Source organism: Falco peregrinus, chromosome 5 (genome assembly GCF_023634155.1).
Source record: "Falco peregrinus isolate bFalPer1 chromosome 5, bFalPer1.pri, whole genome shotgun sequence".
NCBI classification, from domain to species: domain Eukaryota; kingdom Metazoa; phylum Chordata; class Aves; order Falconiformes; family Falconidae; genus Falco; species Falco peregrinus.
Genome location: NC_073725.1, coordinates 67,193,973 through 67,474,112, shown reverse-complemented (window position 1 = coordinate 67,474,112; position 280,140 = coordinate 67,193,973). Strand labels below are relative to the sequence as shown.

General features: G+C 50.1%; 11 protein-coding genes across 36 annotated transcripts in view; 5 read left to right on the top strand and 6 right to left on the bottom strand.

Moving 5' to 3' along the window:
• Positions 1–9,657, bottom strand: part of MOB3A (MOB kinase activator 3A) — a 14,807-nt gene extending 5,150 nt beyond the window's left edge. Inside the window, exon 1 of one of the 6 annotated variants that reach the window (XM_055805602.1) lies at positions 9,525–9,657. The gene's annotated coding sequence lies outside the window, so the exon portion shown is untranslated. Of the gene's footprint in view, positions 1,206–1,863; positions 2,027–3,181; positions 3,740–9,524 lie in introns of those variants that run through there. The other 5 variants (XM_013301942.3, XM_027791556.2, XM_055805606.1 and 2 more) reach the window with 5 other exon arrangements.
• Positions 9,658–10,635: 978 nt separating this feature from the next.
• Positions 10,636–57,624, bottom strand: AP3D1 (adaptor related protein complex 3 subunit delta 1). 4 transcript variants are annotated; one of them, XM_055805248.1, is made up of 33 exons: positions 57,284–57,624; positions 42,962–43,057; positions 42,181–42,261; positions 40,156–40,236; positions 38,147–38,254; positions 37,665–37,794; positions 36,172–36,311; positions 35,814–35,887; positions 33,897–33,946; positions 32,202–32,251; positions 31,730–31,778; positions 30,792–30,937; positions 29,114–29,262; positions 28,791–29,021; positions 27,172–27,403; positions 26,526–26,671; positions 26,245–26,386; positions 25,238–25,309; positions 24,202–24,277; positions 23,192–23,391; positions 22,423–22,496; positions 21,159–21,182; positions 19,862–20,066; positions 19,054–19,116; positions 18,333–18,431; positions 17,676–17,825; positions 17,493–17,540; positions 16,913–17,102; positions 15,735–15,823; positions 14,598–14,683; positions 14,037–14,158; positions 13,210–13,289; positions 10,636–12,822 (listed from the first exon to the last, which is right to left on the bottom strand). In XM_055805248.1, the coding sequence occupies exons 1-33, from the start codon at positions 57,377–57,379 to the stop codon at positions 12,727–12,729; spliced, it is 3,675 nt and encodes a 1,224-aa protein (XP_055661223.1). In that variant the 5' UTR covers positions 57,380–57,624; the 3' UTR covers positions 10,636–12,726. The 4 variants fall into 4 exon arrangements, with proteins under 4 accessions (XP_055661223.1, XP_055661224.1, XP_055661226.1 ...); XM_055805249.1 differs by lacking the exon at positions 21,159–21,182 and having other exon boundaries at positions 57,284–57,623; XM_055805251.1 differs by lacking the exons at positions 42,181–42,261; positions 42,962–43,057; positions 57,284–57,624 and having other exon boundaries at positions 38,147–38,184; positions 40,156–40,222.
• Positions 57,625–71,175: 13,551 nt separating this feature from the next.
• DOT1L (DOT1 like histone lysine methyltransferase) lies at positions 71,176–147,827 on the top strand. 10 transcript variants are annotated; one of them, XM_055804710.1, is made up of 29 exons: positions 71,176–71,598; positions 88,517–88,560; positions 91,043–91,117; positions 93,380–93,443; positions 95,015–95,243; positions 98,610–98,704; positions 101,490–101,552; positions 109,567–109,622; positions 112,318–112,397; positions 113,712–113,780; positions 116,405–116,511; positions 117,441–117,482; positions 118,966–119,049; positions 119,783–120,017; positions 120,471–120,584; positions 122,083–122,174; positions 125,073–125,174; positions 125,777–125,914; positions 126,550–126,675; positions 127,469–127,950; positions 128,221–128,344; positions 129,176–129,322; positions 130,665–130,791; positions 132,212–132,825; positions 133,545–133,750; positions 134,533–134,597; positions 135,085–136,053; positions 137,210–137,834; positions 139,991–147,827. In XM_055804710.1, the coding sequence occupies exons 1-28, from the start codon at positions 71,518–71,520 to the stop codon at positions 137,797–137,799; spliced, it is 5,220 nt and encodes a 1,739-aa protein (XP_055660685.1). In that variant the 5' UTR covers positions 71,176–71,517; the 3' UTR covers positions 137,800–137,834; positions 139,991–147,827. The 10 variants fall into 10 exon arrangements, with proteins under 10 accessions (XP_055660685.1, XP_055660689.1, XP_055660687.1 ...); XM_055804714.1 differs by having other exon boundaries at positions 132,596–132,825; positions 137,210–147,827; XM_055804712.1 differs by having other exon boundaries at positions 133,629–133,750; positions 137,210–147,827.
• Positions 147,828–148,396: 569 nt separating this feature from the next.
• PLEKHJ1 (pleckstrin homology domain containing J1) lies at positions 148,397–165,354 on the bottom strand. 2 transcript variants are annotated; one of them, XM_055804725.1, is made up of 6 exons: positions 165,193–165,354; positions 155,430–155,497; positions 153,673–153,739; positions 152,078–152,168; positions 151,817–151,910; positions 148,397–151,190 (listed from the first exon to the last, which is right to left on the bottom strand). In XM_055804725.1, the coding sequence occupies exons 1-6, from the start codon at positions 165,284–165,286 to the stop codon at positions 151,125–151,127; spliced, it is 480 nt and encodes a 159-aa protein (XP_055660700.1). In that variant the 5' UTR covers positions 165,287–165,354; the 3' UTR covers positions 148,397–151,124. The 2 variants fall into 2 exon arrangements, with proteins under 2 accessions (XP_055660700.1, XP_055660701.1); XM_055804726.1 differs by having other exon boundaries at positions 151,817–151,880; positions 165,193–165,351.
• A 1-nt stretch (position 165,355) lies between these two features.
• Positions 165,356–171,819, top strand: SF3A2 (splicing factor 3a subunit 2). Its single transcript, XM_055804724.1, has 9 exons — positions 165,356–165,448; positions 166,588–166,758; positions 167,259–167,330; positions 167,655–167,701; positions 168,384–168,493; positions 169,640–169,689; positions 169,997–170,137; positions 170,632–170,700; positions 171,335–171,819. The coding sequence occupies exons 2-9, from the start codon at positions 166,633–166,635 to the stop codon at positions 171,665–171,667; spliced, it is 948 nt and encodes a 315-aa protein (XP_055660699.1). The 5' UTR covers positions 165,356–165,448; positions 166,588–166,632; the 3' UTR covers positions 171,668–171,819.
• A 147-nt stretch (positions 171,820–171,966) lies between these two features.
• Positions 171,967–178,706, top strand: AMH (anti-Mullerian hormone). The gene is made up of 7 exons (XM_005240779.3): positions 171,967–173,344; positions 173,700–173,831; positions 174,009–174,690; positions 175,704–175,879; positions 176,554–176,677; positions 176,817–177,006; positions 177,155–178,706. Exons 3-7 carry the CDS (start codon positions 174,084–174,086, stop codon positions 178,068–178,070), a joined length of 2,013 nt encoding a protein of 670 aa, XP_005240836.2. The 5' UTR covers positions 171,967–173,344; positions 173,700–173,831; positions 174,009–174,083; the 3' UTR covers positions 178,071–178,706.
• Positions 178,707–178,762: 56 nt separating this feature from the next.
• Positions 178,763–213,283, bottom strand: LOC106112709 (submandibular gland secretory Glx-rich protein CA-like). 8 transcript variants are annotated; one of them, XM_027791595.2, is made up of 8 exons: positions 213,182–213,283; positions 211,663–211,877; positions 182,746–182,792; positions 181,729–181,891; positions 181,051–181,203; positions 180,905–180,967; positions 180,583–180,770; positions 178,763–180,453 (listed from the first exon to the last, which is right to left on the bottom strand). In XM_027791595.2, the coding sequence occupies exons 4-8, from the start codon at positions 181,823–181,825 to the stop codon at positions 179,953–179,955; spliced, it is 1,002 nt and encodes a 333-aa protein (XP_027647396.1). In that variant the 5' UTR covers positions 181,826–181,891; positions 182,746–182,792; positions 211,663–211,877; positions 213,182–213,283; the 3' UTR covers positions 178,763–179,952. The 8 variants fall into 8 exon arrangements, with proteins under 8 accessions (XP_027647396.1, XP_055660696.1, XP_055660695.1 ...); XM_055804721.1 differs by lacking the exon at positions 213,182–213,283 and adding an exon at positions 212,351–213,053 and having other exon boundaries at positions 181,729–181,916; XM_055804720.1 differs by lacking the exon at positions 213,182–213,283 and adding an exon at positions 212,351–213,053.
• A 307-nt stretch (positions 213,284–213,590) lies between these two features.
• Positions 213,591–217,876, top strand: OAZ1 (ornithine decarboxylase antizyme 1). The gene is given in 5 exon segments (NM_001289860.1): positions 213,591–213,779; positions 216,189–216,334; positions 216,465–216,637; positions 217,151–217,236; positions 217,362–217,876. Coding segments are annotated over 5 exon segments (651 nt in total). The 5' UTR covers positions 213,591–213,663; the 3' UTR covers positions 217,493–217,876.
• Positions 217,877–220,670: 2,794 nt separating this feature from the next.
• PEAK3 (PEAK family member 3) lies at positions 220,671–224,968 on the bottom strand. Its single transcript, XM_027791488.2, has 4 exons — positions 224,615–224,968; positions 223,763–223,878; positions 222,837–223,504; positions 220,671–222,253 (listed from the first exon to the last, which is right to left on the bottom strand). The coding sequence occupies exons 1-4, from the start codon at positions 224,887–224,889 to the stop codon at positions 221,252–221,254; spliced, it is 2,061 nt and encodes a 686-aa protein (XP_027647289.2). The 5' UTR covers positions 224,890–224,968; the 3' UTR covers positions 220,671–221,251.
• Positions 224,969–228,553: 3,585 nt separating this feature from the next.
• On the bottom strand, positions 228,554–253,050 carry LINGO3 (leucine rich repeat and Ig domain containing 3). Its single transcript, XM_055806768.1, has 3 exons — positions 251,886–253,050; positions 242,259–242,362; positions 228,554–232,299 (listed from the first exon to the last, which is right to left on the bottom strand). Exon 3 carries the CDS (start codon positions 232,263–232,265, stop codon positions 230,448–230,450), a length of 1,818 nt encoding a protein of 605 aa, XP_055662743.1. The 5' UTR covers positions 232,266–232,299; positions 242,259–242,362; positions 251,886–253,050; the 3' UTR covers positions 228,554–230,447.
• Positions 253,051–274,587: 21,537 nt separating this feature from the next.
• On the top strand, positions 274,588–275,888 carry LOC101910768 (C2 calcium-dependent domain-containing protein 4C-like). The gene has a single exon (XM_027791618.2). It carries the CDS (start codon positions 274,709–274,711, stop codon positions 275,558–275,560), a length of 852 nt encoding a protein of 283 aa, XP_027647419.1. The 5' UTR covers positions 274,588–274,708; the 3' UTR covers positions 275,561–275,888.
• The last annotated feature ends 4,252 nt before the right edge of the window (positions 275,889–280,140 follow it).

The window sequence follows — 280,140 nt, the reverse complement described above, 5'->3', positions numbered from 1 at the left end:
AAACAAGCCTACCTAAAAGGTAAGGTCACGCCAACCTACAACGCAGCTCAGCTCTGTTGCCAGACATACTCCAACAAAACGGCCATTCGAGCAGAAGCCGCATGCGCTGCCGCGGTGCTAAAGACAGGACACAAAAGGGCAGAGGGGAACAAGAAAAAGAAGAAGTCGTCGCAGCTCAGGCAACCAGAAAAGAGAATTATCCTGAAATAACAGCAGCTCTCAGAGCAGCCACAGCCTCATCTGCAGGTGCAGACAGACCATAAACATATTTTTCATTTCAATTTAGCTCACTTCAAGCTGAAGGCTGGCTGAAAGCTGGAAGACCAGCGAAAGCTTGCCTTCCTCTTCCAGTCTGAGAAGAATTAGCTCCAAGAGGGTGAGACACAAGTTCAGATCTGAAAGGATGCTGACGAGAAACACAGTTCTGTTTATCTGTAGCTAATTATACCTCCTTTGTTCCCACATCCATCCCCTCGTATAATTTGTGTCAAGCTGCTCTCTGATGGAAGCTTAAGGCAGAAAGCTATGTGTACCAAAAATATTATTTTACACGTGCCGGACAGAGAAATAAATAAGGCATCAGAAATTAACTAAAGCTGATGCCTTACCCAACCTGGCAAATAAAGAGCTTCCATAATGCTGTAAGCAAGGAAACAAATCCCTTTCACCTAGCAAAAATCACTTAGATTTATATGAAGCCATAGCGTTGTTCCAACAGGTAAATGGCAACCTCAAAACGCTGGCATGAAAATCCCAAATTCAAGGTCAAGACTACCTTTGCCGCAATTCAGCCCATCTCTAACAGATGCTGCATAGTGCTAATCAGCATTTCTTCTCTGGAGAAAGATTAAAAAGATTTAAACTAAGGCTTCTTGTTTTCTTATTTAATTACAGCAAGGAAGAAAACCCAAACCACTTCAGTTGGCCCCGCCAAGAACAGGCTCAACGTTTCCTAGCACTGCTCTTCCTGCGGGAACGGGTTCAGTAACCTCTGCTGTGCAGGAGCCGAGAGATCCAAACTCCTGTTGCAACCTGGGCCACGACATAGGCTGGGAGAAACTGAAAAAGCATTTTAATGGGGCTCAGCGAGATCCACTCTGGGCTGCAAGGTGAATTCACCGCACGCACACTTTTGCTGTGCACACCACTGCCAGAACAGCTGCTGTGACCCCCTACGCTACTGTGTGAGAGTCAATTAAGAAGACATAAAAAAGAAGAGAAAGAAGACGACCCCCCAAAAGAAACGTGTCCTTAGGAGGCGTTTGATCACACCACAGACGTGGTTAGAGGAAGTAGCAAACAGCGCGGAGGAACATCTGAGCGCAAGCCGGCAGTGTGGTTGGTGTGCTGTGTCACAGCCCCACCACATCCTGCGGCACAGTGCCCAGGCAGGAGCCCTCGCAGGCTGCGCCCACCCTGCCGCGGTGCCGTGGCGGAGCCAAAGCAGGACAAGCCTCCAAGGAACCAACAATGTGGACAGCAGGTGCTGATCTGCAGCTATTTCCAGCAGGAAATCACTCCCCGAGAAGCACTTGCACGCCATGATTTCCCTATGCTGGAGATGGAGAAACGTCCTTTCAAACAAACAAGCTGTAAAGACGCACGAGCATCGCCCTCCACAGAGCTCCCCGGAGGAACGGCAGCATCCTCAGCACGGTGCAACTTTGTTCGTGCTTATTTGCCATCAGATCTGTCTGATGGCACCTGTGCTGGCCCCCACACACCATGCTGGCCCCGACGGCAGGCGGGCACTGTCCCTCCTGCTGGGCGAGGGTGCAGGCTGCAGAGGATGGGGTAAAACCACAGGGAAAACCCCAAACATCCCTGGGGCTTGGCCACGCACACCAAGAAGCAAACACCAACCATTTACCAGAAGAAATTGTCCTCTGAGTGGGGCGGAGAGATTTTTGATATGGTTTATTTGGTACCAAGGTGGTGTTCATCCTACAAACAACTTCCTCTTCCTAAGGAGACATCATGCATGAGACCTGGGGAGCTCAACGTGGCACCAATTGTCTCTCCTCAGACGACTCAGCACCTGTCTGAAGGCATTAGCAAAATGAGTAGCTAAGACTTCAAAAGGATGCAGCCTATTTAATTACAGTCTTTGACCTAAAAGAAACACTTAGCTCTAGGAGAAGTTAAAAAAAAAAAAAAAAGAAAAAAAAAAGGCACAAAACCCAAAAGCATCCCTGACATTGCTTGAAGATGGTATCACGCATACAACACCTACTTCCACAGGCAGGAGTCACAGCTCGGGCAGCGCTACGACACTGCCTTTGCAGGGAAGAGAAAGGAAAGGTTAGGAACGCTCAGGATATGGGACACGCAAAGCACCTGAATTGTATTTGCAAGCTTCAAAGATGAAGAAAAACAGCATAATCCTCCGCAAACAAACCTGCAGTACATTTTGTTTACCCCTCCTTTCCAGCCAGCCAAGATTACAGCGTACGTCACTGGTGCTCCGAGAGGACCTTGGCCACCCCTGCGAGATCACACAGCCGCCGCAGAAAGCCCCACGCTGTGGCAGGCTGGCTGGAGCACAAACAGACCTTCAGCTTCCCCGCTATTCCCAAGGACATGAGGGGCGCGGCTCGGAATTACGCCGGTTAAGGAGACAACTTGCCTGCCCAGCCAGGGGCGTCAAGGCCTGGCTCTCCCTTCCCCAAAGCTCCTTTTCTCCCCTTCCTCCCCGCTCTCGCAGCTCCAGTCCTCACACGGATTTCTGCTGGCGGAGCCCGGCGCAGGGCTATTCCCCTCCCCTCAGCGGCGATGGCAGCTCCCGCAGCGCTGCCTTACTCTAATCCCGGGCTCTGGGTAGAGGCAGCCCAGGCGGTCGCTTCCCCGTCCCTTGGTTACTTCTACACGCAGCTCAGAGCAGGGATGAAGATAGAAGAGATGATCACCTCCTCCAAAACACCTGGGAAGTGCCCCCCCTCGCAGCCTGCCGCAGCCGTCCCAAGGTTTCCCAGGAGCAAGCGGCTGCCGCCCAACGCTGCCCGCTCTGCAGAGCCAGAACAGCTTGAGAGCCTCTTCCCGGAGCCCCCGACTGCTCTGCCAGCATCTGCCCTGAGCAACACCCAGTGCTCCCCCGCCACTAACACCCTGCAGGGGCTAAACAACAGCTAGGAGGGGGGAAAAATAAAAAATCAAGCAAGCCAGCATGTCAGCAAGCTCCTACCTGCGTTTCTAGCCTCGGCAGATTATCCTTGCAACGGCTCAGCCCGTCTCTGCAACTTCTACGAGTGCCTGTAGGCACTGAGGCAAAGAGCTTCCTTTTTCAAAGGAGGGGAGGGGGTAGAAAAAGTCCCGTTTCATGCGCGGCTGCAATCCGAAGGCTCCCGCAGGCTGGGGAGGGGTCAGACACGCGGCCACTTCCCTCGCAGTGACCCCAGCACTGGGGCGGCTCACATCCTGCTGCCTCGCTGGTAAGAAAACCCTTAAGCAAACCCCAGTGAGCAATGCGTTTCTCAAAATGATAGATTTCTCTCGTTCCCCTTTCGAGAAGCCACGCCACTGTCCTGCGAGACGATACCAATATGGTATTGCTGCTCAGCCTTCACATCCAGTCCGCTGAAAGCTCCTTCTGCAGCTGCTTATAATTGCAGCCCTTTGGTGACAAGCCTGTGCTGGTCACCCCGTCCCCGCGGAAAGGAGAAGGGAGCAATGAGCCACCGCCTTCCTCCCAGTGAGCCGGGTGCAGTGTCCTGACCAGCCGTGCCCTCACTCAGGCCAGAGTTCCCAGTACAGGACACAAAGCCCCCCCCCCCAAACCATTTTGATAAAGCAGCCACAATGTATCAGATGCTCTGAGCATTTCAAGTAAAAACCGAATTTACAGAACACGCCTAAGAAGCAAAGTGGCTTCAAAACAACTTAAAAAAGCAAAGATGGATGCACAGGCACATTTTTTCCATAGTTTTCCCCCGCTCCTTTCACAAATACCTTCCCACGGCCATTCTGCACTAGCTCAGTTTCTCGGTACAAGACGATCCTGGTTTTCTACAATCAAAGGAGAGATTTTAATATGGATCAGACCAATTACAGGAAGCAGGGCTGGACTGGCGCTGGTTTCTGTGCCTCTGGAGCCAGCCTGGCAACAACCAGACAGCTCACCTTCATGGGCTGAGGCTCTCGACTGCTCTTTTGAATTGTTTTATGACATGAGAAACAAAAGGTCTGTCCCCACGCTTACCTCAGCCAGGGTAGGGCACGCGAGGAGCATGCGGGGTGGAGGAGGAGGAGGAGGAGGAGGAGGGCCAAGCGCGGCCGCAGCAGGCACGCCGGGCCATTCATAACCCGGCGAGACGGCACTTCCACGTCAGCCGGCTTCCTGTCTGGCACCCAGTCCGGCCCGTGGAGCTGCCAATGTTTTCCCAAAAGTGAATCATTCCCCTCTATGAGCTCCGTCGTGGTGTTTCTATCTTTTCCTCCTGCGAGATGGCTCCAGGCTGCTGCACGAGGCAAGCTCCGCGGCAGCTCGGCATCACCCTCCGCACTGCCTTGCCTTGTTTTCCCCTCCACACTTGCTCCTGGCAGCTGAAGCTGCTCCAAAGTTAAAGATGGAGCAGAGAGTTCGTTCTGCTGCTCTGCGGGACAATATCCACATTTTTCTTTTGGAAACCGCTTGAGCAGCAGCCTTAGCAACAAACTTAACAGAGCCATTCAGAAACGCACATTTGAAATGTCGAATTCCCAAGGTTTAGGCCAACAAAGAGCCCTTTATATTTCACCACAAAGTCAATTTTAAGAAAGTCCTGCTGGTCACCAGCCACCCCCCCACCCCCCGGAATTTAAATCTGCTGCACAATTTGGCTATTTCCAAGCAAAGAACTGTACAGGCACCGCATCTCTCCAGCACCTCCTGCAAGGAGGCTTGCTCAGGAGCGGGACGTGCCTCTAAGCCATGCAAAGGCAGAGCGTGTCTGCATCGCTATATGCTTAAGAGGAGGAAACAGTATAATAAAAGACTAAAAATAGTTATACTGGGCTTTGTTACCTTCCCCCCCGCTAAAAAAGCTATGCATTCAGACCACTTGTAAAGTCAGGCTAGTTTCTACAATAAAGGGAAGAGCCCAGTTAAATTAAGCCACAGCTGGGTTACCAGCCCCAGCGGATCTGAGCGCGGCCGCCCTGGCAGAGCCCATCGCCTGCTGCTGCTCCTGCCGGATTGAAACGCCGCCCCACTGAGCGGAGAGCCCGGCTCACCCAGCGGCAAGAGGCACCCCTCAACCAGCACGAGCAGGACGGAGGAGCTCTGCTCTGGCAGTTTACTGCTCTGCTCTGAGCTCAGGATTTAGATCCAGACCACACAGCGGTGACAGGAGGGACGTGATGGGTTTCGTGTGATGGAGCTGGTGCTGCAGGTGGACACTGGGGGGAGGCAGGTGAGGGAGTGAGCGCCAACGGGGCTGGGTAACCCTTTCTGGCTGGGCAGAGGGAGGGCCCGATCCCTTCAAACTTTGCAGGCAGGAAGACAATTTCCAGCATGGGTTGACTCCCCCCCCAAGCCTTCCAGGCATCCTCCCCACCTCCACAGAGGGTGGAAAAGCCACATGAGAAAGTAACTGTTGTAAAAGGTCACCGCTTCTACTTTCCCTTCCCTGAAAAGGGAAGCTCAGACAGGAGATGCTGTAATTCAAAAATCTTCATTTGAAAGCCTAGAAATGACTGCAGGACAGCAGGGACAGCTAGTCCTGAGCTTACAGATTTAGGGCCAATTTTCTTGCCTCTTACGTGACATCTGCACCTATTGCAATGTCAGAGCTGCAGCTCTCTTGGATGGTTTCCACAGATTGCGCTCACGCATCCACGCCGGAATGACGGCTGCATGTGGAGGCAGAGCTAATCTGCTGCAGGCTTTGCAGACGCTGCATTAAGCTGACAAGCTGGGTCACGACTCCAGGAGACAGGTTAACTGCACAGACAAATATTTCTAGGATAAACCACAGGCAGTGACGCCGCGCTAAGAGAGGCCCTCTCTTTTCGAGGTGTCAAGGGCTGTATTTTGCAGCCTGCTTCTTTGGGAAGACCCTTTGCTGTCCCCCAGCCTGGCTTTGCCCCCCACCACAGGACTCGGAAGGGGAAGTGAGGTATTTATCGAGCCCAGGCTGTGAGCTACACGTTTCTTCCTGCTGTTGCAGGCTCCACATTATTGTCCTCACTGGGCAGGGATATTTTTGAGCCAACAGCAGTTTCATCTACACTAATTTTGGGATCTGCCTCCACCCAAGGAAAAGGTAACAGCGGCTGGGAGATGAATTTTGCCTCAGGCTGACAGAATGACTACAGCAAGAGGCATGATTTTAACAGTGTGGCTAGGGGTTTGAGATCACAGGACGTGCCGGAGCTATGAGCTCCTTCACCCACGGACTGAGCCGGAGCACGAGCTGGCCACACGGACAACCTTTCTCATGGCAGGGCTAATCCCACCGACAAACACCCCTTCTCCCCACGTTCATGTTATGCTTTCAGAAGAAAGGCAGTATTTTTTTTCACTGAAAGCAGATGCCCACGAGGCCTGCTCTTCCCCTCTATGAGGAGATACGGCAGTAATCCGGCATGTCTCCAGGCAAGGAATAAGCCCACTGATGTGGGGCTAGAGGTCACTTCAAGACTAACCACATCATAAGACCTCCTGCCACACAGTGAGAGGAAAAAAGGGGGGAAGAAACCAAAAAGGGCCCACAAGCAGCCCCAGGAGAAGCCTGCAGTTAAGGTGAAGGAAAAAAATTACAGTGCCTTTCAGAGCAGCCATGGGCCTGACTCAGCTCCTGCTTGAAACTAAAACATGTTTTGGATGGCTCTAGCTCATCTGCTGTTCTACAGGCTCCCTCGGAGCCAGCGCAGAGGCACGCGGCCACAGCCGCCATTCACCCAAACCCAGCTGGGACCCGGGAAATCCAGCACCGCGGCCCCCGAGCCGGCGAGGGCAAGCACCAAGCGCGGCCAGCCACGGCAGGACGATTCCACTGTGGCACAGCCCTGCCCTGGCAGCACGTGGGAATGTCCGGCAGCGTCACTGCTTTTGCCTCTTCTCAAACTGACTCGAGAACAAAGCCAAGCACCTAGGGACTTCATCCAGACTTTGCTGGAGGAAGTCAAAGCTGCTGCAGCGCAATGGATTTTTATTGTGTTGCCTTTATATACTTGCAAAAGTGGGTTTTTTTCTGGCCTTTGCTGCCTCTTTCCTTCCCCTCTCTCCCTGTCTGCTTCAGGTACCTGGAGCAACAATTCTCCCATTTCATCAGAAGCAGAACAGCACTTTTGGTGCAAGACCAGCTCCAGAGGGAAACAAGTAGCAGACCAAGACAGGAGTCTCTGACAACTCAGCCTCCCAGGGGCATCTGGAAAAGGTAGGATAAAGATGCAGCCTAAGGTGCACTCTTTATTGAAAGCATTAGCTGGATATTACGTATTTCTAAAGATAAGCTGCTAAACCCCCAGCAAAGCTGGTTATGGATCCACTTACAGCAGCATTTATGGCTCAAGTATCATAAAATACCTTCCTGTCTCATAAGAAATTAAAACTCACAAGTTGAAGGCAATTCTTTTCCCAAATCTGAACACCGTGCACAGATCTGGTTAGGTTTTGCAATCTCCCTTCTCTGACCCCACAAGTTTTTGCTGCTGACAAGGGAAACATTTTTCCTTTGTGCACCGTGGCCATAGCAATCACTGGCCCATGCACAGAGAAGCACGAGTTACAAAACACGGCACACATCAGTACAGTCCAGCCTCTACAAACGGGACTAAATTGCACCATTTCAGTTCGGGTGCTACTTCACATCCCGTCAGTGGAAGAGCCATGTTGGAGCCAAATGTGGACACGGAAGCATCTGGCAAACAGCTCCCACACCAGAGGACTGTTGTAGTCATGAAGCAGGACTTTGCGCAAGATGCTGAGTACGCTTCGAGCTCCCTGAGCCCCAGCCAAGCAGACAGGAGCGCCCGTTTCCATTTCTGATGATAGCACAGTTGACTGCACAACCCCAAGTAACGTGTCCAAAAGAGCATCCCAGATCCTGAAAGGTGAGCCAGGCACAGAGAACCAGCTCCCTGCTTGGCACCTGGGCTCAGCTCCTCAGTGTAAACTGAGAACACCAGTTTTTGCTACCACACCACCAAGCTGGCATGAACTCCCAGCACTCCTCCCTTTCTGGGGAATTTTGAAAGGTTACAGGCTCGCCCTCCTGTCCAACTTCACAAGAGCATGACTAAGACAGAAAGTGAATCTAAGATACAGAATACACAGTCCAAGAAACTACAATAGATAAACACAGAGCTGGATGCGAGCCTAAAGCCTGGAAAGAAAGCGGAGTGCAAGGACAAAGCCCTGGGGACTGTGATAAACAGGTGGCTGGGGAAATTTCACACCTCCTAGCAAAAATCTCCCTGTGCCCTGCTGCTTGCCAGAAGACTTCCAGACCAGAAAGGGATTTTAAACAAAGAAAGGGTAGAAATCGAGACAACGTGGCCACTCTTCAGTTCCAAGCACTAGGAGAAGGGGGATCTTGCTTTTCACTAGCACTAAAGTCTATGACACAGACTGTCCAAGCATCTGTCTCGCAGGCTGGACAACTTCAAATCCCTCCCTCCCCTCTCAGGAGGGCTTCCCGCCCTTCCCTCTTTGTTCTTCTCACACACAGCAAGTTTGCTTTGAAGGAGCCAAGATTATTGCGCTGCGGATCACAGCAGAGGCAGCTACTGTAAGATTAACATTCCTGGCTCATAGCAAGAGACAGAAGCAGGGCAAGCGTTCGCTTTCAAGCATCACAAGCTGTCCCTCATGACAGCAGAGCTGCAGCTCACCACGATCAGAAAAAAACTGAGGAATTCCTCATTCCCCCCCAAGCACTTAAGAGATTGAGGAGTTTGAACTTCAGGACTATGCCTTCACCTAAAATAGAAACGTTTATTAGCACAGGTAGAGAAGGATGAGGGAAAAGAGGCGGGACACAACACATGAGTATCCAAGGCTGTAACTTCACAGTTACTCCGCAAAGCCCTCGCTCTCTGCGCTGGTTTTTTAACTCATTTCTGAGCCGCCAGCAGGTCCCACCGCCCGGCCCCTGCTGAGGGGAGTCACGGCCGGGCAGGGCCCCCCCCCCCAGGCCAAGCCAAGGCAGGCTGAGCTGGGCCAAGCCAAGCCGGGCCGAGCCGGGCCCCCCGGGGGCCTCAGGGCCGGGGCGCCGCTGGGGCTGCGCGGAGGCGCCGGTCCTGCCCGGCCTCTTTCAGCAGCGCCGAGGCCGGCGGGGCCCAGCGCAACAGGCCGCTGGCTGCGACCCCCGCCCGGGGAGGCCCTGCCCGCCGCGGGGCCGGGCCGATGCGCTGGGCTGGGGACCCGGCCCGGCCGCCCCCCGAGACCCCGCGGCTGAGGGACAGCGCGGCCCCCCCCCCGGCAGCCCCCCCGCCAGGCCCCGCGCAGCCCCTTCCACAGGCCCCTCCGAGCGCCCCGCTCCCCTCAGCCCCCCCTTCTCCTCCGAGCCCCCTCGCTCCCCTCCGAGCCCCCCCCCTCCCCGCACCTGGCCGGTCGCCGCTGGCCCGTGGCTGCGCGGAAGCGTTGCCCCTCGTGCGGCCGCAGCACTCCGCCCCCCGCCCGCCCCGCGGAACGTGGCGGTGGCCCCGCTCGGCGCGCGGCGGCCGGCACTACTTCCTCTTAAAGGGGCCGCTCGCCCGCCGGCTCCTCCCGCTGGCGGTCCCGGGGGGACGGGCCGCACCGGCGGGGCCCAGGCCCCGCAGCCAGGGAGACGACTATTTCCTTTTCTTTTTCTTTTTATTCTCCTTATTTCCTTTAATGTCCCTTTATTATTTCGTTTTTCCGCTTTATTATTTCCTTTTACCCCTTAGGCCCTTTTACCCCACCCGCCCATTTATTTTTTTGTTTCCTTTTACCCTCCCCCCGCCCATTTACTTCCTTTTATCCCCTCCCCCCTTATTTCCAACCTTAACCCCCCCACTACCGCTACCGTGCTCCCCTCGCACACTGTGGTGCCAGCCCAGAGGAAGAGACAGAACAGCTCGTTCCTGTCCTTCACTTTCCAGACATCTCAACACCATTAAAAACTTCCGAGTGCTTAAATTTTAGCCCCAGCTGCGACCCAAACCAACAGAACTCATGCAGCTTTGTCCAAGATCGCCTGAATATTCCCCCCCCCCCCCCCGCAACGTTTTATCTAGTGCCAACTCCTTGCCACGGTGCCTTCCAGAAGCACGCTAAAACGTGCCAGCCTGCCCGGTTATTCCCAGTGTTGGTGCCTGTAAAAGTACCAAGGTGGTTTAAAACAGGAGATGAAGAACAGCATCACTGCTGTCTCCCTCACTGCAGGGTCCTTTTCTGCTCGTGTCCTTCGTGCCTTAGCACTGCTGCCGCTGACTGCGGGTATGCGATCACCCCCCGATACGCACAGTGGGGAGAGCACAGTGGCAGGATTCACGGGCCCCAGCTGATAACCCCCCCGCCCCCCCCACCCGGCAGCGGCATGAGAAAGGACTTCTTACCTCCTCTGCAGCTTCTGGAAGGAGCTTCTCGTACCTCCCCTAAAGACACGAGCAGTCAGGACTGTGGTAAATCCACGTCACGTTTCCAGGTCCATACAAACTGGAAGGGACTGACTCTTCACAAAGCCAAAAATATAACTTTGTTTTGAAAGTTTATTGGATCATCTTGACACAAAATCATTACAGCAGCTTGTGGTATGTTGTTTTCTTTTTTGTTGTTGTTGTTTTAAGGGAATGTTGATAGCAAATAAATTTGCGAATGTAACACATCATACAATTTCAAAATTCTAGAATCACTGCACAGGATTCTGTAAGAGAAGACTCTACATGCTAAAGTGACAGTTTTCATCCATGAATTAAAAAAAAAAAAAGGAACACTAATTGAGGAACATCATCCTTTAAGACAATTTTAATATGTTCAGTTTCTAATATACAAACTGGCTAACCAAGGGAGGTTGACCAATACCAAATCCTACCGCTCCACCTGCGGTGAAGCTTGCTGCAAGCCAATTCCCGCAGCGCGCAAGTGCGGTCACTTATGAAGCTGGTCCTAGCGATGACATCAGAGCAGAGCCTTTGCAAAAATACCTTAACATGGGAAGAGTGTAAAGAGCACAACACACGCTTAAAGTACAGGACGTTCACCCAAAGGAGAAGATCAACGCTTTATCCTGTCTCTGCGTGATGTTTTAGCTCCACTCTGGAGCACTGCTGACGCCCATCGGAGCAGCGACAGCGCTGGAGAAGAACAGACCAACCCGACTCCTCCCTGGGGACCCTTCTGGTACCAGCAACTGGCAGGTCTTGACCTGTGCCTCAAAGCAAAACCGTTCAAGTGTGTTCTCAGCTTGCCGGGTATGGAACAGAAAGTAAAAGAACTGGGGGGAAGAAAAAAAGAAAAGAAAAAAAAAAGCAAGCAAGAGATCTTGGAGGACATCAGCTAAGCACCTCTGTAAAGGACACAATGACATCCCTTTCCCGTCAGCGATTCCACCGGATTCCTCTAGTGCAGAACGGGCTTTGCTTGGTAGACCCTCCCCTTCTTCCCTCTAAAGCAACCTGCTCGCTACAGACGCAGGGCTGCAGACGCCCACCACCCCCTCCCTCCTGCCACCCCCCAGGGCGAGCTCTGCCGCAGGGACCCGGTTCCACTTGGGCTGCTCAACCTGCAGCCACCGCTGCCAGGGCAGGGCCATGGACACGAGGAGGACGACGGAGCCAGCACCACACCTCTGACTTCACAGCACAGAGGGAGGGAGCAGGGCTGCTGCAAACTGGTGTGAGCACAAGGGATTACACACATGGGCACTCTAAGCTGGTAGTGGTCAACCTCCGCTGGTGAGCAAAATGATAACAGAAGCAGGAACAGACCCCTTTGGATTTCCAGTTTCTTGCTACACCCTAACTTTTCAGGAATGTGAAATTGAAGTGGACTCATAAAACACATCAGCAGAGACTGCTCAAAGGGGAGAGGCATGAGAGACTCCATTTGCAGGGGTGGTCAACAGGAGCAGAGAACCACACAGTAACACTTCCAGCCTGTTTCATGCGTTCGCTCTACTCTTTCAGCTGTCACTAAATGAAGGTTAAGGCTCAAGGCAACTACTATAAACAGAAACTCCAACATCCCAGTTCTCACAGGGCTCATTTGGATTAGCTCAAGGAGATGGAGGATGTTTATATGGTGATCAAAATAGATCTTGAGATAATAATAATAATAATAAATCATATTAAAAAAAAAAAAAGAGGCCTTCAGGTCCAGCACCAGCCTCTGCTAGAAATATACATCAACTACAGCAGCCCTGAAGACATATTCCATGGCTAAGGATCAAGTCAACCTTCCCTGGCAAGAAGCACAAGCAACAGACTCTGTGCTACTGTTGATAAAATTCTGCTTAGTCCACCGTCCCACGCAGATGGCAAGGTTTATGGGATCTCCATGAGCTGCTGAATAAATAGCGCCCCTCCCTCCCTCCCTCCTCCAGTCATGTCACCAGGATCTCTTTGGGCTAGAAAGGGTTAACACCACAGTTTGTAAAAAGTTTTGGAAATAAAAAGGTAACATACAGCCTTAAAATGTCTAAACTGCCAACAATGGTGGAGTTAACTGAAAAGCACGTGCCCCAGGATAGTACATGCGTACGAGGGAGAAACTTAACACTTGGGTCTGCTCATCTTTACACATTAGGTGTGTTTCTTGTAGTTGGAATATTTTGTAAGGAATATTCAGCACTTGGACAATGTCTCTTTCATCTCATCCAACAAGTTGCTAAGCAGGGTGGAATCATTACATTTCCCATCTATGGATACAGAGTTCTCTCCCTTGGAAAGAAAAAGAAAAAAAAAAAAAAAAAGAAAAGAAATCCATTAGTCTTTTCTAAGCAGGGACAATTTTACCCCCAGACAAGTTCAGGGACTGGAAACAGGCGGTGGAGCCTGCACAGGAGCGAAGCAGGCTCTGCCGAGAGGTCACTCTGGGGAAGCCACCAGTGCTGCTGCTACCCACCCAGTATGCACTGGGCAACAGAAAGCCCATGGCGAGGTACAAGCTGCGTAGTAGCACAGCGAAAACTGCTAGATGGGCCGGGTGAATTCAGCTACCCATGGTGCCCCTGGGTGACTTAGACAGGAATACTTCCCTCTTTCTGTTAAGACAGAAAGTGCTGCAGATTTACCTTCTTTCAGGTCAGAGTGTTACAATGCTCTCACCTTTTTTACCAGTAGGCAGACGTGATGGCCTTGGATAGAACGACTGTACATTGATGCACACGAATCAACGCGTTCCACAACTATAAAGAAAGAAGGAGTTTTCACTTAATGGGCCTGGTTTTAATGTAAGGTTTGCTTCCTGTGAAGAGGAACCACTGCTTTGCCTGGCCTCAAGGAAGAGAAGCTTCTACTGAGTGAGGGGAGGAGGAAGTCAGGGTCAGGATGATATATGTGCCTGGCTCCTATCTGGGACATTTTGCAATAATGGAGGTTAGTCATTCGTCTTTTAAGCAAGCTGCAAAGGTTTTGTGGCAAAAATGCTGATCAGAATGTAATCTCTTCCCCAGAAATACTTTCAGTGAGACACCATCTAACACACACACCAAAGCATGATGAAACAGCCATTTGTTTTGCTTCATCCAGTACCTCTGTTTTAATAAGTCCAAACTTGAATAGCTCAGGCTCTCCCTTACTGAAACAAAGCACTGGGAAAAGAGGGAGGCTGAAGCACTGAAGATCTAACACACCCTCCAGAGAACAGTCGCAGCCCTAGCCATAAGCAAGCTGCTCTCATGATACCTGCCTCGTGCCTCGCTGGACCGGAAGAAAGCCACAGGGACAGGGAGAACTCATTTTGAAGAACACCGCATGCTCTGAGAATACCAGCATACTACAAAACTGGAAAAAACTCCTCTCCCAAATTTATTTGATCTGGGTATCACCTGCTTCTGTCATCGCTGAGGCCACAGAGCATTGCACTTGCCAAGCACAGCAGAAATTTTAGAATACGGAATTTTGCAGAAGGTTCTGGATCGAGGAAGACTCACCTGAAAAATGATGATGAAAACAGATCTTTGCCAGTAGATGTTGGAAAGAAATGCTAATTCCGTCTATTTTAATAGAACTCATGTGCAGATCTCCAGACTCTAGGAGCTTGGCAAAAGCATCACTGCAAAACAGGAAGGAAAACAAACACTCATACTAGAAATTCAAGGGAAATCTGCTACATTAGCCCCATGCAGACCTTGAAACATCTCAGGATGCAGAAGTCTAAGTAATACCAAGCTCTAGGAAAATGGGTTTACAGCAAATATAGGAAGCACACTCCACTGGAGTACCCTACGACCTCAACCAGAGCTACTTCCACACAACCTCCACCAGCCTACATACAGGGCGTATAGCTTCTTCTCCAGAATCACTTGAAATAAGTTGATGGACATATTTTAACAGTCAAACGTTACACAAGATAACTGAGCCATAACCAAAGCAATCACAAGCAGCCAAAATCAAAAGCATGCTGCATATCTTGCAGAGACGGCCTGCAGCCAAAGCTCAGCTTCACATGGGTGGCAAAAGCACCGATGTTGTGCTCCCTAGATGGCACTTACCTATAGCAAGGCGTCGTGATCAAGTATGAAGCGCAACTGAAGTGCAATTTGAAATCTAGTTTTTCATGGGTTGAACCTTCATCATTCTGCAACAGGTCAAAGGAAAGGAGATGAATGGGAGCCCTGAGGCAGCAAGAGGAGGCACCACCCCCACCTACCAAACAGGCACCAATGAAGAGCTTTAGGGCTTGATTCCCTTCGATGTACCCTGGCTGGGCCTGAAGAATCAGCCCCGAACAGCCATCACGCTACAACATCAGGCCACTTAAGAGAAAAGATTTGGGCAGCCATGCTGATACGTACACCTAGAGCAGTTAAGGGACACAACTGGAGGGACTGAGCTGCATTTTTTGTTGCATTCTGCTGAAAAATACTGAGCAGACTGAATTTAAACTAACACCTAGAGATGTGCCTTTACAGTTCACTATTTCCCAAGGAAAATAATAACCTTGTATCTCCCAGATTTCTTAGGTACTGAAAATAGAACTAGTATACTATTTTGAAGAAACCCTTAAAATAAGAGATAATGGCTGACTCAGAAGTAGCCACAACTGTCTCCATTTACTTCCTTCAAGCTATTCACGCAGCTCCTTCATTAGTAATTTTACTGAAATAAGATCAGAAACCCTATAGTCTTATACAGGCAAATAGTTTTAATTAAACAATGCCTTCAGCTAACCTTACTCTTGTTCTGGATTTCCATCCTTATTAACTGTATCTAATTCTTATCACTGTTTTCCCAGCCTTGTATCAGGTAGCAGTGTCCAACTGATCTTTGGATAACTGAGATCAAAACGAACAGCCTCTGGGTTGCATCTCTCACTAGTTGGTTGACCTCCTCTCCCCAGCAGATGCACCACTGCAGTGATTTTATAGCTGACAATGTGGCATATGTTTCAGGCTGCATTGCTCACACACTGCCAGGAATGACAATTTAGGACATGCTTATGCAGTATTCTAGACAGTCTTTGCACAAGATGTCATGTAAAAATACTTCTCACGTCACGGGATGGGCTGGTGCAGCAAAGATGAAATGATGCCTTCAAAAAAGCTCTAAAGCAGTGCTTTCCACCCAAGTCAAGCTCCCTTACGCGGTTCTCCAAAGGAAGCAGAAACAGAGTTTAAAGCTGCACTTACTTTGACTATAAAGGACAGTGTTCCTTTTAACTTCTGAGCCATAACAATACTCTGAAGTGTAAACACAAACTGGGCTTCATTAGAGATTCCTAGCATGAGGAGAGGAGAGGGAGAAGTCAGGTCAGAAAATGGTTTCCATACGCAACTAATGGTTAGAATAAACTGATCAGTAGCAGCTAAGCTTGAAACTTTCCATGTAGTTGGAAGAGAGTTATATGCACAATTCCTGTTGTGAATTAACTGTGTTACAGCACTTAGCTCTCGGGTCTCTGAAAAGCAGCAGTGATAGCTGGCATTTGGTAGAGGTTATTGAGTGAGCAAGCGCCTGGGCGAAGTATGTGACAGTGGCAATAAATTTATACTGTTTGTTCAACTGGAAAAATATACAGCTTTCCAAGTAGTTTTCAGACTAATTCAAATTCCATTTCTGTGTTTTTCTTTTACTATACAAGTCTGTCTCAAGAACTGCCTTATACAGAACAACAACAAAAAAAAGATCCACTGCTTTTTGTGGGGGATCAAAATGCACCCTGAAGCCACTAAATCCCAGAAGACTTCTGTGAGCTGTTTCAGTATTCAAATTAACTCTTTGGCAAAGGAAGTGAAATTCAAAGAAGTTCAGCGATTTGACTGTACTATTGTACTATGTATGAAGTCATCATCCTCCATCTCTGTGTCTAATATTTCTTAAGGGCTCAGCTCCCCATCCAAATAAGCACATACTTATCACAAACCTTCACTGCACATGGCTTCTGCCGTTAAAACAGTGGAACAATAGCTCGAGAATAAATCCGGAGTGGATGCTAATGGTCCACAAACCTATAACTTTGTTTCGTTTAAATATCATAGCAAACTCCTCATGAATTTTGGATTCCTGTCGTTGGCCTTGGTAGCACGTTCAAAGGTGTGCCAGCCTGCAGTCACCTGAAAAAGGAACCTCGGACATGCAGACTCCCAGCCCTACGTTACTGGCTTTGCTCTTGCTGTACAGAACCACCTGTGCTTATAGCCATACTGTAAGAAGGCTTATCCTCTCCAGGGAATTGTGTGAAAGCCCAGGCAGAAGGACATGTCTTTCTGGAAAACAGCAAGGAGCAAGAAGTTCAAAGAATTCTTTCCACAGGAGGGCAGTGCAGGACTAGACATACTCCAAGAACCCTGTGCAAAGCTGCGCATACCAGGGGGTAGCTGGAAGGGTACAGGTATCCCATCATGTACTGATGATCCTTCTGGTCGGAGCATTTTAGTGTTGAGAGAGTCCAGGACATTTAATTCCATGCTCTTAAGGAAGCTAGTGCTTTTGTTTTCAAAGATAACAGAGACAGTAACTTGACTATCGTTCTGCAGGTTTCCTTGAATATCGTATGTCTGCAAACGAAGAAAAAAAAATATACATCACAGGAAAGATTCAGGAACTTCAAACAGCAGACCCCCAGAACAGAACACAGCATCAGAAAAACGCAAGCTTTAAAAGGAAAGTAATTCAGTACAACTGCAGGACAACGAAAAGCAGGGTGATGATCAGCTCCACAGTAATGCTAAGCAGTGGGAAAATCAACAGCTTAAAAACTTGTTAAGCGGGACATCCAGAGGAATGCAAGTGGAACTTTGTTATATTCCTCCTTCCTGGGATTTAAACAGTTCTTCTATTAAGTGTTGTCTACTTCAAGTCACTATACTATCCCCAGGGTATCCCCTCTTTTCTTAGAGAACACAAAACCAGAAGAGACAACTGGATTTGAATGTCAAAAAACTCACCGTTTTAATGTATGAATTTTCAGCAAGGAGGCGGTAACTGGACATAGGCTGAAAGACAAGAAAGAAATCACAGTCACAGTATAATGAGTTTCTCTGAAAAGAGTTGACTTTCTCCTTCCTCCCAGAAGAGTTTAGCTCCTGCCTTTTCTCCAAGGCAAGGGCTGTCAGTGCACAGCTACTCACTGGTAGTGGTTCATCATCTAGTGTTCCATTCTGCACAGACTCTGTCGTCTCCTCCTCACTGTGATGACTCTTCTTTTTGGCTTTCTTTTTGTCCTTTGATTTCTCTTCTTTCTCCTTCTTGTGCTTTTTCTTCTTATGTTTGGAGGATTTCTAACAAGAACAAGAAACAACAAACCCTTAAAGAAACCCTGTATTTGCAGCCATTACATCATGACCTCTCTACCAATCTTTCAACTCTGGACTCTCCCTCTGTGCAGCCTTCTGGCCTGAACCAAGTTTCCCTCTGCTGCAGGAACCTGAAACAGAGTTCCCATTCCTTAAACCCCAACCATCATTCTGTGCCGAGTCCCAGTAAACCCTTGCTCCCCACTCGGGTGACACCACCTTAACCCAAAGCAGCCCGGGATCAGCAGAAGGACAAATTTCTTCAACTGTTTGGAAGCTCAACTTTAAAACTGCTTCCCGAGCCTTGGCTCAAAGAACAACCAAACCTCTTCCTATGAAGGTCCTCCTCATGATAACATTCTACTGCTGCCTATTTGCAGGTGGTCACTATACTGAACAGGATGCTGGTTGTGATTCCTGTGTGCTTCTTTTTAAGGAATACGAGACACAAGGAGAATATGGCTAAGGGCAGCAGCAACTTAAACCACTTACCTTCCCTTCATCCTCCTCCTCCTCCTCTCGCTCCTCCCTTTCTTCCTTTTTTACCTCTTGAGGTTCAGCCCCAACAGCAGCACCCACTTCAGGCTCACTCTGAGCAGATTAACAGAAGAATTATGACAGTAATTGAATGCAGCTGAAACAACTGAATCCCACACCAAAAGAGATCTTAAGATGACACTCGGCCTCACACCAACTCTTATTTCAGAAATTGCATTAGACTAACATGGCAACAAACCTTCCATCTTATGCCTCTGAAACCCAGCAAATATGATCACCTGAGGACAAGACTCAAAATACTTCCTCCAAGGAATCCATCCCTTTATATTCCCCATCTCTTCCTCTGAAGTCTCCCATCAAAATTCATGAGACTCCTTCAGACTGTGTCTCTCATGTCTATTAATATTGCTAGTGTCTAGCTCACACTAGGAAATAAAACCATACAACAATATTAAACTCCACCAATAATATTAAAATCCACCAAGCCTGTAGCTGCATCTGTATTTCTATCCATTGATCTGCACAGCAGAATGAGCTTGAAACCTCCCACTACAGTGTCTGTAAACTGGGGAGATAAAATGTCATCGCTTCATAGCAATAAGTGGAGGAGACAAAGCCTATCTTCCCATCCCTCCTGCAGCATGACAAAGCACTCTGATCACAGCTAAGATGCAATCATCTGAAAAAGTTTCCTGCGATGTGCTAAGATGTCTACCTGTGGCTGGGTAGTGGAAGCAGGTGGTGGAGCAGTGGAGAGCCAGAAATCCAAGTCTTCCTCCTGAATTTCAACAGAAAACAACCAATTATCTTTGTTTTGATAGCATTTTTTTTTTTTAAAAAAAATCAATTAAACTCAAGTTTTCATGGAAATGCACTGCTCCAGAATGCTTATATGCAGATGCTGCAATACATTTAGGAGCAAATAGCTTGGGAAGCTTAACTTTAGCCTTCAAGCACACTTCCAAATCTGGACACAGCTGACAGTAACTGCAAAGTACCCTGCGTATCACAGTATCTACAGGCATTCAAAGCATCATCACAGCACACTGGCTGCATCTTAGGGGAAAAGTGCATCTCTGCAGAGTGGTTAACAAGAAGGATACTTCAAGTCTTCAGAGTAACTGACAACTAACATCAGGTTTTGTAACCGGAAGATTCTGAAGTACATAGGGGACAGGATGTAGAACAGAAGTGAGTTCCAGGTATCTTGCTAAAGAGTTCCCAATTTTAAGGGCAGACAAAATATCAATAAACTCAGCTTCCAAATTAGATCTGGAGGCTCTGCTGTGTAGGCTGCAGTAAGCTGAATTCTGCTATCTTATGAGGCTAAGTAAATGTTATTTTTATTAACATAAATCTTAAAATATCTGCTCTTACTGTTGTAAAAATTTAAGGAAATAAAGGTTGAAAACATCCAGCTGTTTGAATTGTCAAATGTGACTGTTCCCAAGCAACAAACAACACAAGAACAAATATGGCCCATAACAGCAGTTTCTAAAATAATGCAAGCCTTGGAGAATTACCTGTTTTTCTTCTTCCTCCTCTACTACCTTTTTCTCTTTCTCTTTCTTCTTTCCTTTCTCTCTCTCTTTCTCTTTGTGTTTCTTTTCCTTCTTTTTGGTTTTTTTGCTCTTCTTCTCTGCTAGGGGAGCTTCTGAGTCTGGTGACTTCTGGGTCTCAACATTTCTGTGCCTCTGCACTGGCAGCTTCTCACTGTCTGCTAAGGGTCTTAAAAATAAAGAGACCATTACCCTTCTGCAAACAGTCTCCCTCAGCTCAGATTATCTACTGGAGGACCAAGACAAAGTATGCTTTGTTTTTAAAGAGTTTGGCTCCAAAAGTCTTAAATCAGCACATGCTTCTGTACCTGAAGTTTATTTATTTAACTGCAGACACTGCCCTGCAGATTAGAAGTTAACAGAAACAATCTGAAAGTGACTTAAGAGCCAAGCTCTTGCTGACACCTAATCACTCTTAAAAGTGGTAACTACAGACCTGCAGGCTGAGTAAAACCTACAGAACATACCCCACTTCCAAAGAAACCACTCCCAAAAAGCAAAGACATGAAACAGTGGGAAGCATTTGCAACAGTGCGGGAATTCCAGCAGTGGAATGGTAGCGTGGCTCAAACAACAGCCCTTGAAGGGGGTGGGTTTTGTTACTGATGAACAGATCACTCCAACTGAAGTGCTTATTTTGAGCAATAAACTGTTTCATTTTGGAAGTTTATGCTATGAATCTGTACTCTACCATTACATTCAAAAATGTGTTTTATTATGGGTACCTATTTCCCTAAAGCATGGGTAGTTCAGATTTACACTGTATCCCAAATCCATTACTTGGGGAAAAAAAAACTCACCAGACATTTCTCCATGCTTGTCAAACTCTGTCCAGAAATCAGTAAGAAGTTCACCAATTGCCTCCTTTGCTATTTCTACAGCTTTTACTTGATATTAATTTTTATGTTTGAGCAGCAAGCACCGGTTTAGGAAAATTTCTAAAGGTCTCGCCCACCTTAATTATTTTGCTTACATTGCATGAAGAACCCACCCCAATTAATTTTATTACTTTGAAACACGCACTCTAAGGGCAGCATGGACCCTGTCTGTTTGAACAGTGAACAGATCTCATCTTTAAGCTATTTCACATATACCTGTACAGGAAAAGGGACTGGTGTTGAAAGTCAGTGGGGAAATAAAACCCACACAAATCTGAGGGTCAGTGATTTCAGCAGTTTCACCACCCTTCAAGTATTCATGCTGTCCACTGGTGTCAACCGACCTGACAGAGAAGGTCACCCACTAAGCAATGTACTCTTACCTGGAAGGCTTCCCTGAAACCAGACTGCATGTGAGCGTGACACAGACATAGCAGTGCAAGCACAGAAAGAAAAAGAGAGGACAGAGACATGAGAAACCGTGACAGGAGAACACACTGACTCATATGAAATGGAAAGAGAATGGATGGAAACAAAACAAAAGTCCAAAGATGCCTCCTGAAGCACAGCATTCCAAAACTGCTCCGTTCAGTTTGTTCTACGCTGTTGAGGCTTGTGATGCAAATACAAGGTCTACAGTCAGAAATTAATTTCCTTTTATATATTTGCCCCCTGCAGACTCAGAGAGATGTAACCAGCTCATGAAAAAAGGAAGTTTTTTCAGAAACTGTGCATTTTTTTTAAATGCTACATCACTTCTTTGCAAGGTCCTGAGGGACCAAAGCCCTACAGATTTGAGAATTAAAAAGAATGTCAAGACTTTAAAGCTGAGTACCAGAAAGAGAGAGATACTATGCATGCACACGTGCCTGCACAGCCTTCAAAACTTTACAGGATGCATCCATGGACTATAAATCAGCAATTATTTTTAGCAAGTTGATTTTGTAAAACAGCAACTAAAATAAATAATAAAATCTTTATATGCAATACTTAACAGCCCACTGCTAATTATCGCATGGCACGCAGGGATTCAGAGTCTGCTGCACTGCAGCCTTGGGGTCCAGTACTGTAAATTACTCCAGTAGCTGAACAGGGACCAGGCTCTGGTCTAAGTTACAATATGCAGTTCACTCAATCACGCTGGAACAATGTTTTTCAACAGTGGAACCACACTGAATGCCTACAGAGCAATGGGGATGCGACGAACGGGCTGTCACCAGCCAAATGGTTGCAACGCAGAGCATACAGGCTTGCCACGTGTACAGAGGTTCTGAGAAGAATGCAGGTGAATGCAGGTCGCACTCAGTGCCAATGCCAGTTAGACCAGAGAGATACCGGTACACCCAAGAGCTCAGACTAACTCAGATCTGACCCCAGCTACACTGCCTGGGTTTTCACGCTCATTCAGCCACACCAGCTGATTCCCTTGGCCCTCCCCAGCCCCCTCCTACTTCAGTAGCTTTGCTTTTATCATCTGTGCTGCAGTGGGAACCCAAACCTGGATGATCATCCAAGGTTACATCCAAGACATGGCAAGAGACATTAAGTCTTTTCACCTAATGGACTGTAGATAGTGCCTTTGCCAGACCTGCCCTCATGCATTCTGGTTAGCAATTAAGTAAATTCACATACAAAACCGTCACTTACTTATCCAGATCTATATCAAGTGCCTTATATGGATCATTGGGATCTTTGTCATCTTCGTCACTGGGCAAAGCATTCTGCAGGAGAGATAATGAGACCATCCACTGAAGCAGCAAACCACAGGCAATTCCAAAACTACACCTTTACATCACCCAACCCCGTTTAAGATCGTTAACCCTGGAACAGGCCAGCTTGCAGTCAGGCACAGTAAGTTATGGGAACAATGCATTTTAATGCAGCATCTAGTTACAAGATTAATTCAGAACAGAAAGCCATTCTTCAAAAACTGCAGGATCTGAATTGCTGCTGTTCGGTTTTGATTAAAGGGAATTTTGGGAACAAATACAGATTACATCATTAGCATGTGCAATTAATTACGATCAGCTGCAAACCTGCTGACTAGACAGCAAGTTAATGTCAAAGTGAAGCAGTTAATGTCAAAATGAAGTGACTATTTGGACAGTGTTAGTTTTATAGCAGAGATGCATATTGTTTGTGTTGTTGGCTTTGTTATTGTTTTGTTTGTTGGGTTTTTTTAATAGCTTCAGTGGCAATTTTGTGCACAAAAAGACAATAATTTCTCCCCTGCAAAGAACTGCCTAGGACCATCTCAATCAGTCGTTTCTTGAACAGCTTTGCAAGAAATCAGAGCTCTTAAACTGCAGCAGTACAGACTGGCTGGCAATTTTTGGGGAAAAAAAAAAAAATTGCTCAAAAGCAGCACACAGATAAACCTCACAACAGAAACCCCCCACCAAACAAAGCAACTGACCTCTGGCATCTCTTCTGTGATGATATCGACATGGTGAGCTGGAGCAATATCCTCCTCACTCTCTGTGTGCAAAGAGTTATGACGATGATGTTTACCTCTTTTCTCCTTTTTCTGTTTTTTCTTTTTCTTGTCTTTCTCCAGTTTCTGTTTATGTCTTCGCTCTTCTTCCAGTTTAACATACTGGTCAGACATAGGCATTCCTGCAGAAGAAGCCAAACTGCTTTCAGGCTACAGTCCACGTGGACACTGATCACTGAAGCAGGCTGTTCGGAGTGAACCTTGCTTCCACCTTCCCAGAATTAGAAGGCTCAACACCTCTGTGCTTCCATCTGATCACACATACAGCCCCTCCAGCACCAGTTTTACTATCACCCTCCATCTCGCCAGAGATAGGACAGAGGTCTGTCCTGCTCCCTGATTCTTGTCCACATTAACTGGATTACAAAGAGCATCTAAACGTTGATATTTTGAGCAGAACCGGTGCCACTGCCGTACCAATGCTGACAACTTCCCATGCTTTCTGAAAAAACTGTTATCTAAGCCTCAAATATCTGCACTTAGAACGCATCACTCGCAACGTACCACGCATCAACAACAGCTTTTCAGGGCAGTATCAAACAACTCATTATACAATTACCTTTTTCTATTTGAAACAAGTTACTAAAATAGTACCTCTACCATTAGACTCAATGTCTCCTGATCACCTTCATCAGCCCTTTAAGACATTCCCAAGGTGACTTACCTACACAGAACAGTGGTTAGTTTACGTGTTACAGACTAGGCTGCACAATATACTTGAATCACAGAATTAAATCTAATACTGTCTTGAGAGGCACTGCACTTGGACTGCCAACTACTACAGTCAAACACATGTAAGTTCAGGAGATAAATATTTAAGAGTCTAATGGAAGTATGCTCCTTGCCCTTAAAAACCTCAGGAGGGATTCCCAAGGAGGAATAATTATTTTTGTCTAACTGAATTTCTGTAATTAAAGAGTAGTTGCACTTACCTGGAACTTTTAAGGGGACAGAAAGGTCAATTTGGACCACAGGTATATGTTCCACACCTGGAGTGTCTTGGTACCGCTGGGAAAATGAAAGTTTGTTACGTTCTAAGCATTGCCAGATACAGATCTATATAAACAGACACATTTCAAGACATCAAGCAGTTTAATCCCTTAAGTGAACATTTTAAAAGATGGGAATGGAATAGCTCAGTACTAAATCCTGTGTGGTAGCAGAGTGCATTTTTAAGCCAGCTGATAACAGTTATAAAAGATCCTACTTTCAGCTCCACTTTTTTAAACCCTACTACTGCCCTAAAGAAGGCTTGTTGCAACAATCTGAAGAATCTTTTTGCTTGTGTTTTATTGCTAGTAACTTGCCACTTCAAGACAAATTTTTGAGGTTTGAGTTGAGGAAAATGGGGCAGTCCTTAGGATATACTGGGAATAAAGCAGATTCTTTTCCTGAAAAAGGTGTTAAGAAGAGACCACGGTGACCTTTTGATTCATAAAACACACTGCATGTTCAGGAGGAGCATGTTCAAGGTTCACTCCCCTCTTCATTGTTCTTAATGAAGTGCCTGGCAATCTGAACCCATCCATCACCCAGAGCTGGGACAAACCACCCGCACAGGCAGTGAATTTGTGACACAAGGGCAGAGAGAAGTGTTTCTGTAGAGCTTTTAGAGAATCTTTACTGAAATACAAATACTGAGCTTTCCATAACAAGTTAATCCAGACCGTTCCAAACTACTGTGTCATGGGAGCTGTGACAGCTACCACTTCCTTATTTCTAAACTGGCGGTCCACCAGACTCACAGAATGCTGGCTGCTCTGGTGATATCACATCACTTGTGAATTTCTCAACACGAGCAAGACTTTTAAAGACAGTTGTAGGTAGCCACTGCAGCCAGCACACTGATCAGAACTGCAGTGGCAATAATCAGAAAGTCCCAGAGGGAAGCTGCAGCTCTGACAATCAGCGATCCTTTACAAAATTATATTAGAGGCCAGCAAGATATTTTAATGCAGGATCACTCACCTTCTGTGGGGAGGGAGAGCTTTTAATATAAAATGGGTTGTTCGCCTGTTCTTGTTTCCGGGCTTCTCGACGCTAAGAGGCAAAGAGCGTTTGTTGTTAGAATGTTTGTTTATAAGCAAAGAGAGAAAAAAAGGCATCAAAGTGCAAAATGCAAACTCCCTAAATTTTTGGAACAATACATAACTATTGCAAAAAGGCTACAGCACAGTAGTTTGCAAAAGATAAACCAGTTTTGAGTTAGAAGACATACTAGGATATAACTACAAGTACTGTTACTACTAATATTCGTTAGAACAACCCTTCTTTGCTTTTTAATTGTAGACTAGACAGGGTAACTTCCCAAAGACCAGATTTTGATGGCAATCCAAATGTTTCTATTTTCATTTTTGTGAACAGAGGAAGAAGTGAAGATATCAGTCAATAAAAAGTTTTCTTTATGAAAACAAAAAGGTCAGAAGCAAGAAAGGTGATATCGCTACTGCAAACAGTCACATTAGAGTAGTTCACAGAAGCTGCTGAAATCCATGAGCAAAGATGCTTCTTTTTCTGCTAATACAGAGCACACACAGTAACAGAAGTACACCCATGGAAGTGGCATGTAAAAATCCAAATAATTGCAGAGCCCAGCATAAGTGTCCTTCCTCCAGACCCTATACTTTGAAGCGGACTGCACCAGACACCACATAGTTTATAGGTCAGATTTTTACAAGAGCTCCAAACTCCTAACAAGGGCTGGTTTTTATACGATCTTGCTTCCATTCGGACAAGATAGCCAAGCTGGGCTTCCAAGAGAACTTTGTACCAGATGCATGCCATAATGTCTAAGAAATATACCTGTATTCAAATACATGTATTTTGTTCACATCAAATCATCAGATTTCCAGAGCTGTAGAGAGCTGGTGGCTCCCTGGCTATATGGAGAATCCACAACAGCTCCAACTGCTTTAGTAGCACTTTTAACATTACTAGTGAATTATGGAGGGAAAAGCATTTTAACATTCACTCACTCTGGCCAGTTCCTCTTCATCTATTTCTGGCTGTCTATGTCTGGAATGCCTTTGCTCCTCATCATGAAAAATTGTTTTGGGCTTTTCATCTTCAGACTCACTGTCTGAGGGAGGTTCATTGATCCAGGCATCAAGGTCCAAGCTGGTAAGAATTGCAGCAAACACACACACTGTAATGCTTGGGGTACTAACTCAAGCTGTGTTTCTCATCATACACTTAGCTTTATTATTTAAGAGTTTAAAAGTTTAAATAAGCCTTTGGGAGAGAGAAGGAACCTTACCCCTCTGGAACTGGTACTTTCTTCTGTGCTTTAGGAGCCACAGGGTTCAGCTCACCAGCAAACAGGGCTATTACTTCCTCAGCTACAGGTACTTCTTTTATTTGTAGCTTCTGAATGTATTTTATTAGCTGCAAGATGCAAGAAGCCTAAAAACAAATGCAGAAGTAATTTCAGCAGAATTAATATTTTAACAAACTGAACCAAAAAATCAACTGCAGTGAAAGTCAGCAGAAGATGACTGTTCTACTCCATTTAAGGGAATTACGAGAAGTAACATGAACTGCAGGTTTAGAGCAAATAAAAAAATATATCCATGTTAACACTCTCTTCTAGCTGTGTCCTTTTTTTGTCCTTAAGTGCTTGCATAATTTTAAAATTAAATAGTTTTGAGTGAAATTCTTGCAAGCAGTCTTCAGGGGCTGTATTGAACTGGAATAAGATCTGGGCTCTAACATAAAGTGTCACAACTCTTCCAACTCCAGTTCTAGAGCTTCTCTTTCACCAAGTTACACAAAGTACAGAATAAACGCACCGCTCCATTGATAATAGCGACTTACATAAAATGTGCATGTCTACAGAAAATTACATATATGCTCCAATACAGATGAGAGAATATAAGATAAATTACAAAGTAGTATTTTCTTACCCTCTCCTGAACTTCTAGATCTGCACTCTGTACAAACTGAGGCAAACGCTCAATCATCAGCTGCGTAATTTCCTGAGCTGCTTCCTTTTCCCCAGACTGCTCTTTCTGCTGGAGGATGGATGCGTAGAGCTTCACCATATTCTGGACATAAACCGCCTGGATGTGGCCTGGTAAAGTTGTAACTTTAGGCCTCAACATTGCTTCTAAAGTTTGGTTTGCTTCCTCGAGGTGTCTACAAACACAGAGCGAACAGACGAAAGACAGCAATTGAGAAATTTCAACATTTCAGTCTTCAGGGAGATTTCTTCAAAAACCTCGGTTGCAGTTCAAAACACTACAGAAAGACAGGACAGACTACAAATACATAATCATTTGTCCTCTGTGTATTTTCCCACTCCACATTACAGTAGTAACATGGCACAGAAGAATTTAGAGCTTTATCTTTTTACAGAAGGGGAGGGACGTCTCAGTTTCCACCTTTCCGTGTTCAGCATTCTCTCCATTAAGTAAGCACTGCACTTTTCAGTGCTAACTCCATCGACAGTCTGGATCTAGCAGCCCAACTACCTTCCTGCCATTCTGTATTTCACCACTCACATCAATGAAGTTCTGTTTCCAACCATTTACTGAACAAAATCTGGTAGGCAATGCTTAATGCACAGAAAAGAATGCAGATCATAGCACTTGTTTTAATAAATCTCATGCTCTTATTCAAAACTCTCTGCTCACAACTAAATGGAAGATGTACAAAAAAAAGTTACTGGCTCATTACAAATGGAAAGCTAAAGTTCTTTCAAAGTAAAAATGTGATCAAACTGAAAAAGGAAAGTATGTTCTCTTGCTTCTTAATCTAGTTTTCTTTGCAGAACATTTTTTAATTAGATGAAGACCTGAGCCGTAGCAATGTTCCCTAAAAATATCACACCTACTATGTGAATTTAAACTGGAACCAGTGTTCAGAGTGGTAATTACAAGGAGATACCAAACCAGATGATAAAAGGATACTACAGCATCATGGTCTGTCCAACTCACCAAAATGAAAGCTAGGTAAGCATGTGTATCTGTGCACATGGCCAGGAGATAAAACCATCTATTTAAGCTAGATGACAATGTTGGCACAAGAACATTGAAAATTGTGCTACTGTGGGTACAGAGAAATTTTGAGCAAAAAATAAGACTTTCTAATTCTCAGGAAGATTAGGTTCTGCAAAAACCTTTCAACAAGGGCAAAACAGGGAGAAGAGCAAAAACCAATTCAGTGATCAGACATTTTCCCTAATATCTAAGTGGGGTTAGAGGTTAATCATTAAGGAGATCCTTCAATGGCTTAAGATCTTAGAGCTCATACCCACAACCATGCCTTCCTGCACGAGCAGGCAGGACTAGGGAGACAAGAAAAAAAGACCAGATATAAGACCAGATTTTCAAAATGAAGTATCTGTTTTGGCTAGAAACAGCTGAGGAGTCTATGGGGTGAGGGAGCAGGAAAGAAGCAATCATTTTGTTAGCTTTGGGCGCATACCCTGGACTATCCTTCTCTCAAAAATACGTTTCAGTGACTGGAATCTTTGTCCAAAAGAAGCGGCTCAAAGCGCGCCAGGCTTTCTGTTTGCACTTACTCAGAGAACTCCCCACATATCCAAGCAGCAGCATAAAGCACCTCACAGATCCCATTTCTCTGGGTGTTGCTGGCTATGAGATGAGCATTGTCCAGAAGCATGGCCATTTGAGAAACTGCAAATTTACGAATAGCTTTAACTCTGATAGCTACATCTAACATCTGAGCTGCTATAAGATGCCCGTGCCGCGTGCCTTCCAATCGGGTCAGCTCCACCAAGATGCTTATGTACCTACAAAAAGTGAAAGGGATGCAATTTTATCAGCAGACAGTCATGCATTACCATTACTGATGATTTCAAAGTTGACACATAAAACCACTGACCATTCAAAGTTTGTGATATATTGATAATTGGACTGACTACAGATATCTATGATTTTGGTCAGCAGCTCATCCCGGTATGTTGTCCCTTCTGCTTTATCCACATGAATCATCAGTTTCTTCACTATCTCCATCAAGTTCTTCTTCGATACCTGTTAAAGAAGTTATTGAAGGGCTGAATCACAACTAAGCCATTTCCCATACTGTCAAGTCCTTCTAACGCCGTTAAAGCAGCCGCTAGTTCTTTGACAGACCCATGTCACATGTTAAGTGAGAAATCACAACCACCTCTAAGCCTCAACTTTGGTCACAATCTGAAAAATAACCTATTTTTCTTTTCGATGTTTTTATTAAAGCAAAAGGCAGCACAAATAAACAAAACCATGCTGTGTGAGAGCTGAGAATCAGAACTACTAGCAGCAACATCAAAATCCAGGAGAAAATTAATCTTCTGCCAGATTTAACAGTTTAAAACATTTTTGCTTTTAAACTAAAACAAATTTGAGAGCCATTAATATCCAATGGAATATTAGCATTTCAAAACATAACTGTATTAACTTGCTCTGGAAACTTACTTGTCTAAATAAAACAACCAAAATATTTAGTAAATATAGTTGTTGTGACTGGCTGCTTCCAGCTATGCTCTCCCAATAGGCATATGTTAGAGATATCACTAACAAAAAATGTAGGATACATTCCAGCAAAATGGCAGACTCCCTGTCCTAGGTTATCTTTTGACTAAACACGTAACAAGCAAAATTTAACCTACAGGAACTAAGAACAAACTCCAGTTCTCTTTGCAACAACATTAAAACCACTGTCCTCAAAGGTTATTGAAGTTATTCTCATCTCCTGAGTACCACCAGACAAGAGGTGTCCCTTCTTACTTTGCGCTTTCTCCTTCAGAATAGGAAGCCGTGACACACATCTATCACAAGCCCTTTGCGCACTGGAGAAGGGGCGGCACAGACTCTTGAGTGAAAGGCACTTGACTACAGAAGTCACAACCACAGCCCTTTCAGAGAACAAATGTTATCCCTCCAAGGTTGCTCCTGCAGTCGATGTATGTTTTATGAACCGCCCCGTGCAGCTGCAGCACACACGAGAGCAAACAGAATGAGATTCTGTACGCGTCGTTAAAAGGCATGACAGAATTTACCACGATGGGCAGATTTGAAGATTAAAGCTGCCTTCTCCTGCTGTTTCAGAGTGCTCCGGACTGTTTCCCAGATCGCACGACTTATGCCAACCTGAGCTACAGTGTGCTGCAACATGGACTGCAATCTAGAACAGCACAGACCCATCCCAGTATGCTGATGGTCTGCTTTGCACCCAGTCAGTCCGCTTCATACCTAGCTCAAGGACAGGAGGAGCAGCTAAGGCTTCGGCATTAGAAAAGTAGCCGTCTGGGTGTCTCCCACTGCCTCAACTCAGAAACTCCTTCCAGTCTGAATCAAAAATTAAACCCCTCTCATGCCGTGCCGGACGTTTTACTTGCCATGTCAGAAAAAATATGGGAGTTACTACCACAAGACTGCTGGGGAGAGGGGAAGTGAAAGTTCCTTGTTTTTCTTAAACATCAGCCTCCTAAAGTGTCACAGGGGCTGGAGAGAAAAGGAAATACTTATATTCTATAAGTATTCTTATACTCGTAATATAAAAAAATACACAAAAAACATACCATGCCATACAGGAGATCCAAAGCTCTGAGTCGGATAGACTCATCTTTGTCATCCAAACATTGGAGAATGAGATCCTTGTGAGACTGAACTGACTTCGGATGCGTTTTTAGGATTTTGGACATAGCTAACAGCCCCAAGTATTTCACTGTGAAAGACAAAATAAAACTTCTTTCCAAATATAGAAACACCGTTTTGCGTTGAGCATGACATCTCAATACCAAATGCTTCTACTGAAACCAACTTTAATAAACTTTAATAAAAATCCGTGATGAGGAAAAGCAGTTTTGAGAAACAGTGCATCACAAATTAGTCTTTAATTTTATAATCCCATATGCAAGCACATAATTACATATATAATCTTCATCCCGGTCTTCCCGCACCTCAAGTTTTATCACTGTTTTTAAAATATGTATTTAATATATAGAAACTATGGGTTTTGAGAACAGGCATCCTAGAATGAACTTTAAAAGCGCTGCAGATTGGTGTATTAAGTAGGAGCCCTGTTCTCAACGGGAAAACAAAAAAAAAGACAGTAGGAAAAAGGGCTGCACAAAAAAGGATTTCTCTGTGCTCCTTGTAAGTATTCCTGCATTTCACTATTATGCTTACACTGCCAAACACTCCTCACTACTTTCCAAGCAGCAAGTTTATAAAAAAAGAAAATCCAAACCATGGAAAGAGAGCTGGTTTAGATTTAAATAGCACAAACAGCAGTAATAGTTAATCTCATTTGGTTTTAAAAAAACTCATTATAAAGAAGGGCTCACTATCAAGAATTATTTCCATGTTTGAAATCCCAGCAACTGTTTACAACATACCAGGCGCTACAATACTGAACAAGCTGTCTGGAGAAACAGCTCACTCCTCTAGGACTGCTGCAATTTCTCCCCAGTGGTTGATTGCTAAAAGCTTCCATGAAGACAAGCAACATACTTACAGTTCTGGTCAGAATCTTCTATCAATATCCTTAACTTCTGAACACAAAGCTGGAAAAAAAGACCACATCATGCTTATTACTAGCCTTAAGTCTTAATTAAAATAACTCTTCATAAAGTTTACTCAATACACAAGGAAACGTTCTGACCAAGCCCCCGGACCTCTAGGTAAGAGGGTCTTGTTGCATTAACAGATTTCAAAACAAAAGGAACCTCTGTATGACTGTATTGATAGCAGCAGTTGAATAAGGGAGTTAGGAAAAGTAAGTAAGAAGAATCTGCATTTTAGAGCAAAGGAAACGAGAATTTACATAGGAAATGCTTCAGTCTGAAGGATTCCACCTGACTGAGAGCATCTCGGGGAGCTATTGCTTTAACTTTTGGCAGAGGAACACTATCCAACTTCTCCATGGCACTTGGTATTACACAGTAGAGCAGAACAAATAACCCCCCTCCCAAACCCCAGTGTGGTACCTGGATGCTAGCGCTGTGATTAGGCATCCCAGAGGACAAAGAGATCAAAACTGAAATACACAAGCACAAATTTCAGTTTGTATTTCTGTGTTCTGAATGAATGCAACAACACAATACCTAAAGGTCAACAGCTAGCTCAGCTCACAAGGAAAGAAGCCAGTTTATTTTGTCGTTTGCTTGGACTTCTCAGGGGTCTAGGGGGATGAGAGAAGGTTGTGACACAAACTATAGTTTCATATACTTTAACACTAGCAGGGCAGGGAAAAAAAAGGTGTAGAAGCAGGAACTGCTGCAACAGCCAGGTAAAAGCTGGTTTTCATTACACTTTGTTCTCACTGAGGTTTACTTTACTGATACCGTCTAGCAGTCAAGACTAAGTATGTCATCAGCTACTGCATAACCGAGTTTTTAAGTGTGCACTTCCCTAATGTGATGAGATGCAGCAATAGATCCTGGAGTTTAATGTAATTAGACTGCAGCTTTAATCAAGCCAGCTAGAGACTCGAGGCACAAATCAGGCCCCATTGTTGATGATATCGGACATTTGTAAAGCTGGCAGCACGCAGCCCCACAGCAGAAAAGGTGGTGTTATCTTGTTAACTGCTGCTGCCACAGAGCATGCCCATGTCAACACCAGCTCCGACCGAGCCAGTCACGCATGCTGACCTCAGGCACTAGTAAATACAGCGGCATTTTGCTCCCCATGACCCTGCAGAGCTACGCCTCAGAGGTGGTGTGGTGGATGCTACCATTCCAGGTCATGCGAAGAGCTGGCAGGGGCAAGGTGCTGCTCTAACGCAGGCACGCAGCTCCACATTTCATTTTCCGAGTTTGAGTTTTACATTACAGTCCCTGAGGTGTCCCGGATGTCTGAATTTCCCTTTGACCCACAGAATTATCCTATTTTATCTCAGTGAAGCACACTCTGAGCCGCAACAGAATTAACCACCATGTTATCCCCTTCCCCTACCATCATAATGTCACCTCACATGTCCCCGAAGGAACAAAGGAATATAAATGAGTGACAGATCACCCTTTCCTCTTTGAATTGACCCAGTACAGTAAGTTGCTGCGCCACTATCCAACCTACTCACAACAGACAGGCTTGTGGCCAAACTGTGGATGTCAATAGCCCTCTGCTTCCACACTACGATAGGAAAAGTGCCAAGTCTCAGCTGGGATACTGTTATCCCTTTTTGCCTTTGTTTCTCTCTCCACCCCCGTTATGGAGTTCACTTCCCTTCCCCAGAAACTGAAACTGTAAATCAATGATTCCAATTAACTCCTTTAAGGAATTACACCAAGCTTTTAAGCTGTGAAATTGCAGAATTAAAAAATAACTGTTCCTTCATCACATAAGAAAATTTTGTCAGAGTTTTCACAAGGCATCAGTCTTTTTTAAATTCTATTGCTGCTTGTATATTTTGTAGTTCTAGCAGCACTGAGGAGCTTGCATATAAATAATCACTTACTGTTCATACGCTGTTTCAGCCTTTAGCAAATGACATAGCTGTAGTAACTTAGCCTCACCGACTGACAAAGGCTTTCGGTTACAGTTACACAGTAACATAAATCAAAGTTTGTCAGTTGACTGACTTCAGTTATAAAACACATTAAGTTAGAAAAGGGTTTGCTGATGGTGTTAATTGATGACAAAGTTCATTTTTTTTCTAGGTTACAAATTTCAGTTCTCACCTGCTATTACTGTGTTCACACATTCATATAAGAGAGACATGGCTGAGGTGCTGAAACAGAAATCAAGTATTTTAAATAAGGAATGAAAGCGGCACATTTTGAAGAGTTGTCAGCAGTATGTTGGAGCTAGTTAACACCTTTAATTACACAAGAAATTGCCAGTATTCTGTTCCATATACCTTCAAACTAGATGACATTAGTCTCACTTAAAAACTGCTGGGGGGATGAAGGACTACTGAATGTTTTAAAAAAAATATTCTCTGAGAAGCAGCAAGCAACAGCATTGTAACGCAAGGAAGGAGGGAGGAAGCAGTTACTCAAACCCTCCGTACCAGTTACAGAGCACTGAAGCAATCTTGTCCAAGGATCAAATTAAATCCTCTGCTGAAGGTCTAAATATCACGCTAAGGCAGGGAGATGGAGAACTTCAAGTCTCTCACTCTCTCCAAAGGGAACGAGTCACACGCAAACAGCAGACTCTTCTAGCATGCAGGGACACACTTGCTCATCCCTAAGTGAGCAACCCATTTTCAGTGTCTTGATTTCCCCAGAACTTAAATTCAAGACAACTTTTGCCAGTTGGAACACATATACAGTGCAATGCTGAGGATTTCAAAGGTATTTACAAATCCTGATCTACACAAGAGGGAAACACAGCAAACCTCACAAGTAACAAAGGAGCAGACTCCAGAAGCAAGGTCTGCAAAGGTAACGAGCAAACAACTCCAGAGGCAGCAAGAGCAAACAATTCTGGAGGCAGCAGTCAGAAGCGATACCGTGAAGGTCACTCGGCGCACTGTATATGTGACACTAGCACGCTCACAACCGAGACAATAATTTTTGCTCCCTATGCACTTCGTGGCGGATGGCAGAGTGCTCGGCCTTATCCCTAAGTGATACGAGATCCAAAATGACTGAATGGAGACCAAACAGAACAGGATTAAGGCCCCACAAAGAATAAAATGAATGATTAATGTGGAAGCTGGGGAGAGGAGGTAGTGCCAGGACTGAAGACATACTGTCCATCTTCCTGCTTTTTCTGGCTAAGTACTGTTTCTGGTGAATTTGCATCTATTGGTCACTGCTGCAAAAACTCGCTTTCGGTATCTAGAAGCAAGGCTGCTGGCTGGTCTGCTCTGAACCAGCCTTAAAGCTATACTAGTAGGATGGACAGAAATTTTTGGCTAAAGCTGCTCTCATAGCTACACTGATATATGTTCCCATCTATCTTCTTGCTCTGCCACATGAAAAGAAACAAACCTTTCAATTTAACAACTCATGCACAAAATCACACTTCTCGTAACTGGGAAAACACATGGATTCTCTTCCAAGACATTTACTTTCTGATTTCAGTTCAGAATTAGATCCAAAGTAACACTACAAACCAGCTTTAACAAGGGACAAAGAAGTATCTTCAAATTTATCTGATCTGTATTTAGGATGTATATTAAAGGAACCTCTTCCAAAACATGTCTGGGCTGACAAAGGCATGAGAAAAAACATTAATATACTCCTTGTCATGCTGCTTTGGTGGGTCAGGCATTTCTAAAAAAGTGGAACAAATGGGTGTAGGTGAACGGATACACAGCTCAGCCTTTTTAAAATCAATTTTAATATGTTCTCCATAGTAACCTCTGGCTCAAAATGAAGTGAAAGGAAAGCAAATTGCTCCAATTTTAGTGCGTGCTTTGAAGAAATTCATGACGACAGCCAAACACCCCAAGAATTTCCTTTAAGGTATTTTACCTCTGTCAAGTTTTTTAAAAATAGTCCTGATATGATTATCTTTTGATACTCTAAACAAATAGATCGAGACTCAAGAAAGAGTTCAGAAATGCATCAACAGACTTAGCTACTGATCTACCCAACAGGCCCTTCACCACTCCTAAATGAAGAAAGTAGCATTTACATACATACCTATGGATGAGGTTCGTCAGGGGCTCAATCAATTTCTTTCCCAGCCTAGGTTCTAATGGAGTAAGAGCACCAAACTGTTAAAAAAAAAGTGCAGGGAAGAAAGTGATTTAATAAGTGCTTTCAAACAGTATGAAAATGTGATTTAAATTGCAGCTTATTATATTTAAGTGAAGCTATATTAAAATATTTTTCTCTTTTTGTATATGTTCACAAATATTAGAAGATATTCCTGGTTTCTTTTTGTTTGGATTTAATGGTAACTATACCTCCAAGCAAGAAATCTATTTTCACACCCAAGGTAATTTCATGAGAATGCTAATCCTGTAAATATAGAATGTATGTAAACAAGAATACCTACCAATTTTATAATTTTAATAAGAACCCAATTATTGGTTGATGACGTCATCAACTTGAAAAAGAGTGGAGCAAGGGAAAGGTAGTTTTTGGGATTGCGTCGAGCCAGCTCACAAATAACATTTACTGCAGCAGACTGCACACCTGGGAAAAAGTGGGAAAAGCAGAAATCTCATCAATGCCTTAATTGTAACCAAAGTTTCTGGTGCAGAACCCCCAGAACAAAAGCAGCTCAAGATCCAGACTTGTGTGTCCAAGAGGAATGGTTCAGCCTCATTACCAACCATGAGGTAGTGAACCAAACACAAGAATGCAAAAACAAACCAAGAAAGGATTTTATTTAGTTTTGGCTATTTCCTAATATATCAGCAAGCTGGGTATCTGTTTTGGGTCCAGTATTAGAAAGAACAGACCACTGCCAGCCTCCTCCCTCCTCTACTGTGGGTAGCTTGTCTGCGGGACGCAGACAACTTTATAATCAACAATCCTGCCCACCCTGGAGCTCCCAAACACTCTTGCTTCTTCAAAATGTATTATTTAGACATGCTTAAATACAAGACAAAAACAATCCTTAAACAATCTGACTGGTAAAGTTCATTCCCTTCTAACTGCTCTAAATTGATTGTTCTCAATTTGAAATCTTTTAATCTAGATAGTCTGGGTTTTCTAGCAGACAGCAGTCCTTTTCTCCATAAAGCACAACAGATAAGTTATTTCTTAGTTTGCAGGTAAGGGGTGTGTCTGTTTTGCTGTCGTTAAAAACATTGTCCCTGGAAGATGCATCTTAAATTTCTATACCAAAGTAGCCCACTACATGCAATTAAATTTCTCGTTCTACACAGACACACATAAATCAGCTGGATATCACAGAATTGCATCACGCACAGAACTCTTGAAACACACGTACAGCGTTTTGGTGCAGTGAAGGAAGACCAGCACCTTCTTGGAAGACCAAGTATTAGTGTGAATATGATACAGAGCAAATGCAAATTTCCTGTGCTGCAGTTCAATTGCACTGACAGTACTGAAGGGCCCCAAGAGCAGCCTGGGCTCACAGTTTAAATGTAAAAAAAATAAATAGACTAAGCAATGTGAAAAATCCACAGCAAGCCAATAGCTGCAGCTTTGTAAAAAGAGCACGGGAAACAATAACAACCAAACCCCAAATCCTGAAATCAAGAGAAATATTTTCAACAGCCAAATTAAGCAAGCAAACAAACCAGGAATCATTAAGTAGCTTTGTCCCATTAAGGTTTAAGCCACTGATGAAGTTTCAATATCTTTCTGTTACAAGAAAGAACTGGACATTTTCAAGAATGTATTTCTAATACGACAACACCTGTTAAAACTCTCATACAGTCATCTACCTATTAAACAGGCGAATCAGTACCCAAACCACGATTACAGCATTCTTCATGTATTCTCATCTCCACAAGCTCTAAAAGCATGCATACCTAGACGTTTTGGAGCAGAAGAAATTTACCAAAATCCACTCACCAGGATCTGGATCTTCAAGTTTCTCTTTAAGGCGAGGAAATGCAGGACGGAGGGACTCTGGGTATTTCAAAAAAACTTTGTACATGATTAACACTGCCTTCTTCCTGATATAAGGCTTTGTATGTGACATCTGTTAAGGAAACAATTGCAACAGCCTCTCAGCAAATCTGTTTCCAGAGTTCTTCTCAAGGTCCTTATGCCCACACTAGCGCCTCAAAATTTCTTTCTGGGAGACTCAAGTACTTTTTGAAAACTCAGTGTTGAGGGGAGGAGAGTAAAATACTGTCTCATTCATCACTAAAACTAACAGAAATATTCAAGGTAATCCTCTTGAGCCAACTAAGGTCTGTCACAGCTCCCCAGAGAACCCACAAGAACAAAGCATCACGTAACAGTTCTAAATTCAATAGATGTTTACCAGATTTGAATAATTTAATATTCTTTAGTTACAGGGAAAAGTGATTTCAATCTTATCAACTCACCAGTGTCATGATGTCATTTGCCAAGTCCCTGGCAAGATCTGGAGTAACAAAACAGGACAAGCCAGTCAGTGCAACTCCAGTATCATATTGGTTAGGGCTACTCAGATCCTAAAAAAGGAGAAACAGGCTCAAAAATTTAAGATCACACAGGATGTTGAGAAACAATTTTTTCAGAGCAGTTTTATTCACAATACATATGAAGCACAGCTTCTACTTCATGGGTATATTCCTATCAACTATTAACAGGAATGTCCTCCAACACCTGCTAAAATACAGCTAGCCTGGGGTTTAATGGACATGAGGAATCGTAATAGAACAACAGATGGATGATTGCAACATGAAAGCAATTAAAGATACCATACCTTGGTGCTATTTTAGGAACAGCAAACAATTTTTTAAAACTCCTAACATGATCACAAACACGTTTAAAGTCCTAAAAAACTTGTATTAAATACTAACCCTGCTAAGTCAAAGCCCAGCTGTCACCAACTCCACTAGGAACAGGTCCTCTTGTCAAGTGCTTAACAGCAGCCTTGCTTAACCTCTCTGTTACAGAAATGAGATTACTTCCCTTCCACGCTGCTGGCAGCACCGTAACTTTCAGTTCATAGAGACATAACACAAGCTAGGGTGTAGTATATATTTTACTGGCCAGGTTCCCTTGGTCTTACTTGTAGTCAGCATTCTACATAGTCCTACACAGTCTTTCCAGCATTTCTAAGCTTCAGACTCTTAACAATATCAATATTTGTATCTGGGTATGTTCAAGTATAATTATAAAACCAGACATTATTGAATACAGAGCATCACAGATCATGCCTTAACTGCAGTTATCAGGAAACAAAAATACGAAGGCAACTGCACAGAGCATTCCCACATGAACTACCAGAATTAATCATCCAGATTCACATGTACACGGAGGCTGCTTCAGTAGAGCTAAACATAGTCAGGCCTTCAGGGTTCTGTGCCATTTGCATCTCATTTCAAACCCTTTTGCAGGTGGTAGGAAATCAGATTCTACTTCAAGAATCTACTTCTTCAGCAGCAACAAAACTGCAATTCATTCTGGCTGTAATGTATTTTGAGAACTGATAACCCCTTAAAATACAAAGCTGCTAGATCAACAAAACATGGAAAGGCATAAATAAAGATGCTTTTAAATAAAAAGCACAAAAAGGAAGGAGTAGCCTAGTAAGTGACTGAAATTCAGTATAATAAAGTCTCCATAATACAGAAAATGGAGGGACATTTTAAAAAATATGCACTTATCAGAGCAGAATAAAGGGAATATGAGATAAAGGGAAAAGCACTAATTCTTTAGGAAAAATGTTGGATAACATCCAACTGATCTTTTTTAAGTCAAAGATATTTTAGCTATCTAGATGGTAAAAATGTAGGCACATCTTGTACTGGATCAGTCAAGTTTTAAAGCATTGACACTTCAAAAAATTAAACCAGAACTTTAAAAATAGGAAAATAATGCTGCAATCCAGTAACTCTGAAAAAAATTCAGTGATAAAGCTCTATGAAAATGAATACAACACACTTCGGTCCATTAATACAGCACATAACTTTACATATACCCTTCACCATTTTTACACGTAATTCTACTAAAGTAGTGAAAAGCCTGATCTGTTATTACCAGAAGAAACCAGGCCCTTACAAATAGATTCTGTGGAGCCAGGTGACTGCTCATTTTCCCTCAAGACTGGGGACATGTTTCTTTACCCATTACATTCTCATAAGAGCTGCCTAAGAGACTAGTAATATTAGCAAAGGTTATTGTGGTCACTATTCACTGTATTGAATAAACACAGATAGCTGGTATGAGGCAGCAGAGTATTTCATTAACCCCTCAGCTTGTGGAATGAGAGTAGACTGTAAACCAAGTAAATAGACTTCTGCTTAAACACCCTTACATTCCTCAAAGAAATATTTCATATGGATTTGAAAATACAAGTAGGGAGATGGTGCAAGAAAAAAATTAAGAACTGAAGCAAAAAGTTTACCTTTCGGATCTGATTAGTAGTCAACATAATTACATCAGTCCCTTCATGAAAGCATTGAGAGGCAGCTAGGTAACCAATTCTCTGTAAAAAGGCAAGGAGAAACCCAAAATTTATTTTTAAGTAAATTTAGGCAATGTTTAGATGAACGACAACTGGTAGCTTTATAAGAAACATTAAAAAGATGAACAATTAGGCAAGAGGTTCGCACAACAGAAGAGGCATGACAGGGTTCTTTAGCAAAGGGGGTTTATATCAGGAAAGAAGAATCATCTCAGACAAGTAACATTTCTAGTGGTAGCACAGCTATCTTAAGGGTAGTAAAACTAGCTTCACCTTTTAGTGATCCATTTCTGGGTTTTAGCATCCACCACTTGGTGGATGAGGGAAAGGCTGCGGATGTTGTCTGTCTGGATCTTGGCAAAGCCTCTGACACAATGTCCCACAGCATCTCCTGGAGAACTGCACTGCTCATGGCTCGGCCAGGCGCGCTCTGTGCTGGGTAAAATGCCGACTGGCTGGTCTGAGCGCAGAGTGGTAGTAAATGGAGTTACACCCAGCTGGCGGCCGGGCACACGCAGTGCTCCCCAGGGCGCAGTGCTGGGGCCAGCTCTGTTTAATACCTTCACTAGTGATCCAGAAGACGGGATCGAGTGGGAGTGGTGATCTGTTTGAGGGCAGGAGGCTCTACAGAGGGGTCTGGGCAGGCTGGACCCATGGGCCAAGGCCAAGTGTATGAGGTTCAACAAGTCCCAGTGCTGGCACTTGGGTCACACCAGCCCCAGGCAGTGCTACAGCCCTGGGAAGGGGTGATGGGAAGCTCCGTGGTAGGAAAGGGCCAGGGGGGGCCTGGTCAACAGCCGGCTGAACGTGAGCCAGCATGTGCCCATGTGACCAAGGCGGCCAACAGCATCCTGGCTTGTATCCCAAACAGTGTGGCCAGGACTGGGGCAGTGATCGCCCCACTGTGCTCAGTGCTGGTGAGGCTGACCTCAAACCCTGCGTGCAACTTTAAGCCACCCACTTCCAGAGGGACGTGGGGGTGCTGGTGTGTGTCCAGAGACGGGCAACAGGACTGGGGAAGGGGCTGGAGAACCAGGGTTACGAGGAGCGGCTGGAGGAACTGGGGTTCTTCAACCTGGAGGAGGCTCAAGGGAAACCTTCTCACTCTCTACAACTGCCTGAAAGGAGGTTGTAGTGAGATGGGGGGGGGGGGGTGGTGTGTCAGTCTCTTCTCCCAGATAACTAGTGAGAAGACGAGAGGACAAGAGGAAACAGCCTCACGTTGTGCTGGGGTAGGCTTAGATTGGATATTAGGAAAAATTTCTTCACTGAAAGGGTTATTGAGCATTGGAACAGGCTGCCCAGGGATCACCATCCCTGGAGGTATTTAAAAAAAACCACACAGACACAGTGCTTAGGGCCATGGTTTAGTGGTGGACTTAGCAGTCCTGGGTTAACGGTTGAACTTGATCTCAAAAGCTCTTTTCCAACCGAAATAATTCTATGATACTCTACTCTGTTAGAATGTATAGATTGAATGATCACAAAGATGTAGAAATAAGGTAGGACTGCCAGTAGAAGAAATGGAGAGTATTAAATTTATTTTGTCTGTGTTGACTCCCGACTTTCAGGTACTAAAGCCTGATGTGGGAACTATACCTTACAAAAGAACATTCCACCCTTTCTGGTGAAAAAGTTCTGTAACACAGAGCATAAAAAAAACCTTTCAAGAGAAATTACAAAGCTATTACAAAATAAAATATGCCCACTACTAGGAAACCTAGGTGTTCTTCACAAAAAAATACCCTGTTTTTCCACAAAAGATATCTGACTGCTATTGTCAAACATCTGGTAGAAAAAGCCTGTATTAGCAGGCCAAGTATTACCCATTTACTAGCAACAAATGGGGTCTACTTCCCTTCCGTATTGAAAAAAGCAATCCAAAAAATGATGTATGAATGCATTCGTTAAATACAGTAACGACACAGCTTGGCTAGTACAGTTGTAGTTACACAGAGAACTCACTTTGAATGTAAACTTCGATGCACTCATGACTTCAATAATATTGAAAGCAGCCCAACTGATGTCGTAGCCCAGCATCTGTAACTGTGAGCAGAGAAGCCAAGATAAACAAACTGCTGAAATAAACAGACTCAAGAAAATAGGTCAAGATAACTCACAAAACCAAACACGTAACAAGAGTCAAAAAACAATGCTATAGGACATCTCAAGTTTATGAGCAATGTTACATTCCACACTACCTGCAGTAAGTGAAAGAAATCTCAAAATTCCACCAGAAGCAAGTTTTAAATAGTCTGCATTAATTCCAGGTAATACATATGCAGTTACATAAGCTTCGTTGTGAGGAGTTTTTTCCCTGGATTTTTTTTAATAAGGCCAGACCAGAACCATTATTATTAAAGTAATTCTTCAATACTATTTCTATCCCTCTCCTCCTCCTCCACCACACAAAGAGAAACAATCACCAGTTTCAAGTGCTCATGCAACTATGTGATAAGAAACAATCCAGTAGAAAACAACTTTTTTTTTAGCTTGGATTAATTTAAATCAGATTAGCTTCCTGACTTATCTCAATAAAATAAAACTGTGCCAATACTAGCACCAGCATAACGAACAGAATGGGAATACGCAGCCTCTGACATCAGACCCACGTGGGAGCATTTTTACCTGCAGCTTGCTCTTACAATAGTCTCAGAAAAGCAGGCATTCAGACTGAAAATTAGCTCCAAGTCAGCAAGAAATAAAAAAAGTATGTGATTACATCATACCCCAGCAAGGCACTTACGTATGTAAGTTTGCAGACTGCATTTGCTTTCACTGCAATGTTATCCTGCTTTAGCTCCTGCTTGATCTCATCGATGCACTGGGAGATGTATTTTGCCTGAGGAAAACAAACAAACAAACAAAAATTTGTGCTCCTTTACCGGTTTTGTAGATTTCTAGCATGTTAGTGGGGGGAAGCAGCAGAACTCATCATTTGCAAGCACCAAACCTCTCACACATGCACTCTATTCAGGGAAGCGTTTAATTCTGCCAAAACTATTAATTAACAAGAAATATTACAATTCTATTACACTGAGATGTTTCCTCAGTGGCTTCTCTTCTCCTCCCTCTCCCTCACAATGACACTGCTCAGTCCAGAGCTCTAGTTTCCAAGATTTGTGGAAAAAAGTTGTTCAATGGAGATTATGTGCCTAGGGGTCTGAACAGAACCTGAGCTCCATCCACCATTAGTAGGACCTGTACCAACAGGACAAGGGGTAATGGTTTTAAATTAAAAGAGGGGAGATTTCGGTTAGGCATGAGGGAGATATTCTTCACTGTGAGGGGGGTGAGGCACTGGCACAGGCTGCCCAGAGCAGCTGTGGGTGCCCCATCCCTGGCAGTGTTCAGGGCCAGGCTGGACGGGGCTCTGAGCAACCCGTGCTGGTGGGAGGGGGCCCTGCCCATGGCAGGCGGCTGGAACTAGACGGTCTTTAAGGTCCCTTCCAACCCAAACGGTTCTGTGACTCCTAGAACATATACTAGTCACCTCAATGGGAAGTCAGAGATCATAACGCATCTAGAAAAAACTGTGTCAAATGCTATTAATAGCCCACAAATGTATGGTGACTGATGAAAATACTACAAGTTACTCTTCTTCTGGGCACGCTCCGTGTGCCTACAACAGTCCTCACGCCTGAAGGGACACAGCACAAGTCACATACGGGATACACACACTTCTGCCTGTATCCCTTGCCATCCAACTCCACCAAGGCAAGGACAGCCCCTCCCTGGCTGAATTTTGCCATTTACACATTTTGATAAGCCACAGTTATTTGTATGAATTTCTCAGTAATTCAGAAAGCCAAATGTCACAATGTTTACATTTAAATAGTGGCCCTTCATTTCTTTCCAAACAATCACATCTGTGCTTGTAGGAGGGATGTGGCAAATGCATGATTTAAAAATATCTGTATAGATTTTAGTTTATACATAGGGTTCACTGAGAGTTCTTTCAGTTCACAATTAATTACAATTTAAGTACTGAAGCTATCTGCTACAGAAATCATGAAAATTTAAATGCAGAGAAATAATCTGTCTTTAGAAAGCCATACATACACCAGGGCATTTCATATTCCATATAAATAAATCAACTGCCAGAGGAACCAGGTCAGAAACAGATTACCTATTTTCAACGTAAAATCCTTCCTGAATACCATTACCTTCCACCAAAAAGATATTTTCAACACATAAGTTTACTGGTTTGCCTTTAATTACCATCTCTCCTCTTCAGACTAAATTTTGTGTATTATCAAACCATTATTTGGTCTTTTACAAATGTTCTACAGCAATACTCATGCTTCAAGTCATAAAAGTTTGCTGCTAGAAGAAGAGAATGTTATTTTTTATAAATAGCAGGTGACAATAAAAAGCAATTGTACAAGGTCTGTAGTGCAAAGAGCCACTGCAGTGATCCAGGTGAGGAAATGTAGCAACTCAATTTTAAAGCAGGGACTTCATACTCCAAGCAGCAGTCATATATTAACAATTTACACTGCTATCATACATAGTTTAGCGATACCAGAATTAGAATCCACCATCAGGATGCACAGTGAATACACACAATTCAGAGGAGCAGAAGCTTTACTGGTCTAACAGCTTCTATAGAAGCAGAAAAATTTGTGTCTTTCCTCTCCAACTTTGCACTTAAAGGGATAAAACCAGCTCCTCCATGGCACTGGTAAGCTCAGGTGGAATCGCATTTGCTATTGGAACTTCTACTAAAAGTCCATGTTGACCCTCACGGAGGTCCTGTGTGACCCATTCCCGCAGCCTCCTGAGCTCCCTCAGACAGCAGCCCTGCTCTCCAGAGTAACAGAACTCAGAAGGTCTGATGGAAGAAATTTATGGCAAATGAATTTACTTGAAGAAATTTAAGACCTTCCTAAATGCCTGTATTTGGGACAGAAATACTATCTTTGCAGTGGGAATTTTCATGTTAAGGGAGGGCATGCTAAACACCAAGCCACCCTTTCCTTTACAGAGATACCCATCTGTCCTCCTGGATACAGGCACGTGGATCACATCTGCCTGGAGATAGCATTGTCCCCAAACGCTTAAAAATGACATAGAGTCCAGATGACTCCTCCCTGGAAGCAGAACATTCAGGATTCTAAAACCCTTTGCCTGAGGAGTGATTCTGGTCCAGACAAATCCCACAGCAGTTTAAACCCTTGAGTATAAACAACGACAAAAAAAAAAAAAAAAAAGAGACTTCTGACAGTAGGAAATAAATACTTGATCAGAGATGACGAAAGAATGAAAGAACAACGTATACAACACGCAACTGAGCTACAAATACATTGTACCTAGCTTTGAATATTTTATGCACACATAGGAGCATGCTGGAACAGTGTCACACAATCCTTCATGTGTGTATCTTATTGCCACATCTTGGTCAGCAAGGTCAGCACTGGTTCTCAGTGCAGGATACCAACACGCCGGGCCTCAGACGTTATGTCCCTAACCAGAAAGACACATTATTGTCATTTCCCACAGCATCTATCCCCAACTATTTAAATATTAGCTTAAGCTTCCTGGCAACTTTTTGGGAGTTGAACGCAAACCACTGTATGACCAGGGTGTGTGTGGAAAGGTCAATAATGCACAGCCCGGGGCAGCTGAAGACAGGCTCCCAGGTCGCTAGCCACACTGGATGGCCCCAGCAGCCTACAGGCCAGCCCCTGCCCATCAGTTAGCCCACCACAAAGAGCAAATCCTGGAAAAGTGTATTACAGAACTCAGAATGAGATCTGAAACTGAAGTATGGGATTGTGAAGAGCGGAAAGAAGTCCTTCCGAAGTAGCTGCACTTCAAACACTAAAAGACTACAAGGCATGAAAAGACCCTATATATAGAAAGCTTTAAAGGATCAGCAGGTATTAACTACTTGTTAATCTCTGCAGAGTAGCACCGTCATGAATGAGCAATATGAAGAAAACTGATCTAGTCGGTCTCCCCCTTAAATCTGAAATCCAACCACCACACCCTAGCCAGATTCCCTGCCACATTTAATGTCTACATAAATAGGAAGGAACCAAACAGGCGTGTGCGGACCTTCAGGGAAGCTCTTCCCTGGTCTGGCGAGTGGAATCGCTGACCTCAGCAAAGCACCGGACCGCAGGCTGCACCAAAGCTGACCAACACCCCCAGGCCCCACACCGCGGCCTGCAAGCTGTTCAACGGAGTCAGGCTACGTGGTCAAAGGATGAACCACCACTTGATGCAATGAAGAAAAAAACCACAGTCACTGAGCATGGCCTAGGTATTTGCAGGGGGAAAAAACCCAAATGCAGTTACATACCAACACAGGACAAAATCCGAGTATCTTTCCCAGCATTGATTCACTAATAGTTTTTGCACAAATCCTTCTAATATAGCCATTTGCCAGTGTGGTAATTAAAAATAAATACTTCCCAGAATGTAACTGGCTCTATTTTCCTTAAATGCTTTTGAGATCCCACGAAGAAAGGAAAGCAAATAGAAAATACTTCAGCGTTCATTTATGCTCACAGTATTCATTATAACATCAACATATTTCTTAACTACTGACTTCTTACAAATTCTGCAACAGTCTCATTTGAAGTCTTCCCGGGATGCTACTCCACAGCTGACACATTTTGGCCAGTCAACTGAGGAGCACTTTTAAGTCACAATATTTACAGACCTTTGGACATTCCCAGCCAGGCTGCTTTGAGCAAGCAAGGCAATTACAAGGCTGCCTTTCACTCCTGGTGTAGTGGAGAACAAGCAGAGGCATTAAGTGAAAGAACACCCTCAGAATGATGGCAATCCAGGCAAAGCTGCGAGCCTGCAGTCAAAAGCTGAAGGGCATATGATAACACAGGGAAAAGAGCTGAGAGGGGCTCTTTTATTCCTGCTAGGCTACCAAGTGGGAAAGGAGCCTTTCCCAACTCCGTGGAAAAGGCTCCTTAATGAAATGCTATTGCAACCACTTGGGCGATTGTTTTCTCTCACATATCCCTCAGAAGGAGGAAGATTACAGAAACACACTCAGAGCAGCGCAGCTAAAACCCAAGTAAAGCATGCAGATGTTAGCAGTAATTACTCAACAAATCTGTGAATACAGCACAGAGTCGTAACTGCCATTTCTTAATGTATTCCGAACAGATGCAGTAAGCATTTTATATCCATTAACAAAACACACAAGCTAATTTTTAAAATAAGCCCAAATTCCTCAAGGATTCCAAGACCTCACCTAGAAAATATGTGCGTTTAAACGAGTGCGACTGGCTAAAATAAGAATGAAGTTATCACAAATCAAAGACACGATCCCTTTGAAAAGGAGGGAGGGAGAAGGGAAAAGCCAAATGTCAGTTTATAGGATTTTTCATCTCCCTAACCATATTCCTTGAATTAACTTTGAAAAACACTAAAACTTTATTCCAAGCTCCAGCCAAAACAGAACTTGGGGTTTGCTGACTATTTCAGAGATGTTCACAAAAGACTAGTATTTTTTCTAAGCAGTATGTGAACAAAATTGAAAAATCACTAATCTAACCGAACAATTACATTCCTAGGAAATGTGACTCTCTATGCTGTATTTTCATCGGTTGATGAGAAGACACTAATAATCAGAATGGGTATCACTGCAGAACCTTTACATTTCATCGCAAAAGCTATTAATTTCCAACAGCCTTAAATAAGCTGTACTCTTATCTCAAACATATACCATCTTCAGAAACAAAAAGAAGGCAAACCCATATTCTTACCACTTAGGGTTACAGTCCAGCAAACCAAATGCAGCGGAATCCTTCACCAAAGTCCTTGTCAGGATCCAGCCTCAACCCACCAGATCTGCTGCAGCTGATCTGAGATTGAAACCTGTCACTTACTGCAACAGCAAAGTGCTTCCCACCCAGATGAAAAAGCAAAACGTCAGCGGACACTAGTCCCTGTTTCTCCTGCAATTTCAGAGTTAAATACAGTGTTTTAAGGAAAGGGTGATTAACAGCAAACACCACAAGGAGCAAGACAGGATCCGACAAAAATGCATTAACTACACCACTCTAAAACAGGAAAAGTTTGGAATAAACATAAAAATAAATCACTGAAATAAACACAAAATATGACATTTCTTTCCTTTTAAGCACTGTAGGATTTATCTTTTTCTGTAGGACTTTGAGACAAACTCCATGAAATCACATTGATCACAAGCACATGGCAATCTCACATGAGATTAAGATGCCCACGGTGCTCCAACTTCCAGAAAACCAGCAACAATGGCCCCTACCTTCTTCTTTTTTAATAATCTTAAGAAATACTACCGGTGGGATGCAAGCCGTGTGACATGACCACCATGCTTAACACAAGAGGCAGTTACATCAAAGACACTCTGTTGGAGGCAAAGCAACTTCCAAATTTGTGCTTCAAACAGAAGATGCTGTTACAAGCACAGTGCAGATCAGCTGCCACCTCCTACCTTAGGAAGGAGGATGGAAAGAAATATGTATCACTTGCCAGGCTTCTATCAAAACCCCCAAAAGCGGTACTTCCCTTCAACATACACCACTGAACTACTCAAATGGAATTTATACACCTGTAACTGACTACAGTACCTGGAACACAAGCATCGTACCATGACAGCACAGCATAAATGAACTGAGGTAACAGCCAAGAGCATAAAAAAGCAAAACGTGCTGCTTTCCACTCACTTGGACACGGTAGCAGAGATAAGTATATTAGATGTTATCTTCTGTCATACAGAACTAAAAATATTATATTATTTAAATGCTGTAGAAAAAACTATTTGAGATAAGCAACAGGATCCTTTGTTAGGATTACTCCACGGCTGGACAGAAAGAATTCCAACGTACACGCTCCCACATGGTATCTATCTCACAGCTAACTTCACTAAAACCATACATAAGCATGTAACAGAGTATAAGCAGCAACTGAGAAACTGCACAGCATTTAAGCAGGTTTGCAGCAGCCAAAATGAAACTATGCAGAGGGTAGTCAGATGTAATAAAGAGCTCAGAAAACATGTTACAACTTGAAAGGCATTTCCAGAAAGCCAAGCTTATCTTTCACTCAGCTGTTGATAAACAGTATTGCTATACGTGCTTTAACATGTCTGTCTTTGCCTTTGCTACCTAGCTTTCCAGGGATTTATTTGCTCATTGTGTAGGTAGCCTTAAGTTCCTAGATCAATGTATGCTTCCTAGATTAATGTACGGCTCGCATCGGTGATAAACACTGGAGGCATGAAGGTGAACCTTTGCCATTTCATTTGCAGTAGTCTTCTCCTATATTATTTATTATAAACATGATACATTATCCACTACCCCCTTGTCTATTACAACCAAAATGAGACAGCAAGACTCCTTGGCCAAACAACACCGATGGAGGAATGTGAAAAGTCAATTTACACTTTTTTCTTTTCTTTACGTTTACTGAAGTTATACATGCCAACTGACATTTTGCATGATGTGTCCATCTGTCCTAAACTGATTCATGAATAGATAAAAACCTCTGAACCTTATTTTCAAAATTCAGAGAGATGCTATGCAAGTAGTGTACACCTACCAGTTTCACAGGAGATACTAAATGACCCCAAACAAACCACCACAGCACCATAAGGAGCTGCAGAACACCACATATGATCTTCTGAACAGGTATGTAATACAGAAGGGTTGGATTTCAGAAAAGAAACAACACGCAGAGTTGCAGCTGCTCATCCGAAGTGACTCCAAGCGAGACCCAGGCAAACACATGCACGCAGACACGCTGAGCACTGCAGTGCCAGCAGCTTCTCTGCAAGCACCAGGGTGTTCTGGAGGCTCCCATGGAGAGCGCCTTTTCCATGGCTTACCCAAAGAAAACTGAAGTATTTCACACAAAAGAGCACGTACACAGGAAGCTGGAGCACAGCTGTGCAAGCCATCCTGGAACACCTCCGCAGGCGGGCTAGGCTGAGATGCCAACAATTAAGTTATTAGCAAAACCCACAACAGCCCAGCACAGATCGGAGTAAGCAAGTATCATCAGCAAGGGTCTAGAGATGGCCCTTAATATCTCCAGTCTGATCAGTCCCTTAAATATACATGTCTCCAGCCTGATCACAAGTACTGTTAATTCAATTGCACAGCAATTAAACAATCCTCAGGGGCCTGTACTGTCTAAATCACACCTGAGCAGACAACTTTTAAGACCAGAGAGATGTGTCAGATAAAAGTGCTTGTCCCTGCAAGTACAAGATGTACTCAAACTTTTATTTTTACATTACTATGCAAAAAGCTATACGAGTACTTTTACAGTAATTTTTTCAATTCACTGGTTCCAGACATATTTCCGTGCATAGTATCAGGCTTTGGTAAAGACAGGCTTCGTTACAAGCACGTGTTTTGTTGTATGCATAGGAAAGAGTCACTCCCTTCCAAGGAACTAAAGGAACGATTATTTCTGAGACACAGCTGACTGGAAATAGTTCAGAGGGAAACATCACAATAAAGATGCTTAATGATGTATTAATACTATATAAAAATCTAACACTGAATATATAACAAAGGTGTAACACTGATTTATGCAAAACTATGAGTGCTTTTCAGTTACAGAAAGGTAAGTAGGGCAATGAAGAAAAAGATGGTTCATGGCCATCGCTGACTTAAATTCAGTACAAAATATTTGTGAAATTAAAAGTAAGTTTGTTCTATTACTCCCTGCTGTACAGTCACACCACTCACTCTAAACAAACTTGTATTTCTCAAGGCTGAAGCACAGTGACACTGCGACAGTTCTAAATAATACATTTTATGCAGCCTGAATTTGCCATAAACATTGAGCCCACTGGAAGAAAGTTTCAAGACATCCACTTCGACTCCTACTTACCTTTAAACACCTTCTAACATATGAATCTCGGTGAAAGCTATCAGGTTTGAACATCTAGATCACAAAAGAAATAACAGTAAGAACAAAAGAGCTAACAGAAAAACCAGCACTCAACTAAGTGGTCTACAAACTCTGTTGGATCAGCCTACTGACCAGGGAACTGAGGAGCTAAGCCAGTATCAACCAAACATTTTTCCATGCCCAGGAACATTTCAGTATTCAACAGACTTGCAAATATTTCAGTTACTTTGAAGTAACTGGTGGTTGAGTGCTTCTTATTTAAAAAAAAATTAAATAAAAAAAAAAAAATCACTCAACCACCTTTATGAGCTACTAACACTACCACTAACCATGTTGTTTTCTGCACCTCCTGCCTTACTCAAATATCTTTATATTTCCTGCCACCTGGATTTAAGCAGACTCCCCTTTAGAATTATGAAGCATTTCTATTTTTCAGCATGAATGATCAGGTTTTTTTAATAACCTAAGGAACACAAACGCTTCTTTGTAACTGGTCCCATGACTCAGTCTTCCTGATGTATGTCGTTCAATGCTTCCCTCGCTGCTCTTCACGTCACACCAGAAATGGGACACACTACCACAGAACTCTAAGTGAAAAACCTAAAGGTACTCTGTACACCAAATATATTCACTAGTCCACATCGTAGAGGATGAGGTTTTTCAGTCACTTTTGTGGACACTGATGACGTCAGAGGAAATCACAAAAGGCCCCATTTTCTGCGCTGGGACAAAGATCTGCATCAAAAAGCATCAAACAGACAATCCTCTGAAGACGACCACAGTACAGAAACGTAGTCAGGATCTTTATTCTACCCTGATTTTTCTGGCCACTCTTCCACTGGCCTTGCAAAAGGCGTGGTGTATGGGCCACTGCGTTTCTTAGGACAAGGTCCTAGAAAGCTCTTCCTCTCCCCTGGACCTGCCTAGACAGAATTTGTGCTCACACGTCTGAAAAAGTGATCTGTCTGGCGCACTTCAAACCTGCAGAAGAGATGGCTACAAAATTATCTGGACTGGGAACAAAGGTATTAGCCCCACTTATGCCACAGTCAATTAAGTAATATTTAACACAGGAGAAAGCAAGAAGCTAATGAAAGGCAGCACTAATGCAAAGCCTCAGCTGCTCTCTACTTGTAATCACAAGGCAGCCCACATCTTGGCTTCTGTTCCAAGGCTCCAGGCCCTTTATTTTCCGTGACACAGCAGGTAAGGCAGGGACACTGTTACAGCCGGCCTTGCCACCTCAAAGGCCAGCACTAATCTGCTTTTTAACTGATTGGTGCGAGGTCCCTATCCAACCCTCTTTTGTGTATTGTTTCTATTTCTGTCTTTTCCAGTGATTCACACGCTCAAAGAATTAACAATAGCAACTCTAGATCCACTTGAAAGTGGGTGGAATAATGAGCTCCCTTCAAAGATATTAACACACATATGACAAGCAGTAACCGATCGAGCATCAGTGACTGAAAGAGCTGTCTGTCATCAATGAACTGCACGCTGCCTTTTAGTTGGGCTGTTTTCTCAGTCTCGGGCACTAATAAGCTTTTTAGCATTCCTCAGAATTCCCCTGTTAGGTTCCATCCCGTACCCTTTACCTTTAGATACTACCACTGCGATAGTGGCTAGGTGCCAAGCTGTCAGAAGACCACAGCATTAGACCGTCTTCAGCCTCGTTCACCAACTGCACTCAAAAAGACTTTTGTGATGTTAAAAGATTGCTCAAAACTCTTTATCCCACCATTTCATCTGAAAACACATCAGAGAAGTAGCTGGAAGTATGCAGCCCAGCGCAGCAGCCCTTTATTTAGTGGAAAAGGGTTTTTTTATGATGCAGACCCACTGTCCTCAGGTAACAGTCACTAAGAAGTGAGAACGTGCTGCCGGTTTGGTAAGCCCAGTCTCTGAGCAGTGAAATACATATTTCACAGCACAGACACTCAACACACCTCTCATTTCACATTGTATTATCAACTGAAATTAATTAACCAGAAAGATTGCTCCTTTCGCTCTTCCAACTTGCTTCTGTACAAAACTTTTAAAATGTAAACCAGCAATGAGATATTTATCTCCAAGCACTACACGCAAGAAAATTTGGATTTTTTTTTTAATACATTTTTTCCTCAAAGTATTGATTACCAAAACCATGAAGCGCTAATCCTGGCACACAAGCAGCAGATTCTCTGAACGAAGAGGGAGGCAATTTTCTCAAGTCATGAGAGAAGTGCACAGACAATCTGTGCAGGATTTTTTTTTTTTTTTAACCCCTTTGCCCTCCTTAAGTGTCCTCCAGTAAACCAAAGGCACTTGAAACACAGAGGGCTATGGTCTGAACAGGACAAAGCACCACTCATTTAACATCTCTGTTTCTGTTATTTTATCATTTCAGTTTTATAAAGGAACCTCTCACCATAGCATGACACAGTAGTTTCCTTGTTGAGAACAACAAACTTTCTTAACTGCAAATACAAGACACTGCGCAAAAGCCAAATACCATCAAAGGATTATCCCTTCCTTTTATTTCAGATTCAGGAGAATATCCCTAAACAGAATTAATTTCTCACTTTGGAATATCTCGGAAAAAAATCCATTACACTTCTAACCGGCTATGGTACCAGTCATTCCCCTCCCGAGCGTGCTGTGTAGCAGATCCATAAAAAGTAGGCACAAAGTGGGGGAAGTTATTCCATAGGGTACAAACCCACCTAGTAACAGGTGAAAGACTCATCACTTATTATCCAAAAGATTTATTTTCCAAGTGAAAGAGAGAAAACAAGGTATTAAAAGTAGAGGTCAGAAGAGAACGCAATAGGATCAACTCTTTCTTGCAGGTTTGGCTTTCCCTCAGACTTCCAACTGGGAAACACCACAGGGTTTAAGGCACCTGTACAGAGCGTTGCAAAGTAAACACAACATGTCAAACCAGGAAAAGATCTAATGCTGTTACACTACCTCATTCCTTCCACACCGTGTTTACTTTGCAGAAGAATGGTGCAGCTCCAATCTGCCCCAGAAGACTGGAAAATGGAGGGAATATGTCTACACAGAAAAATGACTGTTAACCAACTCCTATCCCTTACCGCTCATCCTTACAGAAGGCTGTTGCTTCAGTTTCAGCATTTTAAATGCAAAACAAACAGGTCAGCTTTGGATATAGACCAGAAACTAAAATGAAAATGACCTCTGACAGGTAATTAAGCCCTCTGCAGGAAGAATGTGAGCTAAAGTGCAAGGCAGCCTCCAGTACTCTCTCAGTTCTTCTTGTGAGGCGGAGGACACTTAAAATTTATCGGTAAAGAGCTGTGATGCTCCATTTACTTCACAACAAGCCTTTGGGGTATGCACTTAAGCGTCCCAGCAGTACAGGATGAACACGTGACCATCAAGCAAGAACGCAGGTCTGTCAGAATGCTGTATCGAGAAACCCACGTCTGAACCAAGGTGACAACCACTTGGCGCATCCTGCACTACAAACACCCTCCACGCGTCAGTGAAATACCAGATACACTCCTTGTGATGGTACCTGCGTAGGAATTGGAAATGAATAAATCTTACTACCTACCAGGAGAGCTGCCCAGGAAGATGAGGGACAAAGGATGGCACAATTTCAATGTGATTAAATTCCAAAAGACAAGAACCAACACACACAACAGAAATTAAACTTTTGCAAAAAGCTTAACTAAATCAGATGTCAAAGCAATAATCATGCCTTTACTTCTTTCTATCTCATTTTTATGTAACAACCACAGTACCTCCTCTCTAGAGCCACCTCTTCCGTAGAGTGACTCCTGTTGAGCTGAGATCAACAGCTAACATCCTTGCCACCAAAGCACACTGCCGTTTGTTTTAAACAAATCTGCACTTCTGAACAGGGCAGGGCGTGTGTCTTAATTTTAAGCACTTATCTTGAGACACACAAATATTGGTTGAACAACTACATTCAGTATTGAGGCAACATTTAATAGATACAATGAACAATGGCAGCACTGTAGGAAAAGGCGGAAGAAATGCTGCAGCTACTTCCTCTAAAATACCATTCTGATTTTGTAACATCACCTGAAAATTAGCAAACGTCCACAACCATTGCCTGGGAAGTACTGAATTCACAGCAGAAGGTTTACAACCCTCTTCAGCTAGCTCAGCTAGAAAAAAGCAACACTCCAGTGCTGTCTGCAGCCACTCTGTGTAATTAAGCAAAATCTTTGAAGGATTCCGAAGTAGCCTGCGTTACAGAGGGCACACATTTCATCAGTGCAACATCTACTGATCAGCTGAAGACGTCCTGAAGTTCAGGTTTTAATTTCTGCTGTGCATGTGAGGACATAAAAATTTCAAGACTTGTATTTCAAACCAAAGAGCTACCCTAGTTTAAATTACTACCGTGCTACTGTCCAACTACTGCAGCTGACATCAGCCTCTTTCTTACAGTTACAGGCAACACATTTCCTTTGACCTCAGTGAATCCTAGAGAGTGCGTATACCCGTCTAACAACTTCCTTCAAATACACAGAGCCCTACAATATTGTCTGAGAAGTACTTTTTCCTAATTCCAAAGGACATAAAAGCCACTGCATTTTAACTAGTTCTTGTCACAAACTGAGAACAAACTGGGTACGGCTTATGATGCACAGGAACATGTTAATCCTGACTGCATAACAGCATCTGTGCTCTTTATGAAGTCCTGGAAAAGGAGCTATTTGTCACGAAATTATTTTAGAAATGAGAACAGTACATTCAACCCTCCTCAAAGACAACTGGTGCCACAAAGGCCTGGACCAGCCTGGACCTTCATCAGAGGGATCCTCAGAGGTCTGACAGCTTGATGAAGCATTTTCTGTCCTATGCACAAAAGAATAAAGCATATTTACTGAAAGCAGCATAACATACAAACTGGGCCTAAGCATGCTATGGGGAAGTGCTCCACAGAAACTCTGTTCACCTGTTTCAGCTTTGAGTACAACGCATCAAGCGTGCACATAAACACGCTGTTTCTGCTTTTCCATGTAGTTTCCCCCGTTTTGCAGGGCACTGCACACTTTATAGTAGGACTATCTTCCTCTGTCACCAAATCAATACCCATAAATTTAACATATACTAAAACAAAAACATAAGTTTCCCAGGTATCATCACTACCAAATAACGCCTTGCCCTGTGCACTACAGGCTTAAAAACCATTGGAACATTCAAGTGGTTTGGAGGTTGTGTTTTGCGTTTCAGTCCAACAGCACCAGGAATGAAGACCATAGCCTTCCAAATTCAGTATTCCATTTAGTTCCATGCTTACAACTTTTTCAGATACTTTTCATAGCTGATACCATTTGGATATTGTACTTGTATGAAGACCCATGGTAGTCTGCAAATACTTTTAGCCTGTCACTAACTCCACAGCAACTCACGGATATCCCAGCAAAGCAAAACTGTTAAGACCGTTCATGAGAAAGCTCCCACAGCCATGACTACTTACTTGAAGATGAACATAAATGATATCCTTAGTGTTTGTTACTTCCCAATTAACAAGTGACACCTCAATGTGGAAAGTCTCACATAACATGTTCTTGATGACTAATTATTTCACCTATACTAATTTCCCAATCACGTGCTTCTAATACAAGGGAGAGTTAACGGGCCAACACTTCCAACTGCTTTCTGGCTACAAGACATCTGTAACAATGAAAATACATTTTAGTGAGAAGATGTACAACATGAATAACTGAAAAGCTGAATTGTGCCTGGGGTTTCCCGTGTATCAGCTTCACGATGGAGTACAGTCCACTACAGCACTTGACCCTAGCAGCACCACAGGGCGGAATCCCAGTTGGATGTGTATGTATGTACGCGTCTCGGGGATACGGCCACCACATAACACACTAAATGCCGGTATCAGGCGTGACCCTCCCTCAGCCTCCTTTGCAGCTCCTGCTCCCCGGTGCCTTCTCGCACGGTCCTTCCCCCCAGCCCACACCCCGGCATCATCTTCCTCGTTCTGAGTCCTGCTTCCACCTCCCCCAGCGCAACACCCCCTCTCCCGGGGGACCGAGCCCCCGGCTGCTCCGGGCCCGGCGCAGCCCCGCGGAGGGCAGCCCCCACCGCCGGGCGGCCCGGGTGACAGCCCATGGGAGGGCTGAGGCGAGGCAGCCCCGGGCGGCGGGCCCGGGGGAGGCGGCAGCCCCTCGGCGGGGGGGCCGGGGCCGCTCACCTCGTCCTCCTTGTGGTTGCGGATCCCGCGCACCAGGTCCTGCAGGTTCTTGTCAAACATGCGGTCGATGCTGCCCTTCACCATCTTCAGCGCCATGGCGGCGGCGGGCCGCGGGGCCTGCGCTCGGGGCTGAGGGGCCGGGCCCAGCCGGGGGGGCCGCCGCGGCTCCTACTGCCGCTACGGGTGAGACCAGCGGGCCCGGGCCGCTCACATGCCGGGTGGGGGGCAGGGGGCGCGGGCGGTGCCGACCCGCGGCGGGGCACGGAGCGAGCGGCAGGTAGGGGCGGCCCGGCGGCCGCAAGCCCCAGCTCCGGGCTGCGCTCGGCCTCCCAGCGCCTGACAAAATGGCGGCCGGTCAGCTGAGGGCCCGGCCCCGCCCCCGCCCGCTACACCACGCCCCCGCGCCCGCCCCCGCCGCGCCCGGCCGGCCCCGGCCCCGCCCCGCCTTCCGCGGCCCCGCCCCTCCCACGCTAAACCCACTACGCACGGCCGCGTCACAGGCTGCCCCCGACCCCGCCCCCGAGTTCCCGCCCACCCGCTTGGCCCCGCCCCCGGGAGCGCTCCCGCTGGTCCCACGTGGCGGGGGGAGAGCGGGCCCACGCCTAGGACGGGGGTCCCTCCGTGGGATTCGGGTCACTTTGTGGGGCTGGGGTGTGGGACTGGGGTCCCTTGGGTCCCCTTCGTGGGGCTGGGGTCCGTCCATGGGCCTGGGGTCTGTCCGTGGGACTCAGGTCCTCTTTGTGGGGCTGGGGTCCCTCTGTGGGACTCGGGTCCCTTGGGTCCCCTTCGTGGGGCTGGGGTCCATCTATGGGCCTGGGGTCTGTCTGTGGGACTTGGGTCCCCTTGTGGGGCTGGGGTCCCTCTGTGGGACTTGAGTCCCTTGGGTCCGCTTCATGGGGCTGGGGTCTGTCCGTGGGGCTGGGGTCCCTCTGTGGGACTCGGGGTCCCTTGGGTCGCCCTGTGGGGCTGGGGTCCTCCCACGGGGCCGGGTGCCGTGGGGCCCTGGTGGGCTGGCAGAGCTCCAGCCGCAGCTCACAGGTGTCATCACTGGCTGCACAGCCAGCAGGGCCCAGTTCTGGCAGTGCCCTGTTGGGGACGCAGCCCCCAGGCACCCACTGCAGCCACCCCATGCGGAGCGAGCACCAGCCTCCACAGCCACTTGCAGCCACTGACACTCATGGGGACCTGGGTGGCCTCATGGACAGAGTCACCCGCTTCCCCAGGTGACAAGTGCCCGTGCCCAGCACCTGTGTCAGCCCAGGTGCGTCTGCCGGGGGGTGCCGTCCCGCAGGGGTGGCTGTGCCATGGAACAGGAGAGAGAAAAGGAAACGTGGAGGGGCTGCTTCCCCACCGTTCCCACCCCACCTTCGCCTCCTGAGCAGGATTCCAGCAGCTGGGAAAGGAGAGGAACAAACAGGCACTTGGGATGAGACGGAGATGTGACCTTGCCAAGAGCTGCTCGGGATTTTGAGCCGCTTCATAGCCGGGGGAAGGAGCAGGGTTTCCGTTTGCTTCCCATGCCTTCCCCTTTGGTCCCTGCCTGTGGATCCGACTCCCAGCTCCTTTTTGGGCCCTGGCAGAAGGGAGCCAGAGGGGTTGTTGTTGTAGCCAGAAATAGCTGTGCACATCCACCCTGGAGCCTCAGGTTTCCTTTTTTCAGGGAAAAAGTCAAAGGGTGAGAGTTCTGTTTGCAGGAGTCCTCACAGGATGGATGGCATCCAGGTACCCCCAGTCTTCATCGGATGGATGGCATCCAGGTACCCCGGAGTCCTCATCGGATGGATGGCATCCAGGTACCCCCAGTCTTCACCGGATGGATGGCATCCCAGTACCTTGGCTGAGGTGGTGGGTTGTGCCCACCCATGCTGCCACCGTCCCCCAGCACTGCCCCCCTGCGCCAGTGCTGCTTCCCAAGGGGCTCCACCAAAAACCTCCCCAAAAGCCCCGGTGGCCACCCAGCTCATTTCCCAGCCGGAGCCCAGGCCTGCACGCTGCCACACTGTCGTCACGCTGTCACACCGCACGCCCATGGGACAGGGCTGGCTGCGGGAGCGTGGGCTGGGGGGCACAGCAGCGTGGTGAGCTGCTCAGCGCCATGCATGCACCCAGCGCCACAGCAGCACCTCCGAGCAGACTGCTGGGAACCGAGAGTGTGGGGAATGTCACCTACAGATGAATTTCAGCTCAGGACTTGATCCCTCTGGACTGAGTTTCCAAGGTTTTCTCCTCCTGGGGTGGCCTGACTTGTTTCAGCCTTAAAGATTTGGGGTAATGACTTTATCACTCTTCTTCCTCCAAATCCTTATGATCACCCTTAATTAAGAGCACGGCTCTGACCCTAATCATTGCCATTGGTAATACCTCAAGCCCTTAAAATTCCTATCTTGTCTCATGGCTTTTGCAGCTCAGCTTTATTATTTTTTTTTTTAAATAAATAACGCCACCTCCTGTTATTGCTGTTACAATTTCACAGGCAGCTTTCTCAGGGAAGGAACTTTCCTGCTCGATGCTGTGCCTCCGAGCATCCCTAAGGGATGCTGTGCCATGGGAGAGCTCCAGCCACAGGCTACCCAGTCCTGGTGTCCGTCATGGGGAAGCACCAGTTTGGCCCATTGCATCCCAGGTGGAGCTGGGCTGAGCTGCCTCTTCAGGGCCCGATCCTGTTTTTCCCCCAAAGGCAGCACTCCCCTGCCCCGGGGCTCCGAGTGCTCCGTGGGTTTTGCTGCTCAGGCTCCATCCCAGTGATACATAATGAGGTTTGGCTTGTGTTATATTAATTGCTATTTCTGTGTAAACTGAAGGGGAAAGAAACGTGACATCGGAGCTGTACAGCCTCCAAGGGCAAAAGTAGGATTTGCTGCAAAAGTTGTACTCAGGCTGGGCTCCAGCAACCGCTGCGGTGCGAGGGGACCTCAGGACCATGATTACTGGACTGGCCAGGCCCAGCAGCACCAGTCCCAGGGCCATGTCCCTCTGCCGTCCTGTCCCTGGATAAGGGGCAGACTCAAGCTGGGCTCGTTGGGTGCCCAGCCAAGGTCCAGGGGTGCTGGGTCTCATGATGCCACTGCCCTGTGGCATGTCCCTGCCCCTCACTGCTGGCCCAGGCACAAGCAGGGCAATGGGTGGTGGAGCTGGGGTGATGGGTGCCCATGCTGGGGTGCATGTGCTAGCATGCCTGTTAGGGTGACCGTGCTGTGGTACCCATATTGGGGCTCCCCATGTTGGGGTGCCCGTGATGAGATGCTCATGACAGGATACCTGTGACACTGTGCCCGTGTTCAGGTGACTTTTCTGGGGTGCTCCATGCCAGGGTCCCATATTGGGGTGCCCCATGTTGAGGTGTCCTTGAGGGGATGCCCGTAATGGGGTGAGTGCACCAGATGGCCACACTGGGGTGCCCATGTCGGGGTGCCTGTGCTGGAGCACCCATACCAGGGTGCCCCACGTTACGGTCCCCATGCTGAGGTGCGTGTGACAGTGTGCCCGTTTTGGGATGCCCACACTGGAGTGCCACATGCCAGGGTGCCCATATGGGGGTGCCCTGTCTTGGGGGTGCCCTTGCTGGGATGCCTGTGCCAGGGCACCCATATTGAGGTGTCCGTGTCAGGGTGCCCTGTGCCGGGGTGCTCATTTTGGGGTGCCCATGCTGGGGTGCCTCATGCCTGGGTGTCCTGTCTTGGGATTCCCATAGCAGGGTGCCCATAGTGGGGTGCCCGTGTCAGGGTGCCCTGTGCTGGGGTGCCCGTGGCCAGGTGCCTGTGTTGCTCTGGCCTGGCCGGCAGCCCCCGACCGGCACTGCCCGCCCTGCCGCCCCTGCCCGCGCTGCCCGCCCTGCCGGCGCTACCCGCGCTGCCCGCCCTGCCGCCCCTGCCCGCGCTGCCCGCCCTGCCGCCCCTGCCGGCGCTACCCGCGCTGCCCGCCCTGCCGGCGCTGCCCGCCCTGCTGCCCCTGCCCGCGCTGCCCGCGCTGCCCGCGTTGCCTCCTGCTCGGTCCCCGCGAGATGGCGCCGGCGGCCCGGGAGAGCCGTGGGGGGGACAGCGGGACCCGCCGCGGGTGGGGGTCCCGAGTGGTGTGCCCCTTGTCGGGGGGCTGGCCGTGACCCGCATTTGGGGGATGGGTGCCCCGCGTTTGGGTGGAGGTGATGGATGCCCCGTGTTTAGGGGATGGGTGCCCCGCGTTTGGGTGGAGGTGATGGGTGCCCTGTGTTCAGATGGAGGTGATGGGTGCCCTGTGTTCAGATGGGGGTGATGGGTGCCCCATGTTTGGGTGGGGGTGATGGGTGCCCCATGTTTGGATGGGGGTGATGGGTGCCCCGCGTTTGGGTGGAGGTGATGGATGCCCCGTGTTTAGGGGATGGGTGCCCCGCGTTTGGGTGGGGGTGATGGGTGCCCTGTGTTCAGATGGAGGTGATGGGTGCCCCATGTTTGGATGGGGGTGATGGGTGCCCCGCGTTTGGGTGGAGGTGATGGATGCCCCGTGTTTAGGGGATGGGTGCCCCGCGTTTGGGTGGGGGTGATGGGTGCCCTGTGTTCAGATGGAGGTGATGGGTGCCCCATGTTTGGGTGGGGGTGATGGGTGCCCCGTGTTTGGGTGGGGGTGATGGGTGCCCCATGTTTGGATGGGGGTGATGGGTGCCCCACGTTTGGGTGGAGGTGATGAGTGCCCCGCGTTTGGGTGAGGGTGATGGGTGCCCCATGTTTGGATGGGGGTGATGGGTGCCCCATGTTTCGGTGGGGGTGATGGGTGCCCCATGTTTGAGTGGGGGTGATGGGTGCCACACGTTTGGGTGGGGGTGATGGGTGCCCCGTGTTTGAGTGGGGGTGATGGGTGCCACACGTTTGGGTGGGGGTGATGGGTGCCCTGTGTTTGAGTGGGGGTGATGGGTGCCACACGTTTGGGTGGGCGTGATGGGTGCCCCGTGTTTGGGTGGAGGTGATGGGTGCCCCATGTTGGATGGGGGTGATGGGTGCCCCATGTTTGGGTCACCCACGCTAGGGTGTGGGTGATGGGTGCCCTGGCTGGGTGACGGGTGAGCTGTGGGGCGGGGGCAGCTGGTGTCCCCAGGGGCCAGGCACGGAGCGGGGCACCCAGCCAGCTGGCACTGTGGGGACAAGGGACCCATTCAGGCGGCTGCGTGTGCCATGGCTGCTGTGGCCCCGCAGTGGGCGGCTGGGCTCTGGCACCCTGCTGCACGTGCAGCCGGCACAGCCCCTTGCCCCGACTCTGCCAGCACCTCTGTCCCCCACCCAGTCCCCCCTGGAACAGGGACACAGCCGCACGTGCAGGGACGGTGCCATCCTGGAGCAGGGATGGATCCCAAGGATTAAATACCGCGGCCTCATGCCCCAAAATGCCCCATTTAATTGGTTGCTTGGAATTGGTTGCAAACACTGCCAGGCTGGATTGGGCCGGCCCAGTGAGCTGGGGGTTTGGGGAGCCCCTGGAAAACTGGGTGCTGCGTCCTCCCCATGCACCCAATGGAGCCAGGGTGCTGCAGGCTGGCTGCCCACTGCAGCACGGGCAGGGGGGCTGGGGGCTGCCCAGCCAAGGGGTGCACTGGGGCCAAAAGCTGCCCAACTGCTGAGCCAGCGGCAAGCTGGGAGCCCCAGTGGTGGGGACAGACTGGTGTGGGCTGTGGGTCCCTGTGGGGTCACGGCAGAGGGTCCCCACGCGGACCCCGTGGCCCTGGGAGCTCTCTAGCAGCGTGGCATCTGCTAATGCACGGCGAGGCCATGGCGCCGGGCGATTCAGGTGCCGGCAGAGCCTAAAAGGATGAAATTGGGGCTGGTTTTCCGTGGCACAGCACAGAAAGCTGGCAGGGTTGGGGGGGAGCCGGGGGGAACCCCAGCTCCAGGCTGTGCAGGGGGGTTGGAGCTCAGCACCCCTCGAGCAAACCCTGCTCCAGCCCCATCCCACCCGGCACCCAGGCAGAGCTGGGCTTTCCCGCAGCAATTCAGCAAGTGGCATAGAGCGGGTGCCTGCGTGCCCTCAGGAGGTGCCTGGTCCCCAGATTCTGGGGGGGCTGTGTGTGACGGGGAGCCCTGGGCTCAGAGTGGAGGTGAGAGCCCCCGTTTTGTGCCTGCACATTGCTCCCTGCAGAGGGAAGCCCCTCTGGGGGTTTAACTCCAGGACCTCTGGCTGGGTTGATCCACCACCGGTGTGGGGCAGCAGCCCCCGGGGCCACTCTTGCCCCCCCAGTTTGGCTCCTGGCTGGGCCCAGGTGCCACCACGTGGTGATTGACTCACCAGCACATGGGCACCCACACAGCCCACGAGCACGGAGCAGTTGGTGGGCGCAGGGGGAGTTTCCTCCTCCCCATCCTCTGCCCGTCCATCCCAGCGTGGTGGTGATCCCCGTGGGAGTGGGATGTGCGGGGCAAAGCCCTTCATCATAGCACCACCCCCTGCCCCACACAGCAGAAGGGGGAAAGCTTCAGGGTGGCTGCAGCCCAAGGTGACAGTGACTGGGGGGGGCTGGCAAGGGCATGGGGTTCACTTGCAGCCAGGGTGGTGCACAGGGAAGGGCAGGAGGGGACAGGCTCAGCGATGCCCTGGTGCAAGCATAGGGTTGGTGTTTGCTGAGTGGGGGGAGAGCTGGGAGGGGGTCATGTCCAGTCAGCACCAGTGTTTTTCCCCCAGCTGGTACTGGTTCACGACGGGGGACCTCCCGGCCGGCTGTGCAACCCTCTGTACCCCCTGAGAACCCCCTGGGCTGAAAGGTGCAGCCGCAGCACCCATGGGGGTAGGCAGTGGGTGCCCGCCAGCCCCAGCAGTGGGGGCGCTGGGGACAGGCAGCAGAGCCCATGTGGGATGTGCAGCTATTGGAGCAAGGGGGACACAGCCCTCTGGGCGCCGCACACCTGGCCACACTGGGGATGTCATCACTCTGGGCTTGTTCCAGTGGAAACATCCCTGTCAACCTTGGTGGGGTGTGGGTCCAGCCCAGGGGGGCTGAGCAAAGCCGGCAATTTGGCCAGCATCAGCTACGGTGAGTCTGGGATGCTGGCTCCTCACGTGCGGCACTGCCATCCCTCGGCAAGGGCAGCTCCAGCGGTGGCAGCCGTGTCTCACTGGGGAGAAAAGCCCCCCCAAACTGGGCTCAGACAGACCAGTTTCCAGGACCAGACTGGGGACATTCACAACCACGAAGGGCTCTGTCCTCCCCACACCTCTGCTGGCACCAGTGCGGCTGCGGCATCTCTCGTCTATCCCGGTCCCCAGTGTTAATGCAGCTTCTGCATCCTGAGAGGAAACTGTTGCATCATTTTGTTGTTGTGGCAACTGCAGCCGGAGCATCCCCGGAGAGATTTGGCCCAGGGAGCTGTCAGGACAGATGGAAAGGACAGATGCTGCTCCATCATGTGGAAGGGAACTCCCCATCACGCTGCAGGATTGACCCCTGGAAATAAAAATGGGGCTTGGAAAATGGCACGTGGGCCATTTTGCGAGGAGGGGAAGGGAAGCTCTGCAGGGCTGGGCTTGTGTTCGCATTGTCAAACGTCCTGCCCTGTTTCACGGGGCGGTTGGAAGGCTGACAGGGGACCAAGACATGCAATTCCAGCTGGGGTTAAACAGCTTAACTGCTCCTTAACTGCTCCACGAACCGAGCTGTTCGACAGGAGCCATTTGAAGAGCCTGACTTTTATTGGTCCTACCACGAAACAGTGAACAGAGCTTGGCTGTGGTCCAGGCTCAGGGGGAGAGGAGGAAAAACCACACACCACCAAGGGCACCAGTAACCCTGTCACAGGGGAGCCCAGATCAGGAATAAAGAGAAAGATGTGGGCAGCCAGGATGAGGGGAGACTTTTGCAGGGATGGGGGTGTCAGAGTGGGGAGCGGGTGTCAGAGGAAGGAGCTGAGCCTGCCCCCTGGGGCTGTGGACCACCAGCATCTTGCCCTGCTGTTACAGGGGCAAAAGCCCAGGGCTCCAGCTGGAATATTTAATCTGATGGGAACAGACTTGCCCGCATTAACCCGCCTCATCATCCAACTTGTTATTGTCAACTAAATCAGGTCAATACCCAAGATGAGATGTCGCTGGAAAGGGAACTTTCCGGAGGAAGCCATATGCACCTCGAGCCCCTGAGCCCACCCAGGCCCCCACCCCATGGCCAAGCCCCACCCCATGTCACCCACGAAGGTCAATGCACCCAGGAGCATGGTGGGGTGTCCCGCGGGGAGCTGATCCTGCAGCCCCAAGGGGAATAACACCAGTGTGGGAAGGAGCTCAGGAGGTGCCTTTGCACCAGGCTTGTGCAGGGCGTGCTCGGAGCATCGCTTGTGCAAGATGTTGTTGGTGCATCGATGCCCTCCCTGTGTCCCCCCCATGCCCGCAGGAGCCAGGCAGAAGCACGGCCGTGGTCTGGGGGCTGCGCAGCACTTCCCCGTTCCTCCCTCAGTCAAACCCAGTTTGCTTGGTGGTGGCAAAAAAATTTACTTAGTTCTGAATTGCAGCGGCACGGAGCCGGGAGGTGCAGGCAGTGGCGGGGGATGCAGCGGGGGCAGCCCACCCAGGGGGAGACAGGTACCGCTCCCCCTGCAAACCTCTGCACTGGCCAAACGCAGCAGCCGCCGATGCCGACGCTGGTCTCATGGCACTGGAGTGGGTGATGCTGGTGGTCACTGCCTGGTACCCCCAAAAAATCAGTGGTCTGTGGAGCCCTGGAAGCACCTGGGGGTCCTGCTACAGTGCAGAGCCGCGCCGTGGGCAAGCATGGGGCAAGTGGGCAGAGGAGACCCAAAAAAGCCAAATTTTGGGGCTGTCGGAGGGGGCAGAGCAGCCGCCACCTCTTGGGGGCCAGTTCAGCTCACTGCGCCGGCAGCAACCAAGCCATGGCTGTGCTCACTTCCCTCGCCTCGTCTGGATGGAAAACTTGGCGAGATTGGTGCAAGAAGGATCTCCGGGGTAGGGCAGGCATCACCTGCCAGAAGACCCCAGCGCTGGCGCTGAGCTGGATCCGTCCAGGAAACGTTGTCATTGTCCCTTCCATCACTCCCCATTAGTAGCCCAGGAGCCCACTTGGGCCACACAAGGACTGTGACGACAAACTGATTAAAGACCAACCTAACGAACTCAAAGAGAATTCTTTAAGCGGAGCCTGCTGTGCCTCGGAGAGCTCCTGCCATGTCTATTTATTTAAATTTAATGGAAGTTTTGTGGTACGCTAATTAAATATGAATTGATTATTTAAGAGGCAGTCAGAGCAGTTTAAGCACTGCTGACTTGATGATTTTAGTGTTTTCTTTAGAAAAACATTCCTTGTTATGTAGCTTTCTGCACGTACGGACATTTAAGGAGGAAAAGAGGGATACAAAGGGAAGAGCAGCCGAGCTGGGACCTGGATGCGCTCCTGGATGAGGGAGCAGCAGCAGGGACAGGAGTGGGGACATGTCCCAGGGCGAGGTCGGCGGCGCAGGGCTCTGCACCCACCTCTACCCAACAGTGGCTCGTCTCGGTGGAGGACAGCGACCTGTTGAAAAGCACAGATGTTAGACCATGCACAGAACACCTCGCCAGGAAATATCCCGCTCCAGCACGCAGCGCTGCCGGGATACGTTTCAGGCACGGTGCATCCCCCACCTGCCCACGCAGCGCCACCAGGGCGACAGGAGCAGGAGCATGGCGCCTGTGACCCAGGCCATGATGCTGCTTTTCAGCCCAAATATTGGGCGTCTCCGTGCGTTGTCAAGGCGGAGGGAGCGGGATCCCGAAGGACTCGGCAAAAGCCCACTGGGCTCTGGTGGCCTTGCCTGGCCCCAGAGTTGTAGCCCAGCACAGGGGGAGAGATGTCGTTACAGCAGAGCAGGGACACCGTGGGCTGGTGCGGACCCTGGCACCGTGGCAGGTGGCCCCCCAGCCTCCCCAGCACGTTTGCAGCTGACCCACATCCTCTCCATCAGGGGAAAAGGGAGATGAGATTAGTACGTGGGGGGCAACAGCCAGGAGAGACAGATGGCAAAAGCATCCTGCCCCGCGCCGTGTTTACCGATCCTGGGCTGAGAAAGCGAGAACTTGAGCGGGGTGTCCCCAGCCCCCCGCTTCCAGCACAACTTCCACCGCTGCTTTGGTGGGGAAAGGCCGGCTCCTTCCAGAAGCTGTCGGCAGGACGCGGGAGCCGAGCTCAGGCTCAGCAATGCCGGCCCAGGCTGCGAGCGCTGCCTTGGGATGCTCTGGACCCACAGGGAACTCATCCCCAGCAGACGCGGGATGCTCCTGTCCCACCAGGATGCTCATCCCCAGCAGATGCAGGATATTCCTGTCCCACAGGGATGCTCATCCCCAGCAGACGTGGGATGCTCCTGTCCCACCAGGATGCTCATCCCCAGCAGATGCAGGATATTCCTGTCCCACAGGGATGCTCATCCCCAGCAGATGCGGGATGCTCCTGTCCCATCAGAATGCTCCTCCCTGGCAAATGTGGGATGCTCCTGTCCCACAGGGATGCTCATCATCGGCAGATGTGGGATGCTCCTGTCCCATCAGGATGCTCATCCCCAGCAGATGCAGGATGCTCCTGTCCTGCAGGGATGCTCATCCCCAGCAGACATGGGCTTGCTGCTGCTTTTCCAGCCCTCAAATGGAAACCCGCATGTGGCATGCAATCCCCCCGCTCCAGTGGGCGTGGGGTGGGAGCGGGGTGCAGTGAGGCTGTTGGTGCTGCAGTGGCGTTGGGTGCTCTTCCCTCAGAACCACCTGCCACCAAGCTGAGGGCTGGAGAGCCCCGAGGCACTGGGCACTGCACCCATGTGCCACAGCCTGAAAAATCACCTGCTGGGATGGCAGCGGCTGCTTTTGAGGGCTCCCAGATGACCCGGGGGTGCAGGTGCTTCACCTGCCGGAGCTCTGAGCCCACCACCCCACTGGAAACACTCCTGCCCCCGCACCAGGGCTGAGACTGGCAGCTGTGGTTGGCTCCAACTGCTGCGACGCAGCGATGATGGCAGCTCCTGCGGTCCTGCTGAGACCTTCGGCACGGAGCCTGCCCCTTCTTGGGGGGATCATGCCCGTGTGCACCACCAGGACCCTGGGGCGCCGCAGGTGGGCACACACCCTGCCAGGAGCCGGTGTCACCACCGAGGGTGGCTGAGTCAGTGGTGGGCGTCGGGGTGCACCGTCCCTTTGCCAAGGTGCCAGCGTGGGGCGAGGTGACCCCGGTGTCGCCGGTGGGTGGGAATCCTGCGTCGGCCACCGCGGCTGCACCTGCCGGGGTCCCCAGTGCCGCAGCTGGTTTGGGGGAGCTGCGGCAACGCTTCTTCCGGCTGGGATTTTCTTGTCCCCACAAGCGGAGGAGCCCCAGCAGCAGGAGGCCCCCATGTCCCACCCCACCATGGGGCTGTGTCCCTGTCATGCGTGGGGATGGGGCACCGGGGCTCTGCCTATAGCTGGAGGGGGGCAGCGCCTGCACCCCAGAGCAGGGTGGCAGGGCACCCAGATGTCCCTGCACCCCACCCAGGTGTCCCTGCAACCCAGGACAGGGTGGCAGGGCACCCAGGTGTCCCCAAACCCCAGAGCAGGGTGGCAGGGCACCCAGATGTCCCTACACCCCACCCAGGTGTCCCTGCAACCCAGGACAGGGTGGCAGGGCACCCAGGTGTCCCCAAACCCCAGAGCAGGGTGGCAGGGCACCCAGATGTCCCCGCAACCCACTCAGGTGTCCCCGCAACCCAGGACGGGGTGGCAGGGCACCCAGGTGTCCCCACACCCCACCCAGGTGTCCCTGCACCTCAGGGCACCCACAGGTCCCCAAACAAGGGACATCAGCACCCACAGACCGCACCGGCAGGGGAAGCTCTGGCCTGACGTTATCGCTCAGCTTTTATCGCCCAGCTGCGGACACAGCTGGGCACCTACAGAGATGCCAGGGGACATCATGGCCTCCTCGCACAGTCCTGCTACCGGGTTACGCTGGGTTGTAAGGCTGTAGTTGCCTTAGGGAGCAGCAGCTGCCGGGCCCCCTATCGCTGCTCTCTGCGCCTCCGTTTGTGGGCGATGGACCCTGGTGCCCCGGCCCCGCCAAAAGATGCACCGATTGACACGCGGGTGCTGCCCTGGTGCGAGGCTGCGGGCTGGGGGTCCCCATCCCCCACTGAAGCTCCTACCTGGAGCCACATGGAGCCCCTCGGGTGCCCCCGGTTGAGTCACACGCGTCTTGTGAAAAGCTCATGCTGTCACTTGTGCGAAGACTTTGCACCAGCAGCCACGCGGCACATGGGCATGTTCTGTTGCTTTAGTGACCTCGATGTTGCACGGGGCGCGCCAGCCTTGCACGGCCACCCAAGCGCTGTGTGCCAGCCTCGTGCCATTGCATGGGGCACACCAGCCTTGCACAATCCTTCGAATTCAGTGCGTCAGCCTTGCACCCTCACATGGGCTGCTCCAGCTTTGCATGGTCACCCAAACACTGCATGCCAGCCTTGTGCCGTCACGGGGAGGGTTCCAGCCTTGCACTGTCACATGGCGCTCCAGGCTTGCACGGCCACCGGAGCACTGCGTGTAACGCTTGCACTGTCACATGGGGAGCTCCAGCCTTGCATAGCTGTGTGAGTGCTGTGTGTGACCCTTGCACTGTCACACGGAGTGGTCCAGCCTTGCACGGCTGCATGAGTGCAGTGTGCAAGCCTTGCACTGTCACACGGGGCATTGCGGCCTTGCACGCCCACCCGAGCGCTGTGTTCCATGGAGTGTTGCAGCTTTGCACACGCACCTGAGCACAGCATGCAAGCCTTGCACTATCACATGGAGTGTTCCAGCCTTGCACTGTCACACTCACGTGGGTGTTTTACCCTTGCACAGCCGCCTGAGCATGGTGTGCAAGCCTTGCCCTATCACATGGGGAGCTCCAGCCTCACACTGTCACACTCACACAGGTGTTCCAGCCATGCACTATCACACATATGTTCCAGCCGTGCACTATCACACGCATGTTCCAGCCGTGCACTATCACACAGGGTGTTCCAGCCTTGCATGGCCACCTGAGCACAGCATGCAAGCCTTGCACCATCACAGGGGGAAGCTCCAGCCTTGCTTGCACTGTCACACTCACACGGGTGTTCCAGCCGTGCACTATCACATGGGGTGTTCCAGCGTTGCATGGCCACCTGAGCATGTGGTGCAAGCCTTGCACTATCACACGGGTGTTCCAGCCGTGCACTATCACATGGGGTGTTCCAGCGTTGCATGGCCACCTGAGCATGTGGTGCAAGCCTTGCACTATCACATGGGTGTTCCAGCCGTGCACTATCACACTCACACATGTGTTCCAGCCGTGCACTATCACACTCACATGTGTGTTCCAGCTATGCACTATCACACGTGTGTTCCAGCCATGCACTATCACACGTGTGTTCCAGCCGTGCACTATCACACTCACACGTGTGTTCCAGCTATGCACTATCACACGTGTGTTCCAGCCGTGCACTATCACACTCACACGTGTGTTCCAGCCGTGCACTATCACACGTGTGTTCCAGCCGTGCACTATCACACTCACACGTGTGTTCCAGCCGTGCACTATCACACTCACATGTGTGTTCCAGCTATGCACTATCACACGGGTGTTCCAGCCATGCACTGTCACCTCCCCGTCACACACACGCGTGGCCCCGCAGCCCGGCCGTGCTACGCGTGTGCAACGTGCTGGCCTCGCCCCGTCGCGCCCCCGGGGGTTTCCAACCGGTGCCCGACCGCAGCGCCCCAGCCCCGCGCGCGCCCCCGCCGCGCGTGACACCACGCGCGCCCCCCCCCCGCGCGGGGGCGCGCGGGTGTCACGCGCGGCGGGGGCGCGCGCGTGGGCGGGAGCGCGCGCGGGGAGGGCAGCTGAGGACAGGGGGGAGGGAGCGTGAGGCCGCGCCCCCCCCTCCCCGCCCCCCCCTTCCCTCCCTCCCCTCCCCGCGTCTGGCGCGTCGGTCGGGCCCGGCCCGGCCCGGCCCCGGCGCCTCATTGTGCTTTGCCTCACGCCGGCCCAAGATGGCGGCGGCGCCGGAGAGCCCCGCGAGCCGCTAACGACAATAGAGGGAGGCTGAGGGGGAACGGGCGCCCCCGCCGGTACCGGCCTCCCCTCCCCGCCGCTCCCCCCCCCTCCTCCTCCTCCCCTTCCTCCCTCCCTCCCCGTACCGCCGCCTCACCTCGCACACGCCCCCCGGCCGGGCCCGGCCGCCACACCCCACCCCGGCCGGCCCCTCTAGCATGGTGCGGGGCCGCCGCCGCCTCCTCCTCCTCCTCCGGCTGCCGACATGGGCGAGAGGCTGGAGCTGCGGCTGAAGTCGCCCGTGGGAGCCGAGCCCGCCGTCTACCCCTGGCCGCTGCCCGTCTACGTGAGTATGGCCCCGGCCCCGGCACCTGCCCTGTCAGCGCCGCCCGGGCCCGGCCACCCGCGGCGGCCCCCAGCCCCTTCCCCCCCTCAGCGCTCCCTGTCACTTGTTAATCAATCTGTTAATGCGTCCCCTTCCCGGCAGCGGGAGTAATTGGCGTTATTTCCCCGGGAACGGGAGTAATTGGCGTTATTTCCCCGGGAGCGCTGGCCGGGCTGGAGCCCCCCCGGAGCGGCGGGTGGAGGGTGAGGGGCTGCCCGGCCCGGGGCGCCGCCGCCGCTCTCCTGCAACTCAAATCCCCAATTTCTTTTTATAATTGGTTGACTAAACCGAAGGGCGGGGAGGAGGAGGACTGGTTAATGAAAAGTTTTCGTCTTTTCCTCAGCTGGTGTAACTGGTTAATAACCAGGGCTGCTTCCAGCGGGGTGGCGAGGAGGGGGCTCCCGGGATGGTAAACATCGCCCCCATCACCCACGGCTGCGGGTGGTCGGGGGGGCACCCCCCCCCCCCCCTCGTGATATGTGGAAATAATCAAGAGAAGCGTTAATTGCGGGGAGGTTAATTGAGTGTCGGTGCTGCTGCTGCCGCCTCCCTCCAACGGGTGCCCTTGGAGCTTCTCTTTTATTTCGGCTGAACAAGAATTCAAGTCAGGTTTGTCAGTTGATGGCAGCCGTAATCCGCATGCTTCCCCAGAAAATGTCACTTGTCCCCGCTCGGTGACACGAGCCGCCGTTTTTCTCCAACTTGCCTGACTTTTTTTCCTGCCTCTCCCGAGCCCCGGGTGGGAGATGTGTGACCTTGATAACAATGTCCATGTGCCAATGGGCGAAAATCTCACGAGAGGCGAAAGGCGTCGGAGGTTTTGCCTTGGTGTTTTTCTAACGCCTGCAGGGTTTGTACCAGCCCTTGGACGATTTTCCACTCTTAACTGTTGGTAGCACCTCTGAGAGCAGTTCGTGAAAGGAAAAAAAAAAATCTCTCTGTTTTACTTGGCCTGGGTGCTGTTGATGATCCCTTGTGTTTCAGGCTTTGCTCTTGTACGTGTGCTGCTGCGCGGGGAGAACATGCTGGGACACACAGGCTGGGGCGGCTGATATTGTTGCTCGCTTGGCAATCGTGACGCGCTTGTGTGTGAATGATTAGAAATATATTGCTTGTGGCAGGGGAGATGGCTGCGTGTTCGTATCTCCTGCCTGCCTTTCGGTGCTGTTGCTTTATCTATGGTTTCCCAAACATCCTCCATGTATACTGGCGTGCTGTTTTCATCGGCTGCTCCCGGAGCTGGAGCCTCCAGCACACGCTGGTTAATGCAGCCTTTCCTGTTTGGGCAGCTCTGTCATTCGTGTCTGTGTGTGTTCGCGGGCGCGGGCTCTGCTTAAATTGACAGAAACTGAAAGTATAACGATGTCCAGTTCGGTTTTCTTCGTGTGGCCAATTATTAACTTGCATCTCCGAGCAGGTTGCGTGAAGCATAGGTTAAAGATTACATAGGTTAGGGATTAATCTGGAATGAAGGAATGGTTTTATGTAGATTCATAAAACTTCCTACAGGCTTAACAAATAACCCTCCTCAAACTGTAACCTCAAACACCCCCACCCCGCCTTAAAACGTGTGTTTCAGTGCTGCTTTTTGCAGCATGGGAAGTAAGGGTTTAGTTAATTTAGGAGAACCTGGGCAGCCGCTTGTGAAGATGGCACGGTACATAGAATTTCTTTCCCAGTGAATGAGAAGTACAACGGGCCGGGATGCTTATCCACATGTGCTATGTGCATGTGTTAAGGAAAACTGTACATCCTGCTGTTAAACCGGCCTCTTTGTGTTGCAAATTTTTCCACAGTAATACAGAAGCGGATGGGTCATCTGGAGCCAATCAATATTCTGTCCTGCAGTTTTGGTGGAAAGATCACGCCGCGTATTAGAGAAGCGTGCGACTGCGAGCGTGGGCATGCAGGCACACACACGCACGCCGCTTGCGGCTCTGGCCTTTGCAGCAGCGGATGAACTCTGGAGCTTTAGAAATAAATCCTTCTCTCTGTACACGGCAGCGTTTGGCCTGCTAACATTGTACTTTGCTGAACTGTAGACTTTCTTTCCCTCGTTGGCTCAGCCTTGAGTTGGCAGCAGGGTATATGTACCGTTGTGGTTTCAGAGCTCAGCTCTGTTTGACGTAAGCAGAACATTTCTTAGTTTCACCACTCTTTCTGCTGCTTGGTTCCTAGGAAGCAAGGTGGGATACCTGGAGGGGGGGGGTGGCGGGGGGAAACCACTTCAAGTAGTTTTATTTAGCAGCATTCTCGGTGCTTCCTGTTGTATGCCGTGAGATATATTTTCCAAAGGGAGCTGGAGAGAAAGGGGAGGGGAGGCTTGCAGTCCTCGCTAATTATTTTTGTGGAGAGCGCCAGGAACGGCAGGGAATCATCTTTCCCAACATTAGAGGCCGAGTGGTATTGTAGACCTGCTGCTTGATGAGCACTGCTGCGTGATGTAACCCTGCATTGAGTAACTTGGCTATTTTTGTGCTCTTACTACATCTTAAATTAGCGGCATCGGTATTGCTGTGTAAAAGGCTAAGGGTCTAATCTCTCGTATTAATGGATGCCTGGATTAATAACGCATCTATTTACTGCAGGAACGCTGCTTATTTCATGTATAATAGGAAAAGTGGGGTCTCCTCAGACTGCTGAGTTTGCATAATAGCTCAGCTGACAAACTGGTGCTTGTTGGGATGCTAAAAGAGCCTGGGAGGGTGATGTGAAACATGTATTTCCCTACCAGTCTAATTAGGGCCGTGGGAGGAGAGAGCATTGGTGTTGCAGATACAGCCTCCCACTGGCTTACATACAAAACTGAAAGTATGACTCTTTCCCCCGCCTTCTGCTTTTCTCAAAGGAAAGGCCACGGTTTCCTAATGAATACATGGTGAGCAGTTCTGTCCGTAGCACACTGTGATGAGTAAGTTGAATAGTGCATGGTGAGTAATCTCTCCTCATGACTCACAAAATATTTTCTGATGTTGACCTCTGTTTTTATGAGTGCCCTGCTTAATCAGAGCTGAAGTGAGTTTATTCTTTTGTATGCTGCTTAGCTCCTTGACTCCCACATACCTGCCCCATTTTTTTGTTTGCGTTAGGTTGTCAGAGACCAGTGATACTGCGTTAAAAATTTTGATTTTTGGTATCGGGTGAGGTACGGGCCTGGATAAAGGAAATGCGTAATGTGCTCAGATGGGCGAGGAGCAGTTAATGGATCTAGGTCGTCTTAAATAGGCTAATGCTGACAGGGGATGGCATTTGTAGTCATCCTTCAGGTATTGATGTGCACGACTTGGTACTCATTACTTAGATCTGATGGATACAAGGGCTGAAGTCCCCTTGTAGTTCTAAGACTTGCAGATATTTAGGCTTATTCCAGAGAACTGTCTTTTAAATTGGTTCACTCTCTTGTCTCTGGCTTTTACTATAGTTAAATCTGAATATTTATTAGGTTTAACGGTGGAGTTTTTTCATATCGTGATAAGCTCTGCTTAATCTGTGAGGTGTCTGAGGTTGCACTTTGAACTCCTCTTGACAACAGTTCCTGCTTAAGGAGTCCCAGCCTACGGGGGGGTGTGTGTGTGTAAAAAGGTGTCTGGGGTGGAGTTTTTGTTGTTGTTCTGTTTTGTTTTTATATTGTGTTTTTGGTTTTTTGCTGTGTTTTGTGGGTTTTTTGTTTGTTTGTTTGTTTTTTTTTTATCTGCATCAGTTCCACAGTCTGGTCTGGTTCTGCTGATGTATCTCTGGGACCAGCGAGGGTTTGCTTGCACAGGGAACTGAGCAACAGGAGGCTTCAGAGCTGCTGAAGCTAATTGTCACCAAAATTGATGTTTGCTGAACTGCACCCTATTGCAAATGTATGTGTTTGTGAATGTGGAAGAGCCTGTTTTCTGGTACTGTGTGCATCAGTAAGGGAAGACTGTGGTTCATTTATCTCCTCCTTTAGGCTTGCCCTGAACGGGTCTGCAGCGTGATCACAGTGTCAGTGCTGACAAAGGGGGAACGGGGAGGCACAGCCAGGTGATGAGAGAGGGGAGGTGACACGGGTGTTGGCTTTGAGTGGCTGATGCTGGTGTGGCACCCTGTCCTTCACCCAGCTGGCTGCAAATGACTCACTGCCTGTCATGTTAAATAGTGTGCACATCCTTTCAAGTTTCAGAATTGGGCATCTGCTTGTCTTGCCTTGCTCTTTTCGTGTGGTAGGCCTTCCTGTTGTTTGCCTGCTGAATAGCATTTCCCCAAAAGACAACTGCAAACCCTTGTGTGAGTCAGGTTTGTGTGTGTTGTGTTCCCCCATTCCCTGGTTGACTCGTTAGGCATTTGTGTTGTGATAGTGCCTGGGAATCGTCCTGCAGCCCTGGCTGCTGACGGGCAAGCTGCTGTGGATCCCAGTAAGGTTACGCTCTGGGTCTTTTACCAGTTTTGATCCTGTGTTCCAGCCTGGAAATCTCAGGCCCTAGACCCAGTCCCAGGAGGGGACAGTCCTGGCTGTGCCGTTGTGCACATCTTACCAGGGTGCGGTACCTCTGCTGTGCGCTGCTGAAGCTTAAGCCTCCAAATTAGCAACAGTGACAATAAGTCTGGTTTGAATAATTCATTGATTTGTCTGTGTTCCTCCTCTTTGCTGCTGACTTTCCACTCAGCTGTAATGGCAAAAAATTCTCGTTGGCTAATTGGGTGTTGTCAGAGCATCGCCCTGCAGCTGTAGGAGAGGTGTGTGTGTGCCTGCTACCGAGGAGTGATGGGATACAAGCTTGATAATACTGGACTTTGTACAGGTGGAAGGGAGCAGGGTGTGAGTGTGTGTGTGTGGTGTGGGGTTGTTTTGTTTTCTTTCTGGTTTTTTTTTTTTTTTCACCCCCTCCCTCCACCAGTCCATACAGCTGATACCATTCTGTCACTAAAGGAATGTGCTGCACACAAAAAGCTCAAGGGCAGGCAGTGATAATGAAAATCACAGCCCAGCAGGGAGTGTCACCTTTGAAATTAAAGATCAGCGGTAGAGATGAATAACAAACCTTGTTTAAGAATTTAGTGCCTTTTTCTGTGTGTGTCACTCAGCGTTACTGGGAATAGTTTTTCTGATGACTAGCTTTGACTTCTCAGACAGTGTGAGGTAGGTGTGGGAGCCGTCGCTGAAGCTGAGTGCCATGGCACGGAACGGTAAGATCCATTTAGGAAGAAACTGGACCTAAACTGGTCTCTGCTGTGTTGCGCCTACCCTGTTGGAGCTGCAGGCCACTGCTGAGGGGTGGTCCCCTGCCTCCTTTCATCAGCCACTTGCTCTCGCTGTTTCCCCTGCACGGATCCAGCCCTGCCCTTACTACAGGCTCCATTACACTCTGGCGGGATGAGCTGATGGAAAGCAGTTCCACGTTTTGCACTTGCGTGTGGTTTTTCCCTTGGATGGATCCGTGCTGGAGGGAGAAGGTAGGGTGCCGGAGCGAGAGCATGGTGAAGCTGCCCCATCAGCTGCTGCCTGCAGTTCCAGGCGTGGTGGCAGACCCTCTGCTGTGCTGCAGTGGAGCTGTGTGTGGGGCGGCTCTGTGAACTGGATCGCTGAAAATATCTGGGCTGGAAAAAAATGTTCCAGTGTTTTCACAGCCGCCCTGATCTGTAATCTGACTCATGCTGCCTTCCCAGGGCAGCGGTGCTGGTACAAAGGAGGGGGTGGTGAGCAGGGGAAACTGTTGAGCTGACTTTGCCAGGCAAAACCTCCTCACACCCTGAGTAAGCGCCCAGAAATTCGGCAGTGGTGGCAGAGGTTAGGGGATTTTCTCTGATTTAAGAGATGCTGTCGATGCAGCTTGTTGGGAAATGTTTGTGGGGGATGACTAATTGCTTATAGAAACTTCTCTAGTAAAGAACAGGTTTGAAAACTTCAGCAGACTTCCGATTTCTCAACACCTCTGTACCCTCCCCAGTTCTAAACCGACATGGAGTGGGGAAGAGTGAATAGTGTACAACTGGGAAATAATTGACTTGGTAATTTCAAAAGTACTTGGGTTTCTCTACTGCCCAGCAAAAAAACAGAAGCAACGACAGAGTTGGCACAGTTACATCATTTTTTCTGTGCTTTTCTGCTCACACAAATGCCAAAGGAAGCCCAGCTATGTGCTGTTGGGAGGTGAGGTGGCCTCACAAGGTGAGGAAGACCATAACTGTACAGCGTTTAATTGTGCAGCACGTGGTTATTACAGAATAGCAGTTTTCTTCTGGGCTTTACCCTTTGAAGTATAACTTGCTACGAGTGACAATTGGTACTTGTTCAGTTTTCAGACTGGCTTTTGTTCAAAGCTCTGACCCATTGGATGCAATGTAAATCATGAGTTCAGTTAACTTACACTTTTTTCCTTAGTATTTCTGTATGAAAAGTGAAAGTTGTCTCTTACAGTGCATCTTAAGACCGCAGTAGTCTTTATTTTTCATATCACTGAATTATCTGAAAGGTAACACTTGAAAGACAGAGTAGCTGTTCAGGATTTCTTGCCCTCCCCCCAACTTCTATCAGCAGATGAGTGTGGATTAATGTTCCTGTTCTAGCCAAAGTTCCAAACTAGGATAATTCAAATTTATCTACCTAAAATTCACCCATCAGTTACAGTCGGACACAGTATTGAAAGCTTTTAGTGTGCCAAGGGAAATCCGTGCCACCACATGCAACTCCAACTCTTGTCCTTCATGGCAGCCTTAATATATATGGAGATGATTATCCTTTCAAGCCTCAGATATGTGACTGAATTGTGTTTCTCCTGGGAATTTAGGCAAAATATCTTACCTCTTGGTATGCAAGATTTATGGGAAATTTAATCACCCTTCTCCCCAGACATCCATATGTCTACTTTTGTACTCTTCCTTCTTTCTTTTTCCCCTTTCATACTGCCTTGCTGCCTTTTTTTTTTTTTCTTCCTGCTTTCAGTTAACCTTTGAGTGCCTGACTAAAGCTTTTTACTGTAATGATCAAGACAAGGACCGGAGGTGGGGTGCTTTTTGGTCCCTTACAGTGTATTTATCACAGATTGATAATAATAAAGTTTCTCAACATATTTAAAATATTTTCGCTTAATTTATTTTCTCCTTCCTAACAGAACGATCCAGATCCACAGAAGCAGGACAAGTTTGTATTAGGAATTGTGAACAAAATATATGTACTTTTGTAGTAATTATTAAAGATAAGACAAAACTAAGAGGAGCAAGAAAGAAAACTGAATATAGGAAGATATTGGCCACATGCTGCTATAGATGTCAAATTGAGTAGGTACTATTTTTAGAGCATAGGAAGAGGGTGAGTATATTTTACAGCAGGAAATGATGGCTTCATAGATATGAACAGATCTATGAATAACAAGAAAGTTCCTGTTCTGAGTATTTTGTTTTGTCTCATTTCATGAGTGAATGAGAGTTTCCTAAAAATCTGCACTGAAAGAACTTTTCAGTGTTGGATTAAAAGTTGGAGGGACAACTGAAAACAGACTTAGGGAGCATTGGGAACTTTAAAAAAACCGAGGCACTGTGGAAAATTCTGAATAGCTTTCTTAGTAAAAATTAATGGATTTTAATACCGCTTCTGCAGTTGAGAAACTTTCTGATATTTTTTGTGTAGCACCAAAGGGCAGTTTCCTGAGGTTTTGGTGTCAATTTGCCGTTTACTTCTTCGAGCTCAGCAATATTATTAGTGTTTGACTTGTGAAATTCTAAAAAGCTTGAGCTTTCAAGACGGCTTTTTCTTTCCCCGGCTGGATTTCCACAGGGTTGCAGGTGATTCCCTCTTGTTTGCATATCTGTTGGCAACAAAGCCCTTCGGTACTTGAGCTACGAGGTGCTCCAGCACAGGGTGGCCGCTGACCCTGGGAAGCTGCGGATTGGGGTCTGCCTGGGTCCGGCCGCTGCTTGTTAGAACAAACAGTCATTTGCAACACACTGTAGGGTTGTTCACAGGTCTTTAAAATGGAAGCTTTTAGAAATGGTTGGCCCTTGGAATTTCATGTGTACTGTTCAGAGGCTGCACTGGATGTGGCTCGTAGCACTGCTCTGCAGCACAAGTCGAAGCTTATGGGGGGGAAAACTGTAACCATTCATATTTTTCTTCTGTACCTCACAAAGCATCTTTCTTTAGGCGCTCAGTAGGCTTCAGAAAGATTACAGGGTTTTATTGCTAACTTCTGTTCTGTAGAATATTTATGCTTGTTAAGTAGGAGCAAAATTTCTGAGCTGTCCAAGGCTGAATTATCTTTACAGAATGTAAAGGGGTTGCTTAAGATGTTGCTTTCTCACCCAGGATGCCCTTGGCCTGCCAGTTTTCCTTGCAGGAGGTGGGGATCAGCAAGTGCTGACCCAAGGGCCAGGGTGTGCCACGAGCTTCCAGCACCCACCAGGGCTGCAGGAAAGCTGTGGGCTTGGGAAGGATACGGTCGTCAATTTCAGCAACAGCGATTTTAGGACCAGCTATTCGTTTCTAGCAGCAGCAACCCTTTGCATAGGTTTCACATAAAGGTTTGTTTCTGGCGGCGTGGATGTGTATGGCTGTTTTCTTTTCTGCTTCCCCCCACCTCTCCAGTTAGTGCTAGTGGAAGGGTTATTTCTTCATTAATGGTTAGGTGACAGTTTGAAACTGGTATCTCTGCAGGCAGAAATAACTCTTCCCATCTCTGTCCACTTGCTGTTGCGTCTAAGCTGCCCTTACCCTTACTACGCTGTGGTGAGCTGATCTGGTTGAAAGATAATTACACCAAAATACCGAAAATGTTTGGTTTTAGCTTGGGCCTCCCCTGACTTGGCCATGTGCGCACACACAGACACCACTGGCCCAAAGCGAGAAGCAGCTCTCAGGGAAGCGGTGGCAAGGCAGGTGGCTGCATTGGCTTAAACTGGGTGAAATGATGGTAGGGCCGCCTGCCTTGTTGATTCGAGTGAAAGCCCAGTAGTCCGCTCTGTCCCAGAAAAAGCAAACACTGGACTCTTTTGCATGTACACATAGTGCTGCTTCAGCCACTGGGATCGCTACGGCATCCGCATGCTCCCTCCAGCTGTCGTACTGTGGGAGCAGTTTATAATTGCCTAAAACTTAACTGAAAGGGCAATAGGATATACCAATGCAAGGCACCGGTTTACCAACATAATTGTATTCCCCTATGTATTCCAATACAGACATTTTGGATATATTTTTTTTTTTTTTAACTAGTCTGTCTGTTTGCATAATAGAACTATTACTTACTAATGTCGGGGCTGTGTCTGCTTTGCACAGACTAAAGCCAGTAGGTCATCCTCCTGTAACTGTCCCATGTGGATGTTGCCTTAGATGCTCCAGCAGAGTGATTGCATGTTAATATATTTATACAGACCCTCCTACACACTATCATGGGAACCGTTCCCTCTTGCATTTGTGCAGTGTCCGTAGCAACAGTTGGAATCACTGTGTGGAAAGGCAAAACGGTTTGATTGTGGTTTAGGCAGCCAAGTGAAAGTGCGAGTCCCTGTTGCAACCAGATCTACAACTGTCTTGTCTAGAAGTTCTGGATCACCTGTACTCATGCTTTATAAGGATTACCTGGAGCAATTTGGATCATCTTCTTTAATGCCTAGTTCCTTTGTTAACTCAGTAATTGAGTATATTTTGGATCTTGGACCACACTTTTTTTTTTTCTTTAAAAATCCTTATGTAGTTGTTAAGGAGGCTATAATGCTCTCCGTGTTTTCCATTTAGTTTTGTGTGACAGTAAACTTAATAGCTACTGAAACTACATCAGCCTTGTCTGCTCACTTGCGTTGTGGGAGATGGGTTTCAAAATGCAGCCTTGGTAGCTCTTGCTTCCCCTGCTGCTTCTCTGAGGCTGGGAGGAAAACAACAGACAAGCTGTCCTCTGCAGATCTCTTTTTATACGTGCTAATATATATGTATATTTGTGAATGTCCTTATACTTTCTTGATGAATGGAACGACAGTAATCGGGTGCTTCAAAGAAGACTTGGTCCTCATCTCACCTGCAAAGCACAAATTTTCTTACCTTGTTGCTGTGGAAGCTGAATGACACAGTCTTGATTTGGGGTAATATTAAATGAAGTCTAGCTGTACAATATATGAAATATTGCACAGCGCAGGCTTTCCCTTTTCCTTACCCAAAGTGTCACTAGCATTTGAGCGTGAGGCAAAGACGTTAAAATGCGAGGTGATTGAAGGCACTAGCTGGCAGGGCTGCAGAGCCAGAGATCTTTCCTCTCGTGCAGCTGGCCCGCAGGCAACTCTTTGCTGCTGTAGCAGCTGGAAGCACTTTGCTTTTGGCTTTTCATAGGCTCTTGTCAACCGCTCTTTGCAGGTGTATTGAATATGGAGGTGCTCTGGACAAAGAAGCTTTACTGGTGAATCTTTCTAGACAAGGTGTAAATTAAGTTAAACCCTGGGGGAAGAGGAGCGCAAATTTGTGACAGGCTGAAGGCAGTGGTTTTGAGGGCATCCGTGTGCCATGCAGAATGCTGGATGCTTTCCTGGTTCCTGTGGGGATGCTGCAGCTGCAGTAGCTCACATTGCCTTTCTTGGTGTCTAGAGAAATGCTTATCATCCTCCACAGATGGAGGAAACCTAGGGGACATTAAAGAGGCACTTGTCCCACTAGCCTTGTGCAAGATTGATTAGCTTTTCCTAATCCATCTTTTTGATCTCTGCTAACCATCTTGTCTCCAGCTGTAACATCATCTCCTCTGGATTTATGGACCACTGCCTGGGGAGAGAGCTGCCACTACAGGCAACCAAGCTGTTCTTTAAAACCAGGGGCTAGTGAGACTGACCTCTTTTTGTTTTGCGAGTTAAGCAGATCACGTGTTGATCAGAATTCCGTAACTCAAAATGACTTCTGTTGGTGTTTAGTACTTGGGAGCCGGTGTTACTTAGTGGAAGTACTGGAAGTAGAATGGTATCTAAAGACAATCGCTAAGAGGTATATGAGTGTTGCCATTGATTTATTTGTAACCATCTTGTTTCGGGTTTTGTTTTCTTTTAATTGTTTGGATTCATTAGGTGGACAGCGAAAGGCTTGTAGGAAAAATCTTCCTCCTCCTTCACAAATGCTTGGCTGCAGCTTGTTTGCACATTTCTGAAGAGCTGCTTTGGCCATCCAGGCTGTTTTTGGGGGCGTAAATGTGGTCTAACTAAACTGGCTTTGCAAAGGTAAGAACTGCTTTTGCTGTGGGACAGTTTAGTCTCAGGCAGTCAAAGCTATGCATAAAAATGTTCCTATCTATGAGGAGCAGATAAGGAGTCTTGGAGTTCTGCGTATGGTGCTTTGAGAGCTACTGGTTGAAGGCGCACGAGCTGTATTTCTGTTTTCGAGATCCCATCCAGATTTTCAAATCGTTTGTTCTCCTCTCAGGTTTGCAGGCTTGGGCTTTTTTGCTACCTTTAGTGTGTAGCACTGTGCAGACTGATCGGATCTCACAAGGATCCTGCTCTGCGTGGGAGGAAATGAAGTTTAGTGTTCCCCCCTGAGCCCCAACTTACACTTATCCCCGAGGAGAAGCATAGTTTCATAAGAAGGACCTAAATTTAAGAGGGTGTAGATTTGGAAGGGCACTAGGGTGTTGTTCCTTGCTTCAGGCAATGATGGCAGACCAATTTAATTGAACATGTTCTTTGTGTTTGAGGAAGAAACATATGTTTAAATGTATTGCTTTAGGTTAGAGATTCACTTTAGAGTATGAATTGTTGCACTGTGAGATAACTAGTCCTGCACAAACACACCTGAGAGGATACAGTACTGGAATACAGAATTATATCAAAATAATGCCATTCAGATATCCTAAGGGATGTTAACTTGAAAGGATCATGTAACCAAAACAGCCACACCTGGTGGAAGGGTGTGCAGTGCTTTGTGTTCAGGGTGCATCCCAAGCCTTTCTAATGGCTAGCTTGTGGCAAAAATGTAACAAAGAGTAATTTTCACTTTACCTTGCTCATGCAGAGTGTTCCACCAAAACTTCTGATTCAGCCATTTTTATTCAAAATTTGGTGCTTTGTAGACCAAAGTTATGTATAGATAACTGAAATGAGTCTGGTACTGTTCACATGCATAGTATGAATGGGGCTCCTTTCGTTTTCTGACGTAGGTGTTAAGAGTGATAGCTGTGAGTATTACTGAGAACTTACAAGTTCTGGTCCTATTGATTTTTTTTTTGTTTGTTGGTTTTGTTTTTTTTTTTTTTTAAATTTGGGTTAACAAACAAAGAGTATTTGACTGTAGAAAATGCTTGCATGAAAATACATGTTGGGAAAGAGCTTTTGGGCACCGTCTTGTTTGGCCTTTAAAACCACATTATAGGGCTTCTGATATTTGTGAGATACACATCCGAGAATATGAGATACACATACAAAATGCCTTTTGTACGGAGAGGGCTGGCTGACTCGAGCTCTGAAGCACGCAGAAGTGTTCATTATCCCCCCCTGCCCCCCACCACCAGAGAGCTGAGCCTAAACTGCAGGAAAAGTTCCTAACTGAGAACCCTCGGGGTGGGAAACTTTTGGAGAAGAGGTGAAGGGAAAGATCAGCCTCTTAAAAATTGCCCTACAGCCTAATTTCCGTGTCCTAAAGGGCAGAACTGCTAATGCAGCTTGTTGATTTCTGTAGGAGGACTCAGCTGGGCATGGTGTGTGAGCAGGAGTCGTGCGTGCCGGTAGGGCTTCTGGGCACTAGTGTACTAAAAGTAATAGCAGTGGGTGTGTTTCTGGCTTCAAACTCCTTAACTCTTGTGATTAGAGTTGTAGTAACATGTGGATGGAGAAATCTGTTGTAAGAATCGGAACTGTGAAGCTGTTCAGTTTTGCTGGCTGAGACTGTTCTCCGCTGTTTTCCATAGAAAATTGGATTCTCTTACAAGTGACTTTTGAAAAAGTGTCTGCTTTCTTTCCATTATTTTTCCAATGAAATGTCTTGGCAAAAAGTATTGAATTTTCTCTGGGAGCTCACATTTCAATTTTAAATTGAACATTTAGGTTGAAAATAAGAAGTCTTTACTGTAAAGTTCAGCTGGAGAGAATTGACTGCAATAACTAACTTTTAATGTGTGTTTAGTTTTTTTCTTTATTATAAACTTGTTATGAATAGCTTTGGGCATTCCCAATAATTACTATAGGCTGCAACTTTTTACTTTAAATACTTAGTGCATAGACCACAATAAAGAGATAAGGTCTTGTCTCATGAAATAGCTTCCATTTATGTGGCTCAAGATTCCAAGGGCCTCTCAAACTACATAAATACAAAGAACATTGCAGAAGTACAGCCAGGCCAATGAGCAGCACGTAGTATGCTTCCCATCAGCGTGTAGGGGAAGACAGAGGGAGAACAGCTTGGATAGAGTCAGAGGATGAATGGAACTTCTCTTCGTGACAGAGGGTACGGTGGTATCATCTCGTGACTGCAAACAGAGCAGATATGCTTCTTGAGACTCGTCCAAAAGGCTTCTGCACAGTGTATTTCAGGGTTGATAGCCAAGTCTGTCTGTAGGAGGCTCTTTACCAGGATATTTTACTGACAAAGCACTGCGAGGACGGATGCAGATGCACATAAAGCTGTGCTCTCACAGATGACTCTCTGCCAAAGTCAAACATGACGTGCTCGTACAACGCGCCTGCACGAGAGGTGTAGCTGGCATGCTGGTGTTGGTTATGGGTCACTGCAGCCTGAACAAATTAAAATAAAAACAAAAACAAACCAAACCACCAAAACCCACCCCCCAGCCCAACCCATGGCTGTATTGGAGAAGCTTCAGGCCATCCTTGAGCGTGTTTTGCCTGGTGGCCGAGGTGGGTGTGAGGTTTGTCCGGCTGCGGTGGTTGCAGCACAGCCAGCGGGAGCTGCTGCCAGTCCCTCCTCGGTTTCAGTGTTCAGCCACTGGGGCTGTAGAAGAGTTTGGGTTCAAGCTGCTGCACCGAGCTCATTTGTGCGCCTGGCCAAAACCAGTGCCTCTGCTGGAAAGGGTGATGGGCAGAGGTGATGCTGGTTGGAGTGGGATTGGTGGGTTTGGTGAGGTTTCTGTTCAGCCTGCCTTTTGAGTTGCTGAAGACTCCCTTACTTATCACTGTCGGAAACAGTTGCACGAATACAGATGTGATGGCTGGTACTGTTTAATGTCTATTCTTAATGAACTTTACAACTGTAATGCTGAAATGGGACTGAAAGTTTCTTTGAAGAAGGAGAAACTGCTTTGGATGCCCTTTAGCTCTTCCCCCCCCCGCTTCCCTCCGCTGTTTTCCATGGCTGTCCCTGCTTTGAAGAAATGTTAGGTGATCATCCCTGATCTTGTTTGCAAGACTTGCATGAGATCTTGGGAGCTTGTCTGCTTGGACCATATGTCTATAACATATACGTTGGTTATAGAGTATAGTAAACTTGGGAAGTGTTCCAATGCTAGAAGTTTAGCGGCAGTAAATATGGAACTGTTTTCAACTTCATTATTTCTAGATAATGACACAAACTAAACTCAGGAAAGGCCCCATCTGGCTGGAGTTCCCACATGAGGTTGTGTTAGTAAAACCACTCACTTAAATTGGGTGATCTGTAGTTGTAGATGTGCATTGTGTTGTGTTTTTTTTTTTTTTTAAATTTATTTTTCACTTTTTAATCCAAGACAAAGGAATCTGTTAATTAAGCAATTTTGGTAATTCATGGGGAGGTTCATGAACACCTATAGGACAAGGGGTTTCTCCATGTATTCTGCGACCACTGAAACTGTCTAAAACCATCAATGAAGAAAATAACTTCTTCAGAGAAAACGGTTATGCTAGAATAAGCATGAATTCACTTTTCCGGTGTAATGTGCTTATGTTGATAAAGCATATTCTTACTATACAGGAACACAGTTTACTGGGAATGCTAGATCAGCCCAGAGGGTTTCTGCTGTGATAATTCTGCGCGTAGTGAAACATGAAAATTTATAGGGGATGTTTATGGATGAGCTGACTGTCTTGCATTGTTTTTATACTTTGCAGATAAGAAATGAAAAGAAAGTAAAGTCCTCCTCCTGTATGCTTCTTCTATATGGGCACGGAGAGTCAGGAACAGATTTCAGTTCAGTTGCTTCCCTGTTTTCTAGGCGAAGGTTTGTCAACAGAATGACTTACCTGACATCTCTGAACTTAAATGGGGTGACTGGTTATGGGTGCTGTTGGTTTCTATTGGACTGGGGCTGTCCCAGTCCTGGCCCAGCGTGACCTCCCAAGGACTGGAGGCAGCCCAGCCCCAGATCTGTTCCGCGTGGCTCGCCGTGTTCGGGGCGTTTGTGGAGCATCGGCATGTTGTTATGAAACATGACCAAGGTAACACTCAGCTTCTAGGACACAGTGTATTCGATCCCAAATGTCCTGACTACTTTTGTTGGCTGTTTTCTCTTTTTGATACTGTCAGCTGGCATGTTTTGTTTTTCTTTGATTAGTCTCTCGTGTGATTCCTAGCTCTGGGGTTAACTTTTTGCATTCTGAAAACAAAAGCTTTTCCTAGTAAAATAGGAAGTGTTGCTTCATACTCTTAATGTAACAGACTTCAGAAATGTTTGCCTCTCTACCACTCTGTCATGAGACTTTTATCCAGGTATCTGAAGGGCTGTGTGCAGTTTTCTTGAAATGAGAACTTCTACAAGATTGGCTTATCCTATGTGTATAAACTGGTCGTACATGGGGAAATCTGTTTCCTTATGCAAATACAAAAGCTGTGATACTGATAGAAAAGGCTTCTGTTTGACTTAATATTATGTCCTTCCATGTCTTGAAGAAATAATTCCAGCTGTTTTCTGTCATCTGTCCATTAGTGTTTCTCTTCTTGCGTTCCCTTCCTTCCCCTGCCTCTAATCTCTGCTTTCTGTTGCCTGTCCCTACCCTTTGCTATAGAATTTCCCTCTGGTAACTCTATAGAAGTGACATTTCTGCAGCAGAAGACAAGGGAAATTATTTGGGAGTGAGTGAGCCTTTACACTTTTAACTCTGGAAGATCCTTAGATACTAGACTCCTAATTAAAAGGTCAAAGCCACTTCAAGAAACAAATGTCTAAATATAACCTCAACTTTGTGGAGATGGACTCTGGTAACGAAGGCTTCGCAGGATGGATACAACAATATAGATAGGAACTCCTGTAATTTCCCTAAAACAGAATTTTTTGTAGCATAGTGCATATACATGCAGCTCCAGGGGCTTTATTAGCATGAATTTGGAATGGCTTGCTAAACTCAGTACTGCTTCTGTTGCTCCTGAGAAAACTCCCAAATTAAAGTCAACAAACATCTGTGCCTTACAGTCTAGTGTGTACGTGCAATGCACAAGTTTTAATGTGTTTTGTGCATGTGTGTTTTATTTTTCAGTTCACTAAGAGGTCGGCATATTCAGGCTGTCTCTTTTTTTTTTTTTTTTTCTGTGCGCTGTGAGGTTTTTTTCTTTTACGCTGATACCCACTCCTACTGTTTATTTGATGCTTTATTTTAGAAAGCTATTCACTGGGCTAGGATCTTGCTGCCCATATGGAGCTGTGAGCCTGGACCAGATGCGAGGTGGATGAAATCAGCTGTTCATTGTGGAACTTGCAGTTGAGTTCAACTGCATACCAATAATCCTCAAGGGTATCAGCTACACAATTCCTGACTTCAGGAAATGACAAAGAAATAACTAGAATGACAGTTCCTTCATGTAAATCTTCTGCTAGTTCATAGCAACTTGCAAAATGTATTTCCTTAAGCCTTATTTTTTTCTTTGAGGGCTCATTTTGATGGGTTTAATGGCCTGAGTGGCAGTCAAAGACTCCTTTCCTGGTATGCTTGCCACCTACATTCTTAAAAAGATGATGATTCCTGAAATCTTCTGACAAACAGTACACCTGATGTCTCTCTGAAAACATCTCTTCTTTTCTTTTTATTTCAGGACAAACACCATGATGCTGCTCATGAAATTATTGAGACAATTCGGTAAGTGTTCAATGCAGATATGGCTAGACCTGTGTCTTGAGATGTCTTGAGACAAGATGCAAAGGAGTGCAGAAGTTACAATTATAATTCAGCAGCTCTAAATTATTTTTGAGCTGAATTGATACTGCTGCAATGCAAATCTCCCTGTCAAACAGACTTTGTTTTAACTTGCCATAGTCTATTCCCTTTTGAACAGAATTAAAAATAAGTAGTGAAACTCAGTTTCAGTGCTTATGGCAGCCTGTATTCGATCTTTAAAAAAAGCAAGGTTTAGTAAATATCATTGGCATGATGTATAAAGTTCTGATCTTGCATATCCTCTTCCCCACCCTCTCCCTTTCCCCCTGTTGTCATGTTGCAGCATTGCTAGCATTTGCATTATTTGGGAACGATGTCCCTATTGGCGTTCCTCTTAATTCTGACCAATGTGGGGAAAATGGGAGGATAAAGGTGAAAGACAGGTATGGAGAGTAGGAAGCCTGAGCACTTCCCAGCACAGGCAGTGGTTATGACATGGCTGGCCGTTATTTCAGCAGGCTTAGGAGGTGTCTTGCTGCAGAACAACTTTTATTAAATGCTAACACAAATTCCTCAAACACCTGAGGGACGTTAATGTGTTATCCGCATTAGATTGTTTAAAAGCTGTTCTTGTTAACTGTTTTAGATCCTTACCGTACGGGCTTCCCTTGTCTGAGGGCTGTATCTGCAGCGGGTTGTAAAGGCTGGGTGGTGCAGATACAGGCGAGGTTCAGAGAGTGATGTTTTGCCTGCAGAGCCACCTGTGCTTTGGTCAGTCACATACAGCCTTGGAAAAGGCAGTGAGCCTCGTCTGCTCCCAGCATGAGCGTGACAGCTAAGTGCTTGCGTGGTGGTGTTGATAGTATCACTTTTATGCACATGAAATCATAGTATTTTCCCATGGTCTGTGGTCGAGAGAATGTGTAATGGGGCTAGAGCTGAGAATTTTTCTTCTGAAGAAGTGTCTAACTACAAAACCTTGACACAGGGTGCTTTGCCATCACTACTTCCAGTTCACTTGTACCGCTGTTAATAAGATCTGGTGCCTTGGGAGCTTGTGGCATCGTTAGTCAGTGTGATTATTGAGAAGACCCTTTCTAAAGGGATTTAAACAGATGTGGTGCTGGAAGTGATTGCTGGAGTCATTGGTGCTAGGGCTTTCTGTGCTGTGCTAGCTGAAGGCAAGGGGAAAACTGGGTTAGAAAGTAGTTGAGCCCCAAGTAATATTTCACAACCATGTTTTAAGCAAGATTGCAGTGAATGCAGTGTGTTAGAAGGCTTTTGTGCCTGCCTTGTGCAAAGTAACCGCAATGTGGTTATGGAAGTGGTGGGTAAAAGAATGCAAAGAAGTATTTATCTCTTCAAGCCAGTGATAGACAGCTTTTGACTGCCCATTCCTGAAATTTAAGAGAAAAAATTATTTAGATCAGAGCCCTAACCTTTTTAGGGAGACAGGAGATATTAGTCAGAAGAGTCAGCCTTAGATGTAGAAGTTCTGTCCTTTTTTACTTGCCTGTATATTTATTTGGTAAGTGTGAATCTCACAAAAGGAACCAGACTTGCTGGATCTCTATAGTCATTATTATTCTTTTTCCCCCCCCCCACAATTTTAACATTGAAGCACACATCAAGGTGCACAAAGAAGAAACTGTGCTGTTAATACTGGAATTCATCTTATGACATGCTCTGAGGTTATTTGTGGTGATAGTGCTTTCCCATTTTAATGCTTTTGGAGGAAAGTGTGTGCAAAGCTTATGTGGCTTTTAAGCTGTCTTTGAAAGGAAATAATCTTCCAGTGTTCCAAGAGCAAAGATCTCTTCTGTGAGATGTCATCATCAGACGTGTGGCAAGTGGGTGCGCGCTTTCCATTTGTAGTGGCAAGAACATACAGGGCTTTGTTAACTCAGTATGTAAAAGGAATCTTTTATCAAAATAACTTTTGAAAATCTGGTTTGGCTTGGGTCATGTAAAGTGTAAGAGCAGTTTAGAGCACTACACAGAGGAGAATATCCTTGGGGTGAGTGGTTGGTGGCATTGTTTTGGGGTGATGTAGGAAGTGTCTTATCCATATTCAGCTTTGTCAAACCTTGTTATGGTATCAGCATTCTTTTGAAATATTGCACTTCTGCATTACATTTTATGTTAGATTAGCATCAGCCATGGCTTTGAGTATTGTTAGATGCATTGAATACATTTATCACCTTGTTTTGAAGTTGTGCCATTTCAAGAGCTTTATACTACTGCCAATGTCTATGGGCACCTTGCTGTTTATTCAATACAAATGTGAGCTATTGCAGCTTTCCAATTAGCATTTTGTGGTGTCTGCCTTACTCCTAACAATACTGTGATCTTTCAGGTCTGCTGCAGTATTCTGTCTTAACATATAGCTATGCCAGTCTAGAATTGAGACAGGCTACCTTACTATACTTAATTGAAGGCGTTTTTATTTCTTTTCTTGTTCCAGATGGGTCTGTGAAGAAATTCCAGATCTCAAGCTTGCTATGGAAAACTACGTTTTAATTGACTATGATACAAAAAGGTGAGAGGAACATTTTTTTTCCCACCAGGAGGACAGGCCAGCACAGTTTATAGTGAATTAGTTTGTAACTGGTTATTCTTAGACATCATGAACTGAAGTTTTCTTTTAGAACTGGCTTCAGACTCTGTGGAGTTATTTTGGTAGGAAATGTGTAACAGCAATATTGGCAAAGGCTGTTGGATTAAGGACATAATTGGAAACTCCACACAGCAGAAAGTTGAGCTCTGCTGTACGTTGGTATTACTCATTCTGAAACAATGATCGGTATCTGCGCTGTTGGACTGTGTCCAGTGTTAGGAATCTGAATGACACTGAGGTTTCTGGTTTTGTAGTAGCTAAGAATTCCTGTTTAGAAAGTGGCATGCCAAAGCTGTCCGCCAGTGCCATGTTCTCTGCCTGCCGTGCCTGTAGGAGGTTAACCTGCCCCATCCCTCCTCTGGTTAGGATTCGGTGCAAGTGGGATGCTGTTTGGGTGAGGGGCTAAATTAAAAGGCAAGCTATTCATCCTGGTCTTCTGAGCAGTTAGAAGTCATTTTAAGATGCTTGTGGTTACATGTGCATATCTATTCCATGAGTAGCTTAAAATGAACGTATAGTACGTGGCATTCACCTTGAGGCTGGGAGAGGCAGATTCCAACCTGCGGTGTATCTGTGGAGAGGTCGGTGGATGTGCATTGACTTGGCTATACTGAGACTGGAAAAAGAGATGACCCTCAAGCTGCAGTTTACAAAAAACTCTTTGGTTGCTTTCATGGGAAAGACTGAATTGGTTCAAGTCCACAGCATGACAAAACTTTCAGAAGGAGGTTACAGATGCAACTACATCGCTGTAATTAATCACAGGCTATTGTCCTGAGCACCAGATCTGCTCAATCATGATCTGCTTTATTATGATCTGCTTAAGGTATTTCTTCCTCCTGTCTTAATTTTAGTTGTTCCATTGCAAGATGTGTTGGTTCCTCTTTTCCCCCTGACAGATTCAAAAGGAGAAGTCAGGGTTGAGCATCCCTTGTCATCAAATCCATTAATTTGGATTTGTGGATTACTTCCAGCGACTGTAATGCTGTAACTTTTTTAGTTCTGGCACTCTCCCTGGGCACGTTTACCTGAGGAGCATCAGTGTGGTCAGCAGCAACACCAAATAAAAAGAGAAACCCATCTGTTCCCAAAAGTCACACCTCACTTACCTTTCTGCAGCCTCTCAAGGAAGTAATAAATCTGTAACTTTGGTAATGATTTTACTCTTTTTGCTTCCCGTGAAAAACATTGTTGGAAAAATTACTTGTGGCAAATAGACTGAGACATGGATGTGAATGAAAAGCAGCAGATTATAGTAGTGCACAGGCTGTGCAGACAGAAACCCATTTCAGCCTCTTGCTTTGTCTTAATGTGGACATGAGCATGGGCAGATGAAAGCTTGAAGTGGAAGTCAGCAGTACTCCTCTGAGGTGTCCTAGCCAGCACAGTGGTAACGAAGATCACAAGAGACTGAAGAGCCACTTTCTTCTGATGTACCCCAGCCCCCCCCCCTCCCCCCCCCCCCCCTTCTGGATTTGGGAATGGCCATGATTTAATTATCTTACTCCTGTAGCTCCTTACTGGGGTTTTTTTGCTGCTGCTTTGTGGGTCTGATTATGTAACGGATGATATTCCTAGTAATATCTTTTCTTCCCTGGCCTGAGATGAATTTATTTAATCCTCTCAGCTTCTGTCACTAAGGCAGCTGCCTGAATTGACTGTAATCCCAGCCCAGCCCATAAAGCAATCAGTGTGCTTTTCTGATGGGTGAAATTTTAGATTGTATCCTGGGTCTGTCTGCATTTTCAGTTCCAGGGTTAATTTCTAGAAAAGTATCTACTTGTCTCAGGACCAATGATCATGGAGGGATGAGGGGACAAAGGAGAAAAAGTTACAGATGTTTTAAATTTCTGTGCAGCTGAGAATATGGAAAAGAAATAATAGACTATGAGAATACAAAACTTTGTAATAAGTCATACTTCGAGTTCAGCTCTTTTCCCATTAATTAAAGAAAGTAATACTATTTGACATATACTCCTGGTCTACTGGGGAGGTTTTTTTTAAAGGAAACTGTTACAGAGTCCTAAGGCTGTGTATATAACCACGTGTTCTGCAAGAAACAGCCCCGAACTGGCCACCTACTTACAGTATGTATGATGACAAAAAAAGCACAAGGTTGTACCTGCAAACCTGCGTTTGAGCTCTCTGAATTTAACTGACCCTGCGTTCTTTCTCCCCGCGTAGCTTTGAAAGCATGCAGAGGCTTTGTGACAAGTACAACCGAGCCATTGATAGCATTCATCAGTTGGTATGTATTTACCTTTGTTACCCACCGTCACATTTAGCTGGTTCGAATTCACGTGTAACAGACAATATCCCGAAAGCGGTGACTGACTTAATGCTGGATGGTAGGTTAGTCAAGTTAGCCTGCTGTTAGTCTAGTTGTACCATCAGCATTTAGCACTTCCATTCTTTGGGGGATTTAAGTCTGATATTAAACCTTATTTCCTTGATCACACCCAGGCAGTCAAGGAGTTAGTATTGGTGGAGGGACATTCTTGTAGGAAGAAAAGAAAAATTATGTGTTTTCCCCCCTAACTGCAGATTTGTAAGCTATTACTCTTTAGTGTGCACTTCTGGCACCATTATTTTGGCACTTTGAAATAGCTGAGTTACCTTTAGGGGAAAGCATGTAGATGTTTCACGGGGATTTATCATATAGATTTACTTTTGCATGGGGAAATCTATGGCTTATGGGTACTTAAATAATCCATATGAACTCTCCCGTGTATTGTGGAAGTGATCCATGGCTTAGGAATTTCCTTGCTTGCCACTCGCTTCAGCCACTCTGTTCTGCAGGATCACTCTGGCAAAACTAGAATGTAATGTCTTTTCAGACGAATTTAACAAGCTTTTTTGGTTTTCTTACCCCTTATAAAAGGTTGAGCTAGAGGAAACAAAACATGAACAATGAATTAATGTTACTGTTTGGTTTAATGTTGAAGGTATAGCTGGATTTTTTTTCTCTGCTGTGCTTGTGGGAAGTATTTCAAGTGTGCAGTGTTAAGACAACAATACTTTTTTTGCCAGGCTTCCCTTCTCTTTGTGTGTTTACAACTCCCTAAAACTTGTGCTTGTTTGGATTCGGGTGTCCTGGTGTGTATGTTGGTTAATAGCTAAGAATTTGAAGCTATTCAGCATTTGCAGTTGCTGTCTGAAATGGCAAATGTGATTGATTTCATTTTCTTCTTGCCATCTGAATCTCAAACAGAGAAGTGTTCGGGAGGGATTGTGGAATTGTCGTTTTTTGGTTTGTTTTTATCAAAGGGAGAGATGGGCATTTTTAAAACTTAACAACTTTTATGTTTAGGACAGGGTTTTTCTGATGAAGAAAGGAAACTTGATTTTCATCTCTTTCCTGCCACTCCCTGTTTGAGTACATATGATCCCTCCCATCCTACGGTTCCTGAAAGAAAATGAAACTGCTCTTGACTGTACAGTCCACAACAGTTCAGTGGCGATCACTAAACAAAAAATGAGTGAAAAATTTTTTACAGCTACTCCAGCTCTATTCGGTATTCAGCTTTACATTGCCTATTCATTTTTACATCTCTTTAATTTCCCCTTTACCGCTTATTTCCAGCAGACACATTTGCAATTACCTATTCGTTGAGGTGGGAAAAAGGGTAGGGTGTTGTGTGATTTCTTTAGTGGTGTTCACTGTTTTTATCTTTGCAGAGCACCTGCAGACCAGCTTGTGAGAGAGGGGATGGGAGGGCATTTCTCTCATTTCTACGTTACGCCAGTGCAGCCTGGGTTTGGTGACGTTTCCTTGTCCTCACCGTGGGTTCATACCTTCTTCCTGCTCTTTACCTTTAGTGGAAGGGAACCACGCAGCCGATGAAACTGAACACTCGTCCCTCCAACGGGCTCCTCCGGCACATCCTGCAGCAAGTCTACAACCACTCGGTGACTGATCCAGAGAAACTCAACAACTATGAGCCCTTTTCCCCAGAGGTTTACGGAGAAACTTCCTTTGACTTAGTGGCCCAAATGATAGATGAAATTAAAATGACAGAGGATGATTTGTTTGTTGACTTGGGCAGTGGTAAGTGACTAGTAACTGAAGTGGGTTTTGTTTTTCCCTTTTTGCTTGCTGTTTTTCCCTTTCTTTAAAGAAACAAACAAACTGAAATTCATATTTGGAAAGTGAACTGGGGTGAAGGATTGTTCCAGGATAAGCACCTTTTCTAGATAATCCCCAGTGATGCCCTTGCTTTTTATGACAAGATTAAATAGGCCCAAACGGACATTCTAGATGTTCTTCCCTGTGGTGTTAGTGAAATGTTGGTCGACAAATGCAATAAACCGGTGTGACAGAAAACTTGGTTTCTGTTGCTGTTGGTGGATACGTTTGTAAAGAAGAAACTATTAAAAATGTTGCTTGAAAGGTAACAATAGCAGTTCCATTTCTAAGGATTCATCTGTTTTCAGTGGATTCAGTTTATGTCCTTCATATGTTAAAATGAGGTTTCTTGACCCTTCCCATGCCAGCGTGAAGCACTCGGTGGGGAATCTGAAAATTAAGCAGTTTTTTCCCTCTGACATACTCTTCTGTGTGTCAAAAAAGACTGTTGTTAGCTTTAACAGCTGCCTTGTGAGACCCCACAACATCTAGCTTACAGCCTACAACTGATCTCGTGAACAGGTTAGAATTTTAAAAGGAAATATATGTTTCTAGTTCGTAAAGAAACCAGAGATGACTCAAACACATGTGGAAGAGATATACTAAGAAGATGATGTTCTTTTTGTTGCTAAAATCTGGTACAGAGCAGGAAAGAAGTAATAAGAATTTTCCCTTTTACTGGATGGTTGTAAAGTTTTAAATGAAGTATGTTTTGGTTTTGTTGCTTGTATGATACAGGACTTCTGAGAAAACAATATTTCAAAATACATTCAGTTGGTAAACCCGAAATACATTTTGAATTTAAATACAGCAGGACTGCCATCCCCTGCAAAACTTAATACATCTTCAGTCAGGGAATTATTATTTTTTTTAACCCCCCTGCCTCCGTCGGTGGGACCTATGTCTGAAATTTCCTGTTTCAGTGACTTATGTTCAGATGAGACATTTGGAAAGACATCAGACCTGACAAACTATTTTCCATCTGGAAGAAAAAAATTGCCATAGATGCTTGCAATTGTTTGTTCAGGAAGGTTGAGAAAGATCATATCTGAAGTCCTGTAGGGCTGCTAATCATGTAACAAGCTCAAATATTAGACACTTTTACCTGCTATCGTCAGAAATAAAATCAGGTTTTTATTGCTAACTTCTCCACTTTATACTGCTGGTCAAGCTCCAAGATTAAAAACTCAGTCTGAAAAGCTTGTATGAAAGGAACGGTTTGAATTCAGAAGCCTTTGGCTTCTAGTGTTTGGAGTGCTGAAACAAAACCAGGAGTTAGTTGTTGAGTTTGTACTTCATTCTTTTTTGTACTTCATTCAATTTTTGTAAATTGTAATCAATGCGGTATCGCATGCAGTATAAATGAAAACGCTGTCATAGCATATTAGTTTTATCAGTAAATGTGATGCCTTTCCAATAACGATGTGCATCTGGCAGAGGCTGACAGCAGGGCTAAACCCCCCACTGGGGTGCTGGGGCTGTTCTTGTTAGTTTGTGTGAGATGCCAGGGATGAATATGTGGCTCATTGCAGGAGGAATTTGTGGAGGTATGCATCATCGTTAGGCAAACTGCAATTACAGTGCAGTTAAGTTCTTGCAAAGAGAAAAGGCAAAGACAGACAAGATTAACAACTTCTTACGCTGTATCGTATGCTATCTGACAATGCAGTGTGTTCTTCATTGTCCCTTTAGTCTTTGTCCTCCTTGCTCTTCAGAAATAAGAAACAGCAGAACAGTTCTGCCTCACATCTTTGGTTGTCCAGGTTCTCCCCCTGCATAAATTTGTACATCCTTACCTGCATGCGTATGAAATATGCATACGTGTGCAAAATGCGAGTTGGTGAAAAGACCAAAAAGCAACCAAAAAAACCCTGTCAGCACTAGAGTTCTCGTTGTGCCTGACAACATGATAGTGGTAATGGTTTAAATGCAGGAGTTCCACCCCTGCAATTACCAGTGCCGCTGGCCGCCGGCAGCCAGCGGCACGGAAAACAGCAGTATGTTTTCTGTTTCTGAAATGGGCTCTCCTCTTAGATCCACTCTTGTTTCCCATATGGTCATCTGCAGAGTGATGAAGTGCATGGGTGAGACAAGAACCCATTTTGTGTTAGTCAGAGACAAAAAGCGATGTATCAACGTCCTGTGGATGAATATTGGATGTTTGAAGAAAACCTTAATTAACTGCTTTAACAAATGTGGAATGGTACTGCTTTATGGTGGGTAAAATGCGGGTTGCCCATACAGAGAGAAATCTAATGAGTGGTTTTTTGTCATTTTAGCATAAGCTGGGGTGGGGGCACAGGGAATGTGTTCAGGCGAGGTGTAGGAAAAAAAGTAGCTGGTTACTGTTGGTAGCATCTATGCAGGTAGAGTTTGGAGTGATGGGAATCATGCATTTTGAAGTAAGACTCAGTCTTGCCAGCGTAGTGGTTGCTCCTGAAATTTTGAGTGTTGAACCCTATAATATTTTCTAACGTAGTATTCTAAAGTAGCTCGTATATGAATAAGCTTTACATCTTCTCAGACTTTGTGCTGCATTTCATGGTGAAAACCAGTATAAATATTGCTAGACTATAACCAGTCTTTAAATTAATGGCGTAGGTGTGTGACCAACAAGTATTTATTTTGGGATGTGGTAGGGGTTGTCTTAACTGTTCATTTACTTAATTAGGTAGTGATTTACAATGTAAAACCTGTAGGTTTGCAGGAATGCTTATACAGTTTTAAAAAAATTATAACGCAGCTATTCTGAAACCTGTGTGAATTTGTGGAAATGAGCCTGTAGGATTTAATAAAGTAGCCTTTAATAATTTTCAATACAAACATTGTGGTAAATGTTGTAGTTGTATGCTCTTGTCATAAAGAGCGCGGTGTATTGAAAAATGTAAACCTCAGAGCCACAATGCTAGAAATACTTTGCTGTAAGAAAAGTGAAATTGTGCTGCTTACTTTCTAGTTGGGATGTAAACCCTTTTTACTGAAAAACAGGTTCTTGGTATTGCACATCTGGTCGGGAAGTGGGACTTCAGTAATGCACGTTGCCTTGAATCTGCTTTTCAGCTGAGAGACAGGCAGGTTCGTACGGGAACTGTCAGACGCAGCTGTGGGGTGACATTGTACCCTGAACCCTAGTCCCACGGATTACCTGATTATTTTTTTTTTTTTTCCTGCTGCCCTTTGCTCTGAAAGCTCTTATCTCCCTTTGCAGTGGTTTTCTACTGAAACTTGTCCTCAGGTTTGTTAGTTTGGTTTTGGTTTTTTTCTTTTCTTTTTTTTTTTTCCCTGCAGGTGTGGGTCAGGTGGTGCTTCAAGTGGCTGCAGCCACAAACTGCAAACATCACTACGGTGTGGAGAAAGCTGATATTCCAGCCAAATATGCTGAGGTGAGGTATTTTGGTGGTGTGGGTGTTTTTGGTTTTTTTTTTTTTTTTGGAGTTGTGGAGTTGTGTGCATATGCCTTATTTGAAGGCTCACTAAGTGGTTCAGGATTCCTGTTAAGTGCTGTACAGGAAAAAAAAGTAGAGTTTCAGCCCTCGCTGATTTTGCTTCTCAGGTCAGTGAGACCTAGAGCAGGGCATGCTTGGGGAAAGGAGTCTGGCTGGACATTTGCTAGCAGTGCTCACAGGGTGCACAGGAGCATTGGCATGGTTCTGAAGTGGTGTCAGGACTAGGAGATGTAATGCTGTTTTAGCATAATGGCATAGGAGCTGCTCAAAGGGAAGCAGTGTAAGCTTCTCCTGGACACCTGCGATCGTTCAGTGTCTGAAATGGCTCCGATACAGGGCTTCCAGAGACCACAGCGTTCAGCAAGTCTAGGAATGAATTCACCAAACAAACCTTCTTAAAGATTTTAAAGGCTGTGTTTCTGCTTATGGTAGTGATGCCCCTTTTTAATGTTCTAGAGTTGAAGTTCAGCTTAGTTATTAAACTGTTACCCAACACGGGCCTCGTCAATTAGCCTGTATCTGGTTAATAAGTGCTTAGCAGGCACCTAAATGAAGTCTTATTGTAAGAAAACCATAGTGTTTAGTCAGACAGTTTTCTCTGCACTTCTAATGCTGTGCCAATGGGGAGACACAAAGATAATCAGTTCCAAGACAAACCTGGAAGGCAATTGAGCTGCAAGCAAACAATAGAGGTTAGTCATGCCTTACCATAAGAAGTTTACTTTCTTCAGTAGTCTGAACAGAAACTTACCCTCCATATTGCTAAAACAAGCTGACTCAGTTTGTACGGGCTAGAAAATTATACCTTATGAAGGGAGGGGAAGAGAAAAAAATCCTTGATCCTCCTTTTCAGTGGTGTGGGCAAAAATGCGTAAACACAGTGGCAAAGAGAATCAGACAAGGATCTAAAAATCCTATTTTGTTTTTCCTGCCATGACCCAGTGGAAATTTCCAACTGGAGTACTCTTTGCAGTCCCTCTGCGTGAGCATTCTGGTCTTGTTAGGTAGTCACTTGCAAGGTCTGGACTCTTGTCTGTGTTTACTGGTAAACTTAAAGATCGGTGTTAAAGAGGGAAAGTTAAATTCTCACTTTCACTAATACCCCTCTATGTCATTGTGCAAACACAAGGTTATAGTGAAAATGATTAGGGAAAAAAAAAAAGTTACCCACAAATTGAGTATTAAGAGCACATGGGGTACCTTCAGTTTCAGAAGTACACCAGTATTTCATAGTTTCAGAAGTACACCAGTATTTCATAAGTTATTTCATTATTACTGGACGAACAAAATATACTGTGTTATTCTTCTGGTTACAGACAATGTCCTGTCAGATTTAACAACTCAGCAGCTGCTGCAGTGTCAGAACATGTGAAGCTGCCTGTGCACAGCTAATCTGCCTTGTGCTGTGTGTAGTGGACCAGTTTTCCTCCCCATCTCTGACAAACATTTGTGGAAGGGATTGGATTAAGTTTCTAGTTAAGATTGGCTGTGGCAACACATCTCTGGTTACTATGATAATTAATGCAGATGACTTTGAAAAGCCTCAGCTGAGGAGGAAGAACGTTATGGATTTTTAGTGAAGTTGTCTTAAAAAAATATTAAAATGTAAGTTCACACAGTGTATGAAAATAGTGAAGATTTTTGTGAGTTATCCTACTGAGTTCTGGAGTGCTTTAGAAACATAAAGAATTTTAGAACACATCTGTCAACACACACTGTTTTATTGACCAACTGATGGAGGTGTTCACCATCTCCAAGCTGTCAGTGAAGCCAGAATTCCTGCTATGCTGCTCTCCCTTATCTCCTCTGCCTGCTACCTCCAAATTTGGGCCCTCCCGTAGGTGGAGTCAAGTCCTAAAGCTCAGGAGTTTTTGTTTTTGTTTTGTTTGGGTTTTTTTCTGGTCTTCCGAGACACTTGAGTTTCATTTTCAAATGTATTGAATAGGTGTAGCTGGACCCTCACTGCCACTCTGATGACCTGTGCTAAACACGGTCAGTTTATACAGATGGGGACAAGATTTTGTGACTCTGGAGGTGCATATTTGTAAGGCACGAAGCTATCTGGATGTATGGGGGTTTTGGTTCCTTTCTCCTGTATTTGGGCAATGGAAAACTAGTGCCAGCGACCTGGTTGGGTAGCAGCAGGCCTTCCCTCCTCCGCAGCCCCAGGCTGTTTAGATGTGCTTTGACCCATTCTCCCTGGTTGCTCCAGTAGCTGTGACGCTCCTTCCATTCGCTGTTGCAGTGCCTTGCATGTTGCTTTCTGCTTTCTCGTTCACCCTGGCAGACCTGTCTTTATCCTGTTTGTTCCTTTGCTATCTGGGCTTAGACTGGGCTGCATTCAGTGCCTCCTACTTGCTGTGGGATTATGTACCACAACACAGTAGCTACTTAAGGTTGCACCATTTTTAGTGCTGAGCAGTGTCAGCTCAGATTGCCTTGCTTATAACATGTAACTTTGATGAAAAGTGTGGGGAGAATAAGATGCCAGCTTTGACTTGGCCCTGATGAAGCAAAGTTGTTTTTATTTTTTAAAGGAAACTAAACTACATACAGTAGTTGTCTGTCTGCCTATCCTTTGAGTGTTAATGGCAAAAAATGCCAGACCCACCAAACAAAGGTCTTGGGGATCCACAAACAGAGCTGCATCTTCTTTTACTGCGGTGTAACTGGTAACACGAGAAATCCTAATCGGTGGTTTTGTTTTTCCTCCCTTTTCTAGACGATGGACAGAGAGTTCAGAAAGTGGATGAAATGGTATGGGAAAAAACATGCAGAATACACAGTGAGTGAAATTCAGCTGAAAAACTTTATGGTCCATGCTGATGTACAGAATTTGCAAAGTCCTCCTCAGCCTTTCACCAGCCAAGCAGCAGTATGAGTCATATCTGCTTCCTGGCTTTTATCTTGATCCCGAGGATGGTGTTCTCAAAGACATCCTCCCAGGCTTGTCTCTGACTTGCTTGATGTGATATGGCATTACTGGGAGTACTTTCAGGTCTTTTCAGAAGCTCTTGGAAGATATATTCTTCTAAAATGTTCTAATTTTAACTGGGGCTGCCATGTGTCTTAAATTTTGTATGTTTGTATTAAATATCCCCCCCCGTCCCGCCTGGTGTGGAGGTTCTGCTGTGTAGACTATTGAAAATGGCAGCTCCTTCCTGGGTTTCTGAAATCTCCTGCTAGAAACAAAAGCTGAAGCTTTGATTCTACAGGCAGGTGAAGGTGTGCTCTCCTGGGACAGGTGGTGGGAGGGGATGGGATGGCAGGGGTTTCAAGGATGGGATGGCAGGGGTTTCAACGCGGGAGCGTGGGGCTGAAGTTCTGGATGAATACCAGCACTGTGAGATTAGAGCAGAAAACTCCAGGACCAATTAACAGGATAGATGGCTTGTAGTTGGAGGTGTGAGGGGTGGGTTGTGGGCTCAGGGAGGATGGAGGGTGGTTAGTTCTGATTTGGAAAGGATTTGAGTTAGGTGCTGTGAGGGTGGAGGCAGAGCAGGAGGAGTAAATGGGTCCTTACAGAGGATCTCTCTGCTTGTGGCTAGGGACACATGGTGAAATAGCTTTCCCCTTCCTCCAAATGTTACTTAATCATTGTGGATATTTTCCACTGTAATGGTAGTGTGAAGCATGTGCAGAGTCGTGCACTGCCTTGTCATTCCTTCCCCTTTTCCTTTTCTCCCCCCTCTTAAATGTCATTAAGAAAATCTGCTCCCCAGTTCATCACTTTCTAATGAGGAAATGTACGTAGTCATAGTACAATAGGAACCCACTGGGAGTTTTGAAAATACATGCTTTTATGCTTCTCCTACCACCTTCCTATGGTCAGGGAAGAGGCTGGATGGATCAAGGTTCTTCCTTAATTGCCCAGAGAAGCTGGGTGACACTTTCCTGCTCAGAAGTCACAGCTAGCAACGTGTACCGCGGTTGAAGTGCCAGCAAGTAGTTGAGGAACTACTTCTTCATTTTCCTTTTGTACAGAACCATTATCGCTGTGTTACTGGAATGGTTTGCACCACATGGCTTTCAGCATTCCAGCAGTGTGGGATCAAATGGCAGGTCGTAGATGGCCAGGCGTTGTTTCCCAATTTTCTGTGTCTGCTGAGATCCCCAGTGCTCTTTAGAGGGCTTATCTTGTAAGGAAGGTTGCTACAACCATCCCTTTGGGAAGCAGGCGGGATAAGGTGATAGTGCCACCTGCCTCTGCACTTTCTTCCTGAAATGCCTTTACTGTATAGCGTGATTTTCTTCAGAGGGATGCTGGGCCTGCTGTGGGACTAGTTTGTAGGAGGATTGATATCAGGCTGCTAACTCTTTCCTGCTGTGGAAACACTGTGAATGCTTTACTTTTCATGAAGTGGCCATATGGCATTTTTCCATTGTGTCACCCAGCTGGCATTACATGAAAGGAATTGTTACTGAAGATACTCTGCTTGCGAGCTGTGTAATTTAAAGAATAGGATAGGAACTTGGACTAAAATATTGAAAGCATATTGATTGCCGTAGGCAGCGAGCATTTCCATATTGTGCATTCCAAGTGACAGAGTCTGGTACTATACTGAAACAAAGCTACTTATTTTTTCCTAGGTTCTTTGGCTTTTGCAACTGTTTTCTGAAAAGTGTTTAGAGTAACATTTCTCTTGAACATACAGTCTGCTTTTCTGAGAAGAGCTGAACACTTACAGCACTTCTTAAGGAAAGTTTCCTATCACCTTGTGGTAGTGATGCTTGATGATAGATTTTGGTCTTTCACATGTAGAAACACAGGGCAGATTTTATTTAGAATTTATTGCTTCATCAAACATCCTAGGCTTTTGCCAAACAGTATATTTTTCTTTAGTAACTCCTTAGCATCTTCTAAGGTGACTATTGTTAAACAGAGCAAACATGTCTCATAATACAGCTAGAAGACACTGGAAGGCATGGAATTAAAAACCTGGGATCTTTATCTGTCTGGAAAACAACTTTGTCCCTGCAGAATGCTTAGTGGGATCCCAAAATTCCAAATGTTGAAGTCAAATAAGCACAAATCGAAATGGTCTGTCATCAGCAGAGCTTAACTTGTGGATTCCACTCTAATGTTTTAGGCAGTCAGATGAAAAATAAATATTTTGAGAAGAATAAAGTGTTGGAGGAGGGAAGCTTGGCAGAAGTTCAGTGGGGACAAGTCTTGGATCACACCTGCAGCTTTGTCTGAATAATGTGGACGGTGGTTTTGACTTCATGCACATAACAGCTGCCTTGCTGTAAAAGTAAAAATTGTGGTACATAAGGCAGCAATAAATCCTGGAGTTGAGCCTGCAGGGTTGTGGGTGGTGCGTGTGTTTTTTAACAGCCAAGAGCCTAGTACAATTATAGGTTTCCAACAGAAATGGGTTTTTGATTTCTCACTGAAAAGTGATCTGCCGGTGAAGTCTTGTCTTGTAGCTAGCACTGTTTTGGTGAGGCAGCAGTTGATTGCCCTTAACAGCTCTGCAACAAGCTCAGCAGCTTGGACACATGAATTCTGCTGAGCAAGGTTCTGAGACAACATTTAAAACAAATCCTGATCATCCAGGTGTATTTCCATTCGATTTTGTCCACAATCATAGAAAAAAAGTCTCTTTTGAGAAATGGTTCCATACAAAATATGCAGTCACATATATGCACATTTTTTCAGTAAAACAAAACATCATTGTGTAGTCACCTGCAGGTGATAATTGCATATTAAACTTCTCCAGTAGCTAGTGACACAGAGTCCTGAGGCACGTTGGGTGCCTGAGGCTTCTGCAGAGCTACAGCTGCAGAATGGGTCGTTGCTGCAGCTGCAGAGTGGGAAGATCATTTTGGGGCATGAGAGGAGTGGGAGAAAGGTTGCTCACCATAGGTTGGCTTGTAAGTCTCCTGATCTCCAGCTGTTGTAGGTAATCGTATCTCATAATCCTGTTAAATGAACAGAGTTTCATTTTAAATGAGCTGTTCAATCTCATGAGTCTAATTGGAAAAAAAATTCCCCCAAACCCAAAAGAGTAACAGTTTCTGATAAGAATATTCCTTAGTTCTTATATTCAACTGATAATATTTCAACTTGACATCAATATTTACATCCCTGTGCTATGGTTGTATGGTGGTTGATGTCTAATTCCTGACCAGTTAGGGATAATCATGTTCTTTGCAGGTCTTCTCTTCTGCATCCAGAGGGAACGCATTATACTGCTAGGGCTTTTTTTATCATCATCAGCTGCTTCAGCTTGTTGAGCTAGAATGTCCCACTTCCAACACATCTCACTTTGTTTCAACTCCTTTTATCTTCTTTTTTTCTCTTCCCATGGAACTGAGGAGTTTCCAAGATTAGCCTTACCCCATTCTTTTCAAGAAAACTGTTGTCTGAAGGAAACAGGAGACTTTTCGAAGGTCATTAGGCCGAGATAATTAGAGAGTCTTTCTTGGGGAATTTCTGCACATGTGCAGCCATCGAATTAAAAAGTGATATTGCAATTAAGAGGCAGATGGGTTTTCATGGTTTCTAACTGTAAATATCCTCATGTGGCCTCCAAAATGGGAGCCATCTCCAGGTATCTAGGGCACAGTGCTGCCATTGCCATGTCACGGAAAGTGCTTTGGTGTTCCTCCCGGGGTACCCTTGAAGAAAGTTTTCAGTGTGTTCTCAGTGCCTTCCACCTCTTGTACGCTCCTGCTAGGGGAAGGCGTTCTTCTAGTCGTAGGTTAGAGTAGGTCTCAGCAAGCGGAGCTGGAGGTAGCTGCAGTTGCATGTTGGGCTTTTGCACAAGGCCAGGATTTGGTTTGGTTTTGCTTACTCAGGGTTGTCATAACAGAATACCTCCCCCTGTTCCACAGAAGCTTGTTTTAGTGGTAGGTGGAAATCATCTACAGGTCTTCAAAATAAGGCAGGAGAACACAGGTCAGCGTTGCTAAAGGCTGGGATTTTGGCTGGATGGACATCGGTGGCACGTGTGCTGTCTGCTCGGAGGAAACCCCAGTAGCTTCTAATTGCTGAGGATGCTCTTGTGGTTCAGCTCCGTGGATCAGCGGTGATTTTTGTTGTGCATTAATCAGGGGGAGCCTGGTGTCTGTAAGCTCACAGGCTTGTCTCTGATTGAGTTTGGGGTGCCCCCTCTGGCCTGTTTTCCTGGAAATCTCAGTTCTGAGCAAAAGCAGAGGGATTTGTGTAGGAGTTTCGTTGTCTCTTGTTGCCTGATACCAGCTGCTGGTTTGTGGGGATAACTGACATCACCGGTATTTAAAAACTTCCATTGCTGAACAGTGCCCTGCTGCTGAGGAGAGGGCAGGATATCTATTTGTCCCAGATAATTTCGAATGCCCTATTTCAGCGGGAAGCTTGATGTTTTGGTATTTGAAAAGCCCTCCAAATGTCCCCTGTGGCTTTGAAATGATGCCACATTTTGGAGGTTTGGATTCGTGCCTCTAGTTATTTTTGAAAAGAACAGGAACCTAAAAATAACCATGTGTACTTTTCCAGGCAGAAATGACTGGTTTTTGTGAGCCAAGTGTTTGCATGGAGGCTGCTGGAATGAGGCGTATTCTGCGTGTGAATTTATGGGTTAGTGTAGCCGGTCAAACAGAGCGTTACCAGAGAGACTCCCAGCCCGGCGCTGGGGCGAGAATGGAGCCCTCCTCTGCGCTGGAGGGGCTTGACCTTCATCAACTGTTGCTCTGCTACGTGACGAATGCACGGTGCTGGAGTTGTACCTCTTGTTGCTTCCCCCTGGGCGGTGACCTGCTGGTTTGCTTCGACTTACAGGAAGAGTTAGAGGAATCAGATGCCGTTGAGCGTTATTTCTGCAGTCTCCGTAGAGCAAATTTATCTGTTTGAAAAACCTGAATAAAAAAAACCTGTTTTGGCTTCTAAATTTAGAAACAATGCAGGCTGGCAGCTCTCTGAAGCGGATTTCACTGAGCTAATTATTCTTTTAGATAAAGCAGGGCTCCTGCATTGTCTAATCAGATGAAAATATCTGCATTACAGATGGTCCCTTCCATTCATTATTCACTAAGGAGATTAAGTTTCGAAGGGAGAGGAGGACCGGGATGGGGGTGGGGACACTGGTGGGAAGAGATTGAGTGCATCCCCATCGCTGTCACCGCTGCTTTGCATGGGTGTGCCACCTTCTCCCTGCGTGGCCATAATGGACCAGTTTCTTCTGGTTTAGCTACTGCAGCCCTTGGCCAGGAGTGAGTGAGCTGGAGTTTCCTTACCAGTTCTTGTTTTGCTCTCAAAATTACTGTAAACCACAGAGTTGCCTGGGATTTTGGGGGGGATTTTGTTGGATTCCAGTTGTCAGTTGATGGGGAAGGCTCTGCTTTCCTCCATTCAGGCCATCATGTATTGATTACTGCTCCCCACGTAGAGTAGGCAAAGAAACTGGGTGTCAGGAGCAGTCAATTAAATACCTCTTGTACTTTGTTTTGCATGTAGCAGACCACTGTTCCAGGAGTCACTGTCTTGCTTCCAGAGAGGAAAAAACCCCCCAATTTTCTCCCAGCCACAGTTGACCATCTGGTTATTTCTATACTCCAGTATTTTTCCTGGTGAGATTTTCCCCTCAACTATTGGCTAAGTATGAGCTAGGGTAGCATTACGGTACAAAAATAGATGGGCTTAAACAGGGCTGTGGTTCGTTTGAATGTAACATGGCTAGATCTTGCCAAAGTAGATGGGGGGGCGAGGGGGGAAAAGGTGTTCAGCCTCCATGGGTTGTATTAGTTTAAAGCATGGAGATTTTGGATTTAACTGCGTTCTTCCTGACCACATGGGCAGGACAAACATATAGTGTAACTGGATCCAAATAAAGTAGAACAGCCATTTAGGTTAGATTTCAAGACCTTTATATGAAGCTTAGTATTTGAAAATAGTTTCATGTTACACTGGTTCTTTGTTCTCTTGTTAGACCGTGGCTTTATAATCATGCTTCCTTATTTTTCAAATGTTTTTCTTTCTCCCGTTAGTGTATGAAAACCTTGTGTGGACATTAAACCATGTGGTGTGGAGGACTGCAATATAGAAGCTAACTTGCAAAAGTTGTTGTAAAATAAATATAGTTGCCTTGCATGTGGGTTTTCTTCTCCTGTGTCTTGGTTACTCAACGTGAAACTATTTAAAGAACAGATAAGACTTTGAGACAAAATTATGTATTAAAAATAATCTAGAAATGGTCTCCATTTTACAAATAGGGCAAACAGAACTCAAAAAAATTGTTTCCATATATGAGGCGAGAGGAAGTCAGTACTCCTTAGGACTATTCTGATGTCTCATTGAGTTTCTGCTTTAGGTTTTGAAAATACCTACTAGTATGTTGTTAGGTTGGATCTCTCTGAGTTCACGCTCCAACATCCAGTTTGTTTTTACTCTAATGGGGATATCAAAACGTGCATCCCTTCCCAGTAGGTGTGAGAATACAGGTAGTAATTCTGCTTTAAAATCTTATTTCAGCCTAGCTGTTTGGCAGAACAGAGAATTCTGACTTAACTTCAGTTATTCTAACCTGCTGTTTTCAGCACGTTTAGTTTCTAACACTTCAGAATCTTTGCCAAGTTCTTGATCTCTTGCCCGAGAACCCTCAAATGTTCACTTTTCCCACCCGTCTTGTGTGTAGCAGCAGGGCATTTGGACTTCTTTTCCCCAATTCCTTTCCGCCTGAGAAGCAAACCCAGTCCTGCTGGCAGCTGTGGCTTTGTCCTTCCCGGCGGCTCAGACAGGTTTGCCTCTGGGCTGCTCTGCTGAGAGGAGAAAGCTGCAGTGGAAAACACCAGGCTCTGGTGCTTCATGGAGACAGGGATCCTGGCTCAGCTAGCGAGGCTTGAGAGTAGCTCGAGTGTGTCTGCATTGCAGTGCCGGCACTTCTGTTTGAGTTGTCACTAAATGAGAATAAGTGCTGGCATGTGCAACGCTCGCTTCTTTCCGTGCGATGCAGTATATGCAGAGAAAGGATACTAAGCAGTCACTGTCGTTGCTTTGATGTTCCTGAGGTTCTGATATAAGCCATCATCTTTCTTGCTTGTTCAAAGTGCGTCGTCATCATTAATTATACAGCTGCATATTATTTTTTTTCTTGCTTCCTCTTATCGTCCTCCCCCAACTCTTCTTCTGCCTTACTTGTGGCACAGCGAAACAGCATGGCCCGTAGATTCCCCTCTCATTTCAAAAGCACAACTGAGAAAACATTGCTGGGTGTTAGTTGTGTAGCTGGGACTGGCTGTGGTTTCATCAGAAAGGTACTTTATAAGTCACTGAAGTCATAACAAATTATTTTCAAATAAGCCCTTTATGTTACTTGAAAGTGTTAGAAGCATTCCAGTTTTATATTTAAAAATCAGATGCATGCCTGTCTGGTGCAACAAGAGCCTGAGTTATGACCCTGTGCTGAGTGTCCTTGCTCCGGTTCCCCCCGAAGCAGGGCAGTCAGCAGGGGCTCAAGGGGGGTTTGCTGATAGCTGCTGGTCGGGGTGCTGCACAGCATTGCTGGCTCCTCTGTGGAGCACAGTCTTCAGAGGGCAGTGGTGAAAGCTGGAGACCCTTCCCCACTGCCCCTGGGGCAGGAGAGCAGCTGCGGGTGGGAGCAGCGAGGGAGGCACCGTGGGGAGCCGAGGAGCAGCTGGGTGCTTGGTCCCCTCGGTGTTCCCAAAGGAATTTGCTTGGCCTTACCCGCAGCAGCATCCCTGGGCTGGTGCAGCATGCTTGGCCTTGGCCAGGGGAAAAGGGATACGGAGCAGCAAGGAACAATGTTAACCCATCTCTGTGTGTGTGGTTTTTTTTGTGTTCTTTGTCTTTTTTTAAGCTGGAAAGAGGTGACTTCCTCTCAGAAGAATGGAGAGAGAGAATTGCAAACACAAGGTACAGTACAGCGATTGAATGCTGCTTTATGAACTGGATGTTTGGGAGTTTGTATAATGGAAATTGGGCGGCTGGCCAGCTTTTTATATAGAATTTCCATAGCAAATACCAAAAGTCGATCTGCCAACTTTTATACTGGCCTCTTTAGATCCTGTTTTCTGACTAGAGGAATGGGTTTAAATGCACGTCCCATGATATTCCATACAGGGGTGTATCCAAGATAAATTCTGGTTATACAGAGCAGTATAAACCTCTGTTTTGCATATCCTCGTAGTTCGTGTCAGTGATTCTAGCAAAACATAGTTATCTTGGCTATTGGTACACACAGCTAGGCTCACTTTCCATTTAAAAAAAAAAAAAGCAAAAGGCCCAAGTGAGTCTGTTCCAACTTAAATTGGGAATTAATTTAAGCTGATTGTCTTGAAGACTTATTTCTGTGAAGATCTGTACAGAGGGTTAGACTCCTTTCTGATGGTAGCAAAAAGGGAGTAAATTTCTGAAAAGCAATAGGATATTGTTCTGTATTTTTAAAGGCTTTGCAGTCTTTCAGCCTTATGGACGGAAGAAAAAGTCTTTGTTTTTATGACCTTGTTGGGGAATGGGAGGCAGTTGCCAAAGAGGGCTCTCTGAAAGTCTTCAGCGTTATAGCAATTTATGAATTGTTTCCAAGACACTGTTTTAAGAGTAATCCATCAAGAAGGCATCTGCCAGGCTGATGATTTTTGTATTATTATGTACCTCAGTTAAAACTTCTGGAGGCGCCGTTTAATTTGTGGACAGACTTGTCCCACCTTGCAGCGTGGTGGGGCTTAGCTTTGTTGCTTGCTATTCCAAATGCAGGCTCCTCTGCTGTCTGTGCAGCCTTTCCTGGAACAATTTTATATATATATATTTATATATATATAATTTTTAGCTGAGGTTCATCTAAATGCGTGCAGAAATGCTGGTAGATGTTTATTTTGTGTGGTATGCAGCTAACTGCATGCCTACAGATCTACAGCCACCTTGCTCTCTGATACAGAAATCCAAAAACCAGTAGCTTTTTGCTCGCAACTGTTAGGTGTTTGTGTTTGTTCCGAGTGTGCCAACTGTTCAGCGTCTGCTCTGTCTAATGAGGCTGCAGATTGTCTGATGAATTTGCACTGGAGCCATCCAGCCTTAGGGAGTAAGTTGAAGTGCCCCCTTCCCGTGAGCATGGAAGCTCTGAAGGGAAGGGTGCGTTTGTACCACGGCACGGTCCTACGTGGTTGAGCGCTGCCGTGTGAGCAAGCTGTGCGGCACACGGTATAGTATTCCTGTAGTAACTGTACTTGTGGCTTAGCAATACGTGCTGAACAGAGGGCTGAACTCAAGGTGGGCTCGGGGCTCCTGTGCTTTTGTCATGTGCATATAAAATATTGTGCCAGAATGAACACTAAAAAAAATACAATCTGGCAAGCTCTGTCTTTTTCCCTTCCTTTCCTGGATGTTTTCTAGTCCCATTAATATGCTTGGCTGTTTTGCAGGGCCTCTTTTTTGGCACACGGAGGGAAGGAGGAGGAAGAAAACCCTGCTAGCCTTACTTGCCAGGCAGGGTTTCCCAAATTTCCAAGAGCAAGGCGTAGCAAGAGTAACTTTTTTTTTTTCTCTTGGTGTATAAACATTTTTTTCATCCGTAGTTTTTAATAGCTTTGGCTGCTGCTCTTAAACTCAGTGTCCTTGTTGAACACGTTTCGTGCGTGCAGGCACTAGGAGGGGAGTTTTCAAACACATCTCTTGCAAAGAAATCAGTTCTTCGTGTTGAAACAATATGCCAGAAAGGCTTTCGCAGTTCATCAGTGCATGGTGCTTGACAGCTTCCAAGAGATGTTGAGGACTCTTGTTGCAAGCTGGTAGGAGACAGGCACCAGGGACAAGGACAAGCCTATCCTCTTAAAAATAAAAGGATGATGGTTTTTTTTAATCTGTGACGTGTTACGTTTTTCCCAAACATTTTTATCATTTGTGTGATTCAATCTACGTGCAGGTTTCTTTGTTTCTATGTGACTGGGTTTTTTTCAGGAACAACTCCTCCCTCACTGGGTTTCCTAACCCAAAAAGAAAGATGCAGCTCCTCTGTTGTGGGTTGGGATGAAGCGCTGGGTCTAGGTCAGGGAGAACATGCTGAGAGATGTCAAGTGTCTTTTTGCATTACAGGGGAATTTAGAGCTAGAAGAGAAAATATATTTTGATATTTTGCTCTGGTATCTTAAAAGCATGTGAAGAAGTGATGGGGTGAAATGTGCCTTGTGTTGGGAGTATTGCTTTTCATGTGTGGATTAACTACTGTGTGTTGGTAGTTACTGTGTTGGTGTTTGACCTCACCATGGCAGAGATGTGAAAACATTTTGTGCATTGTTTTTATGTTGGAACTTACAGTACAAAACTCAGCTGGATGCTAGGAGGAGCTGTTGGAGGAGGGTGCCTTTAAATTTTTTTAAACATGTAATTTTGCAGGCAGTGTCCCTGAATGTGAAAGGTAAGGTCCTGCTTTGTGGCACTGTGCAAGAAGAAAGGGTTTTGTTGGGTGGATGTCACTGAACAGTGGGGGACGAGCAGCATTTTTCAGTTTCATAAGTGGCAGTAAAGGCTTTATGGGACTGTGATCGTGGGGGGGTAGCTGTGCTGGGGTGCCGTTTGCCTGTCCCTGTTCATTAACTAGACCATTATCTTGCAGTGTTATTTTTGTGAATAATTTTGCCTTTGGTCCTGAGGTGGATCACCAACTGAAGGAGCGATTTGCAAACATGAAGGAAGGTAACAAATCGAACTCAAAACCTTTTTCCATTGGTGTCCTGCTTACTGTGGGAGCTGGTGGTGGCAAGGGCTTAGTGACAGCCGTCAGAAGCCAGGTTGGTGGGTTTCGTTCTGTGCCTTGCGGGCAAGCATCTGCACCACAGTGGTTATTCCTTGGAATTTTTGCCTCCCGTCTTAATATCTCTAACCTACCTGATTACTCAGAGGTAGCTCTGCGTGTACAGACTCTCTGCAGAGCTCTGTAGGGGGGGAAAGAACTGCCGGTCCTTCCTTACCTGTGACTGGAACCAACAAAGCATGCAATGGCCAAGACTGCAAAGCTTCCTGGTGGCCTCAGCATGGCTTTGGATATCCAGTTGCTGTAACTGGATTCTGTTACTGGCTTCTCCTAGTTAAAGTTGTCATGTTTAATACTGGGTATTAACGAGTAAGTATTAAAAAGGGGACACTGTCACTGGGTGTCGTGTGTGCTTCTTGAGAAGTCGCGTTGCAGACACCAGTGACCAGGCATGCCCAGTGACCCCTCTGTGGCCGTTACGTTGCCCGAGGGGCCTTTTTTCTTTCCTCTTAACCTCTTGGATAAGTAACAATTTTATTTGGTTATAGTAGAAATTACAAAAATAATATTTTTTGAAAGAAAAATGTGTGGCATGAACAAAGAAGCTGTGGCTTCCCATGGTACAGCTTTGTGCTGAAGTAAATAATGTGACTTCTGGGCTCTGTTGCAAACTGTAAAATCCCCAAACCTAAGCTCTTGTCTGTAATTTTAGTGGGTTTTTTTTAAAACTTTTGCTTCACGGTGGCTTGAGAGAAGTGGGGAAGGTTCAAGAGCGTTTTACAAACCCGAGAAACCTTAGTTCTCTTCCCAGAAGGTGCTGAGGCTCCTGAATGACCGCCAATAGCTGCGAAGTGGAGATTATCAGTCTTTTGTTTAAAAGGGCTTTGGGGGCTTGTGTATAAAAGCACTAACTAGGAGTGAGATAGCTGTGCTTCTAATTGGAATGTCTGTAAATTGCCACTGAGAATTAATGTGCTTTTTTTCTTTTTTTTTTAAAGTATTTTTAAGATCTGTCATTTTAAAGTGATCCTTGAGGTGTCACCTCATAGCTACCTAGCAGGACTTAATATATTGACTTTTTTGGGTGCTGTCAGAATGAGCATTAAGTAATTTTTTTTTTAGTGATAGACAAGTGATAGTTTTATTAGGGCTGCTCTAGGGCTCTGTACTGGGTTATATTTAATAAATAGTCAAATAGTCATTACTGGAAGAAACGGTGGTAGCTGACACTGCTTTTTCTTTTTTTCTTTTGCCAGGTGGGAGAATTGTGTCCTCAAAACCTTTTGCACCTCTAAATTTTAGAATTAACAGTCGAAACTTGAGTGGTATGATTGCCCTTTTTATTGTTCGTTACAATTATGGTGTATTCATTACTCAAACATGTCTGTAGTGCGTTTTTGTTGCTCTTTAAAGAGTTGTGTAAGTAAGTGAAAAATGCTGTTGTACTATTATAGCATACATGCCAAACCCAAACAAATACATAAAAAAAAGGAAACAAAAAAAAAAAAAACAAACTAAAAACCCCATGCGGTGCTGGAACAAACAGACACTTTTTTTATGGGGTTTATCCTGCTATGTTTAGATGTCTATAATGTCAATGTTTACCTGGCTGGGCATCTTTTATAGTTGAAGAGAAATAAGGTGTTGCAAGGGCGTGATTCATTTCTTTAACTACAAAGAGCTGCAGTGACTAACATGCGTGCAAGTTCCTTACACCACGGCTGTCTAAATCTGGCCAGGTAAATCCCACCAGTCATGATCTGTAAGGCTTGGAAGCTGAAATGTTCAACTTTGAAAACTTTTTTTTCTGTACTGTAAATTGATCAAACAGACCTATCCCATAAACGCCCAGTTGCTGTGTCTGTTTCATTGCCAACAAAGTTTTGTGTTTTTCTTCTCTGCTGAACATAGTAGACATGCTATTTGCCAGTGCTGGCCTTTGCAAGTGTGTGAACTACACTTTAATGAGGTCTTGGGATTACTAACACCCCATGCTCTTGGTTTTTCTTCTGACCTTTTTTCAATTCCTTTTTTTTCCCCAGTTTTTATTGTTGAAATTTTTCAAGCAAAAGATCAACCCAGGCCGGGTTTTACATGTATTTACTGTGTCTAGTGCAAAACATTCCCTAAATTTAAAAAACGCCTTATTCCGCTCCTTGTGCAAACATGGCAAGTAACACACTGAGTAACAAATCTCAAGCTGCGTTTTCTGTTTTTGGCCTGACACGCATGGTAAACTGCTTTTCAAGAATAGTATTTTCAAGACTGTCAATAAGGCATTTCACTGAAATAGTGCCATTGTGGGTTATTTTTACGAAGCTTGAATTGCTGTGAATGTCCTGTGCCTGGGACAGCCAAAATGCCCTTTTCCTTCCTGTGTGATACTCTGTTCTGTGGCATATGATGGTTTGGAACCTTATTAACGGTCAGGTCCTGGCTTGCCAGTCCTTTGTAGACGTGTACTTAAAAATAAAAGGAAAAAAAAAAAAGACAGAATGGTACTCCTGGAAATCCTCAAACCTCCAGGGAGCTGACATCGGTCTGTCAGTTTGCTAGTAAGACAAAGAGCGCCTAAGTAAAGCCTACTACCTCTTGTACAGCACACTACAACCAGATGAAATATAAGAAGGCACTTCTGAGGTTTCAGTTAGGAGACCTGCCGACATAAATAAATTTTTTTTGGTCTCTCAAGGCTTTTCTTTCCTGGCCTCTGACCATTTTGTGATCTCTTTGCGAGGTTTGGGAGACTGCAGTTATTGAAGATGTGGTGGGGAGGCAGAGGGGCCAACGTTTTCTTATTATTTTTTCACTTAATAAAAGCCTCGAGTATGACTATCATTTGAGCCGGTTCTTTATCCTATTTCAGCTTTCACCCCAGTGTGGATTCACTGGGAATGTTTTCTAGAATGCTGAAATTTTATATATCCACTGTTATTTAATGTTGATGATAAAATTATATAGAGATAGCTCATTAAGATTTGGGTGAATGAGATTGCTTAGTGTAAAAATAGATAATAGCCTCCACTAATAGGAGACTCATACAGGGATTCAGGTAAGAGGTCCTGCAAAGAAATTACCTTTGTAGGCTACAAACAGCGATGGAAAATCGTGGGAGTAAATTTTAGGTCTTAATCCCATTCTGTGACCACACTGTGTTTGGGAAATCCCAGTATCAAATGAACATGGATGGGCTGTGCCAGGCCTGGGGCTGGTTCCAGTCTTAATGGGCTGCTCTAAGTGACACTTCCACAGTTAGTAGTTCCATCTGGAAAAAGAAATGGAAATGTGGTAAGAGTTGGGACAAACCAAAACAAGTATTAAAATGTGGTTAAAATAGCGGTTGAAGTTGCTGGATCCTAAACTGGCTTCTTGACTCTTCTGGGTAATTTTCTATTTAATTAGAAGCGTGCTGTAATTTTTTCTGCAGTCATGCCACTCAGTGCTCAGCAGCTATGGAAATGCTTAGACACATCCCATACCTATTAATTTTAGGGAACAAAACAAATAAAGGCAAGAAAGCAAATAGAAAACATGTTTGTCCCCATTCCAAATATAGTGCAGTTACAGTTTACATGGGTCGGGTCTAATGATGTTCTGTTACTGGTTCCGTTTAATTAAATCCTGCCTGTTACTGCAGATGGGTTCCTTGTAGGTTCCACAGGAAGGTTCTGTTTGTTGAAAGCTTGCACTAGCACATGATTTTATTCTCAGATGGCTATCTCTGAAGAAATGAAGGGTAGATCTTCCAAATGTATTAAGTTTTCTGTAGGATGCATGTAGCAAGAGAATAAGAAGTTATTTTTTAAACTCGCTGCATTGCTTTCTTCTAGGACATTGCTATCTGAATCACAAGTGATCTTTTTGTTTTGAATGTGCTTTTACTGTTGCCTAGCTAGTTTCAGCTGAGCTGAGTGAGCTTTGGTTCCCTAACTTGACTTTCTTCCTTTAGATATTGGCACTATAATGAGAGTTGTGGAGCTATCACCACTGAAAGGGTCTGTGTCATGGACCGGGAAACCAGTTTCTTACTACCTGCATACTATTGACCGAACCATAGTGAGTATAAATACGGGGCAGCAGATCTCTGCCTGCTCTGCCTGCGCTGAAGTCAACACGCCAGCTTCAGTTCGTTGTTCTGGGGAGTCGTTCTCGTATTCCTTAGGTGTTTACAGACCTAAAGCATGCCTAACTGGAAGGGTATAATTGTGGACGCTACTGTCGTAGCTCGTTAATTTGTTGAAGGTGCACAGACTCACAAGTGTAATTCCTTCTGATGCCTCAGCATATGTAGCTGTGCGGAACGGTGGTCTTGTGCTGCCGCTGCCACACTGAGTAGAGGCTCTGTGCGTCTTGAATTCTTCACTTTGCGTTGTGGTGTACAGACCATTCCATTCTGTCGTATTCAAGCTGTAAATCTCAATTTTAGTTAAATTTTCAGTTGCTGGAGAATCAGCCAAAGCTCCATAACAGTGCTGGTGCATTTGCTGGTTTTTTGTTTGGTATTTTTTTTGATTAAAGAAAACAGAAACAACCCTGTAGAAACATAAACTTTTGTGGAGGGAGTGTTTGTTCCCACACTGAGTTTTTTACGATATGGTAGTAAAACTATTTTTATTTTTCTTAGTCTGCTGCAGTCTAATAATGCTTTTGTTAAAGAATATGCTAGAGTGCAGGGAAGTATTTTGGTGGAGTACAAGAATGAAGTAGCTTCATGAAAAATGTTTTGCTGCGTGGGGATATATGACACAAAGCATTAAAGCAGGGATAGGCAGTGGTGAAGATGAGAAAACCTTGTTGAGGCTTGGATTATGTCCTGCTATACAACGTGTCTTTGTTGCTAAAAAGAATGACTTCTTAATGTAGCTTATCAGAAGAAAACCAGTCAGAATTTCTGCAGTTCTGCATTTGTCGTAAGCTAATATTTTGTTCTTATGTATTTGTCTGTCATGACTTTGAAAATGACTATCTCATCTTTCTGTTTTCAGCTTGAAAACTATTTTTCTAGTCTCAAAAATCCAAAACTCAGGGTAAGTTTCAGTCATTTTCTGTAGAAAACTCAATGGAGCAGCCACTGTGAGGAATGTAGTTGCTTGTTAAAGATGTACAGAACTGATAGAAAATCAGATTTTCTTGATAAGCAAGGAATGTGGACATGGAGCTAATTTAAGTGAAGCATCGTGTGCCATCAAGCACTAATACAATCATGTTCAAGGCTTTCTAATAGAGAATTAATGGGGCAGCCCCAAGGTGGTTTTGCCTTGCACTGGAGGTCTATAAAGAGCTATTCCTTCATTAAAGAACTGAAGTTAAAGAATGGAAATGATAGTTTGAATCCGTCCCAGTGTTCAGCTGCATGAAAATGAAGCTGAGGAGTGCTCTGAGATGTTACTTTTGGGACATGCTATTTGAGACATAGAATGTGTTGTCAGTTGCTGCAGTCTGTGCTGTTACATGTAGAAGTAAAATGCCAGCGGATTTTTGAGACTGTGCTGGGCTGTATTAATCTGAAATTACCAATGGGGCTGGTTATTCCCAGTAAGAGAATTAAGTGAGGCCACTTAATTTAAAACTTCAGGTGAACGTTTGTCTTCAGGCTGACTTGCTTAGTAAATGTTGCAAACAGACTAATGGTAGCTTTGAGATCGGGTAATTTCAGGCTGCTGAATTCAAACTTGGGAGAAAAAAAAGACTTCTCAGAGTCCAAAAAAAAAAAAAAAAGCAAGCAGGGTGGCATGCATGTACTTATGAACTTCCCTGATTTTAATGGTGAGGCTATTTAAATCTGCCATTTACATGGTCTAGTCGATAACTTGCTTAAATTGAAGAGGTGTTGGAATTTTTATGCAAATTAAACCTCACCTGGAAGGTACAAGAAGGGCTTTGAGGGAGCTCTTTGAAATTTCCTGTCTTTGCTGTCTAGTAGAAAATCAAGCTTAAAAGTTGCTGCTTTTGTCTTTTATCGTCTCCTCTACAGACTTGGCTAAAGTTGAATTAGACGATGATTAATGGCTTTGCCATTTCAAGTCACGTAAGATTTTAAAGTGATGTAGCAACACGTGAAATGCTAGGGATATAGGTAAAGCTATTGAAATATTTAATAATAATTTAAAAAAAAAAAAAACAAACAAGCAAAACCCAAAACCTGTAACACCAGTGTGTGATCTGGAGGGTGGGATTGGGAGGGGCAGAATAAGGGAAAAGGTTGGGGCTTAATCTCCTTTGCCCTGTGGCTGCGTTTCTGAAACTTATTATAGTATAATATAGTATAATATAGTGCAGAAGGGGGGCATGCACTTATTTGCCTTTTCCCACTGAATGTTGCCTGAGGCAGGGTAAGTTTTTTCCCTTGCTGGTAACAAAAGCTGGTTTTTTTCTTTTTTAATTAGGCATTGTATGATAAGAGCACTTACACCTAGCTCTTGTGGAGGACTAAGCTGGGAAATGCAGTGGTCTGTCTTAAAAAGTGGTAAATATGAACAAATTACTAAGTCTTTTAAAACATTTATCTAGGAGGAACAAGAGGCAGCTAGACGTCGTCAACAAAGAGAAAACAAGAGCAACACAACTACTCCAACGAAGGTTCAAGAAAACAAGGTGAACACCCTGCATTTTTGTAGAGTAAATGCATTTTCTCTTCATCTGTGCATAAACTCGTAGTCTGTGTCAGCAACAGCCTGATTTTGTGGGGAGACTGACTGCGTGTGTGTTCTGAACATGTGAACTGGTGTAGCTGTTGCTGTGGACAAAAATGCTATGGAGTGACTTAATAAAAGCTATGCTTGGGAATTGCACCGCTCATTCTGCAAAAAAGGTGTTGCAAGATGAATAGACTAGTTGGCTGTCCACCCTTGCTCACCTTCAGCACCAGCTTGCAGCGCTTACCCTGAGTCATATCCCATGGATACGGGACTGGAGTTCAAAGTGTGCTGAGTCTCTTTTGGGAAGACTCATTTCCTTTCTCGTTCCGTTGTATAATACTGTTAGAAATTCAGTGACGGTTTATGCACAAAAATGTGAAGTATTGAATATACTTTGACTTTTAAATGAAAATCAGTTGAAGAATATAGTCAGTACAGGGTGAATAGTCAGCTTTTCTTAGACAACAGTTAAAACTTTCCTTTTCTGTAATAAGTCCAGAAAAGAATGAGCACAACTCCTCGGGTGTTGGGTCTTACCCCAAGCAAGTCTGCTTCACTGGCAAGTTATTTTACTGCAATGCATCAGTTTCCTTTCAAAATTATTAAAGTTATTAATGCTTGCTTAAAAGGAATGCTGTATATGCAGGTAGAATTGACTAAAGAGGTCTCGGCTTTTCAAAATCTATTAGGATTCTGGTGCTGAAGAAGAAAAGGCTGCGGCAAATTCTGTTAAAAAGCCATCTCCCTCCAAAGCACGGAAGAAAAAGCTAAGTAAAAAAGGAAGAAAAATGGCAGGCAGGAAACGAGGACGTCCCAAGAAAATGAACACTGCAAACACAGAGCGCAAGACCAAGAAGAACCAAACCGCACTAGAACTTCTGCACGCTCAAACTGTTTCACAGACATCTTCATCCTCTCCTCAGGGTGAGTTCAGGGCTGGCAGTGGAAGAGGCCACCCCCTGCCGCAGGAGCCTAGAGAAGTATGTGAGGCTGTGAGTGCGTGCTTGGAGGTTGTCTTTCCTTCATTGCTAGGTTCAGTTTGGTTTTGTGTCCGAACTTCTCCCTTGCCTCCAAAGCAAAGCTGCCCGTGAGCCGGTGGGGTGCTTCTGCGAGGAGGTGGTGGCTGTATCTGGCTGTAGGTACTTGGTGAGAAGCTGGAGCTGAGCTGTGGCTCGTAGCTTGTCTCTGCTGCTGCTGTCCTGAGGATAAGTTGCAGATGCCCTTCCAAACTATTTGTTGCAGTGTTGTTAATCTAGCAAAGTCACCGGATCTCGCATTGTGAATGACAGGCTTTCCAATGGCAAAGCTGCTAGACTTGCTAGAAACAATGACTTTCGTAATCTGAAAGGTTTTTTTTTTTTTCCCGTCTCTCTTTAGATGCATACAAGTCACCTCATAGTCCATATTACCAACTACCTCCTAAAGTGCAACGGCATTCATCGAACCAGCTACTGGTGACACCTACCCCACCTGCACTACAGAAGCTGCTAGGTAAGGCTGTAACGTTGTGCCTGTACTTGTCCTGGGAACCTCTCCCTGGAGGTTTCTGAACATGTGGTAAATCCAAGGGCTACAAATAGCCAGCAGCTGCGGAAAGCTGTGTATTGAACAGGAGGGGGGGTAGCTTCTTCCTCATCTTCTCCCACCTGCCCCACTTCTGTTGGCATCACCACAAGGTCTCTTCTGTTGCTTGCTGCTGAAGTTGATGTCTCAGTCTGCATTTGTTTTTTGACATTGTTTCAGCTCTTTGGAAATAAGGAAAGGACAAAAGGAAATAAGCTTGGGTGTAGCAGGAATCCAAAGTAACTTTGAATGGGAATGGCTAGTCAGAAATAACTCTCTTTTAAATTAAGACATTCTCTTATTCTTAAATGATGGAATCTTGAGGAACACCACTCCATTTTCTCTGCAAAACTTAGAGCAAAGTAAATGAGATGCTGTCTTGAGTTTTTGAGATCGCAGAGGCAGTGTCATTGGAAAATACGGTCCGTGTGCAAGGCATGATTTAAGGAAGAACTTGGAGGGTGTTTTTTTGGGTCTTCTGGTTCCCCCCCTCTGCTACCCCAAGCTGTTTCTGGCCTTTGGCATTGGGCATGAGCCAGTCTGAGATCATCTGGGAATCTGATGGAACGTTCCTCTCTATGCAGAGACCGAGGGCACCTGTGGTGCCCTTAACTCCTGCTCTCTTGCTGTGGTATCTTACAGTTGGGACTGATTTCTTACTGGAGAGAAAGAGAGAGAAAAAGAGTAATTTAGAGTGACATTTTGTGTCGGGTGGGGTTGTGGGGGGAGCGGAGAGAATGCCACTTGTCTGGAGTCAGCCCTGCTGCAAAGCTCTGTACTGTGTACCATCTGTTAAACGTTTTGGCTGCCTGTGATTGCAGCAGACTGGACTTAAGCATGGGGTTGGCTTTGTGGTGAAAGGGCCCCAGCGGTGAGGGCTGGGGAGAAGGCAGGTTCATTCTGCCATAGGAGACGGGAGATGGAAGCAAGTGCTTCTTGGAGGGTGGAGTAAATGTGGGTGTAGAGCCTGTTGTCGCTCTGTATGGAGGTGGTAGGAGTACAGCAAGCCCTGTCTTGTGAGCTGGGAGGATGAGCGCTCTGAGCTTGGGGCTGGGTTTGGCTGTTACAGCTAATCTCTTTTATTATTTCTACTTACAGTGCATTAAAAGCTGTTCAACTCTTCTTTCATCATGCAAACACACCATTAGCACCCATCCTCTTCCTCTGTGTGTTTGAATGTGTTGTCATGACTTCCATTGGGGTACCTATTATAAGCAGCTAATGGATCCAAAAGTTCAGCTTGCATCAGAAGATGGGTTTTCAGCATGCTCTAAATTGATCTTTAATGGCTTGGTCTGACTTACAGTCCAAATAAAAAGCAAGAGTGGGCAAAGTGGGGAGAGGTGTCAAGGGAGCAAATTGGGATAAATAGGGGCATTGCACTTACTCTCGCTTGAAATGTATCATCTCCTTATTTATTTTGCAGACTCTTTTAAGATCCAGTACATGCAGTTCATGGCATACATGAAAACTCCTCAGTATAAAGCAAGTCTGCAACAGTTACTGGAGCAGGAGAAGGTAGGTCTCACTTTTAATGTTTCTAAACAAAATTGCCAGAGTACCAGGTACCTTCTGTGTGGGAGGAAAATGCTGGAGATGGGCATTGTGTACACGTGACACCAGTGCTGCATCAGGTCACTTACAGAGACTCTACCAGAGTAATGTTTAGGCTGAATGCTAACTCGGTCGGTCTTTGTGTGCTTAAATTTCCAATCTGCAAACTGGGAGAGATGCACCTCCTCTCTTCTCTCTGGTGCCCTTCCACCTAATAAGACTTACTTCAATATTTCTGTTTTTTTCCTCTATTTTCACATGAAGCTGCGTGTACCTGTGCAGGAAGCTGGTCTCTTGAACCTTGTCCTTTTCTCCCATTTGGGATTGGCAGCTCCTTTTCTTCTCTGTATGTCTCATGGGTCACAGGAGCAAGAGGGTGGTGGTCGATGTCGCCAGCAGTACGCACTGCCTGAACACGTTCCTGCCCTCTGCTTAGCGGGCTGCCCTGCGTGGATGCATCCTGTGAGCTGCTAGTCAAACTGCTCTTAGATAATTAAATTGGGCTTGATCTAGCTAAAGATTGTAGCAGCTTCGGATGAGGACTGTCTTGAAAAACACTTGTTCCTTGGAGCTGAATTTTCTGGGTTTTGACATCTATTCTTTTCTCGGGGTAGGAAAGCCTAAATGAATTGAGTACTGTAGCATGAAGGCGGCTCATTAAACTTGTAACAAATTGAAGTTTGGGATTAAAAAACCCAAATTGTCATGACTGACTTAGGAGATAAATGAACGGAATCACAGAATGGTTTGGATTGGAAGGGACCTTAAAGATCATCTAGTTCCAACCCCCCTGCCATGGGCAGCGACACATGAATTGATAATCTAATGATGGGAAAAGTGTAAATTTTCCAAGTCGTGGGTTGAAATACATGGAAAGGTGAAGAAAATCCTGCAGCTGTGAAGTGTGGCATTTTTCTCTGCTATGGAGCCATCTCCCCAGCAGAGGGAGGAGATTTACTGGCTAAACACCTTTTCTTCTTGTATTGCTTTACCTCAGTTATGACTAATTTAATTGGTTTGTAAATCAGCCCAGATGAGAGAGACTGTGCCTGCTACTTCCATGGAGGAGCCCTTTCTCATAGAGCTCAACAGTAATCTTTAACTTTTGCCCAGTTCCAGCTTTTGGTAGCCCCTGTGGAAGCTTGCCTTTGCTCTGTGGCCTTTGTGAAGGTGTCAGCATAAAGCCATAGCGTTGGTTTCTGCAATTCTCCATCCCAGGAACTGTTTCTCCAGTCAAGAGGGGCTAACTTGTGCCCCCCTGTTCGTTACTGAGAAGTGGTTGATGCTGATGTGGTGCTCACGAAACCTTTTTTTCTGTGGTTGTTTCAGTTTGTTTTCACAGTCAAACAGCACTTTGAAATTTCAGCTTCTGTAAGCAGCATATTTTTCTGCTTGTTCTGTACTTGTCAGGAAAGTCAGCGTAAAGCTAACTTACCTCCTTGCCCAGAAAACAGCCCGAGAAATGATAGTGTGCAAGTGTTGTGCTGTACACTGGAAGTCGACATGGAGAGTGTGGAAAAGTAATCACTTCGTGTTGGTGTCTGACAGCTGTTTCATACTTTAAGACATTAAAATGAGGAATTCAGTATGAAAATATTTTTTTCAATGGAGCGATACACAGGGAGTGTGGCAGATTAAACTTCACAAAGGCAGAAGCAGAACTTTGCTGGATGAGGTGCTGTTGTGTAGTCTGTTTAGTATCTCCCTCTTACATGAGGTTTTTAAAGTACAAGAAGAATGTTTTTGCTGTATGATTTTAAAATAAACAAGATGCTGTGAGCTGCTAGTTCACCGGGTTGCCCTTAGATGGAGCTGTCAGTTCCTTCACTGCCTGTAAAGGCTGAATGAAATGACTGATGTTGAAAGCATAAATGACTTTTTCAGCATCACCTATGGCAGTCCGTTCAGCATTGCAGTGACTCCACTGTTTTCCCGAGTCCTTGGCATGAGAGGCAACAAGAACTGTATGCGAGGTCGTGTTTCTCACAAATGTGGAACTTGCCAGCACTGCTGCTTCCCTCCTTGGAAGATCAAGGTGCTTTTCACCCTTGTGTCCTCTACTTCTTCTTGGAGCGATGGCTCCGTTTCTGCACAATTCCAATTTGGCCTCCGCAGCAGAAGTTGGAGCAAAGTGTAATCTCCAGAGCTTGCTTTTCTGGCTGCACTTGTCTTTCAATTGGGAACTGCTTAAATGAGACAGTTTAGCCAGCCCCGTCCTTGCCCTTTGCGGCTCACACGGTACCCAGCCATGGAATGAGTAAGCAAGTATCTAGTTAAGGAATGTTATGGGCAGGAAATATTCTGGGAGTGGAAGGGTTGGGTGGCACGCTGAAGTGATGTTGGCACTGCAAGTACAAGTGGTTTGGCTTGCTTATGACTTTCTTCCTACCTCCCCCACAGCGTATTTTCATTTTCTGCATGTATTCCATGAGTATTGTGTAGGAAAACTCTGAATTGGGTCTCTGGAGATTTAGATTCTGTTCCCAGTTTAGTAACAGTTTTCATACAGATAATCTTTTCCAGTTCCATTTCTGCTCTGTAGGATGTGATTATTACTACTTCTTTACAATGCACTGGGAGAATAAAAATTAATTTTGAAGATTGTCCTGATTATATTTTTCTATGTAGGAGAAAAAACTACTTCAAAGCACTTTTCAGCTTTCCTAACTTCACCAAGTGTTAAACACTGGCAAAGAGAGGCTCACAAAAGTCTGAGAGAGCGCTAGATTAGTTCATACTTACATGCTCTGAGCTCAGATTCATTCCCAACTTGCTGTACAAACTAGGTGTAAATGTCCTACTGAGCTGGACCATGCTGCAGTTGGTGCTAAAAGTGTATTTTCTCACTCTTCCCTCTTCCAGGAAAAGAATGCTCAGTTACTGGGGACAGCACAGCAGTTATTCACCCACTGCCAGGCACAGAAAGAGGAAATCAAACGTCTTTTTCAGCAGAAACTTGATGAGGTAGCCCTGATCTGATGCAAGTGGATGTGGATGCTTGTTAATCATCTGCATGCAAACATTTTTGATAAAAATAAGTAAGACCAGAGAATAGTCTCAGGTCTTCAGCCTCAATTTTGCAGCAGATCATGCTAAATAATGTGGAATCTGTATCACTCTTTGGTTATGTTTTATCTTCATTGTTGAAATTGTTGTGTGCCACTCTGTATCCAAGGGAAGGGGGTGACAGACCACAGACACTGTGGTATTTCAGTAAAGGATGCATCCCCTGCTGGTTGAACAAACTCTGTGTTGCCAATGCAAATTCAAAAGCACAGAAGGAAATGTGGTGGCTCTTTACAAAAATAGTGTTCTTTTGGCTGGCAAGAAACTAAATGCCAGTTTTAAAGTTGAATTACTGGAACAGCAGCTTCAAGTGAGGTACTTTTGTCCTTCGTTGTTATCCCCTGGCAATGACAGAGTGCCTTGGAGAATGCTGCGGGAGTTGCTGTGAGCTGTATAAACTCTGTGGATCTCCTCGATGTCATTTTTGAATGTGACAGTTGTCGGGAATTAAGCTGTCAAGACCTTACTGAAGGATCTCTTTCCTTCTCTTCATCTTGTAGTTGGGAGTTAAAGCTCTAACATACAACGACCTGATTCAGGCTCAGAAGGAAATCTCTGCTCACAATCAACAACTGAAAGAACAGACGAAACAGCTGGAGAAGGATAACAGTGAACTCAGGAACCAGAGCTTGCAGCTGGTGTGTGCAGTGCTTGTGTCTGAGTAGCAGGGTGATGCTGCCCTTGATGTAAGGAGGATGGGTCATAAGCCAAGGGCTGCCCCTCTCCAAGGTGTCTTAATGAAAAGTCATCCAGGTGCTGTAGCTTCTCTGTAACGGAGATGAATGATGAGGGAAGGAACACAGGTGGTCCCTTTTCTCAGTGACCTTTATTTTACCTCTAACCAAATGTGACAGTTGGCTCTGGCCTCAGCTGTGTCCCCTGAACAGCTTGGCACCTGTGTACGCACTTGTTGCTGAACCTGGATCTTGCTGGCCAAGAAGTTTGCCCAGTGCTTGCTTTGGGTGGCCCTAAGGCTTCTGGGGTTTGTCTTGGTAGCTCAAACTGTTCAGGGGCAAATCTGGATGTGGAGCAGGTTAGGGAGGGTGGGTGATAACACCCTTTTCAGAAAGAGCCAGGCCACATCCTGCCACACTATGTAGGGACCACAGGACCATTTTGGTGGCATTTGCCTTAAGCTGAGAGGAGTTTTCAGTGGGCTAAGAAGCTTCTTGCATATATCCAGTCGAAAGATGCCTGGCTTTCAGCTTGCACCTTGGGTGGTGTGAAGTGGCGAGAGTTGTCTTGTGATCTTGTTTGTCTCGTGCCTTTGCAGCTTAAGGCACGGTGTGAGGAACTGAAGCTGGACTGGTCAACGTTGTCACTGGAGAACTTACTGAAAGAGAAGCAGGCGTTGAAGAATCAGATTTCTGAGAAACAAAAGCACTGTTTGGAATTGCAGGTAGAGAGCAAAAAGCAAATCTAGAGTCACCAACTTGGGATAGCTTTTGGGCCAGTTAAGGGTATTTGGCTGAATATGATGTTAAAGGTTAAGCTAGGTGGCAGTTTTCTTCTGCCCCCTTCCCCCCCCCCCCCCCCCCCCCCCCGAGATTAATCTTTTGATTAGAGGATTTTAGTAAACTTGAAGAATAAGGATGTGGATAACTTTTAAAGGAAGCAAATGCTGTGACCTGATTCCTTGGTAATGCTGTGGAAGAAGGAATCGTGGTTTATTGTTAATTTATTTAAAAAGCATGACCTGATGAAAAGTCCTGCTTCTTTGCATGTGTGCTCTGATGTTCTGGCTGATTCAGGGATCAGTACCCACAGAACGTCACTTACCATAGCGAAAACAAATTAAACTGCTGTGTCTGAAGAACTTTTATTTTCCTGTGAGATTAGCCCTAGAGCTAATACAGCCTTTTGCTGGATACTTTGACATGGGGCGACTGTTTCCTTCAAAGACTGGAGGTATCAAGTGACTCCATACTCTCTATATAAGTTGGAGACACTTTATGTTTGCTTTCAAGATCTGAGTAGTGCTTTCTGAGAGTCCCAGAGCCATTCCCCTTACCTGTGCCTTTTGGTCTCAAGCTCAGAGCAGCATGTTGAAATTTGTTTCTCATATTTTGGGTCAACTGTTCTGCGTTGTTCCCAGAGATGGGGCCACTTTTACTAAGAATCCTATAGAGGCAAAACTTAATAATGTGGTAGAATTGTTAATAGTCTTTAATCATTGTCCTCTTCATTTAAAGATCAGCATTGTGGAACTTGAGAAGAGTCAAAGACAGCAGGAGCTCATGCAGCTGAAGTCGTACACGCCATCTGATGAATCACTGTCAGTACAACTCCACAATAAAAACCACCTGAGCCGTGATCCTGAGGCTGACCACGGCAGGTTCCAGCTGGAGCTGGAATGCTCCAAGTTTCCTATGCCCCACATCAATGGCATGAGCCCTGAACTGTCCATGAACGGCCATGCGACTCCCTATGAAATTCATAACACCTTTAGCAGGTCGTCTTCCAAGCAGAACACGCCTCAGTACACGACCTCTCATTTGGACCAAGAAATAGTTCCGTGTACCCCAAACCACAGCAGCAGACAGAAGGCAGACAAGCTGACGAGCTTGTCCCTACCTGATTATACCCGGTTTTCCCCAGCGAAAATAGCACTAAGGAGACACTTGAATCAAGACCATGGAGTCAATGGAAAAGCAACAACTAATGAGATACAGAGGTGAGAGCGATCCTTTCCTGGGATGGGAAAGGAGGGGTAATTGCTTCTTTTAATGACGGTGGTTTATTTGGATTGTGGAAAAACATCCAAACATCCAACGTTTAGAAGTGGAGGTTTATACGCTTCTAAATGTTTTGTTGTAAGAACATCATAAGTGCCACCTGACTGAGTAAATAAGGCGATACGGCACCTTCCATTGGGCACAGGAATTCCTTGCAAGGGAGAAGTCATCAGCTTTTCTGTTCTAACGATCGTACGTCTCTGTTCCAGAGCTGACCACGTCAAAGAGAATGGCCTTACATATCCAAGCCCTGGTATTTCAAATGGCATAAAGCTGAGTCCTCAGGAAACTCGGCCCTCTTCCCCAGCGGCCTTACCAGTTGCAGGCGAGAAGGTAAGAGGTTTGCTGGCGCTCAAGCGCAGAGATGTTAACACCTGGTAGAACAAAGAAGAAGTTGTTCAAACTAGGGAATGCAAGCATGCTCCTTTTTATGCTCAGCATGGCATGGAAAATAACAGAAAATACAGTAGGTGTGACACAATAAAAAGATGCTGGCTAGAGGAAGAGAATACTGTGCTCATGACAGACGTGCCTACCTCTGCGTTACTGGTTTGCATATGAACAGTGCCAGTGATGTAGTAGGACTTCTTTTTGATCTGGTGTGTGTCTGCTTGAACCTGAAAAGTAGACTTTTCCATTGTTAATAAAAACAACAAAAAATTGTCCACGTAATTGGTCCAGCCATGAATCACATTGGGCTCATTTTAGAGCAAGGAGGTGCCCTCCGAGAGGAAGTTACCATGGAAATATTTCTGGCTACTTTATCTTTTGTGTACAGAGGGCCTCCAGGTATGAGTTCTTTCAAATGGGTGCTTTTCACAGAGCTCTGACAAAGACACTAGGAAATGGACTTGTCTAAGTTATCCTTTTCCTTATGCCTGGGGCCAGCAGTAGCTTTAATATACATATTTCTATGCTGTTGGATGCTGTTGTCCCAGTAGACTGGTGCTGGTAACAAAAGTTGCTCCATGCATGCCCTGTCTGTGCTGTATAGTCATCACTCTTAATTGTGTAATTCTTAAAAAAAAAAAAAAAAAAAAAAAAAAAAGTGCAGGGGGGAAGGGTTGGGGAAAACAAATATAGATGAGCAGGTTACTGTTAGTTTAAAAAGTCTTGTCAGTAATAGCATGCGGTTAAGAACATTACTTTGTTTCACCTTTGCAGGTTTTGAGAGAGAGAACCTCTGTGAGTAATGGAGAAACTATCACCAGCCTACCTATCAGTATTCCTCTCAGCACAGTGCAGCCCAATAAACTCCCTGTTAGTATCCCTCTGGCCAGCGTAGTCCTACCTAGCCGTGTTGAGAAGGTGGTGAGTAAGGGATTGTCAACACTTTCCATCCCTAACTAAAATCACACCGGGCAGTAACGGGGTGCTGTGCACCAGAATCCTTCCTGGGCTGCTAATCTTGAATGTCTGATGCTTTGGGGGAGGCTGCTGTTGGGGTGCATCTTCTTGGCTCTTAGTCATTCTGTAGATTTTTCCTCGCGTGGCTGGGGGGTGGTGGTATTTCAGCCAGGAAGGAAAGTACATGCCTCGAGATACTACTAGTCTTAAATGTCTGGGTGGAAAGGATGCAGAGTCTGAGAGTTTGTAGTAGTGAAAACTCACAGGTGTCAGTTTGGTCTAGCCCCTGCCTTCTTGCATGACCCTGGGAGACAGATTCTTCTGCCTCAGTTCGGTGATCTCCAAATTGTCTTGTCTTATAACATATCTGTGTAGGATGAACTTGAACAGCACCTCGAGGCCGTAATGCCTAATGTGCAAGGGACTGCTCTGCAGCATCAGAGAACTGGAGAACTTCTGGGGCCATCTCTTTTTGAAATCCTGATAAGACCGTGCCACTCAGTGGCAGAGGAGTTCAAAAAAGCCTGGTCCAGACAGAAGTGTTACACTAGAGAACTGAGAAGCATTTGCCGCTTTCCCATGAGAGCTGTGAATTCAGAACCTGTCCACAGGTTCTTGCCTTACAATCCCTATTTGGAAAGCTGGAGTTGTTTCATAGTATGGAATCTACTATCTTTTTCCAGCTGAAGGCTTCTAGTTGTAGCAGAACTACAGCCTGCACAGCTCTGAGCAGAAGTTGTACGTCCTGGGAGGAGAGAGAACGCTAGCTCTGGGCAGCATCTCTCCCTTCAACACGCCGTTTATTCAGGCTGCCATTGCATGATTGTTTTGCCTGCTTTAGGAAAACACCACTCGTTGATTGTACCCTCAGTGTACCAGGGAACATAGCCTAATGTGTTTCACATACAGTTTGGGTTGTTTTGGGGGAATTTCATGCGCACAGCCTTGGGGGCACAATACAACCATTTGTTTCCTTTCTGGCTGCCTATGAAATAGTGGACCGAGGCACTCATTCTGACAGCAGTGCTGTCCTGAGTCTAAACTTGCTGGGCCGGTGAGCCTGTTCTCCCTCTATCTGCCTGGTATCTGTTGTAAGCTAGATACTATTGCAGTATAATTAATAACGGTATTTATTTTTGTCCTGTAACGTGCTGTTCTGCATTTCTCTCAAAACAAGCAAAATCTAGGACACTTAGGTAGTAGAGCCCCTTTCCTTGGTAGATCTACCAACGCATGTGAATTGTCTTTAACCTGGTGACTTCTGAGTATGCTTCCTGTACTAAAATGCCTGTTTCTCTCCCCCCAGAGAAGCACACCTAGCCCAGTTCATCAGAGTAGAGACTCATCGACACTTGAAAAGCAGATTGGTGCTAGCTCTCATAATGGCGTAAGCAATGCTGCTGGAAACAAGCCACTGGCTTTGGCTACCTCAGGTAACAGCCTCACCTACGCGCAGGTGTGCTGTCTTGTCGTGACAGCATCCCCCAGGGCATGCGTCGGAGTTTTCGGAGTGCTACAGGCCATTTGGGCAGTAGGGCACCAGATAAATGTACCTTTTGTAACAAGAGCAGAGAGTCACGGAGGATGTTGCTTAGAGATAGTACGTGCCTGCGGCTTGGCTGCGTTCTGACATAAAAGTATTGGTTTGGGGTGCCTTTACCTGAACGGCAGCACCTCGTAGTGTAAATAAATAATTGCTTTTGTAAATTCTTCCATGTGGATGAAGAGATTCCTCCCTTGACAATGTGGCAAACCAGCAAAGTGTTGCATAGCTATGCTATGCGCTGATGATCTAGCTTTAGAAGTTTTATTTTACAGGGCGGTGGAATTTTTGTAATAGCAAAATAAATTTCTTAATGCAGGGTCACAGTGGTGCCTCATGAGCAGTTGTAAAGGCACAAGTATCCGGGTAGGAAGAAAGGTCAAACAGGAGAGGATAAGGGATACCTTTAAGTGCAGGCATTGCTTCTGAACTCATCTGTTGAAGTCATGGCCTTTTGCTGTTCAGGATATGGAAATGTTGTGGATCAGGAAAGGTAGGCTTTAGCATACAGAAGCTATTCTACAGCTGATCCCTCATCAGAGAGTGCGTTTGTTCTGAATGTTCACCATCTCGAGGGGCTTGTGTTGTTCCTAGCATCTGTTTTGCAAAGAAGGGCTTGGCTGCAGTTTTCTGTAAAACCAATGAAGTATTTAAAAAAAAGAACTTGTTATAAACAGTATCAAGTTCCCTTCTACCCCTTTCAGTTAGACAGCCCAGAGACAAGCCATACTAGAGCACTAAACCCATTGATGATGCACCATGACAAAGATTTGATTCCCTTTCCAAGCTTCCTCCTGTGTGATGTTCTTCTGCCACAGTTTCTTTGAAGGTCCCCTGTCACTTTCAAAGCCACAGCCTTTTGTTTGATGTTGAGAAGGAGGATGGCAAAGTCCCTGCTTTCTGGGGGAAGGAAACAGACTGAATTTGGCCATCTGTTTCCTTGACAGTAGGAAGGAGTCGAGAGTAGAGGAGCCCTGATTTCAAAAAGGCATAATGGTTCAAAAGAAACTTAGCTGGCATTCCATTTAAAAACTGGGTAGACCATAGAATGTCTCCATATGACACATGCATTTTCCTGAACTGGCAAGAGAGTAGTGAAAGTTGTTAACTCCTCACTGAAACCCTGGGCACAGAGCGCCACGTCCTCAACTGCACTGTGTAAAAAGCAGCTGTGCAGTTTCCTCCGCAGTACATGGCCACCAGCTGAGCTAACGCAGGTAGAGCTGAAACCACTCCCAGTCATCCCAGAAATCTAGCACTGTGAACTATCACTCAGCAGAAGCAATGATGTATACTTTCCCTTTCAACAGGTTTTTCTTACTCTTCTGGCTCCGTGGCAGTCAATGGAAATCTTACAAACAGCCCAGCCCATCTTAACCATAGTGTTGATCAGGCAGCTCTGGACGACTCTGGGAGTCTGTTTAACTCAGTAGGGTCTCGGAGTTCCACTCCACAACATCCTTTGCTAATGATGCAGTCAAGGAACTCTGGGCAAAACTCCCCTGCTCACCAGCACTCCACAAGCCCCAGGTTAAATGGCACATCCCAGAGCCTGGTAGGGGTATTGCAATATGCAGATGCTCAGAAGATGTTTGCCGAAGGAACAAAGGGGGATCTTCAGTCTGATGCAGCGTTTTCAGATCCTGAGAACGAGGCCAAGAGAAGAATCATCTTTACAATCTCTCCTAATACAGGACATGTAAAACAATCCCCTTCCAACAAGCACAGTCCTCTGCCCATGAGCGCTCGGCTGGACTGTGGCCAAGCACACGCGCAGGATGGGAAGAAGCGAGGCCGGCGGAAGAGATCCTCCACTGGGATTCTCAGCGGGAACTCCGGGGTCTCCCCTAAACGCAAATCCTTACCTACTGTGTCTGGACTCTTTACGCAACCATCAGGTTCACCGCTCAATATCAACTCCATGGTAAGGGCAAAAATGAAGAGCTCGAGCAAGAGAGAAGGGCCTGGGAAAGCTCTTTGCATTAGAAATAAGCTTCAACTGCTCTGTTCTTTAATGTACTTGCAGGCTGTTACAGGGCTAGTAGCTACAATTGGTGTGAAGACCCTTTGTGAAAATGGCCCCTCTGGGAGGCGAAAGAGTTGCTGGGAAGGTGGTGAACTATTTCTGTATAGGTGGAACCTCTTCAAAGAGTTCTTTGCTGACAGAGCATTAAAAATTAAAAAGAATCTCTTCCCTTATGACAAAGAGCTTGTTTCTCCAGTGAAGTTGATTTTTAGGCTGTAGGTTAAATATTTTGAAAATAGTTTAAACTAAGATTGACTAAATAGCGTAAGAGTGCCAGAAGCATATGGCATTCTTGCATAATTAAGCCAGCTATAGAAGTTGTGTTCATGTGATCCTGCAGTGGCAGTTTGGAAAGAAATGCAGTTATCCCATGTCTTTGTTTCTGCGTTTAAACGTAAAATCAAAGAATGAAAATGAGGTATTTTTCCAAGGTATATTTAGGTTTTCACCCCAGGTTGTAATGCAGGATGGTGCGGTATAATAGCAGCGCTAAACAAGCAGCTGTGGGCATATCCTAAAGCTGAGCGGGTTAAGCCTGCTTTTAATACCCTTAACAAGATGCCTTGTTTCTAAAGGGATACTCTCATCTGTAACTGCTTTCTTTCCTTCTTGCCCAGGTCAATAACATTAACCAGCCTTTAGAAATAACAGCCATTTCCTCTCCTGAAAACTCCCTGAAGAACTCTCCTGTTCCTTACCAGGACAATGACCAGCCCCCGGTACTGAAAAAGGAAAAGCCCCTCATTCAGAGCAATGGCGTTCATTACTCTCCTCTAACATCAGATGAAGAGCAGGGATCCGAAGATGAGCACAATAGCAGCAGGTGAATACACAGGCACAGGTTTCAGGATGAGATTTCTGAGAGCTGATAACGCTGCTCTAGACTGGAGAGGTGTGTTAAGCTGCCTTTGTTCCCTTTGCCTTGGGACCGATGCCATTATGCCAAGCCTCTTACACAGCTGAAATTGTGAATAGAGAAGGTATTTAGGAAATAGTACTTGAATGTGTTGCTGTGTTTGCAAGGCTGACAGAGCCTGGCCTCTGAAAGAATTAGTGCAGATTTTTTTTTTTTTTTTTTGGGTGATGCGTTGTAGGAGTGCTGAGACTGTGTGTGCAATACTAACTAGGAATCAGTCTCCGCTCACTCCCAGTTTCATCTTGATTCAGAATTCTTCCCTTCCTGCCCCAAACTATTGATGTGTTGCTGTGAAAACTGAGTACTCGCCACCCCTTGCCTGCCTGTGGGGTGCAATTTTTTTTTCTTGTTTAAGGTGCTGGAAAAGCAACCACCATAGACACGTGAGCAACAGCAACCACTATAGACACGTGAGCAACAGCCTACTTGTTGCTTTTCTTTCACAACAACAAAGTCCTCTGAACGTGCGCTCATCTTGGCAAAGAGCAGTAATTCCATAATAGCTTCTACTTAAAGTTGTGGATTTTTTTTTAATGCTTTTAAGTGTCTTTAGTAACATACAGCTGTCTAGCTGATTTGCCTTAATATACTCTAGCCACCTGTTAAGACGTGAACAGAATAGGTTGTGATGGCAAATGTGCAACAAAAGATCTGCGATGAGTGTTACAGCCTTTTTATTTTCCCACTAGAATTGAGAGGAAAATTGCAACGATATCATTGGAAAGCAAATCTCCACAGAAGACTGTTGAAAATGGTAGGTGTGAGGAATGTTAATTATTTGTTGTGATGGTTGGAGTTGGGGAGTGGGTGTCTGCTGCTGACTGAAGCTGTTAGTAGGAGGCTTTTCTCTGCTCCTGTCCTGCTGAGCAGAGTGCACTTCTGCCAGGTCCTTCAATAATCAGAATTAAGACAGGTGTCCAATAATTAAGAATATTGGGTCAGTTCTTTCTGTAATCACAGGTCACCAAAGATCTGACCTGTCTTTTTGCTCACTCAAGGTTTGGGGAGGGATCTGCAGTACAAAGACTGAGGAAAAAGTAGATCAGCATTGTCAAACTTTTTCAGAGCAGTAAACTGAATTTTAAGGACTTCTAGGCGATTTCACCAATATTTCTGCCTTTGGATCAAACCCAAAATTACAGACTGATAAATTGTGGGTGTTGAAAGAGAAACCCCTGTTCTTAATGCGCAGATTCAGTGACTGCTGTTTTTTAACATTTATAAATTTTCTTCCAAACTAGGTGGCAGCTTATCTGGGAGGAAACAAGCACAAAGCAACGAAAACATGAACAGCAGTAAATGGAAATCAACTTTTTCACCAATCTCTGACATCAACCTGACCAAAACTACAGACAGTCCCTTGCAGTCGGTTTCATCTCTGAGCCAGAATTCGCTGTTTGCCTTCAGGCCGTCCTCCGAGGACAGCCTTGCCATCGATGCCAAGATGACGGCACATGCGAGGAAAAGCATTGCCCTGCCCTCGGCGGGGGCGGATGGGCTCAGCCCTGGTACGAACGCCGCCAACGGGTTCGCGTACAACGGCGGGCTGTCGGCTGACATCGGTTTACACGGCTTTATCGATGGTGCTTCCCTTCCACATAAGGCTTCGGACGTGGCGGCTTCCAACTGCTCGCTGGGTTTCCAGTCACAGCGAAGCAAAGAGGTGGGGGTATCGGAAACAAATCCCTTTTTGAACAAGAGGCAGCTCGAAGGCCTCGGCGGCACGAAAGAAGACTTAAATCGGTCAGGGGTGAAAGGCAAAGAGATCAGCGACATAAGCATTCGTACTGGGGGATCTTCAGAAAAAAACTCTTTGCAGCATAACGGAAAGGTCGGCAAAGGAAGGGACCGAGATGTGGAGTTTAAAAATGGCCACAACCTTTTCATTTCTGCTGCTGTTCCGTCTGGTGGCCTTCTGAATGGTAAAAGCCTTTCTACTGCTGTTTCTTCAGCAGGCAACCCAGCATCTTCTGTTCAGACGCACCATCCTTTCCTAAACACTTTGACCACTGGATCGCAGTTCCCCCTTGGCCCCATGGCCTTGCAAGCAAACCTCAACTCGGTGACAAATTCCTCAGTATTGCAGTCCTTATTTAATTCAATGCCAGCTGCTGCCAGTCTGGTCCACGTGTCATCCGCTGCAACCAGACTGACTAATTCTCACACTATGGGGAACTTCTCTCCTGGGGTTACAGGTGGAACAGTTGGAGGTAGGCAGAACTCTTTCTCTGGTATAAGACAGGGCCTAAAGGAAAGTCTGACGCTGCCTCTCCAGGGCTGAAACCCTTGCTTTTCTGCAGGATGTGAAGCAGATCTGTCCCACATAACCAGTCTCCTCTCTCTCTTTCTCTCTCTCTTTCTCGGAGATGCTAGGATGAGTTCAGTTCCCCACAGTGAAATCTCATGATCTTTGTCTACTAGATGAGCTTGTTGTATCACCTTAATGAAAGAATACACCCAGACTTTGTGATTTCATAATGTATGCTTGTTCAGATGTTGCTGTGTTGGAACCAACTTAGGTCTGCCTGCAGGTAAAGGATTTAACTTGTCCTGGTACCAAGTTAAGGATCTCTAACTTGTCAACTTGAGTAAAGGTTGAGGTTAGGCCTCAAATGGATGTAGCATGATCCAGGAAGAGTAAAACATCAGTGCCTCTTCAGAGGAGATGGTGTTGGGAATTGCGTAGCATTCTGGCTCCGGAATGGACACAAAAGGCATTTCTTTGCCAGGAGGGGCAATGCCATATGCACCTTGCACTTCTGGGATCCTGCACAGCCTTGGCTTCTGTGGCCCAGACCGGAGACAAGCTGGCAGGGCTAGAAGATAGCCTGAACCTGCTGTTACTAAGTGTCCAGGGCAGTTTTTCTTACCTGTCCATAATCATTCAGGCACCATGTCGGGAAATCCTAACTCTCACATCTCTCAGCACATAGATTTGCTGGAAATACAATCTCCCCTCTGCTGCCCTGTAAGTGGGAAAGCAGGAGGGTGGGGAGGGAAGAGCAGCAGTTTGAGTCTTCAGATAAACAACTCTAGAGACCACGTAATCTCATCAAAAGTCTACCCCTGTGGTAGAGAACTGACAGTTCTTGGGTCTGACCATTTTTCCTCGTGGCATTTAGAGGTTGGCAGTAGGAAAGGTAAGTGAAATCTTTTGTACCTCCTGGCCTGCACCATTATCTCTCATTGCTTGCTGCCTTCTCATGCTGCATATTTTTGTATGGGGCTGTAACTATTATAATTTTGCTTTTTTCCTTTTTTTTTTGTTGTTGTTTTGGTTTTTTGCTTTTTTGTTTTGTTTCTCTTGTCGCTTGAGACCGTACAAAGCCCATCTGTTGAAGCTGAGTTTTTCTCTCCTGTTTGCAGGTATTTTTAACCATGCGGTGCCTTCTGCCTCCTCTCCTCATCAATTTGGAGCCAGTTTCAGCAGCAGTGCTGTCTCTAGCAGCACAGTGCTAAGCTTAAACCCTCTGCAGGCTGTTGCCAGCACCTCATCCTCATCTTTCCCACCCCCTTCCTCTAATTTAGTAACATCTAGCGAGACTAGATCTGCTCAGCACCTCAACAGAGCGCCAGTGCAATCTGTTTTCCATTCCCCTCCGCCCCCTCCTAACGTTTCATTGCCCCCACCTCCTCCATTACTTGCTTCTAACTCCGAGCCTGCGCTTCTGCAGAACCTGCCATCCATCCCACCCGGCGAAGCTTTTTTGCCATCCTCTTCTGCTGCTTCTGTCCAGTCTGCTAATGCTTCTTTGTCTATTAAGCTAGCTTCTCTCCAGCACAAAACCTCCCGCCCCTCCTTTACAGTCCATCACCCGCCTCTGCCCCGTTTGGCGCTGGCACAGTCCGCGCCCATGATCACGCAGTCCAACGCAGCTGGCACGTCCGCTATGTGGGTTACACTTGGCATGCAGTCTCCTTATGCTTCGCACCTTTCTGGGGTTAAGCCACGATAAAGAGCTTGCTTAGCTAACAGTTCTTATTTTGTAAGGTAAGGCTAGAGAAAAAAAAAGAGGAGTTTTGTACAAGATGCTGAATGATGCTTCTTCCTTTTCAGAGACAGGTTGGGGATGGGCTCTGTGAAACTCTAAAATGTGGGAAGCAGATAATCTGACGGCAGAGGATGGAGAGTCTTAACGCTCTCTGTTCTGGGAGTCAGGATTTCTCGACAAAGAGTGCCCACCATCATACCTCTGGTCTGTCTCATCTGACGTTAGGATTATGTGCAGGTTGAGATTGCTTCATGAAAATGTCTATTTCTGAAGATCAGTAACGGGGAGGAAATGTCTATTTTTAAGTACGGTTTTATACACTTATTGGAAGTGGTTGTTGTCTACTTTGATTCCCCCTTCCCCTCTTCTTGCCCTCCGACGCAGACTGTTGCATCTCCACAAGTCCATGTTCGCATAGCGTTAGGACGCGTGATGGTGCTGCTTTGTGACTGCATGTGGCAACACGATGGTCTTGTTTTTATTGTCAGTCGACAACAGCTGCTCTAAATAATCATGAAGTTAAAAATCTCCAGGTTACAAGCTGCAGCTTTGTCTTGGAGAGCAAATGCACTGGTCTTGCACTGCAGTTAATGTGCCCCCTGCATCAATGGAAAACACAGCTACAGGTAGCAAAGAAAGGGGTGTGATTTATCTGTGCACTGCAGCTTTATCGGACTTGCCTGCTAGGGCAAACAGTAACAAACTCATCAGATGCTGTATTTATGCTCACTTGGCAATCACTGGCTTCCCGGGTAGATTGTGAATGAGAATACAGGGGATCTGCAGGGCCAGCTGTGGTCCGTGCTTCGTAGAGGCTGGGGGCATAGAAGAGAGGAGGGTTTCTGGAGACTGTACCCATTCTTACTGAAGCAGGTATTGAAATGTCTTCAGAGCGACTCCAGAATAAAGTGTACCACCACAGAGTTGGGTACTGTTGTTCCTGAAAATACTCTGTGGCATCCTGATGTAACAACTTGTGCTTGCGAAGTTCAATCAGTCTGTTGGGCCCCGGAGCTTGCTCCGTGCTTTTCTTGTAGGTCTTTGCTGTTGTTGCTGTTCACTGATACCAAAGCTGCATACAATATATGGTTGAATACTCTTTGCTGCTTATAAAACGTATGACTCAATTACAATATACCTGAGAGATTCTTTTGACTGCGCATTGTGTATAGTGTCTTCATCATCACATTGCTCCACAGACACGAACAAATCCTCATTAGGCTTTTGTGAGGCACGTAAGTATTACCTCCGTCCTTCTGTACGGGGAAGTGATGCTGAGGAGTTTGGAGCAATGTGGTCCCTGTGTGCCGGTGGAGACCCAACAGCGTGATGTGCTTACGGAAGGGGCTTGGAAGGCCCCGAACAGAAACCAGATGGGGGAGAAGGGGCGAGGAGGGTTAGGCTCAGGGCTTTGTGTACATGGGCGACTCAAGTGTGAAAGCTGCCTGCTGAACTTGCCTTACCTGGAACTGTGGCCGTATTGGGCCACGCTCCCTGCTCTTGGGTGTGGTGGCCCCTGTCACAAAAAGGTTCTGAGCAAAGTGGGCAAGGCACAGAAGTGACGTGTGGAGAAAAGGGGATGACAAAGCTGGATTGTGGAGCAAATGAGCAGAAATGATGCTGCCGGGAGCTGGTGTGTGACAGGCATACCGTAGTTGCGGTCCTGTGCCCTGTGACTCTTGAACTGTATGCCAAGTGCTTGGGCAGTTTCATTGACTTCGGTGTGAATACGTGTGTTCAGAGTCCCTGTGAACCAAAGCCGAATTCTGGAATCGGGGGGCTAAACTAAACTGCTTTGCTTCTCCTAATGTTTCTCCTCCAGGGCAATAAAAAATTCCAAGCAGATTAGAGTGTGCTAGAAAAAGGCCGAGTGTTGAGTGGGGGAATGCTCCCCCCACGCCCCCGAGGTCAGTCGCAGGAGGACAGAGTCCGATGTGGTCACACAGAGAAAGCTTTAAAACCTGCAACAGCCCGCGGGGCCCCGTGTCACTCCTGGAGGCATCCTTTCTGTCTAATTGCAGTTGGGTCAGGAGTTGCTCCTTCTTTGCTGGCTAACGAGGTCTCGGAGCAATGTAGAAATGATTGACACGTCTAACACACAGCAGATTTTTGTCTTTTATTTAGATGAGTCTCTTCCTCTCCTCCTGTTGTGCAGGTAACTAGGATTTCTACCTCAACCCAATGTGACCTATGCAAGGACAACGTGGACCAACTTCACTCGGCTTCCACTGAAAGGTGCTCACCTGGCCTGTGCAGGGGTTTCTACTCTCTTACTACTGGGCAAAATAAAAACATAAAAAGACCTAAACAACAGAGAAAATATTTACTGTGAATCTGAGTAAAAAAGAAAAAAGAAAAAAAAAAAGGCAAAAGAAATGCTTAAAGCTCCAGTTTGTATTGTTGATAGTTTAGATAAAGTATTTATCTTTTTTTAAAGTGAAAACAATTTTGACTTATTTTATTCCACCTAGAATCATAAATACAACTTAATATTAAATTCTCTGAATAATAAAGGACTGGCACACCAGCAGAGATGTAAAGAGCCTCCTCTTGGTGCTATTTCACCCGTCAGAACTGTGCCTCCGGTTTGAATCCTTGGTGCTGAATTTGGAGGGTTGACCAATGCCAAACCCAGTTCTCGGAAAGGTCTGCAGTTTATTTATTCAACTTACTCTGTTCATATACCAAAATCCGCCTGGTTGGCAGCAGTGTGAGCTACAGAGAAAGGCAGCCTTCTATTTTGAAGATCAAAATCTCATTTTGATTTTAATTGGAATGGAGCCGGGCACCCTGTTAACGGGGTGGTTTTTCAGTGCGTTAGTGACGAACGAGCACCCAGTCTTCCCCTCTGGGGTGGCAGATGGAGAGCCTGGGGTGGCCCAGGCGAGCTTGGCCAGCGCAGGCACGGGCTGAACAAAAGAAATCCAAGTCCTGCCCCGTTGAACTACTTCGCTGGGCTGTTTGCAGTTGCTGGTGGCACTCAAGTCACTGTGAATTCTGGTAGCGAGTCTGGTAACTTGTTTTGTGCTGGCGTTGGCATATGAACAGGGTGTGTAATCACTGGTATTGGTCAGGCCCGTTTTACCACCGTTGGGAAGACTGAACATAGCGCGTCTGTACTGGTGCAGGTAGCAGATTTTCTCAGCTTGTTGGTTTTTTTTTGTTCCAAGTACAATGTATTTTGTTAGTAGGGTTTTGATACTTGATTCAGAAATGGGTTAGCCGTGTGCATTTGTTGACGAAGTGCATTTTGCTTTTGTATTTTTTTGCTTTTAAGTAGGTCTAAATGGTAGTTCACAAAAACACCACAATCTAGCTTACCGTGCTGCCACACTATCAAACTGGTGCAGTTAATTGTATTGTGACTTGGTGTTCTGTGTACAGAAAGCGCTGCTCTGAGCAGCGGCTGTATTTTATAGAGATGTGATGAAAAATTATAAATTTCATATACTTTATTTCATTTATTTTTTAGATTGTACAATGCACAGTAAACTTGTAAAAACTTATTTATTCGAGTGCACAAAGTGAGGAGAAGGATGATCCATTCAGTAGAAATCACGCTGGTCTGTAGTTCAGACTGGACCAAGCACCAGGAAAGGAAACTACAGTAGAAGAAGGGGAATTGCAACAGCAAGATGACTAGAGGAAAAACACAGTTAGGCTTTGGGAAACGGCTGCCTGCTAGCCCGGGCACTCACTGTCCTTGAATCCCTTCTAGGTCGCTAGTGCTCCCTAGGGAGTCTCCCACCTCCAGCTGTCGGGCATTTGCCTCAGAGCTGAGCCCTGCTGTACCAGCCACCTGACGGAGCATCCCCTGGGCACAGAAAGCTGGGCTGAACGCCTTGGCTGTTCAACTCCTGCCTCTGTGTTTGAAGTAGGCGAGGTACCTCTGCCCTTGGGCACTCTCTCCTGCTGCCTGGATCCGGGAGGAATGGTCGCGAGCGCCATGCTGGCCGTGTTCCCGAGAGTGGCGCGGGCGAGGTGCCGCAGCCCTCTGCAGGCTTCGGTTTAGCCTTTTTCCCTGTACCTGGCGATCTTAGTAGAGATTTAGGACAAAGTGCAGTTATTTTGTTGATTCCTAAGTGTGTCTTCCCTAGGCAGCCCTTGTGCGCAGAAACAATCTAACTTGGCCGCCTTGTTCACTGGAAAGGGAAGGGATTGATAGCCGCTGGAAACGAGGGACGTTTCGGAACTGGTTTCTGCTTTGTGTGTGGGAGAGGACAGCGGTGCGCCCTGCTGAGTTACTAACAGCAAGATGAAAACCTGGAAAAGGGCAAAAGTGCTCCAAGGGTGACAGCTGAGGAACAGCCAGTAGCTTCTAGTAGAAGCCGTACACAGTGTATGTCCTGGAATCCAGGAAGACAATGTAACCCAGATGTTTTGCAGCTGGGACGTGGGCAGCTCTAGCTTCTTCCAGATCCTTGGGTTGACTAGAAGTTGCAGAGCTGCCTTAGCATCCTTCCCAGCACCCGGCGGAGTGCTCAGGTCTTTGAAGGCTTTAAACTGGTGGGCTGTGCCTGAGTGATTGCTGGAGGGGCAGCAGCCTTAATTACATCTCCCCCCTATCATTTATATCCCTGATGAGAGAGATGAGGAAATACAAGTAATAAGCTCTTAATCACTCTGCTTTTATAAGATCCTCTTCTGAAAAGGGACCAAGAGCCAGTGCTCCTCAGACCTCTTGTGCCCCCCTTCATCCCAAATTGCAGAAGACTTGCAGTGAGACGACTCGCCATCACTTGTTCCGTGAGGGGAACGTTTGCCTGTGCTCGTGTGCAAGGTGCTGACAGGACACGAGCAAAGGTGCCCGGTGGGGAAGGAGCTGACTCGCAGGGCTCTGGGGAACCTGCCGTGCTTGCCGGTGCCTGCTGGAGGACCATCACCCAGCTGGCTCCCAGCACTCCTCTGCTGAAGAGGATGGCCGGTCCATGTTGTGGGAATGACGCGCTTTGTCCCAAGCTTCGTAGGATTTCAGGGATTGGCGCCTGGTGAGCAGGATGGAGCTGTCAGACGGGGTTTGGTGCTGGGCTTGGCACTGTTAGCCTTACAGTTGGACTTCATGGTCTTGGAGGTCTTTGCAAACCTAAATGGTTTTGTGACCCTTCAGAGCAAAGACCCCAGGCAAGGAGCTGGTCATCTCCCCGCTGGTGGGTGTTGTGGAAAAGCAAAGCCCCCGCTGTCCCTCAGCATCACCTGTGAGCGCAGTGGTCATCGGCAGTCATTGGTGTCCATGCGGGACGTGCTGGCAAGCAGCCATCGGGCTGGTAGCACGAGCCCGCTGGCTGCAGCTGGGCACATGTCGGCTCTCAAGATGTTTTCAGCTACCCAGGATTTTGGAGTCTCTGACTCTCCAGCTGTCACCTGGGAAGGCCAAAGGAAACAGGTGCTGACCCAGGAATAAACGCCTGGCTGGGATGTGCTTGAAAGGGGCTCAGGCTGCTGGCCAACCTGCTGAGCATCTGCTTCAGCCTCCCAGGGTCCCTTGGGACCGGGCCTTCATCTACCTCTGCATTGCTCCCAGTGACCCGATGTCTCCATCTTGGCCACCCGCGCTGCAGGAGCCTGGAGCTGCTCTTGCTTTGCCAACGTCTTCCACCCATGCTTGGCACCATTGGCACCTTCACCCTGCCATGCATGGTGTGACCACAGCGCTTTGCTGGTGCTAATCTAAATACTGCATCGTCATCCCCAGCGAGATGCGCTTCCAGGAAGGTGCCTGATAAGCTGATGCTTCCAGGGAGCAGCACTGAGCTGGGAACCGGGCGAGCGCAGCTTTGGGATCACTTTGGTAGAATTGCCTGAGCCGGAGATGTGGTTGCCAAGGGATTTGTCTTGTTGCCTTCCCTGCTCCCTGGCCTTTCATTGCTTTGTCATAAGATCAGGTGAGTTCAGCTCGTTTCTCCTCTCTGTGAAACGGGGAAAGACTTACCTTGCTGTCGGGTTGCTGAAGGAATATCTTGGAGATGTTATGGTCTGATCATACGGTCACAAGAATAAGACCCTCGTGACTCTCCTGTAGGAGCACTGTGCCAGAGGTCCGAAACCTGTTTTCAGTAATTGGAGATACTTCTGAGTAATCAAAGCCAAACAGCCAGTTCCAAAAAGGAATTCCTTCTGCTTTACCACATCCTGCTGGGTCCCGTTGTTCCATGGCTGTCACACATGTTCCTTCTCCACACCACTGCTGCCAGCAAGGGGCTCATCAGGAAGCTAAAATACATCTTGTAGCACGTATGTTGCCAAAAAAAAAAAAGGAACTTCCTGAGCGTTGGGCTGAGCAAAACCTGTGCCTGGCTGCTAAATGTCAGCCTTGAGGAACAAGCCTTGTGTGCTTTTCCTTCTTTGGTGGTTTGCTACCTCCGGCTGGCGCTTGCCAGGCTTGATCTGCCGAGACTTGTCGTGCTGCGGAGCTGGGAGTGCTCCATTAATTCTTCCATTAGCCAGAGGTGTGTGGGGCACGCGGCAGTCGGATTTCTCTGCTTTTTTTGTAGCTGAGGGAGAAATTGGGAAGCGTTGCTGGAGGACGGAGAGGCTTGGGCTGCTGAGAGCGAGCTGGTGGACAGGGTGGTGGGGAAGGTCGAGCTCTCCCTGTGTCGCCGCTTGTTTTGGTGCAAAAGAGGCTGTTTCCTTGCAGGAGCTGTGGATCACTCTGGATAATCTTAATGATGGGAGGCGTCTTCACTTCTCTCAGTTCAGGTTGTGGATGCAACGGGAGAGAGGTGAAGGGAAGCTGCCAGCCACAGGGAGTGCAGCGCGTCCTGCCCGTACGTGACATTTGGAGGCAGAGTCACCGGCTCGGACTAGTTTCTTCTAACAGCAGGAACTCATGTCTCCTTGACCAAGCGTAGAAATACTTTTCTTATGCTTCCATATTATTTTCTTCCTTCCTAGTGGTGACAGCCGCTTTATCTTTTAGTGCACAGTTGGTGCTTAGCCAGGGCTGCGGAGTCTGCGCTCCCGGCCAGGACTCGCCAAGGTACCCCAGGCAGGAAGGCTGTGGTACTTGATCCTGAGGGATCTACTAGTCACTGGTTTTGTGAATCAAGCTTTCAGATCCCCAGGACTTGACGCTTCTCAGCCTGAAACTCACCCAACTGTTTGTCACTCTCGGTTACTTAATCTCAAGGTGTTGAGTAGCTTTCTTCTTTAGGCAAACAGCACTTGAGCAAGTCACTTCCTCATTTGCCGTCTGCTGCTCCAATAGATTTCAGGCCTGATGGTTCCATTGACTTGAATAGCATTTTGGAATGGAGGATCCCTTCAGTACCGCTTGGCCACCGTGGCTGGTTGGGGTGGCCGCGTGGCTCGGCACAGTGTGGCCAGGCATGTGGCTGTGTGCACGTCGGTCCCCCCCGGCCGGGGGAGCGCTCCCTCCCAGAGCTGCTGACGATGCTTCTTCAGCCTCCTCCTCTGGGACTGGACTGGGACCTTTAAAGGCCCCTTCCGACCAAACTACTCTGTCGTTCTGTGGTTCCTTGTACAGATGTTTGGGAATAGTTGCTTTGCCTGGGAAGATACATGGGAGTGGGGTGATGGGGAGGAGATGGGTGCAAGCGAGCCAGCTCTGCTATTCAGCGCACAAACGCAGCGGGGCTACAACAGCGTTTGCTGGCCGGGTGCTCCGCACCACACTGGATTTACTCCCGTGGTGATCAGGTTCTGTCTCATCCCAGCCTTCCCTGCTGCGGAGGCTGTATCTTCCCGTCCTGCTGGGCTTCCCCTTCTGGGAGAAGGTCTTTTATTCTGGAGTAACGAGGTCATGGACAGGCAGCTTGGGGTCACCTCCGGGGACCTGTGCGGTTTGATTCTTGCTAGGATTGTGTATTTAGAAAGCAGCATCTGCTCCCCCATCCCATTATTTTTCCACTTGGAAGAGAGTTCCAGCAGAGGAGAGGCTGAGTGGGGAGAGCACTGGCAGAGCTGGGATCTGCAGTGGGGTGGGCTTGGCTCTCACTCAGGTGATGTTTTTTTTGTGGGACCCAGAGACCCTGCGAGCGGTTTCAGGGCCAGTGTGCGCTTCCATCTCCACCGAGATCATGCAGGGGACTGTGTCTGTGGGCATGTTGGTGGCTCTGGCACAAGGACCGATGGGACCTGTGCCCTTGTGATGCTCCAGCAGCAGGGGCTTGGTGGCAGGAGGGGTTCCCTATCCTGGAGGCAGCAGGATGGCTCTGCAGCACAGGGCACATGTCCATCCAGCCCTGCGGACTGTCCCCATCCAGCCCCACTGATGTCCCCCCCATATCACCGGAGGCTGCTCCGTCAGGTCCCTGCCCCGCTCAAGGCTTTGCTGCGTTGCTGGAAGGGGAGCGCTGGGAGCTCGTGTCCAAGCTGCTGCTCGTGACCCCCCTCCGGCGCAGCCCTCCCCGTGCCCCTTCCTCAGCCTCTGAGCACCGGGAACACGCAGCTCCCCCAGCCGGGTCCAGCCCTCGCCAGTGCCGGGTGGCTCTGGGTGACGGAGCCCTGTGTGTAACCCCTCAGCTCCGTGTTGGAACCAGCCCTTTAATACAGGTTGTGGAAACCTGCAGGTTACGGCTGGGAGTTGGTTTTTCTTGTCGCGAGTCCCCCCGCCCAACACAGGTGACTTGTCTTGAAAAATTCTGCTTTTGTTGTTTTGTCTGAGCCAAAACCGTCGAGAGGAATTAAGCAGTGGGAGCTCCCAATGATGGTTTCTTCAGTTAGGGCATGGCTGTTGTCCCACGGACTGCAAAGCCAGCAATCACGTGTTTTATAAATCAGTTTGGGGAGAAGAAACTAGACAGTGTTTTTGTGAACTATCTTTGCAGCACTGAGGAAAAAATCACAATAATTGGCTTTTTTTGGAAGCACGGATGTGTAGTCAGTGTACAAGTATTTGAAGTTTTATGGCTGTTTAAGACTTTTTTTTTTTTTTTTCCCCCTCCTTTTTTTTGCTCCAACATTTCCGTAGCTTGCCTATCAGGTTTTCACTAAAAGATGGATTACCAGTTTTAAAAATGTTGTTGTGCCATATTTTATTTATCCTTCTGCATTTATAAATATATAAATATCTATTTAGACTGAATATTGATTGCAATAAAAGATGTTATTATTGTGAACTTCAGGGTTTAAACCAGAGACAAAAAAAAATTGGAAATACTTCTCCAGTATATTCGCTGTTGGCAGCCCTCTTTCTGAAGAGGTTTTTTTGGTTTTCTAGTTTAAAAAACAAAATCGCATCTTAAATTTTTACAGTGCTAACCCTGAAGTTCTCAAGTTTGTGATCCTTTGGTTTTTTTCAAGGTACATCTGGTTGCTTTTCTGGTGCGGTCAAATTATTCTTTAGGAAGGTCTTGTTTCTGGAGTTAATGATGAAAAGGTGGAATGGGTTGATCCATCCTGCTTGGCTTTTTTAACCTATTAATCTTTGAAGTGATCAATTTCAAATTAAAACCCAACTTCTTAGGTCTCTGTTCTACTTAAACTTCTTAGGAGTGAGAGCCTGCCCTCGCTGAGTGGGACTTGGATGGGGAAAGCAGTAGATTATGAGGTTGCTGTTGCTCAGGAATTGATTAGTAAACTTTTAACTACTAATAAAAATCCATTTTTCAATGGATTTTTTAAAAAACCCATTTTCTTAGAACAGTGATATGGGATGTTTCCTAGTGAATAGGAATTAGTTTATATAATTTAGCCTATTAAACTGAATTATTTAAAATTCAAACTTCCCCTAATTTATCTTTTTTTTGTTGTTTTTTTGTTTTGTTTTGTTGGTTTTTTTTTTTATACTGGTAAGTTGTCCTGTCATTCCTTTCATTCTTCCATAGAAGTAGCGTGAATTCTTCTGGTGTGTATATATGTATGTATAATATATATATTTCCACCCTGCCTTTCTAATTCTCCACAATGTAAGAGTTAGTTTTTTCTCCCCTCCCTTCCACTTAATTTCTTGTGTCTTTACCTTGATTTGTAATTGAAACAATGCTTTGAAGTTTTGTCTTTATATTAAAGTGTATGTATTTTAATACACCGTACTGTTGTGGCGTTTCACTGCTTCAGCTGCCATGGGAACGAGCTGCTCTGGGGCATGGCTTTGCCTGGTGGCACCGGTGGGCGCAGGCAGGGAGAGACACCCCCCCCTGCTCTCCCCCCTCCCCACTTTTAGCCCTGGGAATGCTGAGGGCAGTTAAATTCTTGGGCTTTTTATGAGCCCTGGTGGCATTCCCCATTGACCCTTTTTGCCAGTAACCTCACTGGTATAATAAAACTGAACGCAGCCAGGCGACGTGTTTAAACTTTGGAAGCGGTGGCTGTAACACTTCCCAAGCTCGTTCACCCTAAGAGTCTTAAAACAGGGTGAAGGTGCTGCTTCACCGCGGGCTTGCGTGGCTCTAGGCAGGTTCTGGCAGCTCCTCTCCCTGAGCACGTCCCTCACTCGAGCCACTGCCGTTAGCAAAAAGCCTCTCAATAAAATCCCACTGCAGGGCTGTGGGCAGCCGCCTGCCTTCCCCACACCGCTCCTCCTCATAGGACCGATGGCGCTGGGTGCAGCCACCCCTCCTCAGCCAAGGCTCTGGTTTCTTAGAACAGCTCTGACTGCCACCAAGATTAAAACAAGTTTTTATTGGAAATGTTCACTGTATAAAAGAGAAATGGCTTCAGTATGCTTTCAGGGAGCCTGTATGCAGCACTCGCTGCAACAGGGCACTGAAATACAAAAAGCACAGTGACCGGAGTGTGAAAAATGAACAATTATTTATAAATCACCAGCAGTTGATGCAGGTCTCAAAGTACCGTCTTCCCTTACTCCTGAAACCAAACCCAGTGTCCTAATGCTACTCTAGAAGTTGATCTAACCGAGTTACCGGGCCTGCCGCTGGCCCCGTAACTCTTCACAGCATTTGTCTTACATTCAGTTAAGAAATGCCATTGTCGCCTCTTAAATAAGTGTTGGGATTCTCTCTTGCTCACCCAACTGTTCCCCGTAACACCTGGATAAAATGCCCATTTGACGTACAGTGAAGAAGAAGTGGGTGTCAGCTCTACCTCTAGGAGAGGATGCGAGCACATCTGGGAAGAGCACATCTGGGAAGGCACGGGGCTGAGAACCCTTTGCTGGCTACCGGTGGTGGCCAGCAGGCACGAGCGCCTCGCCGCAGCACCAGAACCTTGCTAGGAGTGACCCAGCATCCGCCACAGCTGAAGCCACAGTGCAGCGGGACCTGCCGTGGGGACCTGCGGCTGCCCAGCTCAGCTCGTGCTGTGAAGAGGAAAGAGTGGCTGCCAAGCCCCGTGCGTCCATCCATCCTCTCTTGAGTGACCAAAGTCCCTTTTTCACAGTAAGTAAAAGCTGCTGCGCACCCCACCAGCGTGTCAGGACCATGCCCTGGCACCGAGGTAAAGCAGAGCAGGCTTGGGAGGATTAAAATGCACTTGAAAGTCATCTGAGGACACTAATTCTCTAAAGCTCAAGCTCTTGTGTGTTCCTGATTTTAATCCCTCCTTGCAGCTTCCACCAGTTGCCATCTGTCTTCAAAACCGCCGGGTTTTCTGCTTCCCCCCGCCCTGCCCTCGGCTCCCTACACAGGACAGCTGCCCCTCTGCTTATTTTGGTAATTTCTGGAGCAAGCACCTGGAACAACTGAAGGGAAAGGGAGTGTTTGGGGAGGGAAAGGAAAAAAATCTTGGCTTTGAGATTAAACATGAAGCATCAGTGACATCTGCCGCACTCCTGGTACCCAGCAGCAGGAGGTCAAGAGGGGAGGCCAGGCCACTGAAGCTTGCAATACGGGCTCTCATTCCGGCATTAATTCCCAGCCGAAGAGGAAGAGACCTCACGCTTCCCTTCAAAGCCAGGTATGGAGCAGGCTCTGCCCCACCTCACTTACCGCCCGCTGGGAGCGGCGCAGCCCCCCCGCCAGCTAGCAGGAACAAAGCTGGGGGCCACCCCCCCCCCCCTCCCCCCCGCTCAGGCCAAGCCTTCCTGCTGCATGTACCTGCCCCAGTGGCAAGTCAAGTTCCTTCTGTCATCAGCCGCCTGACAGCATCACCTGGGCCCTTTCCTGGAGCTTTTCCTGGTCTAGTTCCAGGGGAGCTGCAGGGGTCAGGGAACTGGGTCTCCTGAAGCCCTGGGTGCGGGTGAGGGGAGCGTCCTTCTGTCCCTCATCGCTGGGCAGTTTTTGCAGAGCCTTGAGGAAAGACACTGTCCCTAACGCTTCTCCCAAGGTTACGGCAGCCATGGGGAAGGCAGCCCAGCTTCCCTGGCAGCTCTGACCTTGGCACACAGTTTTCTGGTCCTTCCCTTTGGATACTCCCAAAGGGGAGAAAAGCTGCAGCTCAGGGAACGAAGGGTTTAGGCCCGGCTGTCACAGCTCCCTGGGTTTAACTTCTGCAGCCCCTGAAGCTCAAACATCCAGCCAACGTGGAGCAGTTCCCTCTTTACAAACCTTCCATCTGGCTTTCCTCTGGGAAGCCGGAATAACTGCACAGCTTGGCCCAGCCCCCGGCACGGCAGTGGGGAGGCAGGATCACGGCAGCGGGGAGGCAGGATCTCTCAGCCCTCTCTCAGCTCCCTTGTGCTTTGCCGCTTTGTCTAACATGTTTGTGACAGCGCTCTAATGCTCTGCAGCTTCACCAAGCCTCTAGGAATTAGCACCGCCTGCTCCAAGAAGGGAAAGGAAGAAAACAACCCCCAGAGGCAGGCGCCAGTGGACACAACACAGGGCAGTGGGTGTCCCCCATCAGCTGGCCCCGTGCTGAGCCCCCCCCCCGTTAATGGAAGGCTTCCCACTCCTCCTGGCTCACAGCTTGGCCATCAGGCTCTGGGTTTGGGCAACCAAAATGGCTTTGTGATGAACAGAGGAGGGCGTGACAGGGTTAACCCTGCACGCACAGCCCTGAAACGGTGGGAGCATCCTCTTACAGCAAGGGGATGAACAACCAACCCTCCATGGCTCCCTTGGGAAGATCCTGAGCAGGAATGGCTGCGTAGCTCCTGCAGGAGGGACAGGGAGGAAGAGGAGGGCTAGAGCTGTGGGAGCTCTGCACTGCCCCCTCCTCTGCTCTCCCTGGGAGCCAGGGTGGTTCCATGCCTGCTGTGTCAGCAGCGGTTCCGACTGGCTGCCTCCACAGCTGGGGCAAGTGGGAATGTGCAATGAAATCCCTTTAAAAAAAAAAAATCATACAAAATTATTTGGCTAATAAATTAAAAAGTCACTTGGTCACTGCTGTGGGGAACTGCTGCTGTTCTTCCCCGGGGTGGGGGGGGGGCTTGGGGGTGACCCTCCGGGGTGAGCCTGGGGCCAGAAGCTCGGTCAGCCCAGGCGAGGGATTTACTGCTTGCGTGTTCCCAGCTGGAAGCGCGCTTCCTCAGAGATCCCGTACTGCTCCAGGGGGTCCTGCGGCAAGAGCACAGTGAAGGCGCCAGTGAGATGGGGGGCCGGTGGGACCCTCCCTCAACCAGCCTGTGGGCTGGGGCTGGGTGCCGATCCCCATCATGTGCCGGATTTACCCCGGCTCAGCCCCCAGCTGCTGTTTCTGGTACAGCAAGTCAAGCAGCCCTCAGGGAGGATGCAGCAGATACCCAAGGTTATGGGCTGCATTCCGGCCACGCTGGCACAGGAGAGCTGCAGCCACCTCGGGCAGGGATGCTCCAGGGAGCCTGGCAGGGTGTGCACCGCATCGCTCCGAGCTGGCCAGGCCTGCCTGCGAGCTCTTCCAGGGAGCTGCTGGGAGTCTGGACCAGCCCTGTCCAACTACAAACCTCGGGCCACTCCGCCACGGGAGGAGCGCACGCACGAGGGTCAGCGCCGAGTACGACAACACAGGCTGCTTGGCAGGGGAACTCTCGGGTCTGGCCGTGGAGACCACAGCGTCAGGAGCTGCCTCACTGCGGGATCTTTCACACAGATGGTGGCAAAGAGCCTTGCGCAGGGCAGCTGGCAGCAGCACCCGAGCACCCCAGCCCCTGCTCCAGCCCAAACCCATCGGTCACCACTGGACAAGCCGACATCGAGGGACTCACCTTCCCTGTCATTTTCTGGATCTCATTCCGGTAGAAAATCAAGCTCCTCCTCATGAACTCGTAGCTGTAAGACAGGAACAGACCGTGCAGCAGGCTTAGCAGAAAAGGATGTGGAGAAGTTTCAGATGCTATTTAGAGCTGAAGGGAAGCTTGCTTGAGAGGAGGCGACCGCTCTCCTCCCTGGGTTCACCACAAGCTGATCCCAGAAAATAAGCGGCACAGACTGCACAAGGCAGACCTCGCACCAGCAGCACAGCTTACCTGGCTCGCTTGAGTGCCTCGATCCACTCCTGACACTGCTCCTCGCTGTCACATTCAAAGCAGTATTTCCTCTCCGGCTCCTCAATGAAACCTGCCAGGGACAAGGAAAAGGCTTAAGGGAGGTCCCAGCAGAGCTGCCTGTGCTCCACTGCCTCCCCCCCAGCCCCCCCAGCTGCCAGGCCACAGTTAGCGTCTTTGTTTGACTGAGACAATCCCTGACCAAGCTGGTCACCCCCACCTCTGTCCCCTCCACCCGGGGTGGCTCCTGGCTGGCCCCGAGCAACTGCCTGCCAGCCTGGAGCAGCCAACGACTTCAGAAAGAGCAACTTCTCAAAATGACCTGGAACTGGACTGGGCCAACACGGCGAGATTCGGGACCAAAACTCCCTGAGCTTCCTTGCAAACTCTCACCAGAGATTTCCTAATCAAAGATGAAAACGGCCCCAAGGAAGGGATTTTGCTATAGGCAGAGGGCAGCCATCAGAGGAGTTAAAACGCACTCGGAGAAAGCACTGACCTGTCTTTGCTCAAGGCTTTTGGGAGTTTGGTACTGGGCACCGTGGAAAGCAAGTCCCCATGCAACTCCAGTTCTTTACCAAGACAGAATCAGGACATCTAATTAATTACACTGTCCCTGGAGCGCTGCTCTTTAGTGCAGTCCACAGAGATCTAGGCTGCTGCTGCGAAATAACTGGGTCAGACAGCACCAAACCCCTCAAGGCTGCCATGCAGGACACAACCTGCCACCAACTGCCGTTGCTTTTAACAATTTTCTCAGGAATCCTCATTCACCAGAGCTCCCAACAGTCCTAAAGCCCCAGAAATTCGAGGTGTGGTGCTTCGAGAGATTGGTATGTTCAGGCTCTTTGAGGGTCCTTTGGAGACAGGGAGAACACCACCTCTCCCGGCTAAAGGAGGAGCCGAGGCTCTGCACAGGAAAGCAGCTGTGCCCAACAGCCAGGCCAAAAGATACGGGGATGGCCTTGGAGAAACATCCTGTTATTTTTGCCACATACCTCTCACACAATGATTAGTTGTTGGATGAAAGGCTGCTTACAAAGGACGACACACCATGAGCCAGCTGGAGCCAGGGCTATCAACACAAGGACAAACAGTGTGCCGGGAGGGCTGGTGCTAGATTAGCCCGACAGATGGTTTATCTGAGGCTCGGGTTTGTTGTTTTTTTGGGTTTTTTTTGATAAAATGCACTAGCACAGAAGCAGCAATCTGTTGATACCAAACCCTCCCAGAGAGGGATTTCCACAAGCCCTAAGCTGTGGTCTCTCTGTCATTGCTGCTTCCCTCCTCGCGTGCAACTGTGCAAATCCCACAGGCTGTTCCAACCAGCAATGGAATACCGCTGGGCTCTGGATGGGGCTCGGCAGAGTAACAGCTGGCAGCTGAGGGGAAGGGCTCAGCAGCCCTGATACGCCCCCCCCCCCCCCCCGCCCTCGAGGGGCAGGAGGGCTCGGCAGCCCTGACCCACCTCACTGTTAGCATAGGGGAAAGCAGGAGCTAAGGAGCAAAACATTTCCTTTCATGTAGCACTATTTGCCGTGCAGGAAACGCACAGGGAAAGCACAGGCAGAACTCACTGATGGAGAAGACGTTGTCCTCCTCTTTGGTGATCCTGCAGTGCTCCAGCAGCAGAGCTCCAATGGGCTGGAAAAGACCCAGTGAGAGAATTTAACCGACATTGTCTACCGGTGCGGCAGCGCTCTGAACCCAGGGGTTTGCCTGGTGGCTTTTAAGCAAGTTTCATAACCTGGCGCTACTTAAAATTCAGTCTAATTGCAGGAATGTTCCATGTTCTTTTAATCGACCTTTTTGTGTCCACTGACGTGCTTCACTGTCTTACCTGTAACGCTTTGCACACGTTCATTTCTACTTGCTCAGATTCAGCCTGGGCTTTCGCATTCGTTTCTGTGATGCAAAGGCAGCCCAGTTGTTTACTTCCTCGCTCAGTAAATCAAACGAAGATGAAATATTTAACATGACACGCAGAACAACTCACACCAGACTCGGCAAGGGCAGTCCTGAAGCTTTGCAAGAGGTTGAGAACAGCGTGGTGACAGACTAGAACAGCTCAGGATAAGCAGACAGGCGGTAGGCAGGCACTGTTTGTTCGCCAGTGCACACTGAGCAAGGACACGAGAACCAACCGGTGATACCACAAAAGCAACGCACAAGCAAATTCTTTTGCCCAAGCTAAACAAAATGAGAGGCCAATAAGGCAGCAGGGAAGATACTGAAAATCCTGGTTTACCACCTATTTTTGGCACAACGGCTTTACATCCGCACACCCTCCACCTACCTGCTGAACTATTTCTGATACGTTTCAGAACATCCTCTCCCCTCCATCAGAACACACATGTGAGTGCTTACAAAAAAACACCAGAAAAGGAGAGAGCAGAGCAGCCCTGGGCAGCAGCGAAGGCACCGCGCCGTGTCCTCAGGACCTTGGCCCACGCTGGGGGGGAGCCCCAGCCCAGCCTGCACACAGACACATGCCGGGGCAACTGCTCAGCACCTTGGACCCCCTGAGAACTGCAGCTGCGGCTCTAGCAAAGCAGCGATTAGCGCCTGCAGTCTGGCAGAAGGGAGAAAAGGGGTTTTCTGAAAACAGGAGCTTGGCCATTATCAGGGTAAAATATTTATGATGGACTAAATCTAAAAACACCACTAAAAGCTTTCTGGTTCCTTTGTTTGCAGCACCAGCATGCACACAGCACCTTTCTTCAGACATATTACTAAGATTGCTTTTACACTAATTTCCTAAGAAGAGAATCTTTACCAACAAGTTATCACAGGCTTCGTTAAAAACGAGCAGATCTCAGTAGTGGCAAAGCCAGAAACAGAACCCAAAGGTCCTGTCCATCACTTCTTTTTTTCTAGCCCCGAGCAGGACTTCTGCATGCCCAAAATAACCACACTGGCAGGGTATGGCCACAAAAGCTTCCCAGTAACAGCGTGCATTGGGTGCAAGTAACATTCATGTAATAAAAAAGAAGAAACGCTGCTAATTCTCTTCCTGGGAGAGCAAAAGATAAGCTTCCCCTCACAGTTTGGCATGATCAAAAAAAAAAGTCACAGTCTTCACCCTTTGCAGTTCTGAGGTTGTGTTTAAAAGGTTTGTTCCAAGCTCAGTGGAGAAGCACCCGGGTGTGTTAAGAGGGCAGCGCTGCTTCTCCCTGCTATGAGTGTCCACTGAGTTGATGGAAGAGGGAAAGTGGGTGCGCGGTCCTGACTCTGGCAGCCTGTTACCACTTTACAAAGGCGCCACCATCAATGCACAGAAAAAGACAGAGAGGGAGGAAAACAACCAGCACGACCACCAGAGCAGGTTCCGTACCTCTGCTTCGTCTGTCCGGAAGTAGAAGAGAAAGTTGACAACAAGCTTCACCAGGCGTTTCTTTAACACTGTAAAGAAAAAAAGAGCATTGAGGGTGTGGAAGGGCCAAGCTGGCCGGCATGGAGGGGGGCAGAGGGGAGCCCTGGCCACCCCCCAGCACGACGCCGATTCAACCACCCCTACAGGGAAGCTCCGGTTCAGTTCAGACTTTTGCTCCCAGAGCCCCCCAGCCCGCTGCTGCCACAGGCTGAAAAGTCATTTCGCCGCTTCTCGGGTGGCTTCTGGGCAGGCAGAGCCCAGGGCACCGCGGCACTGGCAGGTGGATGATGCAGCCGACACGGCCGGCTGGGCCCAGCGAGCGATAAGCATGTGGGGGGAGCCCCGGGGCTGCCAGCACGGATGTCACCTCTGAGGGGCAAAGCTGTGGCGGCGGGGAAGAGACCTGGGGTCAGGCAATGAGCTGCCCAAACGCTCCTTCCCCTGGGCTTGTTGCAAATATTGTAACGAATAATTACATTATTAGTTAGAATTAGCAACCACATTTGATTATATTGAAACATATTTGATCTTATAGAGTTATTTCAATAGGAATATAAAATTATAAGAAACATTTTAGTGGAGCTTTGTATTGTAATCATTGGTGGCCTCTGTATACATTGGAAGATCAGGAAAAGTGGCCCATGAATAGACACTGAATTATAACACTATTCTGCAGTTAATGCTGTTCTGTAAAAGGGAGGGGAAATGGAGTGAAATGCCGTATGTGGATTTGTTCTTAGGAATAAATCAGTGTGCCTTGCGTAGAGCGGAAGGGCATTGGAAAAAAGATTGTCCTAAGAATAGGAATGTTCAGCAGGAGATAGCCAAAGTAATGGTTTTAGATGATTGAAGGGGACCGGAGGGGAACCCAGCTGAGCCTCCGGTTATAATTAAGCTGGGAGAAAAAGAAGTTAAATTTTTAGTGGATACAGGAGCGACATTTTTGGTATTAAATACCTGTAAAGGAAAAATTGGAGCAAAACCAGCCAATATAATAGGAGCAACAGGGAAAGAAGAAAACAGGCCATTCCTGCAACCCCTGGATTTGAAATTTGGAAATAAGATAATTACACATGAATTCTTGTATGTACCAGAATGTCCGATACCCTTGTTAGGAAGGGATTTGTTATCCAAATTAAATGCACAAATTGTTTTTGAGGAAGGAGAACTTTTCTTGAAAACACCTGAGTCAAAAACGGGAGAAATCCTGATGATACAAGAAAAAGTAAAGGAGCAGGAAACCCCACCAGAGGTGGATTTGGCAGTGATCCCTACAGTATGGGAAGCAGCTACTCCTTGAGAACCGAAACTAGCAGAGCCTGTCAAAACAGACTTAAAGGAAGGTGCAGGGACAGTGAAAATTAAGCAATATCCAATCAAACCAGAAGTGAGACAGGAACTAAAGAAATTGATTGACAAATTTGCGGAGTATCAAATTTTGGAAGAATATGAATCCGAGTATAATACTCCTGTTTTACCAGTGAGAAAACCTTCGGGTGACTATAGGCCGGTGCAAGACTTGAAAGCAGTAAATCAAATAGTTAAGGACATTTATCCTGTAGTAGCAAATCCTGATACGTTGTTAACAGCGTTAAAGGAGACTTATCAGTGGTTTACAGTGCTTGATTTGAAAGATGCTTTCTTTTGTATACCTCTGGAAAAGGGAAGCAAAAACTGTTTGCTTTTGAATGGGAAAATCCACAAACTGGGCAAAAGATGCAGTTAACATGGACAAGATTACCCCAAGGATTTAAAAACAGTCCAACCATTTTCGGAAACCAGCTGGCAAAGGAACTTGAGATCTGGAAACAGGACAAACCGCTACAGAAGAAAGGTTTACTTGTATACAGGTGACTATCGATCTCTTGAATTGCCTGGGACTAAATGGGTACAAGGTATCCAGGAAGAAAGCCCAAACAGCCCACCAGACTGTGGTATATCTGGGTTTTGCAATTCCAAAAGGACAACGACAGTTAGGAAAAGATCGTAAAGAAACCATTTGCAGTATACCTGAGCCGAGAAATATTCATGAACTCAGAGCCTTTTTGGGAATGACAGGGTGGTGTCGCCTTTGGATTATGAACTATGGGCTAATAGCTAAACCGTTGTATGAGGCTCAAAAGAATTCTCCCTTTGTATGGGACCCACAACAGCCAAGAGCTTTTGTAGAGTTAAAACGTGCCTTAATGTGTCTGTGCCTGCTTTGGGACTCCTGGATTTAGCCAAAGATTTTCAGTTGTTTGTTCATGAAAGGCAACACCTTGCACTGGGGGTGTTAACTCAGAAGATAGGAAGCTGGAAACGACCAGTCAGGTACTTCTCCAAACATTTATCATCAAAAGGAAATTTTACAATTATTGCAAGCAGTTCAGAGACCAGGTCAAGTAGCAATCACGCACTGTAAGGCACATCGAATCGGGAATACAAAAATAATTGCTGGAAATAATTTGGCTGACAAAACGGCAAGAAAGGTAGCAAAGGAACAAGCATTACAGATGGCAGTAATTCCTCCTAAAACAGTAACCCTTCCCAGGGAAAAAACAAGATATTCAGAAGAAGATGAAACTCCTAATGGACAAGTAGTAATTCCACCTCTTCCGATGAGAGAAGTAATCTAAACAAGACATCAGGAATATCACTGGGGATCAGAAGCCTTAGTAGCTTCTTTACGGAAACAAGTAGTATCAGTTAAAATGTTAGGATTAGCCAAAATGATAACTGCAAATTGTGAAGTATGTTTGAAAAACAACCCAGTGATTAAGAAAAGAGTCCAACTAGGTACGTTAAAATCTGGCACAGAACCTGGAGATTATTGGCAAGTAGATTTCTGAGAGTTACCTAGACAAAATGGGTACCGGTACATCTTGGTGGGGGTTGATACTTTTACAGGATGGCCAGAAGCCCTTCCCTGTCGCACCACACAAGCAAAAGTAGTGGTGAAGTGGTTACTAAAAGAAATAATTCCAAGATTTGGAGTTCCTATTGGAATTTCTTCTGACAGAGGTCCACACTTTGTTGCCGAAATAGTCCAAAGTATTCGCAAAATATTGGGTATTACTTGGGATTTACAGGCGTCCTGGAGGCCACAATCTAGTGGAAAGGTAGAAAGGATGAATCAGACTTTAAAAAGACAAATAAGTAAAACTTGTCAAGAAACTAATCTAAAATGTCCCTAAGCGCTTCTTTTGGCATTATTATGAATTGGAGTGGAGTGAATTAGCCAAAGAGCGGACCCTCAGTCAGTCCTTAATAATTATTATATGGAAAGTCATATGAGTCTCCAGAACCAAATCCAAACATGCATGTAAAAGGAAAGCAAGATGTGTATAACTATTTGCTTTCTCTAGAGAAAACTTTGGCTGCGATTCAGAGTGCAGTAATTTGGAATAGACCTTTATCCCTGGAAAACTCAGTGCATGACTTTCAACCAGGAGACTACGTCTATGTGAAGACGTGGACCTCCGAACCTTTGCAGGAGCGCTGGAGGGGACCTTTCCAGATCCTGTTAACCACTTTTACAGCTATCAACATTGCAGAATCAGACGCTTGGATGCATTATACTCGGGTGAAGAAAGCACCTACTCCGTGGAAGATTGTTAACTGTGATCCAGAAACTTTAAAACAGACTCTGAAACATGTCTAATTTATCGTATCAGCTTTTGATAGTTCTTTGGATTTTATGCTGGAAAGTAGTGCTGGTAGGATCATGGGCTGACTTGGTGGATAGGAACAAAAGACAATTAGAAACAGAACAAGTGATTAACATTCCCAAACAGATGTTTGAGGAAAATTTGATGTTAGGATTGATTAAAGGATTTGCCAATTTGCAAAATGTTACGAAGATTACTGCTTGTTTACCAATACCGCGGGCAGTAGGTGAATCTATTCCATGGGGAATTTAAACTATGAATCTGACCAATCTGGAACACAAAACCAAGACCACTTACTGTGAAGAAAGGCCAGTGACTCAATGAACAAGTACAGGTTATCAGAAAACAGTGGAAGTTGCCAGGTAAAGAAACAGATTGTAAAACTACTGAATTATGGTTTTATAACAGGATCCCGACCTAGTGCCATAGCTCGAGTTCTTCTTCCTGGGGGTCCAAATCCCCAGTTAGGATGGTGTTCATATGACGAACAACTTAAAACCAATGTGAGCAAAATATCATGGAATGGAAGTGTACCAAAACTGGCCAAGGTACGCAATCAGCAGAACAATGGGACTCAATATGGTCCATGGCCATATTTTCTCAATTCCAGTACATGGCCAGAACTCCTTGGTGTTTCACCTGGGAAGGAAAAGCTTCTGCAGTTTTACCCTCAGTCAATGATAAAGCAACTTCATCAACAGAGAAGGAGAATAAAATAGTGCCATGGTGGAAATGTGAAAAGGTGTATGATTGCAGCAATGCAGAATTAATAATTCAAAGAATTCCTCCTTTGGCAGCTGCTCTAAAATATGGTTGGTTTTGCTGAGGTCTTAAAAATACTCTCAATTTAACCAGCACCTTTACACCCAGAAGAGGAACTCTGTTTAGTTGCAGAAAATCTACTATTCAAAGTCCAGGACATTTAGTTTGGGCATTAAGTGATGGAACCTAGACAACTCATTTACCATTAGATGGTAAGGTGAAACAAATTACTTCAGGCATGCCAGCATTGTGTCCGATTTGGAAGAGATCACCATTTAAAGGACCCTTGGAAAGTTTGAAATTAAAACGAGTGGTGATACTTGGAATGAACCATCAACCAGAGTAAAAATTGTCTGGGCTCTTGAATCACTTTTGAATCCTATAGCATCATATAGAAATAGAGAATGGCTTTATCAGTGAACAGGTCAAGTAGACAAGTTAGCAAACATCACCAAGAAAGGGTTTAAGGAATTGAATATACAGTTACATGTGACTCCCAGGATGACCTTACAAAACAGAATGGCATTAGATATGCTTTTACTTAAAGAGCATGGGGTATGCGGATACTCAAAGATAAACTGGACTACTGCTGTATTCACATTCCAAATGTCACCCGAGATGTGGAACATGATCTGGAGTTACTGGGTAAAAATGGAAAGGAAACAGAATCAATTCGAGAAAATATGTCAGAAGATTAGCTAGGAAATATTTTTAGGATGGACTCTAAGCTCTTTGATACAGTCCATAATCAAAACTTTGTTTCTGTTACTGACTGTCTTTCTGATGATCATGCTGCTATATGCCTGTCTGAAGAAACAATTTACCAATAGAATTGCAGTTAATCGCATGATCATGAGAGAAGTACTGATTATGGCACCAGAATACAATCCACCACCAAAATATGCTGAAACAAATGCTATGTAAATAATGTGAAAGTATTGAAATAATTTTCAACACTTTCAAAGCGGGAAAATGTTACAGATTCATTATTAGTTAGAATTAGCAGCCATATTTGATTATATTGAAATATATTTGATCTTACAGGGTTATTTCAATAGGAATATAGAATTATAAGAAATATTTTAGTGGAGTTTGTGTTTGCACAACAACTGACAGCTACTATGAAATCCTTTGTACAGCCCTGTACCACGGCTGAAAGAGTAGGTCAGAATCACCTAGTAGGAATGATTAGAACTTAGATAACAGACTTGAGATTAAAGACGATTGGATACAGTATTTACGTAGGAGAATGCATTGAGATGTCAAAATGTAGAATTAATGGGAACTGGGGAGGGCAGACTGGAACAACCCGTGGAAGAGGTGGAATTACCACTTGTCCATTAGGAGTTATCCACCATCCAGCTAGGTTTTTCTTAGCATTTAGTAACTGACCTAATTTGTCATCTTCTTCTGAATATCTTGTTTTTTCCCTGGGAAGGGTTACTGTTTTAGGAGGAATTACTGCCATCTGTAATGCTTGTTCCTTTGCTACCTTTCTTGCCGTTTTGTCAGCCAAATTATTTCCAGCAATTATTTTTGTATTCCCGATTCGATGTGCCTTACAGTGCGTGATTGCTACTTGACCTGGTCTCTGAACTGCTTGCAATAATTGTAAAATTTCCTTTTGATGATAAATGTTTGGAGAAGTACCTGACTGGTCGTTTCCAGCTTCCTATCTTCTGAGTTAACACCCCCAGTGCAAGGTGTTGCCTTTCATGAACAAACAACTGAAAATCTTTGGTTAAATCCAGGAGTCCCAAAGCAGGCACAGACACATTAAGGCACGTTTTAACTCTACAAAAGCTCTTGGCTGTTGTGGGTCCCATACAAAGGGAGAATTCTTTTGAGCCTCATACAACGGTTTAGCTATTAGCCCATAGTTCATAATCCAAAGGCGACACCACCCTGTCATTCCCAAAAAGGCTCTGAGTTCATGAATATTTCTCGGCTCAGGTATACTGCAAATGGTTTCTTTACGATCTTTTCCTAACTGTCGTTGTCCTTTTGGAATTGCAAAACCCAGATATACCACAGTCTGGTGGGCTGTTTGGGCTTTCTTCCTGGATACCTTGTACCCATTTAGTCCCAGGCAATTCAAGAGATCGATAGTCACCTGTATACAAGTAAACCTTTCTTCTGTAGCGGTTTGTCCTGTTTCCAGATCTCAAGTTCCTTTGCCAGCTGGTTTCCGAAAATGGTTGGACTGTTTTTAAATCCTTGGGGTAATCTTGTCCATGTTAACTGCATCTTTTGCCCAGTTTGTGGATTTTCCCATTCAAAAGCAAACAGTTTTTGCTTCCCTTTTCCAGAGGTATACAAAAGAAAGCATCTTTCAAATCAAGCACTGTAAACCACTGATAAGTCTCCTTTAACGCTGTTAACAACGTATCAGGATTTGCTACTACAGGATAAATGTCCTTAACTATTTGATTTACTGCTTTCAAGTCTTGCACCGGCCTATAGTCACCCGAAGGTTTTCTCACTGGTAAAACAGGAGTATTATACTCGGATTCATATTCTTCCAAAATTTGATACTCCGCAAATTTGTCAATCAATTTCTTTAGTTCCTGTCTCACTTCTGGTTTGATTGGATATTGCTTAATTTTCACTGTCCCTGCACCTTCCTTTAAGTCTGTTTTGACAGGCTCTGCTAGTTTCGGTTCTCAAGGAGTAGCTGCTTCCCATACTGTAGGGATCACTGCCAAATCCACCTCTGGTGGGGTTTCCTGCTCCTTTACTTTTTCTTGTATCATCAGGATTTCTCCCGTTTTTGACTCAGGTGTTTTCAAGAAAAGTTCTCCTTCCTCAAAAACAATTTGTGCATTTAATTTGGATAACAAATCCCTTCCTAACAAGGGTATCGGACATTCTGGTACATACAAGAATTCATGTGTAATTATCTTATTTCCAAATTTCAAATCCAGGGGTTGCAGGAATGGCCTGTTTTCTTCTTTCCCTGTTGCTCCTATTATATTGGCTGGTTTTGCTCCAATTTTTCCTTTACAGGTATTTAATACCAAAAATGTCGCTCCTGTATCCACTAAAAATTTAACTTCTTTTTCTCCCAGCTTAATTATAACCGGAGGCTCAGCTGGGTTCCCCTCCGGTCCCCTTCAATCATCTAAAACCATTACTTTGGCTATCTCCTGCTGAACATTTCCATGCCATCAAATCCATAACTGAAAAAGGCACTTTCACATAGACTGGCCCATCGTTACCCACTCCCTGTCGCAGGGGAGCTATTGCTTGTGTCTGCTGTAGAGTTCTCCGGGAAACAGGGGTATGAATTACAGTCTTGGACAGTCTCTCCTCCACATCCTCTATTCCACTACTCTCCGGTTCCTCCACCTGCTCCTGTTCCCTTAATTCTCAACCCCGATTCCTTTCCTAGGAGGGGATATATCTAATTCTGTTCCTTCATCAATTTCAGAGGCAATTCTCTTCTTCAAACAGTCCTTCCCAATCTCAAAAGGCTGAGCAACATTTTTTCACTTCCTTGTTATCAGAAGATATAGCCATTACAAAATTATCTCTAATAGTTAGCTTACATTCATCCTGCCAATCCTTTCTTTGTCTTAAGTAAAAGAACAAATCCACATATGGCATTTCACTCCATTTCCCCTCCCTTTTACAGAACAGCATTAACTGCAGAATAGTGTTATAATTCAGTGTCCCATTCATGGGCCACTTTTTCTGATCATCCTTACAGCCATGCTCACACTTTTCCACAATCGTTACTTTAAACAAAGGTATATAACACAGTATTACACACTTCTTAATTTCTCCTCAATACACAATCAAAAGTAAACAATTCTGTAACACAAAAATACCCTTCTAACTTCTTGTTAGAGGTGCTACCTTAGAGAACACTATAGCATACAGGTTCTCTTGTCTCCGCTGTTGTCCAACCCTGCAATAACTTCTGCTTATGACTCACGGGCAGACGCCTAGGCTTCCACTTCCACAAGGATCCTGTAGTCCAACCCTGCGCAGCTTTCACCACGTCTGACAAGCAGACAAATGCAGTGGGAGTCTAACCCACTTACTACAATTACAAAAAAAGAAGTGTCTTACCAAAATCCAGGGAACGTCGCGAAGAGCCTTATGGATCGGGGATCGATGGGTATCCCCGAGAAATCCTCGGTGCCAGCTGGAACCGATCAGGTCCCCGACTCCTCCGGTCCCCTTCAGCGAGGTCCCATCTGGGTCGCCAAAAAATGTTACCGAGATCTCGGAATGAAGAACTTATCGACACCAATGTGATGCAGATAAGCAGACACTTCTTTATTGATGGCCAGGTGCGTGAGTGAGTCCCCTCACAATCAACGCACACCAAGCTTCAAAATCATACACCATATATAAAACTTATTCATACATATTCATTAAGTATTTATGCATAAACATAATATTTCCCCAAAATCATCAACATACTCTCCTCCCATGTCTCATTCTGCGCAGTAAAGATTAGAAAGATCTAGAAATGGGTCTGGGGTACTATTTGGGTAGGTGGTACATGAGTCGGTGGTCCAATCTCCCCCTGCTGGAATTACCTTTTACTTAAGGTAACTGTTTCTTGGCAGGTAACTACAGGTTGTTCCAGTCTACCCTCCCCCGTTCTCATTAATTCTACATTTTGACATCTCAATGCATTCTCCTACGTAAATATGTAAATACTGTATCCAATCATCTTTAATCTTAAGTCTGTTATCTAGGTTCTAATCACTCCTACTAGGCGATTCTGACCTACTCTTTCAGCCGTGGTACAGGGCTGTACAAAGGATTTCACAGTAGCTGTTGGTTGCTGTGCAAACACAAACTCCACTAAAATATTTCTTATAATTCTATATTCCTATTGAAATAACTCTGTAAGATCAAATGTATTTCAATATAATCAAATACGGTTGCTAATTCTAACTAATAATAGATTTGTAACACGGCTGCACCCCACCAGTGCCCCTACTCCGGCCCCCCACCCCTGCCCCCTCCCCCCAACACTAGATGCCACACCTGGTGCTCCCCAGCCCTACAGCCCAGTCCTCCCAGTCTGACCCCAGTCCTCCCTCCCAGTCTGACCCCAGTCCTCCCAGTCTGACCCCAGTCCTGCCCACCCCACGCAGCCAGTTCTCCCACCAACCCCGCCCAGCCCTCCCAGTCCTGCCGTGCTCCTGCCCTCACTTTCCCAGTCCTAATCCCCCAGTACCACCAGCGCAGCCCCCCAGGAGGCCCAGCTCTCCCAGTCCCCCTGCAGCCCCGCCTCCCAGCCAGGCCAGGCCAGGCCTGCCCCCCAACTCCCCCCAGCGCCCCCCCCTTACCGCTCCCCTTCTTGGGCACCCGCATCAAGATCTCGGCCGCCTTCTCGGCGGGCTGCCGGGCCAGGGAGAGCAGCTCCCGCTCGTTGTACCTCATGGCGAGCCCCCGCCGTCGCCTAGTGCCGCCCCATCGCCCCCGCCGCCCCGGAAGTGCTCCCGCCCGACCCGGAAGTGGCTGCCGCGCGCCCCGGAAGCAGTGCGCCGGAGGGGGCAGCGCGCACGCGCGGCGCGGGAGCGGGGAGCGGGGAGGTGCGCGGAGGTACGGCTCGGGGGGGGGGAGGGGGCCCCGAGGGCCTTGTCGGGGGCTGGGGGGGCGTTTGGCTGCCCCTGAGGGGTGAGGGGGCGGCGAGCCTCGCTGAGGGGCGCTTGGGGAGCGTTTGGGGGGCTTTGGCCCTTGATAAGGGCTTGGGGCGGCGGGGGGGGGGGACTTCGGCCCCTACTGGGAGGCTGGCGGGGTGTTTGGGGGGCTGATCCTTGCTGAGGGGCTGGGAATGGTTTGGGGGTGTTGACCCCTGCTGAGGTGTTGAGGAGTGTTTGGGGAGGGGCTTTGGCCCTTGCTGAGGGGCTGGGTTTTTTTTTTTGGGGGGGGGGTTGGCCCTTGCTGGGGGGCGTTTGAGAGGGGCTTTGGCCCTTGCTGGGGATCTGGGGGTGTTTGGGGGGGAGGGCTTTGGCCCTTGCTGAGGGGCTGGGGGTGTTTTTTGCGGGGGGGCTTTGGCCCTTGCTGGGGGGTGTTTGAGAGGGCTGGCCCTTGCTGGGGGTATGAGGGTGTTTGGTGGGGGCTTTGGCCCTTGTTGGGGGCGTTTGAATGTGGCTGTTGCTCCTGCTGAGGGGCTGGGGGTCTCTGGCCTTTCTTGATCCTTGATGGGGGATTTGTATCCATTTGTGTATCCCATTTGTGAGGGGGGGGCTGGGGAGCCTCTGACCCTTGCAAAGGGTCTGAGGCTGCATGGGGGTGGCTCTAGGGCCTGGGGGGGGCATTGGGTGGGAGGGCAGCACCAAGCCGTGGTGATGGAGGTGGGCTTTGGCCCACAGCAAGTTCTGGGGTGGAGGTGGAGGGCTGGAGGCTCCTGTTTGAGAGGGGTTGGGGGGGAGTCGCTGTGGGGCTGCTGAGCCTCACTGGGGCCCAGCTGAGCTGGCAGAGGAGCGGAGCTCTGCCTAGAAGCAGCGCCTGAGGAGATGGGAAGGTCTCTGGGGGCTTATTTTGGATCCTTTTACTTCTACTCGACTTACCTACTCGACTTACAAGTCAGGGCGTACAAGACTTGCACCATTTGAGATGGTGCTGCGTGGCGTTTGCTGTGCTCGTCTCCTGTCCTTGCTGGTGGCTCTCAGCGCTGGGAGCTCCAGGTTAGGAAAAGCGTTAGTCATCACTGATGTTGCTTTTCCTCATTTTTCCAGGCTCTGCCTTTCTCTGTGAGCAGCTGAACCACAGAAGGCCCCATCATGGATTTTCAACATCGTCCTGGAGGTAAAACTGGAAGCGGAGGCGTAGCCTCTGCCTCGGAAAGTAACCGAGACCGCAGGGAGCGGCTCCGGCAGCTGGCTTTGGAAACCATCGACATCAACAAGGTGAGCCTTGGCCTCTGTGTGCCGAAGGAAGAAAAGACACGGGGCTCCCGTCCTGCAGGCTGCTGTGGGGGTGGGTTTAGAGCTTTGCCTGGGTGAAACGGCTTGGAGGGTGGGAGATTTAGCGGAGAGCTGTGGCTTGGGATGAAATGCTTCTGTTGCTGGTAGTGTGGGAGTTCAATGAGAAACATTTCTGGCGGGGCTTACTGGGGAGGTGCCAGCCCTTGGGTGTTCAAGTAGCTGTTACTATGTTATTTTTTGGTCTTCTGGAGCATGGCGGGTATCTTGCTGTCCCTACGCTGCAGTCGGGTGTGCTGTCACCAGTTAACAAAGCTCCTGTTGTTTCTTTCTATCTTCATAGACCTAAAGCAGTGTTGTACTGTTCATTTAAATCAATGAGTTCTGTCCTGCTGCTGCAGGAAGAATTTGGCAGTATTTTGATTATTCTGCTGGTTTGCCATGTATTTTTTTTTGGTAACTCTTTAAAATATTTCTCTTTGTAGGACCCTTATTTTATGAAAAATCACTTGGGCTCTTATGAATGCAAGCTTTGCCTCACACTGCACAACAACGAGGTGAGTTGGACTGCTGTCCGTCGAGCTCGGTGGCAGTGATTTTAGAGTAATAGTAGCTTCGAGTGCAGGAACCTGGGAAGTGCCTGATGCCCGAGTGCCGAGGGGATGGTGAGTGGGTGGTGGCTTGTCTGCGTTACACCTGTCAGTTTATGACAGTTCAGCAGTTGAAAGCAACCTGCAAATTTTGAGTAAGATTCCTCTCTGCTCAGGATTAAAATACCTTTGTCAGTGGGTGATATAGTCTCTCCTCTGTGACAAGAATCTTTCAGTGCAGGAACAGTCCTGTATCCACTTAACTTTCTTCTGCCTTGCTTTTTATTTCAGGGAAGTTACTTAGCACATACCCAGGGGAAGAAGCATCAGACCAATTTGTAAGTCGTTCTCCACTCCAGCTTTGTTCTCCATTACCAAAGCACTTGACAGTTACGGTTGTGTTCATCTGTAGATCTTGAACTCCATTACAGAGCAGCACACTGTGCTAGAATGTTCTTGCACTGTGTATGTTGCCTGGTAAACAGCCTGGCACTAGCCAGTGGGTACAGCCTAGGTCTGCTCCAAAAAATGGTGCTGGCAAGCTCCAGTTGGAGCTCAAGTTCAAAGCCAGTTGTGGGATTTCTGAAGGAAAGGGGAGGAAGAATCTTAAAAGCAGATTGTCTAGTGAGAAGGATCTGGTTTTGTGAATACAGGTGGGAAGAAGTCTGTAAGTTTTATGTGAAGAAATCCAGTTTGTGTTGGTTTAGGTGACTGGTTTGTGGGTTTTTTCTTTTTTATTTCAAGAAATCTTTTCAAATCCATTTGTGGAGACAGGCATTAAGGTCAGCTTGGGGGCGGATAAGATAATTGAGATGACAGCCTGTAGTGGGGGGGAAGGCATGGGTAGAACCGGCCTGTAGTGGTGCTTGTGGAAGACAAACAGCAGGTTTTCCTGGCCTGCTTTCTGTGAGGCCCTGAATATTCTGTGGTAAGGGATTCAAACTGTGCTGGTGTATTCGTTAGAAACAAACGCAGCTAACCGAACCTTTCCAATTTGGTACATTTCAAATGAATCTGCAGGGCCCGTCGAGCTGCCAAGGAAGCTAAGGAAGCCCCTGCCCAGCCCGCACCAGAAAAAGTCAAAGTGGAAGTGAAGAAGTTTGTGAAAATTGGACGACCGGGTTACAAAGGTACATTGGGGCTGTCTGCCACAGGAGATACCTAACACCTGCTGGAGCTTGCCTGAAGTGCAGTGCTGTGGATGTGAATTATTAATTAGTCTTTTTAGCAGATCTGTCCATGAATAAGATACGGGCTTATCTCCTGATGTCCTTTATTGTTTAAATTACCCATGAAACATCTCTTTATTGCTGACAGTCGAATGAGAACCATTTTAATAATAGATTGGTATGTCTCAGTCTTTCAGCTCTTATTAGAAGTCACGCAGGAGATGCTGCTGTTTCAGTCTCTCTTCTCCTTTTATTGTGCCGTACCATCTTTCACTAATGCTCATAAATCACTCATCATGTGTATAGCTCAAGTTTTTTCTCCGAACCCCCTGTTGTTTTGTTATGGCCTTCAGTACAAAACTTGCCTTCTTTATCTCACAGCTGTGGTCTCTGCAGTGCACGGTGTCTTTGCCCCGCAGCAGCTGAATTTCCACAGGGATCTTTAGAATTGTAGAGTCGTTTAAGTTGGAAAAGACCTTTAAGATCATCAAGTCCAATGGTAAAGCCAACACTGCCAAGCCCACCTTGAAACCATGTCCCTGAGCACCACATCTACATGTCTTTTAAATACCTCTGAGGATGGTGACTCAGCCACCTCCCTGAGCAGTGTGTTCCGATGCTTGATAACCTTTCCAGTTAAGGAATTATTCCTAATATGAAACCTAAACCTCCCCTGCTGCAACATGAGGCCATTTCCTCATGGCCTGTCACTTGTTACCTGGGAGAAGAGGCTGGCCCCCACTTGCCCACAGCCTCCTTTCAGGGAGCTGCAGAGAGTGAGAAGGTCTCCCCTGAGTCTTCTTTTCTCCAGGCTGAGCACCCCCAGTGCCCTCAGCCACTCCCCATCAGACTGGTGCCCCAGCCCCTTCCCCAGCCCCGCTGCCCATCTCTGGACATGCTGCAGCACCAAAACATCCTTCTGGAAGTGAGGGGCCCAAAACTGAACACAGTAGTAGCTCTGGTTACAGACAATGTGGCATTTTGTTTGATAGATGGGAGAAAAATCTTGTAATGTGGCGTTGCTGGAAGCATTGTGTGTTTCCTAGGGCAGAAATAATGTTGCTCTAACGCTGCTATGTGATGTACTGAGCTTTATTTTCTTCACAGTGACCAAACAGAGAGATCCAGAAACAGGCCAGCAGAGCCTTCTCTTCCAGGTAAGGGCACTGTGAAAATTCTTGGTGTCTGGGTTATCCAAGTGAAAGTGCTGCTAAATGAGCAGCTCTTTGCAGGATCCATGAAAGAAAGAACTAATTAAAAAAAGCCTTTACCTTCCTAGTCCTCTGCTGCTGAAGGTGTCAAGCAAATCCATGACCGTAGTTGTCAAGCTGTTTGCTTTGGTGGCCCTGAGTTTTCTGTTCGGAGCTGCTCTCTCAATACGCTTCGTAGTCAAGGGGGTTGTTTTGTACAAAGGGGGAACAAGAAGGGGATGTTCTCCTCAATGCTGTAATCACACCCCAACAGATTGATTATCCGGAGATCGCAGAAAGTATCATGCCTCGTCACCGGTTTATGTCAGCCTACGAGCAACGGATTGAGCCCCCCGACAGACGCTGGCAGTACCTTTTGATGGCAGCAGAGCCCTACGAAACCATAGCTTTCAAGGTAAGGTTTGGGATTTGGGCAAGATCCCTTGTTTTCCAAGACACTTAATTCCCATTGAACGTTATTAGAGACTTGGATTCTAGCCTCTAGGGGGTTAATGGAGTGGAAAAGGGGTGTTGAGAAGACATGACTGGAAGTCATTAAACCCTGCTGAGAATCAGTGGAGACTCTGGCATGAAAACTAGGCTGTGTGCTGAGCTCTGGGGAGCCGCTGAATTCTCGCTGTCTGGCACAGAAAGGAACCTTCTGGGCTTTGCTCCTCAGCCTTTGTGCAGATGTTAAGAGAGGGGTTTTTGCCAGCACACTTGTCCTTGACCGATAGGGAAGTAACTTAATTCTTTCCTGCCCCCATCTCTATCTAATAACATCCGAGACGAGCGCATCTCACAAGGGCCTGGAATAACTGTGCTTATCTTGCGGGCCGTGGTGCTCAAAAGGGCCATTGAGCTAATCTGGGGGTGCTAATAATAGCTCCTTATCCTCTGATGTTGCAGGTGCCAAGCAGAGAAATCGACAAAGCAGAAGGAAAGTTTTGGACCCACTGGAACAGGGAAACCAAGCAGGTAGCTGAAGCACAGTGATACCTTCCTGAAGGGTGAAAGAGGGAGCATGAGGGCAGAGCAGCTCGCGGGGAAAGGCAGTGCGGGAAGATCAGCACATGCCAGTGACATCCATGCTGCCTTTGATGCTAAAATCCTCATCCCTTCAGTGCAAATGTGCAGGGGCTCCTCCTGACACAAAGATCTTCCTGTGTGTGATCTTTGTGAGGATTTAGGTGGGAGGACAGCATGCCGGGTCGCTGTCAGCAGCAGCAGAACGGTGCATAAGTGTGTGACACCGTGCCCTCTCTGTGGCTCCTCGCTGCGTGTTTCCTGCACGCAGCTGTCTGTGGTGAGCCGGCGGCGCAGAACTCACTGGGTAGCGTGTGTGAGAGCAGGGGACGAATGCAGTGGGGGTACTGACCCCATCGCAGATAGCTTGGTGCTTAAAGAGGTTCTGGAGGAGTTAAAATCCTGGGCAGGACTGGTCTGAGTTGTGAGTGCTGCGGGGTGGGAAGGCAGGCAGCACCAGTGAAGGTAACGGGCCGGGGGAGATCCAAGCTGTGTTGTGGGAGGCAGAGCGCAGCTGTCCTGTGGTGGCACAGAGTGGTCCTGAGGATTAATTGTTCCCTTCTCTTTGCTTTTCTCCCCTCCCCAGTTCTTCCTTCAATTCCACTTCAAGATGGAGAAGCCACCAGCTCCCCCAAACCTCCCTCCAGGGCCCCCAACAGTGAAGCGGCCACCTCCGCCTCCACTGATGAACGGCTTGCCCCCCAGGCCACCTCTGCCAGACTCCATGCCGCCACCTCCTCCAGGAGGCATGACCCTGCCTCCCATGCCTCCCTCTGGACCAGTGCCGCCACCCCCGGTGCCACCTCAGTTGCCACCAGCGCCTGGTGTGCCCCCCCCGGCTCCTTTGCCACCCATGATGAGGCCACCTCTCCCCACCGAGGGACCAGGCACTATCCCCCCTCCGCCTCCCTCCAACTGAAGCCCCTCCTGGACTCAGTCCTGCTGGACTCCTCTAGCTCGTATCTTTTTATATGCAGATCACGACTGATTCAGAGAATTATTTCTGGTTTGTATGCCTGTGAATCTGACTAAACCCTGTAGGTTCATTAAAAGGTTTTTGATTTTCCTTTCTCTATGTTTTCCCATGTTTTGGTTAGAAATGGTGCCCTGTGTTCCCTTTCTTTAGCCCTTGGATAGATAAAACATTCCCCGTCCGGTTACATTTTGGAAATGCTCCAAAGAGGAGGCAAAGGATTGGAAGTCTCTGGGCGCCTCGCTTCCTCCTGACTGAGCAGCAACATCGAGCTCCGCTCAGCTGCGTTGGCTTCACTTGCTACCCCTTCTTAGGCTGCTTGATGTGTAGCCCATAAATTACCAGTTAATCAGTTGCTATTCAACTGAAATCCTTGATTAAGCTGTTCATTCAGGGCTGGGGAGACTTGTCATAGAGATGTGGAAAGGATTCTGTTACTGCATCACCCATACCCGCAGCGGCGGGCAGAATGGGGGGCGAGCAGAATTTTCTAAATTCAGCTTTTTCTGTCTTCCCGCTAAATGACGGTTGCAATTGGGAAGGCGTCACTCCTGCTGCATTTGGAAACCTTTCCCCTCCCGGTGCCGGAGCGCTGTGCCGTAGCTCAGGTGTTGGCAGCTGGAAGCTGGAAACATTTCTCCTGAGGAAATTGGTTTGGGCTGCTGCTCAGGAGTCCTTGAAAAGCACCAGATCAGGTTTCGTTGACAATTGAAGACCCATCCTTGCCCGGTAAGCAGGTGCTTAGCTCCTGCCTGCTGCACACTAGGCTGGTCATGCCAAACGTGGGCTCACGGACGGTGCTGGTGCTTTGTCGGTGGCAGTGTCGGGGATCTCCAGATGTTTAGTCAAAAGAAATTACCAAAGCTGCAGTGATACCAAATCCTAGTTTGTTACTACAATTCATTAAATGTTGTCTGTGCTATTATGAAGCACCTGCTGTCTGATTTTTATTGTATATATCCTCCCACTACGAGACTAGTTTTGGCAAGCTTTTAGTTCTCTGTGGTTTTATTTATACTAAACGTTTCCTTCAAAAAAATACCATTTGGTTCCCATTAAAAACCGGAAGTTCTGAGATTTCTCCTCTGTCCTTTCCAGGATTCCTTTCGCCGCACTGGGTGTCTGTGTGGGATGCGGGGCGGCTCGGTGGGTCACAGCACCGCCGGGGCTGGGCTGCTTGCCCCAGCCTTGCCCTTGGCCAGTGCCTGGCTGGTTCCACGGAGCGCGGGGGCTGCAGCCCTGCAGCTGCCTGCCCGTTCGACGGAGGAATCCAGTTCTTGGCCTCTTCTGCTGGCCTGACACAGGTCCTGCTCAATCCCACCCACCGCGTGTCCAGCCCTCGCTGGCCTCACCGCGCTGGCAGCGCTTTGGGTCCAGCTGAGCTGGCCCGATGGCCGAGTGGGCTGGCGGGGGGTCTCCCTGGTGCCGGTGTGTGCCCTTTGCCACAGCTGCTGTGGGACAGGGGGGTCTGCCTCACCGGCCCCATGGTGTGGTGCTCGTGGCCCTCCCCAGCTCGGCTCTGTGGTCCGTTTATGATGTGCTGGAGCCAGATCCTGAGCTCTGAACTGCAAAGTCCTGGAAACTCAGAGAAAAGTCTGAACATGCAGTGGGAATTCTTTGTGGGTACGTTTCCCCCTGCCCTCCGTTGCCAAAAACCCCCTGAGATCTTTGGGTGGCGGGGGAGGTTTCTCCATGGGGCGCTAGGTAGGTGGTAGTTCCAGGCATTACCGTGAGTACTGGCGTCTCACAGAGAGAAAAGCCCTTACAAAGTGTTGTAAGACTTGCTAAAGGCAGCTCCTACGTGTTTGCAGCCGCAGGTGGCTGCTGCACCCGCGAGGTTCTTCACAGCCTGGGCCTTGGGATGGGCTAGGAGCCCGTGTGAGGTACCGGCTGAGGGGGAGGCTTTCCATCTGAGAGGAGAATGCTTCCCATACATTTACTTAGTTTCTGTCCGTTATCTTTATCTGCCTCCTCCTAGTCCCGCTAATTCTTCCCTCTTGGTGTTTCACTGCTGATGGGAATAGTACGTGCCGGTCCCCAAGAAGATCCAAGCCTCGATGTCCATCCTCCTTTAGAAAACATCTGAAGTCAAGGACGTGCATCCCTACGAGTAAGAGAAACAGCTTTACTTTGTTTTACGTTTTCAATACGAGATGCAAACCCAAAAATAGCAAAAAAAAAAAGTTTCTTTGAAACATCCCTCCCTCCTCTCCAGCATGACAGCCTTTGAGTTGCTCAGGGGAGGTGTGTTGTGCATTGTCAACTCAAGGCCACCGCTTTTTAAAAGGGAGACGCCGTCCTCCCCTTCTGCCCCAGCGCTTTGGGACGTGTGAGCAGCTCTGGGAGCAGCGGGAGTGGGAAGATGAAGGTGGCTCTCGGGGTGCTTGTGCCGTGCCTGGTGCTGGTGCTCCCCTCTGCAGCGCTCCCAAGGAAGGGGAGCGGGCGGGAAGGGGCTCCTGCAGTGATCCGCCTGGAGCGGGGGCTGCCGGCAGAGCTGGGGCTGGAAGCAGAGGAGGGAAAGAGAGAAAATGTGAGTTTGCCGGAAGGAGGGCGACCCAGCTCGGCAACCAGAGCCAGAGTGGCTGCTGCTGCTGCTCCCCTCTCCCCGCAGCCCGACCCGGGAGCAAAATGCCCGCAGGGGGTGGCGGAGGCTGGGGGCACCCCCTGGCCGGGCTCCATCCTGCACCCCTGGCTGCTCGGGGGGCTGGAGGGGCCAGTGTGCAAGGTGAGAATGGACCAGGGTGGGCCGGCCCCGAGGCACCTGGAGGTGGTGGGTGTTCTCACCCACTACGAAAGCAACTTCATCAAGCTGTTGAGCCAGCGCAGCAGCTGGGACGAGAGTGACCTGCGGACCTTCGGGCTGTGCCCGGCGGGGGAGGCGGGTGCTGCGCTGCAGCCCCTGAGGCACATCCATGCGCACGTGCTGGAGCCGGGGCAGGATCGTTTCCTCGTGCTGCACCTGGAGGAAGGTCGGTACAGAATCCCTGCGCCAGGCCGAGCGGAGCGGGCGGACGCAGGGCTCGGGGATGCTGTTTGCTTGTCCTCGTTCAGGGATTTCAACACCGGGTGATGTTTGCGGGGTTGGGTTCCTTTTGAGATGAGCAGTGCAATGCGGTGCCTTCGTGGGGACGGGTTTAGGAAGCTTTAGCCGTGATGCCAGCCTGGGTGCTGCAGGGTGCCCTGTGCCTGCCACGTTCTTGGTGGCTCCTGCTCTGCCGTGATGGGGGTTTCTCACTTTCCGCCTTAATGACGCGGGTTGGGGCCCCGGCCCAGCTCTGACTGGGAAAAGACGGGAGAGGATGGGATGAGCAGAGCTGGCGGGTGCTGCTGTGGGCTGAGCACGTGCCGCACTCACGCTTGGTGCTGCCGGAGGGTCCCGGGCTTGTGGGGGCAGCTGCAGCCTCGTGCGAAAACCAGCGAGGCGCCTTCCTCTGCCCTGTCTCGGTCAGTGCCGTGATCGAGGGAGAAACCCCCGGCTTTAATCCGCCCTCCTGCGTAGCGGGAAGGTCACAGTTGTTTGTCTGTTCTTGGAATCTCTTCCTTCCCTCCCAGATTTTGGATTTTCAGCCAAACCCCCAGTACCTGGCAGCTGGGGATGTGGCCTTTCCCCAGGCGGTGCTGCTGGCTGCAGTGTGACGGCCACGATGTCCCCAAGTCCCTGAGGAGCTGCCACGGGAGGAGACGTTTCCGTGGGTGGGGGTCTGCCCAGGAAAACCTGCCGGAGCGGCTGCGGGAGCGGGGCAGTGCCCATCTTGCCACGGCTGCAGAGTTTGCCCCCTGCCCACCGCCCTGAGCCAGGGAGGGGCCCCCACGTCCCCCTACCCCGTCAGCTCTGGCCCACGTGCTCCGGCCGCCGTGGAAGTGGTGCTGGGCCTGAAGCCCCCTCCTTGGTGCTGGGCCCGAAGCCCCCTCCTCGCCCTGGCCCCACAGGAGCCACGGCGGCCGGGGGGGGCCTTCACCTCCTCTCTCTGCTCCTTTCCAGTGAAGTGGGAGGCGCGGGTGCTGCTGCGGTTCAAGCTGGCGTTCCAGGCGGCCGTGGGCCGGCGGCTGGGAGAGCTGCGCGCCGCTTTGCTGCTCTTCTACCGGGGCAGTGGGGCGGGGGGCACCGGCCCCCGCGGGGGTCTGCTGGCTGCTGGCACCGGGCTGGCGCGGGAGCAGGTGGGCGGCCGGAGGATGCGGTGTTGGGGCGGCCGGGCAGCGGGAGGGGGTGTCACAGCTCTGCTCCCCAGTGCCTTTGCCATCCCTCTCCCAGTCCCTTTGCCATCCTCTCCTGGTCCCCATTGCTGTTTACTCCCAGTCCCTGTGCCACTGCCCCCCGCTCCCTGTGCCACCCGCCCCCCGCTCCCTGTGCCACCCCCGGTCCCTGTGCCCCCCATGTCCCTGTGCCCCCCCGGCCGCTCCCGCTGGCCCTGCAGATGGTGCTGTTGCCCCGTCCCCGGCTCCCGGCAGGGGCAGGGGGGGCAGCCCGGGGTGCCCAGCCCGCTCCGGGGGTCCTGCCCGCCCCCCCGGGCCCACCAACATTGCCGGGGGCAGCAGCCGCTGCCGGGAGAAGCGGGGCGGGGGCCGGGCTCGCTAAGGGGTCTCTGCCCGCTCGGGGGTCTCTGCCCGCTCGGGGGTCCCCCTGCACCCCGCGGCTCCCGGAGCAGCCCTGGGGCTGGGTGGTGAAGCCCCCCTGCCCGCCCTACCCCCGGTGGTCCCCACCCTCCCATTTCACTGCTCCCTGGGCCACCGGGCACTGGGTGACCTGGAGCCAGCCGGGGGGGTTCCTCTGAGTGCCCCCCCGGTGATGTCTGACCCGCACCCCCGGCGTCCCGCGTCTCCCCTGGGTGCAGAGCCTGTGCCTGGCCGGGGACACCCAGTACCTGGTCCTGGGAGCGGCCGTAGCGTCCGTCACCCGCAGCAGCGAGCAGCTCAGCTTCCAGGCTGCCCTGGCCATCCGGCACCGCGGCCAGGGAGGTAGGGATGCCGGGGGGGGCGGGGGGTCTGCGCCCGACCGTGGGCATTTGGGTTCCTCTCAAGCCTGTCTGTAGCGAGGGGCTGTGGGGACGTGTGGGACCCCCCAGACCGGCGTCCTCACGGCTACACTCCCGTCCAGGTGCCACCCTGCCCCCCACGGAGACCCAGCAGCTCCTGTTTGGCTCCGATGACAAGTGCTTCACCAGGATGACCCCCGTGCTGCTCCTGCTGGCCGAGTCCCTGCAGGAGGAAGAGGAGGTGGCTTTAGCCCCTTCCTCCTACCTCTCTGCCGATGGGGTGCTGGACACAGCTCCGTACCCGCAGCTCAGGTCCGTGGAAAAACACAGGGGCTGGGAGCCCGGGAGAGAAGCAGCCCCAGCCCTTCTGCCAGGGGACCGTGGTGGGAGCACGTGGGCCAGGGCCTGGCGGGACCCCTGGGGTACACAGGGACCCCGTGACTCTATGTTCTCCCCGCAGCCCAGCCCAGGCCGGGACCGAGTGGCTGCCGTCACCCACCGCCCCGAGCCCAGCCAACACGTCGTCCCCAGAGCCCGGCGGCAGCAGCCAGTTCCTGGGCATCCTGACCCAGTTCATCCGCCAGGTCCTGAGCCCCTCCAGCGAGCTGCCCACCCAGCCCAGCTCCCACCACTGGCTGGACTTCCAGGTGATGGAGACCCTCCCTCACCAACTGCTCAACTTGTCCGAGGAGGCAGCGCTGGAGCGTCTGGTGCAGTCGGAGGAGCCCTCGGTGCTGCTTTTCCCCCAGGACAGTGGAGCCGTGCTGGAGCAGCACCTGGGGGGCTGGCAGCCGGAGGGGACCGTGCTGCAGCTGCTGATGGGCAAGCTGCATGCGGTGATCCAGGAGCTGAGGGACATGCCAGCTTTCCAAGCCAACATGGGGCTTTTCCAGCACCTCCTGAGCTTCTGCTACTACCCGCCAGGGCCAGCTGAGGGTCAACCCGGAGACCGGCCGCCTGGCTCTGGGAAGATGCACGCGCTGCTGCTGCTGAAGGCGTTGCAGACGGTGCGGGCGCGCTGGCAGGAGCGGAGGAAGGTGCTGCGGCAGAACCGGAGTGCACGGCATCAGGCCCACTGCCGCCTGCAGGAGCTGACCATCGACCTGCATGACCGCAAGTTCATCGTCATGCCCACCGTCTACGCGGCCAACAACTGTGAGGGTCCCTGCAAGCTGCCCCTCTCCACCCGCGTCCCCAGCTACTACTCGCACACGGTGCTGCTGCTGGGCATGCAGGAGCGGGGCTCGCCCCTCCAGCGGGCTCCCTGCTGCGTGCCCATCCGCTACTCCGACCAGCTCATCATCAGCCTCTCCACAGAGGGGCTGGAGGTCCGCAAGTTCCCCAACATGGTGGCCGAGGAGTGTGGCTGTCGGTAGAGGCACCACCCGCCTCCCCACTCACCGTCATCCCGTCCCCCCCCGCCAGTTCGCCCTCGCAGCTTGGGAGCTGGTGCTTCTTGCTCAGACGGGTGCTCCCCGTGTGTCCTTGCCCCACGGTTTGTCTCTTTAGCGCTGCTCTGGTTCTGGGTTCATCTGTAGCCGTGCTGCTCCCTGGGGGCTGCTCTCCAGCCCCACATTCCCCTGCACCTGCTCCTGATGCCCGAGGTGCCCGTGGGGCTGTGTTGCAGTGTGACTCTGACCCCACAGCAGGGTTTGGGCTGGATACGGGTGCCCCAGGGCCACCGTGGGAGGGTAAGGCTTGGCAGATGTGGCCAGGACTACGCTTATTCATCCCTTCCTTCTGTTCCCGTAGTGGCTAGGCAGGGCAGCTGTTGGTTCCGCCAAGCCCCCTGACTTGCAGCATCCTCTGGCTGTTTCCCAGCCCACGGCCCCTCGCCAAGCCCCTGCCAGCCACCCAGCTGCACCTGCAAAAGCAGAACGAGAGGCCAAATCCTCTTGCAGGGACCAGCCTTTATCTGGGGACCTGCCCCTGTGTGAGCCAGGGGCCAAGGGCTGTCAGGGTCCCGTCTGCATCGCCCTCTGCTGACCCCACTCCTGGGGCGCTGCCAGAGCTGGGGGGCGAGGGGACGGGGGGGACAGGGAGAGGGCAGAGATCCCCTTACACCTCCTGGGCTGCTCACACCATTAATAGGAGCGGGTGCAAACGGCTGCCAAAGCACCTGCTCCGCGTCCCCGCTGGCATCAGCACGGAGAGCCCGGCTGCCCCCAGATCATCTTCCCAGCTCAGCCCAGCCCTCAGCACAACCCACTGGGGCTGCCGCAGGCTCCAAACCCCCAGGAAGCAGCTCCTGGGCTTGCTCTGGCTGCAGCCCCCTTGGTGCTGGGACCAGCCCTTGGGCTTTGCAGTGTCCCCGCGGGGCTGCCGGGGGCACGGCCGGAGCCTGGCACATGCCAGCTGTGCCCCACAGCCCACGTGGGGACCTGGGTTGGCCCTGAGCCCCTGTACAGTGGGGATAGGGGGTGCCAGAAAACACACAAACAGGACCAGGGACAAAATCTTTTCTTGTTATTCTTTTTTTAAACATTCACTTTAATACCTTATTAAAAATGAAAATAGTTTATTTTAACCTCTATTGATTTAGCAAATACTTAAACCTGTTGGGGCTGTGAACGTCTCCTGTAGTTGCTACAGCGCTGCATGATATTGCACTTGTTTTTTCGTTCCTAAAAGCGACTCTGTGAAGGCAAGGCCCGAAGGGATCCCCGGGTGATGGGCTCTCCAGCCCTGTTTTGTTACCAGCAAGCTTCGCACCACCCTGCAGCGATGGCACCGGGGTCCAGCGAGGTGGTGGTCGTCTCCCTGACGTCCCTCCGAGGATGGCTGCAGCCTGGCTTTGTTATCCCAGAATCTACTTCTCTCTTGATTTGCTTTGAATAAAACCATTTAGTCAATTGAAGAGCTACGCAGTTCAGAGGCAAAATCTGTTCATTGGGATCCCTGTGCCCACTGCGCCACCCCGATGCCTTGGGGGCCACAAGTGAAAATGAACTGCAAGAGAGATTTTGGGTGGGGATGCAGAAATAGTGCGAAGCCCGGGTGAAGAGAAGCTCCTTCCCCTGGTCCCTTCGGGTTGCCTTTGCGCATCTAATCCAGGGGGACCCAAGGTCCCTGGGGAGGCTCGTGCCAGGCTCCTGAGCTGCCCTGCCGCTGCTTGGAGATCCCAGCGTGCTGCCTGTGCTGCCGGCCCGGGATGTCTCTGGGAGCTGGCAGCGAGCGGCAGGGTGTCCTTGCCAGGGGCAGCGGCAGGGTTGGACCCCCCTGGATTCAGCATCATCGAGCCCCTCGGTCGCCCCAGCCTCAGTCGCGCCTCTTGCCCTCCCGGGGTCTGGCGGTGCCATCCTTCCCCGGGGCGGCCGCGGGGTCCCAGGGCTTCCTGCCCTTCTGCTGCCGCCAGTCCCGCTTCGGGCTCTCCGCGCCGCTGTCAGCCCTGCCAGGACGGCCCTTCCACCCCTCCTTCCTGGGCTCGTCCCGCTCCCGCCGGCTCTCCTTCCCCTCCCGGCCCCGCTTCTTCTGGGGCTGCTGCTCCGGTTCTCGGGGGGCCCTGGGGGCTCTGCCGGGCTTGTCCCCCAGCACCCTGTCCTTGGCTCGTGCCTCCCTCCGGCTGCTCCGTTCCACCTGGGTGGCACGGCCCTCCCGGGCCTTCTCCTTCTCCTCCTTCTTCTCCAGCTTCTTCTCCCGACTCTTCTTCACCTGTGTTGTGGCCGGTGGCACGTCGGGGACATCATCTGTGGGCTCTTCGTCCTCATCATCCTCTGGTGCCGAGCGGCCAAACCACTTCTTGAAGATCCAGGGCTCTGCCTGGGAGGGGACGGAAGGGACCAGGTGCCAGTGACACAGCCCAAGGGAAGAGGACCCCTCTCCATCCCTCCCCCTGGAGACAGGAGGTGCCCCGAGGATGCCCTTTCTCCCTCTACCCCAGACCCATACCAGGTTGCTGTCAGCATCACTGTCATCATCATTGTCACCGTCATCATCACCGTCATCGTCACCATCATTGTCACCATGATCATCCTTGAACATGCTGCTCTCCGGCTGGGCAGGCTGGGTGGTCACTACTTCTTGGACCTCCTCCTCCTCGGTGCTGACCACCTCTGGGAGGGGAGAGGGACAGGCCACTGTCAGCAGGGGACAAGGCTGTTTCAGGTGTGATGTCCCAGACATGGGGTCCCCAGGGCCACCCCACTCTGGGACATGGCCCCATCTCAGCTGGATCAGGGGGGTCGGGGCAGCATGGAGCACCCGAACCCACCATGAAGGGGAGGCGGTGGAGGGTCCTGCCTGCTGCGGCTGATGCCCTCCTTGGAACACGGCGCTGGAAGAGAGAAAGGGACAGGGGGCAGGAGGTGGCAGCAGGGTCTAGCCACCCTGCCCCCCTCTGACTGGCTCCCGGCTCACCTTGGAGCACCTGGAAGGTGACGCTGAGCAGGGCAACGACAGAAGCCACCAGGATGCACTTGTTGAGGGTGAGCCCTTCCCAGAGGAGCGGCTCTTCCGCGGGGTCCAGGCTGGGGGGCTCCACCTTCCTCTGCACGGGGAGGCTCTTGGGGACTGAGGACCCCCAAGGGAAACAGTGTTACCGGGGGAGCTGGGAAGCAGCAAAGGGCTCTGAGTTGGGGGTGGGTGGGAAGGGCTTTTAACATCTTCCTGCACTGCCCACCCAGGGCATGGGCAGGGGTAGGAGCTGCCTGCCGCGCTCCCAGCAGCGGAGAGGAAGGTGTTTGCACTACAGGGATGGGGAAAAGATTGTCACGTGGGCTGAGTCCGAGGTGTTCAGGCCACCATGGCGTTAGGGCATCCTGAGGCTCGAGTGGAGAAAACCTCTGCCCATGCTCCCAGCTCTGCTGCCCCCCACCCAGGGCAGAGAGGCGGAGGAAGAGGAGGAGTGGCATTTGGCAGGTGGCTGAGAAGCCCCATCGCCATGTTGCTGAGCTCCCAGGGGACTGTGGAGAGCAGAGCTCGTTCAGTCATGCCTCCTGGGCTGGCCGGGGATGCAGGACAGGGTCTATGCCTCTGTGGCCACCTGGGGCCAGTCTGGCCATTCTGGGGCAGGGAAGGGCTTTCCTGCATGCTTACCTGGAGGCCCGGTAGTGCTGCCTTTGGCTCCCACCTTCTCTGCCCGCTTCTTCTCTGCTGCTTTCTTGTCCACGCTGAGCGGTGCTGGCTCTGGCATGCTCAGCTCAGGCTCGTCCGGATCCTGCTCAGGGATGTCAAGCCGGGTCCCTGCCTCCTCTAGCCCCTGCAGGGAGGGGGCGTAAGCATGGCTGGGGGTGTAAGAGCATCACGTGGCCCCACGGGGAAAGCAAGCAGTGTGGCTGGGTGGGGTGGGCGGCATGGTGCACATCTGGGCCCCCTCCCAGAACAAGGGATGCTCAGCATAGCTGTGGAGGGACCCAGTCCCTGTGCTTGTGCTCACACTCCTTGGGTCCCCCAGGGCTGAGCCGATGCCGCCACTGGCCTTGATCAACACTAACCGGGCTCCTCAGCAGCTCCTCGAGCATCTAGCCCAGTATCTGCATCAGCAGCCTTAAAAACATGTTGGGTTTTTTGAGGTTTTTTTTGTCTGCTAAGATGGATGGAGCCACTAGCTGGCTCTGTGCAGCACAGGCGCTGGGGTGCAGCCCCTATGGGTGGGCTGGCAGCTGCTGACCCCCAGCTTGCACTTAAGCAAGCCCACCCCAGCGCAGCCCTCGGGGCTGGATTCATCCCCAGCCCAGATGAGCACGGCTTCACGCATCCAGGAGGGCAGCAGGTCGGACCCAGGGCAGCTCACCGGCAGGGTCAGAGCACCGGGAGGAGATGGGGCACACGACATGTTGGGGGTCTGGGCTCGGTGCTGCTGGGGACTGGGGCTTTGGTGGCTGGGCTGGCTGCTGGCTTGTGTCAGTGCCACCGGATTGGTGCCACAAGGGAGAGCTGCCCACCTGCACGGATCAGTGACAGCAACAGCTGAAGGATGCGGCCCTCAGCTCCCCCAGGGTGGACGTGCTGCAACACCCCACAGAGCCCTCCTGGGCTGAATACTGCTGTGGGACAGCCCCCACCCCCAGGGACCCCCCATGCACCCCCAGTGCTGGGCTGCTGCACACTTACATGGGCTCTGCTGCTCTCCCCGTCGCTGCTCACCGGCGTGTTGGCATCTGTTAAAGACAAGCACAGTGCAGTGCATTAGGTGGCGAATTCAGGGAGGTGGGAATTGCCAGGGGCTGGGGGCACGTAGCCTTCCTGCTGCCACCCACCAGCCTGCAGAGCGGGGACATCATGGCCACGTTTCCCCCTTAGTGTGGCCGGGTCACCTGTGGAAAGAGGTTTCAGACGACAAGCAAAAAGCCCCCCGGCCATCGCGGCAGCAGCTGGCAAGGCTGGGGTGTAACAGGAGCATGTGCAGGCCTGGGGCTGCTGAGACCCAAAACGGCACCATCCCAGGTATCCTGGGGGTCTGCAGCTGAGGGGGATGGTGACTTCTCTGCCAAGGCGCATGGGGGGACAAATAGCCCAGGGTGCACACAGACACCCCGAAAATGCGGCGTTGGAGGCTGGAAGGCTGGAGGCAGCTCACGCCATAGCCTAGAGAGCCAGATGAGTTCTGGGTACTGTGGAGCAACCAGACCTCAAAGAAGACCTCAAGCCACCCCAGAGAAGTGTGAAGCTCAGGGATGACTCTCAGGGCTTTTCCCAGATGTGAAATGGGAGAGAAAATCGGAGAGTCCCCAAGGCCCTGAAGCAGTTCGATGCAATGAAAGGCTGGGGAGCATGCCGGGCTCCTCGGGCTCCCTGGGGGTTTCTTTGCCCCTGGGTCTGGGGGTTTGTTACGGGGGTGAGGATGCACCAAGGTCTCAATAGCACGTGGCCTCAGCCCTCTCAGCCCCTCTGAGCGCAGCCCTTGCACTGCTGGGATCTGGATACCACATCCTTGCAAGCCCTCACCAGAAGAAGGAATTTTTGCCCCCTTTGAGCTGGATTTAGTTTACTTTCACCCAGTGGCAGAATGAACGCTGAGAAAAAATAGCAATTCCAAGGATGACATCTAAGACATAATAGTCGAAGCAAAACAAATAAGTAAGAGGAAACCTTTTGGCCAGGGAACTGTGGTCTGAAAGGTCCTTGCATTCAAGAGGAAATAAAAAAGTCTTCGATTTTGTTTCAGTGATGGTGAGTATGGTCCTTTCTCTGCTGGGAAGTGAAGGAGCTGCTCCAGGACTCGCAGTTGGCCAGGGGGGTTCCCAACCCCAAGGAAAGCACAATGATTGAGAAATTTTCCTTAAAGCATTTTCCCCCCAAGTGCTTCTTGTGCTTTTAAGCTACACAGCTATTCATGGCTTTTTTGAGCAAAGATGAGCGCAAGGAAGATGGAGGAGAGCGCGAGCCTCTGTTCTTCTTTACCCTGGCCATGGCTGATGCCCCCACGGGGTGGCCCCTCGTTGCCCTGTGACTTCACGGTGCCACCAAGACCCATCCCTGCCATGCTGTGCCCTCTCCTGTGGGGCCTCAAGCACCACGGCAGCAGTGCTGGCATGGCCACAGCCACAGCCGGCACCTCCTGGCTGCCGGCTCACGGAGAGGACAAGGTACCTTTTCTCCTGTCCTTCCTCGGCTGCCTCTGAGTGCTCCCCGCCCACCCGGGCAGCTCGTCGGTGGCCTCGGGGGATCCCAAGTCTTTCTCCGATGCCTCACAGGGACCTGCCGCCATGTCTCTTCGAGGGACTCTCACTAAACCAAGAGGGATAAAAAAAAGCGCCGGGCGGTTGGCAGGCAGCAGCACCGGTGCTGGGTGGCAGTGTCCTGCAGCACACGGCCATCCCACCACATCCTCGCTGTGGTCCCCAGTCCTCGGCTGAGCTCAGCTCCCCATCGTGGGGTGCTGGGCTGTTCCCACACCTCCATCCCTTGGGGGTCACCTGGACGGAGGAGCCCAAACTGCCTCCAGCCCCTGGGAGCACTGCCAGGCTTTGCCAGGCTGGCTGCAGGGCTCTGCGACAGCCACACCGCGACCAGGCAGGCAGCCATCCTCCCAGTGCCAAGCGCCCCAGGGCGTTGATTCGGTCCCAGAGCTGACCAGCTCTGGGTCTGGGTCTGCTCCCCTCAAGATGGGAGATGGGGGTCTGTGCCACAGCAAGAGGCAGATGCATTTCAGGGCTCTACAGCCCATGCGGGACCCTCATTCCCAGCCAGGATGGGTTGTGTCACCTGCAGAACGGGCTTCCTGGGGCCCGTTCCCATCAGACCAGCTCAGGCACCGACGTACCAAGCACACAGCCACTGTCCAGGCCAAGCAGGGCAGGGATGGCCACCGATGCCAGGGACATTTTGCCTGCAGCAGGGCTGGTAACCCACAGCCCCAAGCTCCAGCTCTTAATTCACACCGTCTCTGGCACAGGAGAGCTCCCGTACAACCACTTGACCCATCCATCCCCTCCCTGGCATTGCCTGTGCTCCCTCAGATGCATGCTCCACACACTAGATCCTCTCTTAAACACGCAAAATTGCAGACACCCAACAAATAAACGGTTCTGCTGTGCTGCCGCTGGGATTTTTCCTGCACAAGCTCCTGAGATCGCCTCTACCGCTGACTCACATCGAAGAAACTTCCAAAAATAGTCCCCTTGCCTGCCCGGCTCTCCCTGTGCATGCTCGCATGGCAGCGCTGGGACAGGCCCCGTGGCCCCTGATCCAGGGCTGCCCAGCAGCGAGCTGAGTGCTGCCTCAGGGGCTGTGCCCGTGGGCTGCCCCGCATCCAGCTGAAAGGGTTAAAAGCCACAGAAAGTCATACCTGGGGCTCGACCACCGCTGCCTTGCCTCCAGCCCCCCAGCTGGCTCCAGCTCTCCGGGGTAATATACAGCAACAGCTGCCGAACCGTGCCGGAGCAAAATAGCACCCAATCACCAGGGGCCAGAGCACCCGTGCTCCAGCCCCAGAAAAGGCAGTTTAGCCCCAGGCACCGAAAGCAGGGGCTGCCCTAGCAGGGCGGGCACAAGGGGATGCAGCTATGGACACGGCTTGTCCCTCTGAGATCCCCCCCGCCCCATGAGCACAAAGTGGGGAGAAGGGGACGTTTGGTCCCCAAGTTGGGGTCTGTGACCTAGCTGGGGGATGGACACGAAGGCCAGGGATGCAGAGGGGCTGAGCAAGCATGCTTAAGAAGGTGATGCAGGGCTGAGGAGGAGCAATCCCGCAGGACCATCAGTGCTTAAACAACCCCAGTGAAAACCATTTTTTGCCAGTGTTTAGAGTAGATCCTTTGCCCTCCGAGCCCTTTGATTTCCCCATGGTACCTGCTCCTGCAGCCAGGTCCCCAGGAGCGCTGCCACAGCCACATCTTGGGGAGGCGTGGAGGGATGTGGTCCTCACTGCAGCTTTCTGCTCACAGGAGGTAGCCAGGAGATGAAGCATCTCTCATTTGGGGAGCTGAAAATGAGCACTGGGCTCTGGACCTGCCTGTGCAAGGTTATCCAGAGCGCCCAGCTCAGCATGGGCAGGTACAGCCTCGAGCAGAAGCGCCTGTCCCAGGGGACGTGCTGCAGCTGTGGCTGGTACCAGCCCAGCACATCTTGGAGGCATCCTGCTTTGAGGACATCTCTCTTACAGAGAGCCACTTCTGAAAGGCTTCAAGTTTAACAAAAGAACCCTGAAACTGTGCCGCTTCGTGTCTGACATTTTTCTTTAGCAGAGGTCTGAAAGGTCTCTGACTGCAACATCTAAAGGAAGAATAAACTGGGCACTGGCAGCCCGGAGGGGACTCAGCCTTTCATCCAGGGCTCCGGACACCCAGCAAGTCTGGGTCGTGGGCCTGCTTTAGGGCTATCCAGCAAATGAACTCAGGAACAGTCGTCTGCTTTCCAGGGCAGGGATTTCCCCTCTTTGGCAGAGACAGGACTGAGCATGCCGCAAACCCTGCTGTGGTATAAATAAAGTGCTGCAGAAGCTGAATGCAGATGGAGGAAGGGATGGAGCTGTAAACACAGCCCCCCCAGCACGCCACGGCTGCGGGCACACAGGCCAAGGGTAGTTTTCTCAGTTTTAGTCCCGCTCCAGTAAGGTCAGAGCTGTTAACTGGCAAGGCACGTTTACTTTATAGGGACGTAATGAAAGCAGAGAATCATAAATAGGTCGAATAAAAATCTCTTCTTCTCCCAGTTAATCATGTTTCCCATGGTGCTTTCAGGTTCGCAAGCTTGCTCCTGCCTCCCGTGGGCGAGCTGGTCCTCCCAGGAAAGAACCAGAGGCTGAACAGGCAACGTCTGCACACACAGAGCTCAGGCAAAACTCCCATTTTGTCCCTCCTCACCCTTTCCAGGACCTTTCAACACCCAATTCCTGCTCTGTGGAGGGACCATGAGCATTTTTGCCTCTACATGTTTAGCTCTGAGCAGTTCTCCACCGAGCTGCAAAGCCTCCATCTCCATCAGACAATTTATCCCAGGCAGATGGAGGAAAGAGATTCCCAGAGGCAAATTCTTTCCTAATCATTTGAACCCCTCAAATCCTGGCTTCTCCCTTGCCCTGAGACTGATAAAAGCGTCTCTGGGATGGGGTTAGCTCGGGGGAGGGGGGTAAACACAATCTGGCTGTGAGACCAGGCAGAGAGAAAGCCACTGGAGGAAGAGCTCAGGAGGCCAGTCAAGCCGCGTGATGGACACGGGCCTGGCTGCACACAGGCTGTGCTCCATGCCTGGGCTAAATATTGACTCCCTGGCTTTGGCTTGACAACACAAATCTGTCTTCTCTGACTTCCCAGGCTGTCAGCTTGCCTCAGATTCACATGGGTGCGTCTCCGTCCGCAGTGTGCCGGCTGCCCCCAAGGCTCTGCCGTGGCTTCATGGTTTGTGATCCAGATGGACTGAGTTGTGCTGCAGCATCCCCTTGCTTCTATGGCAACGCTCATTTATCCTCCCACCAGGACATAATCTTCTTTCTCCCCATCTTTAATAACTTGCAGTTAAAAGGCAATCATAAAGACATAAAATTAGTCACTGATTATTTTCGGCACTGGTTAGTTCTGGGGATGTATTTTGCTTTTCTCTGTGCAATTCCCCCTCTCCCCAGAGCCCCTACTGCTATGGCAGCCCTGGCCAGACTTCATCTGCTCCTGCCACAAGTACGAGGGGAGGCAGATGCTCGAGCTGGGGGTGCAGGTGGGTTTCCTGCTGCCTCAGCTCTTGGCCCAAACCCGCTGGCTCACTGGGCTGGCTGCAGTTCTTTCCTCCAGATTTCATCCCTGGATCCATCAGACCCACCCAACTGGGTTCCCAAGGCCTGGGAATCAAAACCCTTCCAGCCCCTGAAGTATTTATCCACCAACCCTCATGCAGGCAGGGCTGGGCTCTTGACCTGATTTTAAAGACAGGAATTTGGATGTTGTCTGCTAAGCCCAAGTCCGCTGGGCAAAGCAGAGCTCTGAAGGCTGGTCCCTGCTCCAGCTGGACCATCACCTCCACACTGGCACTGTCCCTTTGCGCAGGTGCGGGTGGCAGTGGGTGCTGGCTGATCTGGGGCTACACAGGTGAGTGCCGTCCTGCTGCCGGCTGAGCGGCAATGCGCTGCCTAGCAGCTGTCAGCACCAAATACCTGCCGGAGATGAACATGGCACTCAGGCCAGGCATTGCACGGGCTTGTTGTAGGTGCCTCGTGTCTTGGAGCCCTCCACCCTTCCCTCAGATGTGGTTGGACACTGCCACCGGGCTGAGATGTGATCGGAGTGGGGAGCAGAGCTGGCGGCTGGAAAAGAGGATCACGGAAACAGGATTTCTCAGGGAAATCAGGTGAAAAAGCATCCTGATTCCTTGCACGATCAGAAACCTAAAGGCATCGGTGTCCCCATAGCAACCTGGCCACGTCCCAGCACTGACAACAATATTCTGCTGACCCAAAGTTCCTCTTTCAGTTGGATCCAGCATACATCAGCTCTTCCCATCCTCCACAGTTGTGCAATGTCTGTGTGCTGAAACACAGCTGCTGCCTCCTTACCCCGAGGTAGCAACACATCAGCGTCAGCCGGGGAGATTATTTTTCTGCATGATTGCAAGAACCACAGACCTTTACGAGTGCTGGCGTTATTATGAAGCTCTCAGGAAGTTACAGGAAGCGAAGAGATGTCTTCTTTCTGCCAGCTGTGCTTCTCCTGTCAAATCACGATCTGTCACCACGGGAGATTTTAGATACGTTGAGCTGAGCCATCTCCTTGCGGAGGTGCAGCTAATTGAAAGCCCGGAGCATTCTGGAAGCTGGATGTTCCTGTGGCTTCACGCCACCAGGCACTGCAGTGGGGGTGGGTAACACTGCCCGTGTTGGAGGGAGCCAGCAAGAGAGACGGAGCATCCTCTGCACGAGCCGATACCCAGAGCTGATACCTGCACAGGCTCCGCTGCCCTGGTGCAATGCCCTGGCTGGCTGCTTGCAGGTCCCAGCCCTGCTTGTTCAGCTCGTAGAAAGCATCTGATAGCAGAGAACTGCTGCGAGAGCTCAGGCCTGGGCCCTTCCTCACAGCCTCAGCGGTTTGGTTAGCCAGGAGAACATAGCCAAGGGTATCTTCTGCCCCCTCTCCTGGGGCGAGGGTTTGACAGGGTCTGGAACTGGAGAGGGAGAAGGGAGCACTGCAGGACAGGTACTGTCTCAGCCAGCCCTTGGTTTAACAAATCACAGCTTGCAGCATCTTTCAGGACCTTCTTCTTACCCTGAGCTTTTAGCCATGGGTGAGCCTGGTGGGATGGCAAGCCAGGAACACTGTCAGTCTTTGTTTAAAGGCAAGGGGACATCCTGCCTATGGACCAGGCTGGGAGGACACACCACCATGGGGTCTTCAGGAGCCTGATGCTACAGACCAAGCACCAGCTGAACACATCCGTCTGGGCAAGGACAGCAAAGGTGATCACATCTGTCAGGGAAACACTCTCCCATGTCACCTTTGGCTTTGCAGCCCTGAGCTAGAGCTCGCCAGCCGTCCGTCCAGGTACAGCGCAGTGGTCGTGCTGGACCCACCTGGCAGCAGCATCCCGATTGCATTCAAGGTCCGGGTTGTCTCATCATTGTTCAGAGCGATGGAGGAATTGTGCTGGGGACAGGCCTCAGCTTGGCAGAGCTAAGCAGGACAAGGAGTAGCCATGATCCTGCCCTCAGGTCCTGGGTCCAGTTACATGCAGGTTACCATGGTCCAGTTACAGACCTCAGTCCCATGACTGGCTGGAGCTTGGGCCACTCAGCACCATGACAAGAGATCAGGCTGGTAGGGGCAGAAACCACCACATCGAATGCATTCATAACTGGTCAAGAGCTGTGCGGATTTGCTCTAAAATGAAATGAGCTCGTCAGGTCTCTGCGAAGGGCAGAAGAGGCAACAGAGGGGGTGCAGGAAGCCCCTTTGCCCCACACCTCCTCCTTCACCGTGACATCAGTGTCTGAGCAGGGATGAGCACAGCGCAGGGATGTGCCGTGGGCAGCGATCCCACCCGGAGGGAAGGCTCCTGGCCCCACCGCTCAGCGCAGCAGCCAGGATTGCGCACGGGTGAGTAACACCCGTAACCCACCATGCTGCTGGCAGCCAGCAGAGAACACCGCAGTGCTGCCGGAGGGAGCGCCTTTCCCCAGGCTCACCCCATCCCCTTGCTAAAAGCTGTTGGAAGCATTGATCCCTCAGCGCTATAAGATCTATAGGTATTCAGAGCAGCTCTACATTAAAGCCAATCTGATCACACTCTAATCCACGTGTGACCTAAATACTCCGACTTACAAATCTCAGAGGTTTTCGCTCCCTTTGCCTGGCAGAAGGAGCAGCATTCAGGTCAGCGGGAACAGAAGATGCTGGATCCCATTAAATGCTACTTTTAGTCTCGGCTGCTTTCAGTAATTGTTCCATGATCCGTTTTCTCACAGCCCAGCGCCGCTTAGGGCTAATCATTATTCTCTTTGAAGATTTACAGCTGTTCGTACCTCCGAGGAGAATACAAGCATGCAATTGTGTTTGAACACGACATTTCAAACGAACTGTCCTTGGAAGTGCCAATTGGGAATGGGGAAAGTGGCCGTGATGTTTGTCCCTTGAAGGGCCACTGCTGGGGGCTGTGGCTCTATCAGTCTGAAATAGCCACGTCAGGGGAGAGTGAGGCACAAATTGATTAAGGGGAAAGCGAAGCTTTGGGTAAGGGGTGCTGGCACAGCCTGGGAATAATATCCCAGCTATCACAAATCTTCCCTTTTTGACTTTCCTGTGGGAGGGCAGCAGCCAGTTTGTTAGTGCCTCTATCCCATGAGGTCTGGCCCCGCCACGCTGGCACCACGGGGGCTGCAGATGCTGACCCGTTCCTCCCTTTCCAAATCACAGCCAGCGAAGGAGCCGCTTCCCTCTGCTCCAGGCAGGTGCCCTGCAAACAACACAAGGCATCGGGAGCGACAGGTCTCTGCTGCCAGAGCTGCCTTGTGCGAGGGGCTGTTCTCTGCTCCTCACAGCAGCCAGGCTCTCTGGGATGATGGCATCCCTCCGGAGAGCAAGTCCTGCTGGTTTTAGCACCTTTCCCAGGGCTCCAGGTTGCCCTGACACCATTAATAACACTGCAAAGCCCCAGTGGGACTGCGCAGCCATTTCAAAAGCAATCAGGCTGTTTCTAGAGAAACACCTTTTTGTCCCTCTGCCATGGCCGGGGGGATGCTCACAGCCCCGCTGGGCTGCGGGATGGCAGGGAGGGTGCTCAGCCCCAGCACCCTCGCACCAGCTCTGCGACGTGGCAGGGGAGGAGGTGCCCCACGAAGACTTCAGGTCTTTAGGGTTAGGAGGGTCATAAAAGTACAAAGCCCACCTCAAAGTACAGCAGAAAGTGCTGCAGCGACAGCAAAAATAGCAGGAATTTCTGAACCCATCCCAGACCCTCAGCTGGGGTTCCCCAGTTTCCCAGTGCCTCCCCCTCCCCGGTTCCCCATTTCTCTCTTTGTTATCAGACAAGAAATTCCCAAATTAAAATTCAGCAGACTTCAGAAACCAAAGGCAAAAGTTTTGTACATCTCCTCCCTGTCTCACACCATGTATTTCTTGGTTTCCTTGTGACAGTAGAGGAAGGCTGGAGAGGTTTGGGTTCTGCTTTCTTAACAAAAATCCCGCTCTTGACAGGACCAGGACTGTCTGCTCTGGTGCTGCTTGCCCCTGTAAGGCACTTGCTGGGATCATCATGGATGTGTTTTGTCATCTCTCTGAGGTTTGGAAACTTTGATGATGACTTTCCTTCTGCATAATTTTAGCTGCTTTTCAAACTACTCAATTATAAGCGGCACAGAAGAAGCTGGGACCTGGGGAAAAGGTTTCTGAGTGAAGCTCCCTCCTGCTCCAGCTCTCCCTCTCCCTACTTGGATAAAGTAATGCCAAATGACATATATTATGTAGTAGTAACAAGCAAGAACCCAACCATTTAGGCCTTAAAATAGCAGCAAACTCCCTTTCCCAAAACACATTGTTAATTATTCAGTTTTCTCTCCTTTATACCCACCATCCTTAACACCATCCTGCAGACCCGGTTTTGACCAGCACAGGCAATTCCACTGCAACAAGGCAAATATATAATTATTTGCATCTGCCCTGCTTGCAGTTCCTGTAGGAGCTGTAGGGCTCTCTGCTCCCATCCTCCTGGGCTAAATTTGAAGACATCAAAGCTCATGATCTTTAATGTTTTCTAGTCCTTTCCCAAAATGACCCTGCTAGTCATGCGTTCCTAAACTATGTCCTGCTCAAACAGCACACAACCAGATTTGTATTTCAAATAAGGCTTGAGACTCCCCACAGCCATGACCAAACTACAAGAAACCCGTGGCTGTGGCTGGCTGAAGCAAAGGACAGGCGGATGGAGACAGACAGAGAACAGAGCATCCCCCCTTGCCCTCAAGCTGGCTTCTGCTGACCCCACGCCACCAGGCACCCGGAGCCCGTGAAGCTAGCACCCTGCTCTGCCACACTGGAGCCAGCGTGCTTTTGGCTGGAGCTGATGGTCAGCAGCCAAGCAATTAAATTTCCCCTCCACCCCGCAGCACAAACACAAAAGCCTTCCCGGAGCGTCGCTTCGCTTTCAGCACCCGTGGCCGGGAGCTTGCGCAGAGCCCATCCGTGCGGCACTAAGGGGAGAGATGTCGCTGGACTTCATGCTCATGGGTCACTGTTAATACCCACAGCCTGCAAGGGCTTTGCTGAATTGCAAACACTTTGCTCGAGACATTGGGTTCCAGGCCAGGAGGAGTGCTGCCGGTGTAAATCCAAGGCAGCTTCTCTGAATCCTTGGGGTTATGCTGGATTTACAAGAAAATTACAGAGCTCTGGTTCTCTGGCATCAAAAAGGCCTGTCTTTAGGACTGATGTTTGTTCACAGCTCCCTGCCATCACTAGAAGAAAGCAAATGTCCTGGAAAAGCCAGGCTGCAATCACAACTTGCCATAATTAATATAAGCTTAGGTGGAATTTTTTAATGAAGGACAGAGCTGAAGACTCAAGAATGAACCTTGACTGAAAGTGGGCTCCTGGAACGGAGCAAACTCCTGCCCACCTGGCCGGGGGAAGGTCTTTAAGGGGACTCAGACAAGTACCTCCAGCTGGGTGGATTCATTCAGTCTGGAGCTCTGCCCTGGTTTTTATGCTGTTTTCTCACCAACACCACATGGTGATGTCAGTACTGAGGCTTGTTCTGACTACTGACCCTTCTCTTTTCTCTCCTGAAGAAACCAAACCACCTCACTCTCACAGTCCAGTTTCAGTAGCCTGTGCCGTATTTTGGGGCAGGACATAGCCCTCCATGATCATACCTTGGATCACAGCAGCAGAGTCTGGCACAGACTGAATTAGTTCCCATGATCGTCTACGACACCAGTCTGGTATTTCTTGGCAAAAAGGCACAAAGTAATGAAATGCGCCCCAGGACTGGGCAGGTAGATGCAGAGACACGCACGGGAAATGGCAGCGTGCTGATGTTTGCTTGCATGCGCAGCCAGCGAGCACCTGAGGCAGGAGCCTGCAGGGTCTGGTAGTAACAGTTATTTAAAGTGATGATGGAATTATTATAAAATGGCAACACTAGCGCATGAGTGGGCAGAAGAGCAGGAGATGAGCTGCTCCACAGCTTTTTCCCAGCAGCAAGGTGCTCAGCATCCCCCACCAGCCAGGCTCTGCTCCCCAGCTGTACCCTTCCACCTCTTGTCTAGGGACTCCTCAAAGGACCACTCGTACATCCCAACGAAAGGACCACCTGTAGGCTCCATCCTGGGAAGAAAACCCAGGCACAGCAGCTGGAAGGGCAGGAATTGCCTTGTCCTTTCCCAGCTCTGGGGCAGGCATTTGACTTTGAAGCGTGGCTGCCCTCGAGTGGTGTCTCAGGGGCACGAGTGAAGCTCATTGCACGCTTGCAACACAGCCCCAAGACAAACGTTTAAACACGACTACCCATAGTTTCATCAGTTCCCAACCCTCCTCCTCGCCACACATGCGCCCAGCCTACTTCATGCTGGGAGGTACGAAAGCAAAGCCAGCTGAGTCCTTTTGCTATTTTTTTTCTTTCATTCCAGTGAAATGCAAACAACACCCTGAAAGAATTTCCTCCTCAAGCCCCAAGTTAGGCCCCAAATTAGCCACTCAGAACCACAAGGGTTTTCTTTCCGTAGGAAATGCTGCAGGCATCTCAGGCACCAGCAGCACAGCACGTTTGCCAGGCTGAGGCCTCTGCATCTCAGGAAGGAGCCAGGTCTCACCAGCACAGCACGGTCTCCAAGCCGGCCTCAGGTGTCTGCAGTGATGCAGCTGATTTCGTATTCTAGCCATCCAGGGATTTTAACAGCAAAAGCAAGAAGAGCACAAGACACCTCTCCTTCAACTACCTCTGTCCTTTCAGGGATGCGAGCCCTCTCCATCCCCATCAGCCTCTTGCAGGGTTGGATGGATCCTCCACACCACGACAGCCAACAGTCTAACAACCCGCTGGCTATGTCCCACTCTACATAACGCAAGGAGGGTGCTATAGAAATGTTGGGGGGTTGGGGGGGGGTGCAGGGAAGAGGCAGCTCCCCTGCTTTCATGCCCACAGAAGCTGTCCCCAGATGGGGGACCAGCCACCCCCAATTTGCTCTATGGTCACCACTGGGCTCTTCTGTCCTACAGTGACAAGGACCAGAGACAGAACCTGTGGTGGCCCAGCAGGTGATGAGCAAGAGAATGAGGAAGAAGCCCAGAGAAACTAATTAGCCCGCGCTAAATCCCATTTGGAGTGTTTTGCTCTTGTACTCAGAGGTGAATGATCTCATCAGAGAAGCATCAAAGGCAGCAAACCATTTCTGCAGGTGAATGAACAACAGAGCCAGGCTGAGAACTGCGGGACAAGCCGAGACAGGTCACAGCGCAAGGCAGAGCCGGGGTTTGGCTGCAGGGAGGTTTGAAGCTCTGGGCCGCCTCGTGGGAATTTCTTTTAACGTCAGGCTGGGGAGGAGCGTTGGTGAGTAATTGCTCCATGGCAGGTCCAAGAAGTGAATAATTTTCCAAGAATAAAGGTTAAAAGCCTAGAGACTCCAATGAAAAGGGCTCTATAAATAGGACTAAGTAGGCAGAGCAGTGGGAATAACGGGCAAAAAACCTCATGTGTAAAAGGGATGGAAATGATCTGATGCTCACGTCGGGATTGGACATGCAGTGGTCTCTGCCAAGCAGATGTTTTACATAAGCTAACATTGCAAAGAGATTTGGCTTTTGTTTTGTTGTTGTTGTTTGGGGTTTTTTTTCCTATTAAAAACAACTTTCAGACACTCCTCTAAGAGCACAGCCTGTGGCACCTTGTGCTCAATGAGAGCAGTGAGCTGTCTAAAACCATCCTACCCTAGCGGTCAGGTAGGTAGGACCTGACTTGTCTCCAAACTGGAGAGACATGGATTTGATGGATGGATCACTTGGCTGTTAAGGAATTGGCTGGATGGTTGCACTCAAAGAGTTGTGGTCAGTGGCTGGATGTCCAAGTGGAGACCAGTGACGAGTGGCGTTCCTCAGGGGCTAGTGCTGGGACCGGCGCTGTTTAACATCTCTGTTGGCAACATGGACAGCGGGATCAAGTCCACCATCAGCAAGTTTGCCAACAACACCAAGCTGTGTGGTGTGGTTGACACGCCAGAGGGAAGGGATGCCATCCAGAGGGACCTTGACAGGCTTGAGAAGTGGGCCCACGCAAACCTCATGAAGTTCAACAAGGCCAAGTACAAGGTCCTGAACATGGTTGGGGCAATCCCAAGCACAAATACAGGCTGGGCTGAGGATGAATTGAGAGCAGCCCTGCGGAGAAGAACCTGGTTGATGAGAAGCTGGCAACATGTGGTTGCAGCCCAGAAAGCCAGCTGTATCCCAGGCTGCATCAAAAGCAGCGCGGCCAGCAGGTCAAGGGAGGGGATTCTCTCCCTCTACTCAGCTCTCATGTGACTCTACCTGTAGTATTGCAACCAGCTCTGAGGACCCTGACATAAGAAGGACATGGACCTGTTGGAACGAGTCCAGAGGAGGCCACGAAGATGGTCAGAGGGCTGGAGCACCTCTCCCATGGAGACAGGCTGAGAGAGTTGGGGTTGTTCAGCCTGGAGAAGAGAAGGCTCCGGGGAGACCTTAAAGCAGTTTCCAGTACCTAAAGGGGCTGACAAGAAAGCTGGGGAGGGGCTTTTTACAAGGGCAGGTAGTGGTAAAACAAGGGGTGACGGCTTTAAGCTGGAAGAGGGTAGATTTAGATGAGATATTAGGAAGAAATTCTCTACTGTGCGGGTGGCGAGGTGCTGGCAGAGGCTGCCCAGAGCAGCTGTGGATGCCCCATCCCTGGCAGTGTTCAAAGGCAGGTTGGACGGGGCTCGGAGCAACCCGTGCTGGTGGGAGGTGTCCCTGCCCATGGGTTGGAACAAGATGATCTTTAAGGTCCCTTCCAACCCAAACCGTTCTGTGATTCTATGACTTGTCTCTGGACCAGAGCATTATGCTGGTGTGTGGGACAAGGCACCAGGACAGCAGCTGAAATTTGGTGTTGCTCAAACCATCACATGGGATGACTTCTGCTGTGCCCAGAGGAACCGGAGGAGCTTTCCTACCGATTTCTGTCCTTTGCCCGCCATCCGCCCCTCACGCCCCTGGGTAGGGACAAGCAGGGTGCCCTAGCTGGGGTGCAGGCTCACGAGCCGACACGGGCCCCGTAGGGCAGAGCTCTGCCTGCCCGTGCACAGACGTTGGGACCTGCCTCTCCCTCTTCCACTCAAAAAGGAAAACCATCCAGCCCTGGGACATTTATCCTTCTTTCTCTTTATCTGTCGCTGCTCAGTGCTTTCTACAGTTATTAGAAAGAGGTGTGGGGTGCCAGACAGCAGGACCACGTACACTTTGGTTATTTAAAGAGCCATAACCCATCTGCAATAACAGGCTGCAAATGAGCTAAGGCTGCTCAGAGATCTTCGAGTCACTGTGGATTAACTGTGCAAATGTCAGCTCAGGGCCTATGACAGTAAAAAGGCATCCTAGGGAATTACTGCACGTGGTGCAGAGATGATGCTAGAAAAATCCATCCTGTGTTTTCAGGATTCCCCTGTGCACCTACATCTTGACTGCTTCTAGCAGCTCTGGTCACCCCTGAGATGACACAGATAAGCAAGAAAAAGGGCTGGGTGTGGGAGCAAACGGTGCACACAGCAGAGCTTCCACGTGAGGAAAGGCTAAAGAGAGGAAAATGTCAGCTTGGAAGAGCAACAAAACCCTGAGAGAGCTCCAGCGAGGGAGCAGTTACTCTCCAATTCACAAAGCACAAAAACTGGGCTCCCAGATGCAATTAGCAAGCGACAGGTTGAAAACCAGCAAAGGTCTCCTGCACAGACGTGTAAGGCAGTCATGGATCTCATTGCCATGGGACAGCAGGAGCCAAGTGAAGACATACTTTGGAAAAGGGTTTAAAAACCTGCCTGGAGGAAGGGTCCACGTTATTAGACTCGAGAGCCCAAGTTGAGCAAGGTGGCTGGCCAGCCGCAGCGCCACACGCCTGCTCAGCTGGGCTGTGCTCGCTGCCTTGCAGTCACAGGGTAGATGCAAATCCAGCGAAGTCAGATGATTTACAGGAGCTTTGCAATTGTGTCCAAGGTTAGAAGCCAGGCCCAGATCTGCACATCAAAACAGATTTCCCATAAATTACTCTGTTAAGCCTTTTCATAAAAGCCTTAATCCAGCATGAGGATTCGTGAGGAACCTGTAATGTTTAATTAAAGGGAAGAAACTGATCCTGCTGTGAAAAACTTCCAGATCCCATGCCAAGCTCATCACTGACTTAATTTACGGGACATAAACAGGCCAGAAAATGGCATAACCAGTAAAGTTGTGTAACTTCTGCCAAATTGGGATACAACGGCTGTGTGAAGGGAGGGTGATTTACAAACTAATTGAGAAGGCGGCGGAGGTGTAGCAAGAAAACAGTGAATAAACTCCTGGGCAGCGCAGGACGGGAGGATCTAACCTATACCCTGTTCCAGCTGCTCGTTTTGCTACTGCCCCGGTTTCTGTCTCCTGGCACGAAGGTTGCTGGTCTTACACAGCCATGAAATTCTCTGTTGGCTTAAATTACACATGTCCTTCAGTCTTCTAACCCTAGATGTCAAACCGTCAAGGCTGCCATGTCAGTGACATGGGCATAACTTCTGGTCTAACTCCAGTGAAACTGATAGAATTACTTTGGATTTACACCAGTACCACCCGCCTGCACCCCACCCACTGCCAGGGAACGTTTCTCCAGTTTCCCTGGAGCTCCAGCTTTCTTGCCCTGTGCATGCCTCTCGGTGTAACCATGCCCACGGCGGGATGCAACGTGTGCCCAAAAAGGGATTCTCAGTATTATTCATACGGAAAAAATGCTGTGGGATTGCTTCCCTTCACGTAACTAACTGGTCCCATGACCTCAGTTTCATGGTTCTGTATTTCTGAGTGAAATAATTTCCAATACCAAGAAGGGAGAGGCTGCTGGGTTTGTGGGGAAGGCAGCGGGGAGGCTGCAGTGAGCAATTGCTTGCAGAAGAGCCTGACTTAGGAGCCACACCTAAGATGAGCTTGGCTCCAGCCCTGCCTCCCTGCATCATCTTTCCGGTGTCTTTTTAGCAACCATGAGCAAGCCACTGCATCGGGACCCTGAGCAATACCTAAGAGCCACAGAAACCTGCTGCTGGAGACGCCTTTGATGGGGTGTCCACCAGGCCCTAAATAGAGCAGCTCTCCACTTATGTGGAAGAGGGAGGTGAAGAATTCAAAACCAAGAAGGGAGAGGAGGTCAGCGCAGAGCTACTAGAGTTCAGCTGCAGTTTCACAAATGCTTTAAATATTGCTCCCTGCTGTCCTGTCCAGGCCTGGGCAGTGCAGAGAAAGCTGAAAGATCAAGGTCTTGGTGGGGGGGAAAAAAGTGAACAAATAGAGGGGAACGACAGGAGCAGCTCCCTGACTGTACAAGGAGATGCCTCCAGCTCCCTCCCTTCTCTTGGTTGCTGTAGGAATCAGGATTTTGCAACAAACCTGAATTCGAATACTAGAGAGTGAAAGGAACTGCAATGGCAATCAGGTGGCTCATGTCACATCCCTGAAGCATCCCACAGGCAGCCCCAGGCGGCTAAATACCTAGGATGAGAACCAGCCTGCCTCCTGCCCCATCCCCACCTTGGGAAGAAGGCTCTCACCACATTTCAGAGACACACCAGGTGCACAAGAGGGATTTCAAAGCAGAAGAAAACAAATTGAAAAGGCAAAAATATATGCAAAAAAGCCCAACCCAAGGCTCTTGGGTGCAAAAAGTGTTGCAGGTGCCAGGAATACCTATGCAAAGGGAATGTATGAAGATAAGCACCAGCTCACACTGCAGGTGAGAGATCAGCCTGTCAGGGCAGCACATTGCATCAGCAGGATGGGGCTGAAGTACACAGACTGGAGAAAATCATGCAGGAGGGTCTGGGGCAGAGCCACCGGCTGGTGGAGGCTGAGCACTGAGGCTGGAGCTGCTGTGGGCTCTGACCGGGGACAATCCCACCACCTCGCAGTGTTGCAGCTTCCCTTTCTGTAAATAGAGGGAATAATATTTGCTGTTCTCCCCACATCACAGAAAGGTAAAGAAATTCACTAAGATGGATTGTAGAAGATCCTAGGTGAGTTTACTAAAGTACTTTGCATTTTTTTCGCAAAGTTTAACCCCAAATCCACCAGCCCCAACCGTACAACAGTATCTTCCAGAGCTTTGTTCAGTTCAGCTTCCAGCATCCAAACAACAGCTTTTTCTCCTTCTCATCTTAAGATACTATCCACTGCTTGCCACATCCCACAAGCAGAAATCATCCTCAACACCCAGCCTATAATTTCCATTTATTTAGCTTAATCCCTTTCACAATACATCATTCATGCCACTGCCTTCCTCCTTTGGGCGCTCATCACTTGTGATGGGCTACAGCTGTGATTGCTCAGCTGACCTGCAACATGTGCTCCCATCTTTGCTGGTTTTTGGGGATAAATCCAGGGCCAGTGTCTCACAGCTCTGGGGATAGGGCAGGGGAAATGCAGAGTGGTGAGGGAAGGCATGGTTTGCACAGGGAATTAAAAAAAGTCAGCCTTGATTGCTAATGAATACCTTGTGGCCATGTATCACTGGGATTTTCCTTTCCTTACACCTGAGAACATTGTCATCAGGACCACAAAGGAAACGTAATGAGAGCAAGAGCAGGAGATAAAGAGGAAAGCTGGGCAGCACAGGGAGTGGAGGAAGGGGGGAAATACAACAGAGGGAAGGAAAAGAATCAAGGTCATGGGTGAGCAAACAAGCCAGAAATTCAGGTAAACCAGGCAGAGTCTGAAAATGGAACACCATGGCAAAGCAAATCCAGGGGGAAGAGGCAGGAGGAGGGTGCCTGGTCAGCCCCGAAGGATGAGAGCTGTGGAGGGGATGGATGGATGGATGGACCCACAGAGCTCCTGGGGCAGGTTTGCAAGATGGTGACTGGCAGCCCCAGCCCATCACCCCAGGCCCAAGTGTGTGCCCCCTGTCCTGCCCACTCCCCTACCCACTGCTCTGTCCAGGGAAGCTCACAGGGGAACTGGTGCCTGGTGGGTGCCCAGGACTGGCAGTGATGGACCATAGCCCCTGTGGGCCGTGGGACCAGCACCCTCCACCGCAGCCCTGCTGTGGCCACCTCTCCCATCTGTTTTTGCTTGTGCCAGATGGGAAGGGGAGGGAGGGATGGGGGATGGGGCCGCATTGCTGGGATGTTGGCGATTCATTTCTTTCTATTCTTTTTCCAGTGACATTTAAATGGCTGGCCCCAAAATGCTTTCTGATTGCTGTGTGTTTTTCCCAATGACACAAAGGCGAGAGTCTTTCAGAATAAATCATTTAGAGGCAGGGGGAGAAAAAAAAGCAGCAGATCTGACCCCAAAGGCACATACACCTCCCTCCTTCTCACCTTCCCTTACAAGCAGGTTTTGGAGCTGCTCAAGCAAAGGGGAGAGCGAGCAGGAGTAATTTTCCATGTATGCAGGGAACAATTGAGCCCTGCATGGTTTTCATCGTTAAAATGCTTCCCTCCAGCAGTTTATGTTCATCCACACCAGACAAAGGCGATATGCATGCAGAGACCAGTTTAGTCTTGCTCCACCCGCCGGTGGTGAGGAGACGAGGTGCGGGGTGACGACGGGGAAGAGGAGTGGGAAAAGAGATGCTAACACCACGAGGTGGGACCCGCTCCAGCTCCTCTCCCTGTGCGGGCAGGGGATGGCTGAACCCAGCTCTGAGTCACCCCTTACTCAGACCTGGCGCTGCCACAACCATGCCCAGGTACGTTGACTGGTTTGGGGACGGGAGAGGGGACACTGCAGCTTTGACAGAGAAAATAAACATGTGGGTTTAGGGGGAAGCACAGCTCAATGCTGCTGGCATGGCACCGTTGCTTCTGCATGCAGATGGCAGGTTGGGGAAGGAAGGTGGCCACATCTCTTTGCAGCAGTGCTTTCTTCAGCCTGATGCTGCCAGCCTGGCTTCTCCTGGGAACCAGCCCCTCCACTCACACAGGGTTTCCAACTGCCCTACAAGGATGGGAGACCACCTTCCCCATCTTCCGTTCAAACACCAGGCAGCAGCAGGATTGCTCCCGGCGAGAAGAGTGTGTGCTTGTGCTGAGGTCGGATGCTGTTACCGTGTTTGTACTGAGAGGCTTTAAGAGGGAAGCAAGGGGATGTGGGCATCCTCAGCCCTGTCTCCCCACAGCACAGCCCAAAGGGGGCTGAACACCGCTGGGGCTGGGGGCGTGAGACTGAGGAGTGGAGCCTGAGCTCCGAAGGGGCCCAGCAGGGAGATCCCCAAGGCGAGCAAAGTCTTGCTGTGATCCTTTTTCCTCTTTGTCCCTGATTCCCTACCCATCTCCGCTCCTTTCAGATGGAAGAACATACTTCAGTCCCTGGCAAGGAGTTCCCTGGCTCTGAGCATCACCTGCAGCCCCCTCATGAGGAAGAAGAATGGGGTCTGAGCCCTCAGATGTCACCTGCCCAGGTGTCAAACCTACACGTGGCTGTGAAAAGCATGACTGGTTTTCATAGCACAGATCTGCCCAAAATAAGAGCCCCAAGCTTCCGCAACTAAAACGGCTTTTAAATGTCCACCTCCAGGACCTGTAGGGCGGTGCAAGTGTGTAGCTGGCAGCTTCACTGCTCTTGTACATCAAGTTGCAGCGTTGTTTCTGAGCCCCTTTTGGCACCTCTTCCCTGAGCGCTGCCCAGCAAACCCACCACCCTCTGACACCTGCTGCTCCCTGGGAGCACGCAGGGCTGAAGGGGCAACATCACCGGTATTAAGGCAACCATGTCAAGAGAACGTCTAGCTCTGAGTGTGAAGAAAGATAAAAAGCCACCAGTTTTCACCATAAAAAAAAAATATATCTTTGTTATCAAACAGCAGCACATAGGAGCTAAACAGACTCAGGACCAGACTCCTGGTGGGAGATCTCTAAGTAACATTTTTGTGGTGCAGAGTAAGGTTTTGCCAGCCTCCTTCCACCTAGATACCACTGAGCCAGCGGTTCAGCCCAATGCCGGTTTGTATCCCTTTGCCAGACCACTGAAAGCAGCTTTCAACAAAACATCAAAGCAGGGACCCAAATGAATCACAGGATCCAGTGCTGAGACTCCAACAGCCCTTTCATGAAGCACAACAGCCTAAGCTCTAACATCCTCGTCCAATTACCGCCCCCCCGGCAGCTTTTCACTCCCTGTTCTGCTTGGCTGTGTGTGCTTTTTTAGCTCTTTTTTTCCAGTATCCAGCAAATGCATTTATAAATAGTTGGGTTTTACCTAAGAGGCGATGGCACTTAGGTGGTCATGGAGAGATGCTTTACGTATACCTTATGTGGGAAAGATTTTGGATGGCTGAAATATTTCTTTGGCAAGAAGCATAACAAGGAGAAAAGAAGCTTTTACAGAAGACAACTTCAGTTTGCTCAGCCTTACGAAGGCCAGAAAGGGTAGGATTGCTACACATAAAAGCATCCAAAAGAGAGTTGAGATGTCTACGGCAGCATAAAGACAATGTTGGCATGAAACCAACTGGGAAAAAAATGGATACAAATAAATATAACTGGGATTAAAAAAGAGCTTCATAACTCTGAGCACTCAGCTCGTGGAGTGACCTTGCAGGGGACACGCTGGAGGCTGTGAGGGTGGCACACTGTACCTTTATGAATGCGATCCTAGGACCATGCATGGTCAGCAGGTCTGGATTTGACTCAGAAGGTCTCTCCCAGCCTTATGCCTCCATCAGGAAAGACATTCCCCCCCTCCCCCCCCGGTCTGAAACTGGGAAGCTAAACCTTGCAGCATGGGGAAGTCCCAGTGCTCAATGCCTCCATAAAGCTGTGTCAAGAGCTCAAAATCTTCCCAGAAGGAAAGTCAATCCAATCAGACACATGAGCTGACTTCCCTTGGATTGCGGGTGCCTTGAGATTGGTAGCTTTTTAGAGGACTCTAATGAGCACAGATCTTGGAGAGCTGTAACAATAGCTTATTTTCAAGGAAAATTAAGAACAGCTTATTTTTCCTAATTTTGCAGTTTCCTCCAAACAAATGTATCACAGCTGTTATACGTGGAGGTCATGGAAAAAAAGGTCTCATCAGAACCGCTGTGAGAACTATTTTGGCCAAAGGAAAAGAGTTTGAATGTGTCCTGTATGAATACAATGAGGAGACGCTGAAGAGAAACTGTCTGCTTGCCCATGGTAACAGAACAATGAATAGCAGTCATGAATTTAAGGGGGAAAAGCCCAAATACTTTGTAGTAGTAAAGACAGAAAAGCATTGGAAGAGATTGCCTAGGGAAACATTGGCACCTCTGTCACTGAAGGGTTTTATGAACAGGTTAGACACATCTGTCAGGAATGATTCCCAAAAAGCTGATCCTTTCCTGGGGCAGGAGCATGGGTTATATGGCCTTCTGCAATGGCAACTGGTATCACCTGTGATACACAGCTCAGCACCAAGATGAAGACAACATGGTTTTCTCTGATCAGTTACGTTCAAGGCTGGATACAGAATTGCTGCTAGTTGCCAGCACAAACCCAGTGGGCCCTCCACGTCCCACAGCGACCTGGAGATGACAGTCCTAAAGCAGGTCTGAACCCCTCGCTCTCAGCCTCAGCCTGTGGTATTAGTCTGAACTGGAACGATAAAGGCTTAATCAAGCCTTATATATTATTAAATTTTATTTGCATTGCTTTGCATGCCAGACTCAGGGAAGATTTTTCATTAAAATTCAAAGCGTTTTAAAAGTCCCAGGGACACAGAGAGTAATGATGCAAATAAGCAGAATTTCAGTGCCATCGTGCTGGTGTTGCTTGACAAAGACAGAAGCTGCAGCGATGGTGGTGAGAACCATGCAGAGGCCCAGGGTAGTGGTCATGTCAATCAACATCACCATGAGAACAATTAAAAAAAAAAAAAGTTTCGTATACATTGGTATCTTGAAGCCACCTCTGTAACAGTTTATGGGGAAAAGTATCCAGTTACCATACCTACTTAAAATCTTAAAACCACAATACATAAACCTAACAAATACCAAATGGCAAGGTATTAGGACACCATTGAAAGGAAAGCCCAGTATAATAGGAAAGAGAATTAAACATGACTATCATTGCCAAAGAATAATCTCCCATAAATGTTTTTAAAGGCAACAAAGAGGATTATCAATGAGACTTGAGATAGGATAAGGGCAGATAATTTAGGTTCAAGAGAACATTTTGCTTATTTCAAAGGTACGTTGAGGAGACTTAGCGACCTAAATCCCCCAGCCCATTTTCTGTAGGATTTGAGGTCGGAGGAGACAGCCTGTAGGGAGCAGAGGCACCAGACCTCTTCAGCTCCCACTCTCAGCTCTGCCTCTGTACAGCCTGAGGCTGGTCCTTTCTCGCTGCCTCAGTTTCCCAACCCACAGTGACACAAGCGCAGTAAGTCACAGCCTCCAAAGGGAGCGCGAGAGGCAGCACTGGAAGCTTAAACTTGTAAAACACAGATCCTATTTTCCCTGTCTAATGAATTCAGTGGTCACAGAGATGGGGTAGGATCTGCTGCTGCTGCGACACACCGATCTCTGCAGGGATCAGTTTTAATGTGCATGCTCTAGCCCATTAAGCCTGTGACTTGATTTAGCAGAACTACAGAGCTGCCGTACTGTGCACATTGTTCTGACAGCTATTAAGGACTGACCGGCTGACTCTCATTGCTTCCTGTCACATCCTGTTCCTTGAAGGATAGCTGATTACATTTTCCTCCCTAATGAACTCAATGAATCTGAAGATGGGCTGAGACTGCCCAATTGGGTAGTACACAATCTTTGGCTTCCACTGCTGCCAGACAGCTGGCTGTCAGAGATCGAAGATATGTCTGTGTGTGAAGCCAAACAAACATGGAAGCATCACGGAGAATAAGGAACTGTGAGCTAAGAAATTAATGTGCTGTAGGACAAAAGTCTGGGGAAGCACCAGGAAGGCACAGCACCGTTACAATCTGCATTGTGATTTGAAAAGACATACCCACTAGACAATCCAAAAGCAAAACTCTCTCACCCAAGAAAGGACGAACATTTATATGGGGATCAGATGTTCAGAGGAACAGAAGTAACAGCTTCAGTAGCTAAAATACCCAAACCCCAAATTTCCAGACCAATTTTTAACTCCTTTCCAAACAGTTTATTGTCTGCAGTCACAGCTGCTCCCTTTCTTTGCATACACCTCTGAAGCAGTAGGTTTTCACATTGTCATCTGAAGTACTGGGTAAAAATCACTGTAAGCAGGAAATCAGACTAACTAGGTCATCGGTGCAATCCTGAACAGTAATTTCAAGGTTTCTTGCCTTCCTTATGCCACCTTTTTATCTTCTCACACCATAGGATATCTGTTGGCCTTATTAAGAATTACAAGCACATGCTCCGCTCTGCATGGAGGTGCACTTTTGCACTCCCCAACAATTAGGCTACCCTGCCTCTGCAGTGGAAAGCTCCGTGGGTCAAGTTAGGGTATCTGCCTGAGATTGCTGGGTTTACGCACAGCAGGACATGCGGGAATAAACAGCTCCCCTAATGCCTGGTTACTTTGGAAACACTGGGACAGGCATCGCGATGCTCCCAGGAGCACAGCGGCAAAACATTGGAAGTCCTTTGTACCGGCTCATGCCTTTCCAGCAGGGTAAGCAATGAACCCTTCAAATCTCAGCTTCTTCTAGAGTTAATAACAAACTGGAGACAGGGTAAGTTAATTTGTACCTAGAACAGCTTCATAAATAAAAACCTTCAGGAAAACAGGAAGATTCTAGTAATGAAATAGAACTGCCTTCATTTTAAATCCTCCACTCCTAAGTGTGTTGGCAGCTTGGTGGCTTATTTGATAGCAGTTTGCTGTCAATCCCTTATAGACATCGTGATAGCGCGAGTTATCTTTGGATTTTGGCTTGTTGCTTACAGGGCAAGCAGTGGGGAGACACCAAGGTCTGCACAGGTTGGGGGTCTGCTACCCACTTGCAGCTCAGAGGGGTTTTTCTGGCTGCAGAGGCATGGTGGGTGGGCACGTTGGAGAGGATATGCTGCAGGGGAAGCTTGCGCTGCCATTGCTCTACCTGCTGCGTGGGTAAAGGCTCACCACAGCTGTCAAGCTGCCACCTTTCACCAGCCTGAAATTCAAGAGTATTTTTTAAAAATATGTAAACAACCCGAGGTACTAAGCTGGCCTGATGACTGGTTCCAGCTCCACTTTCACTTGGAGGGATTGCTGATGATCTCAGTACACAGAGCCATGAGTAAATATTGGTTCAAACACGGATAGCTCATGGGCAGAAAGCACAAGGCTGCACACAGCTCAAATAAACAGCCTGCCAAAAGCTACTGGGGCTGGACCTCCCCAGTCCTCCTGCGGCACCCCAAGGGCTGCCCCGGCTGTTAGCACAGCGCCGGTGAGCTCTGGCCAGCGACTTTGCTAAGTGCTGAATTCACGGGGATTATACCCAAAATAAAGCAGTGTGCTGCACATACAGCTGGAAGAAATCCCACTTTGCCAATTCTGCTGGTCAAAGGCCATTTGTGGGCTTGTTCTCAGCTACAGCAAAGGGGCGAACGGGTTCCCTTACTTTCTAAAGGACGAGTGTGGGGTACAACTTATTGCAGGCTAAATAACCTCCCCTGCCCTTGAGGCTCATTAATTTTATTTATGCGAAAATATGCTCGTTAATGCTCTTATCACAGGAATGATCTAATCGAGGGGGAAAGTCTTTGAATATATCCATTTTAATGAGCTGCTGGGTGAAATGTTTAGGCAGGCAAAGCTGACACTGAACTAGTTTCTGACAGAGCAGATTCTGCACAGGTCTTAACGCTCATCCTGCTGGCATCTATTTGTTTTGGTAACATTTCCAAATGAAATTACGAGTTACAAAAGCTGAGCTGTACTGTGCACTTCCTCATCTCTAAGGCTGCCTGATCCAAGCACAATAGGAACTGAAGGAAAACAAGCTATGCCGTCCAGCTCGCCTTCCCAACACAGAGGCTGTGAAAAGTGGCCTATCCAGCAAAGAAACGTGAACGAATAAATCCACCACACAAAGGCTCCATCAAGCAACTGAGGGAAAGAGGTAGCAGAGAATGAAAATATTCGCGAAAGAATTCCAGAAAGCTGCTGCACACCAAAATGCAAATCACGGCGTGATGGCAGGGGGACTTGTTTTCTCAGGACTTGGCTCTGGAAAGTGCTCGATCTCGTCTCAGAGTAGGACTCCCCTCTGTGGCATTACACCCTTTGCGGGAACCAGACCTTAAACACTTCTCATTAACTTGGGGAGGAGGAGCAGAGGCAGAGGGGATGGATATGTGAGCTGCATCTGGCCCAATCTAAATGAAACAGAATAATGCATTGTGGAAGGGAGGATGCTGCAGTGTCTTCCACTTCATTGTTTTGTAACTACCTCTGAATTCCTCATGACCATTTATTTGTTCATTAATGGGCAGCAACACCCAGAGAAAAATCAACACAAAAATCAAGCTTGTGAAACATTATTCTTAAATTACGGAACCATAACAACAAACTGCTCAAGCACACTTGCCCCAGAAATCTTAAGGTGCCACCCTCTGATCGCGTCTTCTGTCTCTTGCTGTTGGCTAACCCGCTCTCTAGCTGACTATATTTCCTGTTGTCCCTTCAAACTTCTCCCCTCACACCCACATTATTTTTACATGGAAACTGAACAGCAATGCCTGGTAAATTTGATTCTGCAAACTTAAAAGAAAACAATTCAGCACTTATGAGGTGACCAGCACTATGCTGGATTACACCCCTAGATCAGATAATGAGACTTTAAAGCATTTTAAGCATCTGTTACCTCATCTGCATTCAATATATAGTCCTCTTCATACCAGCTGTTTTTAAGTGAGAAAGCAGAGATCCAAAGTTTCATTGGTAAGAAGTGCTGACATTTGTTGGCCGGATGAACTAGTGACTGCTTTCTTCTACTTCAATATCTCACAAAGACCTTGGAAAAGAAATTCTTCCCTGTGCTGGTAAACATCTAAGAATTCCGGTTTAATTTGGCAGTGGCATGCAGAATCTCCTTCCAGCACAAGTGGGTCTGCAGAAGACCTGACCTTCAAATCAAATAATTCTTGCATGGATGACAATGAAAACGAGGAGAGTTTTCCAGCTAGAAAAAGTGTTCTAATTACATGTCCCACAAAGATCAGAATAGATTCTAACACACCAAAGAGCATTTTTAGTGGGGGAGCATTTAAAATTAGACAATGGGTAGTTAACTGTTACTTGTAAGGAAATGAACCAGAAGTTCTAAGGGAGGAGATGGGTCGACTGAAGAGCCCTGCTTTATAAGACTTAGAAACTATGGGTCTTTAAAAGTTTAGAAATAACACTGCCTGGTGTTTTGATAAAGACCTCACAAGCTTTTGCTGTACTTCCTCCCCGCACAGACCTGACCAAAATGAACACTTAAATTATTCTGGGACTGAAACTGGCTAAATTATAAGGTAGAGGAGTCATCACACATGATGATTTCTGTGAACACAGGTCACGATGGACATCTCTGCCACAGTTTCTGTCCTGTTTCGGTGTTTGGCTACACCTCTAGGTAACTCTTAAAACTAAGAACAAGTAGAGTCTTCTTGGAGTTGAAACAGAGAGAAAAGGCAATCAGAATGACTTGATTTTACAGTCTGGCTCAATTAATTTTTTTTTAAACCATTTGGGGGGGGGGGTTACTAAGTGTGTAATGCTATGTTAGGCCTGCAAATGCTTTAAAAGACAGCTTATGTTTTTCTTTCTGTTGTACTTCCCTAGTCAGCAAATCAGAGATGGATTAATTCCCATGATGCTGCTAAATGTCATAAACATCTATTTACACATTCAAGAGCTACGACAGCATGATGCAGCTAAGCAGAAAACACATGGGGTGTTCTGCTACGTGTTAAATATAATTTTTTCCCCATTCACCTGCATTGGAGCTTTGTGACTCCTCTAGAACATGAACGCAGGAGCTGCTTCAACGAAGGCTGCAGCAGCCAACTCTCCAATAGCCTCCTCAGTGGCAGAAAAACACACAGAAGCACCAATATCTGCAGCTGTGTTATTTAGTTATGTTTTAATCACCTAAACAATGGAACAGTTCGTCTTTCTTTCTCAAAATAAAAGATGTGATACAACTACAGTATCAATATGCAGGATTTCAGAACCGGCAAGTCTTATGAGTGTTTTGGGTCCTGTGCATCTTTGTAAGCACTAGTTTCATGTCAATTGATCACAAATACTGGCAAACCTGAAAACACAAAATGAAGAAGATTCAGTTACTTGCCCGTTTCTTGCTCTAACATCTGTTTACATCAGATAGCAGTTTTGATTTTGACTAACTTATTCCTGTGCTGGCATAAACTCTTCTTCCAATCTAGTAACTTTCAGAAAGTAAAAACTATAAAAAAGATCGACAAAGAATCACTTACTGGTGATTTTGACCGATGTTTGAGACCTCTTTTGTTAAAATAGGCTGAAAAGCATGCTGAAACAAGCTAAAAAAGGTAATTCTAGAGAATTAAATTCCTTGGCTTTCCTTAACCTGAAATAATTTCAGCTTAGATTCCTAATGCGGGGTTCAGTTGTGTGGCTTCTTCTGTACTTTCTCCAATAACAGGTCTGGTTATTGAGTAACACAGACTGTACAAGATATTTTCCCAGGTCGTTTCATACAGCCTAATTGCTATGACCTGCTTGTGTTAAGAACACAGAGCAACTGGGACTCGCTGCTTGTTCTCCTCTGAGGCGTTCAGTAAGCAGTTCAGGAGAGAACTCATAAGCTCCCTGCTGCATCTCCTGCTTTAGGGACTATGCTGGTCCTTTGAAACACCCATTTTTTGGAGATGAGAAGGCTGTGGTATCTGGGAGCCAGCGGAATGAGGGGGCCTTTGACAGTGTATTTGCTGACACCAGCATAGGATTTGGGATGAACTGGAGCCTCAGGACTTCGATGAATGAGCTTCTCTATTTTCAATTGTCCATTTTGCCTCTGTGTTAAAAGATACCATGCCACAGCAGACGTGGGCAAGTAGGAACGGATGCTCACACGTCACCTGTGAGGGTTCACTGCCCAGTGTATCGGATAATACCAGAGACTGAGACGGGTTTGGACTACAATGCCAACCTAGGAATGCAGCTGGAGCAACTGAGGCACCGACACATAGTTACTTCTGCCTACTCTGCCATGGATATGGCAAACCAGCAGTAAAAAACAGCTGGAGATGGCAACACCTCAAACTGCCTCAGCTGGTAATCCTGAAATTGTGAGTCAGAGGCTTCTCTGTGATGATTTATGAATCACTGTTACTGCTAAACTGGAAGTCAGGCTATCTCAGCAAAACTGCAGCTGGAACTAATCCCACATGATATTTAATGTACAAACCCAGAACAGGTTGATCAGGCTTTTTGCAGACTATGGAGCAGCACAGCGTTAATCGGGTCACTCAGCTGCAAAATGGAATGATGGCCCATTGAGATGACAGGTATCCAAAGGGCAAAGCTGTTTCCAGTGCCACAGTAAAGAGGAAAGCAGCTGCAAAGATGATGTCCTCTAACACAGTGCCATTATAAGAAATTACAGTCGGATTACTACATAAATAATAAATGCCATTATTAGAAATAATGAAACCTATCACAAAATGCTAAGGCAGTCCTTCCATCAACTAACATGTCCATTCCCCCATCAGGAAAATAACACACAACACATGAATTGCTAAATCTTCTCTGATGTGCTTCATTTGGTCCGGATATTCCTGAATTGCAGCTATCCCATTGTTTCCAGTTGGTCTCTGGGTAATGCATTAAATGGCAGTCAGCTTCCCCTCCATAAATCAAGAGCCAAATCTGGAGAGCGAGGTGAAAGCAAGCACTAATGTCTCAGTGATGCTGTGTGCTGGCAGCTAAGCGCAGATACCTGCAGCAGGAAAAGCATTTTGCTCTTGTACCTCTCACTGTGACTCCCAGACTAGTGGCTGGCTGCTGGCCAGGCTCGGCTTCTCAACTGAGCCGTAGAACAGACAGTGTTCTCTTTTGGCAATACACTTTGTTCCATCACAGTCCATCAGAACAGTTTCAGGACACAGAAGGTGGGTGGGGATTTAGACACAGGTCCTTGTGCAAAGTGGAACCAGTCAGTGGACTATCCATGTGTTCAGAGCTCCTGGATGGGAATATTTTAAAGCAAATAATAATAAGCAAAATAAAACCCCTAAAAAATAAAAAATGCCCAGATGCAGCTACAGTACCTGAAGGCAATAAAATAGGCATGTCACAGCTCAAGTTGAATGGTGAAAAAACAAATACAGCCATCTACAATTGTTTTTTAAGAAAATTTCTTTTAGAAAACCACGATCTTGAAAATCATTGCAATGTCTCCTTAGTAGTTTTCTTTGGCTCTCTAAACACCTTTTTCCACTTAATTTACGATGCATACCTGACTGCAAACTTGATTCAGCATCATTTAAACCATTGTTTTGAGATTTCTTTCTGTATAGGATAAGATTCACTGTTTAAGATGTGCCCTAACTTCTGAGATGTGCTTCTGACTTGGTTTTCAGGCCGAGACATTCAGAAATGGCTGAGTCAAAGATCTCCTGCCATGATAATGATAACCTATTTACCTTCTGTACACACCTGCTGCTTTTAAGACAAAACTTGAAGACTGATCCTCGCCCCAAAGAGATGAACCTGTGCTTTCATCAGTATTGTCCAAAAGAGAAGCGGGGTGTCCAATGTTCAAATTCGCATCCGTTCCTACAAGCTTTGCTCTCGCTGTGGGGCTGCAGAAAGACCCAACCGTGTCCCCAAGCCCCAAATTTCCAAAAATCCTTGTGGGAGCCGAACAGCAGCGGGCTAGGCCGCAAGGGGAGCCCAATGGACTGGGCATTATGGGGACACAAACCAACTTGTGCCGTGTAAGCAGCATTTATTCCCTCCCTCAGGAAGGTGCAGCACAAAGCCTTTCTGCCGTTAGAAGGTTGTCACCAGCTGTCCCCTGCTCCCCAGAGCCAAGGCCACAGGGTACTGCGCCCACCAGCCAACGTGCAGGCCCAGGAGGAACTGAGGCCTCTGTGGCGAGGCCGCAGCCCCCCTTCGCACCCCAAAACCGGGTCACAGCTTCAGCCCGTCCCTTCAGGGCCCTTCTCCAGCACTTTGGGGATTTCCTTCCTATTTTTTTAAGTAAAGTTTCTCTCAGCAACCAGGCGACAAACGCTCTGCACGAAGCTTGGAGGGTGGTGATGGCCCCCCCGGGCCTACTACGCCCCACAGGAGGCCCCACTGCCGCCCCGCCGCTGGCGGGTGGGCTGTCCCGGCCGCCCCGCGACCGCCCGGAGCCCCCGGCCCGCCGTCCTCCGCCAGGCCCCGCGCAGCCCCACTCCACCCCACCGCCGCCCCACGCCTCCCCTGCGGGCGCATGCGCGCAACCGGCCCCGAGCCCGGCCCCTCCCCGCCCCCGCGGTTTACCTCAGCCAGACGGGGGCGCGGACACGGGACTCGAACCGCGGGCTCTAAGGGAAGTGAGCGCCGCGGCGTCGCGCCGAAGCCTCCCGGCCGAAAGCCACCAGACCCCGCCCAACCACAGCAGGCATGGCCAATCAGAGACCGCCATTACCTTTCTCCCCATCCCGACGCTCTTCTAACCAATGCTTGAACCTCCTCATGCTGCCAGCCAATAGAAAAAGAACTCTCTGTTCCTCCCGTCTCTCTCCTTTTAACCAATGGAAAGCTAGATTCTCTAAGGGACAACCGGGCCGTTCACCGAACAGACGCCGTTTCCCGTGGGGGGGTGCAGCCGGGCCCGTGGGGCGTGGTCTGGACGGGAGGCGTGGCCTAAGAAAGGTATATAATGACCCACTGCAGCGGCGCTGCCATTTTGTGTAGCAGCGCCTGGAGAGCGGCCGGCGGGAGGCGGCGGAGGGTTTCGGGGTTCGGACCAGAGCGGCCGGATGGTGAAATCCTCCCTGCAGCGGATACTCAACAGTCACTGCTTCGCTAGAGAGAAAGAGGGGAATAAAAGCACCATCATGCCCGCTGTGCTGAGCCTCAGTACCGGACAGAGCAGGTGAGGGGCCGGGGCCTCCCCCAGCCTTCGCACCGCTGGGCGCTTGTCGCCTCCTCCCTTTCCCTCAGGGCCCTCCCTGATCCTCCTTTTCCTCCTCTTCGTCCCTCAAGCGCCGGTCGCCTCCCCCGTGACCGGGGGGAGGGGAGGGGTGCTCCGTGGCGGGTGGGGGTGGGGCGGCCTCGGCGCTTGGCTGTGGCCTGGCCTCCTCCCCCGCAGTGCAAGGGGGGTGGGGGCGAAGTGAGTCAAAAAAACCAACCGAGCCCCCCCCAAAAAAACATTTTTTTAGAGCCCGAGGCCGCGCCTAGCCGCTGTCGGGCCGGTCGCACCGGTGAGTCGCCGTCCCCGGTCCCAAGGGGCTGCCCCCGCCCCCCCCCCAGTCGCCTCAGACGGCGGCTGCCTCCCGCCATGTGCCACCTGAGATGCCGCCCGCGGCGGGGCCCGGCGTCCCTGGGCTTGTCACGGCCGTGGGGGGACGCCTCGGAGAGCACCCACCGGCCCTGGCGGGGGGCGGCGGGGCCCAGCCCCTCCCGGGCGAGGCAGCGAGCTGGGGGGCCTGGGGACAAAAGCCGGGCTGGAGGCTGGGCCCGGCGCCTTCGTCCGACGCAACACCCCACCCCTCAAAATTGGGCAAAGATCCCAAGGGATTGCAAGCTGTTATCCCCTTATGTAATCGTAGATGTTCCTGAAAACTAATGGAGGGTGCTGAGCCTGAAGTAGAGCATAGCAGCGCTAGGAGAGCTCTTAGATTAAAACTCAACCAAAAGATTAAACAACCCCAACAGATTCTGGGAAGAAAAATACCTGAATCAGGGTGACCAGTCCAGGGTGATGGATGTGTAGGACATCAGTCCTTCTTGCATCAAGGAAGCCATGGTTAGACCTTGTATGTGGACTGTGAAAGGAGTTTTAGAAATCTTCAGAAAGCCATTTTTATACTGGATTGCTATTTAAAGACTTATTTTTTTCCCAAGAGGACTAAGCGCACACAAGCATCACTCTCAAAATACAATCTCGATTGCAACCCTTCATCATGTACAGCCTTTCATTGGGTAGAAGGTGAAATGATACAAAGGATTGCTGCTGCGCACTTTTGCAGGGGGGGCTCAAAAGCTTATTTGTAAGGGTAGTCAGCGATGCATAGCTGTACAATCATTTTGAGATAAGCATCTAATGCTAGTACTAAAGAAAAACACCTCTCTTTTAAAGTGCCTAAAATAATGGATTGAACACTCATTTAATTGAGAATGTGCAAATTTTAATTTTTAAATAAAACTTTTCATTTGCTGTGCTTACTAATGCCTTCCAGCATATAATGTTTGACCTATATGGCCGTTCAGTGCCTTTCTAATGCGGATTATTCATCACAAGTTTCAAGCTCGTTAAAAAAAAAAATCAAAACTCGTACGAACTGTGCAAAATGGTGGATTATTTTGTACATGTTTATTCTGATTTGCAAATGGCTGCTGGCACTCAACAGACAGGACGATTGTGAAAATTTCCCTGAGGGCCTCGATTGCTGCATCTGCTGAGATGACGCAACTCAAGAGTGAGCCTGCAGGGTGAAGGATGGTGCAGAGGGAGGGGCCAGTCAGCACAGCCTTTGCTCTTACTACAGTAGAAGGCTTATTCGGTTAAGCAGGCTTACGTGGATGGGGTGAAACTTAGCGTGCCTACAGGAAATATGGTTTGTATCTTAAGAGGATAACATTCCTGATCTCAAGTACCGAACTTTGCGAAGCAGTGTAAAATTGCTCGGAGGAATTGAGCAGAAAGGCTTGTAGGTTTTCAGATCTTCAGGTGTGGTCTCAAAGTTCAGACTGGCGATTTTGCATCTGAGCATGGTGAAAACATTTGAGGTAGTGACGTCTGTGAGATTATTTCATGTAATTTTCTGACCTTGAGCTAAGAGTGCTGATGCAAAGGTCTAAGGTAATTAGGGCCATATATCTGAGGGAAAAATGATCCCTAGCTTGCTGGGCCCATATACTCATGCTAATTTAGGAGAACAAGGAGGGGGAGAAAATGGGATCTTGCCTGTGTGATAGCAGAATGGTTTCTTGAGGTCGGGCCAAGCATACTGGTGCCTTGGTATAGAAAAACACGTTGCTCACTTCAAGCTGAGGGTATTTTAATCTCCAAGCCAGTTTCTCTCTCAAAATACCACAGTTGTAGCTTTCTGACCCTTGTGGGTCTGGGCTTGAGGCAGTGTTCCTGGCCCTGGTCTGGAGGTTCCTTTGTCTTGCCACTTGCTTGGGTTGCAGTGGGAGGAGTTCCCTTGGCCTAGGTTTGGGGGTTTTTTGTGTTTGTGTTTTTGTAAATCTTACCATGTGATCACTATTTAAAACCCAGAATTCACAGGGCTTTGTCTAACACTGCCTTTTTGCCTCTCCAACTGTGATGCCTTTCTAGTTCCAGGGTTCCCTTCAATTGCTGTAGTAACCTGGGTCCGGGGCCTCGGTGGTGCTCCTGATGTCCCTCACCCACCCCTGAAGATCCCAGGTGGGCGAGGGAATAGTCAGAGGGATCACAATCTTTCAGCTAATTTATTTTATTCGGTGAGTATGAATAATAATAAGCAGCTTGCTGTGGTGAGCTTGGATGCATTTCTGCCTCAAGCCTGTCAATGGGAGCTAATCCCTTGTCCAAAATGAATTGGAAATAACTTTGCACATATTACTGCTGCAGGATAATCGGCTGAATGTAACAGAAGAACTAACATCTAATAACAGGACAAGAATTCTGAATGTCCAGTCAAGGCTTACAGATGCCAAACACATTAGTTGGAGAGCAGTGCTGAACAACAACAACCTCTATATAGAAATTCCCAGTGGTGCTCTGCCTGAAGGGAGCAAAGACAGGTGAGTAGAGTAAAGCTGCAGTTTAACTTGCCTCTCTCTTGAAGGCCTATCAGTAGGGTGGAACACTTCACTGTTGTTGGTGTTCACTTCCGTTGTTTTGAAAATTGAAGTCTAATGAAGGTACTTGATGCTGTCTTGTAAGGAGCTGAAACTAAGTGATCTTGGTTTGAGGGCTGCTTCTACCTGTTCTGTCGGGCAGAGCCACCCAAAAGTTCAGTGATTGCAAGCTGATGTTTCCAGGTTACTGGTTTTAAAACACCAGCCTGGTTCAGAGTCTGTCACTGCAGTCATCCCTTCAGCTACAACAGAAAAGCATGTTTTCTGTGTTACTGAAGGCTTGGGTTTCTGCCCTCAAGTTAAACCGAGGGCTTGGGGATCTCCTGTTGGTGTGTCTCCAACACTGCCCTCTGACACCTATGGCTTCATGTGCAGATTGGCGCACAGTCCCTTGCTGATAATCTCTGGAGGAAGTGCTTGCTCATCTGCATCGAACACCTTGTATTTGTCTTGCAGTTTTGCAGTTCTTCTGGAGTTTGCTGAAGAACAGCTTCGAGTCGATCATGTGTTCATTTGTTTCCACAAGAACAGAGATGATAGAGGTAGGTGTTAACTCATAGCACTGTCTCTAGAGATGCAAATGCAGTATTTGAAGTTGGGTTTGGTGGATGGTTTGACTGTACGGTATCAGATGGATGAAACTTGTTTTCTGCTTTTTTTTTTTAAGCTGCATTGCTCCGTACTTTCAGCTTTTTGGGCTTTGAGATTGTGAGACCAGGGCATCCCCTTGTCCCCAAGAGACCAGATGCTTGCTTCATGGCCTACACGTTTGAAAGAGACTCATCAGAAGAAGAATAGATTGCAATGTTTGCCTCTTAGAGCTTTCTTGTTGTCTATAAAGATGATTCTGTAGAAATTTTGTCAACATCTATTACAGTATATATCTCTGTATGAAACGTTGTGACCAACTGCTCTGGTGGTGAGATGTTGAAAATTTCAGACTCCACATCTTTTTCTGGATTTGTGCGCATGTTGTGGTTGTGCAAATAAATGCTCCCTCCAAATTAGCAGTATATTTCTTGAAGTTTAATATTGTGTTTGTGATACTGAAGTATTTGCTTTAATTCTAAATAAAAATTTATATTTTACTTTTTATTGCTGGTTTAAGCTGTTTAACACTTGCACTCTGAAGAGATGGCTCTGGAACTGCCCCGACTATTAAAGTTGCAGGTACAGAAAGGCGTTGGTCATTCTTTGCTCGACTGGAACTCACGGCTATGATCTGCCAGGACTGGAAATAATTCGGCAATCCTGTAAAAGCCTGCTTTTGGTGAAATAGTTAGCAGGTTCTCAATTTCCATTGGTATTTAGGATCACTGCATCCCTGCTGTATTGGTGTTTCAGGGCCTGTGTTGGAAGGTTACAGGTGAAATGCCAAGAAGCACAGCTCATGGCTGCCTGGAGCTTGCAGGGGCTGAGTATCTAATGTGCAACTTTGGTACCTGAAGTATCAGTGATACTAGTAACAGAGTTATGTCAGCGTGTGTTGGTGTGTGGGATGGCTTGACAAGTTCTTTGCCTGTTGTCTAAGAAGGCTTGTGGCACTTCCATAGCTGCATCCTGTTGTGGCTGGGTGGCCTCCAGAACTCCTGGGGGGATGGGTTATGGTCTGAGTGTAAGGGGAGGGGGCAGTGCCAGGCAGGGCCTGGTGCTGGGGTCTGCAGGCACAGCTGTTGGGTGTTCAGGATGCTGAACAGAAGGGAGAAGGGCTGCTGTGTAGTGCTAGACTGAATGAGATGTGCTGGGGTTACTAGAGGTAAGTTTCTGAAGAGCTGTGCTTTAAAGCATTGTATTCCAGGTTCTTTCAGTACTGAATGCTTGCTGCTTTGGAGGCTTCTTTGGCACTTTTTGAGCCAAATAATTTTTCCTCTATAGAACCAATCTTTTTCTCTATAAAAACCTTGGAGCTGTGAATCCCGGGGATGGGTTGTTTTACTGGGTTGTTACACTGTGGGTCTCGGTGTAAACAGGCACATGACCATGAGTGCATGCTCTGCCGGCCCTGGTGTCCCACAGCGCCTGGCTTCAGGAGCTTTGTGTGCTCTGAAATGTGTCTGTGAGCGGCCTGTGGCTCACCCTACGGGCCATCCCTCGGCAGATCCTCTGGGATGAGCAGTACCGGCATCACGTGGCATACACCAGGATGTAACCCCTGCCATGCCCTTCTCGGAGATGCAGCAGGGAGCAGATCCTGCGGTGGGCTCTGCAATGTGCAGTAACCTGGGGGTGGTGGTACCATGTTCCCAGAGAGCCTCTTGTTAAATTAGCAATGCAGTGAAAGGTGGATGTTCTTGATGGTCTGTTTAATTGGCTTCAGATATTTATATCAACCTCTCGTTAATGCGTGGGCTGTGCTCTGCTCCTTGGGTCCTGGAGTATGGTGGGTAGCACAGCCGTCATCTGCTGGCAGCGTGGGTGCTGCCTTCCTGTGAATGCGACAGGGCTCCTGCCCACAGGTGTCCTGCCAATTTTCTTGTGCCCATACAATCGTGCTTTTCCTCTGTGTGTGTTTTGTTGGTGTGGGTTTTTGGTTTTTTTTCTTTTTGGAAAACTGAACTTGCTGTTTCCGTGTGCTGAAGGCCAGCAAATAGGAGGTGGGCATGCTGGGGAGTTCCTCCTTCACTCAACAGGCTGGCGAAGGTCTGAAGTTGTCGAGAGAAGTTCTTGTTCTCCTCTGCGATGCCGTCGCTCTGCTGTCTGTGGGGACCTGCGAGTCTGGAGGTGTCGGTGGTCCTGCCTTGAGGGCCGTGGACCCCGGTGGACGTTGTGGTGACCTTGGGTGCTCTGAGCTGCTCCCGGCAGAAGGGGGAGGGGGTGACCCAAGGTGAAAACCAGAAACAGGGGTGCAGGGGGTGCTCGGAGGTGCCGGCCGGGGGCTGGGGGGAGCCTGCAGGCACCGGCGGAAGCAGGTTTTGTCTTTGTTTTTCCGGTCGGATGCACAAGGTGGCTTTGGACGAGCTGCTGCTGTGCCACGGGCTTTACTGCCATCTTGTAGCCACGCGGGATACTACAGGGGAGGCGGTGGGGACAGCGGGGCTGGGGCTCCCCCAGGACACCCCCCTCCTGCATGTTTTTGGCCCCAAAGCCCATACTGAGATTTGAACATCAGTTCTGCGGACTGGCTGTGCTTGGGCAGTGACCGTGGCGGGGTTTGTGTGGCCGGGGAGCTTGCTTGGTCCCTCCTTGCTCATCCAGGCTCGCTGCTGGGTTCGGGTGCTGCTCGGGGAGGGCAGGGACCCCCACTGCACACAGCTCACACAGAGGGGCTGTGGGCTCAGCTGGATCTGGCCCCTGCTGCAGCCCAGGTGATGGGGCTGCTGCCTGTCCCAGCTCAGCAGGAGGCAGGACCCCCCTGGCCGGGGGAGCTGGGAGCGTGCTGCTCTGTGGTTTCATCTCAGGAGGGATCACAGCTCCAGTTTACTAGGGTTTGACAGATTTTTGAGCTCGGGGACTCCATGGAGGAATTCTCCCCGATCCAGCTATGCCACAGTGACCGGTGTGGCACTGCCAGCATCCCTGGGCACACAGGGGCTGCCCAAGGCCGGGATGATCCATCCCACTGTGTGCACAGCCCACGGAGGCTGCTCTTGCTGCTGTCATGTGCTAGCTGCAAGTGACTTAATAATTGCTTAATTAACAATAATTCAAATGACCTGAGCAGAGCCTTGCATGGCATTTCACTGCGATGGTCACTCGGCATCGGCATGGCTTAGGGGAGCAGGGCACAGATCTTGTTCCACACCAAGCAGCAGATGCGAGGGCCCTGCCTTGGTGCAGCCAGGGACTGACCCTGCAGCCTGGTCCTGGGATGCAGCACCCAAAACCTGACCTGAGCTATTTACTAGACACCATCAGGGCTGTTCTGGCTAATTGCTGCCAAAGTTTGTGAAGTCTGGCTTTGTGTTTCTCTCTGGATACATCAGTGGGGTGTGTAATGCTCTCAAAGAAGCACATAAAGGACCAGTATTTAAGAGGCTCAGCTCTGGGTTTTATTGAAGCTGTGTGGCTGCTGTATTTCCCCCTTTAAAATGTCATTTATTTTTGTGCCTACGCTGCAAATTGTTTCTAAAAAGAGCAGGCTGTTCGGGTTATTGTATTTCTCCTTTGCTAACGCATTAAGGTGAACCATAACGTGTGGCTTTGTGTTGTTATTTAAAACAGCAAAAGCCTCGTGGCTGCAGGAGGGGTCTGAGGGGGCTTTGTGCAAAGTCTGAGCCCCATAAACTTTCCTCGGGATAATCAGCCACTAAATTGGTACTTGATCCTGTGGCTTCCATCCAGCTGTCTTTCCTGAGATGCTCCAATAAACGGGACTCACAAAATCAAATAAAAATTGGTTGAGAGTGTAAAAACACACGTTGCGTTGTGGGAGCCATGGGTGGGAGTTTGATCCCAGCTTCATCATTCATGTGCTGTGGGGGAAGCGGGTTCAGGTTTGCAAACAGTTTTCCCAGCCAGGACCAGCTTGCATTCCCTGTGAACTGGTGGATTTGGCCAGGTCCTCACGGGCTCTTGGCTTTGAGGAGACCTTTTGGGTGGCTGAGCTTCAGCTTGCCTTTAAGGAGCGTAGAGAGCCTGGGTGACTTGGTAGAGTGTGTGTTCGGTGACCTCCTTGAAGTACTGGCAGCACAGCCACTCCTCAAGGCCAGGGCTCCCCACTGCCCCAGCTGAATTCTCTGCAAAATTCAGGAGCAGCAGAGCCCTCTTGACCTCCACCCAGCTTCGGAGCAGGGTGAGGGTCTTCTTGCTTCTGGCGAAGAGCTCCTGGCGAGGCCCCCAGAGCAGGACCTGCAGGATGCTCCTTGCCTGCTCAATGGAGACCCTCTTGCAAGGATCTCTGTGCAGAAGCAGCATGGCCAGACGCTTGAGTCCCGTGGAATAGATGGACAGGGAAGGGATTTCAGGAAGTCTGTTGCTTCTGAACCCCAAGGTGTTCTCCAGAGAGATGTCCACGTGCAAAATATCATAGATGAGCATGCCTACATTCAGCTCATCTGCCACTGGGGAGGGTGGTGCACTGCGCCCCTCGCTCCAGTCCTGCTCTTGGCTGGTAGAACAAGGTCTTCGCTTGTCTTTAACCTTGAAGAAGCTGCTGATTAGCAGCCTTGGAAGGGACAGCCTCGGGGATGCCTCCTTGCCTTGCTGGCTCCGGCGAGGGCATGGGCACTGCACCAGCAGCAGGTTCTCGGGGCAGAGGTCTCCCTGCCCCATGTTCTGCATTCGGAGATGCTCCAGCCCCATGCACACCTGCAGGAGCAGGAGGCAAGCCAGGCGTTCGTAGTGCCCAGGGCTGGTCCTGTGCAAACCGTGGGATTCCTTTACAAAGTCTGCCAGGGTCTGGTAGGGAACCTCAGGAGAAATGAGGACCTTCAGGACAGGGCGAGTGGCAAGATGGGCTTGCTTCTCTCTGGAAGGGGACTGACTCAGCTCCCTGGGGCTTCCCGGGAGCACCAGCTCCCAAGGGAGGTGGTCGGTGAAGCGGCCGATCAGGCGCTGGATGCTGCAGTGCACTCCGAGGGAGTTCTGCACCCCAAGGCTGGTGCAGCACGGCTTGGGGACCTACGAGGGGAGACAGGACATGGCTAGCTGCGTGGGGATGGAGCCACAGGGTGCCTTGTCCTGGGCCAGACCACCGCCTCAGCTCAGGGCCACCGGTCCTGGTCTGACCCATGCATGGTGCTGGGGTCCCCCCGCACCCTGTGAACCCACAGGCACCCATCAGAATGGCTTTGAGTGAGAAATGGGTAAGAAGAGGGGGTGTAACCCCCAGCTGGGCTGCAAAGCTGCTTTGGCGGGTCTGGTCTCATCCTGCACTGCCTGAGGAGCCAGCTCTGCTCCAGCCTCTACTTTGTGTTTGCTGGCCCCTCGAGACCACCTGCCAGGTCACCTCCCTCAGCAGTGCCATTCTCCTTGATGTGTCCTTTGCAGCCGTGGGAGCTGTCACCCCAGCCTGCACCGGCAGCACCGCCTCATTTAGCAAATGCAGAAGTAGGTGGAAAAAGGGGAAGTGCCTGTGTGACGGGGGCCAGTGGAAAAGCCAACGCTCCCCGTTCGTGCTTGCCTGCCGCCCTGCAGCCCCCCGTGTGGCAGGAACTGGCTTCTTCTGCGCCACCTGGGGTGTTTTCCCCAATTCCCTGCTTACCTTGGCTGCAAACACCAGCTGGCTTTGCTCAAAAGTGAAGCCCACTCGGAAATACCAGGCGTCGCCGCTTTCGCAGCACGGCTCCCGGTCCAGGATGCTGAGCGTTGCCCAGTTCTTCCCTGCCAGCTCTGCCTCCAGCAGCTGCTGCCGCTCCTCCGGCCCCACGAGCTCCTCCTGGATGCGAGCTGAGAGCCGGGTCAGCGTGGCCACCTGGCACCCCAACACCACCCCGCACACCCCAGCCGAGCTTTCCAGGAGCTGCAGGAGCTTCCCCAGCTCCCCGTCTGCCGTTCTGAAAGTCAGCTCCGCCGGGCTGGGCGATGGGGCTTTCTGTGGGCTGCTCCAGGCCACTGGTTCTCCCAGGCTTTGGGACTTGGTCAGGGGCTTCTTGGGTCCCCAGGAGTGTCTGTCCTGTGGCGGGATGGAGCTGGGAGCCTCCTTGTGCTGCAGGTGGGGTGGTGGGGTGCTGTAGAGGATGCTGCTGGCCCATGATGTGGGATCGCCCTGATGGTGCTGGGATGGCCCCTGCTCCGGGAGGGACTCCGCTCGCTGGAGCTGCTTTTTTGGCAGTGGGGGGGGCAGGGGGTTTCGGTCAGGCTGAGAGGGGGGTCTCCCAGCTCCTTCCCTTCGGCTAGCCTTGTGGGGGACTAGGTGGGCCCGCAGCTCTCCTGGGGAGGAGGAACAGACACAGCAGCGCTGAGGCTTCCCTGGGAGGCGGGGTGGGGGAGGGTGGGGGGAAAAGTGGGTGATGAAGCAGGGTGGGAGTACAGGCACATTATTTGCCCCGCTGCGTATTTGCAGCCCCAAAGCAATGCCCAGCGCCAGCCAGAGGGGTGATGGCCGCGTGCTGCGCGAGGAGGACGGGGACAGCGGTGGGGTTTGTCCAGGATGGGGCAGGAGGGCAGCGGGGCCGGGGCATCACTCACCCACGTTGCTGTAGATGAGGGCTGGGTCGGAAGGCCGGGGCGAGTGCCCCCCCGGGGTGTCCGGCATGGGGGCAGGTAATCCAGTGGTGCCCAGGTCCAGGCTGCTGCAGCGAGCCCTGCACGGAGCCGGGAGTCAGCGCTAGCCCCCCCCAGGGGGCTCGGACTCCGTTCGGTGCCGGCTCAGGGGAAGAATAAAGAGAAAGGGGAAGCAGTTGCCCGGGGAGCCCTGGCTGTGTGGTTTTGGGGCAGAAGGCAGGGAGTTCAGTGGCCCAGTGACTCCAGTTCCTGCACTGGGGGTGCTCCCGAGGAGGGGAGCTGCCTCAGGGGCTTCACGGGTGCTGGTTCACGGGTGCAGGGGGGATCAGGCCTGCCCTGTGGTCCCTGTTGGGTGGCCGCAAGGAGGACACGATGGATGCCACCATTGTGCGGTGCAGGAGAGGTGTGGGACAAGAGCAGGAAACGCCTTTGCCACCCCTAGCCCAGATCTGGGGGGGCAGGACAGGGGGTCTGTGCATGGGGTGGGCAAGCAGAGAGCCCGTAAGGAGGAGAGCAGCGGGCAGGAGGGTCCACAGCCCTGGCTGTGGTTTCGCTTCCCCATCCTGGCCCGGCTCAGTGCAAACCTGCTGTCACAAACCCTACCCAAACTGCAGTGGCTTTCTCTAAAAACTCCGGTTTCTGCTGGGCCATCACTTGCTGCACTGCTCCAGGCTCTGTCCCCCCTTCGGCCCAGCCCAGCCCCCGTTATCCCCCGGGAAGCAGGGAATACTGCCCTGCCGCTGGCGGGGGTGCAAAGCGTGGGGCTGGAGCCTTGCTGGAGCCCCTTTGGGCCCTATTTGCAGAGCAGTTTGTTACCTCCGAGTTTTCCCTGGTAGTGGCGGGGGCCGGGAGGGCTCCAGCTCCATCTCCCGCCCCGGCAGCGGCTCCCGCTCCCCATTCCAGGCTCTGGCAGCGTTGGCCATGGCACCGCCAGGAATCGCCTCGCCCAGCTTGCTGCAGCCCCGCTCGCAGGATGCTCTTTCAAAACCTGCTTCTTGCAAGCCTCGAGGAAGCTGGCGGCCTTGCTCCCCAGCAGCCCCACCGTGGCTCTGCAGCCATGCGCTGCCCTGCTGTGGCGGCAGCAATTGCATCGCCTTCGCTGCAACCTGTTGCAATGGGTTTGCTTCCCCAGAGCCGCTGGTGGAGGCTTCACACTCTTCCTCCCGGGCGGCTTTCTGGATGGCGGCTGTGTTAAGGGGGGGAGGGGGCGGATTTCCGCAGTGAAACCCCACAAATTATGTAATTAATTCCCTGCTCTCTGGGTTGTGTTACTCTAGGTAGATTGGTGGGGTGGAATTTCTTTGGTTTTGATGGTTTTTGCTGGGATTTCCTGCAGCTGTTGCACAGGTCGTTAGAAAACACTTTTTTTCTCTCGGAGCTTTGCAGGGGCTGAGAGCACAGAGCAACCCAACGCAGGAAAAAATGCCCCCTTTGGTGCCTGTCCCCTCTAGGATAAAGCCTCTCTTTTAACACTCTAAAACTCGAAATATTTTAATAGCTTCTCCTTCTAGTATTATTAGCAAATAACTAACAGTACCCATTAGCAAATGGTGGGTGGAGGAGTGGGCGAGCCCCTCTTCAGGAAGCCCAGCTTCAGCGATTTCTTCTGGGATGAGCAGGCTTTGGGGGATGTGGATTTGCATGAAGAAAGTGGAAGCATCCACATCTCTACCATTTAAGCTGGACCATGCAGCCCTGTGGGACCAGGCACCCCTCCAGGACTTGGCGGGGGGGTGGGGGGGGTGGGGGGGGCGGTTTGGGGCTTGGTGTGTGCCTGTGAGCCTGAAGCCCCCCTCTGCGAAGAGCCCATACCCCTCCGCTTTCCTCGCCGTGTATTTTGCAGCCCAGCGCCAAGCGAGCCGGTAGGTTTGTGTCTGTTGGCCCGCGGCGCTTGCCGAGGGCCGTTTCTGCGGTGCCAAGGCCATATGCTAGAGCTGATCAAAATGCGTGTTGGGACTGAGTCATGCTGGAATCCAGCACTAGCTCGGGGAGGATGTGCAAGACTTTGGGAAATGACAGCCCGCGCTGGTACCTGAGCGGTGCTTCCCACGCTGCTGCCTGCTTTGCTGCCTGCCCCTGCGCCTGCCCGCCCCCCCCCCCCCCCAGCCCAACAGCGAGGCTCTGAGTTGCTCCCCCAACATGTCATCTAGGGCTATAATGTTGTAAAAATAGACTATAAATGGAGCATTTAAAATTCAGCAGGATCCTGGGCTTATTGATGGTGTTCAACAGCAGGGGCAGGGTACATATTGCCCCTCATCCCAGTAAGTCATTTATGTTAATGACTGTGCTACAAACTGTTTTAAGCAACAGTAAATCTATTAGAAGCATCCATATTTTTTTTGCCTAATTAGTAATATTACCGTCAAGATATACCAGAGACCTTTATGAATAAAAATTACACAATGAATGCAGTGAATGTGACCCTACCAGGCTAGAGCGAGGTGGTACGAACCTGGGCAAGCCCTGTGGCGTGGTGGGCGGGAATTGCCTTTTGCAGAAGAATTAGCTGCAAATATCTTGGTGCATCTTATAATAGTAAAGGAGACAATGCCAAGTTTAAAAGCATCCCAAGCCCATAAAAAGGACATGATTTTGGTATCGCTAAGCCCTGCAGGACTAGTAAGCAGACACTAATTTGCTTCTGCAAACCACCGGGCATCCCCAAATCTGTCAGGGGGTTCCCCTGCCTGGCCCAGTCTGATAGAGCGGCTGCAGGACAGCGAGGGCAATTGCAGCCTCTGCTCCGGGGGGGGTGGAGCCCCTTGCCCCCCACCCTAAGCTGTGCAGGGGTGGGATTTGGGGAACTGATGCAGGGAAGTTTTTACTTTGCTGAAGCCTTTTTACTTTGTAAGGAAATCGGTTTCTTTTCACAGCAAGAAATACAATCTTTAAAAGCACCTGCTGGAAAATTGCATTTTCCTAATTGCATTTTTCTAATTGTATTTAATTTTTGGTGGGTGTTTTTCCCCAGAATCACTCTCAGTAGATAGCTGCTGCAGGGATGCTCCGTGCCTGGCTTGGGGCAGGTCAGGGCGATACCTGTGGTACTGCCAGGCTTGTGTGGGCGCATGGGCTGGGCACAGCGGGCACCAAAACCACCTCAGCCACTTTCTCAGCATCTTCCATCCTGGCAAGTCTCTTCCCCAAAAGCTGCTAAAGGAGCAGGTGGGCTCGGCCACGGCTCCCAGGGGTGTCCCCGAGGCCACGGTGCACCCAGACCCTTTGGCACACGCGCAGACTGTAACCTCAGCCCTTGACCTCCCAGGCGCCCTCGTGCCATGCAATATGCAATTTTTGTTTCATGCAGGAAATGAGAGAAAAGCCCCAGTTTCCTCTTTTTCTCCCATTACAGCTCTTGCCCTGGCTGCAGGGGCTGCAGGAGGCCCAGGGCACGGGCAGCACCCCGGTTATTCTGCAGCCAGGGGCACCCTGCTTTGTGCTGGTGAGGTGGGTGCCGGGAATCTCCCTGGGGAGCAGTGGGGTGTGGAATTTTGGGGTGCAGAGGCTGGGAACTGGCCCAGGGCCCTTTTCTCCAGCAGATGGAGGCATTGCTTTGCTTCCACAAGCTCCCAGTTCCCAATCCACTCCCATGCTGGGAAAGCTGGGGCTGCGGACTGGCACGGGGGCTGGCCAGCCACAGAGCTGGGAAAGAGGGAAATGGGGGTTTCGGGGTGGTGGTGGTGTAGCAGCCCCCTTGCTGGGGGGCACCAGGACAGATGGTCCCCAGCCAGCCGGGCGAGGGGACACTTGGCTGGCTGAGCACCGCATGGGGATGGTGACTGCAGCTTGGCCAAGGGCAGGGATGGCCTCCAGGGTGTCCCCCGGGGCTCCAGGACAGGGAAGGGCACTGAGGGGGTCACTTCAGTTTTCCTTAGGAGAGAGGCGCCCCCACCCAGGGCCGCTGGCTCCTGTCCTTGACCCTACTGTGATGCCCCTCCGTGCCTCAGTTTCCCCAGGGAGAGAGCTGCGGTGCAGATCCCCAGTGCCTGGTTTTCCAGCCTCCTCAGAGAGGTTTCGCTGGGTGTGTACATCTGTGCACGTGCATGTGTACGTCTGTGCACTCTCGTGTGCATGTGAATCCTTTTAACACCCCCCCCTCCAATGGCCCTGCAGGCAGGAGGTGAGGTGCAGCCTTTGCACCCTTCAGCTTAAGCGTATCCTTATAAGCACTCTATTAATAATTAATAATAGATTAATAGCAGTGGCAGTTTGTTAACACATACGCATTAATCATTTATTAGTTATTAATATGGACTTTAGTACCTTCTGAAAGTTGGTTTAGCATTGTTTATTAAGGGCTTTGCAGGGCTGATGGTGGCAATGACCAGCTGATGGGCTGCAAATCCCAGCAGAGCTCTGGGGGGGGTGTTAACGGCTGCCTGAGCCCTGGGACTCCCCTGGGCTTGCACCAGGCTGCAGCAGGTCTGGGAGCACAAAGGCACCAATCCTGCACGTGGTGCAAGTGTCTCCAACCACCCTTTCGGGTCCTGCCCAGCCCCACGCTTCCACCTTTGTCTGCTGATTTTGGCTTTTCTTATTTGAGGCACATGGAGAAGAAAAGGGGGGAACAAACCAGACTAGCCACAGAAGTCCCGTTTTTTTTCTCTTCCCCCCCCCCCCCCTCCCCCCGTCCCAAATACATTTCACATGCTCATGACATATAAAACTGTGCCGGGGCTGCACTGCCCAAACCTGCCTTTGCTCCCGGCTGCAAGGGTCTGTGCCCGACCCCCCCACCCCCACCCTCCCAGGTAAAAAAAACCACCCCAGCCACCGAACAAGGGTGCGCGGTGAGGCCGGTGGGACCCCTGGCACGACACGGCATGCACGGCTTGGGGAGCGAGGGGGCACTGGGCATGCGGGGGGCCACGGGCACCGGTGGGGGTCATGGCAGGGGATGGATGGGGGGATCTGGGCAGCCTTCCCCGCCCAGGTCGGGGGCTGGATCCTGGCAGTGACCGGCTGCAGTGGGGAGCAGCCCCGGGAGCACCTTGGAGAGGACTGGGTGCTGCACCCACCGGCTCCTTCGCCCCCCACCCTGCTGGGGCTCAGCTGGGGGCACCCAACACCCGTGGGTGCAAGAGCAGGACGGGGTGCAGGGGATGATCCCAGCAGCTGCTCTAATTTGTGCCTCACGCAGGAAAGATCATGGGGGGGCCCCAGCCCCCAGCCCTGGTGAGCTCCTGCCTCCCGCGCAGCCCCAAAGGGCCGGGGATGCCTGGCAGGGGACGGGCAGGGGACGGGCAGCCGCCTTCTCCAGCTCCCAGTGCCCAGCCTGAGCGCCGCCGGCTGGAGAAGGGGCATCCAGGTGGGGGACATGCTCCCCCTGGAATGGGGACAGAGGTGGGACCTGCAGCAACCTCTGCGTGTGCACATGGGAGGAGCAGACGAGGAGGAGGAGGAAAGTGATGGGCTCCCTGGCCTCTCTAAGTCCCATCCAGGGTCTTCCCTTCCAGCTGTGCCAGCTCTGCCCCTTCTCCCACCCATACAGTGCTGCCCTGAGAGGGGAGCCCGGGGACACCCACCCGTGGGCATCAGCGCTGGAGGGTGCGGGATCCAGGCGGACACGACGGAGGTGCCAGCTGGGACCTTCTCCCTGTGTCTGCTTCTGCCACTGGTTCCCCAGCTGGTTCCTGCGAGCCCTTCTCCCCTTCCTGAGGCTGCACCGCTGCCCTGTGCAGGACGAGCCAGCTCCCGCTCTCCTGCAGACTTGGACTTTGCAAACCACAGAAAATGGACCCAAAAGTGCCTTTTGCATCTTCGCGAATCCCGACTCCCCAGCCCTTCACCCTCACTGCTCCTGCAGCAGCTTGGGCAGATGCAGAGGGCTTTGCCTCACCCTGGGGCTGCTCCTTCTGGTTTTAGCGACCTTGGCCTCATTTTGCTTCTTTTCTTCCTTTTTTCTTGCTGACACTTCCTCAGAGCCCGGCCTTGGGTGGGTTATTATTGCTTGTGCAGGAGCATCCCTGGGCACCCGCATTTGCAGATGCTGCGTCTTAAATCTGCCGACAGGAAGCTATCACAGCACAGCTGTGCCCCAGGGGGTCCGGCTTTGCCGAGGGGCTGGGGGAGACCCCCAACTCAGCGCAACCTCCCCCAGCACCCCAGTCCTGCATCGCCCCGGAAGACTTTTCTCTTGGATATTCATTAAAAAACATATCATTGGACCAACCCCCCCCCCCCAAACCAACAACAAGAAAAGAGAACCATAAACAACCACCAGGAAAGTTTTCCGGAGAGTCTCTTAAAAAAAATGGGAATGGGGGAAAAAAAAGAAGCAGGGTTTTTTTTTTCCCAGGCCCAAACGCTGCTGATCTCTTGGCAAGAGAAATGCATAGTTGGTAGCAAAAATGTTGGCTACATCGGGAGCCCCTGGAGCTGCGACGGCTGCTGAGCCATTGTGCCCCAAGGGCTCACCACAGGGCCGGGACAGCCATGGCCATCGCTCCCCGCCCCTAAGGTCCATGTGGTTCTGACCCTGCTGGCCCACGGCACCTCTGCCATGTCTCCGTCTGTGTCCCAGCACTGCGAGGTCCCGCCACCAGCCCTGGGACGTCCCTGGTGCTCCCACCACCCCTTCGACCCCGTTCCGCCGTGGCCGTGCCCGGGCCCAGGCAGCAGACAACGGTTCTCTTCTGGGAGAGGCTCAGATCATCTTCATGTTGAACTTTCTGGCTCCTCCTTGGCCAGTGGTGGTGGTGGGACCGTCCACCTTGCGGAAGGAGTACTCCACTGAGAAGTTGTTCTTGTGCTGCCCCCGGCCCCGGCTCCAGACGAAGAGGAGGAGGAAGCAGAAGAGCACCACGCCCAGGAAGGTGATGCAGCCCATGGCCGTGGAGACCAGGATGGTCTTGAGGTCCAACGTAAACTTCAAGAAGACTTGCGTGTCATTGTGGGAGGTGTCATTGAACTCGCTGAGGTATAAAGTCCGGTTTGCGTAGCGGGAGCCATCAGCTGGGCGACCCTTGACTGTCAGGGTGGCGAAGTAGGTGTCGTTGCCGCCTGCGTTGCTGGCGATGCAGATGTAGGTGCCACTGTCCTGCACCTGGGCGAAGCGGATCTCCAAGGTGCCCCCAGGCAGCACGGTCACCCGCCCCGTGCTGCGGGTGGTGATCATGCGGTGCTGGGGGGACACCCAGGCGATGGAGGGGTCTGGCTCCCCGTCTGCCCGGCAAAGGAAGGACACGGACTGCCCCTCCTGGGCTGTCACGTGCTGCAGCTTCCGATCCCGGATCTTGGGCTTCTGGCAGGTGAAGTACTCGAAAAGCACAGAGTCTGGGAAGTCGCGCAGGGCATTGCCCTGGATTTCAGGGGGCGAGGAGCACATGGGCTGCTGCCCGTCGAAGTTGAGCGTCTTCCGCCGCTGCAGGATCCAGAGGAGGCGGCAGTCGCAGGCCAGGGGGTTCCTATCCACCCGCAGTGTCTCCAGCGTGTTGACGGAGTGAAAGGTGCTCTCCTCCAGCGTGGAGAGAAAGTTGCTGGAGAGGTTGAGCAGCCGGATTTGTCTCAGGCCGGAGAAAGCCTGCGGCTCCACGGATATCAAGAGAGCGCCCACAATGTGGAGCTCCTGGAGCCGGATGAGGTCTTTAAAGGAGCCCTTCTGCACAGTGCTGATGGGGTTGTAGGACAGGTTCAGGTACCGGAGGTACACCAGGTTCCTCAAGGCAGCGGCAGGCACGGCTGTGATGTTGGTGTAGGTGATGGAGAGCGAGGTGAGGTTCAGGCCCTGGAAGCTGGTGGGGGAGACGTCTTCCAGCAGCGGCCAGTTGTCAATCTCCAGCTGCAGGAGGTTGTAGAGCTTCTTGAAGTTTTGGTCCTCCAGTGCAGAGATGCTGAGGTGCCGGAGCCGCAGCACCTCCAGGTTCTGGAGGTAGGAGAGTGACTCCGCTGAGATGGAGGTCAGGTTGCACTTCTCGATGGTCAGCTGCTCCAGGCCGAGCAGCCCTGAGAAGGCCCGCTGGGAGATGTACACCAAGTCGTTATCGCCCACCTCCAGGCTCTTCAGGTTTCGCAGGTCCTGGAACATGTAATCCAGCAGGATGACGAGTTTGTTCTCGCTGATGTCCAGGAGCGTGAGGTTGGTCAGCTTGGTGAAGACCCCTGGTGGGATGAGCTTGAGCTGGTTCCCCCGCAGCCGCAAGGTCTGCAGGTTGAACAGGTTGCTGAAAGCGCCCGGCTCCACATTGGAGATGATGTTCTCACTGAAATCCAGCTCCTCCAGCAGCGGGTATGGGGAGAGGTCCCCCGGGTTCAGGCAGCGGATGCGGTTCTTGTTGAGCTCCAGGATCTTGGTCTCGGTGGGGATGCCCTCAGGGATGGAGGTGAGCCGCTTGCGGTGGCACACCACCGACTTGATCTGCGGGGCACACTCGCAGCGGGCAGGGCAGGCTGCCACCTGCGGGGGGCTCAGGAGGACCAGGTGGAGGACCAGGACCAGAAGCCACCATGTCATTGTGTAGAGCATGGTCTTACGGGCTCACTACTGTTCCCCCATGTGCCTGGAAGGAAGAGAGATGCAGAGTGAGTGGCAAGCCTGGGGGAGGCTAACAAAGTCCTACCCAGCCCCAGATCACCCGTCTGTGGGCTGAGATTGGAAAATGCTCCCCAGACCGTGGTCTGTGGTGCTGGTAAGGCCCCAGCACCCCCCAGGAAACCCACTGGACCCCACTCTCAGCATCTAATGGGTGACCTTGTGATTGTGCCCCATGCAAACCTGGGGTAAACAAGCCCCACTGCCCGCACATTCTGTTGGGAGAGCACAGGAACCGAGGCAGGAGGAGAGGTTTGTGAAAGGGCAGTGTAGGAGCAGAGAGATGCAGCCAGAGGCCTTGCAAACTCATGACACAGGTGGGATGCCACATGTCCTCGGCTCCCCCTGCAGCTGCAGCGAGGTCTTATCTGGCAGCACAAATCCTTCCCAAGCCCTGGGCTCCGTGAGGTCCCCCAGGACAGGGGATGCTCAGTGCTGCACGTAGGGACCTGTCCTCCCATCCCTGTCCCCAGCATCGCCCTCTCGGAGTGGAGATTAAGGCAGCTGCGGCACAATCTTCACAGCAGAGGGATTAATGCTGACCCTGCGCAGCGTGGTGCCCTGGCTGCCCTCCTTTCCAGGGATTAGCACTTGGCTGTTGCTTTCCCTTTTCTCTGCTTCCCCTTTCCCACTGCCCGTCCCTTTCCGCGCCCCAAAGCCGCTGGGCTGCCACTGCACCCGGAAACGCACTCGCACAGTCCCCCTTTCCATAATGAAGCACTGTCATTAACCTAATTAAGTGGCAGAGCTGCTTGGTTGGGGTGCTGTGGGGTATTTCTGGGCCTGCATGCATCCTGGCATGCCTGCCTCCATGGGGAGATGCTCACCATGTCCTGGCAGCCCCTCCTTCTCCTCTTCCTCCCCCTCCTCCTCCTCCTCTTCCACCTCTGACTCCTCCACCTCCTCACTGCCAGGGTTTATTTGCTTTGTGCCCTCCCAGGTGTCTCCTGGCCACTGCACCTCATGGGCAGGAGGCAAGAGCATCCCTCTTCCCAGCTGCTCTCCATCGACAGTGTTTACCTGCGCTCCAGCGGCCCTCACCGGGGACAAACCTGCCTGTCCCTGGGACATCTCCGCTCACAGACTCCGAGCCCTGCCTTCGCTGTTTTCCAAATTTTCAGCACGGCCAGACTGATGGTTTGAAGGGGCAGTGGGGCACCGACCCCTCAAGCACAGGGGACCACATCCCATCACTCCCACAGCACTGGGACAAACTGGTGTGCAGTACCCGAGAGGCAGCCAGGCTGGCTCCAGCCCTTCTGCCTTCAGGGAAGCCCAAGCCCTGGCTCCGGGGAGCGCTGGACCTTGTTTCCTTGCCCAAGCCCCCACCCCCTCACTTCTGTCCCTCTGGGTCCATCAGGGACCCCAAACATGGCTGCCAGAGCCCAGCCAAATGTGGGGAGGGGGGACGGGAGGATGCGATGTCCGGAGCCGCTCAGCCCATCACAGGCTTCTTCCAACCTAAATGATTCCATGGCTTTTCCTATTCTATGAATCCATGACTTTTTTTTTTTTTTGGTGCGTGCCTTAATCTTGCCACATTTCCCTTTTTCTTCCAGCCGAGAGGGAAGTGTTCCCATTTTTCACACAACCACAGGGAGGGGACCAGCAGCCGGGTGGGATGCAGCATCACATTTCCTTGCTGGAGGACAGTGGGGTGGGACCAGAGATGCCCTTGATGCCCCAGCCCCTTCTTACCCCCTCGCCAGCTATGCAGCCCCCTCCAGCAGTGCTCAGGCTTCACCATTGCACCCAAACCCCCCTGTCCAGTGACTGGGGGTCCCCAAATGCCCCCCAAGCACTGGAGGAGGGATGTGGCTGGAGCTGCTTGGCAGCTTCTGCCTTCGGGGAGGCTGCTCACAGCCATGCCAAGAGCATTTTGCGTTCGGCTCTGCCTGGCTGGTGGCCTTGGGAACCCGAGCTGGCTCTGGGATGGGGGGGGGGTGGTGGCTTCCTTGGTCCCCCCACTTCAGAAGGCTCTGCTCCTGCTCTGCTGCAGGGCTGAATGGGCAGGATGCACTCGGGCACGACCTGCAATCCCACAGGAAAAACACCTTCCCAGTTGACTGTGACGCATTTTTTCTAGGTAGCATCTCTATGCTTGGCTGTATCTTGTGCCTGCCATCACGTCCCCCACGGGCTGGGGGTGGATCTGGCCCCTTCCCCTGCCCACAGCCACGGTGCTGAGGCAGCCCGTGAGCACGCCAGCTCACTGCCGTGTTTATTATGAATGAGCCCGCGGTAACCATACTCCACTTTTGGTTACTACTCTGGCCACCTGATCCTCCAAGCAGAGGTACAAACCCGCTGGCGTTGTTTTACCCGGCAGCCGGGGAGCAGGAGCCATGGCCCATGGCTATCCTCCCCGCTCCGCAGCTGCAGCAGAGCACCCATGGGTGCTCTGGTGGAGCTGGGCACGGCCCCGACACCCTCAGCAAACCCCACAGCAGGGGATTAATGGGTGCTGGATGAGCTTCCCCTCCCAGCAAATCCAGGTGGATACACGCTCTGGAGTGGGGGTCTCTGCTGGCCCCGGAACATCCCACAGAAGCTGCCCCAGCTGTGGAGACCTCGTGTCCCCTGCAGTGACAACTGGGACCCCATGGTCCCCATCCAGCCCGGGCAGAGCCCAGCACAGAGCTGAGCCCACTGGCTATTAATAGCTCATGACTCCGACAGCGCGGTGCTCTCCAGGGCTCACCTCGTCCCCGGGGACTGAGGCCAATTAAGACTCCAGTTGAAGGCCTAGATACAGGCTCTTCTTCACATTTAATTTATTTTTAAAAATAACACGCCTGCTGCCTGCAGGGCTGGGGAACAGAGCCGGGAAAGCCTGCGGCTGAGGGGCTGTGGCACAGGGTGGGGAAGCCAAGCAGACCACCTTTGGCTAACTCAGAGCCCCTGGGAGCAGCCCCCAGCTCCTTCCCCCCCTCCCCACCAGGACAGGTGGCCACTGAGCCTGTTTTGTTCCAGCCACCCCAGCACGGTGCTCCCCAGCCACCCGGTTCGCAGATGCTCAGCTGCCAGCCACCCCAGCTCACAGGTGGGGTTTCGCTGCCTCACCACCGCTGCTCCGGGAAACGGAGGCGGCAAATCCCTGTCACCCGCTTCGAACGGCTCCTGCTTTGGTGGCACACGCTTGGCACACTCAGCTCCTCAGACAGCAATTGCTCCTCAGCCACCATTCCTCCTTTTTTCTGAATAAAGACCAGAAAATAAGCCAAGGGTGACATTTCTAGGTTCCCCTGTTTTGACATCGTGCACGTACAAATGCTTCGGTCAAAAAAGCATCTTGTTTTATCGTACCATTGACTTGCAAGATGCAAAACGGTCCTGCCGAGACCTTCTCCTTCAGGAACCCCACTGCTGCTGCTGGATGAGCCTGTGTCACCTCCTTCACAGGTCTGCCTGGGGAGGCTACATGCTTGGGACAGGGGATGCAGGGGACCCCAGGGGAGGGTGGAGACCCCCAGGCAGGGAAGGAAAAACCAGGGCAGAAAGCAATGCTGGGACCCCCATGCATTTTTGAAAGGCTCATCCTCAAAACACCAATGGGGGGGATGTGTGTGCCCTGACACACAGGTGACAGGGAGGTGGCAGTGCCAGCAACCCGTGCCAGCACATCCCAAATTGACATGAGACAGGAGAGGGCTCCTACAAACACCGCCAGCAGCCAAACGCTGCTGGAAACACCCCGAGCGCTGCCTGCTCGATGCTGCTTGCCAGCAGCCAGCCCTGCCCTGGCAGCGAAGCGTCCCAGCTGCCTGCCCACGGCCGCCCTCGCTCTCCGGCTGCTGTCCCCAGCCTGCCAGGCTCTGTGCCAGCAGCTCTTCGGCGCAGACAGCGGCACCTCCGTGCTCGCTGGGGGCCGTGCCAGCATCCTCGCAGGCGCCACTGCCCCACTCAGCCCCTGCACTGGATTTGGGAGGAGGATGGTGTGGCCGAGCATCCCTGCCGAAGCAGGGTGGTATTTCCCCTGGCTTATTTCCAGCTTGCCAAGACCGCTCGGGCAGAGCGCCGGACTCTCCATCAGCACAAACTGCCTGTGCTCCCCGGTCCTGGGTTATCAACTAGATGAACTCTGCGTTCCCAGGAATGGGGTACAGCTGCATCAAGCAGGCTCGATGGCTCGGCTGGGACTCAAACCACTCGGAGCTGCCGGCTTGGAGCGGAGGACGCGCGCGCTGAACGGGGACTCCACCAACTCCCACGGGTGGGTGCCAGGCTGAGCTCTGGGCTTTGCCTCCGGGTGGGAGCCTTGGCATGGGGAAGCCCAGAGCCAGAGCCCTTCAAGACCCAAAAAGGAGCCCAGCTCCCCAGTCCTGTGCCAAAACCCATCCAGACGCCTGCTCCTTCCTCCCCACTAGAAAACCCCGCGCCCCTATTTATACCCTGCAACAACCAGCAAAAGCACAGCCTGCCCGCGGGGGTCTTGGGTTGCAACGGAGACACCCAGAGCCCCCGGGATGTCTGCTTCGTGCTCAGCTCTCACTGGTGATGCTGCCCAAATCAACCTGTAGCACCTGCAGGCTGACACTGGCCCCCCGGGGCAATTTTAGGCATTTTTCAGAGCTGATACAAAAAAAATCCGTGCCCAAACGTGAAGTCAGGGATTTGAACCATGTATTTCCAGCCACGGCTGCAGGTGGCTTTGCTCACAGCAGAGCACAGTCACCAGGGACATTTTCCAAGGGCACTGAAACAGGGACCGAAGGCGATCTTGTGCTGCTCAGTGTCTCCAGGGTTTCTCCTGCCACCACCCAAAAATAAACCTGTGGCTCTTGCAGTTTTACTTTATCCATTGCCTGGAGTCTGCAAAACCAATGGGTATGTGGCCACGCTGAGCTTGGAAAACCCACAGGAAAGACCAGGGGGCATGGGGAGGATGGAGATGATGGGGAGGAGCTGAAGGAGCATCCCTGGCTGTAGGAGTGACACCAGCAGGTTTCTCCCTCTGCTGAGGGCAGCAGAAACAATTCTGCTTATGCTGGGGAGTGGAGGAGAATAGATCAGATCTGAGGCATAAACAAAGAGGCAGAAAACTTGGAGGGTCAGAGGAGGCCAGTGACGTGCCTGCGCCTTGCTCTAGCGAGGCTCTAGTGATCAGGCAATTAGCAAACCAAGCATGAGAATAATCCAGCTGAAACAGGGAGAGGAGGAGAGAGCTGGGGATAAGAAGGAAGAAAATCAATCACCAGACCTAATGGAGAATTATCTAGCAGAGAGTTATTCCTAATCCCATCAGAGTCTGGCTGGGAAACAAATTCTTCCAGCTCTGCCACTCCACAGCATGTTTTTCTGGGTCAGTTCAGCTCCCTGCAAAGCCGGGTGGGAGCAGGCAGGAGGCAGAGCGGGAGCAGCGGCGGGGACAACCGAGTGGCTGGGTGGGCGGCGGGGCAGCCTCCGCAGCAGGAGGGCAGCCAGCAGGCTCCGTACGGTGGGTGCTCCCACGCCGCGGTGGCTCGTGCCTGCAAGACCTGGCAAATGCCCCAAGGTCGGGGCTCCCCGGGGCACCAGGCAGCCAAGTGACTGCAACCAACAGCCATGGCAGAGCCCAGCAGGGACCCGTGGTGGCTGTCCTCCTAAGAGTCACCCTCCTGAGCCGGCTCAAACAGAAACAGGCTTTCCTGACGACTCACAGAGATGGAAGAAGAAAGTGTCGGAGGAGAGATGTCTGTGAGGAGACCAGCTCCTGCTGGGCCACTGCAGAAAGTGTCCCGAAGCGTGACTTCAAGGGACTGCTCGAACAGCGTGGAAACCTTCTGTAGAAGGGAGTTACTCAGGTGACTGGCAGCTGCTGCATCCCACTCGTCTCCCCCTGCTCAACGGCCCCAGGTTTCGGGGCCAGCCGAGACAATGCTGGAGCACGAAGGCTGTGTGAGCTTTCAGCAGAGGCAGGATTTACCCTTTCTACCCAGCAAAAGCCACGACTGATGTCTTAACGGAGCTGTCTTCCCACCCTGTGATCCCATCCTGAGTCCTAGCTGAGTCCTCAACAGTCGAAACCACAGGACTCTCCACTTTTCCTCCCACGTGGAAACTCCCAACCCTCACAAATGCTGCGAAAACCCAGAAATGAGGATTCCCTAATGAGCTAAGACACCAAGGAGACAACTTGAAAGAAGCCATGGCTTATTTTTAGAGTCAACCTTATGATTCTTGAGCACGTGGCCCAGGCAATACTGCACAGGCAGCCACAGATTGGCCGCAATCTGCTTTTCTTCTTGATAGACGTCATGTCTGAATCTCTATCTCTACAAGATGCTCCCGGGAGAGAAGACATTTAGATACGACCACAATGTACAACATTTCTAAAAGGTCACTGCATGTACTAGGGAACGAGGTGCAGGAGCCACTCATCAGCAACAGGGGCTTTGGGGAGGTATTTAACATTCCACAAGCATCTTTATTTCTCTACCAAGGTGAGTAACTCCTCTAAAACGCGGGAAGGGGGAGCAGGACTGGTGGGTGCTACACTCTTATTTCAACCCAAGCAGTTGGCTTGAACCACCAGCCAGATCTGAATCCCGACACCCACTGGGCGATGGTGGCTGAGAGCAAACCTGGCCCAGACCTTCACGACCTCAGCACCTGCTGGACCACGCGGGAACCAGGGCTGGGCTCCACTCCCTGTCTCCAACCAGAACGCCTTGCTGGTGGTGAGCTGCTCCACTGGCATCGCTCAGAAAACACTGGAGTTGAGCTTGGGTTTAGTCAGGGGCGGTGGTCCCCGGATGGGCACCGGGGATTATTTTTTTCAGGACTCCCAGCAAGTTTCTGCTGCGCAGTGAGAACTTTTAATTTGCAGAAGCCGTTAATGTCATGGGCAGGATGAAGAGGGTCGGGAAGGCAAATGCAGGCTGACGATGCACGTCCCTGGGACTTCACCCCAATGTTTTGCCATCACTGTCTGTCACCCGACCAGCTGCTGGCCACAGATCCCATGGTGTCCTTGTCCCTGAGCACCCACTCGGCTGGGAGAGGACCCAGCAACGAGCTCAGAGGCCACCCGGGTCTAGGAGGCTCCCCCTGTAAACCACCTCCCCCCTCTCCCACTGAACAGCAGGATGCAGCCCAGGAGGCTTTGCAGAGCTCCTCATCCAAACCAAAGCTCCTCATCCGAACCAGCCTGGGGGTCTGCCCGTACTCAGGTTTCTCCCCAACCCAGCACCGAGAGCGGGGACGGGCAACCCGAGCCCCCGGGAAACGTCCTCCTGGCATCTGTTGGGTTTTAAAGCCCACGCCACGATGCTGCTGCAAGATGTAGAAAACACACGCTCCCAACAGCCCCATCCAGCACAGCCGTGACAGCCAGGCAGGCACGTACCCTGGCTACGAGCAGAGCATCTCAGGACGCAGGGCTGTGCTCCTGGCAAGGGCTCCTGCCCCCACTGAGACACAGATAAAAGTCATTAAATGAGAAAGGGGAATTTGCTCCTTCTCCTGCAGCTCCTTCCCCCTCCTGCCTCCCACGGCGTGTGGCTGCTTTACGAGCTCATCGCGTACCTTCTGCACCAGGGCTGCCAAAACCCAGCCTGGGAGCAGCACCCCAGGAACAAACCCTGGGCAGCAGAGAGCACCGGAGCCCGTGTGCCACGCATGGCTGGAGCCACGTGGAAGGGGACGGAGGGAGCTTGCTGGAACCTGGCCAAGCAGGACATCCCCAGGCAGAGCTCGCTGTCCCCCCTCACTGGGAGCACCCATGTCCTGCCACAGCATCCGAAGGGGCTCCCAAGCAGCAGGGACAACGTGCCACCTGGCCACGTGAAGGGGCCCTGTGTCTTTGCTCCTCTAACCCAGGCAGCTCCATAATAAATGAAGTACAGGAGCAGGATGATTAATAATCATAACTGAAAAGCATACACTGTAATTAGCCACCCTTCAGAAAGCTGATTGATGACGCTGCTCGGGGGCGCGCGGCGCACCCAGGCTGGCACACATGCAGCCGCTGGCCCCAGCCCCGGCCAGCACCTGGCAGAGCCCCCCCCCAGCTGCTGGTCGAGGACATCGCAGCAGCCTGAGCACCAGCTGCTTCCCCGCAGGCTTTGCCCCGGCAAACGACCTCATTTGTCCACCTGGTCCAGCGCGCCAGCCCTCGTTAGATTAGGTTGTTCATTAAGCTCAGCATCTTGGTGATGCTGGCCTGAGCCCCTTGGGAGTCTGGCATGTAAATCTCACACCGTGATTGATGCTTCCAGCTGCCGGCACTGGACCTTTGATGGCAAAGTCTACTCTTCATCCCTTACCTGAACTGCAGTGGCACCCAGCGCAGAGCCAGGGTTGCACAAAACCAAGTCAAGGTGGTCACAGCTACCTCTCCAAGGCACACAGATAAAATGACAGCTATTTCCAGGCTTGACCCTCAGAGAGGACCCTGCTCCTGAGGGCTCAGCCCCAGGGGTGCCCTCACCCACGGCGGGGGGTGCAAGGGTGCCTGGCACGCTGGCGAGCCCGGCTTCCCTCCAGAGAGCGAGCCTGGAGCCCTGGGGCTGGCTGCTGCCAGCCCACGGGCACCTCACCTCGGGAGGATGATGCATCACTTGGGAGGCTTTAATTCAACCGGGCGGCTGGACCTGTGGGCAGGATGAGCAGGATGAGCAGGCTGACAGACAGATGTCTGCTCCGAGGACAGGGCAGGAGAGGCAGCCATGGGGGGAAAGCAAGCGGTCCCAGCAGGACTGCTCGGCTCTCTACAGGATAACGAGCTTCTTGTGGCTCTGCTAGCAAACCTCTGTGGGTGCAGGGGGGTGAGAGGGGCAGGTATGGAGCCCCTGATCTGCTGGAAACCCTGCTCACAGCTGGAATCCCAGGCAAGGGGAGTGCGGAGCAAAAGCCTCCCCTCCACCTTTCAGCTCTGCTCAGCATCAGTCCTGGGCTGAATGCATTTTTTAAGACCTGTCCACAAGCTACTGCATTGGCAATTTCATTGCCATCCCAATTACGATCATGGGAGCAGCGAGCAAAGAAAGCAAAACACCATTACAGGGTGAAATAACGCTTGACACTGCAATCTATACCTCATCCTGCCAGTGGGAGAGAGACCGAACCCCCCACTGTAATAAGTCCCTGGGAGGGGAGGGGGACGGCGGACTCGTCCCAGCCCTGCCTGAGCCCTGGGAGAGCAGAGGCCCCCCCAGCCTCGCTGCTCAGATTTCGGAGGGGGCTGCCCGGGCCCTGGGGGGGGGGTGTCCAGCTGCGCCACCCCCGCATCTCCTCCAGGCTGGAGACTGCAGCCAGTGGTGACATTTGGAGCAAGACACGCTGGCGTCTGTCCCCAGATCTACAGCTTCGGGGCATCAGCTGTGGCTGCGGGACCAGGGCAGCATCTCCCTTCCCACACGCAGCCCCAGTGAGGTCCCCACAAGTCAGAAGTCTCCATGGCAAGAGGGGAAGGGGATGGCAGGGCTGTATCGCTTCACTCCCTATCCGGCATCTTGACAGCAGAGCAAGGGCAAAGGCTCCAGAGCCCCTCTCCCAGAGCTGGGGGACTCCCGAATCCCATGAAACCCACCCAAACCCCAAACTGCCACTCTTCAAAGCGATGCTGCACGTGCAGGCCAGTGCGGCCAAGTCTGGGGTCCCCGCTGCTGTCTGCCAGTGGCCTCAGAGGGTGTAACAGAGCTGAACGCCCCTGAGCTTCACATCACACCCCCACTTCAGTTACTTTTTCTTCATTTTGGGGCCATGGCAACAGGCAGGAGATTTCTCAGCTGTTACATGGGATAAACCACCAGCTCGATGGTACCAAGTGCTCCACACTGAAAAAGGATGGTGGGGACGAGGAGGGAGCTAATGCCACCAAGCAGGGATGGCCACGAGCTAGAAATGAGTTGGATTTCAAGCATCCCAGCGTACAGATCCCATGAGGTGCAAGGGCAGGGATGCTGCTGTCCCCCCCGCCCCTGCTCAAGCCCGGGGGGTGCTCACCGTTCTGCAGGTCTGGGGCCGCACCAACATCTGGGTCTGCTGTGGCATCTGAGATCGGGGATGTTTAGACAGCAAAGTGTCCGGCACAGCCAGCCTCGGCTCCTCTGGGCAAAACAGCACAAGGAGACGACTGTCAATCACCTTTCCACAGTGTCCAGCACAGAAATCTCAAATAAATGCCCCCAAAACCCAAGGACGTGGCACACGGGCACCTCGCAGAGAGGGGAAGCATCGAAGCATCCATAGTGTTGCTCCAGCCCAATGTGTGACCTGACCATTCCAGCTTGCCCAATTACATCCATAAAATGATACAGCACTTTGTATCCTGAAGTGTCCTCTGACAAAGAGGAGAGTGTTGGAGCCAACAGCAGCTCTAGGATGGAGCAAGGGAAGACCCGGCAACGCTCCTGGGCAATCACCTGCGGGGATGCCAGGAGGCAGCACCCCCACAGCAGGTGCCCATGGGCAGCTTGCCAGGAGCCCCCTCATTTGGGGAGATTTGACCCAAACCTGGGAGAAGTGCCCTGTCCCATGTCCCTCCCCGGGGCTCTCTGCAGGGCTGAGACATGCTCCCAGCCCTGAGGGCCGGTGCAGGGGATGCAGGACACCAGCCTGCGAGCACGTTTCACTAGTTTGCTAAAGTGTTTTGAGCTCTCTGGATCAACCTTAATTAGTCTGTAACAAAGAAAGAGGGAACTGAAACAGCTCCTTTTTCAGGGGAAATCCACACCCTCCTGGTTAAGAGACCACAGATGGTCCCAGGCTCGGGTCCTGTTCAGCTACACTCACACAGAGATGCTGTTACAGAGATGCTGTTACAGCCTGGCAGCTGCTCTGACCTCTGCTCGAGACCCCAACTCATCTCTGCCCCCTGCTCCTGTCCAGCCCAGCTGCCCCAGAACTGCTCAGGGGGCATGGCAGCAGCTGGGGAGGTTAATTCCTGCTGAGAGGGGACCGGGGAGCCTTCGCCAAAGGAGTTTTCCATCGCTGGAGAACAGTGGAGAAAGGAGGAGCGGGCCCTGCAGCGGCAGCCCGAACCATGTGCCACCAGATCCCCCGCTTTGTGCTTGGGGGGGACATCGCCAGTGGCACCGGAGCTGACCCCAGGAGGGTGGGTGCCCCTGCCCGGGCAGAGCCACCCCCCGCAGCCTCCCCCCACATGCTCCTGCAGCCCCAGCGCTGCCTACCTGCTGCTTCTGGATGGGTAAAACTGCACTTTTGGGGTCCCCGGTGAACCGAGAGTGCACAGCACTCCAGAGAAGCTGAAATTCCTACAGGAAAGCATCACTACCCCAAAGCGAAAGATGGAGGGATCCCCCTAAAACCCACTGGCTCGAGGCTCAGCCATGCAGGTGCTGTGTGGGAGCTCCGCTTCCCTGGCCACCCCTGAGCCGGGGGTCCCACACAGCCCCTGGGGGGTGCAGGGTGGCTGGGCTTCACCAGGGACTGACAATCCCAGCCCATTCCCTGCTCCAGAAAACCTTCCTCTTGTCTGCTTGGCCTGGGGGAACCTCAAGTTCTCCCTGGGAGGGCAAGCACCCACATTTCCAGCTGCCAGGTCCCAGTGTTGCCAGCAGCACAGAATCATGGAACGGCTGGGGTCAGAAGGGATCTCTGGAGATCACCTCGTCCAACCCCTGCTATGGCAGGGTCTCCTAGAGCAGTATCTCCTAAAGACCAGACCAGGATGCCCGTGTCAAGCTCCTCTGGGGCAGGAGCCCCCCACCCTCGGCACACACACACCCCCCCCCCCAAGTCTCCCAACCACAGCCTGCAGATGTGCACAGCAGCAAACCTGCAGCTCATCCCAGCCCATGAGAGACCCGCAGGGGCCAAACCACAAGAGACCCAGACCCCAGGAGCCCCCCGACATGCCCCCGCTTCAGGACACCCAACAGTGTCCAGGGTCCAGCCAGCCAGCATTGTGCTGCCCTGGCATATGGGAGCGCGGAGCATGGAGCAGTAAGCCAGAGACTTTTGTTCATTAGGGCAATTAGCATCACACTTCCCAGCCAGGCAGGCTTCCACTTGACCTTCAGTTATTGAAATATGAACAATAAAAATGATGTGTTATTGTGGAGGGGGTGTCACAGGCCGTTCATTTGAAATCATCTCTCTTAGTAACATGCGCCCCCAAGAACATCTTTTTGCAAAAGTAAATAGGAAAGTTTGGAAAACCATCTGAGAAAGAGAAAAAATTCAGCTCCACCCATCCACAGCAGCAGCCCAGCAGGGACAGGCATCTCCTGGCTTCTGGGGAGGGCAGAGCCAGAAATGACCCCAGGGAGAGGAATGGAGAGACGGGGCAGAGCTGTTCAAAAAAACCCCCAAAACCAAAAAAACCCCAAACAACAAGAAGAAAGAAATAGAGAAAAGACCTGTTTCTTAAGAGTCTTGGGAAAGTGGGAAGTTACTGAGATGGAGGCAGCTGAGCTGGACCCCAGCAGCACAGCATCAATCCAGCATCGAGCGGTCCCTGCACCGGCTCGAGGCTCAGCCATGCAGGTGCTGTGTGGGAGCTCCGCTTCCCTGGCCACCCCTGAGCCGGGGGTCCCACACAGCCCCTGGGGGGTGCAGGGTGGCTGGGTGGCCAGCAACAGCCGCGACCCAGCAAGAACCTCGGGGCAAATTCATGGGGAAAAAACCCACCAACAAACCCAACTGGCAGCTGTGACGGCTGGTGCTGGATGAAACAAATCCACCAGATCACAACCCCCTTTGCCACTGCAACAGCAAACAACTTGGGCCTGAACTCTGAATCCAGAGGCTGCCAGATGTTGGTGCAGGGCTGAGCAAGGCAGGGAAAGGCAGCGGTGCTGAATGCCAGCAGGATGCTCCCTTAGCTGGAAATCGCTTTGCCATGAGGCTGGTGCTTGATGCAAAAAAAGTGAACGTGAAGACAAGACGAGGAGGGATGTCTGGCATCACCAGCTGCACTGCCCAGGGAGCAGACCAGAGGCTCCAGATCCACGTCAGCCCTGGGCACAAGGACTAATGAAAGCAGGAATTCCCCCCCGCCTTCCATTTGTCACACTTAGTTAATGCTTATGGAAAAAGGTTGCGATTTAGACCGCATTTATGTCACTTCATCTTTGGTTTGCAATTGCAGGGTCCTGCTCGTTTTCTACCCCCAGTTAGTGTTCAATTACAGGGGCGCTGCTCCATCCCACCTCACTGCTGCACTGGAACGGAGAAGAGACAATGGTCCTGGCCATGCAGCTCCCCCCAGGTCTCCGGAGAGGAGATGCTCTGTAGAAGGCTGACCTGAGAGCAGCCTTTTTCCTCTGGCAGCACAAAGGGAAGCAGATGGACTTTCTTTCAAATGAGATTTAAATGGAAAAACACAAAATAGCTCATTCTGCCAATATTGAAGAGTTGGCGCCCAGCTGTCCCAAGCACGGGGAAGGTCAGACCGGGTGACCCTCTGGAAAAAGAGGCCAGAAGCACCAACCACCCGCACGGTTTGCTCCTGTGGCCGCACCACTGAGGCTGGGTCTGAAACAGCGGTCAAGGCACGGCTCCGGGCACAGAGCTCAACACCTTATTTTCCTCCCAAGGGAAAAAAAAATAACCCACCTAAACTTAGGTATTATGGTTTCCATAAACCAGATCACTGCAAAGACTCAGTCAATGGAGTCTGGAAGAGATGCTTGGTCAGAGCCGCCTTAGTTACCCTACCTGGCACTGCAGGATGGTGCTCTGCAATCCTCTGCTGCTCACCAACCCGCCAGGGGTGGCACAAGGATGGTGCTTACGAGGCCTTTTGAAGGTAGGAAGCACCTTCCTGAGCCTGCCTGGGTCTTACTTGGTCCATCCCCAGGGGCAGCAATCGCTGCTCCTCTGACTTGGGTTGTTTTACAGCCATCCTGGCTGCCCGGCCACTCCACATTACAGCCAGAGCTCCTTGCTTTGCTGCGCCCCAGGCAAGCTGGCCCCACAGCTCCTCAACGCCCCTCTAAACTATTTCAGCCTGCAAATGAACCCTCTCATCCCTCCAGACTGAAACAGCATCAAAATAGAGCAAGAAAGGCAAGCAAGACCTCGGGGGCACTTTTCTGGAGATGCTGAGGATGCGAGATGAGTTGAAGGTCAGGCACATCCCCTTGACCCGCTGTGTCTGCTTGCATCTGTGCATGTAAGTGGCCACGATATCCCCACGCTCCTGGCTCTGAAGCCAGCAGGGGCTTTGCTACCTCCAGAGCGATGGGTTGCTCAGCCCCAGGGAGAAGCAGGATGGTCCCCACTGCCCGGGCTCACCCCAGGTCCCACATGGCCTCCTTGAGTCTCCCGGGAGCATCAGGGTCCTGCCATGTAACAGGGACAGCACTTGGGCTCAAATGTACCCAGGGCAGAGGGAGAGGGACAATATTTGTTTCAAACATTTCTTCTATTCCCTTTCTATTAAATATTTTCCCTCCTCCTCTCAGAGAACCTCCTTTATTTCTCCCCATCTCCCTCTAGCAACGGTATCTGGGAGAAACAATGAATTTTTAATAGGAGGGGGCGGTGGGAAGCAGGAGACCCTAAGGCAAAGAGATAAAACATTGATCTATTAAATAACTCCATTATCACAAACCCACATTTTAGGGAGAGGGAATCGCACGAAGGACCATGCAGCTTCGGGCAGGGGCCGACGGGTGCCGACATCTGCTCACGCTTGGGGTCGCAGCCCCTGCTTTTCTCCTAAACCAGTGCCAGGGGGGATGCTTAGCAAAAGCAAGTTGCAGACGGGGCGAATCCTGCTCAGAGGGACTTTCCTGGCCTTGCCACATGCACACGGTCATGGCCGAGGTGGCTCTGGGTGCGCGAGACCCCCAGAGGCCATTGCCCGGGAAGGGGAACCCTCCAGCTCTCCCAGCCCGCAGCACTGTGGGTTGTCCCTCTGCACCAGCTCTTGCCATCACCTGGTCCCCACATCCCACCGGGCTCTGCAGGGACATGGCTCACCCTTGCAGGGCAGAGGATGCCCGGCTCCCCACGGCGCCTGGCCCTGCCGCCTCATCACACGGCTACAACTAAATATAGTCCCCAGTTCTCTTTTCTTGTAGGCAGAACCAGTGCTCCGGGTGAAAGTCCTTTCCCATGAACTCACTGTTGCTTAATAAAGCACAAACCCTCGGAGACCTTGATGCTGGGATCTGTCATTTTAATTCTTGGTGACACTTGTTCCTCTCCACTACGGTACGTGGCCGCTGCTATTTTGGCTGGCACATCGGGAGCCAAACAAGAAGCCCTGGTGCTTCACATCTGAGATGTTAAGAGCTGGGATGCAGCTTTAAAAAACAAACCCATATGATGGATGGGGCTGCAACCTGCAGCAAAGCTCACGGTGGCATGAAAGATTCAGGGAGAGGAAGGCAGGAAAGCAAGGAAAGATCTGGGGGGCAGCCAGAGGGCACGGGAAGGAGGAGGGCGAAGGAGAAGGGCACGTGTTGAGGCTGCGGCTGGCTTTGCCACTCAGGACTGAGCTGCTTGGCGAGATGGATGCTGCCTCCACTCCCCAGCCTGGTACCTGGGATGCCCGCGTGGATACCAAGGCACTGTGGCAGCCTGGGGATGGCAGCCCAGAGCCTTCACCGTTTGCTTTTTGAACTTGCCCACAGGGAAGCAATTTCTCACAGTTTGCCCAAATTATCCACCCAAGTCCCTGCTATTTGGCCACGCTGGGGTGAGTTTGCTCCTGTCCTTGGTTTGCCCATTTTCTGTCGAGAGAAGTGCTCGGGGCTGGGGAGTGCTCTGCTCTGCGACAAGTGCCATTCCCCCACCTTGACACCCGCACCAGCCCTGGCCCCACATCTTGGCCAGCCTCAGCCCCCACCTCCCACACCCCACAGAGCCGGGGCACCCCTGGGCCAGCACAGGGGTCCAGCTACGGCCCCAAAGCGTCACAACTTAAAAGCCAAGAGATCAAAAGGAGAACCCAGCACATGCCCTTGCCAATGGCTGCCCAGCGCATGCTGCCGACAGCTGAGCGATGCTGCGGTCCAGCCCCCTCACTCCTGCACCCCCTGAGCCAACGCTGATGGAAGCATTTGCTTTGTCTTTCAGGGTAAACCCCAACTACACCTCAAAAATAGCCTTCCAGAAAAGTCAACTGATAACACCTGAAGCCAAATCAATTTCCCTACCATTGCCGGCAAGCCGGAGTGGCTCTCGGCATCTTTTCCAAATGCTCTTGCAGGTTTTATTGCTTTCCTTCATCTCCTCTCACATCTCTGCTCTGAACATTTCTGCCCTCGCCTGTTCGATTTGATGTTTTTCCAGGACTCGAAAAGCGGCCCTTCGGGCTCCGGCAGCCCCTCGGTTAGCAGCGCCTCCTGCCCCCGCACTGCAGCCCCTGCCCCGGGGCAGGGGAGGTGCCGCATGATGCCCCCTCCGCCCTCCTCAGACAATTTAATTGTTGCTTTACAGCTGCAGCCACAGGCAGGCAGCAGGAGTTTGGCTGTTGCCATCTCAACCTACAAAGCTAGGCCTCCGGACTCCATCCATTTACAGATGGGGAAACGATGCGCGGGGTGTATATTGGAGGGTTTTAGAGCCACTTGGGAAGTCAGTGTGGCCAGGGACAAGCTCAGGGACAGTCTCGCTTGGCCCCCGGGTCCCTTAGCTCTGAGATATGGCATTCGGCACCTGGGGGATGCTGCTGGCACCAGGCGTCCCACCCAAGCTGCCCACAGCACAGCGAGCCGGTGGCACGGGAATTACCGCTGCCCATGCAAAACACCCGTCCACGTTCTTTTATATTTCCAATGTTATTTCCAGGGCTACGGCAACAGCTCGCTCCCGTCCTGGGGATGCGAACGTAGCAGTGATGCAGCTCTTATCTGCTGGAGCAGCCCAGCTCCTCTGCAACCGCCTGCTCCTCCTGCCTTAGGGCAGCTTCGGGGCCACCCACTCCCTGGTAGGATGCTCGGGGGCAAAACAGTGGCAAGCCAACCACCCGAAGCTGGAAAAAAAACCCCAAACAATTCTAACATCAAATTAAAGCCTTTAAATGCCAAGCACAAATACAGCTGGGCGCTCTTGTCCGTCTGTGCCATCGGGCTTCAAATTCAATGTTTAATTCGGGCCCGTGCTGCTGCTTGGAGAGAAAGCGCAGTGATTAGGTTGGGGCCTTGGAGTGAGGGATACGTTATCTTGCAATGCAGGATTAACACAGCTAATAAAAACAGACATTCCTGAGCTCCAAACACTAGAAAAATATGAAAAAAGCCCCTGGCCCTGTTATCTTCAGTGAGGGATCGGCAGAAGCGAGTCCCCTGGGAAGGGCTGAGCCTGGCAGCAGCAGGAGGTGGTGCAGGATCCAGCCGTGCCTGGGAGATGCCCTGGCTCTGCCACCGCAGCGAGCCCCTTGCTCAGCCTGGCGCAGCCGCTTCCCACCCCAGGCATTGACGCCACGAGGCAGAAAAGCAGCCCAAGAGGGGTGAAAAGCAGCCCAGTCCCCATTTCTCTGGCCCTCCAGCTCCCTCCTCCCAGCAGAGCAGGATAAAAGCAAAATCTGCTGGGTTTTAAGCCAAAAACCTCAGCTCTTTCAAGAAGCTGTTTTGCCTCCTGCTTCCCTATGTCGGTGGGGACACGTTTGCACCCTGCTCCAGGGGTGCTTCTCCTGCTGCTTTGCAAGCTGGGCATTGCCGTGTTCGAGAGCATCTTCCCCTGAGCCCAGCTCAGCCAAAGACCAAGAGCTTTGGGAAGGGCTGCAGTGGGATTTCTGCAGCCTCTGAAAACCATGAGAAATGTCGGGGGGAACCAGAAGCCACCTCTCCCAGCTGCTCCGGCCAAAACTCTGCTAGTCCTCCGGCAGCAACTCCACTCCCTCCCCTCCACCTTAATGAGCACCACAGAACACTGTTGATAGATACATTATCTCAAATTAAACCGGATCAATCACAGGCTGTCACACTGGCAGCTCCCCAACATGTCTTGAATTATTCTCCTGTTTAAAGGACGCACGGCACGTTCCTTGCCATGACCCAAGGCAGGGGGTGCAGGCAGCAGGGACTTTGTCCCCAGCCTCCATCCTGCAGCGTGAGGGATGACAAAGCAGCGGCGAAGGGCAGAGCTTTGGGGTGCAAAGCCGCATGGTCCCTCGCTTTACCAAGAGGTTGCCATGCGGTTCATCACCTGCATTTTGCATTTTTAAGGCCACCGGCAGAATCTGGCCCTGGCTTTAAAGACATGCATGAATATATCACACTGAGCAGCCGCTGGGCTTGCAAGGAACTGCTGGGCAGCTCTGATTTTTCAGTTTTAGCTTGTTTGATTATTTTTTTTTAAATATTCCTTGTGATTTGATTGAGAGAGATGTTTGCAGGAACTTTCCCTCTCTGCATGCAGCTTTTCTCATGCTGTCTCCCTTGCGTTCGGGCTGGACCTGGGTAAACCAGTGCCCACTGGGGTGGCCTGCTCTAGGCAGGACAGCTTCCCACCCGCAGGCAGCGCATCCCCAGCCGGGCAGGAGCAGGCAGCAGCTGGCAGCTGAGACCAAGCAACAAAACTAAGCAGCAAGTGGTAGCTCTTCAAAAGGCCCAGGCTGGTCCTCACCAGGCAACCAAACGTCCCCAATCCTGCTCCATCCCCAGGTTCCAGCCTCTCCGGCTGGCGCAGCCGATGCTCTTTGCTCCGAGTGTGTGGACTCACACTCTGGGTGCTGCCAGGCTGCAGATCCACACGCTGAGCCGCTCTCCATCTATTTTGTGGGTGCTCTGCCTGCTTTTGTTATCCTCTCTCTTCCCGTTTGCTCTTTTCTCCTTCCCAAAAGCTCGTCTCAGGGTGAAGGCTGGGCACGGATTGAAGCAGCAGCTGCTCTTCTGCCACCGCCGCCTCGCGCGAACGCAGTGGGAATTAGAGCACCTTTTGTCAGGTTTTAAGCTCAATCCGTTTTGCAAGTGGATTAAGAAACTGGCACAAAAGTACTCGGGATGTGGAGTAGGAAGAGCAGGCTGCTATTCCAGAACGGCGACAGGAGCCGCGTCTGCTGCGATTGCTGCCTGCTCCATTTCCCGGAGAACCACAACCCCGGCAACATTCCCATGTAAACCAGACTGGGATTGCGGGCGGGATGCGCCTGGCCCGAACCCCGGGGGTGCGGGGGGCCGCGGCTGCGGGGCGGGGGGCAGCGGGAGCCTGCTGGACCGGGGGGGGGGGCCGACAGGGGCGGGGAGCAGCCACCTCCCGGCCCTGCCAGACCAGCTCGGGGCCGCCGGGGGGCTGCCCGCAGCGGCCCCAGCCCTGGCGGCGGGGGGGGCTGCAGGTACCGGCCCCCCCCGAGCGCCGGGGCCGAGGGCAGCGCGGAGGAGCGGCGGAGCGTTGAGCCGGCCGGGTTCGGGCTGGACCCCCCGCCCGCCCCGGCGCCGCTCCCCGCCCGCCTGAGGCCATGGAAGCCAACCCGGCACGGGGGGCGCCAGCCCTGCCCGCCCCCCCCCGGAGCTGAGCCCCGCTCCCCGCGGCCGCCGAGGGGCCCTGCAGCCCCGGGACGGTGGGCACCGGCCGGGCAGCCGGTTTGGGGGTACGGGGGGCAGGGGGCGAGGGTGGCCCCAGGGCGGCGGGGGCTCCGCGGCCGCCCCCCCACCCACGTGTGCGCCCCGCCGGGCTGTGCCCCCCCCCCCCCCCCCGGGACCCCGCACTCACCGCTCGGCTCCCGCTCCCCGGCTGCCCATGGCGCGGCGGCGCGGGCAGAGCCGCAGCCCCGGGGGCGGCGCGGCGGCGGCTCCGGACGGACCCCGGCCCTGCCCCGGCACGGCCCGGCCCCGGCTCTCCCCGCCGCCCGCCGTGCCTGGCCGTGCGCGGCGGAGCGGCCGTGGGAGCCGCCCCCCGCGCCCCCCGCCGGGCCGGGCCGCGCCGCCCCGGGAGCGCGGGGGAGGGACGGGGACGGGGACGATGCGCGGCCCCGGGCTGCGCTGCGGGAGGGGGGAACCGCCGTGGCGGAGCGCAGGGAAGGGTGTGGGGGGGTGTCTCCTCCTCTCCTCCCCGCCTTGCGGTGCCCGGAGGGGAGGGGTCCGCCCGGGGTCCCCCAGCCCTGGGCTCCCCGAGCCCATGCCAGCACGCCCGGGTACCCGCCTGGGCTCCCCCAGCCCCGTGTCACCCAGCCGGTGTCTCCACCACCCCGTGTCACCCTGCCTACCTGCCCTGGGACAGGGTCCTGGGGCCCACAGCACCGTGAGCCCCCCTCCCTGTGCCGCAGACTTACCCCGCGGGGGTGGTTGTGGACCACCATTGCCATTCCCCCCCCCCCGCCCCCAACTGGGAAATTGGGACAAACAGGGCATCGGCAGCACGGTAACAGCAGGAGTGAGCATGGCCCCAGCCCAGCTCCTGCGCGCCCCGCTGGGCTCCATTACCCCACACGCAGCCACAGCAGGGCCAGGAAGACGCCAAGCTCTGCGGGTGACAATGTCGGTGCGCCCACCAGCACCCACCACCCACATGGAGACAGTGCTCACCATTAGCCATTCCTCCTCTGACCTCTCTTGCCCCTCAGCTCCTGCTAAAGCCTCCCGCAAACACGGATGATTTGGTTAATTAGGCTTTGAGGATGGGAAAGGCCAATTCCCTCTTAGGGCTGACAGAATTCCTGGTCTGCTCCGTTCATCACTGCTGGTCCAGGCTGGCGCTAGCCTCGCTGGTCACAGGGCTTAGGAGATGCAGGCTGCTGAAGTGGAGTGTCCTGTGCCCTTGATCTGTTGCGTGACAGCTGATGAGCATCACCTGAGCGATTTGGTTACAATTTCTGCATCTGGCAGCGGTTTTCAAGCGGGGTTTGGCAGCATGTCCTCCATTTTACAGATGGGGAAACTGAGGGAAGAGATCAGGAGTAAGGAGCAGGCACAGCGCTGGATCCCAGGCTGATTTGGTGCCACGGGCTCCCTTGCTAGATGTTCCTGCCTGGATTGGCTGCATTTGTGCAGGATGTTGCCAGGAGGAATGCCAACAGCTCTCCCAGCTTGGGTGCCTTATCGGTTCCACTTGCAACTTCCATCCCTTGCTGCAGCCCAGTGCTTCTGCTGATGGAGATTTCTGGCTGCCTCCTACTGCTCGTTTGTTCTGGGATGTGGATTTATAATTTCAGTGCAGGCACAAGCATCTCAGGCTTTCCCATTTGAGTTTCATCCCTGGATCTGCAGTTAAAACCAGGAGATTTACATGGGTGTGAAGGCATTTAATTGCTGTTTTAAACAATAACAATTTATCTGCTTAATAAAAGGTGAAAAATCCAAGCATGAGAAATGCAACTTAGTTGGAGATGTATTTTTAAGAGGCTGGTGTTGGGGGGGAGGGCGTGCTGGAGCGATCCACGTTTCATTTCAATTCCCTAGGATGAAAAGGTGATTTTGGCTAATTTGAACCTAGTCATTAAGCTGCTGTTTCAAAAACACAGAGTCAATTAAACAGCTTCCCCCCCTCCTCGCTCCACAGGCCTGCCTTGTTATTAATCAAGGGACAGGGGGAATTGCTTCATCCATACGGCTTGTGCTCCTGTCACTGGGAGCCAAGTGCTGATCTGATTTTATCTGATGGAAGATGCTTTCCCTGCCTGCTGGCCAGGATTAGAGTTGATTTTGGGGGGCAGAGTGCTGGTAATACAGAGGGGAGCCCAGGTTGGAGGGCACCACCTTGTCCTTGTCCCCTCTCCAAGCCTCTCACCAGAAATCCAAGTAATTTATGTTAGAATCTGACCCCTTCACACCATTATTTTACTTTGGGGGAAATCAAGGCACAGACAAGGGTTTGTCACTAAAGCCCCTGGAGTGGATTTTAGCTCAGACGTGATCCCTCTCCAGGTGTGTCCCAGTTCCCACCTCCTCCTACTAGCTTTGATGCCCCTTTAGCATCAATTTGGACTTTAATGAAAGCCCTGGACAAAAATGCAGGGAAGAGGTGCCAGGCTGAGGTTAACAGCTCTGCTTCCCTGGGCTGGAGCCTCGCAGCCCTGTGCTGGGCATCAGAGAAGCCCAGGGAGCCAGGTCTTGCTGTCCAATTAATTCAAATTTGCATTAATCAGAAATAACCTTATACTAGGAGACAGGGGGCAGGCTGGGCCAGGGGCCACCCATCCTCTGAGCACCCAGAGCCTGCTCCCTGCCACAGGCATTTGGGGGCTCTCCTTAGCTCCCTGGACTTTACCCCTACCCATCACCCCTATCCCAAGATCCTGGCCCTATGTAAAATAGTTGTGTGTGTGTGTGTGTGTGTCCCCCCGCCCCTGCCATGAGGATGGGGACCCATAAACCACATTGCTCTGAACTCTGCCTCTTGCTCAGCTTCAGGACTGGGGACGGAGTGGGACCACCTGGGTTACAGCTGTACCTTGTGAACTGAGGGGAACACAAATGTCACCTCCTCCTGTCAAGGTGTCCCTGTCCCCAGCTCGGGGGTGGGCTGGGGGAAGCACAGGGTGGTATGCCCTGGGGCTGTCGGCACACAGTGCTTTGGGGGGATCTCTACCTTTGGAGGTGCTGATCTGAGAGAGCCAGCGCTAGGAGCGCCTTGACAAGTTTTACTGTTTCTGGGGCGTTTTCACACAGACTCAGCAAAATGATTTAAAAAAAAAATAAATAAACGAGAGAGAAATAAAAAAATCACAGCTGCTCTGGCACACACTCAAAATCCCAAAGAGTTTTTGGCTGAAACGTGCCAACGGGAAAAAATATAACCCAATAAACAGAGAGGTAAACTCCCTTTTGCCCCCCGTTTGCCCTTCCATGGTGGAGTGAGGGAGCTTTCCCTGCTGGGGGGCTGTGCCAGCCCCCAGTACCACTAACCTGGTCCCCTGCCAGCTCAAATGCAGCACTCCAGCACAGCCAGCTCCGGTGACAGCCAGTGATTTCCCTCCCATCCCCCAGGATGCAGCAGTGGGAGCCATGTGATGACTACAGAGTCTTGGTGGCTGTTAATTTTGACTAATGGAAACCTCGATTAACTCCTAGAAGGAGCCGGCCGGGTGGCTCATGATGTGCGTGGCGGGTGCAGGAGGAGGCAGCGTTTGGTCCTGCAGAGGTCGGGCGGTTGGGGAGCTCAGCGAGTGCCCCTGGGCACTGCACTGATGCTGTAAGGGTGCCAGGGAGCTGGTCCTCGCTTGGCGGGGTACCAACCCCAGGGCATGGCTGGAGGGCAGCCCAGACACCCCCAAATGGCTCTGCATCAGAGCCAGCCAAACCAAGGGGGCTGGGGAAAGCACCGTCCTCAGCGCTCACCCCCCTGGGGTGGATGCTGCCCGAGCTGAGCCCTGTGCCAGGAGCCTCTCTCCTGGGTGCCAGAGGCTGCTGGGGCCCACGGGGGGTTGTTCCCCCCGTGGATGTGCCACTGGGAGGCTTTGCAGGGACCCAAACACAAGTGGAGAGTGACACCACATGGCTGGAGGCAGCAAGGCCCTGGGCGCCCCAGGGCCACCACCCCAGCTGTCTTCTCCTCCAGCTGGAAGGGCAGGAGGGGCCCCTCGACATCCACAGGTCCCCAGCCTGGGGCCACCCCCTCCCAGGGACTCGCCGGGGTGGGACCCTGCACCGCCTGGCCTGGAGGTCCCATCTGGCTGGGTCCCCCATCAGCACCCCAAAATGCAGCGTCCCCACCCCATGTCACTCAGGCAGGACTCCAGGGTGCAGACGGAGGGGCATAGCCCACAGCCCCTGCTCCTGGGCATTGGGGAGCACAGGATCAGGTCGCTGCCACACCGCACACAGCGTATGTGACCTCCGCCACGTGGAGCCGGTGTCGTTGCCCTTACAGAGCCCGTTTCCTCCAGCTCACTCTGCCCTGACCCCGATGCTTCTGTGTCTGCGGTTTTGATCTGCTGCAGAGCACGGACCCCTGAGGGAAGACATCTCACCCCTGTATTTACCTACAAAGCACCGGACGGACGTACCTGCCCTGCAAACACAGCCTGAGCCCATGACTAATCCTAGTTACTTTTAATAAATATTTGGTACCTACAATGAAAGTTTCTTTGGCCAAGCACCTGCTGTTCCGAGCTGTCCCCAGCAGAAACGCCATCAGGCGAAAGGTTTTAATTCAAGCAGGAAGGAGAGGGACCTTTCTCCCCTCTGACTGCCGGGGCTTCGAGCAGAGGGGAGATGGGGGGAGCCAGCGCTTGGCTCCTCACCCACCCACCTTCAGCACCGCCTAAGTGAGCCCTTTCACCATGTCTGGGTCAAGTGTCCCTTCTGTCAGTGAATTTGGGTGAAGGTGACAAACTCTTCAGAAGGATGATTCCCCCCATCCCTGTTTTAAGGTCTGGGGCTCAGTTTTGCAACAAACACCAGCGCCAGGAGCTTTGCACCCCACCAGCCCCCAAACCCAGCACACCTATTTCCCAGCCCCGAGGAGGATAAAGCCAATTATCCCTCACTCGCCCCCCCCCAAGCTGCATTTCTCCTGCTGCCACCTGGCACGATGCTCGTGGTGGGGCTCAGCCCACCCGGGGTCCCCTTTGCGAGTCCATCGCTGCTGCAGGTCCTTTGCCAGGGGCAGGGGTGTCTGTGCAGCGCCCAGGTCCCAACACCTGCCAGTGCTCGCGGAGCTGCTCGCTGCCTGGCGTGGAAGTGCGTGTGCTCCGGGTGCTGCATGCCCACCTTCCGGGCTCGCCCATCCCCACTGCTCGGCTTGTGGCCCTGCTGCAGCTGGCAGCAGAGCGTCTAGCCCACGGCCGTTGATTTATTCCCTCGGCAGCTCGGCAGGTGAGGCCAGTACTGCCCAGCTCGTTTTCTCAGGGGGTTCTGTTGGCCCTACTAATCCAGGAAGGTGCTCCAGGCACCAGGATACATAGAGAGAGGAATCCCTGCCAGCAGATGTGCCCCGATTCCTCCTCCCACTGTGATACTCATCTCCAAAGTGGGGTTTGCTGCTGCTGCCCAGCCTGGCAGGATTGCGGAGCCATCTGTGTCCTCAAGGACCACCAGACCGTGCTGTGGTGGGGGTGGTGCAGTGATGCTGTGGGGTTGGGGGTCCCTCGAGTGGAAAAGCCTAAGGAATTGCCTCATGCTGAGATCCCTGCTTGACCCAAAAGCAGCAAGGAGTGGGAAATTTCAGGCTTTAAATCCAGCTCTGGGTGCAACTGCCCGCAGCGGCCGCACATCCCACCCCCAGGCTGCCTGGAGCTCAGGGTGGCGGGGGAGATGGTGCTGGGCTGTGGGGTGAGGGCAGGCAGGGAGCCGGGCACGGCCACTGCAAATGCTTCCTCCAACCCACCTGGCTTTGCCAACAACCCCAAAACACACATTTCTATAGCACTGGGCCCCTCAGGGTCCTCCAGGGGCTGGTCACATATGGAAGCCAGCACTGCAGTCGCTCTGCACCAGAGTGACCGGGCAGCATGTGTCCCTTCCCAAAGCACTGGCCACAGCTCTGTAGCAGCAGCGCAGGCAGCTGCGTGGCCTGTCCGAGGTGGCAGATCCCACCCTTGCTCAAGGAGCTGATCTGGCAGCTGCCCCTGTAGTGATTTTCTTCCCATTTCTTGTTCCGGTTCATGGCCCCACATGCCGCTGCATGTCCTGCCGTATGCCTGCGCAGGGGCCAGGCCAGCGGCCACCCCCCACGCCACCCAGCCTCTGCGCTGGCCTGTGCAGGCTGCCGAGCCCTTGTCACTGCTCGGGGTGGGTGCAGGACAGTGGGAGGCATCTGGCAGCACCAGCGTGTCCACCACCAGCAGAACTGGCCGAGACATGGGCTGGGGGATGCTTGGGCACTGCTGAGGACAGCGCAGCTGTCCTGATGCAGACGGGCAGGAGAAGGGGTGATGAGAGGTGCTGACACAGCAGTTTTTTTGCCAGGCTCTGCCTGTTTCACCTCCTCTGTGCGGCAGAGGTACTGGTGGCTGCTGGAAGGGTCCAAGGTCGCCTCTCCATCCCTGAACAAGTGCAGGGGTTCATGCCAGAGCTGTTCCCGATGGGATCCCGCGCTCCATGCCACCAGAGAGCTGGGGGCGGCTGCTCCGCTGCCTCCTCACTCCCTCCCCACTAGGAAATTGCTCCTGATGAAATTCAGCCCACATTTCCCTTCACTCAGCTGTGTCGTGCAAAACGCGCTTCCCACCCCCGTTTCCCGTTTCCCTCTGCCTCCCTCTGCCTCCCTCTGCCTCCCTCTGCGCACGCCTCCTGCCTGCCTTTATCTGAGAGTGGCATCAAATCCCTCCCGGCAGCTCCAAGCTCATTTTCAAATATCATTAGAGCTGCTTTGCAGGCAATTAGGATTCCAGGCACTGTGGTGCCGTGGCCGGCAAACACACCATTTGCACTTGCTAGACAGAAACTGTCCCCGGTGCCTCCTCTGCCCCGTGCTTCCGTGACCCTGGCATCTGTCTTCGCGCTCAGCACCAGTAGACCAGGTTCTCCTCTCCTTAATTCATCAGCTCCAGCCATGGCTGTGTCTGCTCACAGCTCTGGGAGCTGCTGGTTCCCAGTCGGATGTCCCAGGGCTGTTGCAGACAAGTCACGGCAGTCCTGTCCCCAGCCAGTCTGAACAGAATCGCACGAGTGGAGCATGTAGCCTGGTGGCAATAAAACCCCAAAAGTCATGCCCGGCGCCACTAAGGGATGGCCCTTGCCAGGTTCTGGCTCAGGGATGTTGCAGGTACGTGATGCTGAAGCTGGCAGCGCAGGCAGGAGGGAGCTCACTACCCTGGCTGGGGACCTGGGGGGCTGCTGGGGCCAGCGGCCAAGGAGGGGTCCTCCTCACCCATTTCTGATGGCTCACTCCCACGCAACATTTCTGATCCACTGGTCACTCTGCAAGACAACATCTTGGGAGAAAAGTGGCAAGTCGTTGCAAATTGCTCAGGGACACATGCCCAGCCACCGCCAGGCTTCTCCCCTTGTCTGGAAGGAACTAACTAAAAGCACCAAACACAGAAAGGAGACCACCCACCCCCCAGCTGGGGCTCGGTGACCTCATCCCTCCCAGCCCCTCTCCTGCTCTGTGGCCAGTGGGCACTGGCAGGTGACAATGGTGACAACACACTTCTCTGACCCTTTTCTTATTGGAGGCTTTCAAGGTTTTCTTCGCTCTGCTGTGTGCCCTGTCTTGCTCACTCGGGCTGCCCAGAGTGATGCGCCCTTTTCAGTCCCTTCCCTGGTTCAGGGTCACACCAAGTGCCAATCCCTTGTGATTTGCTCCGTCTTTCCTGTCCTCACACGTACCATGTCCAGGACACGATCTCAGACAACGAGGGAAGAAGCTCCCCCAGTCCCCATTCCTTACTGCTCTGCTCAGTCCAGTGCGTGGGGTCCTGCTTTTTTTGGCTGCCTGTCCTGTTTTTTTGCTCCATGTCCTCTGAGTGGGATGGAAGCCGTTATGTTGAAAGACAAGACAAATCATGCTGGTATGCAGTGATGGTAGAGCTGATTCATAAGCCAGGTGGGTCTACAAGGTCTAATTTGGGATGGAAGATAGCTGACAAATTCTTTCTTGGGAAACTAACTTTTCTTTGATGAGCACATTATTACCTACCAGCAGAATGCCATTGCCCTGCCCAGCCAAGCACTCGGCTTCCGTGGGACAAAGGGGCTGTCATGGTTAGGAAATCTGTTTTAAAGAGGAAGTGTTTTAATATAAACGGCTTAAAATTTGCCAGAAGGATCATCTCCCACCCATGTGTTGGTCTTCAGGGGCATTGGCTGACACCAGTTTGAAGATGGCAGTTTCTCCCCTGGGGAATCCAGCTGTTTCCAGTTGTTGAGCACCTCTTCTGGCCCACGTGTGAAGCGTCGCAGTGCTGGCTGTGTCTCGCCTGCCAGAACAACCCTCATTGCCCGCTGCAGGGATGAGGAGCTCCGGCTGTCCCCATGCCAAGCAATGCTTTGGGGCTGAACGTGGCTCCGGGGCTGGAAGCAATTTCTCCAGCGTGACCCTGTGGGAATGGGTTTCATTGCTCCAGGCTGCCTGCAGCCAGGCAGGCAACGACAGCAGCGCGGGCAGCCTTGTCCAGGTGTGGGTGCTTTGGAGGCTGGGGGAGGAGGGCTCTTCTTTGGCTGTTGGTAACTGGGTGCTGGGGTCAGCGCAACCAGGGCTGCTCTCACACAGCTACTGGGGGGGCTGCAGGGTGGGGGGGCTGGCATAGAGCGGGGCTGCGGGAGCACCTTGGGGAGCGTCAGTGCTGGAGGTGAGAGCTGGCGCTGCACCTGGCATCCAGCCAGCGTTATTAGTGTCTCACTTCTGCAAGCAACAAATCCACCCACGTCCTCGATGGAAGGAAAAACTGTTTGGAAACAAGACCTCTACCTGGCACACGGATCCAGAGATGCGCACACCGCCCCCCCCCTTCCCCATGCCTCCCTGCCTGCAGCACCCAACTCCCTGCACACTGCACTGCAGCAGCAGCAGGAGAGGGGCAGCTGTGCCTAAGGGACCTCAGTTCCACCATGACCATCCCCAGCACCCTGTCCCCTGTCCCTGCTCGTCATGCCAGTGACAGCTCTCTGCACCTTGCAGCACTTAATATGCAAGAAGGGGCGAAGATCGCTGCACCCTGCCTCATGCAATGAATTATTAATCCAGCATTAGACAGGTTGGACTGTTAAATCTTCCCCACCAGCCATCCCTGGCTGTCCCCCAGCGTGCAGGGACACCGGGCCCGGGTTGTCCATGTCCTGCTGGGGGAACTGGCCAGAGACCAAGTGACCCAGGCCAAGCGTGGTGCTGGCTGTCTGGAGACTGTGTCCCTTCCCCTGCTCCGCCACTAAGTCATGGGGAATTTAAGGTTGCTCTCACCCCTTGCCCTGTGCCAGTCTTCACTGCTCTGCCCCAGGGTGAATCCTGGAGGAAATCTTGGGATCCTGCTGCCACGTTCTGGGGCTTCTAGGGAAGACCTGAGCACAGAGTGGGGTGCTGTGAGAGAAGGGGGTGCTCCCAGGGGCACAGCAGCGCATGGATGCTCGGTGCTGCTCAGGGAGCCATTGCAGCGCCCAGGGCTGTTGCACAGAGCAGGGAGCACATCGGCTCCCTGACGCCTGCTCCCAGCACGGGGGCAGTTGTGTGGGGCAAGTGCCGATGCCGGGGCTGCTCAGGGTGACTCAGCATGGGAGGCCTGCTCAGGTCCTGTGGGGCAGCGGTCTCCTCGCCCTGCAGCACCTGTGGGCAAGCCCTGGGGGCAGACCATGCTGGCACCCTGTCTCACCTGCATTTTCTGCCACCGAGCATTCAAGCATCCCATGGAGGAAGGGAGGAGGAAGGGCAGCTCGAGGCTGCAAGCTGGCATGGATCGCTCCACCTCCCCTCTCCAGCCACCCTGTGCCCCCCATGTGGCTCTTGCCCTCCTGTCACTCCTCAATTGCGTCCCTGCTGCTGGCGAGCTCTTTGCTGGCAGCTGCCATCAGCACCAGCTGCCCTGCCAGTGCTGCCAAGCCAGCCTCCTTGGCAGGGGGATAATTAGGGCTGCAGGCGAAGGGGAACTATTGCAGACTTTTGCATTTTCCCAAGCAGTCATCTCTGTTACTGTCTTCTAAGCAGATTAAATTTGGGTCCCAGGCAGGGCAGTCCCATGCCCAGCTCACCAGGCTGCTGGGAGGCAGAAGGGGGTTTCTCTGAACATGGAAAGCAGAAAGAAATTCTTTACACTGAGTGTGGTGAAGCACTGGCACAGGGTGCCCAGAGAAGCTGTGGATGCCCCATCCCTGAAACATTCAAGGCCAGGTTGGACGGGGCTCTGGGCAACCTGGTCCAGTTGAAGATGCTCCTGCTTGGGGTGGTGGGGTGGGGTTGTCTAGATGGCCTTTAAAGGTCCCTTCCCCGCCCAAACCATTCTACAATTCGTGAGAACCTGATCCTTTGCTCAGAAAGACCCATGTGCACAGATGTTGATGCTGGAGCTGCATATCAGAGGCCACCGCATCCCCCTGGGGGGGCTGCAAAGGGATGTGCTTTGTGGGGAGCAGCATCTCTGCTCAGATTACGAGCATGGGGGACACATCCACATCAGCTGATGGCTGGTGTCGCTGAGGCGAGCTGTCCGTGCTGCACCTCATGGGGCCAGGACCACCACCAGGCTCTGCTCCCCCCCAGTGGTCCCCGTGGGCAGCATCACCACACTCAGCCCTGACCTTTCCCACAACGATCTCATGGAAGCTTCAGCTGGTCAAGCCCCTGCATTTGCTGCAAGCCCCCGGAACGTCCCTCATCAGTGCAAAGGAGAGGAAGGGAGCAGGATGAAGCAGGAGCAGAGGTGCTCTACAGCTTAAGCAAACACCCAAGGAAGTGTTGTCTCATTGCTCTCCATGTCTGACAAAAACTACTAAAGTAACAGGAGTAACAATAATCCATCATACCGCTGCTGTCATTAATCCCTGGTAATTGTTTCTATAATTAAAAGCCCCATTGTGTCTTGTCTTTCTAATGATTTATCAGCTAGGGAGCACTCTTGCATGAATGATGCATGGCTGTTGGGAGCACATCTGCCTCTGGGATGCTTACCTTTTAAAGAAATGCACGGTGCCTGCTGCAGCGCAGCAGTGTTCCCTCACTGTCCCCTTCCCTCCTGTGCATCGCAGGCTATTCAACCCCGCGATGCCATCCCCATCCTGAAGACACCCCTTAGCTGCCTGGGAATCAGGAACCAGATTGTTTTGATCCTTTGGGCAAAGCTCCTGGCCTCTGACCTGCAAGTGAGCTACAGCCGAGGACAAAACTAGCTCATGAGCTAGAACAGCAAAAGAGAAGCCACCTGCTTCCCCAGAAGTGCAGGAGGGCTGGGTCTCATGTCGCAGATCATGCTCCTGCCTCTGATGTGAGCTGCAATGAAGACTTAAAACAAGGTGGGAGGACCTATTTTTTGCTGGTGATAAACCAGGCGGTCTTCACATTCCTTCTCTGTTAGAGACCCTGGAACCGCTGAGGAGACTGACTGGAACGTGCAGTGGAAGATGCAATCCAGGGTGGTTCCTTGGTTGCACAGAGCTGTTCTGGACATGAAGTTTCCTTGGCTGTAGGCTCCTCCTGAGAAAGCATTCTTGGTGATAAAGCCAGGAACTGCTAAGAAGGCTGGAAGAATCACTGAGGCCCCAGCAGACAGCCCACCTCCTCCATGCTCTGCAAGAACGCCAGCCTGGCTAGCTTCCCAGAGTCCCTGGAAGCACTGACGGTGGCGAGCAGGGCACAGCCAGCCAGGATGAGATGAGGACAGCAGCAGGTCCTCTGGGGACAAAGCAGCAACCTGCAACCTTGCCTGCCTCTTCATATTGCAGAGCTGCAGGCACCATGCCCAGATCCCCCCTCCCTGGGGGAGCTGGGATATGGGGACAGGTCGGGAAGATGAGTCACCCACTGCAGGCAGAGAAGCACCCACAGCTACCAGGGAGGTCCCTGGGGAGAGAGGGGTGACCTACCTCAGAGCAAGGAGGGGCCGGGCGGTGACCTACCCCCCAGCTCTGTTCTGCCCTGAACTGAAGCTGCAGGTGCCTCTTTCCCATCAGACAGATCCAGGGCACTCTTGCCACGAAACCCAGCCCAACCCTCGGCCCCTTTGGGTGCTCCTGCACCCCGTACCTGGAACCAGCCCTAGAGCACCGGCACATCGTGTGTTAGCACCAGCAGACCAGCTCCCTGGCAAGGACCTCATCCTTCCTTACCTCTGTGGGGCTGGGGTTGGGGTTGTCCTTAGCTCTCAGCCTTCCCTTTTTCTAAGCTGATATCTTGCAGCATCTTAAATGAAATATGAATAAATACAGCGAGTTTTGGAGAGTGCACGGATGAAGCTAATCGGACCTGAAAATTACTCTCCTTTCTTGTGTGAGTCACACAACTAATGTATGTGCATATTAATGCTTGCAGCATGCTCTCCTTCCCATCTTTGTTTTGAAGAGCTTGCACTGGGGGTTTAGCTAGAAAGACGCACACCACCGCTCATTTCACAGCTCAGCTGAACATGGCCCATAGTGTGTGGGGGTCTGGCCCACCGGATCTCACAGTTTTTCTGTTACTTTGCTTGCAGTGTGACACACAATAAGTCTCCAGGTCTCAGCTCGCCATCTCCCAGCTGGACATCAGCCCAGTCATGGCAACCAGTACAGCACTGGTTTCTCCACACCACCCAACTGTGACCAACAGCTTGGCTCCGGTTCAGGAGACTGCAACAAGGGCAACAGCACAAATATTGGCTCAAGGCCTTTGGAGAGCTTCAACATTCCGAGTACACACGAGCCAAAAATATCTGGCCTGGAAACCATGTACCTCGTGATGGCTCCATTTCCAGCGGTGCGGGTGATGGCCAGGAGCACTCCGGCACTGGTGTGCTCATCTGCTCCCAGGTACGCCCCTGGGTGCAGTTCTCCTCGTGACAAGGGCCTGTGTGCCCAGGTCAGGGATAAACCACTGCTTAGTTGGTCCAAGGCATCCCTGGACTCTCAGATCCAGATGGATGCCAGGAGTGGTGGTCAGCCCTGCTGACAAGCCCCCACCGGCAACCACAACCCCCTGAAGGGCAGCTTGAGGCAGCCTGGCTGGGTCTCACCACACGCATCCCTGAGCCAGGCAGAGCCCACCACCAGCTCTGCCCCTGCACCCGCGTGCCTCTGGGACCACGCTGCGTCCTCGGAAAAGGCACAGATTAATTCCCCAGACAGCCAGGACCAGAAGCCTTACTCTGCAGCAGCGATGCCCAGCGCTTGGTGCGGTGACAGACACGGGACAGCCGTCTGTCTCTGCCACCAGATGCAATGCCAGCTGTAAACCCGCCGTTTTGGGGGCGGCCACAGAGCTTCGACCCTGGCTGCCTGCGCCGCAGCGGAGAGCCTGATCCTCAGCGCAGGCCCCTGGCTCTGCCTGCAGCTCCTACCGAGCTCCCCAGGGACTCATCAGTGTCTCCCTCGTTCCTGTCGCAGCGGGAAGATAAAGCTGGGATTATCGCAGCAGGCTGCCAGCTGCAGGCAGGAACCTCGCGTGGATGATGGCACCGAGCAGGCACCTGCCCACGCCGTGAGGGTCCGCGTCTCCTGCGGGGGTGGTGGGCAGGAGCACAGCCAGAGGGACCCCCTGAACTACCCCTCTGCCTCGGGAAAGCAGCTGCCATGGGGGGCCCTGATGCTTTTCAGGAACTGCAGTACCAGCCGTCCGCTCCTCCTGCTGGCAGGGATACTGGTTTTGCTGGGGCAAAGCTGGGACTGTGCCAGGCACAGCACCACAGCCCAGCATTGCCAGGGGCTCGCAAGCTCCTGCTTCGCTTTCCAGGTGGCGGGGGTCCCTCAGAGAACAGCTGGGCTGGAAAAGGCAGGGGATCAGGGTCAGGTGGTGCTCAGTGCCTGCCCCTCGCTGCTGGAGCACTAGTTCTGGGGGGACCAGGAGACTGAAGGGGAAAGAGGAGCCTGATGGGAAGAGAAATGCTGTGGTTTCGTCTTTTCCTGAAATAGAGGAAAAGATTTTGTAACTAAAATTATGACCCATAAAGATGATTTTGCTGGAAATTAATGTTTTGAGTCCCTGGCAGCTGTATGCACATGATAGGAAAGAAATGCCTCCTGTAATTTAAAAAATTACACTTAACGTTTAACCTCATTATTTCCAGAGTGCTGGGGCAGAGGCATTGGAGCCGATCACGTTTCCCCCTCCACAGCCCCCACGCACGCCAGGGACATGGCACTCACCCCGAAGGGACAAATGAACAATTTTCCTCTGCTCCTTGTAGAAAAATGCAAAATGCTCCTTCCAGCCCTGGAACGAGGTTGGAATAGGGGTTCTGACCCTCTCAATTACCAGATTTGAACTGCTGACGGCGATGGCATTTCTTACAGCACTGTGCCACGGGATGTGATGGCCGCTCTGCCCGTCAGCCCCTTTATCAATGGCTCACCCCTCTGCTGAGCACAGCCCAGCAAATCCATTTCTCAATCCTAATTAGGCTCCATCCAGGGCACGGAGCCAGCAGCCCGAGGAGGAGAGGATGCTAATGAGGGATGCCAGCCCTGGGGAGTGCCTGCCACCCCCTTTCCCTGCCTGTCCCAGCTGCGGGGCTGTTCCCGTACCACCCTGACCCCCCACGCTCCCAAAGACAGGCCTAAGGTAACCTGCCCATGGCTCCTAATTGGATTTGCTCATGCTAATTATGATCATTTTTGCCTCAATTAAGCCATTTGTTTCCCACACAACTCCCTTGTCATAGGTCTAGCAGGGAGCCCTTTGCAGACTGCTTGGTCCACACATCCTCTGGGGACATTGACTATCAGGATTGCCTTGGCTTACCCCTTTGGGCTCCCTCAAGGGCCATGCTTGTCTCTTCATCCTCCTACCATGGCATTAACCCCTCTATTTCTCTCCCTCCCCCCATTCCCCTCTTTCCCATCCTCCTCTCTCACAGCACCCGACTTGCTCTATAGTGGTCTTTGCTGAGGAGACGCATCTCTACCTGACCAGAGCTCACCAACCTGCTGTACCAGGCTGCTCCTTGCATCATCCAGCCCCAAACCCAGCTGGGCTGCAGCCACCCTGCCCAGGCTGGGGAACATCCCTGTGCTCCACCTCCCCACACTGGGGGGAAAAAAATAGGCAAAAAGCCACAGACCAGGACAGGGAACAACAGGGACTATGGGAAGGAAGGGGAGGGATATCCAAAAGTGCTTAGTAGATTCCTGCATTTTGGCAGAATAGACTCTCCCATCCCTCTCGCCCTGCTTGCAATCCTCCCCCCCCCAGATGTAACAAGGTGCCAAGCCTTCAAAAAGCATCAGGTTCTGTAAAAACACCTCCCAGGGAACAGGCTGGCTGCAGCAACGCTTCTCTGCCCACACAGCCTTTCAGCTACAGACCTGTATTCCTGGGATAGACGAGCCTTATCCTGCCGCAACTAGAAGCCCATGTGCAAGCAGGTATTGCAGGCAGCTCACTCACAGCCCTGCAGAACCCCTTAACCCCAGCAGCAGGGACACCCACCAGGCCACCAGCAGCCCCTGCCACATTCAGGCACCTCCCAGGTGATCAGTCACTGCTCTCCAGGCTGAGCCTTCGCACACTAGCAGCGGCAAGACCATCAGCTTCCTCCTTTTTCAGCCTGCCTCCCCAACAATGCAAACACGCACCACCTACTCACTTGGGCTGGATTCAAGGTGATGACCTTGGGGTAAAGCAGCTTCACAGCCAGTTCACACTCCACTGAGTCATTTACTTCCTCCACAGTCATCTGAGGAGCTCTCTTCTTCCCAGGTCAGGACGCAAGACATGGGAAGCTTTGGGCATACCCCTCATTGCAGACAGGTGTGCACAGAATTAATTTGCAGGTGAGCTCTGAGAGCCAGATTTAGTGCTAGTTGTTTCCTCACCACATTCTAAGGCATAATCACTCTGCAGCCTGGCACCCAGACAATGAACAAAGCCTTTTCTTTATCTCCACATCCAGGGTTTGGGAGCAAGCAGGAAAAGCCTGCACAGATTTCAGACAGAGCCCTTACCTAGCTACATGCCACTAAAGGATGCTTTATTAATCTCTGCTTTGAAAACACTGGCTGCAGAGAATGGGAGAGCTGTCAAACACAAATGAGGAGGAACTGAATTAATGCAGAGACCAATATAATATCTAGGAGTTGCAATATCAGCTCCTTTATCAATCTGAAGGCAAATCTTACTGTTATTCAGCAGTAATGAAACCAGTGCTATTGTGGCTGTAGATAGTGCCAGGTGAGAGGCACACCTGCATTTTAAAAGACACTGCCACAGGGAAAGATGTCGAGCTGCTTTATGACTGCTTGCGCTTTGTGACTCATTGTGCACATCGATGGTGCACAGATAACTGGTCTAACCTGAGAGAAAAATGTCTCTGCCTAGCCCAAGCCAAGCAGAGGTACAAGGAGCCAGCGCCAGGTCTCTGGCCAGATCTGCGTGGGGAAAGCCAGCTCTGGAGTGCCAGGGAGGTGGTTAAGGGCTGCAGCTCAAGAAGAGGTGCCCTGACACAGCCCCTAGTTTAAAGGGCAAGTGTTTCTTCCTCCCAGTGGCTCACTGCTGGCCAGAGCAGCCCTTTGCACAGGCACTGTAGCCCAGCAGGAAAAGCTGCACAGAGCACAACATGCCCCAGAGATGCTCTTAACAGAAGAAACAATCTTTAATTAGAAAGACATTAACATCTCTGGTCACAGCAGAGTCTGGGAGCAAGGACACCTCCATCCTCCTTACCACCCTGCTTTTGAACTTCCTGGGATTTTTAACTCCCACTTTCTTGCAGACCATATGAATTGGGGAACACAAGAACAAAACCTCGGGGCTCCTCAGCCCCTCCCTCCAGAGCTCAGAGGGATTTATACTTCTTTAGAGACTCTGCCCCTGGCAGGGGCAAGCACAGTCGTTACAATGCTGGTGGGCAGCAGAGGGTGTGTGGTTGTCCACTGCCGTGCTCAGAGCAGAGCTGGCCTGACCCATCCAGGTTAAACCTGCCTGAGAGCTCAGCTTGCTCAGCACAGCATCCCTGCTGCAGGGCGCCACGGTTATTTATAACACTTGGTGCATTGTTAGTTCAAGTTGATACACACACAAATAGAGCTCCAGGCAGCTGTGCCATCAGAAGCAGCCTCCAGGCATGCCCCAAGCAGAGCGCCAAACACCCCAAGCTGTTCCCATTTTTACACTCACATTTGGAGGAGGAACTGCTCTTTGCAGCTTCAGATACTGTGACTTGTTCCAGGCGACAGATCAGGTGTTGGCCAATCTCGAGTGACTCCAGAGCACTGGGTTGCATTCAGGCACTTTCTGATCCCAGCCTGCCTTTCTAGAACCTGAATCACCCTTTGCTCAACCCTTGCACTTGAGCCAGGGTGGGTTGTAGGATCCATGTGGAGGAGACAGCTCTAGGCAGACACCCAGGCACAAAGAAGCCAGAAAGCATCAAATACTTAGAGATCTTCAGTCTGAGCAACAGGGACTCCACATGAAACTGGCTGGTTTATCCTAAGGGCACAGACTTGCTACCCCCTGTATTGCTGGGGGATGTCACACATGTGGAGGGAGGCACCTCTGCAGCCAGCCCAGGGCCACGTCAGTGTGACCACACTCAGGTACCACCACAGAAAACCTGGCTCCACACAGACTGAGCCTGCATCTCTACTCCCTGCACCCCTCTCCTTCCCATCCCACGTTTCAGCATTCCCAAAGCCATCACCCTCCCAGGAGTCATGAAGAGCCTCTCCACAGGAGGGATCAGAGGGGAAGGTCCCTATACCCTGGACTCCAGCAGCAGCATGTCCAGACCATCTACAGGCAGAACCTGCCAGCTCCAGGTAATGACAGCCAACTGCATCCTAGTTCACATGAAAAAAGGGTAATTTTATTATATAGTTTAAAAAATATCAACATAGCATTTAACTGGACATCTTACTCTAGGACACAGCTGCCCCAGAGAAGCAGGCACTTTGCAGCCACAGCAGAGGTCCAGGTTCACAGGTCAGGGCTCTTGCTTATCCTAGAAAACAAGATATTTTACTGTTAACACCAGCCAGTCACTGACACTGATGAGAGAGCTGCTGAGCCAACCCACCCAGCACCTCTCCTCACCCTCCGTTTCCCTGAAAGCCAGGCACTGAGCATCAGTTTCATGGGAATTAGCCAGGCATCCACCAGTGCTTTGGCAACATGTGGGTCTAGAGCAGTGAAGGACCCTGTGTGAAGGTGCTGGTGATGAAGACTCTCCCACAGGTCCTCCCCATTTTGAAGTGGAAGATACCTAGGCCAGAGAGCTGTGAAGAGCTCATGGTGGCCTGCTGGTAGCACCTGTGGTTCAGAGGTGGCTGCTCTGGGTACCAGCACAAGATGCTCAACTGGCATTTGGCACCTGTCATGCAGGGGTGGAAACACCCACAGCACACATCCATCATCATCTCAACAACATGTGGGGACTGAGGCTGTCTCCTTGCACAGGGAGAGGAACTAGAGCCCCTACAACCCTTTCCTAGCTGACTTGGCAGCAAAGGGAGTAGAGAGCTATGTCCAAAGGCTCAGAGCCTGGAGACATCCCCCCAGGCTGAAAGACCTTTGAGCTTGTGACACCTGGCATGCTCCACACTAGAAAAGGGTGGCTGGAATTATGGCCCAGCACAGAGAAGTCCTTACCCCACTCTGTGACAAACTACTGCTGGTCATTGCAGCCTACATGAGCCTCCTGCTCACTGCCACCCCCACTGCCCACATCAGCTTGGGCTTCTGGGCATCACCATTACCACCATCAGCAGCTGGAGCATCTTCCCCACTGGTAGACCCAGCTGCATTCCCTGGTCCCAGCTCTGTGCTTGCAGCCAGTGGCTCTGGGGTACCACTAACCCCAGTGGGGTTGTACATCCTCCACTTGCAGAGTCAGGGGCATGGCCAGACTGCAGCTCCACGGAAGGGTGGCACAAGACCCATGAGTGATCTCATGAGTTTCAGAGTAGTTCAGATAACCCTTGACACCTCTCCTTCTGTAGCCAAGGGAAGGACAGAAGTACACCCTTCCAGCCTGGTATTTGCAAGTGTACTGCAGACCAAGGCTACAGCCAGCATGGGGCAAGCACACTCACCTGGAGATCTGGTGATTCCTTCAGCATAATGATCTCATTTTTCTCTTCAAGCTCCAGGTCTGCCTCAGTGTCATTCTGGGATTTGTACTCTTCACTGTCTGTTGCTGTGTCAGAGGGCTGGAGAAGAAAGAGGCAGTGGACGCACCAGCCCCATCCCCAACAGCACTGGGAGCCACAGCCAAGTAACCAAGGGTGACAGGGATGCTGCTTTTCAGGGATGTCAACCAAAGATAAACTTTGTTGTGTTATGGGATGAGTGGGGCACCCACACCTTTCAGACACAAAGTGAAGTGATACTCCAGTGTTCTTTGGACAGCCTGCAGCCCTCAAAGGGTGTCCAATAAAGGAAACCTCTTTACAGCTCCCCACACAGGCTCCTCTGCGGGGACACTGCAGTGACACTCCCAGCCTACCAGGGGCACATAGAGGCTAAACACAATCACCTTGGAGCTGCTCAGCCCTGGAGGCACAAGCCTGCTCAGCAGCCAGATCATACCTCGTATGTGAGGTCTTCAGAGTCATCCTCCGACAGGCCCCTCTCCAATACCACCAACCAGGTCTCTGGCTCCTCTGGATCCAAGTCATCCCTCTTTCTCTCATTTGCTTTGTTAGTTGGGTTGATTAGAGCTTCATGGGTCTCTGCAGGGATTCGTAAGAGACACAGTCACAACACACACAGAACAAACCTTCATTTGTGCACTTCCCAGTTTTCCACCCAGCACAGGAGCTCCAGAGCTGGTGTATTGAAATACCATGCTGTGTGCTTCTTAGCTGCAGAGCCTCCAGGTGTTCCAGGAAGCTGCAGCTCTTACCCTTGGGCATGTTGCTTTGGCCCCAGTCTGCTGGCAGGTGGCCCAGGATGTTCTGGATCCTGGTGGGGACAATAGAGAAGATGAGGCGCATTATTCTCCCCCTGAGCTTCTTGGAAAGTTGTCCAGGCTGGGTGGGAGACTGTGTGAAGGAGACTTTGCTGATGATGGTCTCCACAGGGACCACAAATCCAGTCCAGCCTGATGCTTTCTGAAGGGTCTTCAGCTGCAAACAAGAGGTACCTTATGTCATGTGAGAACTTCCAGCTATTTAAAGTCCTCAGTGAAACTCTTAAACTCTGCTCTACCCCAGCTTGGAGTGGAGATTGGGACCGACTTCAGCCAGGTAAAACAGGGCCAGTCAGATTGTACCTTGTCTCTAAAGACCCCCCATCTCTCGTGGCCCAGAGAAGGGGAGAAATGCAAGTGATGCAACACCTATTAGCAGAAGGAGAACAAGGCAAGACCAAACCAGGCAGAGGACAAGAGCTGGAATGGGGAGGGAAGCAGAGAAGTGCACACAGAGCACAGGGAAGAGGGAAAAGACGGAAGTAGAGAGAATATCTGGCAGAGAAACTAAAGGAACTGCTAGTCTCAAAGAGGGGCTTTATCCCCCCCATCCCCTTGGCCTCAGACTCCTCCAGCCGCAGGAATATCACTTACCAGGTACTTGACAAAACCCAGCTGAAGGATGCGGCACAGGAGCCTGCTGGAGAGGGAGCCGGGCTCCTTGCAGGTGACTGGCCTCCCCTAGAGATGGAGAGAGAAAGGTCAGACACCCTCCACCCCAGCTCTGACAGTGCCCCCAGCAGAATCAACTACTTCAGCACCTTCTTTGGTCTGGGGGATGGCATTACTTGCTTCTCCATGAAGCCCAAGAACCCAGACTCAACAGAAACCTGGTTTAGCCCAGCCTGCAGCCCTCAGGCTACTTGTAGCCCCTGGCCCAGCTGCTGCTCGTTGCACTGACGAGCTGCCAGCCCCACTAACCAGTGGGGCAGCCCAGTGCCCTCCCCTGGGGGTTCCCTGGTTGAGCACTGGTCCTGGTGCAGGGCCTGATGGCTCTCAATTAGAGGTTTATTTTTTCTCAATGTGGGGTGCTTGCCTCCTCCGAGGGGTTGTAGCTTGCCAAGCCAAGACCCTGATTTGGGATATCTCCCCTTGCTCTGTGACAATGTGAATAGCTGAAGGCAGAGGGTGATGAGGTGCTAGAAAACCTGTCCTGCTGAGCCCCTTGGTGATGGGAGAAGGTGGACCCCAGATGAGGAGAGGCCCTTCAGCATCCCTCCTGGCCTGTGCCCTTCCCTTGCTCCCGCACTGCAGGGGGAAGCTGGGGCTGGGATTTGTTTCAGTCAATAAAGATGAAAGGAAGGGAGTAAGCCTGGGTCTTTGAAATCACAGCCTGATCAATTAGTCAGCAGCTCTGTGTGTGCAGGAACACACATGCACACACACTCCTCTTTGTAAAATGGGCTCAGCTGAGCCCCTAGAAGCACTTTCCAGAAGCTTCTTTATAGCAGATCCTTTCAGCCCCTGCTCTGGGCACTCTGAGGTTGTAACTTTGTGCGGACTGTAAACCCAAAAGCTGTGCTGGGCGTAGTGTGAACAGACCTGCTGACCCCCACGTGCAGCTCAGCGTCGATCCTTCCCCCAGCTCTGTGCTTGGGCAAGCTGAGGACCATGATGTGCAGATGGGCTGGAGTCCCATCTCTGTCCAGTTCTGGCCCCATAACTATCAGGAGGGATTTTCAGCTGTTATTTCTACCAGGCAGGTGGGATTGGAGTGGGGAAAGGTGTTTAATGTCTAGGTGTCACTTTACCCTGTTGCAAGGTAACAGACACACTGCTCCAAATGCTGGCGAGGCCCAGAAGCAGGCATGGTGTGCGGGCACTGCCCTTGGCGTGAAGGGCACAGCATCAGCGTAACAGGGCACCCACCTCCCCTCTCCATTCAGCTGAACAGGGCATCGTGGCAGAGATGACCCCGCAGAGATGGGGACCGATGTCCAGCATCCACAGATCTTGCTTGCAGCCATGCCACTGGCCACACGTTTGGGGGACAGGCATGAGCCCCCCTCAGTGGAGCTGGGACGTGGCTGTTTACGATATTCTCGGTCAGGCTCCCAGCGCCGGCTAGTGCCAAAGCCAGCCTGGCCTTGCCCCTGCTCCTGCTGAAACCCACGGCAGAGCCTCTTCGGTTCCTGGTGTGGGACAGAACCAAATCACGGCAGGTTACCACAGCCCAGCTGCACTGCTGCAGCGGCAGACCCTGCACTGCACAGAAGCGGAGCTGCTTTGCTCTCTGTGCTGTTTGCAGAGCAGGAGCTAACACAAAGCATCCGTGATCCCCCTGCTAGAGAGGGGGGGGTGGGCTTCCCCAGCAAAGGTGGCTCTGCAGCTCTGCCCCTGCCCGGCTGCAGAGGGGAGAAGGCAAAGCAGCCTTTGTCTGAGGCTCTGCTGGGACAGCGGGTTCATGCTCCCACCTGGAGGACACGCAACACGTGTCATCACAGCAGCCTCATGCCTGGGGGCTGCCCGGGACCGTCGCCCCCCTCAGTCCCATGCCCAGCAGGGATGGGAGCACAGGGATGCTGCCCAGTACGCAGCCCGAGTGACAGCAGAGATGGGAGGAGATGGGGGCTCTGACTGAAATCGGTAATTTCTCTGGGTAATTGCGTGGGCCAAGGTAGAGATTTTCCTGGTGGGAGTTTTGCCAGACAGAGCTGAAGTGTTTGTCTCCTGCTCTCACCTCAGGCTGCCCCTTCTGCTCAGCTCCACCTGATACCCACAGACGGTGACTCATCCTGCACAGGCCACCGCTCCATGCACTTGCTCATGCTCCTGGCTCCCTCCCACCCTGGGTGCTGCAGCCCTCGCTCCGGCTGCTCATCCAGCTCTTCTTCCCCTCTGTGCACCCCCCACCTCCTGTCTCATGGGTGACGGGGCTGGCCGGCACCAGTGGCCCTGCATGTGAGCAGGAAGGCAGGAGCAGAGGTTGCGGACAAGTGCCTCCTCGCCCGTCCCCCTCCATCTGTCTCTCCTGTGCCCAGGAGGGTGACGAATTGCTGCTGGTCTGGAGGGAGCAGGTGCAGGGACCTGGCAGCCGTTGTCACAATGCGTCACCACATGGAGAGCAATCAGGGCTGGCTGCAGAGCATAAATACACAGCGCTGCTCCAGGGAGCCCTGTCGGTCCCACCATGTCGCTCTGGGAGGAGATGCTCTGCCCCCGTGCGCTCCAGGGTAATGGCTCCAGGGACATCTTCCTCCACGTGGTGACCCCTGACCGCATCCCGCAGTTTACTATCCCCTCTCTGGACAACCACAAGAAGCAGAGGCGCTCAGGCAAGGGGAAGGGGCAGCTGGTGGGGACGGCTTGGAGGAGTGGCTGGGACTCAACAGCGGAGGATGAGCACGGTGTGCCTGGCTCTATGTCGTCCTGCTCCAACGCCGGGCTCGCTGCCGCTGCGCAGGCTATGCCAGACCCCAGTGCTCGGGCAGCTCTGTCCCTGCCCCATCTCCCTAAGGTCACCACCCCATATGGCTTCGTCACCCTGGGGCAGAGCCCCCAGGTCACCAGTGAAGAGGCACTGTTTTTTCACTCGGGCTCAGGTTTCCCTCGAGAACCCGCTGCTGAGGTAGAGCCCAGCTGGCAGGAGGAGCCAGGATGCTGCAGGCACCCAGGGGTGCCTGTTGCTGGGGGAGGCGGCTGCTCCCGGACCAGGGGGGGGCTGAGGGACCACAAGCAGCCGAGTCCCCATGCCAGGAGTCACAAGGATGGCGGAGACAGCCAGGCCTACAGGACTCCAGCAGGGCTTCCCCTGCTCAGCAGATGTGCCAGCCCGCTCAGAGACATGCAAATAACGGATGTTCTGGAAAGCAAAGAGGCAGAGAAGAGAGAGACGAGGCTCCTGGGGGTGGGCTGTCAGAGGAGCAGCTCCAGCCTGGAGCTCCCCACTGGGACACCCAGGAAGAACTTGCTCCAGAGGATCCTCGGGAGGCACCTTGCCCACCCTCGGCAGCTCAAGCCTACAAATTTCACTCTCCACTGATCTTGCAAAGCAGCTCTGAGAAACAAAGATTCCCTACAGACTTGGGAAAGGGACGCGCTGGCCAGAGCCTCAGCCTGCCAGCAGCCGGGCTCAAACGGGAGGGCATCAGATGTGTCACTTCACCCGGAGGAAAAACACTGAAGTGGCATTGCCCTTGGCTGGGGCGCCAGGAGTGCTCTGCAGCAGGAGGCGCCGGGGGCTTCACGGGCTGGGGCAGCATGCCCACCAGGCCAGAGGACAGCAGCAGCAGTGGCAGCAGCAGCGGCAGCAGCAGTGGTGCAGCTGCGTGGGGCAGGCTGGGGAGCAGAGGGGGCTGCAGGTTTGTAACTGTACAGCATCTGAATAAAAGTGAAAACATTCCAACTGACCAATGCACCTCTCCTTTTTTCTTTCCTGTGCCAGCAGCTGAGTATCAACAGGATATTTGGGTGCACCCCAGCACTCCCTCCTATTGTACCCCTGGTCTCAGCAGCTCCCACTGTTTATCTCCAGGTGAGAGCAGGTTCTTGATGGGCTTGAAACTGCTGAAATGCAGAGCAGGAGAGTGTCTGAGCCCTCCAGGACATGAGCTGCAGCAGGCTAGGAAAGAGAGATCACATCCACTTTATGGCTGGTTTCCAGCTTTGTGGCTGTAGGGTGGGACATCTGCATGTGCTAGGGTCCCTCTCCCAGCCTGACCCTTGCAGGCGGGACCTCTGCTTCCAGGACACAGCAGCTTTCCAGAAATAGTTACTCCACGGCAGTCCACAGGGTACAGTTGCCAACTGCTCTTAACTAGCTGCGATAAAGCAAGTTGTGCATTATTGGCTGTGCTCTCATAAACTGCTTTTTGCTTTTATTGAGAAGCAGAACCTGCAATGCCAGAATTAAAGCATTCATGGTCAGCAGTGTTTTAGGGCTAATGAAGCACAGTGTCCTGGGTCAGCAGCGCTGGGCTGCTGTCACGTTCACTTTCAGGGCTCTTAATTCTCAATGAGGATCCCTGAGAGGTGGAACTGGGAGGGCTGGTCCTGGCCCAGGCGAGCAGGTGGAGTGCAGCCACCTGGGGGGGACTGGGGGTCAGCTGAGGTCCCTGCAATAAGACCATACAGAGCAGGCAGCGATCAGGTTTTGCATCGGGGCCATTAAACAGTGGGTTTCTTATCTCAGTTTGATTCCACTCCCTGCCAGGCTGGCTGTGTGACCTGGGCCATGTCATGCTCTAACTCAGTGGCTTCGTTTCCCCCATCTCTTCAGTCTAGTTTGACTATAAGATAAGCCCTTTGCTGGAACCACCACTTACAAAGGAGCTTTGCCGAGTGTGTCTGAGCACCACGCAGCCACCAGGATGAGCCAGAAGCAGGACACGGGTCCCCAGAGTCCCTGCTTTCCTCCAGATGCTGTTGCATGAAAGCACCGGTACCCAGAGGACTTCAGTGATGGCATGAAATAGGGGTGGGAGCTTTTCATATGCAAATCCCAGACTTCTCCAGGCATATACGTGCCCTCCTGCATGGCTTATGGCATGGATATTAATGACTCTTTCTCCAGCATGGAAGAATGTGGTAGCAAGGGCTGTTAGAAAGGGACCCAGGATCAGTTATGTGACAGAAAATCCGCTCAACTATTATTATTAGGAGCACTGGCACTATAGAGCAAGTCAGGGACTAAAGCTTCTGAAAATTTAAATTGATCTCCAGCTCCTGAGGGCATCATCTCCGTTCAGCACTTAGGGATGAGAGGGCAGATTGAGTTACTACAGATTAATAAACGAGCGGTTATCAGTTGAGTTGTGATATCTGAATGTGTGCATGCTCTGAGCTGACAGGCAAATATGAATTAAGCCATGCTCCTGTAAACCTCTCTCCATTTCCTTTTGATGCTTAAGCTACTGCACAGTAGTGGCTCTGTTTAACTGCCTCATCATCTTCCAAGGAAGGCATGGGGACAAATCCTTGGTGGCAGCTGACTGAAGTGGTGAGCCTGCTGTATTTAGCAATTAAACCTGGAGGGTGGGAGCTAGGGCTCCTGGGTTTTATTCTTTGCTTGGTGACCTTCCTGAGCTCCTGGGAACCTTACTGTGCCCCTTCCTTGTCTACAAAATAGGAAGAAATCTGCTCTGCTTCACGGGTGGGTTGCATCCATGTTCACAAGACATCTCTGATGCCCTTGGCAGGATATCCCAAGGGAAGAAATATTGGATGTTATTACAGCCTGCCATGGTACGAGACTCCTTTCCTCCGCATGTGCTAGTGTAGGGATTATCAGCCTGGACAGAATCACAAATTAAAGCTTTGTTTAAAATGGTTGCGGTGGGGATCGCTACATGGCAGGCGTGGAGCCAGGCTTAAGCTAGGGAGGAAACATCAATTCCATGCAACACAGCAAAGGTGCTCTGCCGTGAAACTGCCTCTCTGCCGTATTTCTGCTGCTGCCAGGCTACACCTCAAGGCATCCCTCCAGCCTGCGAAGTGAGAAGGACAATATCTCCCACTGGAGCAACGTGTCTCTGAGATTTACAGGATGCCCTTTCCCTGCAAACCCCGTGCCTGGCAGTGAGTACGTTACAGTGGGAGCCATCACTGATGTGGCAAGATAAATAGTCGTTACCAGCAACTGATTATTCTGCCTGGGCCTGGTACATTTTCTAAATGCTGTTTTTGTCTGACTCAGAATTTTGTTCCAGCCTCCTGCAGGTACAGACAGCAGAAAAGCTCAGGGCTAATTATCAGCTCTTAATCCCACGTACAGCGGTTTCAGCAGCACTAACCACGCTTGGCTGTAAGTAGGTGGAATCAGAAACGTAACAAGTCCAAATCTCCAGAGCACAAGGGGCTGGATTGAGGACAGGTCTCCAAATCCTCCGCAGCAGCAGCTTCCCCAGCACCCTCCCGCAGGGCTCAGCTGCTGCAGCCAGTGAGCCAGGCAGTACCACGGCCTCCCCCAGCCCTGTGGTACTGAGATGCTTCTTCCCTCCATGCTGACCCTTCTAAGAGATCAGATGCACCAGGCACCAGCTTATTTGGAAGAAAACCAGCCAAACTGGGCAGAGACCGAGAGCATTTCCCAATGTCTCATTCCTGCAAACTCTATCAGGAAAAATAAACAAGACCTTCCCTTCGATCTCAGTGGATCTAGTGTATCTGTCAAGGTCCCTCTCATGGTGTTATCTCCCCTGTTCTCCAGGATTTTTACTGCAACCTATGGAAACCAGGACCTCTCTCTTTCCTTTTCAAAGAAGCCCAGCTTGCCCCTGGCCAGGCTGCTACCATCACCGGTCACATCGGTACTGCAGCCCTGGTGCTGGGCTCTGCAGGGCAGAGCAGAGACCACCCAAGGGGAAGCTGATCTCTTGCTCTTGACAATCTCAGGTGCCACAAATGTCACTTACTGCACACTGAAGGTCTCTTCACCATGCTGGGCATGGAGAGATGTTGGTCTCATGGACACCAGGCCCTAAGCAGCAGCAGGAGTCAGCTGGGAGCAAGCAACATTTGTGATCTCGGCATGATTTTTATGCAATGGAACACCTGGCCTTCCTGAGATCGATACAGAACTGCTGTCTTTGCCAAGAATTTTATAGTCAGTGTCCCTGCCTGCTGGGTGAGATAAGCCCCTTCATGTGCTCATTAGCTGCACGGCTCCTTTCCCAGCTAATTGGTGCTGGAAAGGTCAAGCTCTTGCTATGAGACAGTCTGCCGCAGTCAGAGTCCCAGCTTGGGAAGCTGGGAGGCATGCGGGGCTGGAGACCACCCTGCTGACCCCTCCTGAAACACCCCCTGCTGCCTTCAAGCAGCGCCACGCTCTCAGCACCCCGCTCCACACTGCGGGCGCCTGGCTGGGCTGTGGGCTTCACCGGTGCCTGGATGCTACAAGGATCACGGCTTCTCCAGCGGGTTAAATTTCACCTCCTCAGCTGGCAGGCTGTTTGCGACCAGGTAGCGACTGCCTCCAATTTCTCTGTTATTCTCGTTTGTTCTGTGAAGGGGTTTGTTTGCTTGTTTCCCTTACTGCAGCCATCTGACAGCCAAGCTGTGCTCGTTTGCCGTGCATGGCACGGGGACAGGGCTCAGGCTCTTGCCGGGCAGAGCCATGTGAGCCCCTGCACGGCACATGGCAGCAGCTGCTCCCTGCTCAGCTGCGCCCGCATGGAGAAACCACTTTTCCATCTACCCGGGCTCAGCAGCAGGACCTCTGTCCCCAGCTGCCGTCTGCAGAGGCAGCTGCGTGAGTGCATCCAAGTCCATGCTTTTCCCTTCAGATGCTCCCAGAGATCCAACCATGGCGAGACTGATCCACTTGCGAGGAGGAAAAATACTAACTGTGTTCCCCTCCTCAGGGTTTACTTTAAACCTCGGTGTGATCATCTGTTGCTCTTCACGAAGAGCTGAGAGTCATATCCGAGTGATTTTCAGGCAGCTCCTCTTGCTCTGAATATATTCAAATATCTCTAGAGATGGGGTTTATAGCGTGCAACTGGGAGGGTGTGTGGGAGCAGCCGGCGCACAAGGGATGCGATGTTATCTCTGGACATCTGTGCTCTACTGCTGGAGCCTGGCTTAATGGGAAAGGAAAGGCAAAACAGCTTCTGTGCTGTGAAA

Bases quoted from the DNA above. Each gene is read 5' to 3' on its own strand.
- AP3D1 (XM_055805248.1), bottom strand. From the start codon at position 57,379: ATGGCGCTGAAGATGGTGAAGGGCAGCATCGACCGCATGTTTGACAAG. The intron at 19,117-19,861 runs GTAATTCTCCAA...GTTGAAATTCAG, and splicing joins AGGAGGAAGAAGAAAAACAG to GAGGAAGACTTGGATTTCTG. The intron at 17,103-17,492 runs GTGAGTTTTTTG...CTTCGTTTGCAG, and splicing joins AAAATTCATACATTAAAACG to ACATACGATATTCAAGGAAA.
- DOT1L (XM_055804710.1), top strand. From the start codon at position 71,518: ATGGGCGAGAGGCTGGAGCTGCGGCTGAAGTCGCCCGTGGGAGCCGAG. The intron at 112,398-113,711 runs GTAACAAATCGA...TTCTTTTGCCAG, and splicing joins ATTTGCAAACATGAAGGAAG to GTGGGAGAATTGTGTCCTCA. The intron at 136,054-137,209 runs GTAGGCAGAACT...TCCTGTTTGCAG, and splicing joins TACAGGTGGAACAGTTGGAG to GTATTTTTAACCATGCGGTG.
- PLEKHJ1 (XM_055804725.1), bottom strand. From the start codon at position 165,286: ATGAGGTACAACGAGCGGGAGCTGCTCTCCCTGGCCCGGCAGCCCGCC. The intron at 152,169-153,672 runs GTGAGTTCTGCC...TGTCCCTGGCAG, and splicing joins GGACAACGTCTTCTCCATCA to GTTTCATTGAGGAGCCGGAG. The intron at 151,911-152,077 runs GTAAGCTGTGCT...TTTTCTGCTAAG, and splicing joins GAGGCACTCAAGCGAGCCAG to CCTGCTGCACGGTCTGTTCC.
- SF3A2 (XM_055804724.1), top strand. From the start codon at position 166,633: ATGGATTTTCAACATCGTCCTGGAGGTAAAACTGGAAGCGGAGGCGTA. The intron at 169,690-169,996 runs GTAAGGGCACTG...ACACCCCAACAG, and splicing joins AGCAGAGCCTTCTCTTCCAG to ATTGATTATCCGGAGATCGC. The intron at 170,701-171,334 runs GTAGCTGAAGCA...TCCCCTCCCCAG, and splicing joins GGAACAGGGAAACCAAGCAG to TTCTTCCTTCAATTCCACTT.
- AMH (XM_005240779.3), top strand. From the start codon at position 174,084: ATGAAGGTGGCTCTCGGGGTGCTTGTGCCGTGCCTGGTGCTGGTGCTC. The intron at 176,678-176,816 runs GTAGGGATGCCG...ACTCCCGTCCAG, and splicing joins CCGGCACCGCGGCCAGGGAG to GTGCCACCCTGCCCCCCACG. The intron at 177,007-177,154 runs GTCCGTGGAAAA...TTCTCCCCGCAG, and splicing joins GCTCCGTACCCGCAGCTCAG to CCCAGCCCAGGCCGGGACCG.
- LOC106112709 (XM_027791595.2), bottom strand. From the start codon at position 181,825: ATGCCAGAGCCAGCACCGCTCAGCGTGGACAAGAAAGCAGCAGAGAAG. The intron at 180,771-180,904 runs GTGGGTTCGGGT...CCCTGCTGACAG, and splicing joins TCCACCGCCTCCCCTTCATG to TGGCCTGTCCCTCTCCCCTC. The intron at 180,454-180,582 runs GTATGGGTCTGG...GTCCCCTCCCAG, and splicing joins GTGATGCTGACAGCAACCTG to GCAGAGCCCTGGATCTTCAA.
- PEAK3 (XM_027791488.2), bottom strand. From the start codon at position 224,889: ATGCAATTGCTGCCGCCACAGCAGGGCAGCGCATGGCTGCAGAGCCAC. The intron at 223,879-224,614 runs GTAACAAACTGC...GGCTCCGTGCAG, and splicing joins CTACCAGGGAAAACTCGGAG to GGCTCGCTGCAGCAGCCTGG. The intron at 222,254-222,836 runs GTAAGCAGGGAA...CTCCCCTCGTAG, and splicing joins AGCTGGTGTTTGCAGCCAAG to GTCCCCAAGCCGTGCTGCAC.
- LINGO3 (XM_055806768.1), bottom strand. From the start codon at position 232,265: ATGCTCTACACAATGACATGGTGGCTTCTGGTCCTGGTCCTCCACCTG.
- LOC101910768 (XM_027791618.2), top strand. From the start codon at position 274,709: ATGTCGCTCTGGGAGGAGATGCTCTGCCCCCGTGCGCTCCAGGGTAAT.